This window comes from Camelus bactrianus, chromosome 10 (genome assembly GCF_048773025.1).
Source record: "Camelus bactrianus isolate YW-2024 breed Bactrian camel chromosome 10, ASM4877302v1, whole genome shotgun sequence".
Taxonomy (NCBI): domain Eukaryota; kingdom Metazoa; phylum Chordata; class Mammalia; order Artiodactyla; family Camelidae; genus Camelus; species Camelus bactrianus.
In genome coordinates, this window is record NC_133548.1 from 35,054,393 (window position 1) to 35,257,445 (window position 203,053).

At 37.6% G+C, this 203,053-nt stretch overlaps 6 protein-coding genes, 1 long non-coding RNA gene, 1 other non-coding gene and 2 pseudogenes across 16 annotated transcripts; 4 read left to right on the forward strand and 6 right to left on the reverse strand.

The window, feature by feature from the left end:
* Positions 1–7,001: 7,001 nt before the first annotated feature.
* Positions 7,002–10,173, reverse strand: LOC141578853 (uncharacterized). The gene is made up of 2 exons (XR_012509664.1): positions 10,043–10,173; positions 7,002–7,401 (listed from the first exon to the last, which is right to left on the reverse strand). It is a non-coding gene; the product is annotated as an uncharacterized LOC141578853 (long non-coding RNA).
* A 318-nt stretch (positions 10,174–10,491) lies between these two features.
* SPTY2D1 (SPT2 chromatin protein domain containing 1) lies at positions 10,492–29,926 on the forward strand. 2 transcript variants are annotated; one of them, XM_074372261.1, is made up of 6 exons: positions 10,492–10,622; positions 20,490–20,604; positions 21,368–22,894; positions 24,256–24,427; positions 25,582–25,659; positions 26,608–29,926. In XM_074372261.1, the coding sequence occupies exons 3-6, from the start codon at positions 21,445–21,447 to the stop codon at positions 26,699–26,701; spliced, it is 1,794 nt and encodes a 597-aa protein (XP_074228362.1). In that variant the 5' UTR covers positions 10,492–10,622; positions 20,490–20,604; positions 21,368–21,444; the 3' UTR covers positions 26,702–29,926. The 2 variants fall into 2 exon arrangements, with proteins under 2 accessions (XP_074228362.1, XP_010963076.1); XM_010964774.3 differs by lacking the exon at positions 10,492–10,622 and adding an exon at positions 10,931–11,135.
* A 2,120-nt stretch (positions 29,927–32,046) lies between these two features.
* On the reverse strand, positions 32,047–44,126 carry MISFA (mitochondrial sheath formation associated). The gene is made up of 2 exons (XM_074372263.1): positions 34,601–44,126; positions 32,047–34,167 (listed from the first exon to the last, which is right to left on the reverse strand). The coding sequence occupies exons 1-2, from the start codon at positions 34,667–34,669 to the stop codon at positions 34,075–34,077; spliced, it is 162 nt and encodes a 53-aa protein (XP_074228364.1). The 5' UTR covers positions 34,670–44,126; the 3' UTR covers positions 32,047–34,074.
* A 128-nt stretch (positions 44,127–44,254) lies between these two features.
* UEVLD (UEV and lactate/malate dehyrogenase domains) lies at positions 44,255–88,414 on the forward strand. Of its 5 annotated transcripts, XM_010964775.3 has the most exons (12): positions 44,255–44,412; positions 51,612–51,696; positions 54,971–55,036; positions 60,312–60,475; positions 63,467–63,602; positions 64,341–64,459; positions 69,709–69,811; positions 75,149–75,319; positions 76,332–76,505; positions 82,945–83,008; positions 84,837–84,960; positions 85,736–88,414. In XM_010964775.3, the coding sequence occupies exons 1-12, from the start codon at positions 44,371–44,373 to the stop codon at positions 85,901–85,903; spliced, it is 1,416 nt and encodes a 471-aa protein (XP_010963077.1). In that variant the 5' UTR covers positions 44,255–44,370; the 3' UTR covers positions 85,904–88,414. The 5 variants fall into 5 exon arrangements, 4 of the variants coding, with proteins under 4 accessions (XP_010963077.1, XP_010963078.1, XP_045379721.1 ...); XM_010964776.3 differs by lacking the exon at positions 51,612–51,696 and having other exon boundaries at positions 44,301–44,412; XM_045523765.2 differs by lacking the exon at positions 51,612–51,696 and having other exon boundaries at positions 44,301–44,412; positions 60,389–60,475.
* Positions 66,672–67,622, reverse strand: LOC105076576 (syntenin-1 pseudogene; annotated as a pseudogene).
* Positions 88,415–89,825: 1,411 nt separating the features above from the next.
* On the forward strand, positions 89,826–127,178 carry TSG101 (tumor susceptibility 101). Its single transcript, XM_074372264.1, has 10 exons — positions 89,826–89,986; positions 95,848–95,932; positions 98,099–98,164; positions 101,407–101,570; positions 107,764–107,890; positions 111,270–111,336; positions 114,966–115,057; positions 123,870–124,072; positions 125,307–125,546; positions 126,832–127,178. The coding sequence occupies exons 1-10, from the start codon at positions 89,945–89,947 to the stop codon at positions 126,919–126,921; spliced, it is 1,176 nt and encodes a 391-aa protein (XP_074228365.1). The 5' UTR covers positions 89,826–89,944; the 3' UTR covers positions 126,922–127,178.
* LOC105076579 (L-lactate dehydrogenase C chain) lies at positions 105,524–177,427 on the reverse strand. Of its 4 annotated transcripts, XM_010964780.3 has the most exons (8): positions 176,778–177,427; positions 176,356–176,490; positions 172,874–172,991; positions 167,994–168,167; positions 158,843–159,016; positions 157,449–157,566; positions 148,363–148,486; positions 141,744–142,437 (listed from the first exon to the last, which is right to left on the reverse strand). In XM_010964780.3, the coding sequence occupies exons 2-8, from the start codon at positions 176,479–176,481 to the stop codon at positions 142,273–142,275; spliced, it is 999 nt and encodes a 332-aa protein (XP_010963082.1). In that variant the 5' UTR covers positions 176,482–176,490; positions 176,778–177,427; the 3' UTR covers positions 141,744–142,272. The 4 variants fall into 4 exon arrangements, with proteins under 4 accessions (XP_074228368.1, XP_045379720.1, XP_074228367.1 ...); XM_074372267.1 differs by lacking the exons at positions 141,744–142,437; positions 148,363–148,486 and adding an exon at positions 105,524–105,655; XM_045523764.2 differs by lacking the exons at positions 141,744–142,437; positions 148,363–148,486 and adding an exon at positions 128,337–128,605.
* LOC123619645 (small nucleolar RNA SNORA11) lies at positions 137,624–137,753 on the reverse strand. Its single transcript, XR_006728325.1, has one exon. It is a non-coding gene; the product is annotated as a small nucleolar RNA SNORA11 (small nucleolar RNA).
* LOC141578854 (WW domain-binding protein 2 pseudogene) lies at positions 142,596–144,481 on the forward strand (annotated as a pseudogene).
* Positions 177,428–179,875: 2,448 nt separating the features above from the next.
* On the reverse strand, positions 179,876–189,214 carry LOC105076580 (L-lactate dehydrogenase A chain). The gene is made up of 8 exons (XM_074372268.1): positions 189,057–189,214; positions 186,654–186,803; positions 185,062–185,179; positions 183,899–184,072; positions 183,319–183,492; positions 182,533–182,650; positions 181,181–181,304; positions 179,876–180,616 (listed from the first exon to the last, which is right to left on the reverse strand). Exons 2-8 carry the CDS (start codon positions 186,777–186,779, stop codon positions 180,452–180,454), a joined length of 999 nt encoding a protein of 332 aa, XP_074228369.1. The 5' UTR covers positions 186,780–186,803; positions 189,057–189,214; the 3' UTR covers positions 179,876–180,451.
* Between the last annotated feature and the right edge of the window lie 13,839 nt (positions 189,215–203,053).

Here is a 203,053-nt window from a genome sequence, read left to right on the forward strand (position 1 = left end):
AGATAACTGGGATCTCTTAATAATTCACAAATTTTGGAGTGCATCAAAATCACCTGGGGAGCTTGTTAAACATAACAATATTGTAAACTGACTATACTTTAATTTAAAAAAAAGAATGCATGTCACATTTTCCAGGGGAAAATTTCATTTTCCATTTTGGACTCTCCTATATTGTTTTGAAATTGTGTTACTATGGGCATATGATACTTACACAAAATATTTTTGTATATTGCGCTAAAATATTTATAAACATTGCTATAGAAGATTTTTGTCTTGGGAAAAATATACTATTTTTTAATTAAAAAAACAGTCTATGCATAAAAAACAAGAACACCCATACAGGTGACCAAATTTCTCCCAGATGGTTCTGTCTCAGTAACTTTAGGGTGGGGTCTGGCATCTATTTAACAAGTTCCCCAAGTGATTCATCTGCACATTAAAATTTGAGAACTTCTGTACTAAATAACACTTCATTCAATAAGTATGTGCCAGGCTCTGGGCAGAGGCAAAAAAGAAAACAATGCATTTTTTGCAAGGCCTAGCATAGCACCTGATGTGTATGAGCACTTATTAAATAGTTACCAAATGACAGCCTTCAACGAGGTGCCTGGTGTTGGGGATTCAAGCAAATACATCAGTTAATAACCACAATGACTTTTTTTTGAAGATTTACAATGTTGTATTAGTTTCTGGTGTACAACACAGTGATTCAGCTATACATATATATGTATATATATTCTTTTTCAATTTGTTTTTCATTATAGGTTATTACAAGCTATTGAATACAGGTCCCTGTGCTATATAGTAGGACTTGTTGCTTATCTATTTTGTATATAGTAATGTGTGTCTGCTAATCCCAAACTCATAATTTATCCCTCCCCAGACTTTCTCCTTTGGTAACCATAAGTTTGTTTTCTTTGTCTGTGAATCCGTTTCTGTTTTGTAAATAAATTCATTTCTGCGATTTTTTAGATTCCACGTATAGGTGATATATGGTATTTTTCTTTCTCCATCTGACTTACTTTACTTAGTATGATAATCTCTAGGTCCATGTTGCCACAAATGTTGCCACAAATGGCATTATTTCATTCTTTTTTATGGCTGAGTAATATTCCATTATGTATGTGTGTATACATATATATGTACACACACACACACACCCCACATCTTCTTTTTTTTTTGATTTATAATCATTTTACAATGTTGTGTCAAATTCCAGCATAGAGCACAATTTTTCAGTTTTACATGAACATATATATATTCATTGTCACATTTTTTTCTCTGTGAGCTACCATAAGATCTGGTATATATTTCCCTATGCTATGCAGTATAATCTTGTTTATCTATTCTACAATTTTGAAATCCCAGTCTATCTCTTCCCACCCCCCACACCACATCTTCTTTATCCAGTCATCTGTCGATGGACATTTAGGTTGCTTCCATGTCTTGGCTATTGTAAATAGTGCTGTTATGAATAATGGGGTGCATATATCATTTTGAATTAGAGTTTTCTCTGGATATATGCCCAGGAGTGAGATTGCTGGATCATAGGGTAAGTAAATTTATTTTTAGTTTTTTCAGGAATCCCCATACTGTTTTCCATAGTGGTTGCACCAAATTACATTCCCATCAGCAGTGTAGGAGGGTTCCCTTTTCTCCATACTCTCTTTAGCATTTATTGTTTGCAGACTTTATAATGATAGCCACTCTGATAGGCATAAGGTGATCTCATTGTAGGTTTGATTTGCATTTCTCTCATAATTAGCCATACTGAGCATCTTTTCATGTTCCTATTTAGCCCCAAGACTTGTGATGAAAGTGGGCACCAAAGGATAGCCAAAAAGTAAGTAATGCTGCCTGCAGAGGGAGGCATCTGAAAAGGCTTCCTAGGGGATAGGCATCTGACAGTTTGAAGGATAGGCAGGGTTTAGCAGCCGAATTAGTGGCTGTGTGCAAAGAGCGTGTCTAGGTATGTCTGGATCACAGGTACCAGGGTGAGTGCTGGGAAATGAAGCAGGAAGAGGTGTAAGTCTGGGGACTACATTGCGATAGATCTACCCTACTAAGGTGTTTCAACTTTAGGACAAAGTCCCTGGGAAGCCACGGGGTTGGGGGATGGTGAACAAACAGATTCTCACTGTAGAAAGTTCATCTTAGCAGCCATCAGTATGGAGAACAGAATGGCACAGTCAATACTGGAGGCAAGGAGAACAATTAGAAGCTGTTGCAATAGTCCCTGAGAAAGTTGGAAAAGATTGAAACTGGAAGAGTGGCAGTAGGGTGTGGAGAGAGCATTTTTATGTAGTCTTTTCCCGTATTGTAATTCTGTCATCCCAGTGTGGTCTTTTGCAATGCTTGGGCGGCAGGGTGGGATATTTGTCTATGAGGCCATTAAAAAGAACCTTTTTTAGATTGTGAAAGTAAAACATATTCATTATGAAAAATTTGGATATTATAGAAAAGCATAAATAAATTATAGGAATCACCTATCATGCCACCATCCAGAGGTAATCACAGCTGAATACTTTGGTGCACTTCCTTCCAATTAAGAGGTAATCACAGCTGAATGCTTTGGTGCACTTCCTTCCAATTATTTTCCATTCATATTTCAAGTTTTAAAATATAAATTCACCATAATTTATTTAATTTTCCCATGTTGTTGAATATGTAAATTTTCCCATTATAAATAATGCTGTAATGAACATATGCCACGTAAATCTTTGCCCACATCTTTGGTTATTTTCTTACGAAAAAAATCTTAGAAGTAGGATGATTATACTGAAGATAATTATTGTATTTATGATTCACAAGCATCTCTCCAGATAACTGCCAAATTACTCTCCAAAAAATGTTTTTGCTCTTGTGACAGCTATGAAGAGCATTAGATCATCTGGGAAATAAATATGTAAATTCTTTATTCAAATGTGATGTAAAGATCACATTTCTAATCCAATTAATTTCTTAGAAGCTCAACTTCCTGTATTATTAATAACAAATGTTTTCTAGTGTTTGCTATATGCTGGGCACTGTGCTGGGTACTTTACCTAAAGTTTCTCTTTCAATTCTTGCAATATTTTTATGATATAGGCACTATTACTCTTTCCATTTTACAGATGAGGAACTTGAGGCTCAGAGAGGCTAAGGGACCGGATTTAGGTCACTATGAGGAAAGAGAAAAGTATAAAGTCCCCCAAATTCTTTAATCAGCCTTGGCCAGAAATTATATCTGAAGCCAGAGACTACAAGCCTTAGTTTAGTTCCCCATTAATGAGGAATCTTGAAAAGAATAAGACAACTGTTTGACACAGGTGCTTGAAGACAAAGTTTTCAGCTGAGCTTACATTTTCAATAGATAACGAAGAGAAAATATTTACATATCAGTTATTATAATATATATGTTAAATCTGTATTTGTTTACAGCCTGTCATTATAAAGTTGAGCTTCTTAGTTTGTTTACTAAGAGGCAAAGAACTTCCTTATATGATAGTTTTAATGGTTTCAAGAATTGCTGACTAACAATCTTGTGACCATAAATATTTTTTATAGGAAATTACTTTTGTTAAAAATTTTTTTAGGAAACTGGATTGCTTACTCAAGGTTATATACTATGTTTATCATAAGACATTGAACTCAGCTGTCAACTTGTGGTAATTAATGCCCTATTACATTCTTGACTTAATTAAGTAACATTACTAGTAAAGGTAACCGAACTTGTTCATTGGACAACACCTGAGATTTCCTCTCATGGTGCCTACATCAATTTGTTCTTTTATAGATGTTGTCTCGATTTATAGTTATGAGCACAATTAATTAGATTCTTTGATTATCTTCCCCCCCTACCAGATTAGAAGCTCCATAAGAGATGAGACCGTGCCTCTTTCTGGTTATTATCGTAACACCAGTGTTTAACAGGGAGCCTGGCACATAGTAGGTGCTCAATAAATATTTGGCAAATGAATGAATGAATGTCTGACTACACATGCCATATAGCCTGTAGGGAACCCATTGAGGGAAGAGAGTTAGAAATGACAAAGAGGGAAGCACTGGATATTGTGGCCAGAAGAAAAAAGTTCACAGGTAATGAGGCAGTTGAGGGGTTGACAAGAATGGAAATGATTGTACAGTAAAGCAGTGGTTCTCAAACTATGTTGCTGCAGGACTTCACTGGTTCCTTAAGGTTCTGTGAGCTGGCCTGCACGTGGCTTTGTACCACTTAAATAAAATAACCTGAGACTTGTTCTCAATTATAATTTTCTCAATCAAATTTTTATTTCATGTTTTTTTTTAACTTTTTGATTCCTGCTGTCCAATATCTCCATAAAGACCTAGCATAGTATGGCATGTTATGTAACATATAATCAGCTAAAATGTGATATTTCAATGCTTCATGAAGTCCACAAATAACAACCTGAGAGCCTGTTTGAAAATACCTGGAGAAGAGGGTTGCAGATGGGAGGATTTGTTTTCAGGTGGCAGGGGCTGGAAGACCCCACACTGAAGCTTCCTAAGGTAACTTAGGACTGTGTTGTGGGGCACACCCAGATAAAATGTCCCAAGAATGTCTGCATCTGACTGAAGAAGAGTCCCCTCTTTCAGTGACTATATTGTCCCTCCAGCTTGAGCTAAGCTTCTAGTTAATTAAATCCAAAATATGTGTTTTCCATCCTCTGACTTTGTAATTTTTTGGATCTAAATTCAGAACTTGATATTTCTCCTATTATTTTTAATCTCTGTTGATTCCTGTCCACAGCAGCTTTGTGAATCCAGATTCTGGCAATAAATTCCATAGGTCCTGTCCATTCCTTCTGCTATGGACTGAATTGTGTCCCTCCCCAAATTCATATATTAAAGCCCTAACCCTCAATGTGATGGCATTTGGCAATAGACAGGGCCTTTGGGAGGTAATTAGGGTTAAATGAGGTCATGAGGATGCAGCTCTCATGATGAGATGAGTGTCCTTATAAGAAGAGACTTCTCTCTCTTTCCCTCCCTCCCTCCCTCTCCTTCACCGTCTCTCCTCCCACTAGGTTGAGGACACAGGTAGTCTGCAAGCCAAGAAGGGAGCTCTCACCAGAACCTGGCCATGTTGACACCCTGATGTCAGTCTTCTAGCCTCCAGAACTATGAGAAAATAAGTTCAAGCCACTTACTGTATGGTATTTTGTTAGAGTAGCCTAAGCTGATTAAGACACCCTCTTTATCCCATTATCTCATGACTCCATTGTCTTCAACTCACCCCTTCTTTGTCATCGAGTTGCATCACCAGGTTACTCAACTTCCAGATCCCCTTGCATGTGCTCCACAAGCTACCCTAGGTCCCAGCTGGCCTGGATTCTTGCCACCTCCAACAAAATCAAATATGCCCTCCTCTGGGGTTCTCCCTCCTCCGTAAATCACAATATGGAAGGCAGAGAGAGCCACTAACATTTAGCAAGTCAATTAAAAACACAGGCTCTGAGGCTAGAATATGAGGGATCAAGCCCCAGTTCCACCATCTGTTAGCTCCCAGACCTTAGGCAAGTAAGTCAACCTTCCTGTGCCTCAGTTAGCTCATCTATAAAACAAGGTGATTGCATAACTAATATATATATAGTACTTAGAATTGTATCTAGCACATAACAAGACTCAGTAACTGTTACCATTATTACTACTCTGTCCTAAGCAGTGCTGAGTGTTTCATATGCCTTATGTAATTTTTATATCAATCCTGTGAAGTAGGGCTTACCGTCTCCTTTTACATATAAGCAGCGCCCCATCACTCTATCACTTTACCCTATTTTATTGTCTTTATAGCATCTACTACCATCCCCACAGAACATTATTTAATAGTTTTCCTGTTTATTATTTGTCTCCTCAACACCCCTCCACACCTGCTGGTATGCAAGCTCTTACAAATAAGGGCCTTTATCTTGTTCATTCCAGTGCCTAGTAAGTTCTCAATAAATATTTTTGAATTAATGTACAACTGAATGAATGGATGCAAATAAGCAGCTCAGGTACAGAGAGGCGAAGTTGCTCTGCCAGGGTCACACAGCAAGTAAGTGGCAGAGCCAGGATTTGACATCAGGTCTAAAAATCCATACTTTCTCTGTTGCTGCTTCCCAGAGCAGCAGAGATGAACACAGTTGGAGGAAGAAGGGACCCCTCCCCCTCCACGGCTGCTTCTTGAGTATGGAGGTTACGGGCACTTTTCCAGTTCATACCAAGGGAGGCCAGGCTAGGCATCTTGGGAACCAAAGGTTTTTTCCATGTGTTCTGGACACATCTGCCCTGTTTTCTGCTGCTTCATGATTCACTCCATTGCCCAGGAACCTGATCCATTTCCCTTTCCCCATTTTGTTTTTGGACATATGTCCTTCTACCTCCTTGTCTGACTTTGACATTCATTTTTAAAAAAAAAACTTTAATTTTATTTTAAATTCGAAAGGTAATACCTACATGTGTTTTAAAAAATTAATACGTCAAGCTGATACAGTGCACAGTAAGTTTCCTTCCCATGCTGGACCCCTGTCTCCCTCCTCCAAGGAACCACTGTGGATAGTTTCTCAGATATCCTTTCAGAAGTGTTTTATGAATTTATAAATATGCCTCATTCCCTGTCTCTGTGTCACACACAAATTAAAAAAAAAAGAACTATATATTCTGGTCTGCACATTGCTTTTTTCACTTGGAAAAATATCCTGGAATTCTTTACTTATCAACACATATAGATCTACAGCATTCTTTAAATGGCTGCATAGTATTTCTATTATCTGGTATGCTGTCGTTATTAAACCACTTCCTTTTGCATGGATGTTTTAGGCTGTTTGTTTCATTTTTGACTAGTACAACAATGAACATCTTCACATGTCTCCACATATATGTGAGAGCAAATCTGTTTGATAGCTCCCTAAAAAGTTAAATCACTGGTTAAAGGCTACATGCAATTTTAATTTTTATATTAATCCAAAGATGATATGCCACTCTCCACCCATAAAGTATTTCCTCACACTCTCACAGCATTGAGTATTATCAATCTTTTTAATTTTAATGTTTGCCAATTTGAGAGTAGGAAAATATCTCATTTTATTTCAGGTTTATTCATTTAATTATGAATAGAATTGCGCTTCTTTTCATGTTTATTAGTCAGGGGTAAGCTGTTCTTTTTCTGTGAGCCACCGTTTCCTTCTTTTGTGATTTTATCTGAGACTGTAGTCCTGATGTACAGCAGTCCCAAAGCCCTTTCCCGGGCCTGTTCTCCATCAGCAGTCATCAACCCCTCCCCATGTCCTGCTCAGTCCTCTACTGCCGCCTAGTGACAGGGGGGATTTACCACAGGCCCTCAGGGACGCTCCAGTGGCCTGCTCCTCTAGGGCGCTAAACTTCCGTGCTGGAACGATGATGCTCTTGGTACCTAGATACCTGGTTTAGCAAATAAAAATGCAAGACCGTCAGTTAAATATGAATATCAGATAGAGGACAAATAATTTTTTTAGTTTGTACATACTTGTACTAAAAAATTACTCATGGTTTATCTGAAATCCAAATTTAACTAGGTGTTGTGTAATTTACCCGGCAACCCTATTCCAGGGCTTCCGCTAAATCCGGGTCCCCAGCCTCACCGCGCCTTATCTAATTCATTCGTAGCGAGTTCTATAGTATCGCATTCCACCCCAGCGGTTTTCAAAAAGGTGGTTTCAGGTGGTACATGAATGACTGTGGCTCTGGATTTAGAGTCCTACCTCCAGGCATTGACAGGGTGTAAAATCTCATGAAAGTAAAATCGTCTTTGGTGTCTGTTTCCTCATCAGAAGAATAGGAATAATAAACTATTTTCCTCATTGCGTAATTTTGATGATGTCTGGCATTAAAGCTACCATTTGCTGTGCAGTAAGCATTTCACGTGACTATTCCTGTTATTATTATTACAGTAAATAAGACAGAAATGATAAAAGATATCATTTAGACACAAAAGTTGGATACTGAGGTGGCATCCAGAAGAGTTGGTGGTTGCCATTGGGGTGCCCCCTGGGAAGTACGGTGCCAACTGGTGCCTGCTGAGGTCCTGCGACCTCTTCAAACTTCCAGCCCTTGGGCATCTGCCTGCTTCTCTTAGGAAGATAAAGTCCTGACAGGTGTTTGCCTTAACAAAAACAGCCCTGGGAAATGGCTAACTTCACCATAGCTCAGGCTGACTTGTCTCAGCCCATGTCTCCCCCTTATCGAAATCATAAATTCCACTACTTTGCTCGTGCCAGCTCATGTCTCAATCTTACTGGAGTCGGAAATCTACTATCCTCCCGTATACCAAAGCTCCTTACTTCACTTACAGCCAATCAGAAATCTGTTCCCCCATCCCTTTTGTTCACAGCCCCTCCCCCAATAAAAGAACATGCACCTTCATCCCAGCCCACACACAGGCACCTCTGGTCTGTGTGGTCCACTGTTGCCTGTGGCAGCGCAAATATTAAACTTTTCCTTTGTTCTTAAACTTCTCCTTGCCTTTGGTAAATTTGTTCACAATCCGCAACACCCTCCTTCTGTGTATCCCCAGCAGGGAGGATGGAGAGGAGTGGAATAAAAGACTATTCTCATTAGAAATAATCCTACTGTTTAACTTTTAAAACCAAATGCATGCATGCATGTACTACTTAGTTAAAAGAATTTTTTTTCCTGAAGTTTTTTAAGCCTAGAAGCATGAGGGCTCAGAGCTCTGATTGCATTTTCTGTGGTTTTTATTGTTTTATTTATTTTTTTCTGTTCTCTTTAGCGTGTCAGCTTCCCTTGTAATAGCAAAGGAGCTGCAAGGCCTCGTATTAGCACACCTAACCATCCAGCTGTCTTCCTTCCCTACCATTATTCTAAAGGCCTGCATGAAGAGAATGTCCGTGCCTGACTGCAGGGCCACATTACAACGTTCACGAGCCCTGAACACTGTTGCCTTCATGGGACTTCCCCTGTATAAAAAAACCCTTTTAATTACACTTTATGACTGTACTGGTGGTAAAGATGGATACACCAATATTATGTATTGTATTAGCCTGTTTTTTTCCCCATTTTTCAGTTTTATTAGGTAGAACTGTTACAACTTGACTGCGCATATACAATATATTGCATGTAAATAAATATATACATTAGCCTGTTTTTTTGAAGTTTTTTTCTTTTTTTAATGGAGGTATTGGGGATTGAACCCAGGACGTGTGCATGCTAAGCTCGTGCTCTACCACTGAGCTATACCCTCCCCCAACACATTGGTTCTTGATTGCTTTAGGCCTGGATGCAGGTTTTCAAAAATCGAATCACTTGGAAAACCAAGGTGAGATTATTCTGATTAGGTTACGGCACTCAGTAAAGTGAGAGCAGGGTCACACTCAGATGGAATTTCTGTTATACAGTGGGAGAGGAAGGGGAATGGATGTCAGCAAAATAATCAAAATATCCATTGGAAATGAGAATGATGTACAGAAAAAGAAAAATGAACTATTGATTAGCATACAAAAAGATGCCAGCTAGTAATTGAGGATAGAAAAAATAAGACAACAATGAAATATTTTTCACCCATCAAATTGCCAGAATTTTAAGTTTGATAATATCCAGAGCTGATGTAGAGAGAAAAGGGTGCTTCAATATATTATTGATGGCAATCTAAATTGGTACCTACTTTGGGAAGGTAATTAAATAGTAGCTATCAAAATTTTAATTGTGCATACACTTCATCCCAGAAATCCAGCTTCTAGGTATCTAAACATTTAACATAGGAAAACATGAGGAATATTTGCACATTAAAGTACGTACGAGGATATTCATTGCAGCACTGTTCGTGATAGTAAAAATTTGTAAGAAGCCTTATAGTTCATTAATACCAGTGTGGTTAAATAAACGATGCTAAATACATGCTATGGAATGTGATGTAGCAGGTATAAAAAATAAAGTAGATCAATATGTACTGCTAAGGAGAAAAACCCAAAATGGCATTTCTCGTGTGCATGATACCAAATCTACACTTAATAATCATAATCATTTAACAGCTTTATTTAGATAATTTACATACTGTAACATTCACCTGTTTTAAATGAAGAATAATTTTTAGTAAAACTACAGCACAGCCATCAGCATAATCCAGCTTTGGAGCATTTCCATCACACCAGAAAGATCCATACTGTATGTTTGCAGTCAATTTCAGCCTGTTCTTACCCCTCATTAGTGATGACCTTACAGAACCCAGATAACTCTTAAAAGGAACCCTGGACTGGATCCCCAACGAATATGAATATGAGGCACTTATGTATGTTTTACCGGTACATCCAGGCTGGGTCTGAATTGTATTCTTTCATTCATTCACTGAACAAAACCCAGTTGGCTCCCTTCGTGGGGCTTATTATCTAAATGGGGCAAAAGCACTAAGCGGGCATGGCACGCTTGCATCAGTGTAGGTGAGCACACACCCTGTGCCAGGACGCGATGAGTAATGTGTATCCAAGACAAGAGGACCAGTCGGTATCGTGTGCGCCTGCGCAGCTTCGCGGGCGCCTACAAACGGGTAACTGAAACTCCCTGCTCGAGACCTGTTGGTTCTGGCTGTTGGGGGCGCCGCCGTCTCGAATCTGAGAGTCCACCTGTGACACCCAACGAACCCTGGCCTGGTAGGTAACCTCTCGATCCCTCGCTTACCCTACCCAGAGCTCATAAGGAGAATCAATACTACCTGACCACACACCAGGGCCGCAAGGGAAGAGGCTCTCTCCCTTGGCCACACCCCTCAGTTTACTAGGCCGAGTCTCCTTGGTTGGTGAAGGGCTTAGTCCCGCCCCTTCGAGCCTACGCCAGCAGCCACGTACCACGTTTTTACGTGTCTCCAGGCTAAAAGCGGAAGTTACGCCAAAGACTCGTAAGGGAAGAGGCGGACCTGAAAGGGTATTGGTTGTTGGAGGGAAGGGGGCGGGCAGACGGCATTGGAAGGCGCCGGAAGTGGTCGTCTTGAGCAGGGGTGGGAGAGAGGCTGGCCAAGCAGTTCATTCGGCTGTTGCTGGTCGCCTCGGTAAGGCGTACTTTCACTCCTTTCCGAGAGTCTGGCTCAGTTCTCCGCCTCGGCCAGAATGGACTTCAGGGAAATTCTCCTGATAGCTTCCAAAGCACAAGGTGTCAACAACATACCGGTAAGTACCAGCCGGGGCGCGACTGTAAGAGATCCTGGTCTTCAAGTTCAGAATGTGTGGAGTGGAACTTCCAGGCATCCGCCTATCGGCTCCAGGAGAGGAAAGACCTGGACACTGTATTTTTTCCCCACTTGGGCATGTACTTCTGGGAACTGGGGGTGAAGACGCTTGAGACGCGAGGCGGGAGCCTTCTGACGAGAGGATCTGACTTGTTTAGGCTTAGTTACCTCATCAACATGGACTTTGCGTTTGGGGTATTTTAGAGTTGCGTGAAAGCTGGTGAGTAGAGCCGTGCCTGGCGCACAGTAGTTTCTGGTTTCGGAATAAACTTCAGCCAAATGGTTGGGGAGGAAGCATGTATGTTGGGGAGTTCAGAGATTTTAGGGAGGTGGCCTTTGGGGTGATTTCCCGCTGATCTTTGGGTCAAGCGTTCTGTTATTTCTCAAACGAGTCCTCTGACTTGTGGCCCCACCCACTGAGCTAGCCAGGTGATTAAATTATCACCTCCCAAGCGGGGGGAGTATCACCTTTTGTATTGGGAAGAAAAGTTGAGTGGATTCCACGAAATCCTTGCCCAACAGAATGGGTGAACTAGTTTCACCTTCCACGTACTTGTGATCTTCCAGATTTGTCTTTGTTTGAGATTTAGATCCCATTTACTCAGTAATGTTTGCTAATTCGCTCATTTCCACAGAGCAATGTGAGACTTAAAATCTAAATGCCGAAATAGCGGAGAGTGCCTGGTTTGCGGTGTTGTAGCTGTTTTGCATAGACTAATCATTTCTGGATCCTCAGATGTACCACAGCCAGCTGTAAACCGATAAACTGCATTGTGATACCTGCGGTTTGAGCAGTGAGGTGTAAAGCTCAGACGGCTCTCTATTAAAGTCAATTAAGTTGGAATTTATTGAGTTCTCACTATATGTTCGACATTACTTAGATTTTTGTGTATATGTGTATATATATATATATATATTCCCCCACTCCCCTGTGCTTTTCTTGTCTTCTGAGGCTGGCTCATTCTTTTACACTTTTGAAGATAATGATATAACAATAGTAACATAATTGGTAAATAAAACTGATATCCATCGGTTTATTATATATATTTACCTCCTGTCCCAAATACTCTGAATGATCTTGAAGTTAAACGTTTGAAACCTTCAACAACAGAATTACTTTCTGCATCTCTAAATTTCCTAGACAAGTCTATATTGGACCTAGTAACATTCATCTTTGCATAATTAGGGCCATATTTCATTCTAGATCTTCCTCAATTTCGACAGGGGTCAAAAATAATACTAGCTCTGATGCCCAGGAATATTCTGTGGAAAAATCAGAACCAAGTTAATTTTTTCTTATTCTAAAAACCAATAGCTGATGAGAGAAAAGCACATATTTCTAGAGCAGAGGATTTCAAAATATATCTATATTTCAGAATATGTACATTATCGATCTATGATTGGATTTAGAAAGATTGGAAGCAAAAAGGAAAATGAGTAAATTGGTGAGGTCATTTAAAATTTAACAGATGAATATAGACATATACTTTGTGAAAGCTTGCTTTTCCCTGGTCACCCACCCTGAAAGCTAGTAAGCCTGGAATTCTGATTTAATTATCAGCGTTGGTAATGCTTTTTACACATCTGGTGAAAGTAAGTCACAAAAGAAACTACTGAGGAGTAGATCAAATTATATTAAATTTAATCCATGATCTTGCATTAACTCAATTCATCTAATTGTTCCAAGTTATTTTCTTTATCAACTCCTTTTAGAAGCACACTGTCAGTTGTGAAATCTAACACATGTTGTACAATGTAAGAGTGTTACAAAGCAAGTATCCTTGTAAACCACCATCCAAGTCAATAAACATTTCAAGACACACACACACACACACACACACACACACACACACACATCTTGCTTGACATAAACTTTATTGAGTTATGGTCTGAGAATCACAGAGGCTTTGCAGTAATTGACAGGTATAACTCCATCCTTCTCTAGTGCTTGGTTCATATTTCTCTTTTAGCCATCTCCTCCCTCTCCTTCCATTTGGATCCTATCAGAGCTGACTTTCCGATTTCAGTCATCAGAGTTCCTGTGTCACACCCTTGCTACAGAAAGGAAATAGACTTGCGTTGATTATACAAAATCCAAGGGAGTCTAAAATCTGAAACACCTGTATAGCCACTTTAAACTCTGTAGGGCTTTTATTTTTGAGAGGTGTCTGTTGTATCTGACTTGAAACACAATGAACATTTTCCATTGGAACATCTTTTCTATTGTTTCTTTTTAAGAGAAATAGTTATCTTTATAATGTTTTAGTTAAAACAAGAGAAGGATTGCATCATGCCTAGAAGTATTAGGCATGCTATCATTTCCCAGTGGAAAACTTGAATACAAAAAAACAGCTGATCAAGGTGATGTAACCAGTCATTGACATTAGCTCTGTTTATATTTAAAGGAGGAAAGATATTTTTGGTATCCTTGCCCTTAATATTTTTCTCTCTGGGTTTCTCTAGCAAAAACAAAGTGATTGCCTTGTTTGATACAATGGTAGAACTTAGAATATGGATTCTTACAGGTTTCAAGTAACTGTAATTGATGGCTTGTAATGCATGAGGCAGATTACATGGCCTTTCTCACAGTCAGGCTGAAAATCATCCCAGACAAGATACTATAGCTCTGGTGTGACCTTCAAGTCAAAAAGTAAAGGGGAAGCCTTCATGTGGTATCAGACATATAAGGATTTGCAGGGCTATATACCCTTGAGAATAAGAGTATAGGTGCTGAAAATAGACCCAAGGACTTTGGGACCAGGTAGATCAGGTAAATTCTTAAAGTAGTCTGGATATAAAATAATAGGTGCCAAGCTTCATGTATTCAAAGGAACCTACCATTGTTATAGTAGTTATATTTCCTTTTTTATAAATTGAAATATATTGACTTGCAGTGTTGTATTAGTTTCAGGTGACAATATAGTGATTTGATATTTTTATAGACTATACTCCTTGTAAAATGTTGGTTGTATTTCTTGTGCTGGTCTTATTTCCTTTTAAAGAACAGTATGGGCCAAAAAAGAGTTTCTGCAGGCAGTCACTTTTTAACCCTTGATTGATAGTCCATTACAGCTGAATTACATCCTTCTCATTCTTAGATCTGAAGGTGGCTTTTCCAGTGCCTGGAGCAACTTTAGGTTTCTAGCCTAGAGCAGTACTTCTAAACCAGTGTTTTAGGGAGAGGGTCTTTGGGAAATTACTGCCCCACGGAAATTCTGTTATTTCTCTTTCCTGTCATTACCTGGAGAATCTCTTCCTGAATAATAAGGATAATAACAACAACAACATTTACAGGGCTTACTTTGTGCCAGGCACTGTTCTGAGCACTTTATGTATTTTAATTTAATCAGCACAATAACCACATAAGGGAGGTTGTTTTTACACATGAGGAAACTGATGTCTAGAGAGAAAGAAACTTGCCCAGAGTCACACAGCTAATAAGTGACAGGACTGGTAATTGCAGAGCAGAGAATCTAATCCAGGCAAACTGATTCCAGAGTTCTTGCTCTTAATCACAGCCCTGTGTTGAATGAGGAGAATCTATTGGATATGGGGTGGTGAGGAAGTTCATCATCTGTAAAGCCTGAATGCACCTAGCTCCCTACTCCCAACTCCAGCCTAATATAGCCTTGGGCAGTAACCCTGTTGGTTTTTTGATGATACTTCTCACTGTACAGTGAAGTCTGATGGGAGAGAAATTTAAAGACCAAACTAACAGCATTTGGAAACTGGTGGGTAGAGATTTACAGCCTGTTTGGGAGAGTGCCAGCATGGTTAACAGAAATAGAGTCTGAGGGTGAGGGAAAGTTCAACCGTGGGCCTGTTTGAGGTAATGGCACTGTCCAAGATTTGGGTGGAAATTAGGGAATGGCATTTAAGAATGAGGTTAGAACTAGAGATGAAAGTGTTAGGATTAAGTTAGAAGTGAGGCATGTTGTGGTGGGAAACTTTTGCCTGAGTCAGGAGACCTAGATTGTAATTCAGAATCTGCTATAGTTTGTGTGAGTGACAGCCTGTAAGTACACATTTGTCCTTTTTGGGCCATTTCTATCATGAGGTTGGACTAGAGGCTCTGAGGTATCTACCTGATACTACATTTTATAATCAGGTATACTTTTATAAACACAGTAATAGTAAAATTTATTTGACCCCATAGCATTACCGAATAGCATGCTTTTTGGTTGTTTTATTTTCACGCCCTTAGCCACCCAGTTAAGCAAATCTAATGCAGATCATCCGAGGCCTGCATTCATTCCCTGACTCGATGTTTTGAGAGGATTGTAGAAATTTTGTTAAAGCTAAGGATATATTCTTTGAATATTTTCTAACTCCTATTTCTAATCAATAATCAATCTGTAATTTATGTAAAGCCATTAGGAAATTTTTATTTTCTACAATTACAACCAAATATTATCTCCTGAGTAAAGAACAATTTTCAAGAAGGGATTGACTGTTGATTCCAACATAACATATTTGGTGGACATATATTTCCAGGCTGAAAGCTCCTTGTTTTCTTAATCTGACTGTGACAGTATAGTTTCAGTGCAAGGAACACGTATGTTTAAAGTGACTTAATTTTTCTAGGTCTCTTGGCTTCGGAATTAGAAATCTTGGCAAAATCTCTGATACTGTATTTAAATGGCATAAGCGTCACTGTTGTGGATCATTCATTGGGGCCCAGAAGAATGACTGAGTCGGCTTGCAGTATAATAAAATGGATACACTTAGGATAAAAGAAACTCTTGTCTAGCTTCTTTTCATGAAGCTCAAACAATGAAGCAGCCTGGTGCCTTGAATCAGATTCAGAATTGGTGGGTGCATCTTGATAAGTCACTGCTAGAGTTAAATGTAGCCATCTGATGTGGGAGAAAGTACCAAATAGTTCTGCTTTATTAAATGAAATATATGTAATCCCACCCTAAGGCCTTCTTTTTAAAGCATGGTTCTCTGCTGGGCACCCTTGTTGGGAGTAGGGGACTGTTTAATAACGTATTCTATTACAGCAAATCTTTTGATACCAAAGTCTGACTGCAACCCCTTTTTGAAAGGTCTAGCCAGGTCAGACAGACATTCACAGAAAAACTTGTACACAGATGTTCATAGCAGCATTATTCATAATAGCCAAAAAGTAGAATCCATTACTGATGAATAGATAATGTGGTATATCCATACAATGAAATGAATTATTCATCCATAAGAAGAAATGAAGTACTGACACATGTTACAGCATGAACCTTGGAAACGTTATGCTAATTGAAAGTAGCAAGATATAAAAGACCACTATAGCAGTCACAGTTCTCCAGAAAAACAGAACCAGTAGTATTTGTCTTAGGGATTTGGCTCACATAATTGTGGGGGCTGGCAAATCTGAAATTTGTAGGGCAGAGTGGAAGCTCAGGCTAGAGTTAATGCTGTAGTCTTGAAGTAGAATTCCTTCAAGAAACCTGAATTTGGTCCACTCACCAGATTGAGGTCCACTCACATCAAAGAGGGTAATCTGCTTTACCTAAACTCAGCTGATTGTAGATGTTAACCACATCAGGAAAGTACCTTCACAGCAACACCTAGGTTAGTGTTTGATTGAATAATTGGGTATTATAACATTGCCAGTTTGACACATAAAACTGATCATCACAACCACATATTGTATGGTTTCATTTCTTTCAAAGTTTTTATTTGAGCAAAAAAGTGATATGCTTTATTTGAGTTACTATAAAACTCAACACTGACAACAGAAGGAAATTACATTACCGTGATTTAAATTTACTTACATGATTTTTTTTTGGTGTTCAGTAATTATTTATTGAAAAAAATGAACCACAGACATAATTGTTCTTTTTAAAGTACAATTTTTACATAATTGTAAGGAAATTTACTTATATAATTTATTTACATATTACTTATAATTGTCATTTTTAAAGTTCTAGGTGTATTCTGGTTTTTATTCCAAAAGAATTACGACAATGCGTTTGCTGAAACATTTAATGATCATAGAACCTAATCACTTCTTAATTTTAGTTAAGCCAGAGAAATAATTAGGATTTCTCAGTTCAAGGATGTTAAGAACTAATCTACAGAGCATTCCCCAAAAGATATTCTCTTGGCCTTTGAAGGTGTCTTATTTTCAGACTTAAAAATAGAGTCAAGTAAAAATTACCAATGAGGGTTTTTAAATAGAAAAGTCTTACATATTTTGTATAATCACTTATCCACATATCATTATCTATGGCCTGTAGATTTTTAACTTCTTTTATGATGCATATCGCTATGTATTGGTACACTAGGCACATTTCATTTATATGAAATGTCCAGGAGTGGCAAATCACAGAACAGAAAGTAGATTAGTGGTTGCCAGGGGCAGAGGGGAAAGAGGGAATGGAGAATGACTGCTAAAGGGTAAGGGATTTCTTGTGGGGAAGATGAAAATGTTCTGGAATCAGATAGTGGTGATGGTTGTATAACTCATTGAATATACTAAAAACTGATAAATTGTACAAATTAAATGGGTGGATTTTATGGTATGTGAATTATATCTCAATAAAAATGTTAAAAAAAAAAAAAGCTCATCATCATCCCTGGAGACTGAGCCCCTTCCCCCCCCCCCCAAGTTTCTAGGTTTTAAACTTTGCCTAAGAGAATATTTTAATATTCTCCTGTTTTTTCCTTTAATTGCATCAAGCTACAGAGGATGTAAGAAACTGTTAATTAGGATTCAGCTCATGTCAGTAAATAAGATTAAGCCTCATCATGTAGAACCTTGCCCTACTTAGATTGTTTCCTAGCATGCTCACAAAATAAGACATTTTATAGATTTATTGAATTACTTCTACATCATAGGGACAGGACAAGGACAGCAAAGTTGTTGGGCTAAATGTGAGGCCAGCTTAATAAGTATCTGTAAGATTTAGAGGTGTTAAAAAAAAAGCTGAATTTGAATTTGGCATGTGAATTGATGAAAATAGGTGTATACTTTGAGGAAAAAAATCAAAGTAATCTCTGGGAATCTTTTTATGTTTCTCAGTCAGTGTTTCCCATAATGCAGTACACATAGCTCCGCTCTACCATGATTTTAGGTGATACACAGATACTTTTTATTCTGATATTTACGTATTTTAAAAATATACTTACGTATTTTATAAATGTAGTTACATATTTTGATAGGATTTAGAAGAATATAACTAGCCTTTCAAACCAGTCATTTTATGGATATTATTGCTTGCAGTAAAGCTGTAATAAGAAGTCGTAGTATTTGATCTATGTATTTTCTTCAAATAAGTAAATAATAATACAAGTGGTGTACCAAAGGGGCAAAAATCACAAAGGTGATAACGCAAGTGACTGAAGCTGAGTAAACACGGTGTTAAATTGTGCCCCATTGACACTGTTGTTTTCTCTTTGAGTGCCTATATTCAGTCAAGAGTAGCTTTTCTGCTAGTCTTATTCCATTACCTTCCTCTTAAAGTCTCAGGTAGGGAAGAAAGATGTCTACCCTGGAATCAAATTAGGAAGTGCTCAATTGCTGTAATACTGAGATAATGAACCAATCCTGTTTTAAATAATTAACACTCATGTGTATATTGAAATTTTTTGGCAGGGGGAGCCCTGTATAAGCTTTGAATTGGTAGGTGAATCTATGGGTTATATATAGTTGGCAGGGACAGGAAAATCTTAAGTCTTGGCAACACAAATCCACCCTTCCTCTTACATATCTACCTTATGGGATGGGGTGAAATGAATGTGTGCCTCTGCTTATGAGTCTCTGTGTGTCTTATGCAACTTGAGTCATCTTCCTGGGAGCCCTTCTATTAAGAAAAGATGAGTTTCTTATGGATAAGGCCTATGTTTGAGGTTCTTGTAAACCATGATAATTTCATATATCTAGTTAGGTAAGCAATATTCTCTGTCTCCTGTGTCCCTTTCCCTCTCCTTCTTTAAATATTGGACACCAGTCCACTATGAAAAGGGTCTATACCTAAATTTACAAAGATACGGACTTTTTAAAGGATTTTATTGTGATTCAGCCAAGGGGACTAGGAAAGGAATCTGGATGCTCTCCTTTGGGATTTCTCTCTCTAAGGGACGTGTCAGGTCTCAGTATTGCTATCATGCAGGATTTTCAGGTTGGATTAGGGCCTGCTGTCTTGGCCAGTTTCTTCGTTGGTAGACTAATTGAGCTGGAACTTCCAGCCTGTTTAGAGATGACTTCTGTTTGGTAGCTGTGTAGTAAGCATAGATCCTTTGGCTTTTCTCCAAGAATTTCATACACATTTTGGGAATCACTTTTTTGGTTCCTAAGTAGCTCACTTTGCTCTTGTTAGGTTAGTGTTTCTTTTTCACTAGCACAGCACCAGGTTCAGTGGATAAGAATGTAATCTGCCTAAAATGAAAGAGGGAGGGCATTAAAAAAATCTTATTTCTTAGCCCATAAATTTGATGTGGAATGGTCCTAGAGATGAATCATCCTGATCTGAGTTATTAGCTCTTTTTATCATACTTCTCTAATGATAGTTATAAAATGGAAATATTTTTCTTTTTATACTTTAAATTAACACTATTTAGCTTTAGTCATTTCCCAATGCAGTTACAAAAGAATCAGCCCAGCGGAAAACCATCTGTTCCAAGGTAATGTTAGTACTTTTTGGGTGATATGGAAACCTGTCTAAAAGGGATCCTATGGCAAAGTAATATCTAATGAACATAAGAGCTACAGTTAAAGGTTACAGAGACTTGGGCCCTCCTTGTTGCTCTATTTCTTTGAAATGCTTTTTCTCTACGGTTTGCCACCAACTTTGCCTATGGTCAAAGTAGAATCTCAGTGTTCCATGTTGTAAGCAAAGTCACCTGTGTAGCAACTATGACTCCCTACTAGGAAATCATCTGGAGTAGGTACTCAGGAGGAAACAGTTGTGAGTAGTCGTTTTTTCTGTTTGGGAAGTTGGACTTTGAAATGCTTAGTTCTGAAGAAGGCTGATGTTTTTGATCAGAATTCTAAAACAGTCAGTCTGTTCTAGTGGTGATTTTTTTCAGTCCCCTAATCCAGGTACCTTTTTGGGAAAATAGCCTGAAAATAGTGTTTCTCTGAATTGTTCATTTATGCATTGTTGGGGGTGTTTAAAGAAACTAACTGCATCTAAAAATAGTCATGTATAATCATATTTAGCCTGAAATTTTACAGCTAAGCTTTCATGAGGATTATATGATCTCCTAATTATTCAGAATAGGATTAGTCAACATTTAAATGTATTGCTTTAAAGTTAATCGCATTAAAAGTTAACTTTTTCCTTTTTATTTTTAGAAAAGATATAGTTTGGCAGTGGGCCCTCCCAAAAAAGACCCAAAAGTTAAGGGTGTCCAGTCCGCAGCCGTCCAGGCTTTTCTCAGAAGAAAAGAAGAGGAGCTCAGACAAAAAGGTATGACTCTATAGCCTTATTCTCAATTTTAAAATCTTATATCTTCACAACTAGCTTGTACCTAACCAGTGAATGTTTGTGATATCCTAACAGGCTATGGATTTGTTGCGTATGTGTCTCAGTCAACTGTAATGATAGATTTACATATGTTCTTATGTTGATCATTTGTATGGATGTTATCTTTTATTCCCTCTTAAATTAAAAGCTTTCTGGGGATAGTGACCGTACCCTCTGATTGGCCATATTAGCTCTCCGTAAGAACTCAGTTCTTTGACCTTGGTTCTGAAATGTGCTTCTACCTATCTTGTATTTTAATTTAAAAAAAAATTATTGAGTGCTATTCTAAAAGATTAAAATAGGGACAATTTTTGAAAACCAGTGAACTCAAAGAGTAGTTTTACTTCATGCAAATAAAGAAACTGATTGAATACGTTTCTAAGTATTTATTATTCATAATTAATAGCAACTGAGTGGATACTAATATTCTCTTAACTTGGTATATTTATTTGGTATGAACTATTCTATATTTAAAGCTAAAAGCCAAGTCTCTCCCTTGCTTAGTCATATAGAAAAACCCAGATGTGACCTATTCAGTATGTAAAGATGACTCAATTGATACTTGTTCGAGTAACTTCCTCATTTGATTCCTAGATGTCTTCAAACTGTAACTTGAATGTTGCTTGGTTTTGGCCACCTACAGATTTCAGATAAACACGCTGTTATCAAGACTTGAAATAATATGTTCTCATTTTGTCTCTTTTAGCGTTAGAAGAGAAAAAGAGAAAAGAAGACCTAGTGAAAAAGCGAATTGAGCTAAAACATGACAAGAAAGCAAGAGCTATGGCCAAAAGGACAAAGGATAATTTCCATGGTTATAATGGGATTCCTGTTGAGGAAAAGTCAAGGAAGAGGCAAGCAGTGGAAAGCCACACCAGCCAGGGAACAGAACAAGAGTATGAGATGGAAGAGGATGAATACTTAGAATACAATCAAGCAGAGTCAGAACAGGACTATGAGGAAGAGCAAGAGCCTCCCAAAGTTGAAAGCAAACCAAAGGTCCCCCTTAAAAGTGCCCCACCACCCATGAACTTCACTGATCTACTCAGGCTGGCTGAGAAAAAGCAGTATGAACCGGTGGAGATAAAGGTAGTGAAGAAGACAGAAGAGCGGCCTATGACTGCAGAAGAACTTAGGGAACGAGAATTCCTTGAACAGAAGCGTAAGAAGAAGAAAGCTGAGACAGATGCAAGACAGCCTCCAACCAAAAAAGTACCCTCTCACAAAGAAAGTGTGGGCACAAAACTTAGCAAAGGTTCTGGAGACAAGCATCCTTCTTCTAAGGGTACTCCCCTTCCTCATGCTGAGAAGAAATCCAGACCCAGCACAGCTAATGAGAAATACTCAGGCTTATCTTCATCTAAATCCATGCCAGGAGAGAGGACCAAAGTGGTATCTGGCAATTGCTCCCAACCCTTGCTTCGTGAGGGCCGTGACAGACCTGTTTTCAATGGGGCTGGAAAGCCCCACTCCAGCACCTATTCACCAAGTGTCCCAAAGACTTCTGCTAAAGAGACTCAGAAATCTGCTGCTGAGCACAAAGCCAAAAAGTCTCCTCCTCATCCTAGCCATTCCAGGCCTGGGCCCATGGCCACCCCACACAATAAGGCCAAGAGTCCAGGTGTCCGGCAGCCAGGCAGCAGTTCCAGCTCAGCCCCTGGGCGGCCTAGCACAGGGACTACTCGGCCCACAGTTAATTCTGGCCCTGTGCCCAGGCGCCAGAATGGCAGCTCTAGCTCAGGACCTGAGCGATCAGTCAGTGGGATCAGGAGGCCAGCCGCTGACTTAAATCCCCATGGACGGACAGTCAGTGGTGCAGGTGACCTTGGACGACCTGCAAGTAGCTCAAGTGGGCCTGGGCGACCTGTCAGTGGCTCCAGTGGTTCTGGGAGATCTGTGGGCAGCTCTGGTGGCCCTGGGCGGCCTGTGAGCAGTCCACAAGACCTTCGACGACCAGTGAGTGGCTCAGGACCCCCAGGGCGGTCAGTTGGTGGCCCTGGGCGATCAGTAAGTGGCCCAATTCCAGCTGGACGGACAGTCAGCAGTTCAGGCCCCGGAAGACCAGTGAGCAGCTTGGGACCTGGGCGAACAGTTAGTACCTCAGGTGCCCCTCTGAAGCCCAAATGCACTGTTGTCTCAGAAACAATTTCTTCCAAGAATATAATCAGTCGGCCCAGCAATGGACAGATGAATGGAATGAAGCCTTCCTTATCTGGCTACAGATCTGCCCAAGGTAAAATCTCCCCTCACCCTGAAAGTATTTATCACTAGGAAAATAGAAAGACTACTTTGTTTTATATAACCAAAGACCCTGTGATCTCTTCTATGTGCTTTTTAATGGACTCTTGGGTTGATAGAATCTTGATGTTTTGTCTTTCCTGTGGCAGAGTTCCTTTAGTGATCATGCCTTAGAAAAGTCTTTAAAAGACTTATCTTGGGCCCTCTGTGTTCATCCCTGTATGTCTCCAAGTGCGATAAACTTAGCTATGTGATTTGTAAAACAGGGTGAGTGTATAATGCCTTATGTGGTTCAATGAATGAATTCATCTTTACCTCTTCTTAAAGACTAGAGAGACCTGTCTTCAAAGACTGGAGTCTATTTGTAAGCCTTTTTGTGCATTATTTATCCATCAGTTATTGTTAAGTAGCCACTGTGTGCCAGGAACTATTTTAGACTGCCCTTATGTTTTTGCTCTTTATAGTGGGCAACATCAAGGCCCTAGCTCCTGGTCCTTAGGAATCTACTGTCCCAAGATACAGGATCATTGGTGGCACCTACTAGCTGCTAGGTCATAGTTTCTTGTCTGGAGTCATTTTTGATTGACACAACTGGGGCTGTGATGCTGCTGGCATCTACTAGAGGCAAGGGATGCTATTATCCTATAATGCACAGGATGACTTCCTCACAGCCAAGAAATATCTGGCCCAAAATGTCAGAGTGCTGAAGTTAAATTCTGAGCTAATGAGACAAGCCATGCATATTATAAACAACTGAAGAACGACAAAGGGAGTGTCTATAATCAAGGGCTAGGAAGCAGTTGTTCCCAGATGCTAGTCTCTTGGTCTTTTGCAGATTTTTTAATCAGTCTTCTGGTAAAATAACAAAAATAAGGGTAATGTGGTGAGTCTTTTCCTTAGAGTCAGACTTGTGCAGTTTGAACAAATACCCATAATTCTGAGCATCTTTCATACTTCACTGGACTTTTAAAAACTTTAATGAAATTATGGTGATAATAGATGGTAGATTTACCTTTGGTGTCTTTTCTTGGCAAGATTAAGAATTAGTGATCCTTTAGTTATTTGTAATTTTTTAAAGAAATTTTACCAGTCTTTTAAATACAGAAGAATGGGAACTACTAAACTAGAAAGTGTAAATGACAGTTCTAGTAAGCCCTGAAATAAACAGGAATTCTATCTCTTATGGATACCATGAAGCAGCAAGGATGATGTAGTAATGAGTTCATGCTGTGGGCCAGCTTGCTGGCTCTGGTTTTGAGGCTACCGTCTTAATGAATTCTCAAAATCTCAGTTTACATAGGACTTTGTTGGGACTATTAAGTTTTAATGGTCTTATAATGGCTTTTCTGTTCTTAGGTCCTCAAAGGCTTCCCTTCCCTAGTGGTTACAAAAGGCAGCGAGAGTATGAAGAGGAGGAAGATGATGATGAGTATGACTCTGAAATGGAAGATTTTATCGAAGATGAAGGAGAACCTCAGGAAGAAATATCCAGGCACATTCGAGAAATCTTTGGCTATGACCGAAAAAAGTAAGGCTAAAGAAGATTTAGATATATATACTTTTTATTTTGAATAATCCAAGCTATGGGGAAAAAAATAAACAGTAGTAGAGGTATTGAATACAATTCTTAATTAGGAATCCTTGGATATTGTTTAGATTTACTTTTTTGGCACTTAATATTTAAGAATTAATGCAGAATTATTTGTGTAGTTACTTACATGAGGGCTAAAAAATATCCCCTTTTAACTGTTGTCCTTAAAAGATGTAGATTTAATGAGATTGAAGCAGCTTAGTGTGGTAGAAATGGATTGGCTTGGAAATCAGAAAGCCATCCACAGAGCTATGTTGAAAGCTGGTCTGATCTGACACCTGCTTTTCTTTGGTGTAAAAAGCTGTGCTACTCAAAAGTGTGGTACCAGTCCCTCCCTATGCATGGTTTCACATCCACGGATTCAACCAATCATGGATTGTGTAGTACTGTAGTGTGAGAAAAAATCTTGTACAAGTGGACCCGCGCAGTTCAAACCCATGTTGTTCAAGGGCCAACGATATGTGTAAAACAGATGGGCCTTATCACAGTGCTTATCAGCCAGTGATTGCTTATCAATCAGTGATTGCTATCTCCTTTGAAGTCATGGATATGAGAAATTAGAAGGCAGTAATAAGAAAGGTCTTTTTAAAAAAAGTAGAAGGAAGAACTGGATTAAAAATCAGATCTAAAAATCTAATCCTGGTAGTATCATAAGCTGTCTCTATGTTTTTGGTCAAGCCGTTATCCTATCTGCTTCAGTCTATTCTGTTCTGAAGTCCATGAAGCTCAAGTGAAATTAATATATACCAAATAGTTTTCATATATATTGTGCTTTCACAATTTTAATATAAACAATCATGTAAATAGAAGTGAGTGAGTTGAGCAAACAGTGTTGGATTGGTTTCATCAACATTAGATTCAGGAATAGTTGCTTTCTGGAAGCATTAAGGGTTCATTTAATTTGTCTTTATTTCAGAAATCCCTTTATCCAACCTCTGCCCACTTCATTCCCTGCCAAGCAAGGAGGAATGATCCTAAATGTGTGTTTGATTTAGTTATAAAGATGCTGATTTTAAAAACAGGAGGCTTTAGTTCCATTAGAAAATTGAATTTTTCTTTTTTTTCTAACAATTTTTATTTTCTCTTATCAGATACAAAGATGAAAGCGATTATGCCTTACGTTACATGGAGAGTAGTTGGAAAGAGCAGCAGAAGGAAGAAGCAAAGAGGTAAGCACAAAATGTAATACATTTGTGCAGAAATGTCCTAAAAATTCTTTACTGTTTCCTGTTTCAGTTGCATTGGGAGCAGGGGCTTGGGGCCACTCGGTTTGAATTCCAGTCCTGCTTACTTGCTATGGAGCTTTAGTCAAATTCCTATGAAATGTTTTCTTATTTGTAAAATGAGAATATGCTTTTTACTCATTGAGGTATCATGAGGATTAAGATAGTGTGTACAAGTTGCCTAGTGCAGTGCCTCAGCCATGTAGGCACACAGTAAATGCTAGAGGCCTCCCCTGGTCCCATTGTAGCATGTTTTTCTTTCCTCATCCTTAACTCCCTTTTCACATCCAACATCTCAGTCTTGCTAACCTGTACCTCTGCTGGCCTCAGGGACCTAATGAGGGATATGAAATTCCCTCTGTTTAATTCCTGTTTGGCTTCCTGATATCAAACAAATGATAATTTCTTGGGAGGGGTAACAAGTGATTATTTCATTATAGTGTTACCTTGGTGAAATAATTCACCTCATTCTCAACCCAGAATCCAGAATATTAATTTAAACCTTTCTCCCGCTTGCCCTCCCCATTCTAACTAGATAAAATATCAAACTAAAGTGTTATGAAGGGACAAGAATAGAATGTTACTTATTGAATGTTTCTTGTTCTTTATTTTTAAAAGCTGGTAACTTACATTTTATTACCGTAATGGGAATATTAAGATGTTTTGTCTTGAGGTTGTATATGAGGTCTTTTTTCCACTGTAACTTTAGTCAGTGGCAGTGGCTCCTGGGAAAAAAAATTCATGCTTAGTCCTGTTTTCAATGGTAAAGCCTTGAGGCATTTCGAGTGCATCAGCACATTCCATGTAAGCTCCCAGTTGAATTTTCATTCTTGCTTTTTTAAAGAGAGTGGTAATTTCATGTGTACTGAAAAATACCCCATTTTTTCTCGACAGTTTAAGACTAGGTATGCAAGAGGATTTAGAGGAAATGAGACGTGAGGAAGAAGAAATGAGACGTCGAAAGGCCAAGAAGTTGAAGAAGCGTTAGCTGCTGCTTTTATTTATTTTTGTGAAATTCTGAAGATATTCTGCTGCAAGGAAGTCCTGCCTTCAGACTGAAGAAGCCCCCTTATTGTTTTAGAATTATACTTGGGTACTCAAAGAGAAGGAATGCATACTGTCATCTGTCTGCAGGCTGTCGTTTGAGCATAAAGTATTTTAAAATACTTTCCAGGGTGGAATCTATAATGCAGATGATACAATGCCCAGTGAGTGCTCTTACGAAACTAACTGTTCACAGGTGCCAGCCTTGGTCCTGATGAGCTATGCACTCTGATGTGGGGCCCCTCACAGGTCATCCAATCTTGTATTGTTTCTTTGCTACTCTAAAAAGGAAAAAAAAAGGATTGCCTCTTTACTTCCATAATTCTGCTGATGTGTGAGTACAGCACTGCCTGGCTCCCAATCAAATTTATTTTGTCTTTTTGTGAGGAACCTGGCCCTTCCATGAATGTTGCCAGCAAAAAGTGACCTGTCATAAATGTTTGGTTTGAGAACTTGAAAATCTAGAGTAGGTGTTACAATTATATGGATATCATCTTTGTGACTTTGAAGTTAAAAAGTAGAATAAATTGTATTGTATTCTGCATTATCCACGGATTGGATGCTGAGCATTCTTATTCACTAATTTAGGTGATTAGGCAATTAGCAAAAATTTTTCCAAGTTAAAATACAAGTTATGCCATTTTGTATAAGGATATTCTTTTCCAAGTTTTACTTTCAGGTTTACTGTTATGTTGGCTTTAGTGTAAAATAGACAAGGTCACTGTGCTGATTGATTTTTATCTAAAAAATTCATTTTTATATTGAAGGAAAAAATTCTTATTTTGTTCAAACATTAGATTTGGATGAGTAATAGTTTAAAAAAATAAGGAAGTGACATGTGAGGCTCCCTTCCTCCCCATTTCCCTGCCCCATTATATTTTGGAATCCAAGGTGCCCCATACCTTTTGGTGTTAATGACTGCATTTTTATCTAAAATTCCTTGGTAATTAATGGCAAAAACCAAAAACTAAGTTCATGTATATTAAGATCACCTTCTCTTTTTGCCCATATTGCACTTTTATTTCAAACTATGCACTGTGAAGAGACTTTTTCCCAGGTAGGAAACGATGTTCCCTGTTACTGGTGTTTACTAGGCTGTGGAACTTCTTCGTTCTCACCTTTTTTCAAGTCATATCTATAGACTTGTTATATCTCTTAAGCCTCAAGTCCAAGCAATTCCAATCAAGCTGACCTAAGTTCTGGATAGAGAGAAGCCAAATCTCAAGGAGAGTCAGCAACAGAAAATGAGATAACGGTGATGCTAGAGAGCCTTTGTCCTTGACCCATAAGTGGAGGGTAGGGTACTGTGGGACATAAGCTTATAGAACAGTTCTACAATAAACATTGTGGCTATCTTAAGCCATTGGTCAGTGGGGATTAGGAAGTAGGAGAGGCTGTCCTACAAGAATCCTTACTCTTCAACAGGTCTGAAAGTTGTTTTTGTGTATTCCTTTTTATCCATAAAGCTTTCTGTATTCTCAAGTTTGGGTGTTAAGATTACCACTGTTAGCCTCCCTTAATGGGATGACCAGGTGACTCAGTCCTTTTAAGACTGACTCATTTTGAACTGAGTTTCAGACTTTAAAAATGCAAGGATTTAATTTTGAAGTTGAATCCTATGAAAGGTGTCTTCATCACTAGGAATAACACCCTTCTAATGATCACATAGAACTGTTAAACACTGATGGCAGAAAATCCTCTTGACTGCCTTTCACCTATCTCAGATACCTTCAGTGAAATTGGCTCAAGGGTAGTGTGATATTCCATGTAATAAAACAGGTGTGGAACATTACTTCCTTTACTGTCACTTACGTGCTTTTTTCCCCTTTCAGAAGTTTGCTTGAATATTTTTTTCAATATTCAACACTCTTTGAAATCTGTAATTACAATCAAGTGCTTGTCATAGCTGAAAGATTTCTGGTGGTTTAAAGCTTACTAGCACTTTACTCAATGATGTTGTGCAGTTATTTGTACAGAAAGGCACCATTGTGCTAGTTAAAAGTTCCAGAACTTGGTAGAGTCGGGTTGTGTCCTTAGGAGTCATCACTTCTGGGTGCATTTCTTCTATAATATAGATGTTGATTTCAGTTTTCTTCAGCATCAGCATTATAAAAGGGCACGTCTGTAGCTCATTTAAAAAAAAAAAGTTCTGATCTTTTAATCATGGCCTTGTTTCTAAATCCTGTCTTCCATTTTGTTCTGCAATTCTTGACCACTTACAAAAAGCTCATAAACCTTTGAAAAAAACTGGAATAGGCTGTTATATTATCAAGGTTTACACATTAAGTGCTTGATTTTTAATGTATCCTCTACTGTTTTGATTTTCAGATTTTAGTAATATTTGAAGATGTGCCTTTTATTGGGTAATGTTAAGTCATGAATGTAGTAATGTTATTTCATTATTGTAATAATGTTACATGATCATGGATGCGGCATTCTCTAACACGATGTGAAGGGAAAGCAGTTTTCATAAAACTCATGGCTCTGATTGCACAGTCCCACTTGCTTTAGATATTGCTATGTCAAAGCAGGGGCACTTTCTTTAAAAGCTACTTTCAGAACTTGTCTTTGTATTTTCTCTATACAAACTATAATGCAATTATGTCCACTTTGGAGGCCAGGGTACCACATGTCACAGGCAGCCTTACATGTGTGCCGCAAGCAGGTTGAAAGACTGTTAATGAGAAAGTCTGTGGGAACTCGAAATTTCATTTTTTAAATGTAATCCCCAAGATCTTCTCCAAGAAATAAATTACTGTTTTGTATTTTGTAACTTAAAAGCAGCTATTAGTACATTTCTGAGATACAGCAGGAGACCAAAATATGTTTGGAAAGAGAATAAATATATGAAGAAAGACTGGTGGTTTTATTTTCAATGTGTTGAATATATTAGACTACTATTTATTTTGTGAGTGGATGTGATGAAATAAATATTCAGGTGTTTAGTGTATGATTAAGAATGGGATATAGACTTCTTTGGAGTTACTAAATCCATCATGTCTTTTACATAATGGACAAATCAAGTTTAAAGAAACATTTACATAGCATAGCTTGTTTTCTGGTGCTGTTGACCTGCAAGAGAATCTACTTTTGCATATACAGATAAAAAGTTTTGCAATTTATGTATAAATGAAATTGTAGGCATTAAAATATTTTATTGATATTTTCACTGGTTTGCGTTTATTTACCAAAACTCATACCTTATTTCATCACCCTGAACATTTTTCCAGCTAGAAACACCAATAGACTCATCAAACTTAAGAGATGGGGTTTACCTCCTTATACACACACAGCTGTTCATTCTCCCTTACTCAGTCACATCTGCTCAGCCCCTGCTACTGATACCTCTCCTCTCCCACACCACCAGCTTAGAGAACTATTCTGCTATTGGACACCCAACAGGAGAACTGTTTGGAGGTATAGTCAGAGAACTGGAGGAAAGGAGAACTGGGTATATAGTTGCTCTTTTTAAGAAAATGAGTGCTTCTGATCTCTTAAAATAAAGAGCCTGAGATAGCTGGGAAGATGAGTCCCTAAGAATATACATATGAAGCAAGTGGGCACAGCTATGCAAACAGGATGCAGACACTTAATGGAATGTGGTGAATCTAGGTCATGCAAGTATCATAAAAGGTGCTGGTATCCTAGATTTAGAAATTAAAAATTTTTGCTTATGAATTTTGAATTCACTTTTCCATTAAAAAAAAAAAAAGGGCAATCCAGTCAGTGCATAGAGCCACTTAAAAATACTTAAGTGAACATACACCAAATAGTCGACAAAATGCTGTCTGTATAACCAAAAGATCTACTTCACTAGTAAGGGTGCACTTTTGAACAATGAAGCTGTCAGTCACCCACAAGCAGCCACAGAATGGGAACAGTTCAATGCAACTTAATTGTAAAAGTACTTGCTCCTGTTAGGTTTTCTTTCTTTTACAGTCAGGAAGCTCCAAACCACCTTTAGAGGGCTTATTAGGAATATCCTAGGGCTCAGACACCCAGATTAACTGCATGGGTCTTATACTTAGGTTCCCATTCTTGGTCTCATAAACTCAAACTGCATCAAATTGAGAACTGGGCAGTTAGCTTTTATTTCTATATACGCTGCCCATACTAGCAGCAGTCACTGCTAGAAGAATCGAAAGGCAACTTCTTGGCTACTCAGGTGAGGGAGACATTTGAGCCAAGAGGTGGTCAAGGTGTTGGATAACCCAGTCTCTTGTTTGGCTCTTTTCCTTGGCATATAAAAGCAGGCCAAAGAGAAGGTCTGGATTTTAGTCTTGACTGCTACCCAGGACTTAAGGTACTTAAACCTCTCACTTCATTTTTGCCATTTTGTAAAATGAGGCTAAGAAGGTTACTGTAAGGATTAAAATAATGTATAATTTAGTATCTAGCACCCAATATTAAAACCTCCTCTCCCCACATGGTGTAAGCTTTGAGTTCTTAATGATAGCTGTGAAAAAGACAAAGAAATATCCCCAGAGAATAGGCTTAATGTTGCTGTAATCTCTTAAACTTTCTCTAACATTCCCCCCCCGACCTCCCCGGACCCAGGAGAAAGGCATTATGTGGGAAATAGGTCTAGAGCGCTAGAGAGTTTCTATCCTCCAGGATACACAATAGGGGACAAACTGAACAAGATATTTTAGTCTTAATGCCAGTCTTAGAGACTATGAAACAGAGGGGACCCAATCACTCCCATCTACCCCAACTTCCTCCCCACCCTCCAACTCCCTGTTTTGAGCTAACAGAATACCAGGTCTTCATTCGTCTTTAAAAGTGTGGTAATTTGTTATATAAAATGTGACAAAATAATGTGCAATTACTTTATGTGAAACCAACAACAGGAACTGTATAGCTGGTCAGGAGAGCTTCAGAGCTGCATTACTTCACCAGGATCATCTTTACTCATTTCCACCGGGGTCTAGAGGGGGGAAAAGTATGTCAGATGGGTCTTGCCTAGTGTTTGCCAGGGTGTGGGGCTGAGGGAACTGCACTCCTTCCCAAGGGCACGCAGGGTAGCTGTGTCCAACTCTGTCTCACCTAGTGCCTCCGATCCCAGTTGCCAAAGGGGCTTAGCAGGGTGGGAGCTGACAAGAGGAAGAGAAAATACAAACATCCAAGGTCTAACGGGAGGAGACAGGAAAGAGACATCTGCCACCAGAACCATTTTACAGCCCAGTGTTTATCTGATGAGGGACAATTAAACGTGGGTTGCTGGTGTGGGCTAATTTAAGAAGTGGTATTAAAAGCTGAACATACAAAATGTCCCGTGAGCATGAGGACTTAAAAAGAGTAAAGACTCTTAGGAAAAGATGTATGAAAGATCACATGAAGGGCAGAGGGAACTCTCTCAACTCTAAGTAGATAGTGAATAATAGAAGTAGGTAAGCTACAGAAATTTTTTAACAGAGAAACGAGTATCTGTTTCTAAAGTTACTAGAGTTGGATTTTGATGCTTAGTTCATGTATCCCTGGGAATACATTTCAAAGTAGGAATAGAGAACAAAGCTGAAGGCACACTTACCCCTCCTGGGGGATACTTATATCCCTTCCACATTGTTCCTGCAATGAGAAGCATCCATAAGACAACGATCATTGCGGGGCTTCTTGCTCAGCTGGTGGTGTGTGCCGGGGAAAACAGGTGGTTCTGAAAAGTGTGGTGTTCTATTCCCTGAGTCCTGGAAACTGGGCTATCTTCTTCATTCAAGACCAGATGGTGGATGGTCCAGCGTGATAGCTCCTGGCTGAGGAGTTTTGTGGTCTAGTGTGACCTGAAAGGGCTCACCATGGCTATTTGGGGGGCAGAGCTCAGACACCAATTGTGACATCAACTCCTGTGACCTTGAAGACTAGTTAGAGTGAGTAGCTATGGGACAGTGTGTGTAGGGGCTAAAGAATCCCTATCAGAAGGGCCCTGTTCGCTGGTGATTCAGTGTGGTTAGGATCTAGCTGGCATCCTATCTTTATTAACTCATTATCTACCAAAAATTTGGCTACTTGTTTTATGCAGTCAGATGCACAAAACAAGCAAAAAAAAAAAAAGACAACCCACAAAAAACCTTGTCAAGAACAAAACAAAACATACCCTGGATTAACTGGGAGGATGGTATGCTATGAGCAATTACTTATATACTATTGTTAGGCTATTCAAAGAAGAAAAATCTTACATTTTTAAAAACATCATCATGCAGGGGAAGCCTCCTTACAGCTTCCCTGAGAAGGGAAGAGAAGGGAGATGGACTATTATGCTCATCTCTTAGCTGGAGAAACCAAGGCACAGAATAGTCCCAGTGATTTGGTCAGGATCACAGTGTGGCAGTGGCTCAGCTAAACAAGTGCCCAGTCCCTCCATCCACATCCACGCCACAGAGGTCTGACTGTTGGCTCAGTCCTCTCATAGAAATTCTAGAGCAGATGGAGGGGGAAAAATGTATACTTGTGGCTGGGACTTCATAGATACCTATGCTTTCTGGAGAAGCTTCCCAGAAAAACTTCTTCTGTATCAGCATATTACTAAGGCTTTTAGAGTTAAGTTTAACAATAGGAACATCTTTGAAAAAACAGGCCTGAATGAAATGGGGTGGGATTTGAGAAACCCAAGAGATGGTCTGCTAAAAGGATACTGCTATTTATGTTTCCTATAGGCTGGCTGGTCTAGTTGAACGAGTGTGAGAGGTTATTAAATCCAGAGATCTATGTTTGCATCCCAGCTTCACATCAGGTTGGTTTGTATGACCTTGCAAACAGTCAGAGGTCATTGTCACCAGTCTTTGTTGACTGGTTCATTATTTTGCCTGCTTGTTAAGTAAGCATTTACTAAATGTGAATTGTCAAGCTTTGCATTAAATGCTCTACATGAATTCCCAAATGTAATCCGCATAAAAACAGAAAGATACTAGAATATCTCCATTATACAGATGGAGAAACTGAGAGGTTCACAGAGATTAAACTTCCCCAAGGTCACATGGTTAGTAAATTGCAAAGTTAGGACTTGAATTCAAATTTACATTAACACCAGTTTCAAAACCTGCCAAAAGGGGCATTGAAAGGCTGGTCCAATTTTCATAGAGTTTGCACAGAGAAAATGAGTTAATAGATGAGCATAGTCTTTGAAAAAAATATCTACGAGGCGTGGTTATCAACAAGTATTTGAAACTTGGCCTGTTGTCCTCAGCAATGCTCCCCAAGTTCTTTCCCCTTCCACTGTTTATTTTATTTTCCAGAGGAATGTAAACTTCCCACTGAGATTTCAGGGTGCTACCAAGTTCTCTTGAAAGAGAGGAATCCAGCCCAACAGCCCATCACACGCACTCACGGTTGCAGATCTTCATCTAAAGTCTGGCTTCTTAGGCGTGCCTTGCTCTCCTGAACAGCCCACCTCTCCTTCCACTTCAGAGTTGGAGGCTGAGGCAAAAAGAAACTTAAAGGCAGAGGTGGCCCTACTGGTTGGTCCAGGAGGTAAATGCCTCTATATGTGATGGAAGGGCTGCTGAAAGTTCCCACCAATGCCCACATTCAATGTCCTACCAGCAACCACTGATCCACTTGGCCTGAAATCCAGAAGTCAGGCACTGTCTCCAGCAGACACTTAATAAATTCTGTATTCCATAATGCTTTGAAATAAGTGATGTTATGTTCCCAAATGGGGGGCAGGGAAGGCTTAAAGATGTCCCAATGGGACAAGAAGTAGCCTGGGAAACTGTTTCCATCACATCCTGACCTCTAATTAGTGGTGAGACCTCGACTATCTTTCCCATTTGGTCAGAAACCCCAGTTGGGAGGGTTAGCTAGAGCCAGGACTGACTACCAGGAATTAACAAGCAGGGTCATTACTTACCACAAACTCCGGAAATGTGCCCATGTAACAAGCAAATCCAACAAAAAGCATCCAGCCAAGCACAATCATGATAATAAGTAAAACAATTTCCAAGACACAATTGCACAGTGAAAGACTATTCACCAAGATTGTGGCAAAGGAGTATGCTCATGAAACCCTCAGTTGGTAGAGGTCTCGCATGTCAGTTCCAGTCCTAAGCTCCAAAGGATCCACAAATCCCTAGCAGAGAAGTTGGAGTCTAGTAGGGCATTGTGACATCATTGACCCTATGGCCCAGACCCACAACACATCAGAGAGACTGCCCCCAGGCCAGTAGCTGAGCAGCAAACTAAGCTCTTTGTATGCACTGTCCCACAATAAGGTAGGTACTACTGTCAACCCTATTTTACCAATGAGAAAACTGAGGCAGGGCCTAAGTGACCTGCACTGGGTCACACAGCTGATGCTCCAGATCAGGGCCCAGGTGTCTGTTGGGAAGTTGGGCTCTTTAGACTAGAGACAGGGACTGGGAAGGAAAGGAGTGTTCATAGGTCTATGCCAGCTGTGAACGAAACAAACTGAATTCTAGGGAAATGAGAAGTCTCTTTATTTCTGTCCCTGCAACCCTTCCCCTCCCAACTCAAAGGTGGTCAAACCACCATTTTATACCATTCTTCAACACCTATGGTCAGTGCCTCTCCACTGGTTCTCTTTTTCTGTCCTTCAAGAAGCCACAAGTATCCTTGTCCTCTCCTCACAAAAAACTCCAGCTGATGCTGTGCCTCCATTCCTAACTGTCCCCTCCTCCTTTTTTTTTTTTTTTTCCCAGTTCTGTGCAGTTGTTAGGACTGAGGTCCCATTTTCCTTCCAGCTGTTGGGCAAAGGTGGCTCTCACCTTCAAGGTGTCACTTGAAGCTCAATGCCACTGTCCCATCTCTTAATTTCCTTTTAAGACCAAACTTCCTAAACAAGTGGTCCACACCCAAAGCCTTTCATTCCAGTTCATACCTTGTTCCATACATCACATTATGACATCTGCCCGCACCCCACTGTTTAGACTTTCTCTCAGAGGTTACCAAAGATCTCCTTTTTGTCAAGTTGAACAACCTCATCTCCTTCCCTATGACCTCCCTGCACTGACATGGTTGACCCCTCTCTACCAGAGTTCTTCTTACACACACATCTCCCTATTATTTTCATATCCCCTTTATTTTCGTTATTTTTTAAAATTATTAATACAATGGGTATTCATTGTAAAATACATGACCATCCAAAGATGTATAAAGAAAAAGGTAATACTCTTCCCCTCTTTCTCAACCCCATCATATAATCAATGTTACCTGCCTAGCCTGTATCTTTCTGCCAAAGACTTCTCCCAAGCTTGAAAACATCACTATACATATACAGGGATACAGAAACGGCTTTTCAGTGTTTTTAATCAAAGCTGATCATACTATATATGCTACTATATAACTTGCTCTTCTCTTATAACAATACATCATGGATATCCTCCTGGGCCAATTGATAAAAAAAACTAAACACATTCCTTTTTTGTTCTAATAATAAGTTTTATTGAGGTAGAAATTACATGTGACAAAATACCACCATAGTTAGTGTACAGTTGATGCGTTTTTAAAAATGTGTCAATCTTGTAACTACCACCACAATCACGATGGAATAAATTGTGATAATCTCAAAAGGTTCCACACACTCCTTTATAGTCAGTCCCCTCCCCGTGAATTCACTGGCCCCTGGCAACCACTGATCTGCTTTTGCATTTTTTCAGAACTTCACATAAATGGAATCATAAGTTTCTTTCACTGAGCATTAATGCTTTTGTGATTCATTCATGTTGTACAATAGTTCTGTATTATTGAATATGATTCCACTGTATGGATGTACCATTTTATCAATTTTCCTGTCAAAGAACACTATGGTTGTTTCTAGTTTGAATAGAGATGTTATAAATATGTGTGTATAGCTTTCTGAGTAAACATGTTTTAATTTCTCTAGTGTAAATCATAGGAGGGGGATTGCTGGATCATAGGGAAAGTTAAAAATTTTCCTCTTTGTCACTGATTTTCAGCAATTTTATTTTGAGGTGGCTTTGGTAATTTTCTGCATGTTTCTTCTATGTGGGGTTTGATGAATTTCTTGAATCTGTGGGTTTATGGTTTTCATCAAATTGGAAAGATGTTTGGCTATTGTTTCTTCAAACATTTTTTTCTATCCCCACTTTCCTCTTCTGTGATCTCCATTGCATGTGTATTAAACCATTGTAACCAGTGTGAGATTGTTCCAGTTTGCTGGTACTGCATTCATTTTTTTTCTCTCTTTGTGTTTCATTTTGGATAGTTTCCATTGCTGTCTTTTTCAGGTTTACTCATCTTTCACCCTACTCTTCTAGTCTTCTGTTAATCCCATTCAGTGTATTTTAAATTTGATGCTGTATTTTTCATCTCTAGAAGTCCAATTTCTTTTTTTTAATTCTTTCATTTTTCTGCACATCACATTCATGTTTTCCTTTACATCCTTGAGCTTATTTGTAAGATTGAAAATAAACATTTTAAGGACCCTGTGTCAAATCTACCATCTCTGTCACTTTTGGGGCTATTTCAATGGCTGATTTTTCTCTTTGTTGTAGGCGATATTCTCCTGCTTCTTTGAATGCCTGGTAACTTCTGGTTGGATGTTCAACATGTTGAATATTACAGTGCTGCGTGCTGGATTTCATTCTATTCCTTTCAACAGTATTGGGTTTTCTTCTGGGATGAAGTTAAGTTACCTGGGATCAGTTTGATTCTTCTGAGACTTGTTTTAAACTTTGTTATTGTGGGCCAAGAGCAGGCTCTACTCTAGGGATAATTATTTGAACTACTGAGCTATGAGCCTTCTGAGCAATCTCTCTGATGCCCATTGCATTAGGTATTTCCAATCTAGAATTTTCCACAACTCCCAGCATCTGGGAGTTCCAGGAAGTGTTTGGCCTATTGTTTCTGGGTGGTTCTTTTCCTGGCTTCATGGAGTTTTATCCTTTGCATGCACAGATAGAACTCAGCCAAAGACTCACAAGAGCCCCTGTGGAGATCTCCAGAATTCTTTTCTCTGCGGAATTGCCTCTTTTCAGGACTCCATCCTGCAAATTCCTGGCACTCTGGCCATCTTGGTATGCCACTACTTATTTTTTCAGCTCAGCCTGGTTTGGATAACTCCTCTCTCTGCTGCTGCCTCTGGGCAGTAGGCTGGGGCAATTGTAAGGCTCATCTCTTTTGTTTCCTTTCTTTCAAAGTTCACAGTCTGCAGCTGCCCCTTGTGTAAAATCTGAAAACAATTATTTCATGTATTTTATGCAATTTTCTATTTGTTTATGGAGAGGCGACAATTCCTGTTGCAGTTGATCCTTCATAGACAGAAGCAGAAATCTTTTAAATTTCCTTTCAATTCCTGCAAAATACTCCATGTATATTTCATCTTTCTCCTAATAATGGATATATTGGTCAAGATCTAGCCAGGATTTAGAAACCACAGAGTAATCTGAACAGAGAAAGTTTAATAAAAAGAATTAACTGGGAATAAGAGATTAATCGAAGAGGTAGAAATGCTATATTAGAGGAATAGCATATATAGGGAGAAGCTACCACCTCTAGAGATGAGGCAAAATACCCAAGGAAGGAACAAACTTGGAAAAGTCCTCTCCCCTCCAGGGCTGAGATACAAAACTTGGTGGAGAAGTAGTGGTTATGACCAACTGGATAGTAGGGAAATCCAATGACCTGTTGCAGGCGAGACTTGGTACGTAGGTAACCAGGTGCTGGTGGAATTTGCTGAGAAGTCTCCAGAAGTGGGGAACGTCTGTCAGGTTTACTGCTTATTGCTGAGAATCCACCCTCTGGGGGTATGCCAGCAGAATGTGCTAAGAGGCCACCCTGTAGGGTGCAGGAAGAACTCACTGGCAAACTGTATCACTAGCAGAGGGGCAACTGAAACTCAGCAGAGGTGAGCACCACTGGACATCCCCATACATGCCACTGGCAGCCACACAGTAGGACCAAGAAGAACAAAAGCACACTGGAACTAGGAAGTCTCTCCTTCCTGCAGTATGACCCCAACATTCCATTACAGCACAGCAAGCAATGAATGGTGGATTTGGAACTGAATGGCAATAAATTAGTCACTGGCACAATATGCATTTAGATTTTTTTTCCCAACTTCTTACCACCATAAACAATGCTGGGATTATTAAAGACAAAATTTCTTAGACAAATTTCCCTTAAGCATTGCCACTTTTTTACTAAACCAGAGAAGCAGCAAAATGACAAGAAAAGTATGCCAGTTCAGACAGAGCATGAAAATGGAGGGGCTATAATAAAATCCTTACAAAAGAAAACTAGTTTAAGAAAAGAAAGATTGCAGTTTCATTTTACAAGGGCATGAAAACATGGCCATAAAAACAAAGGACATTTGTGGAAGGACAGCCTGAGATACAGCATAACGCTGACTGTCAGCCAATGAACAACAATACAAGCTCCACACATCTAAGGAGTAAATGATACTGTCTTTTGATGTATAAAATTTCTAAATTTTCAGGAGGTCCAATTCATCTATTTTTTTTTCTTTTGTTGCCTATGTGTTTGATGTCACATCCAAGAAATCACGGCCAATTCCATGTCATGAAGCTTTTGTCCTATGTTATCTTTTAAGATTTTATTGTTTTAGGTCCTAATATTTAGGTCTTCGATCTATTTTGAGTTAATATTTGTATATGATGTTAGATAAGGATCTAACTTAATTTTTGCATAGGGATATCCAGTTTTCTCAACACCATTTGCTGAAAACACTGTCCTTTTCCCATTGAATGGTCTTGGCACTTTTGTCCAAAATAATTGACCACATATGTGAGGGTTTGTTTCTGGACTCTCTATTCCATTGGTGAGGTACTTAGAGTAGTCAAAATCATAGAGACAGAAAGTAGAATGGTGGTGGCCAGGGTCTGGAGGGAAGGGAGAATGGGGAGTTATTGTTTAATGTGTACAGAGTTTCAGTTTTACAAGATGAAAAGAGTTATGGGGACAGATGTGATGGCTGCAAAGCATTATAAATGCGTTTAATACCACTAAGCTGTATACTTAAAAACGGTTAAGATGTTAAATTGTATGTTATGCGTATTTTACAATTTTAAAAAATTTAAGAAGTAAGTGATAAGGATATATCTGTCTGATATTCAGAATACCAAGGTTTCATCCCTAAACAGTGCGTCTGATAGGACCCATAACTGAAAGCAAAGAGTGTAAACAGAGATCGAAGCAGAGCACCAAGAAAAAAATTCTAATTTTAAACAAGCCATTCTTGTGCTTTTTCTCAAGCTGCAAACAAAGATGCAGAATATACACTTCTCCCATTTCTTAGCTTGGGGATTTTCTTTTCCTTTTAATATATTTAACATCTTTGTACATATATCCTGGTACTTTTACAGATTCCCAAAAGTGAGGTTATGGAGGTAAAGGTATGCCAGATTACTCTGTCCAAAGGTTGCAGCAGGTTATGCTCCCACCAACTATATCTGAATTTCTTCAGCTAGGGTTCAGAGATGGGCTTCAGGGGATCCATGAACATTTCTGAACTGGACACAAAATGGACTGTATACATCGCCATGTGTACTTTTCTGGGATAGGTCTATATCTTTCAACAGATCTTTTTTTTAAAGCTTGAAACTCAAATAAGTCTGAGAACTAGTAGACTATACCTATACCATCTTCCCCCTATGGCTTAGGTCCCCTTATACTTTCATTCATTCAGCAAACTTTCTGTTGAAGACCTCTTTGTATCTGGCTTACCAAATATTAGAAGAATGAAGACATGCATAAACTCAAGCACCCCAGGCATCAAGAATATAGAGATAAGTGAGATCTGACAGGGCCTCAGTTTCTTGGGACAGAAAGAGGGGGTGGAGATGGAGGTGGACAGGGACACCAGTACAGTAAAATACCCCAGCCAGGCACTAAGGCAGGGAGGAAGACACAGTGTCTTGCAGAAGATTGAATGTTTCAGCCTGGGTAGATTACAGGATCTAGGAGCGCCAGTTTTAAGAGATAAAGGTGGGTCATACTGGAAGTCAGCTAATGTTTGTACTACACAGTTTTCCTCTTATGGCTAAGTAAATATAGGTACAGAATTCCAGCCTCCTAGAGATTTTCAATGACAAATTTTCATCACAGCTTCCCACATTAAGAGAGGCAGCATAATGCACAGATTAGGAACATGGTGTCTGACATCACCTTCTGCAATAATTTAATCTCCTGAGTCTTTGTTTCCCTATCTGTAAAATGCAGCCAATTATACCATATACCCTCTATTTTAAGGTGTACACTTTTTACATTTAAGCTCTTTTCAGATAGGTATAAATGTTAAAATTGGTATGTACATTTAATTTTGTAATCTTTTCTCCCTCAAAACATCGTCAGTAATACATCTGTTACTCAACAGAATCTCAGAAACAGGGAAATAGGTAATACTTCACTAAACCTCAGTTTGCTCATCAGTAAAACTGAGATAATAAATTGATAGTAATCCCATTTCGGTCATAGGGTTTTATAAAGATTAACTGTAAAAAAGCACATAAAACTTTTAGCAATGTACCTTCCACATAGGAAAGGATAGCTACACACACACACACACACACACACACACACACACACACACACACATACATTCACACAGGCATAAAGTGTTCACAGAGCCTGTAATTCATTCATAGTGATTAAACCAGAAGAGAACTGGTGGTTTGGATGGAAGGCCTCTTCCATAAAAGACTCAAAAGATTGAAGAACCTTGCTCAGGCCTCACATTTAATTTGATAGCTTTTCCTTGATTAATGGATTTCTGACAGGATCTATTAGCTCTTAGACTCCCTGGAAGTTCCACTGTTTCTGAAGACTGTTAGATCTGGCTGAAGTGCTCTTAACAAGCCTCTAACCCTTCAATCTCACCTCCAACCCTGTCTCCAAGTTTCCACTCTCCACCCTCGACTCCCCACCCCTTGCTCCCCTATACAGTCTTGTCGCAACACAGCAGTCAGACTTATTCTTTTATAGCTCAGCCAGGTCACATCACTCCTCTGTTCAAAACCCTGTGGTAGCTTCCTCTGTCTCTCAGAGTAAAAGCCTAAGAAAGAAACAGTCCCTTCATCTGGAAACGGGACTGACACAGCTAGTCTCAGTGTTGTTAGAAGCTGACCTGGCCCTCACAGCCATGCTATGTTAGTCTCCTGTTGGATATAAACAATCTCTCAGAACACCAACATCAGACAGGGTCATTCAGACCACGATAAAGTGAGACAAAACAAGGCCACGTCATAATTTTGTCTAAGAAGAGAGAAAACAAGGTCAGTGTGCAACCCAGGAAATACCAAACATCCTCGTCTCTCTGCTACTGTGAGGGACTACTGCTTCTTTACCAATTGTAGCCATATCTGCGCCTGCACTGGTTTGCTCATCTGAGAGATGACATTTATTGAGATACCCAATCAGGGAATTCTCCCTGCCTCCTGACAGCACCTGATCTAAAGTTTCAATTCCTTAAACCCAAATCACCCAAAGCCTGAATCCTGTAATAGGTTCTTTCTTTACTCTTACTCAACTGTCTCAGTGGTTCTCCACAGGATCTGCTCCCTCACCATAAGGAGTAAGCAACACAACTTGTTTAAATATGGGTGTGTTCCTGATAATCACTGGTGGGAGGGCGCTGACAAGGCAGAGTCACAGTTGTTCACAAAGCTCCCATAGTGGTTCTCAGGCTTTATCATGTATTAGAATCACCTGGGCTTGTTAAGACAGCTTGCTTGACCCACCCCCAGAGTTTGCAATTCTTAAGTCTGGGGTGGGGCCTTAGACTCTGCATTTCTAACAAGTTCCAGGTGACACTGAGGCTGTAAGCCTGGGGACCACACTGGAAGAATCATTGCCCTAAACCATCTGTGGCTCTCCCTTATTTCTGACTTAGCATTTTTGCTGTTTTGAGTCTCCCCAAGAATAGGTGTCTTAGGTCTTTGCTTTGTATGCACTGTAATATGGAATGCTTACTCTCTCACCTCAAGGAAACATACCCTCCTGACCCTGCCTTTTAAAAAATTTAAAAATAAAAATAAAAACTTAATTACCTTCCAACATGCAGTCTAATTAACTTATTTATTGTTTCACTCTCCTACTAATGAAAGAATGGCAGTCTTAGGACAGCTGATAGTTTTGTCTATTTTGTTCACTGCCGTATCCTCAGACCTAGAAAAATATTGTAGGGGAGGAAATTTTGCCAGCCTAAAATGTGTCTCTGGCAGGAGGATTAATTTAGGATGATTATTTTTAAGGCTCAACACACCCAGGAAGAGTTATTGTTTTCACCCTCCTCCTAACTGCCTAAAAGAATTTAGATGGAGGGCCTGTCCCCTTAATTAAGCTATCACCAGAGGTATCTGCAAAGAACATGGGCTAGGTGTTGGGGGAAGGGGGAATCGTCAGAATCTAGAGATCAGAGTCTGGAGGTCTCTGCAAGGCCCACAAACATTTGTTTACCAAACATTTACTTTCTATCTCCATGTGAATTGCTGTTCTCCCCTTTGAAGTCTCAAACCACAACCCCCAATATCCTCTTTTGCCTTTAGCTGAAGATAGTATTTAAGGTGAGGGCTTTAGCCATTTTGGCAAGCCACTCAGTTCTAGGTCTCTTGTAGGTATACATATTACCAACTTTTGTTTGATTTTCTCCTGTTAATTTATCTCATATCAATTTAATTCTTAGACCATCTAGAAGAAGCTAAAAGGGTAAAGGAAAATTTACTCCTTCTTCACAATATCTAGCAAATAGCCAGTCCTCAACAAAAGTTTATTGAATGAATAAACGCTTCTTCCAGCCTTTCACTTTTTTCTCCTAAAAGCATCCCTACCTTTGGCTCTTCCTATAAATACAACCACCCTCTCGTCCACTCAGCCTCTTGACAGTTACAATAGCCAGCTCCTGCTACTTTTTAGGCCCAATGGCTCAAACTAGGGGTGCAAAGCAGGTAAGTAACTCACTCAAGGAGACCAAAGTCAGCAAATTGCATCTCTTGGGCTTCCTTCTCCAGATGACCTTATCCGCCAAGCTACCTCCTTTTGTTTTCAAACTCTTTTTCTCCCCTAGCTTTTTCCTCTCTCTACCACCAACATGGTTATGCTTCCCACCCCGCATCCCTCCAAAAAAGCCAACCCCTCCCCTGCTGCACCACCCTCACTAAGCTGTTTTATCTCCCAGTTCTGACAAGGCTTTTCCTGCCTCCGGTTTCCTTTCTACCCTCCTGAAATTTTGCTTTTGAAGTTCCAGTACCTCTCCGTTCCTAAATCCAACTACAATTTTGGGTCTTGGTCTTTCTCCATACACTGCTGAATTTAACACATCCTTCTCGAAACTCTGTCCCAGAACAGCGCCAATATCTTCTACCTCCTTTACTGCTTCTCCTCGGGTCTTCCTATTCCTCTCCACAGATGTCCCCACGTTTCTTCCCAGCAAGCTGGGTCGTGGTTCCCTTGGCGCTCACGCGTTTCTGACGGCGTTCGTGGTTCGCGGTTCGCGGTGGAGAGGTAGGTGGTCAGACTCCGGGCGGAGCCTGGGGCGTAGGACGTGGGTGGACCTTCGAGTCTGGGAAGGGGCGGGGCCTCGGACCGCTCGGGAAGTGTGGTCCTCGGCGGCCTCCGTCCAGGAACGGTGCGGAAGAAGGGCCAAGGACTAGGCACTGCGAGCCTGACTCGCGGTCCTGGCTGGAGATGGAGTTCGACAGCGAGGGTCTGAGACGACTACTTGGCAAGGTGCGGGCAGCTGGGGGTCTGGGGGGCGTTTATCTCTGGCCGGGCCGTCTCATCGCGGTGTTTCCCTGGCTTTTCCTGGGGCTTGGAGCTGGGTAGGCTGGCCTGAAGTCGGCTGCGGGGAATGGCCCCAGGGAGGCCGCGGGCCTCTCCCTCCCGAGGCCGGGGCTCTGGCTCCGCCCGCTACTCTGAGGTCCCCCCAACCTCCACCCGCTGTGAGACCTCACGCCACTAGCTTCTCTTGGTCTCAAACAGCTTCCAGCGCTCGCCTGCCCCTGTAACCACGCCTCTCTGCTGAAATGGCCTTCCCCCAACCTTTTTTTTTTTTTTTTTTTTTTTACTTGCAGTGCTCATCCTTTGTAAGACACTCATATGTCGCTTCCTGGAAGATAGAATAACTCCTTTGTCTCTACTTGCTTTCAGAAATATCGGTTATCACATTGTGGAGTAATTAGTTATTTAACAAACCTTACTCGGGCGGTGAACTCTGACCACAGAGACAGTGTTGTATTTCCTTCACCCAGCCCTGTGCCTGACAACAGCGGAGGTGCTGAGTAACTGTGCAGTGAATGAAAGGCCTGATAACATACAGGAATGAAGACAAGATTGGAAGTTCCAGAAGAGATTTTCTTAACTTTGAAAGGTTGAGTGGGAGGTCTGACCTGCATTTCTAGGGCATGACTAACGTCCGTTTCCACGTTAGGCCAGGCTCTCTGATTCCCCACCAGTTTACAGTCTTGAGGCAACCACCTTTTTCACCAGTTTCTTGGTTAAGTGATTCATAATGCTTCATAAGACTTCCCCATGTGAAAACCATACATTAAGCCATTTTTGTTGGCTTTGCCTATGTCTTTGTTGGGGCAGTTTGTACACCCCTTTGAGATTTTGAAGCCTTATAACCGAAATTGTTTATATACTTGATTTGAATGATTTTATCTACTGTGACAGGTTTAGAACTTGTAGGAAGAAAAGTATCATCGTGCTTAAGATTATACCCTGTCTCCTCTTTAGAGAACATGAAATTAAAAGAACCACTCTGTCAAGTTTTTCAATGAGGGGAGCATGATGTATTGTCCAGGGAGAAGAATTACTAAAGTGGAGAATAGAAAAAGAACTTTGGTGGAATTGGAATGCAGAAAAAAGACAAAAAAGAGTGATTTTCTCAAGGATGGGAGAATAGTTGAGGAAGGTTTTATTTGTTTTATCAGTGCTCGGCATGGAGTCTGGCACATAGGTGCTTAATGAACATCTGTTGGATGTGTAAATTAAGGAAACAAGTTTGAAATAAGTCCGTCTAGCAGATTTTTGATGTTCCTTAGCGCTCAAACTAAGCAAATAATATAATAATATCTAGAAATAATTTTTGTGCTGAAAAATTTGTGAATGATACATTAAAATAAAGCAACTGTATGGAGAACATGAAAAATCTTATTGAAAAATGATATTCTAACCTAAATAAATATTCTAACTTTATGGATGTGAAGATGTTTGCTCTCTGCAGACTGATCTATAGAATCATTGCAACTCCAGGGAAAATTGTAACAGGGTATTTTCGGAACTTTTCAAACTGATTCTGAAATTCATTTGGAAGGGAAATGCTAAGAATAATCTTGACATTTCTTCCAGAAGAATAGGTGTGGGGACTTGGCTGTACCAGATGTCAAGACTAGTAATTGAGATTTAGTGTGGTATTGGTATAAGATAAACAAATTAATCAGTGGAGCAGACTAGAGGGCTTAGAATTATTTTCACACATTTTGAAAATATGATATAAAGCAGACGAGGCATTGCAGATGACTGCAGAAAGGAGAATGCAAGGACAAATGATTATTTATATAGGAGAAAATGAAATTGGACCCTTACCTCTTACCAAACATAAAAATTCCCCATGGATTAAAGATTTAAATGTAAAAGACAAGCTTTAAGGTGTATAGACATAAAATATAGGGAAGAATCTTTATGGACTCAGAGTATGCAAACATATTTTAAACACGATGTGAAATACTCAAGAGACTGATAAATTTGACTGCATTCAATTAAGAACTTCTGTATATCAAAAAGCTTCATGACAAGAGTGAAGAGGCAAAATACAGACTTGAAGAATTATTTTGTAACACATAATTGACAAAATATTAGTATCCAGAATATATAAATTAGCCAACAAATCAATATTAAAGCCAAGGGAGAATTGGACAAAATACATGAATAATTTTTAAAAAAACAAAAGAAGAAACAGGGAAATGAATATTTGCTCAATCCGTTAGTAACTTACTGGAAAAGCAAATTGAGTTTTCAAATTAGAGTTTTCTCCAGATATATGCCCAGGAGTGGGATTGCTGGATCATATGGTAACTCTTATTTTTAGTTTTTTAAGGAACCTCCACACTGCTAGTTTGAAACTAATTTGAAAAGGTACATGCACTCCAGTATTCATAGCACTATTTATAATAGCCAAAACATGGAAGCAACCTAAGTGGTCATCAACAGATGAATGGATAAAGAATCTGCGGGGAGGGATGTGTGTGTGTGTGTGTGTGTTCCACAAACATATAGTGGAATACTACTCAGCCATAAAAAAACAGTGAAGTAATGCCATCTGCAGCAACATGGATGGACGTGGAGGTTATCATACTAAGTCAAGTCAGACAGAGAAAGACAAATACCATAATACAATACAAATGAACTTATTTGCAAAACAGACTCACACAGATAGAAAACAAACTTGTGCTTACCAGAGGGGAATGTGGTGGCAGGGAGAGGAATAAATTTGGGATTGGCAAATACAAAAAAAAAAAAAGAAAAAAATGAAAATTGAGACCATAGTAAAACACCATTTTCTCTCACTGGATTGGCATAAATTAAGATAACTTCAAATGATTTGGTGAATGTGGATGAATGGGAATTTTGAACACTGCTGGTGGTTAAATGGTTATTTCATTTTTGGGGAAACAACTTGGCCTTATTTTATTAATTTGATTATGTGTGTTTTATGTACCTTCTACATCTAGATAGATACCATAGAGAATTCATAATATATGAAGCAAGAGACATTTGCAGAATTATTCGTAACTAAGAAATTAGAAACAATCCAAATATGCATTGACAGAGGGAAAGATAACTTACTGTATATACATTCACACAATGGAAAACACTACTAAGCCGTAGTGAAAGTGAATGAGCAGCAACATGCAGCAATACAACTGAATATTAGAAACATTTTGTTGAGTAAAAAAAATTGTAGGTTGTATACAAAATTATATTTTGATTAAACCAAGAAACACAGCTAAACAAATAAACAGTATGTTGTTTAGGGATGCACACAAATGTAATCAAAACTATGGAGGGCAAAAGCAAAGGAATATGACTGCTCAATTCAAGGTAGGCAGTTGAGTGGTTGAGAGGAGTTCCCAGACAAATGTAATGATATTGGAAAGGTCTGTGCGGTCCAGTATGGTAGCCATGAGCCATGTGTGGCTATTTAAATTAATCAAATTAGATAAAATTAAAAATTGAGTTTCTCAGTCGCACCAGCTGCATATCAAGTGTCGGTAGCCACGTGTGGTTTGTGGCTACTGTATTGGACAGCACACTTAATGATCTTTCCCATCATGGCAGAAAGTTTTGTTGGATAGCACTGTTCTAGATCAAACATGGGTGGGTTGGTACACAAGTATTTATTCTTCAGAATTTGTATATATCTACATATATGTATACATGTGTATATATCCTTTAGTTTGTATTAAATACTAACTGTGTTAGAAAAACTGTGTTCCCCTAATTCCTATTTCCTACTCCCTTGACTGAGTTACCTTAAACAGGTAACTTATCCTAGATTTGCTAACTCATAAAATGATAGGATTGGACCTGATCCATAAGATTCCTTCCTGTTAAATTAATTTTCTTATGAAATGATGCCACAAAATATCCCTTAGTGTGTCCAACATTTGAATAATGTCATGTAAGAGTACTCTTGATGTTTGTAAATATCAGTCTACTCAATAAACATTGTTGTATAGCAGATAAAGTAAAAATTTTAGTAACTTCTCAATTATTCAGTCTCGCTGATTTTAATGACAGTATTATTGCTTTAGTTTTAGAATCTCATGGGCCAGTTTTCCTCTAGTTTCCTGCCTGCACCCTTTAAGCATGTGGTATTGTCTGAGGCATATTCCTTAGAGAATGTTATGAAGACTTCTCTTAGGTGGTATAGAATAGTAATGGAAAATGACTTAATATTACAGTGAGAGGGTGTTTCACATATAGTGAAAATGACCTGATTTTTTTTTTTTTAGGACAGATAAAATAGGTCTTTTTTTTAAGGCATCAAAAAGACAAGTCACATATTTGACTAATAGTGACATTTGGGTTTTCAAGCCCTAAGAAAGAGTGCTTTTGTCCTCTTTTGACAAACTTTTACAACAGTTTGGCAGTTAGATCAATTCTGGTATATATCCCTATGCAGCCATTAATCATCACTTTCTCATAGATTGTTAAGGATGTAGAAAATAGCTTATAATATCAAGTAGAAAACAACAAAAAATTATTTTGGTTTATAATCTGTATTCTAGGTGACAACAGTGCAGCCTTTTGTACATTTGTGTAGTGTTTGGAGTTGGGATGATTTCATTCACTTTTGTTTTTCCACTGAATCAGGGACACTGAATCTGGGACTCCTTTTACCCTGCTGTAGTTAATACTGACAATTCTTAGTTTTGATGCTCAGTCTTGTGGATCATAATTGCTTTCTATATCCACTGTACTCATATAAATCTGACTCTTTGCTGACTCCCATCCAATTAGCCTACATTTATTGAAGTTATACCGTGTGCTCAGTGCTCTTGGGAGATACAAAGATGAATAAGAGATGATTTCTGTCCTCAAGTTGTTAATAACTATATGTTTTTCCTTCTGCCAAATTTTTTTTTTTTTAAGAAATATTTTTATTGAAATATAGTCAGCTTACAATGTCATGTTAGTTTCATAGTGGTTAAGTTGCACACACATATATATATTCCTTTTCATATTCTTTTTCATTATAGGCTATTACAAGGTATTGAATATAGTTCCCTGTGCTGTACAGTAGAACCTTGTTGTTCATCTATTTTTTTTTACATTTTTTTAATTGAGTAATAGTCATTTTACAATGTTGTGTCAGATTCTAGTGTAGAGCACAATTTTTCAGTTATACATGAACATATATATATTCATTGTCACATTTTTTTCGCTATGAGCTACCACAAGATCTTGTATATATTTCCCTGTGCTATACAGTATAATCTTGTTTATCTATTCTGCATTTTAAAATCCCAGTCTGTCCCTTCCCACCCCCCACCCCTTCTTCTGCCAAATTCTTTTCCGTCTTAAAATGACCTTTCCCCTTCGCTCCAATTTTCTGTACCATTCTAGGCTCTAATGTGAATTGTAGACAGCTCTTCTCAGAGGCCTTTCTGTAACTTAGGTGTACTTTATGTTGATCGATCATTTCCTGTCTGTACTTACTATTGTATACATATTTTGTTTAATATCTCACTTTTACATATGTTAATGGTGAGATCTTCATACATACTTGTTGAAGTTGGCAGGCAGTAGAGCTATATCTCTTTTGCAGATGAAAAACTTAAGTCTCAGAGAGAGGAAACAGGATCAATTATTCTTTATTTTCTCCAGCCCTCGGCACTCACTAATCTAGTTTTTGTTTCTGTGAATTTGCCTATTTGGGGTATTTTACATGCAAAGCGTACAATATGTGGCTTTTTGTGTCTGTCTGCTTTCATTCAGCGTGGTGTTTTCAAGGCTTATCCGTGTTGCAGTATGTATCAGTTCTTTATTTTTATGGCTAAATATTCCATTTTATGGATATATCCCACTTTAGTCATCAGTTGATGGCCATTTAGATTGATTTCACTTTTTGACTATTATGAATAATGCTAATATGAACAGTTGTGCACAAGTTTTTGTGTGGACGTGTTTTCATTTTTCTTGGGTACATATTTCAGAGTGGAATTGCTAGGTCATGTGGTAACTCTGTGTTTAATCTTTTGAAGAATTGCCAGACTTTCTAAAGCAGCTGCACCATTTTACCACAGTTCTGATTTCTCCACTTCCTCTCCCACACTTGTTATTGTCTGTCTTTTTTTATTATAAGCTGTCTTTTTATTACAGTATAAATCCTCTGACTTTGTTCTCTTTTTAAGATTGTTTTGGCTGGGTTCCTTGAATTTCTATGTGAATTTTAAGATCAGTTTGTAAATTTGTGCAAACAAGTGAAAAAAGGTAGCTGGGATTTTGATATGGATTGTTGACTGTTGAATCTGTAGGGGATTATTGCCATCTTAGCGATATTAACTCTTCTGATCTATTGACAAGGGTTGTCTTTCTATTTATTTAGATGTACTTTAATTTACTTCAACAATGTTTTATAGTTTTTAATGTCTAGATTTTGCATCTTGTTAAATGTATTCCTAAATGTTTTTTATTTTATTTTTTTGAAGCTGTTGTGCCACTGTGAACATAATTGTTTTTTTAGTTTCATTTTCAAGATGGTAATAAACTGTTCACATCCTTTTTTTTTTTTTCTTCATTTACTCCTCAGCACAAGTCTAGGAGGTGGGTATAATTTCTCTGCACAAGTGAGATAATAAGTTCAAAGAGGATAAATGATTTTGCCCACAAGGCAACCAAGGTAGTATTTCTGGGACTACATCTGGATAAATGAAGAGGTAGTTCACTCAACCTGACCACAAACCCTTGCATGTTTTCTTTTCTCCCTTTGAAACCCAGTTGCAGTACCAGGAACGGTGTCTCAAGTGGATGAGATATTCAAGAATGACAAGGGGGTCTTAAACAGTGATGACGGCTGCTACAACCTGCCCTATTTCTTAGCCTTCAGAATGTATTTGGAGGCAGTGTGATTTAGTGGTTAAAGGCTAGGCCCTCAGTTTGAGCTCTGGCTTCACTACTTAACTTGCTATCTAACTCAGCAAGTTATTTTGATTCTCTAGCTTTCATTTTCCTCTTCTGTAAAGGAGAGCAGTTATAAGCCTTACCTAAATCATAGGGTCGTTATTAAAAAGGTTAAATCAAATACTTTTCATGTTTGTAAAACTCAGAGCCCAGAGTAAGGGTTCAGTCAAATGTTAATTTGTAATTGTTCTGCTGCTTATACTGTTATTCTTACTGCATGCTCATTTTTCTCTTTTCAGTACAAATTCAGGGATCTAACTATGGAAGAACTAAAGAATGTAAATATGTTTTTCCCACATTTCAGATATTCCATGGATACCTATGGTAAGAATCATATCCTCTAGCTTTTGCTGTATTATTTAAACTATTAATTATTTGTTCCTAGAGAGCTATAAATTTATAATTTGTCATTTTTCTCTTTTATCCCCTGAGTTTGAACTACACTTTATTACCTGTGGCTTTTGAGGAAAGTTAAGTTAATAAAATATATATTGTATTAGTTTTCTATTGTTGCTATAACAAATTAGCACAAATTTAGTGGCTCAAAACAATACAGATTTACTATCTGACAGTTCTGTAGGATAGAATCCCAACACAGGTCTCTGTAGGTTAGAAGTATTGGCAGGTCTTAGTTCCTTTCTGGAGGCTCTGGGACATAATCTGTTCTCTTGCCTTTTTTAGTTTCTAAAGGTCACCCACATTCTTTGGCTTGAGGTCACCTTCCTCCATCTTCAAAGTTAGCAATGTTGTATTTCTCCAATCATCCTTCTGTAGTTAGATCTCCAGAGAAAAGTTTCTCTGCTTTTAAGAACTAGTGTGATTGGATTAGGCCCACTTTAATAATACAGGGTAATTTCCCCATCTTAGAGTCCTTAACTTAATTGCATCTCAAAAGTTTCTTTGCTGAATAAGGTTAACATATTCATGGGTTGCAAGGATTAGGGTGTTGGACATCTTTGGAGGCTGTTATTTTGCCTACCACATCTATGATTGATTCAGGATTAATAACAAAGTTTTAGTTATCTTCTTTACTTTATGTAGAGGGTCTAGTTACCTAAGAAAGATTTTACTATCTTTCAAAATTTCTGACCACAACTTACACTTGGAAATACATTTTATATCATAACTCCATATATAAATAATTAAAATATTATATACACCATGGATTTTCTCTTCTCTTCCATTCCATGAATATATGTATGTTCATGTATAACTGAAACATTGTGCTCCACACTGAAATTTGACACAACATTGTAAAATGACTATTACTCAATAAAAAAATGTTAAAAAAAAAGAGATAGATAATTTCCTCTTCAGATCTCTTCTCTAGCAATAAACCGTCTTTTTATCATTTTGAAAAAAAAAGAAATGCTGATTGAAACTCGCTAAATTGATTTCAGGACCCATGAATTAGTCACAACACATAGTTTTGAAGAAAAAAAAACTTCTTTGTTCTATGGGTATGTTTTATATTTGAATTAGCTTGGGTTAGGAAAATATATCTAATTCAGATTTATGTATTAGAAATTTTGAGGAGTTATTGAAGTATTCCTTAGGAATAGCTAATTTTATTTGTGGAAGAAATGATTAGATTCTGGGCCATCTGTGTCTGGCCTCTCTTAATTAGCACCTAGGTATTTGGTGCTGCATGAATGCCTGAGATGGGGGGATTTAACAGCTACTATTTCTTGAACATCAGATATGCTTCCAAGTGTTTTATCTGCATTATCTTACATACTTTTTTTTAATAATCAAAGCTATGAGGTAAGTATGACTATGTTTTTCAAATAAACTGAGGCTCAGAGAGTTTACATAACTTGCTCAAGATTACACAGCTAGTGGAAGGTTGTACTCATGTCCGTCTTGCCCTCTGCTTGAATACTATTTGTTCTTTTATAGTGTCTTTCTTCAGCATATAGATTTAGAGCTTTGATATACCAGTTAATTTTTATTCTCATTTCCCCTGTCTAGAGAAGGTAAGCTATGGTGCCATTAAACCCTTAAGCTATAGGATTAATATTGTCAATGTACATTTTATTATTGAAGAGAATGTTAGTCAAGTGTCATAATCATTTCTATTTTGACTTTTTGAATAATTTTACTATATGATGAATGTAATATTGTTTCTCTACTACATTTCTAGGTTCTTCTGTGTCCCTGAGAAACAATCCTTGTTCCACTTCTCTTTCCATTTTAGTTTTTGCCATAAAGTAATTCCCTTCACCCTTTGTTACCTTTCCCTCATATAGTTCAAGGTAAATATTTGTACTTATGTACACTCTTAGCCTTGAGTTTTCTGTCAGCCTGGCTTTTCATTTTCTCCCTTTCTGATAGGTCGTCAAATCTATTTAGACTTTTTTTCTTCCATTGCCTAAATAGTATAGTTAGTTACTGAGGTCCTAAAAGGCATTCCAAGGCAGTTTGACAGTTTGAAACTAGATGTAGTGTTTTCTGTATTCAATTCAGAAACTAGAGCATTAACTCTCCATCATTGTGTCCCAGTTAATACAGGTAAGTTGAAATTTCAGGGATGTGAAGATTGAGAAAAGGTTGAGAAAATTGGAGTTAGAGAAATCGAAGAAGATAATTATTAAGTTTCTAAAAGGTTACTTTCAAAATTAAAACTAACTTTTTTCCTGATTATTAAAGTTATAATGTGATATCTGAACATGATTATAACTGGTATTACATGTGACGGTTATTTGATAATGTCCCCACATTTTATAATCCTTTACTTCTATTTAGGATTTTCACATTATCTCATTTGATCCTTATGACAACTTTATAATGCAGTCTTATTATCTATATTTTATAGATGATGACACTGAAAGTCAGAGATTAAAGTAACCAAAATTCACTTGCCTCTGTTGACCAAAATAATCAATAAACAGTCTATAATAGGAATAGAAAAGAATTTTATTCGAGCCAAACTGAGGACTATAGCCCAAGAAACAGCCTTTCAGAAAGCTCTGAAGAACTATTCCAAAGCAGCATGATTTTCAGCAGTTTTGTCTTGCCTGAACAAAGAACATCAAACATAATAGGCCCTATTCCATTCCTTCAGGGTTTCAAAAAAAAGACAGATGAGCATGCACACAGGGAGTCAGCATGGCCTTGCCTGGGCAGGAGGCCTTATCATCAAAGGAGTGATAGCAGTGATGTCCCAGGAAGGGAGGCGTTTATTTCCATCTTCAAAATGGACATTCTTTACTTCTGGACAATGTACCCTTTTCTTTAATGGTTAAAGCAGATGAACAATGTATGTTTAACAGGCCATAAAGCAGGCTGTTCTAGTTAGCATAAAGTTTAAGTTAAATCATGTAAAAGCCAGGATACTTCCCTATACCTCAAAATGTGAAAATTTCTTCCATCACCTATAAGTAGGAAAAGTGGGCCTAGAAGTAGGAATTTCAGTATCAGAGTCGTGTGTTCTTTCAACCGCCTACTCTGCTTTCTAAGAGAACACCACCTAGTAATTTCCTCTTGCCAATGTATTTACTGATTCCCAGAAAATGGTATTTAGAAGTTGTGTGATTTTGTATGTATGCATGCATTTTATTTCTCATTGCACATTTTGGGGCTTTTTTTTTGCTTCCAGTTTTCAAAGATAGTTCCCAAAAAGACCTGCTGAATTTCACTGGCACTATTCCTGTGATGCATCAGGGTAAGTATGGAAGTTGAGAAATGTGGGAATTTTCTAAAAGAGCATTTTTATAAGAACTTACATTTGTTTAGTATCATAACATTGTCAAAATTTTTTCACATATGTATGATCTATACAGAACCTTACTGGATATAACAGAATGCTGTCCCCATCGAGGAAAGCCTAGATTAACACCAACAAATTCAATTCAGTTTAACGGGTATTTATTTATTGAGTGTCAACTGTGTGCCCACTACTCTGCCAGGTTTTGAGGTACAGAGGAGAGTACGACAGACATAGGCCTACTCTTGTGGAGAGTCATCTCTGCTTTCCACAGCAAACTGCAGGGGCCCCACATTTTCCTCCATCACATCAATGTTTTGTTCCCCTCTTTTCCCTCTATATGATGTAGCATTATCCCCATTCTGTAGGTGAAACAGAATCCTGTCATGTGGCTTACCTAAGCCCACACAACTGGTATGAGGCTGGAACTTGAAACTGTTAATAGGAAATTTTAAAAGCAGGTTATTAAAGCTCAAAGAAAGCATCATGTGTTCAGGTGGCCTGAGAGGTTAAAATCGCTGAGTGTTTGCTAAAAAGAAAGAAAAAAATCACTAACTTCCCTATACTTAACTTTTCTTATTTGTCTGAACCCACTTCCCTCAGTGTTCAGCAGCACTGATCTGCCAGGCAGGTGTCACAGGAGGTTGCTTCTATAGCATGATTTGAAGAACACCAGTGAAGCATTGGTTCCAATATATTTCTGTGAAGTAGTGCTTAAAATTCCACCATTAAAAATACATTCCTCTTTTAAAATGCAAATAATCTCAGGAGGAACATCCCAAATCCCTAACATACAGTGCTGTGTTTATGGAAAATGCTGAGTAAATATTTGTTGGATGATTGAGTTAGTTTATTTTATTGCTGATTGATAGGCTTAGGAATAAATGAATTCACTGGGTATTTGCAAGAGGAGGTGCACTGAAAAAGGGCTGAGGAGGATCTGGAAACCAAATGGGGAGAGGACAGTAGAGTTTGCTATCTCTTACAGAGGATTTATCACTGTATGATGGGAGCACGTTGCCCAATAGACACCAAGAAGCTGTATTTTGGGGGAACTTCTTTCAAAATAGTGCTTCATTATGGTATTCCTTGCTGTTACAGACCATCCTTAATTGCTTCCCCCTCATAATGGCTTATTGCCAGAGAAACACTCACGTTTTATTCTGCCCCTGTTTATGTCCGGTCATGATACCTCCTTTGGCACAGAAAATGCTCAGGAATTCAGTTTGGTTTTTACGAATAGGAATGTGGTTGGAGGTGGAAGTAAGTAGCAGTAGGCTCTGAAAAAATTGCAGTGAGGCAGGCAGAACAGGTATAGAGTCGATTTTTATTTCCTTTTCTTGCTTCTCCCCAAGTTCTCACTATTTTCTGAGTGCTTAGAGAACTTAACTCAGACCTATTTCCCATTATTTGTGTTGTATTTTTATGGTTAGATGTTAGAGAAAGAGAGAAAGAATTCATACCACCCCAATGATTGATTGATTAATTGACTGATTTTATAATTCTTACCAACCCCAGTGATTTCAGGGGTAGTTGCATATTAACAAAGGAACTTATGAAATTAAATGAATCATTGCTTAGTAACATTCGGTTTCTAGGACAGTGTCGGGAGGTAACAGGAGGGCATAAAAATGATCTTAAGATGCCTCTCATTGGCACTGTGCATCTTCCCAGAGCCAACGAGTCAGGTCATTGATTCTTATGCTGGTAGTAATTCCAAGGTAGCAGTGGGTCCTGTGATACTTTTTTTTATTTTTTGTTTTTTTAGTACAGTCTTTTTCCCCTTTGCTTTTGACTAGAAGTATATCAACTCATTATGATGCACACTAGTTATTTCCTGCTGGTCAGCAGGTCAGGATGTATCATCTTTCTTGTCTGTAAATGGACCAGTAACAGCCTAACTCTAGAACTGTGAAGATTAAGTGCATTACTGTAAGTAAAGCTTTTGGCATAGTTGCTGGCACATTGTAAGTGCCTTATAAATGTTGGCCATTATTATTTGTCTGCTTATATTACTTCCTTTTAGTTACTAAATTTGTTAGTATAATAATAATACATGCTTATGCTAAAAAAATTTAAACAAGAAGAAATGAGGTTAAGCTTATATCTAACCTTCCACACAGTCCTATTCCCCAGGTGAATCTTCTGTTGATATTTCCTTATGTATACTTGCAGAAACTTTCTGGATCATCTCTTATCCCTCCAAGATTGTGCCAAGGTTGTGATGACACCTTTTCTTCATCCACCCACTCTTTCAAGATGTGTATGATCTTTGTAGGATGGTACTCATCTGAACTTTATTTATAGCTAACTTTAATTATGTTCTTAAATGAAGTAATTACTTTAAATCTGAGGGTTCTAACAGGAGTCCTGACTCTTTGGTAATGAATTACTGAAAGCAATGGGCAGGGTTGGAGGCAGGGCATTTGCTGACAGGAAAAAATGGGAAAGAAAGAAGAAGGGAATCGGACACCAGTAGTGAAATCTTACCAATATAGACATGGGAATCAGACTCACCACGTGTTTTGCCAGGAATGAGCTATTAAAATGCATGAATGGGGGGGAGGTTATAGCTCAGTGGTAGAGCATGTCTTAGCATGCACAAAGTCCTGGGTTCAATCTCCAGTACCTCCATTAAATAAATAAATAAATCTTATGACCTCTGCCCAAAAAAAAGAATTATAAAAATAATTAATTAAAAAAATAATAAAATGCATGAATGCTGCTGGGGAGGAGCACTGATGAATGCAACACATCCTTGATCAATCAGAAAGATACCTTTAATAGAAATTTCTTTCCTTTAATGTGTAATGATCAACATTAGAAAGTGGTGCCTTCAAGATTTGGACTACCACTCCAAAACAAAAAGAATGGCCTAAACAGTGGCTTTTAAATGTTTTGATTGTGACCCATAATAAGAAATACTTTTATATACATAATTATACATGTTTATAACTGAAATACCATACCACCTGTCAGTGTATTTTTCTATTCAATTCCATGTAAAAATATTGTTTACAGCCTGCTGAATTAATTTCATGACCTAATTATTGTGACCAACATTTGAAAAGCACTGTCTAGAGTATATAACATTAGACAGAATACCGTCTGGAGGAATGTGATGGTGTGTCTCATTACCTGCTGCTCACTTGGTAGTGCTGTGATTTCAGGACTTTATAATCATAGAATTAGCTTTGGACCAACGGCTATGCCCATAGCCCATACCCATATTGTAAATACTTAGACACTGTGTGTGGTGATGGATGTTAACTAGATTTATTGTGGTGATTATTTTGCAATATATTCAAAGGTTAGATGATTATGTTATACACATGAAACTAATATACTGTTATATGTCAGTTATACCCAATTAAGAAAAATTGTTAAATACTTAGATAAAATTAGAAGAGGAGTTTGATTCTAAGAACTGCTGATATAGTAGAAATAGTACTAGGATGTTTCTATTATATACTGACTTTCGATCCTAGCTGCACTTTAGAATTATATGGGAAGCTTTTTAAAAATGTTGTCCAGACTCTTCCCATTGAAGCAGAAACTTTGGGGCAGTGGCCTGGATGTTGGTATGTTTCAGAGTTCCTTAAGTGTTTCTGATATGCAGACAGAGCTGAGTATCATTGTGCTTAGGGGAGGAGGGAGCAAGATGAAAAAAGTAGAGGATTTCCTTAGTAAGAAAAAGATTGCAGTGGAAAGGAAAACTATTTTTATTTATACCTTGCTTATTTCCAAAATGGGTTTGAGGTAAGTTGTGAAAGTTGCCACTGTACTGTTAGGTCCTTAAGGGCTCTGGAACCCTCTCTGGGTCCTTGAGACTTGGAAGGGCCACTGCTGGCTTCCTTGTTTTGTGGTTGTCAGTCTTTAGTTATCCTCTTAATCTTCACTGCCGACCAAGTCCTGTCTTCACTGTCTCTCCACTCCCCTGGTGGGGGTACTCTTTCCTTCACTGTACAGAGGAGCCATCACTAGAATGGTGAATAAAGTTGAGAATGCAAAAAAAAAATTGCCAACCTGTCATGGTCTATTTACCATGTCATGTACTGTTCTAAGCATTTTACATACCTTAACTAATTTTATCCTCACAACAACCCTGTGAGTTAGGAGCTTTTATTCTTCCCATTTTATAGAGGAAGGAGTTGAGGCACAGAGAAGTTAAGTAACTTGCCTAAAATCATATAGCTAATAATGTGTGGAACTAGGAATTGAACCTAGGCATTCCACTCTCCTAAGAGGACATGTTCTTAAATACAGTGAAAGATATATGCAATAAAACTATGAAAGCAGGAATAAATATTGGGAGATACAATAGAATGGCTAGGATAATTGGTCAGATTTCTAATTTAAGGTGAATTTTTGCACTTATATTAGGTTTAACTTTGGGCTTTCTGTAGACCAAAGCAGTCAGAGATTTTGGCTCTCAGTTAGCATGCCTTACGTGGTTCCATTGTACATGGTTTGCGGTTATATGGTACATGAACATGGAAGAGCCTTCACTTGGGTTCCTATCTCAGTACTGTAAAATTTAAAAACCACTGGAGAAAGTGACTACTGAGGTCATTTTCAGCTCTAAGCTCTATGTATCTAACCCAGCTTGTATGTTACGTTATAGTATCTGCAATTAATGAGCAACTTGAGGGCCAATATCAAATTCATCTTTGCTCATTCATTCATTTGTTCATTTATTCATTCATTTGTTCTTAGTTATATAAGAAACTTTTATTGAGCAGCCAGTTTGTTAGGCACTATACTTGGTGCAGGGGACATAGAAATGAGCAATACATAATTATCCCCAGAAGTTCACAGTGTAAAAGGAGAAACAGACTTGTAGGCAGATAACTTCAATGCAGAATAAGTATAAAAATAAGAGTGTCCATTACCTTTCAAGAAAGGTGCAATAGCTCTGCTTGGGTGGAGCAAAAAAGGTTATGTAGAGAAGATGTTGTATCCCCAACTCCTAGCACAGTAGGTTCTATAAATATATATTGAATTGAATTGAATGAGCTGGCCATTGTCTTAACTAAGTTTCTGTAAATGTTATGCTGGTGCTTTAATGGGAACATATTTCCAATCTGAATATGGATGAAAATAGAGAAATAGTCCTCAAGTTATCAATAAACTTGACTAGACTACGTGTCTTAAAAGGCCACCTATGCCATAAATACAATGTGTGTGCTTCATTATTATTTGAAGATGTGTTTGTTTATTTTGTCTCAAATAGGTAATACATATAACATACCAATTCGTTTGTGGATTCTGGATTCTCACCCTTTTGCTCCCCCCATTTGCTTCCTAAAGCCAACTGCAAATATGAGAATTTCAGTTGGAAAACATGTGGATGCTCAAGGCAGAATATACTTGCCCTATCTCCAAAGCTGGAGCCATGTAAGATCAATATGTATTTTCTTTTAAAAGTTTCTGTTTTTTTGAATGTTTATCTTTGATCCTAATGGTACAAATAAGTTACTTAATTTTCTTTCAGTGATATTCTTCATATGGTCTTTAGAAGTAATTTGAAATTGAGCTCCCTGGGGTCACCCAAGCCCCAGAACCCTGATGACGGCATGAAGCTGCTCTCTCCAGGTCTGGGAGCCAACCGTTGTTTGCTCCCTGTCTGTTTATAGTCCCTGCTGTTTGATAAGGCAAATAAAAAGCTACTAGCAAAATATTGGGGCATTATTTCCTAGTCCCTCCCTGGTAAAAATACATAATACATGTATTTATTTATACTTTTTCCTCTTTTTTAACCTGTATATAAATTGAATCACTGCATGTAATCTTCTATTACATGCTTTGTTTTAACTGAGCATTAAGTTTTAAGTTTTAAAAATCCCACAATGATACATATAACTGTAGTTTATGTGTTTTACAAGTCCTCATAATTATGCAGTTTTGTATTCTGTAATTTTTCATCTATCATTATGGAGCATTTTCCCACATTAAACAATATTTTTAAAACAGATGGTTTTTATTGGTTGCCTGATGATCCAGTGTAAAATATTACATTATATATTTATAAAATGCCCTGTTAGAAATTTGATAATGAGCATCCTTATATATAAATACATATAAATATAAATGTGTATATCTTATAAATCTTTAATAATTTCCCAATGATAAACCTCTAGGAATGGAATTATTCGATCAAAGTTTAAAAATTCTTATATATTCCCAAGTTGGCCTCCAAGAGGTAGACAAAATGTTGTAATTCTATCATCAATAAAGATTAGTGTAGAGGGTACCGGTTTTAAGTACCCTTGCCCTAACAGAAGACATTGTCATTAAAACAATACAAACTTTTCTTATCTCTATGGTTCATTTACTTAGAAGGATGTAAAGTGTGCTCTCATTTCTGTAAGTAAGTAAAACTTTTGTGAAAGGATATTATAATACATGTGTATGTACCCAGAAATTTGTAAGACAGGAGGACAGGGATATGTCAGAGATGAGTGAGGTTGAAGTAAAGGATGACATTAGGATTATCACTTCTTATTTTATATACATCCTGTAAAAAAGTGTGTAATTGTGAATGCATATCATTTTGTTTTATGGTTTTCTATATTTTTCATACGTATAAAGCTTTTTAAAAGAAGAAGAAAAAGAAATAGAAAAAGAAAGAAAGATATACCAAATTGTCAGTAGAGGAGTTTAGGTGGGGAAACATTGACCTTTTAGTTTATGAACTTGTATATTATTTGCATTACTTAGTGATTTAAATAATAAGATTGCCAGTTAGATGTGATGAATAGGGCATAATAAAAATTTGTCAGCTGGAAGGACAAAAATGATGTCTTAATGTTTAGTTGTTTGGTTATTTGAGAAATTGAAATCTTTTTTCATATATTTGTTTATCACATGTTTCTTCTTTTTTGAATTGTCTGTTTATCTCTTTCATCCATTTTTACTCCCCTTTTTTAAAAAAAAACAAACCTGTCGTTTAACAGCATTTTAACATCTGTGTCCTGTTGGGGGAATTCATCCTTCCTGTTTCCTCTTTCTGGTTTTTTTTGGCATCTCTTTGCATAATTTTGTTTGTTTAGTATATAGTCTTATAATCTAGTTGAGGTTGTGCTTAATTTCGGTTCAGACAGTATTGATTTCGTTTACTATTCTGAACCTCTTTATTATAAGCTAAAACTTGTGTTAAGAAGACATTATATTATTTAAATGACCTTATTTAAAAGTACTACATTAACTTTAAGTTCCACATGCAGTTGGAATTATATAGAGTTTTGGAACTAAAAGGAATCTAGAGGTTGTCTAGGCCAAAGATGCCAGACATTTTCCCCAAGAGATACAGTGTGCTCCATTAGGCCTGTAGAATTTTGTTTGAACAGCACAGTGGTTTTGTTTTGCTTTGTTTTGTTTTATTCTTGATAAGAATTTGAATGACGATATGGTATACTGTTTCCAATTTGCCACAATAACCATCTCCCCAAATTTTCTTATACTTGAGAACTTCACACATTATGTTGTCTGCTTTTGAATTTTTTATTCTAATGGCCTCATCCTCTCAAGTTATAAATAGTAAAACCCAGATTCTGAGAAATTAAGCAATTTTTAAAATGAGCAAGCCACTATTCCTAATAATAATAATAATAAACATATTTATACTCTCAACATATGATTTGCATACATTAGCTCATTTGTTTCTCATATTTATTGGAATTTATTAGTTACATTGTGTTGATGATACTGATGCTCAGAGAGATTAAGTGAATTTCACTAAAATTGCTTAACCAGTTAAATTAAAAGAAACAGTACTGGATTAGATAAATACTTTAATCAGTATTAATTTTCTGATTTGATAATAGTTATATAGGAGAATGTCTGTTTTGTTTTGCTTTTCCTTTTAGGAAATATATGCTGAAGTATTTGGATGTGTAGGGGTATCATATCTTCAGTATACTCTCAATTGGTTCAGAAAATAGAGAAAAAGGGACTAAGAAAGCAAATGTGATAAAATGTTAACATTTGAGTGATCTGGGTGAAGAATATATGGAAATTCTTTGTACTATTTTTTGCAACTTTTCTGTAAGTCTGCAATTATTTCAAAATAAAAAGTTAAAAAAAGACAGACAAGGCCATTCCCAAATGTAGGTGCTCTGCTAGTACGCATATGCATGCTATTTTCTCACTTTTTTGAGATGTGGATTTAGCATTTCTCCCTTTATTTTTCAGTTAAAAGAATTAAGTAATTTTTCAGTTAAAAGTATTAAAACAGTGAAAAGTATCACATAATTTGTATGGTGGTTTTCAAAAAATGAGACCATGAAGCAATACTTTTGGCTAATCCTGTAACAATGTATAGGTTAACAAGGTAGTATTCTTTAGGAAAAATTTTGCGTAACTTTTACCTTTGTGTATGTTCTGCAGCCTAAATCTGTCATTGTTGGATTAATTAAAGAAATGATTGCCAAGTTTCAAGAGGAACTTCCCCTGTATGCTTTATCATCATCTGACGAGGCACGGCAGGTGGACTTGCTAGCCTATATTGCAAAAATCACTGAAGGTTTGTGTTTTTATTAAGCAGAGAGCTATGCGTTTACAATTTCTCACTAATATCTTTTACTTCTACTACTTGATTTCTATAAATAAATACATACTTGTAGTATATGTACATATCTGTGTTGAATCAAAAATTCGTGTAAGTTTATCATGGGGTATTACCATACAGTTCCAATGAATATGGTTTCTTAAAATGTAAAAGATTACTTTTATACTGACAGACAAAATAATTCATGTTTTGTTCAAAACCACTTGATATATATATAATGATTCCAAACCTTTTTCATTATATGTTTTATGTGACTTTTTGCCTCATTCAGTATATTGGACCAAAAAACCTATGATTCTCATTGTTTTTCATTGAGGATAAAGCAGAATACCTATGCTTGCAAAATTTAGTAAGTGTTAAACATTTTTTTGCATTATAGACTAGAGCAGTAAGAATCACAGTGTTTTTCAGAATTATGGAAATCCTATTTTTTTAGAGTCATATAATTTTTGAATGTTTGGAAAGATATTTTCTTTTTTAAATGGTAGCCTCTATTTATTAGAATATTTAATATGAGATTCCTGTCTTTCTTGCATTTCATTTGTCCAGCAGTATTTTTGAGTGCCTATTATGGAGTGCCTCATACCATGCTTTCTGTCCAAGTTATTGAAGTTTGGTGTATTTTTTTTAAGATGCTAAAAAGATTTTTGATATTATTTTTAGATTCTCATGATAATCCATTTTTCTTGCTAGGTGTCTCAGATATAAATTCAAAGAACTGGGCAAATTATGAGAATAAAACAGTCAATAAAATTACTGTGATTGGAGGTGGAGAACTGGGAATTGCCTGCACGTTAGCAACTTCAGCAAAGGTATGTAAGCATAGTGGTTATAATAAATACATCTGTCATATTGCTACACTTAGGCAGTTTCTGTTTAATACACAAGAAATAATGGCTTCCTTTTGTCATGTGGGAAAACCTCATTTTGCCTTAAAATATATTTAGTAAGTTGACAAAAAATAGCTGAAAGCTCTCATCAGTAATGTTGCTTCTTAATTAGTAGTTAGTCATGGAGTAGGCTTTGAAAATGTGTTTTGAACAATGGGCTCATCATCCTAATCCAAGAGAAACCTCAACTTGACATTCATCTGACTTAGTCACAAATTCTTTTTTGTTTTCTGAGTCATGCTGCTTTAATTAAACTCTTTATTTAATATAATACTTAATTTAGCTCTTTCTAAAATTAGCATTTTTTAAAACAGTTGCCTTTTCTTGTGTAATTGCTCCACTTTCTTTTAGGATCATAGTTCCTGATTTGGTATTTTCCACTAGTTTGAGATTTGCTAATTTTTCCATCAGTCCTTTTTACTAGATCTTTTCTGTATAAATTATTTTCAGAAAGGCTTAAATCCCTCTCCAGAGAGGTTCACAAGACCCTCCAGGGCCCAGTATTTTGGTAATAGCATGTCTGTGTCATTTGAGGGATGTAGCCCAGAATAGACGAACTTTCCCTCTATATGTTTATTTGGTAATTGGCGTTTGGCTTTATTTTCTATTCAAATTTGATTGTTTGCCATCTAAATTCTTCCTTTTATATTTAAGATCACATGTGTCTTGGAGGTAGGTTCTACTTCATTAATTGAATAATAAAATTGTATCCAGGGAGCTAGACGATTTTAAAACCTGGCTGTTCAGAACAGTATATGCTAACTTTTGACATACTATAGTTTCATTTCCTCCACCATCTGAATGCACTCTTCTTAATTGGAATTTGAATTGTTTGCAGTTCTTTTGCTACTAAATAGAATGCTTCTATAAACATTGCCTTACAAGTTGCTTATTTTCTTGTCTGAATTTTCTTTTAGGTGTACATAATCTCAGAAATAGTACTAGTGAGTCAGAGGGTTTGGATGGTTTTTACGGTACTTATTACATATTGCTAGATTACTCTTCAGAAAGGCAGAACTAGTTTATGCTGCTAATAACAACGTGCCCATCAGCCTGAGTTTTGACATCCCTGGCAGTATACTGAGTTTTATCCATTTTATTTGTTTTTGGTAAGTATAAGAAGGCCCCTTAAAGTCATATTTCTTTAACTGTTAGAAGTCTATCAGGATTTCTTTTTTTTAAACTTTATTTATACATTTTTAATTAAAACAATAGGCATAAACCAAAAAGAAGGGGAAAAAAATCAGGATAAAGTGTCACTGCCATTTTGTTTGCAGGGAGGTATCAGGAAATGGAACAAATTACCAGGAAAACATTCTAAGATCATCCCAAAGCAGCTAGGTTACATGTTACATGTAAATGCCAAAATTCGATATTAGCCCACTTAATCTACAAATGAAAAAAGGGAGTCAAAGTTTATCCATTTAGTACAAGACTTTTTACATTAAATACACGGTGATTCATTTCTCAGAAAGTGATAGCAGTAACTCTTGGAAGAAAGAAGGCCGCATCGCACGATGACTAGAAAGGCTCCAGCGCAGCCCCGCAGCCGCGCTGCGCTCGTCTGTGCCGTGCGCTGCTTGGGGCGCTGCTCTACTCTGGGCGCTGTGCGTCTCAGCGGAACGCAGGACCGCACGTGGGCTTTAGAGAGGTAGCAATAGTTGTATTTTGGCTTTCATTCTAGATGCATAAGGTAGTTAAGGCGACAGTTCAAGCATGTTAAGTGAAGGTAGTTAAAATTTAATGATAATCAACACGCTTTCTTGCAAGCTACAAACACTGTATAATGCTTACCTGGAATGGAACCAGTGTTTCTTAATTGGTGTTTTACACACAGAACTAAAAAGAAAAGTAATCATTCTAAATGTACTATGGTAACACGATAAAAATGCAGATATACCATAGAACTAAAGTAATGTGAACAGCACTACTTGATTCCTAAGATAAAGGTGATTGATTCTAACAAAAAAACTGAGTCTGTATCAATCATCTTAATCACGGGGCTTGCAAAAGCATCAGGCTTCCAGTAAAGAAACTAGCCTACGACAGTCAGTAAATCTGTAAAACCAGGATGAGGCTACAACTGTCTTGAAGTCTGAACAAGATATCAGATCAAACCGTAAGATTCCCAGCCCTACTGTAAGACAGAAGGTCCTCATGCAGCATGTGCTCTCTGGCTCCTAGAAAGCTTTGTGTGCATAATATGAAGTTAAGTTTCCAAGGAAGTAAACTGGAGAAGTTCAGCGAGCATCGCTGTGCGGTGACTCTTACACCTCAGGAATGGTGTGATCCATCAGGCTCTTCATGATGCTTGGGGCGATCCGTTTAATAATACGTTCAAAGATAAAAGCAGGCATGATTATAGCGGTAACTACACTCCCAGCTGTTGACAGTATGCCTGCGATTTGAGAGTCCTTCAGTCCAATGACTTTCTGCCCGTTGACCTTGCAGATGTTGTGTTCTGTGAGAAGCCCGTTTCTGGCTGCAGAACTGTCTTTCACTATGGATATTATCTTCCCGTTTTTAAAGATAAAGCCGACATGTCTGATATTGTCCTTTTGCATGGTGATTGTTCATTTAAAGGGCCTGTCACAAATGGTCACGGTCACCTTCTCTCCAAAGGCCTGTTGGAGCACTTTGTGTGCCCTGTCGGAGCTCCAGCCCTCACAGTTCTCCCTGTTGATCTGGAGCACCTGGTCCCCGAATCTCAGACCAACCAGTGAGGCTGGGGAATTGTCCTGGACTAGCTGAACAAGTAAACCATTATCTGTTGATTTAAGACTGAGCCCAATTTTTCCATCTTGATCCTTATACAAAATGACTTCACGTATCTCTTGCTTAATTTCTGCTCTGTGGATTCCAACATCATTACCAGTTATAGGAGCCACCATATATTTCATACTGGAAGGTCTTGCTACCATCTGCCCCTGAATTGGTGCTCCAGGGACCATGCCCATATTTGCACATATTTCTTCATTTAAACTCAGGCCCATGTACTGAGAGAGCTCAGGATACAGTTTAAGATAGAGATTTCCATCCTGAGATATGGGAGCCGAAGCCTCAAGACAAAATTGCTGGGTTGGCAGGGTTTGCAGAAAAGGCAATTTGAGCCTGAATCACTTTGTCTACCTTCAGGTCTTCAAGACTTTTTTTTTTTAATTTTTTTTTGGAGGGGGAGGTAATTAGGTCTATTTATTTATTTTTAGAGGAGGTACTGGGGATTGAACCCAGGACCTTGTGCATGCTAAGCATGCGCTCTACCACTTGAGCTACACCCTCCTCCACTTCAGATCTTCAAGAGATGGGTACAGAGACATTTTTGCAGGATTTTGCTAGCCGCAGCCTCCGGTCACTGGCTTGAACTTCCGAGACCCCACTAACAGTATTTCTTTGTCTGTGAACTGTCTAGATAGAAAATTTTTCCCATTTTCCTTTTAAACATAAATATTTTTGTACAAAGTACAATATTCAAGTGGTGCAATAATATTCAAGTAGTGCAGTAGTAGTCATAGTAGCAGTAGTTGTGGTGGTAGCAGCAGTAAGTAACCTTTACTAAATGCTTACTAGGAGGTGGGCACTCGTCTAAATACTTGATTCATTTTTACAACAACCTTATGGCTTAGGTACTATCATTACTGTCATTTTACAGATGAAGAAACCAGGGCATAGGGAGGTTATCCAACTTGCCAAAGTCACACTATTAATAAAAGGAGCCAGGGTTTGAAGCTAGGCAATCTATTTACAGAGCTTGCATTCTAGATCCTTACTATCCAATGTATGGCATTGGCATTATCTGAGATCTTATGAGAAATACATAATATCAGGCCCTACTCCAGATCTAAGGAATTAAATCTATATTTTAACAAAATCCCAGGTGATCCATGTGCATCACTGATCTATTAAATGGTGATCCCTTAAAGCTTGAGAAGCTCTACTCTAAGCAACTATGTTACACGCCTCCTTGTGGTTGTAGTTGTTAGTGATAGACATTTAGGTTGTTTCTAGTCTTCTGAATATCTTTACACGTATTATTTTACATATGTACTAATAAACTTGTAGGATAATTTCTACAAATGACGTTGATGGATTAAAGGATTTATTGTGTTTTTAAATTTGGATAGAAATTGTCACATTACCCCCTGTATCAATTGTACAAGCTTATTCTCATACCCACAGTGTATGAAAATACCTATTTTCCTGTACTGCTGTTATTAAACTTTGGGATCTTTGCATGTCTGATAAATGAAAAATGGTAACTCATAGTTTTCTCTGCATTTCTCTTATGAATGTGGTTAGCATTAATAAAATTAATAGGTGCAATATAGAGAGGACTGCTCTCTGCCAGCACTGCATCTCAGTAAATCCTCATGACTCCATAAATAAGACCGAGTTCAGTGATTTGCCTGGTGTTACAGAGTTAGTAAGTAGTATAGCTGAGTTGTTTTCTTAACTTGTACACTTCCTGCTTCATAGTCTAGTAGATCCCTGGGTGGTCTTGCCCCTGCACCCTAAGATAGGAGAGATGCTTATATCCCTTACTACTTTGGAAAAAGGACTTCCACAAAGGTAAACCGACTCTTAGGAGTTTCCATCCTGTCGTTTATGATCAGCCCACCATGACATCCAGGGAGCCGTCTACAGGCATGTGGAATATTTTCTGTGAGATCTCTGGGGAGAGAGGTGCATGATAATTGGGTTTTATTTTAGCTCTATGACTATTATCTCTTTTTTCAAGGGAAACTTGGCATTAGTGTTGATTTTCATGCTAGAAATGAGGTGCTAAAAGAAACCCAAAAAGTCACTCAATTCTTTCAGAATAGAAATTATGACCTAAAATGGAAATATAAACTCAAGAACAATAGCAAATGTATTGAGTGCACCATATAATCTTTATTACTCATTATCCCCTCAAAACAAACCTGCAGTCTGTGACTTCTGACTTAAGCCCTGTTAGATCCCAGTTTTTAGTTACACCTAAATGATCACATTATTCAAGTGCGTAATATTTTCTTGCTTTCATGTCTCTTTTACTGCTGTTGTGTTACTTTTCCTTTGTAAGACAGCACATGAGGCCTATGCATTCATTCTCGCTTAGCTCTCACTTCTGAATGAATTTAAACTGAGTAACTGGCCATGTCCAGTGTAATGCTGTTCTTTTTCTTATTGTACAGGGCATTGCAGACAAACTGGTCCTTTTAGACCTCTCAGAAGGGACTAAAGAAGGGATGATGGATCTTGACATCTTCAGCCTGCCTAATGTGGAGATCAGCAAAGGTCTGGTTATTCTGCTTTAAAGATTTTTGCCTTGTTTGCTCCTATATTTCAGTCCCAGAATTTTTTTGTAGACTTTATTTTTTAGAGCAGTTTTAGGCTCAGAGTAATATTGAGAAGAAGGTACAGAGATTTCCTGTTATCCCCTGCCCCGACCCATGCATAGCCTCTGCATTGTCCATATTCCCTACCTGAGTGGTACAATTGATGTACCTACCAACATGATTATCATCCATAGTTTAGAGTTCACTCTTGGCTTTGTATATTCTATGGGTGTGACAAATCTATGACATGTATCTACCATTATAGTGTCATACAGAGTAGTTTCTCTGCCCTAAAAATCCTTTTGCTCTGTCTAGAGTCCTAGAATTTTAATGCTGAAAGCACCGTAAAGATCATTTAGTCTACATCCCTCATTTTACATATTGGGAAACTAAGATTCATATAAATTAAAGGATCTACCCAAAGTCATGCAGAGACTGCAACTAATTATGTTAAAAAGAGTCAGATAAACAAATAACATTCAGATTGTTTACAAGGGTTTATTCTTGGTCCCTGGCTTATACCTTAGTATAAATTTGTTTTTTCTGATTGTTTCCTTTTTCATAACATACTGGTTAAGAACACTGATTTTAGAGTTAGATAGATGGAGGTTTGCACACTATCTCTGCTACATAATAGCTCTTACATTTGTCGGATTATATAATTTCTCAAAGTTCAGTTTTATTATCTGTAAGGTGGGAATTAATACCTACCACTTGGTGTATAGCAGAGTGCTAAACCGAGATTTTTTTTAATTCAATTCACATTGCTTTCACTAAAAATATATTGTTAAAATAAGTTTTAATAAGAACAAAAAGGGGTTTTGTACCATTAATAAATACAATTTATAATGTTAAATACAATTTATAATGTTAAAAAAGTAATTTTTATTTGACCTTTTAAATTTAAAAATGTGCATATAGTTAATAATTTACATAATATGTTAGTACAGATATGTATATGTAGGTATAAATACCATATTTTGGGATGTAAGCTTAAAAATATTTTATTACCAGGATGCATGATCAAAAAAAATGCTGGAAGACCACTGAACTAGAGAGTTTAGTCTTCCAAAGCCAGGTTATAGCTAGAGTCAGGTTGTAATATGTATAGTTGCTTAGCTTTTCTTTGCCTTTCCTTACTCAGGTCTCCTGTATCCTTGACCACATTTTCCAAATAAAATGTCAAGACATACGGTTTCACAAACCTGTATATACTAAGAACCACAGTGGGTCAAAAAAGTTGAAATTATACCTATTGGGTTTAAAAATTGGGTGTAATAATTCTGGCAAGCCTCTGGATCTCTGTAGGATACAATGGATTTATTTTCCTTCTCTGGAAAGGGTGCAATAGTTGCTTTAATGATCCTTTTGTAGGCCTCGTATAGAGGATCCCTTGGGGAGCTGGATATTCTCCTGTGCCTGTTATTTCCAGGTCCTGAAGTTCTTAAGGGACCTTTTAATTCTTGCAGATCACTCCAGGAGACTTTAGTACATGGACCCTAGGGGTTGTGAGGCTATTTAGGACCTGAGGAAATTGTTTCTTCCTATGTGTCTCATTAACCATCAATGACTATTGTTTCAGATAATTGCAAGAATAGAATCCTTGGAGTAGGTGTATATGGCATGGTGCTTGCCACCAAGTAAGGTGTTTTGAATGAATGAGCACTATATTGGGGCAGCTTTCACTTTCCCCTTGTTAACTTTGGTTGTACATTCCTGATAACACTTAATTACTATTACATGAAGTAATTTAAAATATAATGTTAACGAACATCTCATAAATATGTTCTCTGATATGAAGAAGTACATGAATAATTTTGGGAAATTAAGCTCATTTGGAAATTTTAGTAATGCCCCGTCATGACAAGCATTGGTGATTGCAACTGACTGATCATCCTAGAGTTGTACTTTGTTCCATTTGGATTTTTAAAAAATAGCTACTCTAATACTTTGGGGAGGGATATACATATGTATATATAAGCCTGTAAATCTACATACTGTACATACATAAACAAACTGTGTGCATAGACTAAATCTGGAGAATACTAAGAAATTGTTAAGAGTAGTTGCCTCAGGAGTCAGATTGGCGAAACTGGTTCTGTACTTGTTTTTTGACTTAACATTTTTATCCCTTTTTTTATTGTGCTAAAATACATATAACATAAATTTACCATTAGTAACGTTTAATACATTCACAGTGTTTTGCAACTGGTACCACTATCTAGTTCCAGAACATTTTCATCACTCCAAAAGGAAGCCCTGTACACATCAAGCAGTCACTCCCCATTTTCCCCCTCCCCGGGCCCTGGCAGTCACTAACCTGCTCTATGGATTTGCCTCTTCATATATTTCATTTCAATGGAATTATACAGTGTGTGGCCGTTTGTGTCTGGCTTCTTGCACTTAGCATGATGTTTTCTAAGTTCATCCATATTGTAGCATGTATCAGTACGTCAGTCCTTTTTATGGCTGAATAACATTCTGAATTATGGATATGCCACATTTTATTTATCCATTTATCTATCAGTTGATGTACATTTGGATTGCATCTTTTTGCTATTGTGAGTAGTGCTGCCGTGAACATTTATGTACAAGTATCTGTTTGGACACCTCTTTTCAGTTCTTTTAAGTATGTGCCCAGAAGTGGAATTGCTAGGTCATATGACAATTCTGTGTTTAAGTTATTGATGAACTTACAGTATCCTTTTGGAGATCTTTATTAACAACACATAGAGATCTGAATAGCTCTGTGTATTTCTTTGAACAGCTTCATAATATTCCATCATATGGATATCTGTCTCCCATTGGTAGACATTTAGGGTTTTTTTTTTTTTTTTTTTATATTTTTGTGATTACAAATAATGCTGCAGAGAACATTGTAATATGAAAATCTTTGTGTACTTCTCTACCTAATAGGAGAAAGTAGAATTACTGGGTCAAAAGGTATGTGTTTTTAAAATATATGTTAAATTATACCAATTTATACTCTCCCAACAGTATATGAGGGTTTTTGTTTTCTTTCTCCTGATTATTTTATTTTACATTAAACATAGCTAATGGAATAATTACCCTATGATATTATTTTGATAATATCATTTCCTGGCTGAAGACACTATTATGTTGATCTCTTATCCCATAATAATAATAATAGATAACAATTTTTTCAGGGAATGAGTAATATATGCTAGATAACTTACATATATTCACACTCCATTACTTCTCTACTTTATTTTATAGATGGCGTAGAGAGATTGTGGCTTTGGTCACACAGTAAGTGGCTGGGCTGGTGTTTCAAACCTGTTTGTAACCAATTTCTAATGATTCACTCCAGAAATAGTCTACGCATATACAAGCATAAATCTTTCTGTATATGGGCATGTGTATGTGTGTACCTGGGGAAAAAAGTGTTCGATAGTTGCAAATTAAAAAATAAGTTGTTGTTGACATATGGAGCAAAGTAAATAGCCACTGGTTCTTAAAACATGGGTTATAGATTGATCACTTGTGTGAGAATCATCAGAGTGCTTTTTAAACTTGCGGAAGCCTGGTGTCCACTCCAGGGCTATGGAGAGATTAAAGGGTTGTGAGTAGGACTCGCACTTTTTTCTTGCACTTTTGAAATCATTTTAGACATCTGCTACTCTGTTTACTTGTGAGTCAGCCTTGAGAGTGAGGGCATTTCAGTCATTCAAAGTTGAGGAAGCTAAAGGGAGAAAAGAAAAGAGAAATGATCCTGGCAGCATAGGTTAGGACCAAATTGTAGAGTCGTAAGTTCAACTGTTCACTGATGTTTAATAATATGGAGAAGCTACCTAATCCAGTTTTCTCAACTTTATGAGGGTGTGAGACTAAGTTTCTAAATATAGCATAGTGTGTAACAACACAGAAGCCAAACTGCCTAGGCTTGAATTCTGGCTCTGCTACTTACTAGCTTTATGACTTTGAGCAAGTTACTTAACTTCTCTGTGCCTCATATTACTCGTCTGTAAAATGGGGATGATATTAACCCCGTAGTGTGTTGTGGATTAGATTAAATGAGTAAATACATGTCAAGCTCTTAGAGCAGTACCTGACACATAGAAGTGGTATGGAAGTGTTTGCTGTTTATCTTTCAGTTCTAAAGTCTTCCAGTTCTTGAGGTTTTAACTCATCACCAGGCATCTACTCTGAACACTAGAACGTAAGAATTATTTAAGAGGACTCACAAAGAGCCATAATTAAAATCTGGGACTTCAGTTTTCGAATCTACCCCTACAATTGTGTTAGATTATGAGCTAGAATTGGATAATACATTTCCCAGGGACACATTGCATAAGTGTTTCCTTCTGAAACTTGTTTAGAAAAATGGCCTTAGAGGCTTAATTAAGAGTATACACCCTGGAATCTACTCAGTCTCCCTGGGATGCTAATAATCATTTATACATGTTGAGTAAACTTAAAACATTCTAGTTACTTTATTATTTTTTTTGTTGTTTCTGATGCTGATACTATCTGGCCACTGTTTTAGCATGTACTTACTGTAAAATACACTGTGTAATAGAAAGTAATGTAGCTGTAAAATAGCACATACGTGCTTGAGAACCAGAGGAGTGAACTCTTGAGAACAGCTTTTTCTAAGTAATAACAGTTGTTTACATTCAAGTCATGTTAGAAGAACCTAAAACCAAGACACTGGGCTTCAGTATAAGAAAAAGTCAGTAAAAAATGAGTCAATACATTTTACCTTGATTTGAAGATTTTCAAATAACTTTTTTCCTCTTTGGAGTAGAATCCTTAGTAAATAGAACAGAAACAAACAGCTCTATGCTGCTTGAAGTGGTCAAAGTAAATAAACAGCCTGAAGCTGTGCCTGCTAGCCTTCTTTCTGTCCACTTACTCCCACTCCTCCCACATAGCCTTGGAGTCACTTTCAAGGAACTCTAGGACTCCTAAACTCACAGTTTAAAAATCAGTGATGTAATTGATTATAGGTGTATTCTGCCTATAGCATATTATTTATTTTCCCTAAGAAAATGGTGAATTACATAAAAACCTAATTCCTTGTTTGTAGACTCTGGATCCTGTAATTTATTTTATTTTGTTTGCTCTCTTTCCTCTCTGGGGATGTGTTCTTGCTTTTAATCTTCCGGAGGCAAACCTCAGGAACTTTGTATATTTCCTATGGAGATAAGATTGATCTGGAGGCAGCTGTGCCTTAAAGCTCTCTAATTGTAGAGATGAAAAACCTGACTATCATGAACAAGAACTTGCTTTAAACATTTATCTTGAGCTCAGACTGTTTCTTTTTATTCATTAGATTTGTCTGCCTCTGCTCATTCCAAGGTGGTGATCTTCACAGTCAACTCCTTGGGTAGTTCTCAGTCCTACCTTGATGTGGTGCAGAGCAATGTGGATATGTTCAGAGCCCTTGTCCCAGCTCTGGGACATTATAGTCAACACAGTGTCCTGCTTGTTGCATCTCAACCAGGTACAAGGTTTTATTTTAAATTAATTTGATGGTCCAGTGCATCATTAGAATTGCTATTTCTTTAAAAGTCATAAAACTAGATTATAAAGGGACAGCTAAAGTATTCAGTTAAATTGCTCTTATAATGAACAATGCAGTATTTTCCATATCCTGTCAACCAGTTACTTCTCCTGACTAGCATTAACTAGAAGGTTACAAGTTACAATTTTTTGTGTAATATTATTATTGCATTCCAGGTTTTTAGTTATGCCTTTCTCAGTGTGAAAATGGTTAAACACCCGAGAGAGATACGATGGCTTATAGGAAAGATCTTTTATTACTCTGAAGTGTCAGAATGTTAGTGAGCATGCCAGAGTGCATTGTTAACATTTTGTATTTTACATTATTTTGAAATTGTTTTACTTAAAAAAGAAATTTTTCCAAAGAGCTAGGTGGTACTAGACTCAAATTGATGAACAGATTTTTTTAATGTTCCCAATATATATATGGAGTATAATACACATTTCACTTGTTTTTCTATAGTAATTAGTTGAAGGTCCCTTTAATTCCTGACAGCCTTTTGGCATTTAAAAAAAATAGTTGTAGTTTTATTGATAATGCTGTACTGCATGGTGGTGGTATATTAATCAGTATTTTAATTTAAAGAGAGAAATTCTTTAAGAATTAAGCATAAGATAAATATAAAAGAGAACTTGATCAATGAAAAAAATTATTTTTTGGTTTTATATACCCAGCTTTCATCCTTCTTGCTTAACTACTCTAGGAAGTTATCTATTTTCCACTCTTAAAAATGTATATTTAACAACAAGGTTATGTAAAATCACATTGAAACCTGGTTAGTGTTCTCAATATACATTAAAAATATGTTATGCTTCATAATGCATTTAGGACCTAAGAAGAGTATATACAAGTTCTAATATACTTGATGAAATAATAAATATTTCATTTAGGAACTAGGCTAGAAGTATATTTCTTTAAATATTTACATTTTTACCTTGTATGCAATATTTAGTGGAAATCATGACCTATGTGACATGGAAACTGAGTGCATTTCCTGCAAATCGTGTGATTGGAATTGGATGCGATCTGGATTCACAGAGGTTACAGTATATCATTACAAATGTTTTGAAGGCACAGACTTCAGGCAAAGAAGTATGGGTTATTGGTGAGCAGGGAGAAGACAGAGGTAAGAAACATATTTTTATTAGTTACACTAGTAACCTGAATCACCAGTGGCCATGATATGCATGATTCTGGGGACTCCAGAATTGTGGAGCGTAGTTGGCTTTTGTTCCACATCTGAGTGCCTTTTGTGGAACAGATCTTGTATTGTGAAGAAATTCTACAGACATGTCATTCTAATTGTACTTACTTTTCTATAAGTGAAAAGCAAGACCCTTTAGTTGGGTTTTATATTTTTATTTGTTTTTTAGCATTTTAAAATTGAATTTCAGCATCCAGGATCAATTTAAAAGTTTAATTTTCTGGAAAGCAACATTAAAAAAACCCTAAAGCATATACAGAATTCTTTCCTTTACCCTCTTCACCCTGCAACCTTGCTTACCTTTCCTAAGTTCAGACTTTCTCCCTAGGTACATCCCTATTTTTTAAACAGAATTTTCACTCTTTTTTCACGCTTATGGCCTTTTTTTCACCAGTTACTTGCTCTATGCTCTGTAACAAAAAGCATTCACAAAATCTAGTTCCCTGAACTGGAAAGCCGCTTTTCCTATCCCAAAAGAATCCTTTCCCTATTTGATTCAAGAATTTCTTTCTTTTCTCCTTTATTGTTTCCCTCATGCTATAGTCAGGTTGGTTGGGTGATAAAAGTGCTGTTTATCCTAAGTTTGTTCATTTTTACTCATTTAAACAAGTATATGAGTGTCTACTCTCTACTCACTACTCTATAAGACGTTAGTGTGATATAAAAGAGACACAGAGCATGGTCTCTTCTTTCATCATACTTAAAAATTACTTTAGAGCAGCAAGAAAAACATTTACAAGATATTCTGGCTAACAGTGAAAGAACAGGACACTATTTTACTAAGTGCTAAAATGAATATATTTTAAGCTTAACTGTTCTTAGACACTTATGAGCGAGCATTTAGCATAGGTTGAAATGACTGGAGAAAATTCTATACAGGCCATCAATGAACTGGACTTTGGAAGAATGAATAGGATTTGAATAGATAGCAAAGAGTGTGAAAGACATTCCCGGAGTGGGAGATGAGGCAAAGACACATGGTTAAGTATGGCATGTTCATCGGATTAAAAATCCAGACTGGTTGTTGCAGAGTTTCAACCAGATAAGCTTGGATAAAATCACATTTTGGAGATCCTTGAATATCTGATTGAAGATTTAGAAAGTGATTCTTAGGCAGAGGAGGGCTATTAAAGGTATTTGAGCAGGTGAATGATATGTTGAAAAGGTAATTTGGGGGAAATTAATCATTGCTTCCTCATTTGAAGTAAATTGAGCCAGTAGGTGCTGTGGGGCAGAGCACAATGTAGAAGAGAACTTCTCTGCCTGTGAGGAACTGGTCATTACCTGGAGAATTGGAGAAACATTATGCACATTAAAAGTTAAAGGAATCCAATCATAGTGCCACAAAGCAAATCACCTTCTCAAAACTATCAGAATTTAAAGCTTCCTATATGCTTTGATGCCATTAAAACAAGCAAAATATTAACAGAGGTCATGTCTGGGTTAGGGGTGACTTTTAAAAATACGTACTTTTCTGTGTTTTCTAATGTCATTATGGATATATAGTATTCATATGATTTTTAGGAAAATTATTTTAATAAAATATAGTGGTATTTTAAATCTGTATAAATCTGCACTGGCTACCTAGAAAGTTCAGAGCTAGCAAGAGTCAGGCTATAGAATAAACCTTTACAAAACCTGACAGTGTGATTCAAGCAGAAATATTTTCAGGCTCAAAATACTCCCTGATACTAAACACTAATCAATAGAACCAGGAAAGGGGAGCAAATAAGAAGTTGGAGCAGATGCGTTACGGTAACAAATGTCTGGGGATTCAAACAACCTCAGGACCCCAAATGTTACTCACTACTACCATTTGAGTTCTGGTCCATGTTGATCTCCTGCTTGTATGATTATTGCAAATCTCCTAGTTAATTTGTTCTTTTCCCTCTAGTCTACCCTGTAAATGGTGCCAAATTAACAATGATAATAGCCAAAACTTAGTGTTTGCTGTATGTTTCACATACTGATTTAGTCTTCCTGAATCACATTCCTGTTTTCAAAACTTTCAGTCTTCCTCTGACCAAAAACTCTCACTGGCTTCCTCTAACCAAACCATTAAATTCCTTTGCTTGTCATTCAAGGAGACTCAAAATACAGTCCTAATCTTCCTCCCCAGTTATAGTGATGGAGGTAGTTATGTTATTAGAGAGCTGGAAGTGACCAAGGGATCATCAATTACATTTTGTTGTGACCTTCCCAAGAGCTTATAGCTTTTCAGGTCCTTTTAGAAGGACCCAGATCTCGTACCTGTTGGCCCTGCCCCCAGGTTTGCTTCAGCCATGAGGACCTTTGTCCATTGTATTTACCTTTCCCATAATCCCTTGTCCCCCTCTCTCAGCAAATTCAAATCTCATCCTTCCAGGTCTAGGTCAAGCCCCTCTTACTTACAGTATGATGCTTTTCCTGACCACATCATTCCACAGTGATTCTTTCATTTCTTTGAGCTAAAAGCTCTTGTTAGCTATATAGTAATTAATCATACATTGTCTCAAGATATTTATTCTTTTGTTATACTGCTGTTTATTCTGATCCAATTTCAATTTTGTGTGTGTGCCTTCTTACTGAAAGTGTAAATTATTAAGCTGTTCTTTTAGTTGAAAAGTCATACATTTACATTGCAAAAGAATTAAATAGTACAAAAAGATATGTAGTGAAAAATGTCTCCCTTCTATGCAAGACGCCCAGTCCCTCTCTCTGGAAGCAATCACAGTTACCAGTTTCCTCTGCAGCCTTTCAGATATGTTTGGTGTATAGACAAGCACATGTATGAAATATAAATCATAATATAATTCTCCACCTTGTCCTTTTACTTATTAATATGACTTGGAAATGACTGCATAATAACATATATATAGATCCCATTCATTCTTTTTAACCACTGAATATACCAATATTTGTTTAATCAGTCCTCCTAATAAGATACAATTTTTGAATAATTAAGAACATTTTGAAATATGGTTGTATTAATATCTCAAATTGTAAAGAGAAAATAAGGGATGATGTGACTTGATAAATAAACTTAAGGCACTGTGCTGACTGCTGTTAGAGCTATGTAGATGAATAAGAACCTGACCCTGTCTTTAGGAAACTTAGAGTCAAAGATAGGAGACAATTATAATAAAAGGCAGTTTTGACTTGCTATGAGAGAGCCAAGAGAAATAGGATAAAAGCACAAGGAATGGAGATCTCAAGTAGGAACTAGAAATAGAGAGATTTAGATGCATGTGAATTGTGTTCACTTGAACATACTATTATGTAATATTTGACATATAAAAGAATACATATAACATATATGTATGTTTTAAAGCATAATAGTGGAACAGACATTCATGAATCCACACTCAATTTAGAACATTACAAATACTATTGAAGCTACTCCCTCACCCAGCTCCCTGTCTCCCTTCTAGATACTGCTGTCATGTCACTTTTTATCCTGTCTTCTGCTTTGTTTCAAAGATTGTTATATCTACGGGATAGGTTTTCTCACCTTGGCCTTGAAGCCAGAGCTGGATTAGAGGCTCCCTCTGCTGGTTTCGTGTGTAGACACCTGCTGGTTATATTTGCTGCATAAGTGACAACACAGTAATAGCAATTAGAATTATTTTTTACTGAGTGCCTAGTTTGTGTATGAAATGCTTTGCATATCCATTTAAACTTTAAAAATGCCTCATGAGGGAGGTGGTGGTTTTCCAAGTCAGTAGATGAGGAAGCTTAAGACTCAATGAGGTTAACTGATTTGTCTAAGTTCACACATCTAGTAAGGGCAGACCTGAAATTTGAACCTTGGTCTGATTCAAACCTGTGCCTTTCCTTGCTGTGACTTAATTAGATAATTTACTTAAGCATTTAGTACTCAGTAAGTGGTAGCTGTTGCTAAAGTGATCAATATGGCAAGATGGTGATGAATAGAAAATTGGCAAAGGGACATGGAAAAGTACACATTGAAATAAAGCAACATTAGGATTTAGAAACCGTTATAAGAATAGCAGATATGTAAGTAAACTTATTCTCTTCAGTTATTTCAGAGGCAAATGACAGTTGCAGCCTAGGGGAGGAATTACATGGCATACAAGACCCTTTAGGATCTGTTTCCTGCTTCCTTCCCCAGCTTTATCTTCTGCCATTCTGCCAAGCATTTTATGCTAGTCAGATGATCAACTTGCAGTTTCTTGAATGGTTCATGCACTCTCATGCCTCCTTGCCTTTGCACCTGATGCTTCCTTTCCCTGAACATTCATTCATTTGGCTAACTCCTGCTTACCCTTCAAGACTGAGCTTGAATGCCACCTCTCCCAGGAAGCCTTCCCTAATTCTCCAGGTTAAGTAAGTTCATGCCTCTGTTATAACCATTATCACACTGTGTTATGATTGGATATTTACTTCTCTCTTCACCTCACCAGACTGTAAACTCCCTGAGCTTGGAAAGGCCTCAGTAAATATGTTTTGAAATGAATGTATGATCCTGATACCATCTTGTGGTAACCAAAGGTCATTCATTTTCTGCCCTACCAAATTACTCAGTAGAACATATGCTTTGCAACTCCTGTTTTTAGCTGTGATACTGAAATTATATGTAAACTGCAAGTAACTCCTTCAAATGGTGTTTTAGAAATCCAGGGGCTGGACCTCAAGACAGAGTGTTATATCATCTGCTTTGGGCATTAATCTTACCTAAGGGGTAGGTGTTATATATAGTGGAAAAGAGGTCATTTTTTTAATTAAAATTTTTGGAGCCAGAGGGTTACTGTTCTTAAGGCGTGGAACCAGAAAGATTAGGATTGATTAGATTAGATGCAATATTTGAAAGGGATCCTTAAGTTAGGATAAATATACATTTAACTTAAAGTTTGAATGGTTGGGCAGTAAGTGAACAAAAAATGAAATAATTAAATTAGTTATTAACTATTAACTAGTAGTTAACTGAAAATTCTAATGACTGTGTCAGAAGCAGATTTGAACATAGTGAAGTTCTCTTTCTCTCTCCAAACATTCTTTTCTCATGGTGCTTAGAAGTCTGAACTCAGAGAGAAAAGATAAAAAAATGTGGTTTTATGTGTAATATATAATGGCAGCAATACTTATAATTAAATTCCAGACTTTTTTGTGTTGTTTATCTTTTCCTATACCTACCTTGCTCTTTTTATTCATCTTTCCAAGATCTATAAATGCTGTATTTCATTTAGCAGACATTTCCCTGTAATTTTCTATTTGTTGTGAATATACTAATAATGTAACAAATTTTTTTAAGAAAACAATTCATGTATAATCCTTCTATTCAAGTGAAACATTTTTTTAAAAAATCCCTTAATTTGTCCACATGTATTTATATATTTATGTAACAATTTTTTGTTTTGCTTTTTTTTTTTTTACTTAACAAAAAAACTTCTTGATGTTTTTCAACTTAACTGTTGCAAGCATGTTTCCTTTTTGGTAAATGTGGTTATGGATTATGTGTGAGGTCAGCTCTGTACTATCTCCTGTGCATTCTTTACCATGGTAAAGAATCTGTTTGAGGACATAAAAGAAAAACATGTGATCCCTACCCCCCAGAAGCTTATAATCAGTTTGAGGAAGGGAAGGTGTCCTTTGTTGCTGACACATCACTAAATGGCCTAGTTTTGAATGCAGTTTGGAAGACTTGTTTCTTAAACATAAAACAGTCTTACATATCTGAATGTATTTTTGTTTTGCCTACTTCAATAAAGATTTGTATCAAAGAATGTCTTCACATGGGTGAGAAACAAATGAATATCAGAAAGGTTTCAAAAATGTTACTTCTAATTTAATATTAAAATGTGGTATAAATATCCAGTTTATGTGTATAGTTTTTGAATTGTTTTTATAAAAGGTGTAGTGAGGAAATGGAAAACCCAAATATGCTCTTAGAACACTGGACTCTGCCTCTCTAACAGCTGTGGAAATCTAGCCCCAAATAAGTGACAAAATTATTCCTCATCTGGTGAAAGAAATTAGTCTGTGTGGTTCCCAATCGAGCAAATGCCAAGTGCTTGCAGCACGTGGGAGCCTATTATACATTGCCTGCTGAGAAAAGGAAACTTTCTACTTGGGCAGTAAAATGGCCCAATGTTGTTGATGAGACAGAACAGGTAAGGAATTGCAAGTAGATTTGGAGGGTCATGTTTTTGGGGAACTGCAGCTCAAAGTCTTTCTCACCCCCAGCAATCAGTACAGCACATTCAGTGCCACCAGTGGACAAATATAACTGAAGCTAGACGCAAGGGAACATGTTTATTTAAAGTTTAATACAGGTACCCTTAAATGCAGATGATCATTTATCACATTTTAATCCCTAGAGAGTTACTGACAAAAATATAATCAATTTTCATTTAATTTTTAGTGCCCACATGGGGTGGCCAAGAAGAAGTAATGAGTCATAACTCTCAGGTACAGCTGTCCAACAGGTAATGCTGAGTGTAGATTTGCATTTATCCAACTAAAAGCCATGTTCTTCAAAGCTAACATAACAGCTCTTTGTACAGCATGTACTTACCAGGCTTCTGCAAACAAAACTAACTAGTATGGACAAATCCAAAGTACAAGGGAGCAATGTTTTCTTTGATTTCATATCCGGAAGTAGATGTAAGAGTGCTTTGCAAACTTAATATTTAGATACCCAGTTGACTCTTAAAGGGTAGAATAGGTTCCTTATTTGTAGGCAGTGATTTACTGCTCCTATATCTAGGAATAGGATCCTATATCTGAGTATATTGGATATTTTCTTAAATATAGAGGAGAATTTGTCCATAACACTTAAAAATTAATATGTGTTTATTAATCACACATAAATACATTTGGAAATTAGTCGAATATGAATTGATAAGCCACATTAAAAGTTCAGGCAAAAACACAGTAGAAGACACAGATCTTTGTATCATTTGTGTTTATTCAGAAGCCTTCCAGGGGTCTGGGCCCCATAGGTCAGACTTCACATACTGTATATTTTCATGCCATTTGTTGTTTTACTGTCACAAAATAACATCCTTCCCTGAATTCTGAGTGGTGATTTTTAGCTTTTTAAACCTTCACTTTATGGTTTTTAGAAAATAACAACTGGAAAGAATATTGTCTTACTGTGAAGAGTAGTATGTTGTATAATCCATTCTAATCTGCTTCTCTACATAATCCTGCATTTATAGCTTTTAAAAGGAAGGAATTCAAACATGTTTGTTTAATTTATATCATTTTTTATTAGTTACAAAAAGAATGTATTTGCTTATAAAACTTTAGATGCTACAGATAACTATAAAGTAGAAAGTGAAAAGCAGGGGTAATTCTATTCTCCAAAAATAACGACAATTAACAGTTTAGGGTCCACATGTCCAAATATTTTTTCCATGCTTCTGCAAACATTATCATCATAATTATTATCTTTTAATAATGAATTTATATTATTTATATTATCTTGCCAATTGCTTTGTTTCCTTAAGAATAAATCTTAGGGGGAGGGTATAGCTCAAGTGGTAGAGAGCATGCTTAGCATGCATGAGGTCCTGGGTTCAATCCCCAGTACCTCCTCTAAAAATAAAGAAAGAAAGAAACCTAATTACCTCCCCCCAAAAAACTCCCCCCCCAAAAATCTTAGACACTTTTCCATATTGTTTGTATAAATCTACTTTATATTCTTCTCAAGAACTATATGGCCCTACATTTGGTAGTGATTTATTTAACAAGTCCTCTTTTGATGAATTGTTTCCAAAATTTTTCCTGTCTCAAACAAGGCAAACACATGTTTATATATATCTTTGCATATTTGAGCATACTGCTGTAGGACAAATTCCTAGAAAAAGGAATTTCTAGATCAGATGTTGCCAAATCCTCCTTTTAAAGAAGATTCAATCATTTTACACTCAACAGCAGTTTTGGGAATGCCTGTTTCTCTGTAGCTTCTTCAAAAGTAATTATCAATCTTTTTAATCTTTGCCAATTTTGATAGGCAAAACCGATGTACTTATTGTTTTAACTCATTTAATTAAATATCAGTGGTGGTGAGCATCTTTTTATATTATTAGGCCATTTGTATTATCTCTCTGTGAACTGCCTGACGTTTTAAGAAGGGTTTAATTACTAGACTATCTGTAAGTTTTCCTAACAATTGCTGTATAACTTTTATTTCTGTATCATAAAAATATCTAATTAATACCTTAAAAAGAAGCTAAAACTAAATGTATATATTTGTGCATTTTCTGAAATCATGTTTTGTGTGGTATTGTTTTTGTTTTTATCACATAGAGCCATGGAACTGTTACGGGTAAAAAGTCAAAGATCCTGGTCTGTCGGACTATCAGTAGCTGACCTGGTTGACAGTATTGTGAACAATAAAAAGAAAGTACATTCTGTATCAATTTTAGCAAAGGTAATTGCTATTCTCATCCTCTCATTGTATTTTTCAACATTTTTATTATTAATATAAAACCAGAAAAAGTGCTGTTCACACTGTAACCCAGGTGTCTTCAGTATCACCAGCTTTTAGAGTAACATGGGAGGAGACTGTTTGGTCTAAGCCTTATCCTGCTTGGCTATGGAAAGTCTGGACTTCTACCAGGTTGCTCTTTACCTCCATGTAAATTTTGGAATCCCCAAGAATCATTTCTATATTCCATAAACTTCTGATTGTCAGTTATCTCCTTAGCCACCCAGATTGACATGCCAACTGGTCTTAGCTCCAGTTCAGTTTGTCCTTTACCACTTTATCCCAAATATTAAGTCCCTAAAGCACAGCTAAGACAAGGCAGAAATGCTTAACCAGATTTTTGTGAAAACTTAGAAGGGAAATAAAACATGGAAGGAAAAACTTAAAACAGTTTACTGAATTCGACTGCACCCAGAGTCCATGCTAAGCCTCTCCCCTGGGAATCCATTCTGACAGTCTTTTTTTTAAACCCCAACCTACTACCCATATTGCAGCTTGCCTCCCTGTAAAGGGAGTGTCTTTAACCCAATTCCTCCCATCTCACAAAAATTTTCTGAAACAATAACTTGAGTTTGGAAAATGAACAAAAAATTATTTTAAAGTTCAACTTGTATCACTTTGTACTACTAAGACCAGAAAAGCAAAAAACTATCCATATTTATCATACTAACTTTTTTGCAGTGATTCAGCTCTATCATTCCAATTTTTTTCATTTCAGGGATATTATGGTATAAATAGTGAAGTGTTTTTAAGTTTGCCTTGTATCCTTGGAGCAAGTGGGGTGTCTGAAGTCATCAAAACCACAGTGAAAGAAGATACAGTGACTGAGAAACTCCAGAGCAGTGCATCATCAATCCATGGTCTACAACAACAGTTAAAACTTTGATTCTAAACTTCAGAGTTACCTTCAAGGAAAGGTTGTTCAATTTTACGTATATATATATGATTGTGAACTCCTATATCTGATTATTAACTGCTTGGTTAAAGTAGGTGGTTTCTTGGTTAGCTTTGTAATTTGAATCCTTAGGTAATTAGATAGTAAGGGGAAAAAATCTGATTTTCTTTGTTGTTTTTGAGATGTCTATACTGTTCTCTAAACCTACACCAGAGATGAACATTGATCTGCAATATGCATCGTTTTAAAATTATGTATCCTCAGCTAGCACATTCAGCACTTTGGGAATATTTTGAAAATAACACATTTTTTAAAGAAAGTTACTCTTTGACTGTTATAATAAATATGATAAAGCTGAAGGCCCAGCACAAATTTACGAAATCTGTAAACATTCAAAGGATCCATAGTTTAAGCTATTAATGTTTCTTCTTTAATAGACAGTTGGTAGTAATGGGACTAGAGCATTTTGTCTTCCCGCTTACAATTAATTAGCTACCAAAAAATGGAAAATAATTTTACATGTACTTTAAAACAGTAGAAGGGAAAAATGAAATTTTTTTAATATATGAGTAAAAAGTGTAGTTTAACTTCCAGTGGGACTGTCCTTTCTGGAATTTTCTATAACCCTTTCCTGGGCTGTATAAGATCTCTGACATCTCAAGAACTCACCATAACATTAGTAGAACCATAGAGAAATATGTATTTTTAGTGGAAATAAGTTATGAATGAAAGCCAAGCAGTTTAATTTAAAGTTAAAATGTGAAGCTTTCATAAAAGCCATTATTCTTAATGGGGAGAGATTGGATGGGCTGAGTGTTCTGAGCAAATCCTTTAACTACTCCTGAAGAAATTATTTAGGGTACGTACACTTTGGTGATGGGTCAATAACAGTATCTTCATATATGAAACATAGCATATTATTATGAATGTGACACACAACTAATAGCAATAACCAACATCAGCTCTTCTAATATTTCAGGCAGTGTGATGAGCACTTTATTATTTTATTCTTCAGGATTATTTTTTAATCCTCCCAGTAACCCATTGAGGTAGGGACTATTATCATCATTTTATAAAGGAGGAAATTGAGGTTTAGTGTCCAAGATCTTATGACTAAGGACAGTTAACCTTATAACCTCTACTTTTTCAAAACACTAGAAGAGGGAAAAGGCCTAACAGCCAAAATAGTTACCACAAGACTCTAAAAGTAGGGTCCCATGCTCTTACATTCTCATGTAGGGGATTTTTTTTTTCAACGTAGTTTTTAGAAAGACTGATTCTCTGATTTCCCGACTTGCCCTCAGCAAATATCGAGGGGGTATGCATGACATAGCTGTTTAGTTATTTAGTCATTCAGGTAGTTTTGACTGGGAGGCTGCTATACACCAGCACTATGTTAGGCACTGCAGATACAGTGGTGAGCAAACCTGGACTAGGTACAAGCCCTCGTGATCCTTATAATCTAGTATGGGAGACATAGTAATCAAATCTCACAAATAAATGTACAGTCGCAGGTGTAATAAGTACTGTGAAGAAGTTCCAGGTGCTTTGAAAGCTTATTATAGATGAACCCAAACCTGGTCAGTGAGGTAGGAGCCAGATGGATTGTAAGGACAGACACATCCCTGAATGTGAGGAAACAGACTAATGCTGATTTAGTATAATACTGGATGCTTACATTGATGAGCTTAAATCATAAAGAAAAGGTGGAATTATATTGTGTTCCACATTTAAGAAAGTAGAAGAGTATTTAATATGTTTGTAAAGAGTTCCACCAGAATGAACTAGCATAAAAATCTTGGACATTTCAAGAGATGAGCATCAGTTCTGTGTAATTTCACTACACAGGTAGATTATTTTGGTGTTACTCTGACAGTATATCCTCACTGTCCTTTGTATGAAATAGGAAAGTAAAACTAAAAGAACCATTTCTTGTGTTTTTAAACTAGTCTTTTCTAATATCAGATACCTAATTATGCTCTTGAACAATAAACTAATTTAATAAATAATAAATAAGATACTGTATAGATGAATCACTAAGAATTCACTACAGTAATTATAAAAGGAACATGTCAATACAATAATACTTATTGCGTATCTACTGTTTTTCCAAGTACTCTGTTAGAATCTGAGTACTCAAAGATGAATAATAGTCCTCGCCCTACAGAAGCCCACAGTATAGAAGTAATTCAGATATTTCCTTAAGTGTTGAGTATTATAAATCATGTTGTAACTTCCATATGTAAGTCAAGAAGCAGTATCACCATCACCTCACTATGATTTGGTGATAATTTGACATTTGTGATCCTTCTGTTAACTTTCACTTTTTCATCTTTCCAAAATCATGCAATGTCTTTTCTTTGTTATGGTTTTTAGTGGGGCTTGGATTAAAATGCTTCTTTGATATTGTAACAGAGATAAATATTTTACTTTCTAATTTATATTGTAGTTATTCTTAAATATCAAGAATAATGAACAAAATAAAGTTTGACTTTAAAATTACCAGGAAATGCCTAATTTACTGAGTGAAAGGAAATGTATTCAGATTGAAGAGAAAGATTCTTTCATATAATTCATACAGTCCTCAGGATAATTAGTTACTTCATTTTAAGTGAATTAAGTGCAAAATGAAAAAAGATTGGATTTTAATTGTTTTAAACCTTAAAAAAATTTTTTTAACAAGAAAACCTTTTAAATATATTACTTGCACTTTCCCAATTGATAAAAGCAGAGTTGCTATCATTGAAGCTGCTTCTATGTAAGCTGTGGCTATAAGAATAGTTTGAAAGTCACATTACTTTTAAGTGTCATGTAAGAGGTGCAAGGAAGGACAGACTGCCCTATAGTTTGATTTGACTGGAGCTGTATGCTTAATGAACATCTGGTGTGTATATTCCAAAAAAATGATACATACTGGAATAGCCTTCATGTGTGTGTCTTGGCTACAGTGTATATGGTGATGCTTACACATCTTCAGTTAGTCCCTCTTTGTGTATGTGACCTTCATTTAGATGCCAATTTAGAGAATACCAGTCTGCTCCTCTGTAGCACTATGCTAAAATCTTTTAAATGATCATACTTTCACACCATCAAACCCAGGCTGTACAGTACCTTGAACAGCACTGTACTCATGTGGTGATTTGCAATAGAAATGACTAACATAAATGACCACGAGGGACTTTTATTAGTAGTAGAAATTCAGTTAAGTTAGAGTACCTACTCTTGTACTGTTCAAGGCAACGAGGATCTGAAGATGAGCCTGCCCTCGAAGACTTGAACTTTGACAGAGGACCAGTTGGACTTTAATAGTGGACACATAAGAGTCCAAGGTAGAAGGTAGCCAGTATTATCATTTATGCCTGGGCACAGAGGAGAGGTTTGATTTAGGGGAATGGTTTCCTGGAGAAAAAATGACTGGCTTCCTGTGAAACGAGGGCTCTGTATTTTGCCCTTATGAATGTAATATGAATAACTTTTAAGCTTAAAAATAAGAAAGAACCTGATAATCGGAGAGACCCTGAGCATCATCTAATGCAATCCTCTCCTTTTAGGGTCGTAAAAAACTGAAGCTTGAGCTAGCAGTGCATTTGCTTGCTGTTGTCACGAGGGCAAGTCAATGGCAGAACAGTTTTCTGACCAGTCCAGTGCCTTCCCACTTGATGAATCAGTCATTAAACCTCACTGCTCATTGGCAAGATCTTTGTATCTCTTTCCCTTCCCTGCACCTGCTCTCTTAGTCTAAGGGCAACTGTGAGAGGCCTGCCTATCTTACCCCAGCTCAGGGTTTCCACCCTAGGAACAGGCTTGCCCTCATCCGAACCTGACCTGGCCTGCGGAGCCCAACCCAAGCTCTGCCTCGGTCGCCGACCTCGGAAGTGACGTAAGGGAAGCGGAAGCGCTGTGGTGGTGGCCGACTTCCTGTTGTTAGAGGCGGGGGGGTGGGGGGCTGGCGCCTCTGTGTGCGATTGTCTGGGGCGGCCCTGGAGCGGCTGACCCTCTGCCAGTGGGGACGCGAGTCGCGAGGCGGCCGCCATGGCGGCGTCGGAGAGCCAGCTCAAGAAAATGGTGTCCAAGGTGAGGCCGCGGCGCGCTCGTCGCTCGGCGCGCGCCCACCGTCCCCTTCCGCGCCGCCCGGGCCTGCCCGACCAGCCCAGCGAGCCCAAGGGCGGGCCCGAAGCTGGGTGCAGCCCTCAGCCGTCCCTGCGGCCCCCAGCCCAGGGATGCCTGTCGCCTGGTGCCCGAATCCCCGGGCCAGGGCCGGCGGGGGCGGCGACAGTCAACAAAGGCGCGGAGCGGAGGCCGCCTGCCGCCTGCCACCTGCCGCCCGCCCTCCGCTCTTCGGGGAGAGTTTGGAGCTGTCTGTGGGGCAGTAGTTTTCGTCTTAGTTTTTATAAACACAAAGAGAGAGTTGTACTTAATTCTCGATCTGGGGCACTCCTCCACTCGTGTCCCAGTGTAGGGATCGTCCGTGTTCGCCCTTCCCTTGCGGCCCCCAGAGATTGTGTCCTTCTCAGTTTGTATTCCTCACGCGGCTCAATAGCCCACCCGCGGGAGGTCAGTAACTATTGGTTGAATTGGCTCAATTATAAGTAAAAATGTCCTGAGAAGCCAAAACACCAGTACCTCACTACCGTGGGGGAAATAAATAGAATTCTGTTACCGTTTCAGGGACTTTTATTTGTTAGGAGTAACTACCTTTAATTGTATGCTTATAACGCGAATTTATTTGTTTTGAAACGTGATCTTAACAGTTCAATACTAGCGTCTTTTTTCACTTTTTAAAAAGCAGATAGGCATTTGGTATTTAAAGCTGTGAATTATTATGACAACTACTTCAGATGTGGTACCTGACACCAACCAGTGTGAACTGAGTGATTGTCTTTGTTTCAGTTTACCAAGCTAATTGGAATAAGATGTGAAGTGGCTGAGAGTTCAATCTTCTCCAATTAGACGGGTTAGCTTTTAGATACTTTTGTCAGAATGGTAGAAAGCAAAGTAGTTTAAGCAACTGTCAGTATTATTAAAACATATTATTATGTATAAACTTACTTCTTTGAAAAATATACCTTTGTCCCCTAGTAGTCATCCCCGAAGTCTTTGGTTGAAGAGTAACCTCTAAAGAGAAAGTAAAGTGATTTTTGAAATAAAGCTTCTCTTGGTTGTCTAATCATATCTTCTAGGCTTCTGGTTTTCTCTAATAGAGTAGTTACCCTTAATTGTAGAGGAGGTTTTGGGGAGCCCTGGAAGATTGTGGCCCAGCTCTGTGTTGTAACATTTATATATCACTTTTTTTTAAGTACTTTGTTTTACGTACTGTGTAACTGAAGAGTATCTGTTCCGTACTATTTTTGATCTTTTAAGTTGATAACATAGTCATTAAGGTTTATTCCTTAACATATTTGTATAAATATTTACATATAAGGACCAGAATATTCAAATACTGGTTTTTAATTTTAAAAACCATAATTAAGTTTCCTAAACTTCCTCTAGAGAAACCTGCCTTCAGAGACAGAGGCAGAACATCTTTAGAAGATACTTTATATCTCCACCTGCATTCCCTTTTCTCCACTCTCTTTATACCCCAAGAACAGAAAAAGGACATAGGGAAGAGGTGGGAGAGGGCATTCTGTCTTTCTTCTGATTCTTGGCCCAATGTCTGAAAAACTGAGTCTCCTACAAGTGGTGCTGTCAGTTCTGAGTATCAGCATCTTTTCTGTCAAGTCTGTGAATAGATAGGTAGGAATAGTAAGGATAATAGGAGCAGTTTGTGGAGTTACTTCCTCCTGGTAGAGGGCTAGCTTCAGGTGTTATCCTTTCAGTTGGGTGTGGTCCAGTGTAGGAACTGGTACCAGGGACCCTGGACACATTGCTAGGGTGATGGGCCTTTAATTTTTATCTGATTGTGGGACCTCCACCACTCATCATGGTACTTTGGGCCATTTCCTTATCTTTTTTTTTAAAGATATAATTGACATACAACATTATATTATCTTTTTATATATTATTACAGATAATTTTTTCCTTTGAGCATTTTATTTTAGCTTCCAACTTAAATATAGCTTTTAGTTTAACACCCTTCTCTGTCATCATTTTTGTAGTTAACAGAGGTAAATTTATACTGTTAGTCCATCTTGCTTTATACAAATAACTTGAATTTTTCACACAGACAACTACCTGTATTCTTACATAATATATCTACAGCTTCCTGGAGGTGGAGTCACTAGTAACTAGGTAGAAAAGAGCTGACACATTTAAGACTGTCATGCACTCCTCACTGTTTTAGGTTCTAGGGATATAACAGTGAACAGCCAGACAGAAGACTCTACACTTGTGGAATTTAAATTCTCATAGGAGGCAATAAACAACTTGATGGGTACATTAAGTAGCTGTTAGAGAGTGATAAGTGCTTTGCAGAAAAGTAAAGTAGGAAGGGATAGTGCTCAAAGGTAAAGATAGGATGGGTTGCAGTTTTACAGAATAGTAAAGGAAGGCCTTCCTGAGGTCTGTTTGATCAGAGACCTGAAAGAGGCGAGGAAGCATACTGGAACAATCTGGAGTAAGAGCATTCCTGGAAGAAGGAAAAACAAGTGCAAAGGCCCTGAGACAGAAGCTTGTCATGCATTAGAGGAACAACAAAGAGAGCTAAGGGGGCTGGACTGCAGTGAGCAAGGGGGAAACAGCAATAAGTAAAGGTATGGTAGATTTTGGAGGGTCTTGCAGGCCACTGTAAGCACTTTGGCATGTATTTGGAGTATGGTGGGAAGCCACTGATCTGTTTAACAATATTGCTCTCTCTAGCTGCTGTGTTGAGACTAGATTGCAGGAGGTTAAGTAGAGTGGAGGCAGACACCTATAAAAAGGCTGTTGCAGTAACCTGAGTGTAGCTATGAAGGTGGTGAGAAGTGATCAGATTCTGGTTATTTTTGAAGGTAGAGCTAACAGGATTTTTCTGACAGACTCACCATGGATGTGTAGGAAAGAGAGGCATCCAGGATAACATCAAGGTTTTTGTCCTGAGCAGTTGGAAGGATATAGATATGGAAGACTGTAAGAGGAGTAGATTGGGTGTGGGACAAGATAAGGAGTTCAGTTTTGATCGTATTAAATTTGACATTCATTAGATACCCAGATTGGCAATTGGATATACGTGTCTAGAGTTCAGGAAAGAGGTTCAAACTGGAATTTTTAAGTTTGGGAGTTATCAGTGTATAAATGGTATTTTAAGCCATGTGTGAAGGAGATCACCAAAGGAGTGAGTTTAGATACAGAAGAGGACCAAGAACTGAGCCTTAGCACTCAGTAATATTAAGATAAGAAGAAAAAGAACCACCGAAGACATTGAGAAGGGGCAGCCACAGAGAAGAGAAAAACAAGCAGTGGTGTCCTGGAATCAAGTGAAGAACATGTTTTAAGACAAAAGAATCGACTTGGTCAAATGCTGCTGATAGGTTAAGTAAGGTAAAGACTGAGAATTGGCTATTGCATATAGCCATGTGTGACCTTAATGAGCAGTTTCAGTGAAAGTGCAAAAGCCTAACTGGAGTGTGTTTGAGGAAAATGGGTCTAGTCTTTGAGCATCAGTGGTTGTTAACATCACAGAGAGCTACCTAGATATCATGTGCTACCTGATAGAAAAACACCATCATCTGTGAAATGATCTTGCCAGAGAGAAGTCGGGGGTGGAGAAACAGTGGGGGTGAGAATGTAAAATTTAGAAAAATAATGAAAAAGATCATAACTTCCAGATCCAACTACTAATTCACAGGAAATACAAAGGGCATAGGAACACGTACATTAAACTATACCAAGGGAATGCAGTTAGCAATATCCAAGCCAGGGGAGCTTCTGTAGGACAAATGGACCGATTTCTTCCACAAATAAATTTCAAAGTATAAATAGAAATAGGCCCACTGATGAGTAGGTAAATAAACTGTCGTATGTCAATATATTGGAATATTATTCAGCAATAAAAAGGAGCAAACTGCTGATACATGCTGTAACATCAACGTACCTTGAAAACATGCTAAGTGAAAGAGGCTGGTCATAAATGACCACATAGTATATGATTCTGTTTATCTGAAATGTCCAGAATAGGCAAATTGATAGAAACGAAGTAGATTAGCAGTTGTCTAGGGTGAAAGGGGGCAGTACTGGTGGAATGAGAGGGTGATTGCTAAAGGGTATGCGTTTCTTTGGGGGATGATGAAAATGTTCTAAAATTGATTGTGGTGGTGGTTGCATAATCCTGAATGTACTAAAAACCACTGAACTTTATGTAATTCACTTCAAATGTGTGAATTATATGGTATGTGAATTATATCTCAATAAAGCTATTATCAAACAAGAGGGTGGGAGAGAATCTATAGATTAAAAGAGACCTAAAGGACATTTTAACAAATTGCAGTATGTGGTCTTTTTTTGGCTTTTCTTTCAAACAAACCAAAAAGTGACATGAAACTGCGTATTTGATGAGGAAAGGATAATAAGGAAATAGTGATTACTTTAGTGGGATACTAGTATCATGGGCTTATTGTTTTACATTCTTTTAATGATATGTACTAAAATATTCATGAGTGATAGGATATGATATTACAATTTGCTTCAGAATAATACAGGAGGAGGGAAAAGTGAATGAGAATGTAGATTAATAAGATTGGCTATGAGCTGATTGTTGTTGAAGCTGGGTATATTGTTGAAGCAGGGGATTTATACTATTCTACTTTTGGATATGCTGGAAGTATTCCATAATAAAAAGTTTTAAGTAGAGAGAACAGGAAGAGGGCAATCACAGACAGCAAAGGTAGGCTGCTCCTTGCAGTTTTTGTTGTAAAGGGGCACTAAGAGAAGTTTGGTTGAAATGGAGGGGGAAGAGTGGTCAGGAATGTGTTTGTGTGAATAACACAGGAGAACGAAGAAAGTGTTTTTGTGCTAATAGTACTGATCCCATCGCATGGAAAAATTGGTGCTTCAGGACAGAAGAGATGCCTTTGAGTAGACCTCCTGGATTTATTGCCTAACTTTTCTTGTATTTTCTCCCTTACTGTCTGTCACTGTCTCTTTGTGCTGGTCTCTGTGAGATTTCTTTGACTTTATATTCTAATCCTTCTATTGAATCTTTTGTTTCTACTCTCCCTTTTTTTTATATCCAAGAGTCTTCTCTGAGTGTTCTTGTTTCATGGATATGGTATCATTTCTTCTTTCTTTGAAGTCATTAATCCTAATTCTTTTTAAATTTTCTTCTGCTCCTTGTATTTTTATTCTTACTTCCTTTCTGTTTGTTTCAGTCAGTGATGTGCTTCTTGCAGCCTTTTTTTTTTTTTTTTTTTTGGAGTAGCTGGATGTTCCTTTTTAAGAAAGAAGCACTAAAAGCTGATTGAAAGCTTTGTATACACGAATGGAGCTTGTCAACTGGTGAGCTTCATTGTGTTGTGACCAGATGGGGATCCCCATCTCCTGATTTCCTAATCTACCAAGAGTGTGTACACCAGATTCCTAGTTTTCCTGGACTGGAGTGGTAGAAGGCAGGAGTATGAGAATAAAATATAACAAATGATAAATTGCAAAATAGTTGGTATTGACAATAAATGCTGGAAAGGAAGAGATCATTATGGGTTAAAGGAAAGTCTGGAGAAGTATTCACTAAGAAGAGGGAAAGAGATGTAAGCTAGGTCTTCAAGAATGACTAAGGTTTGATTTGGCAGAGGGCCTTTTAAGTTGGAAAAAGCTAAAATGGAGGTAAAGGTTTGAATATATGGCAGGAGAGAAAGCTACTGAGGTTCTTTCAGTCTTTATGTAATTAATGTTAATGATTAGTCAGAACCATTATACTTTTAAGAAAAATGCTATTAAGAAAATAAAATTTTAAGAAAACTAACCTAGCAGTAAAATATGTGCATTAGTTTTAAACTAAATTCATTTGTGATTTTCCTTTTCAGTACAAATACAGAGACCTAACTGTACGTGAAACTATCAATGTTATTACTTTATACAAAGATCTCAAACCTGTATTGGATTCATATGGTGAGTTTATATAATAAAAATATCACGTACTGTACGTTGAGTTTACTGTTTTTATTAATGATTATAGGTTTCCCATTTTCCTTTTAAGTTTGTTGGTTTTTTTCATTGTAGGTCTGAACTCTCACCTAAAAAAAGTGTTGGAGGATAGGAAATTACAAAATCTAATTATGGCATCTTATATTTGTTTAGTTATTTTAAGTTTTAAAATACTACTGTAACATAGAACTATGTAAATTTAGACCTAGAGGTGATGTTAATGATAGTTTAGTCCATCATTTCCCAAAATAGTATCCATAGTTGTGAAGAATGTTGCTTGAAGGGGTGGAGGGGAGTCTGTGGTTAAGTTTGAAATACTTATAAATTAAACAAAATTAAATGGATTTCTTTGCAGCAAGATTTCTCAGAGCCTTTAATATGCTAATGTGTTGTGCCTCACCAAGAGGGGAGAGAAGAGAATATGTTGTTCAGTATATTCTGAAGTTAATTAACTAGTGAACCTCTTTTTTCCTCCCCAGAGCATCCCTTTATATTCTTAAGAACACATTTTGCAAAACTATATTCTAAACTATTCTTTTCATTTTATGGATGAAGAAAACACTTAAAAACTAGTGTCCTTAATTCTGTAGAGTAGGTAGGTTACAGTTTGTGTACACTTTCTATTGAGACGAAATAAAGTTGAGATTTAAGTAAGAAATTACAATATTTAGAGTTTTTTTTTTAATAGTCTTTTTGTCCCCATTAATCCTAACATAATCTCTCCAACTCTGTCTCCTTGTAAACACCTAATGTGCCAGGGCCAAGGACAACCCATGCTGCCTCCTGCCCATTATGAGGCCCTTGGTGATGAGGGCAAAGAGCTGAATTTTGTAGCTGAGACTCTCACTCTAAACTCCACTCACCCCTACGGCTTTTTAAACAGCAGCCTGGTGACAGAAGTGGGAGACAGCAGGATGGGAATCAGTCCTGAATTTCTTGAACAACAAAGACATGAACTGGAAGTCCTCTCCCAAATCTAGGGCACAATTCTGCCTCCTGGCCACAGACTGTACTATGGTATTTAGATCTGCAAAAAAACATTTATTACCAAAATTAGAGTTAATTTTAAAATGGCTTCAGTGGGGGAATAAAACTAGGGCTAGAACATTATGGTAAGCAGATAGTTTTTACTGAATACTAAAAGAATAAATATGTTCATAAAAACTGACAAAGACTCCAGCATCATTGAACATAACTTTATATGGCTAGACCAAGTTCTAAATCATTGTTATCAACATTCTTTTAGAGTAAATATAACCCTAAAATTAAATAAGGTGGTCTTTTTAAAAAAGCACAGAATCAGAATAAATTACAGCACAGTTTATAGCTGTCAATATAGGTAAAAGAATTGAGGTGGAGGACAGGGTATAGCTCAGTGGTAGAATGTGTACTTAGCAGCACGAGGTACCAGTACCTCTATTTAAACAAACAAACCTAATCCCCCCCCCAATTTTTAAAAAAAAATTAAAAATTTTTAAAAAGAATTGAGGTCAACAGTATAGTTCTGTGTTCTCGTACTGCACATTACAGCCTTTCCCCTATGTGGTACGGTGTTAATTCCAAATCATTATTACAGATAATAGCAGTCCATGTAATACAAATCATGTGCCCTAGTTAATCAGTCAGTTATAGGTAGGAAAACTTAATGTGATGTGAGAAATACTTGTATTAAAAGAAGATGTCTGATTTGCCTGGAAATTTTTTTCCTTTTTAATACTGTGGTTTAATACTATGTTGGGATTGAGAATGACAGTGAATGGGGATAAATATCTAAGAAATCTAAAATTTAATGCTATTAGGTTAACATTTAATATGGTATCAGTTAAGAGTGATTTCTAAGTAATTTTATAATCATTGGTTGGGGACCCAAAGTGCATACTTATTGGGACTGTAGTATTCACATTTATTTTTCCAAGTAATTCATAGCATCTTTTCTTTACTCATTCAAATGCTGATCCCATGAAGTGAACCAACAAAGGATACTTTATTATTGGATAAAATGTATGAACATTAACAAGTTAGTCCTTTTCAAGGGTAATAATGAGTTTTCACCAGTGTTTCTGAAAGAATAACTTATATGGGAGTATCTGTGGAAATGCTCGTTGATTAAATCATTTTCTTTCCTTTCAGTTTTTAATGATGGCAGTTCCAGGGAACTAATGAACCTCACTGGAACAATTCCTGTGCCTTATAGAGGTAAATGTCTTATATGATTTATGTTCCAGCATAGATGCATTTTAAATCACATTTAGTTGCCAAAGAATTATAAGTAAATTAAGCCTACTTTCTCATGACTTTCATGATGATATAGAGACTTTAACTTCTAATTGAACTTCATTTGGCAACAGCACTTAATATTTTCAGCTTTTTTTCCACTTCTTTAACAAGCTGTGTCAACAAATAAGTGCCTCAGTCACTGGAAGAGTTTAGTTTAGTAAAATCAGAGACTTTTAGAACTAGAAAGGGATCTTAGATGCCTCCTAATTTAGCTTCCCACCATATTCAGACTTATCTCACAGTGGGATGCTGTATAGTATAGTGGCTAAGATAGAAGCTTTACAGTCAGGGCATAGTAGGGTTTTAGTTCTCACTCTGTAATCTGTTAGTTTTGTGGCAATGGTAGTCTGTAACATTTGGATAATAGTACCTGACTCAAAAAGGAATTCATTTGTGATAATGTATGTAATGGACTTAGCACAGAGCCTGGTATATAATAAAGAGATACCAAAAATAACTATTATTTAGGAATGTAATGCTGATAATGGGAAATTATGTCTCTATTAGCCAGTCAGCCACCCTCTGCTGGAATACTTGCCATGATAATGGAGCATTCAGCTTCATGAGCATCTGTTCTGTTTTTGAACAGCTCTGTTTGTTAATTATTCCTGGCAATTAGCTAAGAGCTATGTCTCTGTAACTTACCCATTGATTTTACATAGTACCTGCTATGCATAGGGGTTAGGGGCTCTGGATACAAAGGTAAATGAAGGATGTACTTTCTCTGGAAGAACATACACAAATAGAGGAAACAATAAATAGATAGTTACAGTATTCTATAACTGCTATAGAATAATAAAATATAAAGATGCTATGAGATTATAGAGAACAAGAACACATGGGAAAATCATGGAAGAAATAACATTCAAACTTGGTATTAAAGGATGAGCAACCATTCATAACAGAAGGGACAATCCAGGCAGAGGGGAAAAAACACTAGAGCATCAGTATTTTGTAGAGCATATATGATAAATTTAGAGAGGGTCAAGTAAAATTCATTGTTACTGACTTTGCCTTTGCCCTGAGGAAGTAAGTTCTGGTGAGGGAAATAGATATGTGGGGAAGAGGGAAACAGGAAACTGGTAGACATGATTAAAGAAATACAGCACTATATAAGTTTAAGGTATATAGCATAATGATTTGACTTCCTACCTCTAGAAATGATTTACCACAGTAAGTTTAGTGAATATTCATCATCTCTTATAGATATAAAATTAAAGAAATAGAAAAAGATATTTTTCCCTTGTGATGAAAATTCTTAGGATTTACTCTCTTAACAGCTTTCATATATAACACATACCAGTGTTCATTACACGTATCATGTTGCACCTTACATTCTTAGTAATATTTTATAACTGGAAGTTTGTGCCTTTTGACTACCTTCCTACGATTCCCCTCCCCGCCAGTCCCTGCCTCCGGTAACCACAAATCTGATCTCTTTTTCTATGTTTGTTTGTTTGTTTTTGAAGTATCATTGACCTACAACACTATGTTCCTGTTACACAGCGTGGTGATTTGATTTTTCTATATATTTCAAAATGATAACCATAATAAGTCTAGTTACCACGTGTCACCATACAGAACATTACATAATTTTGATTAAATCCCCCATACCCATAATTCATTTATTTTGCAGCTGGAAGTTTGTAACTCTTAATCTCCCTCACCCATTTCTTTACTCCCACCTTCCTCCCCTCTGGCAACCTACTATTTGTTCTCTGTACCTATGAGTCTATTTCTTTTTAGTTTTGTTTGTTTATTTCTTTTGTTTTTTAGATTCCACATATAAGTGAAATCATACAATATTTGTCTTTCTCTGTCTGGCTTATTTCATTTAATGTAATACACTCTAGGTCCATCCTTGTTGTTACAAATGGCAAGATTTCATTCTTTTTTTTATGGCTGAGGAATTTCCACTTTGCATATATACAACATCATCTTTATCCATCATCTATCAGTGGGTACTTAGGTTGCTTCCATACCTTGGAATATTATTGTAAATAATGCTGCAGTGAACATAGGGTGCATATATCCTTTCAAATTAATGTTTTCATTTTCTTCAGATACCCAGGAGTGTAATTGCTGGATCATATGGTAGTTCTATTTTTAATTTTTTAAGGAGTCTCCATACTGTTTTCCGTAGTGGCTGTACCAGTTTACATTCCCACCAGCAGTGTACAAGGGTTCCCTTTTACACACACACATAAATTTTATCTAAGCTAAACCTGTGTTCCTTCACTATTTTTCTTATGGCATAGTTCCTAAGCCTAAGTAATTCTGGAGAATTCTTCATTTGCACAAAGCAAAGAATTTTGGGTGGTGGAAATAAAACTGTTTTATGTATTAGTATATACTTTTGGATTTTTTTTTTCCATTGTAAAAGTACTTTTGTGTGAAATAAATCCAAAGTCCCATGACTAATTTCTTAAACTGAAATTTATGTGTATATACTTTTATGAAGTAAAACTATTTCTAAGGGAGATAGGAAATGTATCTGAATTATGTTAGGTGATTCAAATGGTTGCTTCAAAGAAAAATCTTTGATTTATGTTTAATATTAACTCTATTGGAGCCTTTGAAATACTGTTCAGTTTGACCATACGTAGTCAGATTCGTCAACTGAGAGAAATTCTACTACATAAAACAAAGAGGAGGAGATGACATCATTGATTCTGAAACTACTACTGAAAATGCCATATTGATTGGTCAAGCTGTGGACACTAATCAGCATCTGCTTGGCAGTTGGATTAGGTCTTACAGTCTGGCTTTTGGCAAGCGAATTTCAAGTCCAGTTTGTATCACTTTCTGATAGGACACCATAATGGTCTTCCTTCTACATGCCTTCCCAGTGAACTTTATTAACTGAAATGGCAAGAGTCAAATAACAGAGAATGGCTTAAACCAAAAGATAATTTGTGAATAAAGTTTTTACAGCAGCAAGCAGTCGCTGGCAGAGTAGTGATCAATTAGCTCCTTAATCCTGCTGACGTATTTTACAAACTGAAAATTGAGAAACTGCACTTAAACAGAACCTTGAAGCATAAAATATTTGTTGTAATTTTTTTTAAAGTGTTGCTTAGTTGTAGCTCTTTCTTGCTTATTTCCTAAGCCATTACTGAAAAATAAAAATAGAGTAACTGAAGTTTCTCTTTCTCTCTCAGGTAATACATATAATATTCCAATATGCCTGTGGCTGCTGGACACATACCCATATAATCCCCCTATCTGTTTTGTTAAGCCTACTAGTTCAATGACTATTAAAACAGGAAAGCATGTGGATGCTAATGGGAAGATATATCTTCCTTATCTACATGAATGGAAACACGTAAGTATCAACAGTATTCTGCGAATTTATTGTATTTTATATATTTTGTTCACTAGCATCTACTTTTTGTTAACACTCAAAGAAGATTCCAAGGAGGATAGATAAATTCATGTAAGATCACTAATCACTGAGCTGGGTAATTAGAAAAGGCTCTCCAAAAGAAATATATTTATGTAGAGCTTCATAGTTTACAAAATATGCATAGTCACTGTTTTCTTTGCTTGAGTTGAACCTTTTAAGACTAGACAGACTTCACATATTGGAAATGCATTTTTAAAGATATGGTGGCATAAATTTGGGAAACTGTTCAAATCTCATTACTCAAAGTGTTCCTATCAAGAAGTAATAGTAATAAGAAACTTCTGTTTCTGCCTCTCATAGTATAGCTCTGGGAGTTCCTATTAAAAAACTGGAAAAGGGAAACAAAGTACACAAAACATCTGTGCAGGGCTTTGGGGCTTTGGAGACCTGTTTTGAGGCAATTAGGACTTGCAGGGCTAAGATCCCATAGAGAAGGGAACTGCAAAGAGATGAGTCAGCGTTCGGCGTGTTTTCCTTAAGAGTATTTATTGATCTTGGTGGTACAGGGTGAGAGGCTGAGAATCTGGGCAGAAGGCCTTACCTAGAGGCAAAGATGTCTGTAGAGTTTCTAACAGTCTCACAAGGCTAAAAAGACAACAGTTGCTGTTCTGTTTGCGAGGCAACCAATACTTTAGGAGCCAGGATTTGGGAGAAAAGGAAGCTACAAAGAAGTGAGCCAGGTAATCTGAGTTTCCCCCTCAGTGGATATGCTGAATTCCTAAACTTCAAAGACAAGATGCTAAAAAGCTAAGGTTTTAAAAAGGCTTTGAAAAACACAGCCAAATTCTCAGCAGTACCAGGTTGAAGAGGTAATAGGAGTTCTGAACCTTATCAAGGAAGAGGGGTTTAAATAAATATCCTAGGCTCTTAGTCAGCACCACTGGAGGAACACACCCCAGGAGTGGGAACTTGGCAGAAAGAGCCTTAGAAAACCTAAGCCTTGAATCAGCTCAGGCCCTGATTATATTAACGTGATTCTCACAATATCTGCTGGCCAGAGGATAGAGTGAACGTCCTTGCTGGAGGAATATAATATATACAGCCTGCATAATTTTTCATGAACAGTGTCCAGCATACAATTTAAAATTACCGGGTACATCATGAGACAGGACAAAGAGGGAAAAAAAGACAATAGAAGCAAGACACAACCATCCCCAGATATCTCAGTTATCAGATACAAACTTAAAAATAATTGTGGTTAGTATGTTCAAGATAGAGAATTATATTAAAAACAAACTAAGTAGAAATCTTAGAACTGAAAAATACAGTAATAGAAATTAAGAACTCAATAGATGGGTTTAGTAGCAGATTGGACTCAGCAGAATAGAGAATTAATGAACTGGTGAATGAATACTTTATATATTTTTAAAGCTGTTGACTTAGGAATAAACCTTACAGAAGATGTACAAGTCCATTTGGAGAAAATTTTAAATTTTATTGAAAGATATTAGAGAAGACTTAAGTCAAAGGAAAGAGGACCTTATTCATGGGTTAGAAGACTCAGTATTATAAAAATGTTGGTTCTCTACAAATTGATCTGTGTCCTAACAGAAATTTTTGTTTCTTTGTGTATTTGTTAATTTTGTGAACTTGATAAGCTAAATCTAAAATTTATATGTAAATACAGATTAAGAATAGCCAAGAAAAATACAGTGAAAGGGACTTGCCCTGCAGATATCAAAATATATTTTTTAAAAACTAGTAATTAAGATAGTATGGAGTTGTCACAGGAATATTAAAATGGATAGATGGAACATAATAAAGAACTCAGAAAAAGACCCACTATACAGGCACGCCTTGGAGGCTCAATTTCAGACCGCCACAATGAAGCAAATACTGCAATAAAGTGATTGATGCAAATTGTACAGTTTCCCAACGCATATAAAAGTTTATGTTTACACTATGCTATGTAGTCTATTAAGTGTGCAATAGCATTATGTCTAAAAAAATGTTCACACCTTAATTAAAAAATACTTTATTGTTAAAAAATGCTAACCATCATCTGACAATGCAGAGTCGCCACAAAATTTCAATTCGTAAAAATCGCAGTATCTGTGAAGCACAGTAAAGTGAGCATGATAAAATGAGGTATGTCTGTATATCGGCACTTGATGTGTAACCGTGGTATCATAGCAGATCATTGCAGATAACGTTAACTTTTCAGTAATGGAATTGGAACAGTTAAATTGCTATTTGTATAGTACACAGAAATCACTTTCAGATAGATTGTGAAAGGCAAAAAGATCAGACTTTGAAAACAATGTAGGCGACCGCCTTCAGGTTCTTGCAGTAGGTGAGGTTTTTTAAAACAAGATGCAAAGCTTTTACTATAAAGGAAAAGACTACTAAATTTTACCTTGAGTTTATGCAAATTAAGAACTGTTCATCAGAGACACATTAAAAAGTGTGAGGAGACTAACCACAAATTGCAAGAATATACTTGTAATACTCATCTCCAACAGTATAATATCCAGAACATAAAAATAACTTCAGGGAATCATTAAAAGAAAGAAACTCAATAGAAAACTAGATGACACTCTTAAACAAGTACTTCACAAAAGAGAAGTCCTAATGGCCAGTAAACATATGGAAAGATGTTTAACCATGCTAGTAATGAGGGCGATGTAAATTAAGACCATAATGAGATACCATTATATATGTATCACATTTGCCATTTGACAACACCAAGGGTTAGAGAGGATGTGAAGCAAGGGAACTCTTAGGCACTGATGATGGGAGTAAAACTAACACAACTACTTTGGAAATTAGTTTGGCATTACCTAGTAAAGTTGTTAAGTGCATTTCCACTCCGTGGTATATACACAACAACAAGGTTTCTCAGCCTCAGTGCTACTGGCATTATGGGCCAGATAATTCTTTATTGTTTATTTAATGGGAGGGCTATCCTGTTCATTATAGGATGTAGGATCCCTAGCCTTTATCCACAAGATGCCAGTAGTGTAACACACACACAGTTGTGACAACCAAAAATGTCTCGACATTTCTACATATTCACTGGGAGGCAAAAATAGCTCCCCTAGTTGAGAACCACCGCACAAGAGTTACCTGTGCATATATATACTAGGAAACATTGCAATAATGTTCATGGCAGCATAAATAATCAAGGACTGGATATAACCCAGATGACTGTTAACAACAGGAGAATGAATAAAGAAGTTGTATATTCTTTCAGTGGAACACCATACAGCAATTAAATATAAAAATTATATTAATATAAATTAAATAAATTATAAATGAATTTATAACTGTCCTCTTTAACAGGAATGTATCTTACAAGCATTGCTGAAACATGTCTCAATAGAATGTACAGTTTAATTCATATGACATTCAGAAACAGGCAAATTTACTTACTGTTTAGAAAATCATTTATAAGGTAATATGTTTAAAGTAAAGAAAAGAATGATTATCCCCTACGTCAGAGAAGTGGTTACCTCAAGAGTAGACAGAGGGGCATGCAGTCAGGGACTTCTAAGATTTCCTGGCAGTCTTGTTTCTTAATCTGGATGATGGCTGCACAAGTATTTTCTATATTGTTATGCTTTAAAGTTAGATATGTTTTATACATTTCTGTATGTATGAAATATTCGACAAATCTAACAAAAAAGACATAATGTCAGCTAAATTTGGTGTTTGAGGCTCTATCATGGAAGATCCTAGTTGTTAGCTAAGGACTTTGTCCCTTAAAGGCAATCAGGAGTCATTTTAGATTTTTGAACAAGAGTGGGTATTAAAGTCAATGATTATTAGGTATAATGTCTGAAGTGTACTAGAGAAATACATCAGTTAGCTCTCTGACTAAAAATCACTAGCTGCCCTAAAACAAACCCCAAAATGCTAGAGACTTAACACTGGAAATTTCTTGCCTTGATAATTGTTCACTGGAGTGTTCCTCGTTGGCAGGCAGCTTTCCTCCACTTGGTGCTTCAGGGACCCAGGCTTTTTCCAATTTATGGTGCCACCATCTCCCAGGACTTCAGAGTCCTCTGCATCAAGGAAGACAAGCAAAGAGAGGCTGGTGAAGGAGTGCTCTCCTCCTTACCTACCTTGGCTTAGAAGTTAAATCTCTGCTGCTTATGGTCCATTGGTTAAAAACTAGTTGCAAGGAGGACTGGAAAATGTCTTTCCATCCTAAGTAACTGATTCTCAGCACCACCTCTGTATTATGAAAGGGGGAGTGTGAACTTTTATAGAAATTCTCGGCCATAATAAGGAAGACTAGAAGCCACACAGGAGGCTACTGCAGTGTCTAGCATGACACAGAACATACGTTAGGGCTGCTGCTGCTTATCCTGTTCTTACACTGATCCTGAACATGTGTCGCATTCTGCTTAGAATGTAAAATCTTACCTTTTCATTGCTTGTGGAAATGTAAACAAAAAGGGATAGAAAAGAAAGCAAGTTTGCAGTTTTCAATAGGAAAGCAATTTTATAAAGATATGGCATTTGAGCTAAAGTAAACTGCAGTATTCTTGCTACTTTTTTCATGTCCTGTATCATTCTGAATTAGTTATTTGTCATTCTGAAATATTCATGACCTATTGCTTTATAATAGGCCTGGAAATAGATGTTAAGATTAGATTAATTTTTCTTCCTTCAAAGACTTTAGTATGAAAGAAGTAGAATGTTAAATTAAATAAAACTTGTCCTGACAAAACTATGGTTCTAAGACTGCATAAATGAAGTACCGATTTATACTACCACATGAATGGACCTTGAAAATATTATGCTAAGTGAAAAAAACCAGACACGTATTATATGATTCCATTTATATGAAATGTCCAGAATAAGCAAATCCATTGATAAAATAGATTAATGGTTACCAGGCCTGGGGGGGAACGGGAAATTGGAAGTGATTACTAATGGGTACAGGTTTCTTTTGGGGATGATAAAAATGTTCTGGAATTAGATAGTGGTAATGGAAAAAAACCCACTGAACTATAATACCTTTAGAAGCTAAATTTTACGATATGTGAATTATATCTCAATTTTTAAAATGCATAAGGTTGTGATTTAGTTGGGAGTTCTGTTGGACTGAACAGTTAACAAGAGATTAAAACGTGGTCTCAATAGTGACCCTCCCCCCCACACCAGCCACAATCTCCAGCCCACACTCCTTGGTGCTACACAGATACTGTACATGCTTACTCCCAGTCCTAGCAAATAAGTTCACAGACAAACATAAGAAGGTATTGGGATAGTGGAAATCAGCAAGCTTTCATAAGAAGCTTTCTGAAATGTTATCTATTATCATTGTTCATGCACTGGGACAGAATTGAACAGAATTGGTGCTTTGGAAAGTTGAAAACTGCTAGTGAATTCTTCTTTTGGGAGAAGGGGAAGTCATGAAGAAGATTAGCTGATCAAGATGACTGAGTAATCCTTCAGAACCTAATGAACTCATGAATGAAGTATATGAGATGAGATATACACAAAATATAGTAAGGTTGAAAATGGAACCATCAGATAAGCCAGCTTGAACAACTTTGCCTAGCATAGTTTGTCTTAAATTAGTGATCAGTAGATACTTGAGAGAAAAGTTTAGCAACCTTTATGGGATACAGGCACTTTATTACTAACTGTGGTATTGAAGGAAGGATCCTTTAACATTTAGTATCGTGAACAACAATCTAGTGATTTCTAAAATGGAATCTATCTGTAATTTCAGAGTTCATAATACTGTCTTTAATAAAAATTAATCTGGGAACATGTGTTTCCAAGGTAGCACTGTTATTTTAAAGGCCTTAAATAATATTTGTGACTACTGCTTACATCCATCCCCGAGTTTGTGCCAGATACTTAATTTATCCATTGGGAATATAACAAGTTTTGGTTAGCTGTATGGTGTCAAATGAACAACAGTAATATCTGAATTTTTCAGCATACTGCTTTGGCTAGTGCTGTTTTTATATGCATGAAGCAAAAACCTTGCTACACATAAAAAGTCAAAATCACCTTTATTAAATTAATTAAACAGAATTTTCATGTTTGAAAATGATCAAGCTGAGTTGAAAACAGGTAGGAAATAGCCAGATTTTTCATTTTTGCCAAAAGGTAAATCTGTAGCTGACTTAAATTTGTTTTCTGTTTTTAGCCACAGTCAGACTTGTTGGGGCTTATTCAGGTCATGATTGTGGTGTTTGGAGATGAACCTCCAGTCTTCTCTCGTCCTACTATTTCAGCATCCTATCCACCATACCAGGCAACAGGGCCACCAAATAGTAAGTAGAATAGAGATTTGATTTTTAAACTCATAGAAATAAAAGAAAACCATGTAAAAATGTTTTTGTTAATAACTCCACTTTGCATTTTAGCTTTTCAAGTTAGTGGATTTGTTGGAGGTATTCTGAGGCCCCACATCTGCATGTACAGATTCCCAACAAAGACTGGCATTTGGGCTTTCGTTTGTGGGTAGAAGTCTAACTATGGGTGTGCTGGATTCCAAAACGGAGAAAGAATGCTGGAAGAGAGCTAGAATTTTTGTTTTTATTATGCATGCCATGGAATAGCTTTATTTGATCAGTTTGGAAGTAGGTATTAACATGAAAGACAATCTGCCCTCTCCTTTTCTTTGCAACTCCAGAATCAGTGTTGTAGATAAGAATCAATTATAAAATCAACTAAATCATTCATGTTCAGCTATTCTGGGTATACACAATGGACATCTATCTAGCTCTCAGTTTTCTTCTCCTTAGTACAGCCAATTCATGATTTTACTTTGAGTAGAGAGGTTGGGCCATGGAGTCAATATCAGTTCTCCCCTGATTGGTATACATTATTTCTGTTATTTCTGGTTTTTTAAAAAATAATTCTTACTGATACTTTAAAATCACCCTAAATAATTGAGAGTTGGTTGTACTTAACTTGTTTTGACTTTACTAAAACCTGTATTGATTTGTGTTTTGAGTTGTGATTTTTAAATAAATTTTAAGATTGTTAATTAACCAAACTTATGTATCTTATAAATTAGATTATGTGAGCTTTCATTTTTCTCCTGATGAAAATTATCCTTTTCCTTTTTAATTTGTTCTGTCTTGAGAAGCATCTTGACTCACAAGTTGAATGGGAATTTAACAGGAAGAATTTTCTGAATCCATTTCCTTTCTTTCCCTCCTTTCCCAGAATAAGCATGATTATAGCATTTAGTAGCTATTTTAATAAAGATTTAGGGATTCTCTTGGACCAGAAATTTGTTGTCATCTTAATAAAATATCTTGGCTTTAATATCCAAGATTAGATAATCTTGCTCATCTAAGTTTGAAATGCCAAATATTTCCTAGTTCATCATTTATTTTTATTTGCTCAAATAACATAGCCAGTTACCACTTAAGATAAAGGTAACCTTTCAGAAATTTAGACAGTCTCCTAAGCAACAATCTTCCTAAGTTTCTTTGAGTTTTATATTGACATTGGAAGTGAAGCATTCTAGAAAGAGACCACACTAAAGAGATCACTATTACAGTTCAGTTTTTCACTCACTCACTATAAATCACATTAAACAATCTAGATCTAATATAAGTAAATTACTAAAAGAGACTAATTTATTATATTCATTACAGTTTTAATACTTTTATGCATTTAAACAGTATTTATTATGATCAGGTATGACTGCAAAGAAATGAAGGTCTGAATTCCATTTTGCACACATACACCAAGGAATAGCCCAGAAATTTGGATCTATACTTAAACAAGTACTATCTCCTAGTTGAGAAATTATATTCCTCTTCCTCTTATTATTATTATAATAAACATTTTTGATCTCCTGGTTTTAGGATGACTTTTGAGCTAGCTATAAGTCATACTAAAAAAATGTTATGGCCAAACCTCATTTTTTGATGACTAACAGTAACAGTCAACATTTATTGAATGGGAACTATGATACAGCTAAACACTTCATATTAGTTCTTATTTAATTCTTATAATAACCCTGTATATTATGCATACCTGTATTCCATTTTATTCTGGCTCTGAAATTACTTTGCCTCATTATCTGCTTCCTTACCAGTCTTGGGTTCAAATAACTTTTGTTTCCCAGAATCAAAATTTGAAGACTTTGGTTGAATTAGTAGCTTTTTGGAACCTTAGAAAAGGAAAATTGCTTATAATTATGAGGAAATTGCTTATAACTATGAATTGGTGGTTTTTATGTGTGTGAGAGTATTATGGGGAAAGAAACTAGTAATTGACTATACATGTTGCTGACACGTAATTAGTGACCTCATCTTTTGATGTTCATAAAGATCAACTTTGTGCTTTGCTCCTGGGGAAGAAAAAATGTTTTATGGAACCTTGCAATCGTGACATTTGGGGAGTTTTTCTCCCTTTCTGAAATAGCATTGAAAATCATCTTAGCTTCATTATACTTAAGAAAAAAATTTACTTATGACATCTATAAATTCATCCTAATAGGAAGACAGAGAACACTGATACTTGGAGATGTAAGCTCAGCAGTTCCGATGAAGACCCTTGGTCAGAGCCCAGCATACTTCTGCCACCCATTTGGATTATGTGCTCTAAAAGTTCATTTCTTGAAGGTTGCACCTCTTTTGCCTTCAAGCCTTTATACCATTCATCTACTAGATCACTTTTGTTTACGCTCCACCTCCTACATTTAAATTAGCTACTTCCTGTATAATCCCATATATAGCACTCTGCTTCCTCTGTCATAGCACTTAACACTCCTTGCTTGTTTATCTCCCCCACTAGACTATAAGCAACTTGAGGCCAGGAATTCTTTCTTTTTAAATCAAATTCCTGGTGCCTGTCACATGAAGGCACTAAAATATTTATTGGATTAAGGGCTATTTCATCATTGTATTCAGTGAGAAAAATTTCACTGAGGATAAATTGATTCTCACACAAGTCATTTCCAGATAAAGCCAAAGTTAACTTCTTCTCTTTTTCTTCCTTGATTTTGGTTAGCCTCTTGGCACCACTGACTAGTTCTATGTCATTAGTGTTCTCTTTAAAATGTATATAAAGCATTCTTTAAGCTTGCTAGATTTGAATCTTTTTCCCCCTAGTATTTCCAAGATTTGTTTGTTTTGTTTTAACCAGTCTAGCTGAATATAAGTTTTGTATTGGACTTATTACAGTAATTTGAAGTCCTTTAAAGTCCTCAATCAAGCCAACAAAACCAGCTGTGCTAATCGGTCAACATAGTCTTAAAAGAAATATCGAAAAATTTCTTAGATATAATAAAGAGGTCACTTTCTAAAAAGCTGACCTTGGACCAGAGGAGGGCAGAATTACCTTCCTCTGAATTCCATATTGAACTGGCTCCTGTCTCAGGTTATAGACTCCTTGAGAGCTTGAAGAGCTGACCAGGTTGACCTGTTTGCCAGTTACTCCTTGTTGGGATTGTCATGTGTGTTGTCATAACTCATGTTTAATGCTTTTAGAGTTATGTGATTTGAAGGTGTTTATTAGTTGCAGTAAAGAACTAATATGGGTGGAGTGTTTGTTTTATTTTTGTACTGAGATTTGGATTCTTCAGCTGTATGAAATTTTGCTGTGGTTTGATGGTGATGTATGTCTTATTGATAACCTCTATATCTGGGACTATGCATATTATTTTTAAATGTTAAAAATTATTTTTAGCTTCCTACATACCAGGCATGCCGAGTGGAATTTCTGCATACCCATCTGGCTACCCTCCCAATCCCAGGTAATGAAAAATTATCTTTTGAATAGTTGTATTTGAAATTCTATTAGATCTAGAATAAAAGTAATGGGTGCTAACTAGGGCATTAAAGTAAATTTAGTTGCAGTTTAATAGAGGGTAAAACTCAATTTATTGGTGAAATTTTATGATATGTACATAGTTCAAAAGGAGTTTTTTCCATTCCAGAGAAATGCAGCTCCATTCTGTTTACAGAGAGGAAAGGGGTAGGGAAATGACAATGATTCTTATTAGTTTTGGAGACCTTGATATTCTTGCTGCTTCCCTTTAAGAACTTTGTGTATCCAGTATAAATAGCTGAAAGGTTAACAGAATACTAATTATGACTTCAGCCACAGAGAAGAATATTTTAATACCATTTAAAAAAACTGATCTTTTCTGTAAATTACAGGGAATGAATTAATGGTTCACATGGGGTCAGTCTTGTCCCTGTGATATTTATTCATTCATAGACTACATGTACTACCAACCTTTATTATCCATAGGATAATAACAGAGGTAAATTAAATTAACAGTGAAATTAGTCTATGAATAACACACACTAGAAAAATCAGTGAGAGATAATTATTCACCTGTGTTTTAAATGTGCACTCTTCCCAGTGATAATCTAGGAGTACTTTCCAAAGGTAGTCTTGGGGCTAACTTAGAATGCAATACTGGCATATACTTGGTACCTAGATGAAATTTTCAGCTATTCAAAATTAACAAGAATTAACAAGTGAATTTTAACCCTGCTAACTCTTGTTAGCTTCATAGAACTCTTGCAGATAAATGCAGCCAGATTTCCCGAACACCTGCTGTAACTAAATATATGTGTACATATGTCATATGCAGGATCTTTTAAGTTAAATTTAGCAAACATTTATTTTGGGGCCTTTTCTTACTTTCAGGGACTAGCTTATAAGGTAGTAAACATTCTGTCACACTTAGATTGGTAAGCAGAGACTAGATAGAACATGTCAGAGACAATAGAGAAAGATCCCTATGGTTGTTATATATCAGCAGGCTATATGTTTTAGGTTTCTGGAGGCCCTCAATTTTCTATTTAAGTTGTAGAAATGGAATCCTGTCTGAAGCCTTGAAATTATAAGCCTTGGAAATTGCTAGTAAGAAGGAACTTTGGGCATATAGGGAATGGTTATTAGAAGCACAGTAAGGAAATGGACTTCTGAACAATAAAGCCACTTAAAAGAAACTTGTAGATAAAAATGAAGGCTTAAAAATATTGATAAAAGTGTAAATCTTACTCATTTATATAGCCTTAAAAGTACCTTTTGTGAGCTTATTTGTAAGAAGTTCCCTTTTGAGGCAGCTGTTTTTCAAAGATTTGATGGGTTTTTTGTGAGTGTGAAATACAACTTTTAATCTCACAATTTGCTGATGAGTTGTTAAAGGTAACTATTCAAAATGCCATCTATATCTTTCTGCATATGAAAGGTCTTGGCAGAAGAGCCTCAGAACCTCTTTCTCTTCTCTTTGTCCTAAAGGAGAATTAATAAATCAGTCACTCCAGGAATCTTTATTTTAAAACAATGAATATGAGAGGATTTATTCTTGCTCTAGGAAGTTGGGCTAGATGATCTGTGAGGTCTTTCAAATCTTAAGATCTTTTGAAAGTTTTATTTAGCACATGCAGCATGTATACAAGGAAACTAAAAAGTATGTCAAGAATGGTTTTTCCAGTTTTGCTATGTGCACTAGCAAGCATGTCCTATTAGGAAACAGTTTCTGATAACCAGCAAAGACAGGAAATGGTAAGTGCTGCAATGAACAGCCTTAAAGGAGAGGTCACATGTGATTTGGAAGTGGGAGCTTGGAGGTAGCTTCATAAATGAAGGAACTGGTTTATGAGGATGACCTGGAGAAGAAAAGTAAGTGTTTGGTGGTGGAGGGAGCAGCAAACAGTAATAACATTTTATAACTGAGAGAAAAACAAGTTTTCTTTTTTACTCAAGAAAAATTATTAACCGTGAACATAGAGAATAACCATAAAGAAGAAATTAAGCACACTAAGTGAAGAGACAGGGAGTTATCTGAAGTTAGTATCTGTAGGCCTAGAAGAGTTTTATACCACCTTACTGAAAAATTCAGCAACATAATCAATGATTGTCTTGGAAAAAGTATGCAAAATGGTAGGAACTCCAGAAGAAAAGCAAATTTATTCCAGTCTTCAGAAAGGTAGATTCAGAAATTTGAATAAGATTGACATTGCTTCCTTGCAGCATTACAGCATGGATCACTAGAGACTAGAATAAAAGTACTGTGCAGTAGCCTTCAGCTCGTGTCCTCTGGGAGCAGAAATGCTTTTTTTTCTTATTTTGCTTTTATACTAATAGGTAAAAGTATCATGATTACATTGAATCTTCAACAAGTTATATATAAAATAGTTCTGTTGGGGACAAATTATGAAGTGTGAACTACTAGTACAAATAGGAGAGAATCTTTGAGGTACCACCCTGAAAAAAGGGTTACTAAGTATAAACTCAGAGCTCTTGCTCTGGGGCTCTGGGCTGGCTCTTTTTAGTCAGTAATGTTAATGGACTCCAGGAGGCATGTTGATCAGAATTATAAATGTCAGAAATCTGACAATTGTAGTTAAAATGTGATTAATCAAAATTTATTGTTTTGAGTAACAGGTAGCTAGTAATAATCCTGTTTTACTTTTCTTCTCCATTAGAAGAGAAACATTGCCCAACTAGAGATCATTCAGAGGAAAGTGATTAGATCTGAAAACCATGGCTTTGAAGAATGTTTGAAGGAATTAAAAGTATTTCACCTGAGAAGGATGATATAGCTCAGTGGTAGGATGCGTACTTAGCATGCATGAGGTTCTGGATTAAATCCCAGTATCGCCATTAAAGAAAAGAAAAAAGAATTCACCTGAAGAAGAGAAGACTGAGGGGAAAGTGTTAGACATCTTCAAATATGCAAGTGACCTTCCAGAATGCAAATTTAGGACCGTTAATTAGACGTTACTATATCAAAATGAAGTTAGTGTTCAGTAGAGAAAGATGACCATTTGTCAGGTATACAGTAAATGATATTTATAAAACAGTGTTCGATAGGAGATTGGAGGAGAATACTTCTAAGTAAAGTTCCTTCTGACTCTGATATGAATACAGGAATGACACAAACTTTCCATAAAGTGAAAGGAAAGTTTTTAAAATTATTTAAAGGAGTATTTTCAGATCAGATATTTGAAAAGGTTATCAATGGTAAATGGTTATCACAGGTAAAAATTAAATAGTATTATTTCCCTATATGCTGTGAAATCAGAATGGAAAAAAGTTCTCAAAATATTCATTGCTTCCAGTTTTGATACTATTGGACTGCCCTGAAAAAGACTCTTAGTGGCTTTGTTCTGCTGTGAAGATGACCCTCAAATAACCAGGGCCAAGCAAAAGTATTTTAATCATTTACTTTAAGAGTAAATCCAGTGTCATTAATGGAATTTCTATAGAACTTTGCTTGAATAGACACCTGTAGCTCAAAAACTGTAAAATCATTAACTAGTAAAACAACAAACTGTCAAGCTTAGCTTCCTGAATGAGGTTCTTAAAGATACTATAGTGTTGGGTCATCTTAACATTTAATGTTTTCTGTTCTTTTCTTAGTGGTTATCCAGGCTGTCCTTACCCACCTGGTGGTCAGTATCCTGTCACAACAAGTTCCCAATACCCTTCCCAGCCTCCTGTGACCACTGTTGGTAAGTACCCTACAAAATTATATTTTTCCACATAAGGAAAGTCAAAAGTCTCCTGTTGTGAGAAGTGCATTTTTGTTTTTTATTGGGTAAGTTTGACATGTAACATGTTTAAGAGAGGGATATGGTGTGTTACTTTGATACATTTATATATTGTAATATGATTGCATTGTAGCAGTATTTATGACATAATTATCATACAGTATTATTGCTATATCCTGTGCATTAGATCTCTATGGCTTATTTATTTACCACTCATTACAAATTTGTACCCTTAAATCCAACAATCTTACTTTTACATATGAAATGTTAGAATACTCTTTCTTTTTGGAGCCAAAATTCTTGATCATCAATGTGCTATAATTTAAAACTTAAAGTGATTTATCATCATATAAATGAGCCTTATACCAGGGCATAAAAATAAATTTGATTGACTCTTACTACTCTTTCTTGTGTGTCACATGTTTTTATTGGTGAACCTTACACGTGTTGAACTGAAAATGATACTTAGGTTTTCCTAGCCTGGTTATGTGTGAAAACAGATGAGCATCTTTAGGAGAAGAAAGCACCGTTGGGAAATAGGAATGGATCAAGTAAGACAAATTATTGAGGACCAGTAGTTCTTGCTTTTTTATGTTGCTTGTTAATAGAGCTACTTGAAATGTCATTTTCTTCAGCTGAGAAAATGAAAGCAATTCAAGAATTCTCCAGACGCCCACCCCTACATGACTGTCTGCCACCACCTGTGCTCCCATATCTGCTTTCTCCCTGTTACCGCAGATCAGTTATAGTTGCTTTTACCCACTAGATCGCTCTCTAGTTTACCCAAGGACATCATTTCAGCAGTTTCCCCCCTCATCAGTTTTTGTTCTCTACTTGGTTTCTCTCATCAGCACACAAAAATATGCCCTAAAATAACCTTTAAAAATCCTCCTGTTAATTTCACTTTCCCTGCCACCATTATTCTGTTTTTCCATTCCCCTTTGCAGCAGAACTCCTTGAAACAATTGTCTGTACTCATTATCTTCAATTCCTCTTCTTCCTTTCACCTTGAACCCCTCCATTTGGGATTTCCCTCATGTCATTCCACTAAAACTGCTTCTCAAGGTCACCATTGACCTTTATGGTGTTAAATTCAATGGCCAGTTAAATATTCTCCACTTACGTGGCCTGTCAGCAGTATCTGACACAGTTGGTTACTCCCTCCTTGAAATACTTTCCTTTGTTGTTTTCCAGGACCCCAGACTCACTTGTTTTCCCTCCTATCTCACTGGTACTTATACTCAGTCTCCTTTATAGGTCCCTCCTTTTCTTAATGTTGGAATGCCCCTGGCTCTGTCCTTCGCATTCTCTATGTTCACTTCCTGGTGATATCTACCAATCTCATAGCTTTAAATACCATTTCTATGTCCATAGTTCCCAAATTTATGTCTCCAGCTTATGCCTCTCTCCAAAATTCCAGATTCTTTTATCTAGCTGCCTTCTCAGTATCTCCACTTGGATATTTAATAGATATTTCAAACTCAATGTGACCAAAATTAAACTTTCAATCTTTCTACCCTGCTTCCCCACCTCCACTGATACTTACTCAATACTCTGACTTTGGCATCATCCTTGATTCTTCATCAGAACCTGTTACCTCGTGGGGGAGGGTATAACTTAAGCGCTAGAGCACATGCTTAGAATGCATGAGGTCCTGGGTTCAGCCCCTAGAACTTCCTCTAAAAACAAACCAACCAACCAACAAACCTAATTACTTCTCCCTCAAAAAGTAAAATAAAATAAGAACCTATTATCTTCAAAATATATCTAGAATCTGAGCATATCCAGTGTTGATCCAATTCACCAATCTCTCTCATCTAATTTACTTCAAAAGTCTCCTAAAAGTTTTCTCTTCTTTCCTTGGACCCCTGCATCAATTTTTAACACAACAGCCAGAATGATACTGTTAAAACATAAATAAATTATATTGCTTCTCTGCATAAAACTTTCTAGTATTTTCCCATTTCACTCAGAGTTCAGTCCAAATTCCTGAGGCTTGGAAGGTTCCATGTGACCCTGCTTTCTTCCCTCTGTTATTTCTCTGACCTCATCTCCTGCTGCTCTTCTGTCTTAGGATTTGTCCACTGCCTGTTTCCTTTGAATGGAGCAGTCAGGCCTACCCTGCTCAGGCTACTCCCACCATCACCAGCCTCCCACACATACACACACATACCCAACATCTAGAACAGTGTTTGATACATAGAAGTTCATCTGAATATTTTGCTGAGTATCTGAATGAATGCAGAATCTTGTGAAGTGTATTCTTCTGTTAACATTTTCTGATAAATTGTAACCATCGTGAGATCTGTCGTAAATACCTCCCCAAAAGAGCATTTTCTTTGGCTGCTTTTGTCTTTGATACATTCTATTTATTGAGATTCTAATGGCAGTGGTTTTGTTTTTTAAAAATATTCTAACCCTTACTGTAATATAGCTCCTTTTCTGCAACGTAATTTGAATGCTTGAGTTAGAAACCTGACGATGGGAGATCTTTAATCCATAAACAAAGCACACTAAATCTTCTTGAGATCTCCATTTTGGCTCAGGCATCAATAAAATGGGAATAGTGCTATTTGTCACTCTGTTTCTCATTCAGATGATAGTATTTGATTTGTAGAGGACCTCAATTTCTGAAGATATTTATATGTTAACTCATTTCAATACAATAGGTATGAAGCATTTTATAGCTTAGAATAGATGATATCCATACATCAAAAAAAATGAATATGGGGAAAATGGTATATTTAAAATCAAATATTTTAGTTTAAGTTTAATCCATTTTGAGTTTATTTTTGTATATTAAGTGTGAGGTGGTAGTCTTAATTCTTTTTCATGCTGTCCAGTTTCCCAGCACCATTTATTGAAGAGGCTGTCTTTTCCTTGTTTTATATTCTTGTCTCCTTTGTCATAGATTAATTGACCATGTAAGTATGGGTCTATTTCTGGGCTCTGAATAGTTCCATTGATCTGTGTGCCTGTTTTTACGCCAGTACCGTACAGTTTGACTACTGAAGCTTTGTAATGTAGTTTGAAATCAGGGAGTATGATACCTCCAGTTTTGTTCTTTAACATTGTAGATTCTTAAATTATTCTTTTCCACAAAATAATTTCAGGGAATGACTTTGATTCTGTCCCATTTTTTAAGGATGGAATTCTACTGTCCTTCATATTAATTGACCTTTGTGCTTACGCTCACCAGTAGCATCTTTCATCTTTTATGGTAGTTACTCCTTTGGTATCCTGTTTAAAAAGGTCTATACTTAACCGCCAGTTTGGAGGACTTAAATTGTTATGTAAATTAATTTAAATCTGTCTTTGTGTTGTGTGTTTTTCTTTCTTTCTTTTATTTTTGGCAAGGGGAAATAATTAAGTTTGTTTATTTATTTTTGGAGGAGGTACTGGGGATTGAACCCAGAACCTCGTGCATTCTAAGCATGCACTCTACTGCTTGAGCTATACCCCTCCCTCCTTCTGTGTTTATTTTTAAGTGTAAACCTGGTGAGGGTTTTTTCTCATTGATTGTGGTTATAGAAACTTTATAGAGTTTAAATAAAGAGTATCGCTCTACTCTGCCATAAAAAAGAATAAAATAATGCCATTTGCAGCAACATGGATGGACCTAGAGATCATCATTCTAAGTGAAGTAAGCCAGAGAGAGAAAGAAAAATACCATATGATATCACTCATATGTGGAATCTTAAAAAAAAAAGACACTATGAACTGATTTACAAAAAAGAACCAGACTCATAGACTTAGTAAACAATCTGATGGTTACCAGGGAAAGGGGATGGAAAGGGATAAATTTGGGAGTTTGAGATTTACAAATGTTAGCCACTATATATAAAAATAGATTTTTTAAAAAGTTTCTTTTTAGCACAGAGAACTATGTTCAATATCTTGTAATGACCTTTTAATGAAAAAAATACGAAAATGAATATATGTACATATATGCATGACTGGGACATTGTGTGGTACACCAGAAATTGACACATTGTAATTGACTGTACTTCAATTAAAAAAAAAGAATATTGCTCTAATAGTGTTTAAAAGATAAATTGAGGTCCCCTGATTTCTTTGGAAGAAAGTTCCATAGCCTGTGCAGGGCCTGGACAGAAGTATTATAAGTTTACATATTCATAGACTACAAATAAAAGCCTTTTGTAAGCGGCTTAATGAATTTACCTGGTTTGTGCTTAATAGCACGCATCAGAATGACTTTGCTCATATAGTTGTTTGAAATGTTTCTACTTCAGAGATTGACCAATTTTTTTTTTTTATTATAAATGCAAGTAACATGGGCTTGATAGTGATCCACATGGGCTTGACCCAGTTTCTCAGCAGATGGTCAGTAAGCTTCCATTTTGGATTGCTTAGGCTCCACAGTTTTCTCTGTAGCACAAATGCCAGGTCAAAGACCATTATGTGAGTCTTGAGCAGGTAACATCAGGAAGTAAAAATGCTGTAGGGGGCAAGTGATTTACTTTTGCTGGTTAGAGGTGAGCTCAGAAAAGTCATTGTTAGTTATTTTGTATTTTTATTTGGGGTTACCATGCATTCTCTAATATAAATGAGCTCCTTTTGAGTCATAGGAAGTAGTGACCATTAGTTAAGTACTGTTAGGAGATAAATATAACTGATTACCTTCAAGTGTTTAAAGATGGTTTTAAACCAGGTAGTATATATATATCAGTGCACTTTGAAGATAACTGGCCTAAATTATTCATTGAATTATCAGATCCACTAGGTAGAGTATTGGTTTCATAATAGTAGAAAAATTGTCTTATTTCCTGAGGATTAAGTTTAGTGATTGGATCCTATCTGACATTTAAATGAAGTTTTGCTTAGGATTGTTTCTCAAAATCTGTGTTACCTTTTCAATTATTGCTAATCTGGAATTGTAGAAGGGCACTTCTGAAATCTGACTCTATCTGGGTAAAGGTCAGTGTGTGAGGGCTTGAGGGATGGCAGTTTGCCACAAACTCTTATTACTCCAAGGCTCATTATAGCAGATATAAAGAATATTAAAATTTCTTAAGACGTTTGAGGAAAAAGATTTTTTGTTTGAAATGTGATCAAGAAGAAGAAAAGAATATTCTACCAAATCTTTTTTCTTATTTGTTATAAACATTCTCTTAAAGTGTCGTGATGCATTCAATTTTGAACTTTAATCTGGGTGTTTCTTTTCTTGGCGTTCATATTTCAGATCTTAATTACAATTTGTCTTTTCTTTTTAGAAAGTAGATGGATTCAAAATGTTCAGATATACTGTATAATAAGGTCTGTGTGTGATCGAGGAGAGGACTAGGTCTAATCTTGGCATTTCTAGCCGCCTCAGGTGAACTGTGACCTTTATAGAAAGCCAGGCGACTGTGCCTCAGCTTGGTTCCCGTTTTGAGTATTAATGGCTTTAGCTGGAGACTTATTTGGAAGGTCTTATTCGATGCTGTATGGTAGCATTTGCCTTAATGTATTTTATAAGCGAAACAGAATGTAAATTCCAGGATTTAAAGGTGTTTTTCAAAATAGGGATTTGAAAATTTAACATCAGTATAACTTGATCCATTTTAATGTAATAATTTCAGCAAAGTTGTTTGATGTGTTTGTGTGTGAAAAATCCAGACTAGTTATAAAAAGACCCTTTAGCTTGTATTAGTTCAGATGACATCTACACAGATAAATGGGACACTTTAAACTGCTGCGTATGATTGACCACGTATTTAAATGTCTAACCATATCATTTGGGTCCTCAATCTCTGGGAGAAGGATTGTCCTATCTTACAGGAACCATGACAAAATTTCATATAAGATGTAATAACACAAATTCTTATTTGAAACAAGTTTTAAAATTCCTATTGTTAATACAAACTTATAAAATGGTTACTTAATGATACACCATCTTCACTACCCATTGTTTTGCAAATCACCCTTTGGGCACAAAATTCTTCTTTTTTTTAATGGGTTTAGTCCATAATTAAATTTAAATTAAGTTTTGATTTTTAATGGCTTTGAGAATTAACAGAGATAGTTATAAAAATTACTTCAGTTGAGTAAGCCTCCAGAACCTAAAAACCCACTTCTATTTCTGTTGATGCAGCAAAATACCACATTTCTGTTGATGTGGCAGAATACATTTCTACACATATACCTGCAACCTGCATACACACGCTCACACATACACTTACACGTTACGCACAAAATTCTAAATTGTTACAGAAGTTAGCCCTTTTTGTTCTCATCTAGGACTTAATAAATTAGTACAATGTAAGAAACTAGAGATTTTGATTTACCCTAAATTTTGTCCAAATAAACAGGTAAGTCTTTAAGTCATACTGAGAGGAAAGCAAGTTGTCTTGCTGAGAAAGGGAGGTGAGTGCTTTTGAATGGTGAGGAGTCAGGCATATAATTAAAGGAGTTAGGATTCTTGTTCCAAAGCAGAATGGGAGAAAAGAGTGGAAGACTCCCATCTGGTGGTTTTAATCTTTAAAGATGTTCTGAAGAGTTTTGCCTTTGTGGGAAGATGGCAAAAGAGGGCTTAGGGCTTTAAGAAATATCAGAAGGATTGAGGATTGGGTTAGGGTGTGGCAGGTGAGGCCTTTAGAATTAGAAGTCCTGGTGATCTGACAGAAAGAGAGGCCACCTCTCAGGCAGGCAGCCTGTATACTGGAATATAAGAGATGGGCAAGGAGTTGGGACTTGAGTGATGTTCACTGGGAGCAGGAGTGGTAGAAAGAGAAGTCAAAGGTACGAAAAGGAATGAGTGGAGATATGAATTGGTGAATTTGGGGAGGTTGCTGGAGTCATCTTCGTGTCTGTACAGGAGGATGTGAATAAAGAGGTTGTCAGAGAGGAAAACGGTAAGAAAATTTGAGGCAAATGAGCCTGGAGGAGATGCAGCAGCTGGTAAATTGATGAGAACACTTTGGAAAAATCCAGTATTAAGAGGCCAGGGATGTGCAAAACAAGACCTCAGTTTTCATAGGAGACAAGTTGTTGCCCTCTTGCTTTACAGCTCTGAATTCCAAAAGGACACACTGTCTGTAAGTTAATAGTTTTGCTTCTTAGAAATATAAAATAAATAGCTGACATATTTCTGTAAGATCAGAAGTGAATCCTGGAAACTATATATTGTATAGATTCGTATGTTCAAAGTCAACCAGAAGTATTAATTGCCTCTGTGTAGATGCTGGAGGATGGCTACTGTTTGGGCTCTCCTCAGCAGGAGGTTTCTAGCATGAAAGCGGGAGACCTTTAGTGGGAGAAGGAGTGAACACTGAGAGTCTGATATTGAGCTCTTCCCTTCAGCACATACAAAGCAGTGCTTAGGGCAGATGGACAAAGGACACTCCTCAGGAATACCTGGCCGTGGGAGATACTGTCTTTACCCATTTTCACTTGCAAGAAGGGCAGAACCCAAGTCAGAAAAAACATAAGTTCTTCTGTGGTGGAAACAAGAAGAAGAGGGGGAAAAAAACCCCAGAACTTTAGACTTTGACTCTTTCGACACCTATGACACCTGAGAATGCCAAGGTCTCCCAGTGTCATTTACAAAACCCCAGAAAAGCATGAAGTGTATCCGGGGTGTGGACCAGCTTCTGAGAGAAAACAACTTTACTAATCAAATACTAAACAGTAGAGTGACCAGACGAGTGTATAGAATAACAAGAATTGTGATCAGATGGGACACTGCAGAGCATGTCTAGTGCTGGTTGTGGTGTAGTTTGGATGGTGCAGTTTTTAGAAAAAGGGTACTTTGCTTGATAGCAGGAAGGCACCTTGCTTGGGACCAGAAAGGGGCCTATATAGTAGACAGGAACATAAGTGGTGAGACTTAGGGTACAGTTTTACAAACTGACTTGAAGGGTTTTTACCCCTGGTAAGTAGAACTCAATGTCAAGGTGATAAAAATTTTCAGCTCAAAGTGGAAGTGATACTTTGTTAGTCTGTAATCATTCTTTATTCATTGTAAGCAATAAAGTTTAAATATCATTCCCCACATGGTATCAAATATCATCAAACATAATTAAAAATCAAAATACCATTTATACTTTTGCTGATTTAGGACCCTAACTGAAGAACACTGATAGTCATAAAGAGTATCCATACTTATGTTAAAGGGAGGGCCTTTCGAAGGAGATATCTGAGGGGTAAGTTTATTTGATCTGAAATGTGCAAGGAAATTAAGTAAGACACTGATTAAGAAGGTACATCTGAGAGAGAATAGTAAAGAATCTGAGAATAAACAGAAGTTTAACAGAAGAGAATTTTGCTTATCTGTTCTTTCCTGTTCTTTTGGTAGAGGATAAAGGAGTAAAAGTCTTACAGAAGGGAAGCCGTGTTAAGCTGTACTTCAGGGAAACTGCCCATTCTCAGTCTTCTTACTGGCCTCTTCTCTAGGTTCCTGTCTCCTTCAGGTTAGCAGTAAAGCCTGAGAATGGACTTGACCTGAATCTTTCCTTGGTATAAACTTGTCTCATTTGTTGGCGATTTAAGAATAATTGTAATCTTTAGGGACATAGCCTCTGCCTTGAGAAAATGTTGTTTTGCACTGTAAACTGAGAAAGTGGTTAAATATGGGTTAATAGTAATCTCTTGCAGGGAAAGTATTTCTGAATCGACTCAGATTAAAGTTATTTTTTATGAAGTTGTGACATGTAACATAAAATTTTTCTTTCCTCCTACTTTGAAAATGTTGGCTTATATTTTGTTCTATTTTGTGATGGTTTCTGTGAAAAGAACAGAAGGAGGAAGTGTTTTTGCCCTTTTTCTCCTGCAGGTCCCAGTAGGGACGGCACAATCAGTGAGGACACCATCCGAGCCTCTCTCATCTCAGCAGTCAGTGACAAACTGAGATGGCGGATGAAGGAGGAAATGGATCGTGCCCAGGCGGAGCTCAATGCCTTGAAACGAACAGAGGAAGACCTGAAAAAAGGTCACCAGAAACTGGAAGAGATGGTTACACGTTTAGATCAAGAAGTAGTAAGTAACTCATTGAATAGTTGCATTATTTAGATTGAATTGTAGCCATGGCAAGTGTCTATATGTACTTTGTTTACCCTGAACATTGTGGGAATAGTTAAAGAATTCAGAAAATTATACATGTCTTTTGGGCATTTGAACATAGCTCCTCTGGAGCTTTGTTTAAAAATGGAGACTGTGTTTACAATGTGGTCTTTGATTGTTAAGTGGATGTATTTAGAGGATTTTTGCTTGCACCTTCACCCTGAGGAATAATGTTTTACCCAAAGGAAGACTGTTTTAAGTGCTTGATGTTACCAGATAGTTACTAGGAAATAAGAATTTTAGAGAACTCTAGCCGTGATAAAAATGTGCAGGCCTTGGGTGCAAGCCTAAGGGTCAGTTCTTTTTTGTCTCCAAACGTTGTTTGAACTATATTTAAAGTATCTTCAGTGAGTCCTTCTAACTTAATAATCCATAGAGTATACAACTTTCAGCTTGTAAGCTTTCTCACATTTTTATCAGTGTAAGTCAGCCCTATGACTTCTTTTGAATGACCAAGTAGAGGCACTAGCACAATCTGAGCACTAGCATCGCTCTTCATTTCCATGAGGAAGAATTTATTCCAGTAAAGGTGCATTTTTGATGAAAGGGTAGAGTTACTGAATGTTTAAGGGCGTTGGGGAAAGTGGTTTGTATGTACACATTAATCTAACAAAATGGTTCTAGTGTGTAAAGTGAGCTCTGCAGTAGCCAGCTATTTTCAAAAGTTCAGGAAAGTGACACCAGTACGGTTCAGAGCCTGCAGCCACCACCTGCTGTATCTTGTGACTAAAGTTCAAGTGTTTGGAGTTCTATGCGTTGAATCCTCTGTATAGGCTGGGGGGAAGTTATTCCTCTGAGGCAGGTGCCCACTTGTTTTGAAAGAAGGATCTCTTTTATGATTTTCATGTTAAGGAACCTCTGGCTGAAAAGTATCTTGTCTCATGGCTTAGTTTGCAATATCATTTGTCACTTATAAGTGACAAGTTTATCACTGCCATCAGAAGTGCTCAGCTGTTTTCACTCAGCATGTTAGAGCACATGTTTTCCTCTAACTTTGAGCAGTGTGTTATATTTGAAACATGAACTCTCATCCATGAATTGTTTAAGCGTTGTTTTATTAGCAAGTCTGTTTCTCTGAACTTGAGTTGTAGATGTCTGACAAGCAGATAACAATGTACAATTCATCATGCTTGGACTGTTCTGTTTTCAGGCTGAGGTTGATAAAAATATAGAACTTTTGAGAAAGAAGGATGAAGAACTCAGTTCTGCTCTGGAGAAAATGGAAAATCAATCTGAAAACAATGATATTGATGAAGTTATCATTCCCACAGCCCCACTTTACAAACAGATCCTAAATCTGTATGCAGAAGAAAATGCTATTGAAGACACTATCTTTTACTTGGGAGAAGCCTTGAGGCGGGGAGTAATAGACCTGGACGTCTTCCTGAAGGTATGTCTTCCTCATTCTGCTTTCTAGGATTTTGGAACTTGTTTTAGAGATGCTGGCCTGTCTGAAAACCATAACTCAAGAGGGTTTCTCTGTAGGAGATAAGTTAAAATTCTGTCTTCCCAAAAGAAAGCAAGTGAGGTAAGTGGCTGTGAGCGGTGTCTTCTCACCTACCAAGAAGGCTGAGGATCATCTGAGTAAGGGAAGAAAAGTGGGACAGTGGCTGCAGTTCCCTACCCTGCAAGGCAGCATCAAGCTAAATGTAATTCTTCCATCTTACTGGGCCTTAGTGGGCCACAAGGCACAATCAGATTTCCATTGATTCTTTCAGGTCACACCATCTAAACTGAAATCACTGACTGCCGCACCCTGTTGGTTCCCCAACTCCCCCCACCCCCCATTACTTTTCTTCGACTTGCATAACTTGAGACCTATTTCCCCAGCTCAAACAGCCCTGCAAAGTATTGGGCTTGCCATGCTGGTACTAGAACCCTTCTGAATGAAGGCTAGTCCAGGCTTAATGTTATTGTACAGACATGAAGAGCTGTAAGCCAGCTTTGGCTACTGCTCTCTGCTGGGTCATGAAGAGCATGGTCTTGGAAATAATAGCAGCCACCCTTTGGATGTTCAGTCCAGCCACTGCTGATGCTTCAGTGTACTTGCGAGGCTGGCTGGTCAGGTTGCTTGCTGATCTTGCCTGACTCTCCGTGAGCGAGTGGCTAAAGCACTTTTGGACCTGGTACAAGCACAGGAATAGCTGGGACTCAAGAGAGTACTCCCTTCGTATACACGGCCCCCTGCTTGGGTGGCACAGCCTAGGGAAGGACACACGTGGAGAGGCAAGAGAGGTGTGCCGTTTGTTAGGCAGCGGACAAAGCTGGCCTTGTGCTATCATCCCTGCCCTTTCCGCTTTTTTAGACAAGTAGGGACAAACAGTCATAGTTATCAGAGTTTTTTGTAACTTTTGTTAGGATCACAGTACAAATTTCCCTGGCATCTTGGTTGTCTCAAGATGTAGCTTGAACTCCTGAGCCAGGTCCTGCAGTGTGGTGCTTTCCCTGGGAAGAAGGCCTTGGTAGGTTCTTAGAAGACTACTTTCCTTAATACAGCCTGCCAGCATCAATCTAGTGAGTTGAAAAAGCCACGTGTAATGAAGTATTGGTTCCAAAAGAAAGTTGATATGATTTAGGGTTCTTAGATGCCATCTAGGTTACAAACTGTCTGATAGTTCATGCCTGGGCCTGGATCAGAGCCGGTCTAAACTGTTGAAAAATTTTCCCCCTCACAGCATGTACGTCTTCTGTCCCGTAAACAGTTCCAGCTGAGGGCACTAATGCAAAAAGCAAGAAAGACTGCCGGTCTCAGTGACCTCTACTGACTTCTCTCACATCAGCTGGAGATTGAGCTCTTCTCAAAACAGTTCTTTTCTTCTTTTCCTTTCTCTTTTATCAGTAGGTGCCCAGAATAAGTTATTGCAGTTTATCATTCAAGTGTAAAATATTTTGAATCAATAATATATTTTCTCTTTTCTTTTGGTAAAGACTGGCTTTTATTAATGCACTTTCTATCCTCTGTAAACTCTTTTTGTGCTGAATGTTGGGACTGACTATGCTAAATAAAATTTGTTGCATAATATTTCTCTTCTTTATTGAACATCTTTAAGAAAATTATATGAAACCTTAATAAGAAGCTCGGCTTCTAATTTAGTAAAGCATAGTAGTATCCACTGTGAGTTGAAATTTAGCATTATTTATCTTATAGCATCTAAAATGAATTTTACTCAATACAGGATATAATACCACATAGAAATCTAAAAATTTTCAAATATTTGAAATTGAGGGATTTGAGTGACTTTTTCTGTGGAAAAAATCTGTCCTGGGTGGTACCCTCCTACGAGTTCCTGCCTGGATTTGTTTCCTTTCTAGGCCTCGCAGAACCATAACTGTTTACGTCAAGAAGAAAGGAACAGAGTGGCAAGTGCCCAGCTACACACCTGAGAATTTGTGTTAACTAGGCAAGATGGTTTGGCCACAATTGAGGAAGGTACAGTGTACACTGCCTTCCTGCATTTATTGTCATTTGAAGTCAGTCTTCCTGATGAATGATTCAATAGCCAAGATTGTGGCCACCCAGTGATCCACATGTCCTGTAGAGCTCATCTAGTAGAACAGAATTTTCTCTGTCAAAATGAGACAGCTAGAAGGTTCACGAGGTATAAAGGAATTAACATTCTAATTTGAGATGTTTTAAGATATTTAGTGGGCCAGGCAGCCTACTCTGTACTTCTTCCAAGAGAAGAAAGACCAATTTGGTCCCACTCATCACTGAAGAGTTCATACAGTTTAGATATTTTCTTAAAAAATTAAAATCTACTTGTAAAAATTATCAGAATAAAAACTAGCAAGGTTTAATGTTTAGTGTTAGGATTAAAGTTAACATTTAAATAAGTTATTTTTGTATATACATACTTTTATTTTTACATGGTAGGGCAAGTTACAGCTTTTTTATAGCATATAAATGAACATAGGTATCAGCCAGCCTGAACGAAACAATTAGCATATGCTTGATGAAAAGAATCAGAATTTCTAAATACAATAAACACACATCATACATCCTTTTTGACTAGATGGCAACTTAACATATATAATATAAAAGGCAAGCACTGGGACATTAGAGGCACCAGAACACCTTCTTTGATCAGTCACTTGGGAACTATAAAAAATAAGTATCATCCAACATTTGGATGCTGAATAAAAGAGCTGAAGAGCTAAATAAAGTAGTCAGTCTCCCCCTTTTTCCAACTTACAGGAATTCAAATTAATTCAGAAGTTTGACGTATGTAATCCTGTAACTACTATCTCTTTTATGGTAATTCAGAATGGTAGTTTTAAGCAACTTTAAAGCTTGAGCTCCTTCTGAACTTTCCAAAGTGTTTCTGCACCCTTTTTCAAACGGGCCTCCTCTTCAGGGGTCAGCTTTACCTTTATGAGTTCAGGTGATTTCATTCTCTCCCAGGATACAAGGAACACAAAGGAATAGTGTTCATTTATTCCACAGAGGCCCTGAAAGTAAAGACTTAAAAATGACTCCTTTTTCTTTCTTCTAACAAAGGCCTGCAATTTGAGAAACAACAGTAGCTGGGTGAATGAGTAAACAAACAGATTTGTAGCATGAACTGTGGCAGAAAAACAGACCACACAAGATAGAACACAACAGTAACACGTTGATTGCCATGTCACCCAAATGTGGGTGACAGCTGTGTTTCCTCAGGGGCACCCAATCCACACTGGGCGAACATTAAAACAGATGATTAGACATATTTACTATTCAAATTCATCAGCCATCTTTCCACATAAGCTCTGACCTCTTGCCATGTTTGCTGGGACCCATGCTCCTTTTCCTATCTCCTTGCCCCCAAACCACTTCAAAATCCCTATTACTTTATTCCTGGTGATTTAATTCCATTTTGCTTTACCTTCTCCCATTCAGACTAGCAGAGGGATCAGGCCCCAGTTTCCCCCTCCCCAGGAGACTAACTGCTCATACTTTTCTGACCAGTGCTGCTTTCTTAGGTTTCTTCATTGGACCTAGTTGGAACTGTTAGAGAACAACTCAAAATGTAGCAAGACCTTCCCACAGTGGTTCCCAGCGTTACTAGACAGATACAGAGCTAGTTCACTCAGTTAAATAATAAAGATGCAATAAGACTTAATTTTATCTAATTGAATGTAATAAGAAATACCATACTAGGCCAGGGCAAAGGTCTATAAAGATAGGTTTCTTCCACCACTACCACCCACTCCTTTCTCTGTCTCTATCAGCAACAAAGAACAGGTGAGAAAGACAGGTGCTTCCACAAGATAAGCTTCAAAAATTATCCCCCATAAATGCTCTTACTCCTGTTTTATGTTGATGTTAATTTTTCAAACATGAACACCCTACCTTAATGGTAGAAACTGGATGCACTCCTAAGATTCTTCAAAATACTTTCCATTAAATCAGCTACAGATAGGGCAACACCCCAAGAAGTATATCCTTTCTTTTAATCATCACATAAACACTGTCCTCAGAAGAAATGAACATAAGTTAAGTATAGAAGAAATACTTGTCACTGAACATCCATTTTGTGGCAGCCTGACAATGCCACAAAAATGAAATGTTTCCATCAATAATTTCTGCCAGAAATTTCTTATAGGAGTTGGTTATTTAAGACAGAAAAACAGAGCCATAAGGGGAAGTACAGAGATCCAGAAATTAATGTGAAATCAATTTTACCACTAACAGTAAAGACTATAGCAACAATTTAAAAGAATATATTATCAGTCAACAAGTGAGTGCCTACTATGTGGTAGATACTGGGTTAGGCTCAGCAATGAGCAAGGCAGACTTAGTCCCTGACTACTTAACAATTTATAATCTGGTGAATATGATCACACAAAAATAAACGTACAAGTGCTAGTCAAAGACAAGTACAGGAGCTATAACAACTTATACTTAAGGGACCTAAATCTCATCCCTTTGGCACAACTCACGCTTATAGCTAATGTCCAAGGTATTGAAAATGTGAAACTAACATGTTACCTGGCAACCACTCCTTTGTGGACATTTTCCTATTGCTCAGGATCTTTATCAGTTCTATATCTTAAGTTCAGATCCCTTAGAGAGACCCCAGCAATGTTCACTCCACTCCACACAGGAATTAAGAAACAAAAAATCCATTTATTACATAGTTTGAACCTTAGCAAAACTGTTATGATTGCCCTGAGTGGTTTTCAACTAGGAATGCTCAACAAAACTAACAACAAATTCAGATGTCTAAGCCTCACCCCGAATCAGCTAAATTAAGATCTCCAGGGATGGGGCCCACAATTCTATCATCTTGGCAGAGATTCTCCAAACAAGAAAGTGACAGTTTTAAACTTTCCACTATAAATTGTTTTAACTTTTATCACTTTAAGTCCCTTTCCATACCCAGGGTTTATATTACATAGATTTCAAGGATTCTTAGCCAGAAGAAACTTAAGAAAAAAAGGACTGCTGTCGCCATAGCACCCTCCTCTTCCCTTTTTCTCCTTTTAATAGGAAGAATTCATGTTACTTGAATTACAGTACCTACCTTTCTGAACTAGAGTGTTCTAAGTTAAATATAAACTACATCTTGTTACTGCTGTATTAAGAAAGCCTTATTAATCTTAATCATTCATGTGTAGGATTAGAGTAACATTCTCATTTTTCTCAAATTTGTATTTGGTAAGTTATAAAAATAATCAATGTGCTAAAAATTAAAACACTACTAAAAGGCCCTACCCAGGAAGTATTTTACTTTATGATTAAATATCTATATGATCAACATAGTCTAAATATATTTCAGAGAAGGTGCACGGCCCAGTGGTGCTTTTAGCCTTACCACTTGAGTATCTGTGCTCTAAAAGGACAAACCATGAAAGCTTTCAGAGCAGACTCCAAGCGTCTCCCTAGTCAAGACACAGAAAGGGGCACTGTCCAGATTACAATCATTCACAATAACACAGTTTTGGGGAAATGCACTTAACTTCCACACTACAAAGTTAAGATACCCACTGAGAAGAAAAAAATCAAGTCAGAAAAAGTTCTCATCTAAAATGATACACTTTTTTAGATTTACCTAAATTAAAACCGATAAATCTGATGTTTTGTTGGGGGGAAAAACACAGTTCCCTGTCCAACTCCAGCTATACCACAGTTTCAACAGTATCTACGCAATAGAAATAAATTATGAAAAACTTTTGTTGCTAATGTGCATAGACTATTGTGCAGAAACACACACATTCATTCATAAAAAATTTAAGAAACACAAATCAACACTCCCTTATCAAGTCTTTTAAAAAATAATTTTTCTCAGAATAATCCATTTAGAGCAAAAATCTTAGTTAAGAGGGGAACAGAGAGAAACGAGTATAAACAGAATATAATTGTCAGGCAAAACAGACCTTAGTGCCACAAGGCATGGTAAAACAAATTTTCGTATAGTCTGATGTTTTGGGTATGAACTATTTAAAACATTATTTTAACAGATCTTTCTTACTGAATTAAAAAAGTGGCAACTATTAGCCAAAAGGCTAGTGTGGCTATAGTAATGGTAAACAAAAGAGAATTTTAAACAATAAAAAAGCATTAATAGGGATAAACAGAGATATTGCATAATAATATAGGAAATAATCCAACAATATACAATAATCATGAACTTAGATACAACTCGTAAAATAGCCTCAATATACACAGGAAGAATTTGGAAAATGCAAGGTGGATTTGACTCATAATTACAGTAGACAATTTAACTACCTTTATCAGTAACTGATAGATCAGTAATAATTAAATAATCAGATATTAGTAATAATTTAAACTAAACAATAATATTAGTAAGTGTAAATGGATAGCTATAGAAAGATCATCATCCCCAAATACATAAGGAACATTTACAAAGACTGTCTACTAATAGGTCACAAAATAAGCCTTAACAGACTTCAAAGAGCTGATGTTAACTCACACTTTTCTGACTTCAATTTCCTAAGTTGTGAAGGATTCGGAATAGCCAAAACAACCTTGAACAAGAACAAAATTGAAGGATTTAACACCTCCCGATTTCAAAACTTACCACAAAGCGACAGTAATCAACATATCTCTAAATACTAATACGGAGTGATCTTCATCACCACGATTTGAAAAAAGTAGGGAAATAGAGAAAAGTGTACATAGAAATACTAAACTATACATGATAAAACAAAAAATGTAAATGGTTATCTAAAAAGAGATGGAGGCTATAGGGAAAAGGACAGGGATGGAAGACAGACTTTGAATAATTCTTGATCTCTGGATTTGATGTTGAAGCCATGTAAATACTTCATAAAATTATAAAACAATATTTAAATAGCAGTTCCTCAATTACAAAATCTAAATGAACAAAATCATGTACTAAGTTTTGTCCTACCTACAGAGAAAAACTATTCCAAATGACTTTAAAATATAGTAATTTGACTGAATATCCCAACTTAGCCTAGATTTCTGAGTTTCAGACTCATAATCAGCTACCAGCTACCTGTTTGATATTTCCTCTTGAATGCCTTTTCAGATATCTCAAATTTAACATGTCCTAATTGGAAATCTTGATTTTTCTCCCCTAAACCCAACACTCCCTCCTACCTCTTCACTGACTCCTACCTCTTTGAAAGCATCCCAACCCAGGTAAATGGAGCCACCATTCCAATCAATTGCTCAAGGTAAAAACCTAGAAGTCATTTTTTACTCTTCCCTGTCCCTCATTATACAAATTCTCTATCAGCAGTCCTGCATATTATCTCCAAAGTATAACTTGAATTTGTCCACTCTGTGCATGTACCTGTGAAGAGTCTAGTACAATTTTGGAAAGTTAATAAATTATAGTGCTTTCACTTCAGCACCCTCAGCAATCTGGAAAACAGCTCAGCTGTGAAAGTCTTTAGAAGGTAAACCTTGAAAGTCCTGTGATTAAGCAAATCATCTTTTCATATACACTAGTATTTAAAGAAATCTTCATTATGGTACACACACTGATTACAACTATGCAAAATATATGTTAAAGTAACAGGAAGAGATTCTGGTTATATTGGTAGTTTAGTGTTTAATACTCATTAAATTATTTTTTCTACCACATTACTAAACCAACTCTCATAAAAAAAAATTTATTCACTGAACAGCCAAAATAAAGGTGACCTAGATTGGAAACAATCAGTTTGCAGTGGGGACTATATTGGATAATACTGGAAATCATAAATTTAAACATGGACTTATTTCACTGAATTAAATCAAGGCATGATTCTCTTTTTATCTGGCCTGCATCTACTGTGATAATCACTATGTTGAGTTTGCAGTGACAAGGTAATCTGGGGAAAGATTCAAACAGAAAACAGATTATGGGAGAAAACATCTGAACATTTAAGTATACATTTCCTGTTTAGCTTAATAACCACACTTTTTACTAAAGAGTAGGCTCTCTTAGATCTTCTACTATGCCCACAGCACTCTTACTTTCAGGAAATTAGTACTAAGTTTTCCTTGTACATTTGTTTTAACAACCTCCTAACACATTTTGCACTTTATAGTCTAGACCTCTTGGTCAACATGTACATTGGTCTGGTAAATGAGAATGTTTACTCAGAGACAGAGTTGGTGTGAAAAGACCCTTGAACAAGAAGATATTGGTTCATTCATTTGTTCACACAATTATCTCCTGGGTGTTAAGTAAATAAAATACAATACTTAAGATCTTAGGCTTTTGAGTCAAAAGAATTGGGTTCCAATCCTTGCTCCATCACTTTTATTTAACGTCAGTTTGCAGGTGCATTATCTGTGAAACATCATAGAATTGTGCTGAGCTTATTAAATAAAATTAAAGTGCTTTAGCTCAGTGGCTGGCACAAAATGGGCAATGATTAATGATACCTGTCGTGATAACTGCTATTACTGCTGCTCACAGGAACTCAACCTGCTGTTGTAAAAAACCCTGTAAACAAATTAAATACAACCTAGTGAAATCTGAACAACAAGTTATGAGAGTACGGAGTAGGGAGCAATCAGCTTTGTAAGACTGGGGAAGTCATCATAAAGTAAAATAAAGATGATTTTATTAGATATTTATTAATGTACTATTAGAATATTATAGTATTTAGCTATGACATTAATCTTTGCTAGAAAAAATATTTGGGATTTTCATGAAAGGACTGCCATGTTGCAGACCCACTGTCTCACCCATCATTTGCCTTCATCAGCATCCACAAAGACAAGTTCATCACTCAAGCACTAAAAAGACATTAGGCAAGCAGGGGTGGGGGTGAGTGGTCTGGATTAACTGGTGAATGAAAGAAAATTCTTATACTGCCAAACTATGTCTACCTTATGAATTATTAGACTCAGATAAGACATAAAAAAAAATCAATTCAACATTTCATCATGATATAAAAGCCCAAACTAGAAGAGATACAAGCTACAAAGAAGGATGCCTCAGCTCATAATTAGGAAAACAAAAACAGAAACTGTTCAATAAATAGAACAGCCTCTGAAGGTAGCGAGCACGTCTTCAGTTTAAGCTGAGGCCGCCCAATGATAAAGAAGGGATTCATGAAAGAAATTTTTCACCAGACTATGAGTTCCTTGAGAAGAGATTCTCCCATAATGTTTCCTGTTCAAATCTTTCCCCAGATTACCTTGTCACTATCATTTCACTCATCTGGTGCTTAGCATTTACCTGGCACATGGAAGCTCAATAAAAGTTTTTTTAATAAATAAATTTAAGGCCCTTTCCAACTCTAAAATTTTATAGTTCTATAATCAGGCAATGTTACCTACAAAGAGGAACAGTACTATCTATTTCTAGCATGTTACTTTATATGCAATACAGAGGGAAAATAATATATTTGTATTTGTAAAAGAAACACTAAAGGATACACAAGAAACTGACTTAAAATGGTTTCCTATAGCAGAGTCTGGGGGAAAGTTTGGATGGAAACAGGGTGAAAGTGTGACTTCTCCATGTATATCTTTTTATATTGCCTTTATTTTTTTAACCTTGTGAATGTATTACCTTTTGAAAAATAATGTTTTAAATAACTACATATTATCTTTATTACATATCATTAAAATTTTCACTGAAAAAAATCCAGCAACTTTGAACTAGTACTTAGAAATAAATGATCAAGTATCCGTAATTTAAGTACATCCAGCTTACATTGTTGGATCTTTTTACTTTATTCTAATTAATGGAAATTAAAAGTCAAGCACTTTAGATTATAACTGATTAGCGTAGAAGTCTAAACTATATCACAAAGAAAAGACAGTTGCTTAATGAGATGCCAATGCTTTCTGGGTACGCTGAATTATTCACAGAGATTGTAGTAGTATGGAGCAGAATTATACAATATTAACAAAATTATCTTCGAAAGACAGTTTTTAAAATGTTCTGTGTAGAAATGAGCACACCTAGCACTCAGATCTTGGGTTATAATACCATTCTCCAATATAAGGAAACAGGGCTCCTTGGAAAAAAAGGGTGATTTAGGATTGGAGCAGAAAATACATGAGACAAAAAAGCTTAAACTTCTTACAAGCCTGAAAGTAAGGAAGTGCTCAAAACAAAACAACCCTGTGTTGATAGGGGTATATCAAAGGGACACAGTAGTCAACTGAATGAGCTCCCAATGGCCAAAGCTGGAACAATTTGAGAAACAAAATAAAGATTTATTGAATTATAACCCAAAATATAAAATAAAATTCATGAGTCCACACTGATATTTGTAAATGATTGAATTAATTAATCGTAAGGGAGAAAGGACAAATCTCCCATGCAGAAGAATCCCAAATAATTTATGAAAATACTCCACCCTCAAGGAGAAGGAACACCACTCCCTACTCCTTAAGTGTGAGCTGCACACAGGGATTTCCTTCCAAAGAGCACAGCATGGAAAGAGGGTGAAAAGAGTAACTTTATACTAGAGAAAGCTAACACTACCTTAGCCAAGCAACTGAGGTCAACATCAACTGCAATAAATCATGTTGATAGTATGTACTCTAGAAGTGATATGATGAAAATAGTACCTGGCTTCCATGTCTTCCTCGTCCAAATCCGTAACTTCAAGTCTCACCATGAGAATAACACCAAATTCCACTAGAGGGGCATTCTACAAGGTATCTGACCAGTACTCCTCAAAACTGCCGAAGTCATCAAAAGTAAGGAAAGCCTAAGACAGAAACTCACAGTATAGAGGGGTCTAAGGAGGCATGAATGCCTGATGCAATGTGGTATCCTATATGGGATCCTAGAACAGAAAAAGGACATTAGATAAAAACCAAGGAAATCTGAGTAACGTATGGACTTCAGTTAATGACAATATATCAATATTGGTTCATTAATTGTGACAAGTGTACCATATGAAGGTATAATGTTAATAACTGGATATGAGGTAAAGAGAACTCTCTATACTACTACCTTTTCAATATTTCTGTAAATCTGAAACTATTCTTTAAAAAATAAAATCTATAAAAAACATATTCTAATTCAATCTCTCTGGACCCTCTTTCCTTATTTATAAAAATGAAGATGGGCAGAATATCTACTCTCTGTATGTGCTATCGAGTGCTCTTTCCCTTTTAACACGCATTTGGCTTTTAGCAAATCTTTCATTTAATTGCTAAGTGTCATTACACTAGGCACTCTTTTAGACTCAGGAAACAACACTAAATGATAAGATTCCTGCCCTCACGGATATCACTTTATGGTAATTAAAGTTTCTGTATTATGGTATAATTCAGTAATTTTCAAAGACATTGCTGTTTCTCTACTAGATTTGTACAATTCTTACTGAGAATTCCTTCTTTATCAGCAAAGAAGTTTTAAGATATCACCATCTTTTTTTTTTGAGGTTAACTTTTGCTTTTATTTGCCAGTGTAACTTAACTACAGTGGCTTGCAAACTTTTTTGACCTAAAAAATACATTTTACATCACAATCCAACAAACACACACATATATATGTATATAACTGAGACCAAAGTTTTGCCGAAAATGTCTACCCTGAGTTTTCTTGTTTTTAAGATTTTTTTTTTGAGTAGTTTTAGTTTTACAACAAAATTGACAGGAAGGCACAGAAACTTCCCATATACCCCCTCTCCACACACTTGCATAGTCGTTATTTTTATTTACTAGAATCGTACTTTTTTTTTTTTAAACTAAGGATGAACATACTTCAACACATCATAATCACCAAAGTCCACAATTCACCTTAGGCTGGACAAAAGTATAATGACATAGATATCCATCATTATGATGTCATACAAAGTATTTTCACTGCTCTAAAAAACTTCTCTACTCCAGAATGGCATATGGAATCTCTTTTTTCCCTTGAAAAGAGGTTCAAAGCCTTCATGTCTACAAGACCACTCATGGCCTAACCATGCATGGGCCAGACAGGCTCTAGGTGGCAAATTCCCCCACTAAATACTGCAGCTTTTCTTCCAATATTGAGCCCTGTCCCGTTGGTCCTGCCTAGCAGCCATTTGGAGGTGCAGGGGGACACGTGTAGGCTATTTGTTCACAGGAGGGCCCCAAGTTTTGCGCCTCTTGTCATAATGAACCCAGGTTCCTGTTGGGTGTGTTATAAACAGAGGAACCACTTCTTCAGGCCCCCTGCTCTGAGAACACCCCAATATCACCATTTCTTGAATGAAAAAAGTTGTAGACTCTAGAGCCAGAAGAGGGAGAGATTAAAGTAAGACTTGACCTAGGGCTTTGTAAAAGGATTGCACACCACATTTTCTAAGCTATACAAATGCTATATAGTCTGCAACATCACAGAATGCAAGCTCTCGGGGCTCTGGCTATTATCTTTTTATAGGGATGGAGCTCAATCCCTCCCAGAAAGACACTTCAAAGCAGAGATAGAAAATAAACCTTTCACTCCAAGGTTTTCTGTATATATTATCTATATATACTTACCTATGCATGCAACTTGAGATAGTCTTGCTGTTTTTCTCCTCTATAAAATAGGTCTAATAATTACTTTTCAGGGTTGTATTAGATTATGTATGCAAAGAAAATTGTTAATATCATTATAATCAATGTTGGTGTTGGTTTTCAGATATGGGTATCCTTCTTAGCAATGAGGACACTGCTGATGAAAGCATTACAGCTGGTAGGACAAAATGTGTCATGAGGAATTCATATGATTGCCAGAAGCAGCAGTTGACAGCAGCTGATGCTCTCAGTGCCTTAAGGATACTTATATCATCTAGACATGAAATCCAGAGCCAATCCTTTAAATCTAATACCATGCCAGGATTAACGGCAATAGAAAGGTAGATTAAAGACATCTTACAGATACTCCATTAATAAAAGCAAATCATAGTTCAAAGAATGTATTATGATTTACTAAAATATTATGGGTTCAGATCAGGGTAACATTCTTAGAAAGGGGTTAGATCTTTTAAATCCTGTGCTTATCCATTAAAAGTGGAACCCAACTTTATTAGCTATATCAATACTAAAAAGAACTAAACACTAAAATTAATCTAACATGAACAAAGAAGGTAGGGAAATAAAGATGGAGCCTAGGAAATGGGAGAGAGATTTTAAAGGAAAAGGACTATTGTATTTGGTACTAGCAGGACACCTACCAAAACTGATAGGCTGCACACTTTTTTTTTCCCCCCAGTTTTTTTAACTTGTGAGCTGAGTTTCCTAGTCAAGCAAAGGGGCATCTCATACTATCAATACATGAGTGAAAGTGAAGTGTCAACATGCTTTCACACAGTGACACTTCTAACACGTAGGATACTATCTTAAGAACTAGAAAAAAAATTGTAGAATAGATAAACCAGATTATGCTGTATAGCATGGGGAATATACACAAGAGCTCACAGAAAAAAATGTGACAATGAATATATATATGTTCATGTATAACTGAAAGATTGTGCTCTACACTGGAATTTGATACATTTTTAAATGATTATAAATCAATAAAAAATGTTTAAAAAAAAAACATAAAAAAAAGAACTAGAAAAAGACCCCCCTCTGGGTAGAACAATTAAGAGGAGTACCTGTTCTTCTGGGATAAGCCAGCAGGGGCTGGATAGGACCCCCCCACCCCCGAACTAGACACAACCTGCACAACCACATGCAGTGGCCTTGCCTCCAACTGAGGAAAACTTGGTTAACTCAATAGCACAGAATACATAACTTACTTTTAGTAAGATGCTGACTGCACAGGCCATAGCAACCGATCCAGTTCCTATAATGAAGATCTTACTGTGATGAATGGCCTCTTCTGAAGTGAATTTTAAGTTCATGCTTGATGGCTGCCATCTTGAGGGAAAACTGTGAAGCCACTTCCAGATTTGGAATTGGCCTTAAGTGAGAGGAGACATATAATAGAGAACTCCTGGGCCCCAGTGGGGAAGAAGGTGCTGCAGACACAACGGGGAGTGACAAACAGGACCAGCAAAGAAGCTGGGTAGTTTCTGGCCAGCAGCCCAGCATCCAAGACGCACACCAAAGGGAGGAGGAGAAAGGTGGGTACAGTAAAGAGGAGTTAAGAGTGAAGGAAGGAAAAAGGGCTGCTCTACCAAAAATGAGACCTACCACCGGGAAGGCTCTTCGGTCCCTCCTCCTTTTTCTCCTCCTCCCCCAGCTCTCAGCTCCAGGACCGAGGCCAGGGTGCGCAAGCCCAGAGTCCACAGGCCCCGGACGCCAGGCGCGCGGGAACTTCCAACCACACTCACACGGGTGAAGGGCCAGCCGCCCCTGAGCGAGAAGCATGCCTCCTGGAGGGGACACTGAGCCACCCCTGAGCAAAAGAAATAAACTCCTGCGGCGTGCCCTCGCCTGCTGGTCATCAGCGCTCCTGCAGCCCAGCTCATGGCCGCCCATTCAACAGGAAGATAATGGAGGAAAGCGGCGGGAAAGCTGGTTGACGTTCAAAGAAGGAAAACCGCTGACTACCGAGGCAGCGTGTAAGGCAGTGTTCCGCTCGTGCAGGCCTTGCAAGGGCCAAGCACCCCTGGCGCAGGCGCGAGGCCAGGGAGTGGACTCTGAGGCACTGCGCTTGCGCCCAGTCTCCTGCGTGCCCACTGCAGGGTGAGGTTTTTGTGGTTGGCCGACTTCAGAGAGGCTTCTTGGGCTCCAAGTGCCCCAAGTGCAGCAGGCACTGTGAACTAGTGGGCCTTGGCTATCAAACGGAGTACTTGCCCAGAATCCATCCACCAGAGAACACAAGTAAATTTATTTCTAACCATTGTCTAGATGTATCCAAGAAGGGCTTTTTGACTTTTGGTTGGGAATTTTTCACCAGGGCTGTAGGAGAAAGGGATATCAGGGCTTTTTACCACCCACAAATATGAGCTGAAGTAGGAAAAAAAAAAAACCCTCGATGCAAAGGGGACTTTTAAGTAATACACAAAAAACCCTAAGAGTTTGATCAGGGCAGTGCTAGTTGATAACCATATATACGATTGGTAACTACGTCTACAGCTCGTTATTTATGAAGTCGTCAAATATAGAATCTAAAATCTCCCTCTCATCCCTTAGTTTGGGATAACCAAGGTTTCTACTTCTCCCACCACATTCTACCTAATTAACTGTTTTCTAACTCATTTGTGAGTCATAAAACGTAATACACATCTGGCAAATTCCTTTACAAAATGTAGAGCAGTATTTCTCATCCTTTTTTTCATTATCTTTCCCTCAAGGGCCTTTTCAGACAGACATTATCCTAATGGTCCAGCTCCCCCACCCACCCCCACGTCATGGAATTAAATATTATGGAATGAGAATTTTGTCTGGTAGGGTTGAGCTTTGGAGAGCCAAACCTTTGAAATATCAAAGATTCTTTTTTACCAACCTCCCACCCAAGAACCAATTTTCACCTCCTTGGGGCAATATTTCCCCTGTTGAGAATACATGATGTAGAGCAGTTTTACTTTCTAGAAATTACATCTTGCAGCCTTCCGATCTCTGCAAGGATTTCCTAAAATGAAGTTTTAATTTTAGGAAAAGAGTTGCTTAAAAAAGGCAAAATCCATATAAGTCTCCCCTTTCCCCCCATCCTAATTAAACTCTCTCTCATGACCATATTTTGTACATTCAAGGGAAGAGTTAAAAAGAAAGGAAAGAAAACAAAATAATGGGAAACTAATCATGTTCAGTAGTAGATGACTAAAATGAAAGCTATCAAATAGCAAGAATAACAGATGGTGAACCTTAACTCTCTGGCCAAATGGGTTTGCATCCATGAGAGCCATATTAAGTCTTCAGGGCCTACATATATGCCTTCTAAGTTTTCGCATTGGTCCTGTCCTAGTCTAATTTGCAAATGGCCTTATTCTTGATTTTTTAGTTTTTGTTTCATTGTATATTTCCTATAGTGGCCTTAAATTCTTTGCGGAATCAAGGAAATAATATATTTTTATATGAAGCACATACACTCCCACCTTGGACACCAAGAGGGAGCTACCAATCGACTGTTATCAAGCATTCATCAATAATCAGTTAGATGAGGTACTCTACTGTGAGATACCTGAGGGAATAAATCATGTCATACTGACCTCATTACCATAACACAGCAAGCATGGTGGCAGTTTGCTGAACAAATAACCTAGAGGATGATCTAAACTCTGTGTGGTATTTCAACAGAGGGACTAAATTAACTATTTGAGTTTACATTAATAGGAATAATACTTGCAGGGTTGAAGACATTTAATTTTTTACACCATAAAATTATATTTCTATTTTCCTTCTGATATACAATCTTAAAAGATAAGTACTTAGTAAAGCTTACATACGGACACAGGGAGTTAATGAAGCAATATAAAGTGAATATGCTGATGCCCTAATGAAAAATGAAGTTTCAATACTAGAAAAAGTGATGTTTTGTGAGAAGAATCATAAGTTCTATATTATAATGGATTATTATACATATTCTACTAAACCTGAAAGCAATGCTTACATATAACTCACATCTGTACAGGTTGGATATCATTAGAATAGAGACATGAGAGATTCATAAAGAGGAGGAATCTCTTTACTATTTCCTTTTTCTAGCCTTGAGAGATTGTAGTTATGTCATAGGTCCAATGTTTTTTATTTTTTACAGATCAGGTGAAAATACTTTCAAAATGTAAAATATACAATCTACTATCTTCTGTTCTATAAAACAGTAGATTAAAAGGTTTTAAAATGTCAGGTCTTTTTGGACATTCCAAAGTGTGCTTGCGCTCTTCTTTAAAAGGGCCTCCTCCTCAGAATTCAAGTTAACTTTCACAACATCTGAGACACCATTTTGCCCCAAGACACAAGGGATACTGAGAAAGATTTCTTCTTTTATTCCATATAAACCCTAAAAGGCAAAATCAGGTTATTATTCAGTAATCTGATATGGAAAAGCAGCTATGCAAGAGAGCTTCCGAATAAGAATATACCAGAGAGACTACGGAGCTCAACAAGAATCACTCAGAGGGCAGCGGTGTGATTCTCAACAATACCAAGAGTATCCTAATGTCCTATGATCACCTAAGAACTTGTGTTTAATGACATGAAGAACATGCCAAAGGCTTCAAAGGGACCAAGAAAGGCACTATCTACTTTACCCCTTACTGGGTCATCTTTCTAAGGAGAAGGATGCCATACAGTCTTACAAAGGACTGCGAGATCAGGCAGCCTATGCTTGGTCAAGAAAACAGTGAAGGCTGAAGCAGGAAGTGACTGGGAAGGCTCTGATTTGTATAAGTTGACCTTTACACTGGGGGATGCCATTGAGTTTGGACAACAGATGCTAACAAGTGGCTTCTCAAGCTTCCAGAGGTGAAGCCTCCAATGGAGCCTAACATTTACAGGTACTCTCACACGCCCAGCAGGGCTTATGTAATTCCTCTGCCAGTCAACAATGGAATGTACCTCTGCCCTCCTGGCTATCACCAGAGATAGAAGACCTCCCGTGTTGGACAGGGCCATGGAATAGGTGAAGTGATGGCCACTGCCCTATCCTGGGGCCATGGATCCTCTAGTCAGAAGCACTGATGTTCCCTCCACTCCTGCAGCTGAAGCCAAGGCTGGAGGCAGCTGCCAGAGTCTATTATAACCTGGGTAACCCCACAGTGGCTACATATCCACAAACCAGCTTCCCCTCCTCCCTAGAAGAGAACACCCAGTAGCTCTCTCACACCCCTCTCTTCCCACCACCCACGGCTTTTTCCTACCCCACCCCTTGGGGTTGAATTAGGGTTGGAGGAGGCAATGGGAAGGTCTTGTTCTTCCTCCAGGTCTGAATGTAAACAGTTACCAGGAACAAGTATTGAGAAAGGGCGAGGCTCCTTAATGCTGGAGTGGTGCCTCCCAGATTCCCACAATAGTTGAGAGAAACCCACAGGCACTACTCAGCCAAGTTTCCCTCTCACCATCTCTGGGGCTCTTCTCAGGAGCTCAGTATCCCTGTTTCACTTTAGTGGCCCACAGAGGACTCCCTAGCCACCTCCTCTATGGCAGTCCAACTCCCTCATTTTGGTAGCCACTTTATACTCAACCTCAGGAACTCCATCAGACTAACCACAGGTCTTCCTTCTGAGGGCCCCCTGCCAAGCTATACTCACATTTACTCCACTCTGGTCTGTGCCGAGCCATGGAAGGCCACTGTCCCACCAGACTGTCAAACCAAATTCCCTTTCCAGCCACATTCCAGCCCCAGTTACACTTGCCTCCCCCTTCCCTTTCCTGTCGTTGGTCATTCTGTTGCTACCTGTGTGTAGCACAATACCTTCTGGAGCTTTAACATGAACTGCCAGGGTGTGGGTGGCCTAGGAAAGTTGCTGGGAAGAAACCCTTCAGCTTCCCTGCTAGTGTTTCAAGAATTTGTTCCCTCTGCTTTCGCTGTCTTTCTTCATACTAGAAGGGCATCTCGGACTAGACCTGGAAATGCATGTCCATCCCATTATGCCATTTGGGGACTGCTGGGTAGACTGGAAACAGGGGTCCTGACCCCCAAGGCCTGGCCTGGCCTCCCCTGTGTGCTGACCATGACCTGCTACCACCCCATCAGCCTACCCTCTTCCCTTTAAGCTCCATGCCTGGCTGGCAGTATGACCCCTGGATGTGCTAAAATTTGCTTCCTTTGCTTCCAGACTAGCCATGAAGTGAGGAAATGGTTATTTAAAGAGAATTCCCTATTTATTTGACAAAAAATCCAGTTAATATTTTAATGCGAAATAAACTGTTGGAAACTTTATTGGCTGAAAATGTGAAGTAATAAAAATGAAGTAACTGGGAAAAATAATAAGAATATACAAATGATTCTGCTCTTAATGTCAAATGTTTAAGTATTTCCTATAAAATATAACTTGTCCATTGACTTGTTCAGTAAAGGCTATGAAATTCCCATATTACTCAATCTCTTTTCGGGAGCATTCATTTGACACCACCCTCACTCTTCTTCAGGAGCCCTCTGCAGGTAACGGCTTTATTCTCCCACAACCTCTGAGGAAGAGCATGTGGTATTCATTGTATACTCTTTATTGTCTCTTTCAAATTATTAATCCCTTGCTCTCTTAAAAATAACCAAAAAAATCCCCCACTTTTTTTGGAGACTCATCTTATTCAGCTCCTCTTCCCTCTCCAATGGCCTTCTGTCTTATTCATAAAAATTGACATCTAGCTCACAATCTCCCCTCTCTATCCCAATTTCTGTCATTATCCTTGGTGTCTTCATTGTCCTTGTGGATAAACCAACCAATTCGTTTTCTTTCCAGTTTCTTAATTTCTTTAGCTCATAGGACCTTCTCTTCTAACCCCAAGTATCCTACTCTGAACCTTGTTATGAGGTTCCTCCATATCCAACTTAATTCCTTTCTTGGGTTCATTCTGTAACCCTTTTGCCACACCCTAAGACCCCTGGCCAATTTTTAGTTTTTATAAATATTTCTTAAATTCTTTATTACTCATTCTCTTTTTGTAATTTATTCATTTGTATGTAGATAACATTTAAGGGCACAGATCTTGAGTTTGTCTGTGACCCTTTAGCAGAAGGTTAAACCCATTTTTTGTGTGTGTGTTTGTTTGTTTGGTAGGGAGAGAAGGTAACTAGGTTTCTTTATTTCTTAGTGGAGGTACTGGAGGTTGAACACAGGACCTCGTGCATGCGAAGCAGACACTACCACTGAGCTATACCCTGCTTCCCTCAAACCCATTTTTAACACGTGTACAAACTAAACCTACCTTCATATCTCCCTCTCTCTCTTTCTCTTCTCTCTCCCACTTTAATACTCTACAAGTAAAACCCAAACCCAGATGAATTCAGCTATCTACTTTCTCTATTCCTGCACTCAGATCCCTAGAGAAAACTACACAACAAAGTTGATCTTTAATTTATGTCAAAATGAATGCTTACCAACCTCAAATAAGCATCCACCTGACAGTAATTCTGCCTTTATTTTTTATCAAATTCTTTTTCTCACTATCTACAATGATGATTTCAAATCTTTTCAAACATCTGACTTTCAGAGGATGATTCTGTTCTTGTTTCATTAAAAAGATAGAAGTAATCAGATGCTTCCAATGCCAAACTGACAAATCTACATGGTTCACTACCTATCTTCTCTCTGTTACCCCTATTAAAACAGATAGCTGTCCCTCCTCCTTTCTACAGCTAATACCTTCACCTGTGCTCTGGATTCCACCCTCTCTGCTTATTACTTCTATTTTCAATATCTTCTCTACCATCAACATCTTTTTAAAGGAAAAAAAAACTTGCCTTGCCCTAATTTTCCTAATTACTGCTCTCTTTCCTTAATTTCATAGCCATTTACCTCAAAAGAGCTTTTTACACTGGTTTAAATTTCCCCAGTCTATTTAAGAGATTCTCAGCTAGAGGTGATTTTGCCTCCCAAGGGACATTCAGTAATGTCTGGAGGCATTTTTGATTGTCGAAACTGGTATGCTACTGGTATCTAATGAGTAGGGGTCAGGGATGCTGCTAACACCCCACAATGCAAAGGAGAGCCCCAATAATGAAAAATTATCTGGCCCAGAAGTCAACAGTACCAAAGTAAAGAAAACCCTGGTGTACTCCAATCAAGCTTTTTCATTCCTATTACTTTATTAAACATCTCCTGCTAAGGTTATCAATGACTTCTGTCACTTTATCCTCCTGGCATTTTTAATCCCTACTTTATATGACTTTATATCAACAAACAACAGAAAACCAATCGTTTCATCTCTAAGGCATCTCCTTTCTCTTGGCTACCATGATTCCATGTTCTCTTAGTTTTTCTTTTAACTCTGGCCACCACTGTCAGTTACCTTTGTGGACTCACACATAAACTCTGTTTTTAATACTAAAATTTCTCAATACTCAATCTGCCTTCTCACTTTATACTCTCTCCTAAGGCAAGCTCATTGAAATTCATGGCTTCGGTTACCATGTGTAAGGGATATCTATTTTCTTTGCATGTCCAATATCTCTTCCTCTTTTTTTTTATGTTTACAGAATCTCTCTTTTCCTTTTGGGAACTGCCTCTCCCTAAACTGACAGGTATCACAGTAATGGACAAGTGATCCCAGAAAGAGCAATTATCAAGAAACTAATACGGATAAAGGGAGAGGCAGGGTCCTGATATTATAGGCTCTAAGCCTGCAGCTGCAGGAAGCCATCTTTGTTGCCCCATGGAAGATGTCCACATGAGACTGAAATCCATTAAAGTAAAAAGATAGGGAGAGGGTATAGCTCAGTGACAGAGTGCATGCCTATCATACACAAGGTCCAGGGTTCAATCCCCAGTACCTCCATTAAATAAATAAACCTAATTACCCACCCCCAAAAGATAACAAATCAAACAGAAAAAAGTAATAAAGTAATAAAATAAAATTGAAAAGAAAAAGAGTGAAGTGGGGAGAGTTTAGCTCAGTAGTAGAGTGCATGCTAGGCATTAAATAACTCCATTAAATAAATAAACCTCCATTAAATAAATAAATAAACCTAATTACCTTCCTCCCAACACACAAATAAATTAAAAGAAAAGGAAAGAAAAGAAAAAGAGTGAAAAGACAAGCCAAGATCATGGAGAGAAAACATAGCTCTTCTAATATAGTTTGAGCACGAAGTTCAAGCCTCCTTGGCATTTCAGTTACATGAGTCAATATATCTTCTTTTTGCTTAAGTTGGCTTCTGTCGCTTTTAACCAAAAGAGCCCTAATACACTGTTTTTACGCTGATGATGCTCACATTTATAACTCCAACCCAAAACTCTTATGAATTCCAGAAGGTTGTACCCAATTGCCTTTTTCTTCTCAGATATTGCAAAGGCACCTCAAATTCAATTTCTCTATAACTGCAAACAGGATCTTCAAACCTGATTCTCTTTGAATATGCCCTTCCTCAGTGGATTATATCACCATCTATCTAACTATGCAAAACAGAAACTGAAGAATGACCTTTATCTCCCTCATTTTCCACTTCATTCCATTATCAAGACCTATGATTTTTACCACCTAAATACAGAGTATCTCAAATTTGGCCCCTTCTCTTCACCTCTATTATTACCATCCTCTCTATTCTGAGCTACTCCATAGCCTCTTCACACGTCTGCCCACATCTACTCTTGTCCTCTTCAAATCTGTTTTGTCCATTCACAGCCCCAGGAATCTTTTTAACAAGAACAACAAAAAAGATTGTAAAACCAGTCCCTTGTTTAAGTTCCTTTAGTGGCTTTCCATAGCTCTTATAGTAAGGACCCAAACTCCTTTATAAAGAAGGCTTTCTGTGGCCTGACCCTGCTTACTTCCTTACTCAAGCCTCACCATGCACTTCCCTTTGCTCCCTTTGCTCTGTGCATTTCAAAAACTGACCTTTTCAGAGCCTCAGGTGCCCTCCACCTATAGCTACCTCAAGTCCCCTGCACTTGTGTTCCCTCTGCTTGGAATATTAGTCCAGCATTCCAAGTCAAGTCCTATACATTATTCAGATTAGGTCACATTTTACTTCCTTAGGAAATCTTACCTATCCACCACCCTTGCCCCCTCCCCAAAGTAGTTAAAGTTTCTTCTATACTCTTAGGACTTTATAGTTTGTCATCATAGCACTTGCCATAATGTGTTGTTATATATTCACTTTTGTAATTGTTTTATTAAGTTCCTTTCTTTCACTAAACTCTATGAGGTCAAGGCCTTTATTTTGTTCACCAGTATATTCTCAACATTTTATATAATGCCTGGCACATAGTAAGGACTTAACAATATTAAAGGAAAGATGATAAGTGAAGATTCTATTTAAGCCTACCTTAACCATAGTAGAAACTGGATGCACTCTCCTAAGATTTTTCAAAATTGATCTTACCAGATCTGTCACAGACAGTCCAATAGCCCAAGAGGTATACCCCTTCAGCTTGATAATCTCATAGGCACTACAGTTGTGGAAAGTAAGAAAGTCAAATTCATGAGAAGATGACACAGAGAGAACATAATATTTTTCAAGCATCCATTACAAAGCAACCTACATGGCAATGCCACTCTTAAAATTTTTCTCAGAAATTTCTTCTTGAAGTTATTTATGAATAGGCAATAAAATTTCTATATTATTCTCATAAACTTCATTATTCATTTTAAATAATAATTTGCCCTTTGTTTATGATAAAGGTAGAATACTAGGTCATTTGTGCAACTCAAAATGAAACGTGTTAATTTTTTTTTATTGTTGTTTAAATACTTAAACAGAGAATCAGATCACCTTGAAAGTTAGCATATATAACCTGCTGACCACTTAAAATTGTTACTAGGGTTCCAATGTAACTTTAAACTTAATATAATTATAGGCTAAGTGTACATATCAACAATATGTGGAAATACGGGGAAATGTTAATGATACATTTTCAAAGGAAAATAGTATAGTTCTAAACATGCAATTTCTTATCTCAGGCTTGAATAAAACATAATATATTTTCCTAGGAACTTTCAAATTATATCAATCCACTAAATTATTAATAGTGATTATTTTTGAGTGATAGGCTTACAGGTCATACTATCTTCTTTATGCTTAGGAATTTTCTTATTTTCTACAATAAATAGGTATTTTATTTTTGCATTGCCACCAATAGCAGTCTCAGGTTTGGACTGACAGTCAAACTCAAAGGACAAAGAGGTTTTAACTTAGCACTAAGTTTATATATTTTTGAGAAAAGGATCCAGGACAAGAGACACAGAATGTACAGCATCATTATTTGTATGAGGCAGTCTTGCAACCACCTAGGCACAGTTTTAAGGCCCCAGGCCTACATACAACACACTCAGTTGCAAAAGATAAGACTGATGTGTAAATGGACCAGCTAGGCACAGGAAAGCTGGGCCTGGACTATACTTATTGTGATGTCCTGTGATTTGACTATCAATCCAAAACCATGGACACTATTAGAGGCACTGAAGAGTGGTATCAAAATTAAGATTAACTTTCAGATTCTTAATTCAATATAACCAAGACTCTGTGGGGTAAGTAAAAGGAAAGGGAGGAAGGTTTTGCCTAGTAATTGATTGATTGGTGATGCATGAATTGAAGAAAGCTCTGCAGTAGGTAACTGGGGACAAATCTTTCCAATGGAATCTGGATGACACGTTTATCCTGTCAGGAGTTAACAAAAATAGCTTGAGAAAGAAAAGAGGGTTGAAAAAAAATGGATAAAAACACAATCCTTTAGTAGTTATTAACCATCCTAATGAAATGAAAACTGCTGGTGTAAAATGAAGATAAAGAACGAAAACCATTTTTATATACAGAAAACCCTCCATACAAAAACTACCAGAGCTGATAGACAAATTCAGCAAGGTAGCCAGTTACAAAATTAATATACAGAAATCCACTGCATTTCTTTACACGAATAATGAAATACCAGAAAGATAAAGTGAAAAAAAGCAACCCCTTTTAAAATTGCATCAAAAAATAAAATACTTAGGAATAAACCTGACCAAGGAGGTAAAAGACTTATACGCTGAAAATTATAAAACACTGATAAAGGAAATTAAAGATGATTTAAAGAAGTGGAAAGATATCCCATGCTCTTGGATTGGAAGAATTAATATTGTTAAAATGGACATACTACCCAAAGCAGTCTACAGATTTAATGGAACCCCTATCAAATTACCCATGACATTTTCCACAGAACTAGAAGGAACAATCCTACAATTTGTATGGAATCACAAAAGACCCAGAATTGCTAAAGCAATACTGAAGAAAAGGAATGAAGCTGCAGGCATAATCCTCCCAGACTTCAGACAATACTACAAGGCTACATAATTAAAACAGCATGGTACTAGCATAAAAACAGACATATGGATCAACGGAACAGAACAGAGTGCCCAGAAATAAACCCATACACCTACGATCAATTAATCTTTAACAAAGGAGGCAGGAATATACAATGGAGAAAAGACAGTTTCTTCAGCAAGTGGTGCTAGGCAAGTTGGACAGCCGTATGTTAATCAATGCAGTTAGAACACTCCTTCCCACCATGCACAAAAACAAACTCAAAATGGCTTAAAGACTTAAATATAAGATAGGACACTGTAAATCTCCTACAAGAAAACAGATAAAACATTCTCTGACATAAATCATAGCAATGTTTTTCTAGGTCAGTCTACCAAGGCAATAGAAATAAAAGCAAAAATAAACAAATGGGATCTAATTAAACTTACAAGCTTCTGCAAAGCAAAGGAAACCATAAACAAAACAAAAAGACAACCTAGATAACCTATGGACTAGAAGAAAATATTTGCAAATGATGCAACTGATAAGGGCTTAACTTCCAGAATATACAAACAGCTTATACAACTCAATAACAAAAACATAAACAACCCAGTCAAAACATGGGCAGAAGACCTAAATAAACATTTCTACAATGAAGACAAACAGACAGCCAATAGGCACATGAAAAGATGTTCAATATCACTAATTACTAGAGAAATGCAAATCAAAACCACAAGAAGGTATCACCTCACATCAGTCAGAATGGCCATCATTAAAAAGTCCACAAACAATAAATAGTGGAAAAGGTGTGGAGAGAAAGAACCCTACTCCACTGTTGGTAGGAATGTAATTTGGTGCAACCACTAAAGAAAACAGTATGGAGATTTCTTAAAAAACTAAAAATAGACTTATCATATGATACAGCAATCCCACTCATGGGCATATATCCAGAGATAACTCCAATTTGAAAAGACACATGGACCCCATTGTTCATAGCAGCACTATTTACAATAGCCAGGGCATGGAAGCAACCTAAATGTCCATCAACAGATGAATGGATAAAGAAGATGTGGTATATATATATATATATACACACACACAGTGGAAAACTACTCAGCCATAAAAAGAATGAAATAAGATGTCATTGGCAGCAACATGGATGGACCTGGAGATTATCATACTAAGTGAAATAAGTCAGACAGAGAAAGACAAATATCATATGATATCACTTACATGTGGAACCAAAATCAAAATGACACAAATGAACATATTTACAAAACAGAAAGAGACTTGTAGATACAGAAAACAAATTTATGGTTACCAAAGTGGAAAGTGGGGGGGAGGGATAAATTGAGTTTGGGATTAATGGATACAAACTATAACAGAACAGATAAACAAGGTCCTACTATATAGCACAGGGACCTGTATTCAATAACTTGTAATAACCTATATTGAAAAAAATATATGTACATATATAACTGAATCACTATGCTGTACACCAGAAACTAACACAACATTGAAAATCAACCATACGTCAATAAAAATAAAAAATTCTTAAAAGAACAAGCAGTTTTAAGGCTGATATTTTAAGATGAAAAATGACAAATATTGTAAACTAAATGCTTTATTCAGAACCTGGAAGCACATCCTATTAAATCATGATATCACTCCCCTGCAATTGCTGGTTAGGCACTGGAAAACTGGAGGCTATAATTTAAAATAATTGAGTCATTTTTAGATAAACATTAGCAGTATCCTGAGGATTCTTTATAATTATAGATCCTCTGCTAAATGACCAAGGGGTAAATGCATTTTGGATACTGCATTATTGAGAGGACTTATTGGAATGAGTACTGATCTGTAATGTGCTACAGTATTTAGTATTCAAATCACAAAGGACTTCAGTGGAAAATGTTATCTTAATCATTACTTCCTTATGGCAATAGTATTTCAAGTTAACAAGAAAATAACCATAGTACAATTACCAGGGCTTGGACAGACAAAAGGCTAACAGCGTGACATCCCTATAAGAAGTTGATGGGCTATTCCATGACATTTGGAAACCAATATTGGCTATAACATGTTCCTCCATAGCTGTGTTATGGTTGTGCCTCCAGATCAGGTAGATTCCTGCATTTACTAGGAGATGGCCTCTAATAGCCCCTATAGCTGGAAATACATGGTATATGGGTAAGGGACATTTTTGTTGAGGAAGATAAAAAATGATACTGTAACATCTTTCATTTGCTAGGCATTAATTTAATCTCCATCCAAAGCTCTGTGGCATAACAAAGGGTGTGTAGGTGCCCTTAAGGAAATTTAAGAAAATGAAATATATCAGTAACAATTATCAACGTGAAAAGACACTTTGGGAAATTGACCTAAAACTTCCAATTGATGTGATCCCTATGGAAACAGTTTGACTAGAAGAGGAAATACATTTGCTTTAGAGATTAAATATTGAACACACAAGTAAATATCAATAACTTGCAATATTTCAAACTATCAATAACTTTTAATAAGGTACAAATGACAGCAAATAAAAGGGCAAAATAAGATAGTACAATTAGTTAAGAACTGCCAAAACATCTAGGAAGGAATTCTGGTTACCTACTGGATCTTATAGATCCTGGTTGTTATAAGTATACTAACTTATCTTTTTTATGTATAAAATATTAGGACATGTTTGTCACAGGAACTATGAGGAAAATATGGTGCATAGATAATCACTCAGGTCATGGTGGAGTATCATGGGTAAAGGGTTAACAGCAGGTATGGACCCTTTCCAAAAAGGCAAGAGTATCTGGGAAGATGACTTCGAGATTGCTTTTTCACAAAACAGTTTTCTAGGTAAAAAAAAAAAAAAAAAAAAAATTAAATACTGATGGATTCTGGGAATATGGAGAAGTAGGAAGCACCATGAATCTCTCTCCCCACCTAGACAGTAATTGTATTGCCAGAATCTGTCTGATATAACTTTGGGGGGAACTCTGGAGTCTTCTGAAAACCTGAAAATTCCAGGGGAAGGCTTGCTGTTAAATTGTGGTTAATTTTAGCCAATATCAGTTCTTAGCACGGTAGCAGCTGTTTATGGTACCCAAAGCAGCTTGTGCACAGCCTGAAAAAAAAACCTTTTCCTCCAAATATCAGTGATCTGTTCTCTAACGGCTGATTACTGCTTCTGATAACAGAGGTGCAGACAAAAGAATTTAAAGGGCAGGCACACTTTCCTTCTTCCCTTATTATTTCTTTTCCCTCTTTTGAGAGACAAACATTAAAGTCTAGAATATACATAAGCAACTGCATATTTGGGGGAAATTAGAAAGTAACTACATATGCCCAAGGAAAAGCACAAGCTCAGACACTTCTTAACTCATTCAATGATGCTAGCATCACCCTGATACCAAGGCCAGACAAAGTCACTATAAGAAAAGAAAACTACAGACCATTATCCCTTATGAATACTGATGCAAAAATCCTCAACAAAATACTAGCAAACCAAATTCAGCAGTATATTTTACAGATTACACACCATGACCAAGTGGGATTTATTCCTGGAAATGCAAGGATGGCTCAACATACCAAAATCCATCAATGTACTACACCACATTAAAAGAATAATGGAGGAAAACCACATTATCATCTCAAATGATGTAGAAAAATCATTTGACAAAATTTAACAGTTTTTCATGATAAAAACATTCAAGAAGCTAGGAATAGAAGAAAACTACCTCAACATAATAATATATCTACTTACAGATAACATGATCTTATGCAGAAAACCATAAAGATTCCACATACACAAAAAAACTGCTTAATTAATAAACGAATTCAGCAAAGTAGGAGGATACAAAGTTAACATTAAAAATTGCATTTCTATATAATAACAATAAACAATCTGAAAATGAAATTAAGAAAACAATCCCCTTTACAGTAACATCAAAAATAAAAACTACTTAGGAAATGACTTAACCAAGGAGGTGAAAGACTTGTACAATGAAAACCACAAAACATTGCTGAAAGAAATTAAAGACATAAACAAAAGGAAATACATCCTATGTTCATGGATTGGAGAGTTAGTATTATTAAGATGTCAATACTACCCAAAATCATCTATAGATTCACTGAAATCCCCATCAAATTCCCAAAGATATTTTTTGCAGAAATAGAAAAACTCACCCTAAAATTCATATGGAATCTCAAGAGACTCTGAAAAGCCAAAACGATCTTGAAAAAGAAGAACAAAGCTGAAGGACTCACACTTCTGATTTCAAAACTTACTACAAAAGCTACAGTAATCAAAACAGTGTAGTACTGGCATCAAGACAAACATATAGACCAGAGGGATAGAATAGAAAGCCCAGAAACAAACCTACATTTCAATGGTCAATTGATTTTCAACAAATGTGCCAAGACCACACTCATTGAAAACGACAGTTTTTTCAACAAATGGTGCTAGGGAAACGATATCCACATGCAAATGATTAAAGTTGTACCCCTACCTAATATTTACAAAAATTAACTCAAAATGAATCAAAGATCTGAATGCAAGACCTATGACTCTCTTACATGAAAACATAAGGCAAAAGCTTCATGACACTGCATTTGGCAATGATTTCTTGGATAGAATACCAATGGCAACAAAAGAAAAAAAAGACAAATGGACTTTAAGAACAACTTTTAATTTTTTGTACGTCAAAAGACACTATGAAAAGAGTAAAAAAAAAGAACCTACAGAATGGAAAATATTTGTAAATTATCTGAAAAAAGACTAATATACAGAATACAGAAAGAACTCTTAAAACTCAACAACAGTAAAACAAACAACCCAATTCAAAAATGTGCAAAATACTTGAATAGACATTTCTCTAAAGAAGATATACAGATGGCCTATAAGCACATAACAAACTGTTCATCACTAATCAAGGAAATGCAAATCAGAGCTACAATGAAACACTACCTCACATCCATTAGGATGGCTACTATCAAACAGAAAATAACAAGTATTGGTGACAATGTGGAGAAACTGGAGTCCCTGTACACTGTTGGTGGGAATGTAAAATGATATAGCCACTGTGGAAAATAGTATGGTGGTTCCTCAAAAAAGTAAAAATAGAATTACCATATGATGCAACAATTCCACTTATGGGTATATACCCAAAAGAACTGAAAGCAGGGTCTTGAAGAGATATTTGTACACCCATGTTCATAGCAGCATTATTCACAATAGCTAAAGCATGAAAGCAAACCAAGTGTCCATTGGCAGATGAATGGATAAGCAATATGTGGGGTGTGTGTGTATATATATTCACACACACACACACAATGGAATATTATTCAGCCTTTAAAAGTAAGGAAACTGACATATGCTATAACATGGATGAACCTTAAGGATATTATGCTAAGTGAAATAAGTCAGTCACAAAAAGACAAATACTGTATGATCCCACTTACATGAGGTAATTGGAGTGGTCAAACCATAGAAGCAGAAAGTAGCATTGTGGTGGCGAGGGCCTCAGGAGAGAAGGTAAAGGGGAGGGATTGTTTCATGGATATAGAATTTCAGTTTTACAATATGAAAGGAGTTAGGAGAGGGATGGTAGTGATGGTTACACAAGATTATTAATGGTTTTAATACCACTGAACTTAAAATCACTTAAAATGATTAAGATCGTATATAATATGTTACGTATATTTTATCATAATAAAAATCAGAAAAAATAAAATAAATACATAAATTATTTAAGATAAATGTGGAATAGTAACCATAACCTTAACAGAACAAGGTTATCAGCATTGTATATTATGTAACACTTGACTTCTGCATTGCACCAGGACTAGAAGACCTGGCACAAGCATGCAGATCCTGAGGGCTATGGGACAAGAATGGTATTAAAACTTGTTGGTAAACAAATGCTGTGGCTTCCTATGCTGAGGTCTGCCCTCATCATTTACAACTAGGTATGCCTCATGTAGTGATAGGGCCTGGAAGCTATACCTGAGCATTTGCAACACCTCCTAAAGAAAATGCAATATTCCATACTGTGTTTTCTATCCAGTATCATTTGACTAAGCTAGATAAACTTAACTCTAGATTAAAGCCTATTATATATACTGTGAATTTGAGTCTGAACTCCAGACCACTATCTGTAGCCATGTACTTATTTTATTTTTTTATAACTGTGGTAAAATTTGCCATTTAAACCATTTTAAGCATACAGTTCAATGACATTAAGTACATAATATACCACTATCACCACCATCCTTTCCAGAACTCTTTCATCTTCCCAAAATGAAACTCTATACCCATTAAAGTGGTCATGTGCTTCAATAATCAGAAAATAATATAATTTATTTTTAAACCAAATGTCATTTATAAAACTAACCCATAATCACCTTTTTGTTATATTGTGTGCCTTTCTAGTCTCTACCCTAACTCTTAAACATTTTTGTAAGGCTGTTATCATAAATATACATTCAGTAGACTTGTGGCTTTTGTAGATTTAATGTTCTAGTTATGAATATCCAAAAGTGATTTCTAAGTTACTAATATGTATCTTGGCTAAAGCATGAAGGAGAATCATGCTGTTAAGGTGATGTATATGAAGTCAGGGTCTTCATTTATAAGTAAACCTAGTTAACTTCTGATCATCTGCATCAGTTTCATGTTTCTTTTCATCAAGTCTTCTGATGAACACTTAATAAGTTCAAGGTACCATTTTACATGTACTAAGTCATTTACCCTTCATAATAGCCCTCAAAGGTAGGCTCTATCACTACCCCATTTTTGAATATGAGAAAACTGACTTTTGATATTTTAAATAAACTCCCAATACCACACCACTAATAAATGGTGAAGTTAGGTTTGAAAAAACCTGGGCAACCTGGTTCCAAGGTCCATGCTCCTAATTACTACCCTATTTTGCCCTCAAACACTTATGAAGTGATAACTACATCTTTTCTATTGACAAATGCCCCCATAAGAAAGCTATGCATTATGTAAGTCTGAATTTGTATACTTACAGAATGTTATTTATCTCACAAAAGCAAAGATAATTTATATACTTTTGTCTGTGAACTTTGTTCTTAAGATTGATTATTAAGGCATTAAGAAAATGAATGAGTACTGTTACCTTCCAACAACTTGTTGATGGATATTTTTCCAGTGGTCCTTGTCAGAATCAGTTCCTAATTTAGGGTCTAGAGTCTTCAGAGCAACACCAGCAACATTTACTCCACTCCATAAGGGCACTAAAAGAACAAAATCTCAGAATAAACTCTCCTTGCCAGTACTGCATCAGTTGTTGAAGTTCAGTGGGTTGTTTTTTTATATAAAATTAGGTTACAATCTTACACCATATATAAAAATAAGTTTCAAATGGACAAAAGAGGGAAATGCATAACATAAAATTATAAAATATTAGAAAATACATAGTAGAATTTATTTGTAATTGTGTGACATTTTAGGAGACATTTTAAAGCAAGATACAAACATGGAATCCATAAAGAAAATAATCTGTAAGAAATGATAAAATATTACAAGCAAAGAGAGAAAAGAATAATAAATTAATACCATATTATTAAATCATACATGGTTTTTCAAAATAAAATCATGGAATATTAAATGGGAGAAATTAAAACATATCTGGGAAAATAATTTTCAGGATGAAGGGCTGAGTAAAGACAATAACACAAGCCAACAAGGTCAAATTAAGGCACTGGTCAAAGAAATATTTGTTTAAGTCAAATCAAATGTATTTATAATACTACAACCCTTGAAACATAAAGAGAAGGGCTCATTAAATATTTTGAATAAACGAATGATTGAATGAATGAACAAATGGAGCCTATTTTCAACAGGTTTATTGGCATTATGGAAAGAAGATTTACACATATATAACATAATTAGAGAACACTGTAAGTATGAAGTTCTAATCATGTAGTACAGATTAAATGTTTCAGTTAAAAGAAAATGGTTGGTGTGATCCAAGTAATAGTTTAAGTCACATATTAAACAATATTATTTCTATGAAAAGTCTGGAATAAACAAATCTACAGAGTGAGAAAGTAGACTAATGGTTGCCTGGAACTAGGGTTGGGGTGAGTGCAGGAGTGAGTTTTTTGGGGTGTTAAAAATTTTCTATAGTTAGATTGCGGTGATGGTTGCACAACTCTATGAATATACTAAAACCCAGTGAATTATACACTTTAAATGGGTAAATTTTATGGGATGTGTATTATATCTTAAAAACTCTGTTTTAAAGATCACAATAAATGAAAGTGCTCCAGAAAAGAGAAACACTCACTGACTTTCAAAATAGCTATACACTTTATGCACTATTTTGTAAGAGGTAGCTAAATCAATGACACAAAAGACCGAAAGTAAAGGAATAGAAAAAGATACACCAGGAAAGTATCAATAAAATGAAAGTGTGCAGCTATATTAATATCAGAAAAAATAGAATTTTAAAGAAAATAAGCATTATTAAAGCTAAGAAGTGTGAATCCATAATGAGCTTATACTTACCACTAGAATCACCATGTTCTCCAATAATCCAACCATGGCAGCTTGTGGGATGTACACCCAACTTCTCTCCAATTAGGTAACGGAAACGCGCAGAGTCTAGATTACAACCACTTCCAATTACACGAGATACAGGTAAGCCACTTATCTTCCAGACAACGTATGTCAAAATATCCACTAGGAAGAAAAAGTTCTTGTTAGAAAAAGATTCATAGTAACTTCCTTTTACAATTTTCTTTTTTGAATATATAGACCAATTGTCTTAGAATCAAAAAAAAAAAGTTCAAAGTGAAGCAAATACAAAGTTAAAAGAGGAGCAAATCAACAAAGAAATATGGATAATCTGTCACATAGGTTTTTAAAAGGTTAAATTATTCACTATCAGAATTTTAAAGCAAAAAATTTTTTGCAATGTTGTATGTGCCTATCTGTATATTTAATAATCAGTGAATTATACCTCCTTAAGAGTACCTGGATTTTTCCTCTCCATCACCACAGCCTTATCTAAGCTATCAGAATCTCCTACTTAGAATAAGGCCTAGAATATAGCAAAATTAGGGCTATATGGAGGTTTGCACATGCTCAGGAAAAGGTCCTAAGCTTTAGCTCTGTCTAACCTTTAGGCTATGTTCAAGCAGGAAGTGAAGGCTAAGGCACAGTTATAAACTGCCTGGCTGAGTGTTGAAGGCATGCCCAAACATGCACCCAGCAAAAGGCAACATGCCTTCCAGCAAATACTGGGAGATATCTTTTGGGTCCAAACATTTAAGGAAAGTTCTCTTCAATCATTAGCTGACCACTAAACAAATGGAACAAAGACTTCTGTGTCTATCCACAAAAAGATTACAGACTTGTAAGTTATGAAACAAACAAACAACAACTACAACAAGCATCAACAAAAACAAACCCTGAGAGGGAAGAATCTGATTTACAGATTTTTCCTATTATACTTTTTTAATGTCCAGGTTTCAATAAAAATTATGAGGCATGAGACAAAATAAGGAAATATGGATCATACAAAGGAAAAAAAGCAATCAACAGAAACTGTCCCTGAGGAAGCCCAGATATTGAACAACTAACCTATCTTCAAGTCCACTGAGTCTTTCTTCTGCCTTCTCAATCTGCTGTTGAGTCCCCATAGTTAACTTTCATTTCAGTTAACTTTTTAACTTCAGAATTTCTATTCAGTTTTTTAAAAATAATTTCTATTTATTAATATTCCCTATTTGGTGAGCCATCAGTTGCATATTTTCTTTAGTTCTTTAGACACAGTTTGCTTTAGCTATTTAAACATAGTTAAAATAGTTGATATAAAGTATTTGCCTGATAAATCTTTATTCAATTACTCTGGCTAGAACTTCCAGCATGATGTTGAATAGAAATGGTGAAACCAAGCATCACTGTCTCATTCTGGTCTTAGGGGAAAAAACTATTCAGTCTTTCACCATTGAAAATGATGCTAGCTGTACATTTTTCATAAATATCTTTTATGAGACTGACGAAATTTCCCCCTATTCACTGTTTACTAAAAGATTCTTTTTTAAAATCATAACTGGGTCAGGAATTTTGTTTAATGACTTTCTGTACCTATTAGCCTTTTTATCATTATATAATATTCTTCTTTGTCTCCAGCAATAATTTTTGTGTTAAATTCTAATGTCTGTGATATTAGTACAGCCACTCCAGCTCTTTTGGTTCCTGTATATGTGGAATACCTTTTCCCATCCTTTTACTTTCACCTTACTGTGTCTTTAAATCTAAAGTGAGTCACTTATAAGTAGGCAAGAAAAAGAAATAAAAGACATCTAAACTGGATATGAAGAAGTAAAACTATCTCTATTTGCAGTTGACATAATCCTATATGTAGAAATCCTAAGCACACACTCACAAAAACCATTAGAGCTAATAAATGAATTCAGTGAAGTTGCAGAATACAAAATCAAGACTCAAAAATCAGTTGTATTTCTTACACTAGCAATAAACAATCAAAAAAGGAAAATAAGAAAACAATTCAGTTTATGGTAGAATCAAAAATAATAAAACACTTAGGAATAAATTTAATGAAGGAAATGTGAGACTTGTACACTGAAAACTATAAAACATTGCTGAAAAAAATAAAGAAGACATAAATAAATGGAAACACATCCCTTGTTCACGGATTGGAAAAATTACTATTGTTAAGGCGGCAATACTCCCCAAAGCAATTTACACTTTCTGCTCAGTCCCTATCAAAATTCCAATGGCCTCTTATGCAGAAATGAAAAAAAAATCCTAAAATACATATGAAATCACAAGAGGCCCCAAAGAGTGAAAACAATCTTGAAAAAGAAGAGCAAAGCTGAAAGACTCATACTTCCTGGCTTCAGAAATGACTACAGAGCTACAATATTCAAAATAGTATGATATTGGCATAAGGATGGACATATTAATAAATAGAATAGAACTGAGATTCCAGAAATAAACACAATTATGGCTAACTGATTTTAGCAAGGATGCTAAGACAATTCATTGGGGTAAAAATAATCCCTTCAACAAATGTTGGGACAACTGGATCCATATGCAAAATAATGAAGCATGATCCTTATGTCACATCATGTACAAAGTTAATTCAAAATGTGTCAAAGACCAAAATAAGAGCTATAAATATTGGGTACATCTTCATGTACCCTTTGATTTGGCAATCATTTATTAGGTATGACACCAAAAGGAAAAATAATTAAATTGCAATTCATCAAAGTTAAACATTTTTGTGCATCAAAGTACATTATAAAGAGAGTGCAAAGACAACCCACAGAATGGGAGAATATATTTGTAAATCATATAGCTGATGATTCTTGTATCCAGAATATATAAAGAATCCTTAATAATAAACAACCAAATGACAACCAAAGCAATTTTAAAATGAGCAAAGAACTCGAACAGATGTTACCCCAAAGAAGATATACAAACAGCCAACAAGCACTGAAAAGATGCTCGATGTCATTAGGCACTAGGGAAATGCAAATCAAAACCACAATGAGATAAATCCACTAGGATAGCTAAAATAAAAAATAGAGAAAAACAAGTGTTGGTGGGGTTATGGAGAACTGGAACATTCATATATTGCTGGTGGGAATGTGAAATAGTACAACCACTATGGAAAACAGTTTGGCTGCTACTCACTAATTAAACATAGAATTATCAAATGACCCAATATTTCCTCTCCTAGGTATGTACCCCAAAGAGTTGAAAACAGGTGTTCAAACAAAAGTTAGTACATGAATAGTAGCACTGTTCACAATAGCTAAAAGGTAGAAACAACTCAAATGTCCATCAACTGATGAATGGATAAATAAAATGATATATCTATACAGTGGAATATTATTCAGTATAAAAAGAAATGAAGTACTGATGTATGCTGAAACACAGATGAACCCTAAAAACATTAATTTGTGAAAAAAGCTAGAGCTGAAAGGACAAATATTGTATGATCCAATTTATATTAAATATCCAGAATAGGCAAATTCATAGACACAGAAAACAAACAGTAGTTTCTAGGGAATGGAAAGGGGAAAATGGGAAGTGACTGTTTAACAGGTGCAGGGTTTCTATTTTAGGTGATGTAAAAGTCTGGGCACTAGACTGTTATAGCAGTTGCACAAAATAAAATGTACTTAATGCCACTGAATAATATACTTTAAAATGGTTTAAATGGTAAACTTATGTAATGTATATTTCACCTTAATTAAAAATAGACTTTAACGCAAAAATTATTACTAGAGACAAAGAAAGATAGCATGATAAGAAGGTCAATAGAGGCGGGGGGGGAAAGCATTTGACAAAATTCAACACCCATTCATAATTAAAAAAAAAAACAACTCTTTGCAACTATGAAGAGAAGGAAATTTCATGAAAAACCCACATTAAATATCATACTCAATGATAAAAGACTGAATGAAGTCCCCATAAGATAAGGAACTAGGTAAGTATATCCACTCTCAACACTTGTTGTGCAACGGTGTCATGGACACATATCACTAATACCAGAGGGTACAGATATAAACAGTATTTTTTGAAGAAATCTTAGAAGCAGAGAAGTAGGGAACCATACTCTGTACATTGAATTCTCATTTTTCCAGAGTATAGGTTAGGCACAGATTTTCTGTACACAAAATGGCCAAGGGAAGAGGACCCTCCCATGGTGGGCAAGCTGGATGTTCTCTTGAAACTATTCTAAGAGCAAGAGTGAGCCCCACCACCACATTATGTTACATATCTATATGTTAGCTTTGGAGGGAGAAGGAAACCCCTAGTTTCCTTAAGTAACAAGAAATTTATCAAGGGGTAGCTGGGTCAAGGAACAATGGTAAGAAGTAAGTATTTCCAGGGCCAAGGGATATAAACCAAAGGCCCTGAAAAGAATCTTGCATGCTAGAAATGCTGACATCAGCTTAAGACCTTGCTGTCTTTCCACAGGCTGGCTCAGTTCAGCTAATCCAGCTCTTTGTAAGTTGTTATCAGCATAAAATAGATGGTTCTATCTATTAGATGATTTATGTATGCCTTTTGGTAACTACAAAGTGAAAACCTACAGTACATACGCAAAAAGATAAAGAGAAGGTAATCAAAGCATATCACTAAAGAAAGTCAATCAATTCACAAAGGAAGGCAGCAAGAGAGGAAGAAAGGAACAAGTGAACTATAAAATGGCCAGAAAACAATTAATAAGATAGCATTAGTAAGTCCTTACCTATAGTAAATAATTATCAATAATTACTCTAAATGTAAATGGATTGAATTCTTCAGTCAAAAGGCAAAGAGTGTCTGGATGGATTAAAGAAACACAATCTAGCAATTCCCGCTTACAAGAGACCCACTTCAGCTTTATGGACACACATAAACTCAAAGTGAAGGGTTAAAAAAAGATATCCCCTGCAAGTGGAAACCAAAAGAGAGCAGGTGTAGCTATACTTATATCAGACAAAATAGACTTTAAGCCAAAAACTGCAAAACACAAAGAAGATCATTATATAATGGTAAAGGATCAATTCATCAAGAAGATAGTTACTGTGAATATATATGCTCCAAACATCAGAGCACCTAAATATACAAATATTAACAGACCTAAAGGAGAACAGACAATACAATAATAGTAAGGGACTTCAATACTGCCACTTTCAACAGCTGATAGATCATCCAACAGAAAATCAGTAAGGAAATGTTGGACTTGAAATATACTTTAGGATAAATGGATCTAACAGATATATAACAGATCATTATATTCAACAGCAGCAGAATATACATTCTTCTCAAGTGTACCCAGAACATTCTGCAGGATAGATAATATGACAGGTCACAAAACAAGTGAGCAAATTTTAAAAGGTTAAAATCATACCAAGTATCTTTTCCAAACACAATGTTATAAAACTAGAAATTAATAGGAGAAAAACTGGAAAATTCACAAATATTAAACAATAAAAAATTAAACAACACACTCCTGAACAAAGAGGCAAAGAAGAAATCAAAAGGAAAATTTAAAAATACCTTGAGACAAATGAAAATGAAAACACACCATACCAAAACTTACACAATGAAGCAAAAGCACTTCTTAGAAGGAAGTTTATATAGCATTAAATGCCTACATTAAGAAAACAGAAAGACCTCAAATAAACAGCCTCAAGGAGCCAGTACCAGAAGAGCAAACTAAGTTCAAAGTTAGTGAAAGGAAGGAAATAACAAAGATCAGAGTGGAAATGAATTAAACAGAGATTAAAAAGACAAAAATAAAAGAACAATGAAACTAAGAGCTGGTTTCCTGAAAAGACAAAATTGATACACTTTTAACTAGACTAAAAAAAAGAAAGAAGACTCAAACAAATGAAATCAGAAATGAAAGAGGAGACCTTACAACTGATACCACACAAATACAAAGGATCTTAAGAGACCACTATGGACAATTATATGCCAACAAATTGGATAACTTAGGGGAAATGAATAAATTCCTAGAAACATAAACCAACACTAAATAATGAAGAAACAGAATAAATAAATGAATAGACTGATAACGAGTAAGGAGATTGAATCAGTAATCAAAAATCTCCCAATAAAGAAAAGTCTAGGACCAGTTGGCTTCCCTGGTGAATTCTACCAAACATTTAAAGAAGAATTAATGCCAATTCTTTTCAAACTCTTCCCAAGAAATTATGAGTAGGAAACACTCCCAAACTCATTTTATGGGGCCAGCATTACTTTAATACCAAAACCAGATAAGATTGCTACAGGAAAACCACAGGCCAACTTCCCTGATGAATACAGATACAGAAATTCTCAACAAAATATTAGCAAGCCAAATTTAACAATATATTAAAAGGATCATAAACCATGATCAAGTGGGATTTATCCCTGGGATTGCAAGGGTGGTTTAACATATGCAAATCAATAAATTAACAGGATAAAAATTAAAACTATTACCATCACAATAGATGCAAAAAAAGCAATCACCAAAATTCAGTATCTTTCCATGTCAATATCATATCAACAAACCAGGTAGAGAAGAAACATAATAAAAGCCATATATAACAAGACCACAATTAACATACTCAAAGGTGAAAACCTGAAAGCTGTTTCTTGAAGATCAGGAACAAGACAAGTGAGCCCACTCTCAACACTCTATTCACCATAGTACTGGAAAGTTCTAGCCAGAGTAGTAAGGCAGGAAAAAGAATTAAAAAGCATCCAAATTAGAATGAAAGAAATAAAACTGTCCTTGTTTACGGATGATATGACTTTATTTATAGAAAATCTTAAAGACCAAACCAAAACCTACTAATCAATGAATTTAGTAAAGTTGCAAGATACAAAATACAGAAATCAGTTGTGTTTCTATACACTAACAACAAAGTACCTGAAAAGCAAAGAAAGCAATCCTATTCACAATAGTATCAAAAAAACAATAAAATACTTAGGAATAAATTTAACCAAACAGATAAAATATCTGCACACTGAAAACTGTAAGACTTTCATGCAAAAAATTGAAGAAAACACAAAAAAATGAAAAAACATTCCATGTTCATGGATTGGAAGAATTAACATTGTCAACATGTTCATATTACCCAAAATCTTCTACAGATTCAATGCAATTTAAAATACCAATGGCATTTTTCACAGGAAAAAAAATAATCCTAAAATTCTTATGGAACCAGAAGACCCCCAAATAGCCAAAGGAATCCTGAGAAAGAAGAAAAAAGGGTGGAGGCATCACGTTTCCTAATTTCAAACTATATTCAAAGCTATGTAATCAAAAAAGTATAGTACTGGCATAAAAACAGACATATAGACCAATGCAACAGAATCAAGACCCCAGAAATAAGCCCTTGCATATATGGTCAACAGGTATTTGACAAGGGAGCCAAAAAATACTCAGCGCGTAAAAGACGGTCTTTTCAATAAATGGTGTTGGGAAACTGGATAATCACATGCAGAGGAATGAAACTGAACCCCTATCTGACACTGCTCACAAAAATTAACTCAAAATGGATTAAAGCCTTAAACAGAAACGTGAAACTGTAAAAACTCCTAGAAGAAAACATAGGGAAAAAGCTCCTTGACATTGGTCTTAGCAACAATTTTTTTTGATATGACATCAAAAGCATAAGCAACAAAAGCAAAATAAGTAAGTGGGACTACATCAAACTAAAACACTTCTCACAGAAAAAGGAAACAGTCAAGAAAATGAAAAGGCAACCTATAGAATGGGAGGAAATATTTGAAAACTATATATCTTATAACGGGTTAATAATATCCAAAACATTAAGGAACTCATATAACTCAACAGCAAAAAAAAAAAAATCAAATTTAAAAATGGGCAGAGGAACCAAATAAACATTTTTCCAAAGAAGACAAACAAATGGTCAACAGGTGCAAGAAAACATGTTCAACATAATTAATCATCTGGGAAATGCAAATGAAAACCACAATGAGATATCACTTGACACCTGTTAGAGTGGCTATCACTAAGAGGACACATTGGTGAGGATGTGTAGAAAAGAGAACTCTTGTGTACTGCTGGTGGGAATGTAAATTGGTACAGCCACTATGGAAAACCGTATGGAGGCTCCTCAAAAAAATTAAAAATAGAACTACCATATAATCCAGCAATTCTACTTCTGGGTATATATCTGAAGGAAATGAAATCAGTATCTCAAAGAGATATTTGCACTCCCATATTCATTTCAGCATTATTCACAACAGCCAAGATACAGAAACAACCCAAATGTCCACCTACAGATGAATGGATAAAGAAGATGTGGTATATACACATACGATGGAATATTCAGCTACAAGAAAGTAGGAAATTCTGCAATTTGTGACATGGACGGAACTTAAAGATATTATGCTAAGTAAAATAAGTCTGACAGAGAAAAACAAATACTGTATGATGTCACTTATATATGGAATCTAAAAAAGCTGAATTCAGAGAGAGAGTACAATGCTGGCTCCCAGGGGCTGGGGGAGGGGAGAAATGGGGAGATATTGGTCAAAGGATACAAATCTCCAGATATAAACTGAGTAAATTCTGAGAATGTAATGTACAGCATGTTGACACAGTTAACAATGCAGTATTATATACTTGAAAGTTGCTAAGAGAGTAAATCTTAAATGTTCTCACCACAAAAAAAGAAGTGGTAGGAGGAGGATATAGCTTTGTGGTAGAGTGCATGCTTAGCATGCATGAGGTCCTGGGTTCAATCCCCAGTACCTCCATTAAAACAAACAAACAAACAAATAAATAAATAAACAAACCTAATTACCCCCCACATTTTTTAATCTAACAAAAAAGGTTAAAAGAAATGGTAATTATGTGACATGATGGATATGTTAACTAACTCTACTGAATTGTAGTTGTATGAGATAACACTACTGTGGTAATCATTTTGTAATATTTATCAAATCACCACATTGTACACCTTAAACTTACATATTATATTGTCAATTAAATCTCAATAAAGCTGGAAAAAAACCCCATAGTATTGTGTACTTTGGATGGGTACAGTTTATTGTACATAAATGTTCCCTCAAGGACACTGTTTTAAAAAGAAAAGAAAAGGGATGGTATGGTATGATATAGTATGGAAAGATCATCCTTATGCAGTTAAAGAGAGTAGAAAAGACTCACCTGGATTTGAAACAACAAGCATCTTACAGTCAGGACTATGTTCGACTATGGTAGGAATGATTGATTTCATGATGTTCACATTACGTTGGACCAGGGCAAGGCGACTTTCTCCCTCCTGCTGCCGTGCACCTGCTGTGACAATAACTAATTTGGAATTTGCAGACACACTGTAATCTAAAGAAGGAAATAAAAGAAAATGTTTGAATCAAGACTGCCATAATCACTGAGCCTCACTTCTTTAAAAGTCTATTGTATGACTGGTATCATCTACTTTCATATCTGGCATTTGCAAATGAACAGATTTTCCCTGCAGTAATGTTATCTTGTTTAACCTGAAGGAAATCTTCTCACTATGACTTAAATCTATTAAACCCAATGACAATGTGTTATAATGCTCACTATTCCATACTGGAGTTTTTAAAAAGTATTATATGACTTAGAAGTTATTTTCTATACTGATGTCAAAAATTAAACTAGCTAAAATCGCCTCTAATCTCTATCTCCATCTTTCAAAAACTTGTATTTTTACTCTTTCAAAAAGGAAATTTGCTTCATTTTAAAGATATTTGTTACATCTCTATTTATGGTTATTCTTATATCTTTCTAATCCAATCTATAAACCATAAATGTTTTAATGTTTTTCCTGCCCCAGTGAAGATTTCAATTAGAAAAACAAACTTAGAAAGATGGCATTTCTTAGGCTGGCAAGTTTCACATTAATCTGAGATTATCTCTCCCTTCTGTCACATGAAAGATCTGTAGGAGGCAGTTCTCTTCTCTCTCTGCATACATAATCGACTCATTCTCACTCAAAGACCTTGCTGGACATTCATCTTCCACAGAATGGTCTTATCTAACCCCAGAAATCCAAAGCAATCTCTCAACCTCTGTGTCTCACTCTTTCTCCAGCTTCTTTTTCTCCCTCCTCTCCACTAGAATTTTAGAAGATAAACTAGCAAAAATACCCTTGCAACTTCTCCAGAGTCATCTCTCCATAGCTCAGATCAATTATTTGAAATATCATGTTCACAAATTCAATTAAAGTATATACCAGAGTAAAATACCAAATATTTTCATCATCTGCCTACAAGTTATCTTACTAGCTTTGTGTCTTATTTTTATTTCAGATTATCCAGGTGTCCTGATTCTGTTAATCCCATCATCTCCTTATCTGTTATTTTCCTTTCTAAATATAACTCAGTCCTCCCAAAGACAGCAAACCATAGTGGTCTGGAACAAAGCCTTCTTCAAATACCAGGTCCTCTGCCAGGCATCCCCTAATTATGTAATTCATAAATAGTACTCTTACTTCACTGAATTTTTATAGTACTTACTGCCTATAATTCTCAAATAGTCCTTACATATAGTGCCTTATGTTATCTTCCCATGGTTATATTGTACTTATACCCCTAACTTGATCATTAGATCCATAATAACAGATTCTGATCTCATATTTCTCCCTTTCTTCCACAAATATCTTAGCACCACCTATGTTCCAGGCATCTGAGCGCTATGTTTTCACATTTCATGTGGGCTCATATGGTACATATGAGTCAAAAACATCTGTGGATAATCAATGACATCCATTGCTCTACCTCATTATAGCTCACTAAATGTATTTTCAAAATGAAATATATTGTGAAATATATTATTAATACAGAAGCATGTATAAGAAATATATGCCCAGTTTTAAAAATATTAAAGTTAACAACTTTGTAAAAATCACACAAATTAATAGAACATCATCAATATCTTGGAAGCCCCTGTGTGCCCCTAATAGGCTGCATCCACATCTTTCATTCTCAGAGGTTACTAACCATTCTTCTCAGTGGTGAAAATTACAATCTTATCTTAAAAGTTTTACTACTTATGCATATTTAAACAACATATTAAGTTTTATCTGTTTTTGAATCATAAGGTATATATTACGTTAGCTAAATAGTATGTATCTGATATTCACCCACGTTTATGTGTGTCCCTGTAGTTCATTCACTGTCATTGTGATTTAATACTACACAGGATAATTTATCAACTCAGTATTGCTATACATTGAATTGTTTCCAAATCATAACACTATACATTTTTGTACATGTATCTTAGTGCACATGTACACAAGTTTCTCTTGGGAATATACCTAGGAGTGCAATTTCTAGGTTTGGGATATGTTCAACTTCATCAGGTAATGACAAACCTAAAAAAAGTAGTAGTTTTACTATAATACACTCCTACATGTCATGTATGAGAAAATCTACTGTTCCACATCCTGGAAAACATTTAGTATGATCACACTTTTGCCAACCTAATGGTGTATAATGGTATATTGATAGGCTTTTTAATTTTCTTTTCCTTGGTTACTAATGAGATTGTCTTTTCATATAGTTATAGGCCATTTGAGTTTCTTCTTTTGTGAAATGTTCAAGTCTTTCCCCATTTTCTACTAGGCTATGTATATTTATCTTATTTATTATACAAGTACTTTTATTCTTAACACTATTCCTTTGTCAGCTGTTTTTGTTGCAAATATTTTCTCTCAGTTTATGACTTGTCTCTTTACTCAATATCTTTTCATGAACACAAACACTAACGTTTATATCCTTTCCTTTTTTGTTCATGTTTTTGCTGTCCTTGTGTTTAATTCTTCCCTATCCTGAGGTCACAAAGATGCTCTATATTATCTTCTAAACAGAAGCGTTGAAGTTTTGCCTTTCACTTTTTGTCTTTAACCAATTCTGAATTAATTTTTGTGTGTGTTATCAGGCACAGGTTCAATTTTATTTCCTTCCATAAAAATAACCATTGCTGTAAGAAAAAAAAATTTAAGTCTGCAAATTTCCCATTGAGCTACAATATTATCAGTGTTACACAACAATTTCTTGTCTCTGCATTTAATCAGCATAGCTTTGTAGTAAGTCTCGATATCTGGTAAAGCAAGTTCTCACCACCTTGTTCTTTCTCAAGAGTATTGTTGACTGCTCAGCCCAGGCTGTTGCCATAGTGAAGCTGAGAAAGAGGTCAAGCAGAGGTTGCAGCAGCTCCTCAAAGGGGGCTTCTCTTCCATCCACTATTCCTCTAAAGATTTACCTGGGATTTAAGAGGAGTGTACATCCTCTTAAATGTAATATGTGAATAAACTGTTTTGAACCTACTTTGTGGACAAAGGACTATTTGCTCATCTAGATTTGAAAGCAATCAATGGACAGGAAGGAAATGGAAGGTGTGCACTCTGGCTGGGATGAGAGATGGACCATCATTCAGACATTCACCAATTGGATGGCTCAGGGTTCTCACTACACAGTTCCATTTGTGGCAGAGTGGAACCCCTACTGACTTATATATGATAGACTGTATCAAAACAAGTGTTTTTAACAATGTTTACAAAAAGCATCTTATCTACTCTCAACCTTTGAACTTCTGAATGAATTTTAGAATTAGTTTAACATGAACAACAATAACAAAACCTGTTGGGTTTTTTACTGTGATTGCATATAATCTATAATCAATATGGGAAGAATGGATGTTTTATGATATTGAGACTTCTATGAATAATGCATATCTCTTCATTTATTTATTTAATGTCTTTCAGTGAGGTTGTATTAATTTCTGTATGAAAGCTTTTATACATGTCTTGTTAGATTTATTCCTAGGTACTTCCCATTTTTTATAACATAAATAATAGCTTTAACATTTTTACCTGTTTTTGCATAATTTTTTATTAATAATTTTGTGTCTGACATCTTTGCTAAACTCTTAGTCCTATACGTTGTCCCTCTTCTTATATTTGTTTTTATCTTCTTTTTGATTCACTGGGTATGTTTTCATAATTTTACTTCTTCCCCTTTACTAATTTAGAGGTTACACACTGTTTTCATTTTTTTAAAGGTTGTCACAGAAGTTGCAACGTGCATATTTAACTCACTAAAGCCCAAAGTTAATCATCACCTTTCCCACTTCCCCAGTGATTGGGGAACTTGGAACACTATTTCATTCACCACTACCACTCCTCACCTCCAGATTTATATGCTATGTTTAAAATTTTTTAACCCCATAAGACATTACGTCTTATACAATTGGTGTTTATTTAGATTTGTCCTTCTTTTCACTATCTCCTGTGCTCTTCATTTTTTTTCCTGCATCTCAGACTTTGTATCTGAGATCCCTTTTCTTTTGCCTTTAAGTATATAGCTTTGCATTTACATGTTTTAGGTCAATATAAAATGTTTATAATGGTGCTAACAGGTATTTTAAAATTAACCACTTTCAGTTCCAATCATGTTAGATAAGAGAGCTTCTAGTAGAAACTACATCTGTTGAATCACATTACCAAAAAGCACACTATATACTTTAGCATATGATAAAACAATTATTTTCCTAATTCTCTAAGGCTTCTGTTGGCCAGCACATGATGCTAATGCTACTGTGGTTAAACTCTCCACTTCCTCTTCCATAGCCTCAAAATATACCCTGAACCTAGTCCTCTATAAACACATATCAAAAAAAAAAGGTTAAGAATATAGATAAATGTATCAATAATATTAGAAAAACTATGCAAGACTGCATATCCTTCAGGAAATATGTAAGAAAGACTGAAAGACAAGTTTAAAAGCATTTATATGTCAGTTACATAAAAAAAAAATAGAAAAAACGAAAGAAATACATAAAATCATTAACAGAAGAGATTTTAAATTTCTTTATACTTTTTTGTATTTATCAAATTTTCTCCAATTAAAATAGAATGTTCTTTTTTTTTAAATTAACCTTCTAAACTGTATGTCCTAATTACAGTGGTGCTATTTTTAATTTTATATTTATTGACATCAGTCTAGTAAAATTCATTACTTTTTCTAAAGTTCTGAAAATAACTTTATAAAACTAAAATTAACCTTTTCCAGAGACAATCTTTGAAGTATGAAAGAAAAGACTGCCATGCTGAAGATCCATCGTTTCTCCCTTCAGTTTGTCCACTGCGATATCAACAAGGGCGAGCTCATCAGCCAAATCCTAAAATACATGAAAGTTCTGAATAAAATGTTCTGGAAAATGTTCCCATTTCAATTTTAGGAGAAAGAGAAAAAAAATTGTGTGGTTATTTTATAATCAAAGGAGTGTTACATTTTTAATAGAAAAATGATATAAAAATAATAGTTTTTTAAATGTGCCTAGAGAGACTAGAAGTTAAACAACAGAATGTAGCAAAAGGTATTGTTTTGCCTTCATGTAATTGTCAAAGTTTTTAGAATTGTGTTTTTTTCCACTTCAGATAACAGTTTAAACTGAATGAAAAGTTATAGAATCCTTTCAAAATATTTTATTTTATTTAACCCTTATGACTAATTTCTGAATTGGTTCAAGTTGTTTTTCTTTTTTTAATTGATGTATAGTTGATTTACAATGCTGTGTTAGTTTCTGGTGTATAGCATAGTGATTCAAGTTATTTTTTGGTATGAATCCTTACGGTCAAAATAGAAAGGCAGCCACCTATGGGAAACCATTCTATGTAGTTCAGTAAATTACAGTTAACCCAGCCCTTCAACCTAAGGTTAGATAAGCATGTAACCAGACCCAATCAATTGTGCCATCCTTCCTTCTGGCCACAGCAATTAGTTCACAAATGAGGATATGGCCCCAGGCATTACAAATGAGCACAATGTCTGTGACGTTAGCAAATGGAAGATGGGAAATTAAGAGAAAAAAAAATCTAAGGCAAACTGTTACGGCCACTTTGCTTGGTACAGGACAACGAAGTAGGCTGTACTGCAACCCACTCCTAAAGACTTTACCACTCCTAAAGACTTTACATGTCCTTATAAAACCTTTAAAGTCCACTTTTCAATGACATATGCAGGTATCATGGTACTCATTACAGCCCATATGCCCCTTCAAGTCAATGGACTATATGATTATGCATATTTTAATATCCTTCATCACTTCCCATTTATCCCATAATTTATATCACTGTGATTTGAAGACAACGTCCTGAACTAGTCTGCCTGCTTCACTTGGGCACTTAACAGAGTACAAATGATTCTAGTAGAAAATAACTGGGTTCTAACAATTGACCTTCTCTTACAATTCAAGTTCTGAAATTTCATGATATTTTTTGGAGTAGGCTTTTTTTGATTCATTGTGCTGAGCACTCAGTGAATTCTTTATGTCTGCAAACTCATGTCATTTTATCTCCTGAATAATTTTCTTCCCCCTCTTATTTCTTACTGAAATGTCAATCAGCTACTGGACATTCTGATTAATCCTCTAATTTCACCTCTTTTCTATACTCCATCTTTGTCCAACAGTTGGCTACACAGCAGCCCAAAAGGAGTAAAAGGGCTCTCGCCTCTGTTGAACATGTAGACTTTCAATGAATCCTACTGCTTTCAATAAGATGTTTGTCCTCTATTGTCCTTGATTATCTTGAGTGCAGAGCCTGTCTAATTTAAACTCCCTTTGCCTGCTGGGATGTGAGAGGTGGTTGCCTGGTTGATGAAGGTAAAGAAAGAAGGTGCAGAAGAAAATCTGGTGGGTTTCCTTCTCATCATATAAACTTTCAACCAATCCTGTTTTTAGTCCTATCCCTTACCTCCATCTTGTGAGGTGACTGATACTTTCAATTCCTGAACCTTTCTGGGGTTCTGGAACTTAACTGGCTTTGTTTCATCCTGTCATCTCCCTCTGCAGGTTTCCAAAAACTTTCTAAATAATGAAGAAAAGCTTTTAAGAGTACAGGTTCTGTGTCCAGACTGCCAAGTTTTGAATTCTGGCCCTTTCACCTACTAGGCATGTGACCATGAGCAAGTTATGTAACATCTGTGCTTCAGTATTTTCATATATAAATGGAGACGGTAACAATACTTTACTCCTAAGGTTGTAACAGAGATTAAATAATATCTTTAAAACATTAGAGAAGTAAAAAACTTATACATTAAAAATTATAAAACATTGCTGAAACAAATTAAAGGAGACACAAATAAATAGAAAGACATCCCATGTTCATGAATTGGAAAATTTAATATTGTTAAAATGTCAATACTACTCAAAGAGATCTACAGATTTAATGCAACCCCTACCAAAATCCCAATGGCTATTTTTTTAAGACATAGAGTAGTCCATTCTAAAATTCATATGGAATCTTAAGAGACTCTGAATAGTCAAAACAATTTTGAAAAAGAACAAAGTTGGAGGTCTCAAACATCCCAATTTCAACACATATTACAAAGCTAGTAATCAAAACAGTGTGGTACTGACATAAAGAGACATACAGACCAATGGAATAGAATAGATAGCCCAGGGGAAAAAAACTCTCACATATATGGTCAATTATTTTTCGACAAGAGTTCCAAGACCACTCAAAAGGGAAAGGACAGTATTTTCAAAAAATAGTATTGGGAAAACTGGATATTTACACGCAAAAGAATGTGGTTAGACTGTTTACCTTATACCACAGACAAAATTAACTCCAAATTGATCAAAGGCCTAAAGGTATGACCTAAAACTATGAAACTTTTAGAAGAAAAAATAGAGGAGAAGCTTCATGACATTGGATTTGGCAATGATTTTTGGCTAAGACATCAAAAGCAACAAAAGTAAAAATAAAGTGGTAGAGTGCATGCTTAGCATGCACAAGGTCCTGGGTTCCATCCCCAGTACCTCCATTAAATAAATAAACCTAATTACCTCCCACACACAAAAAAACTTAAAATTGGTAAACTGAACAACATTAAAAATTTAAACTTCTGTGCATCAAAGTTCACTATCAACAGAGTGAAAAGAAAACCCATGGAATGGGTGAAAATATCAGGAAATAGTTTATCTGATAAGCAGTTATATTTAGAATATAAAAAGAACTCCTACATCTCAACCACAACAAATAACCCAATTTGAAAATTGGCAAAAGATATGAACAGACATTTCTCCAGAGAAGATAAACAAATGGCTAACAAGCACACAAAAGATGTTCTGGAAACACAAAGGAAGATTAAAGAACTTCTATTGTTATTTTATCAAATGCGGTATTTTTTTTGCTTTATAATTAACATGTAATACTTATGTAACAAAAATTTTTAAGGTATAAGCCATAGGGAAATACGATGTTCACCTATTACTGTTCAAGGAGGGCAAAGTGCTGGATCATTTCAACAGGAAATGTTATAATATTAACCAAATAATACAATCAATGTGTCTCCTATAAACAAATTTAAATAGTCTGGCAATGCCTGACACATGGTAAACTCCAAATAAATGTTTCTTAAATTGAGTAAAATCAGATGATACTTATTTGCTACTAAGGGATTAACCCTGCACTCATCAACATCCACAAGACTTAGAAGTCCTTACTCATTTTCAGCCACAGTATAGGCTTATTACTTACCTTCAATAAGATACAAATAGCACAAGCCATGCCTACAGCACCTGTTCCAACAATGGTGATCTTACTCTGGGAAACTTCACCTTCCTCAATTAGATTCTCAATAAGCTGCTCCTTGACAGTTGACATTTTGAGAACCTGATAAGGATAATGCAATTTCAGTGGAATCGAACTTCCTGAATGAATCACTCTTATACTCAGGGATGTACATTTGATGTACACACTGAACATCTAAGGAACTACCTCCAGTTTGCAGAATGTTGGGGCCAGGGGTAGAGGGAAGCCAAAGGAAAAAATGCCTGGTCCAGGGGCGTGGAGAGGTAGCGCACGGAACATCCTGTCAGTATTAGGGATTGGGGCACCAAGTTTTTTTTCACTTCTCCCAGCCCCCAACCACCGTTTATACTCCAGTCCCAGTCACTCACAAATGCTCGGCGTGGCGCAGCTCAGTACAGACGGCCTGAAAGCGCAACGCACTGCCTTTCAGTTGCTCTTTGAAGTTACACCAGAGAAAAAAACACCAACGTCAGTTAAAATGCGAAGCCAGGAGACCGTTACTCTCCGAACCGTTGAGCAAGCACGCTCCCACGCTTCGCTCTCGTTCGTCAGCACGCAAACCCCGCCCCACGGCCGGCCTAGGCGCAGGTGCAGGCGCAGGCGCATTGGAGGGTTCTTGATGTCCTCTGGCCTGAGTGCGTTCTGTGGATTCTCTGGGTTCCTGTGGTTTCCTTCTCGTGATGTCCGTATGAGAAGTTCTCAACGGTCTTGAAGAGTGTGCAAGAGAGGGCTACTGGGGTGTTTCATTTCCTTCAGCCGGCCTAGGCCTCTGATTTTAGGGCCGAGGCTTTTTGGAGACCAGACTACTGCACAGTGGCCAGCAAGGGGTCAGGCTCTAATTCCTCGCGGGAAAGAATTCTCCTGGGAGCACTTCCTATCCTCCAGTGGGCCAGCCTAAACCAGCATCCTGAGGACCTTGCTTCCACATCCTGAATTGACGGTATCTGGTTGAGGCGAGATTGGAAATGGGCAGCTAGCTTGGGACACGTGGGGGAGCTCAAGGCCTGAGCGGACCTAATGTGCCTCTTCCTGAGCGGGCTTTGCTGAAGGGATCTGAGCCACAAGAATGAAAAGGAATTTAAGGAAAGGATGGGCTTGAGAACTGCCAACCTAAGTTTGAGAAACAAACTTTCGATGCACTTACCACACCCTTGTCCAAGCATTTATTTGCAGGAATTTAAAAAATTATTAAGCTCTGTAACTTCAGGACCAAGTGTTTAAATAGTTTGAATTTCTCCTGAGAGAACAGAGGGTAGTAATGAAAAGGAAAGGCCATGTCTAGTTTTCTAAGAATAATTTTAATTTACAAGAATTTATAATTCACAGAAGGGAGCATAACCTCCTCTGTCAACGTGTCAATTTCTGGTGTACAGCACAATGTCCCACCCAGGTATATATACATAACATTCATTGTCATCTTTTGTCATCACTTGCATTTGAATCCCTTTCAAAATCTGAAGGATAGTCCATATTCTGTATCAAAGCCTATAATTTGTTTTTAATGTGGTTCAGATCATGCAATAACCCTGCTTAAAACCCTTCAGTTGCTTTCCATTACACTTAAAATAACCAATTTTTACCACAACCTAAGAGACATTCTAGACTTGGCCTCCTTCTATCCCTCCAACTTCATCTCAAGACACACACCACACTTCCCTCCAGCTTATAGACAGCAGTTTCCTAATTTCCTAAGGCTTTTAGCTGTTCCGTATATCTGAAAATTCTTCCCTAACCCTTCTCAAAATTGATTCTTGGGGTGAGGATGGGGGTAGAGCTCAGTGGTAGAGCCCATGCTTAGCATGCATGAGGTCCTGGGTTCAACCTCCACTTAAAAAAAAAATCCTTATTTTCAGTGTTGAACATAAATGGCATTTCCTTTAGGTTTCCTTGGCTAATGTGTCAACTACCATCACCTCCCTACATCTCTTCTGTTTCTCTTATGGCATTTTTCACAACCTACTACCAGTCCCAAGCAAAGGTTCCCAGGAGCGGCAGCAGCTCCTACCACTTGCTTGTTGCTTCTTTCCATAGAAACTCCTAGTCCTTGTACCTCATTTACCACAGGACTCAGAGGGAGACACTTTTGACCTGGATTACCTCCAAATTCAAGCTCTATACTCGCCCCTGGTGGCCAAAGGAGGTATCATCTTGGCGGTGACCAAATGCCTGCACCAAGTTAAGAGGCTGTTCATTCATACCTGCCCAAGGCACATGTTCTGAACATCCCATTTGCTTCCCCACTAACTGGCAACTTGTATGACATGGGGCTCAGGCCTGCTTAATCCACTTCCCAAGGTTATTGAGACTAAAATGAGATCATATTCCATTAAAGAGAATCAAGTCTTCTTGCAGTTGGCCTATCCCTTGCCTGGGGCAGGAAGGTACAAGGTGAACGTGGAATACATGATATGCCAGAAAGTAAGGAAGCTTTACAAGATTAAATCTGAAAATTCATGAAAGATTAGTTTAATAAATCTCTACAAAGCATTATTTTTGTCTGTTGATAGACTAAAAGTAATATGAAATTAATAAAAGTACATTTTAAAAAAAGTCTAAAGGTGCCTCAAAGTCTACAGAAGGCTATAGGAATAAGTGCACATTTCTTTTGGGGGCAATTAAGGGTTCTAAGATTAGATAGTGGTGATAGTTGTACAACAATGTGACTTCATAGAATTGTACATTTTAAAAGGGTGAACTTTATGGTATGCAAATTATATCCTAAGGCTGTTATTTTTTTTAAAGCCTATTGAAAAGCAAATGCTATTATAATAGCTAATCATCAAGACTATGTAGATCAGTCTTGTCCTACATTTGAGACATATTTTTTAAAAAGCATAATTCTCTTAACTATCTCTCAGGAAGGAAAACTTTGGGAAAAGATCCTGGAGGAGTGTTGACAATAAAGTTGTTCTAGTTAACCTCTAGATGTATGTTTTTTAGGCCTGGAGAGGATCATAGTTATAGAAATATTTTGAGGGAAATCTAAAGAAAATGTGAGTAGACAACCATCAGGGCTGTTTGGTTTAAAACTGTTCAGTACCATTTTGTTACTGGCCTCCAGAGAGCAAAGTTTCTAAAAAAATCTGTCCTTCTGTTGTGGCAAAGTATCACTGCTTATGTTCAGTTAGCAAATGATGTTTTTTACATTCATATATAGAATGTTACCTATGTGAATTATAGGCTACCAATTATGATTAACACTATTAAGTTATCTCATAATACTTTGGGGCTTAATATATTAAGACAATTGATTGCAATGAAAATGGTAAGAAAACAACCTAGTCAATCTACACCCTTAGTCACACCCTTAATATATTAATTATTAAAGTCTGATCATTAGTAAACAGTACCCCTTAAAAAAATCATTGCAGAGTTGCCCAAGAATAACCGAATGGTTCCCAATAATGTAATGAGCAAACAGCAGCTTTATGACTTTGTATCTTAAAGTAATAAATTAACACAATAGTCACTGTTCAAGGTTTATTTGGTTTTAGTTGGTATGACACTTGGATAGTTGGCTGTGTTATTTATGTAGATTTTTCTTTTTACATTATATGGCAGTGTACACTATTTTGATACATACAGTACATAAAATAAGATTCTTTAGAACAGTTATGCACAAGAGTTGCAATACTGGATTTATACATTGGATCCCAGGATGTGATTAATTGGAGAACAAAAAAATTGGACTAGGCATCTTGGCTGAAGGAACCAGAAGAGAGATAACACACAGTAAACACACATCTGATTTGAAGGGAAACTGCAGCATCTGCAACATTGGCAGTGGTGCCTCTTGAGAAAATGGAACTATTTTGCACTAACCAGTTCAGGCTCACACAAGGTAAGTACCACCCAGCATCAGGATATAACTGCAGGGTTTTATGAACCATTCCTATTTCTAACTTTAGGAAATTGATGTTTTTCCTAGGCTGTCTTGACATTACTTCTTTAGTCACAGATCAGATAATAAGGACAATATGCACAACCTCCAACTATATCCTGTTGTAGCCTAGACAGTGAAGTGGTATGATATTAGAAGACTTTAAAACTGCAGCTCTTTCTGGATCCCCCACAGTGTATCTGCACTCTTCTTCAAATGAGCCTCTTCCTCAGGAGTCAGGGTCACTTTCACAACATCTGAGATTCCATTCTGTCCCAAGATGCAAGGAACACTAAGGAAGACGTCTTCTTTTATTCCATAGAGACCCTGAAGACGAGATGAAAAATATTTAATGTTTTTTCTAAGCATTCTGGGGTCTCCCAAGACTTTCATTCTCTATAATTATGAGGCTTTATTTAATATGACTTGCTAAGTAGAAATTCCTTTCTAGATTTTCAGTTAGGATATAAAGGAAAGTCATTAAAATAGCAGCAAGATATCCATTCTAAAAGAAAATCTAAATTATTGCCATTATCCATTGTACTTCCCAATTTTTATTGTATAATGCTTTGGTAACTCTAACTTGAGTGTGATTTTTGTTTTTCCCAAAGGAAAAACAAATTGTTTCTTTTATATTCCTCTACCCATCTCAACAAAATTGACTAGTTTTTTAGTCACCAAGTTATTAAGTATCAATGTGCTGAACACAATGCTAATGGACATTAAGCCTAAAGCTCAACCATGTCTTTTCAAAAAAGAAAGTTGCAGGTCATTAACTTATTTCCCTTAAATCAATGATTGAGGACTTACATTAATCTAATTGCTCAGTAGAATGTTTAAAAAAAACAAAATAATGGCATTCACACACAACCTATTACTACATAGACCTACCTTAATCATGGTGGAAATTGGATGTACCCGCCTAAGATTTTTCATTATACTTTCTGCCAAATCTGCCACAGACAGTCCAATGGCCCAGGATGTGTAGCCTTTCAGTTTGATTACCTCATAAGCACTGTAGGGTAGGGAAGGGTAGGTAGGGAAGGACAAGGAAGGGTAGGAAAAAGTAGGGCGGAGTAACAAAGAAAAACAGCTTTCACTGAACACATACTTTATAGTAAATAATTTATATAGTAAATAATAATATATAAGTAATACAGTAAAGTGCATTATATACTTAAGAGTAACCTTTGCACATGTATACTAGGATATTATGTATAGGGATGTTCACAACAGTACTGTTGGTAATAGAAAAATTTGGCAACAAGCCCAATGCTCTCCAAAACAGGAGAATGGAGAAACTGTGGTATAACCATATGGTGGAATATTACTTAGCTGTCAAAACAAGTAACTACAGCCATATGCAACAAAACGGCTGATTCTTATAAATGTAATACTGAATTTAAGAAAGTAAATCCAAGATTACATATAGCATGCTTGATTTGGGATTATCTCAGGTGTGTGTATGTGTAGCAGGTAGTGGGGTTGAGTACAGAGGGATGAGTGGGAGAAGGAGCACAGAATTCACTCATTTCCAAGGACCAGCAGACTAACAATTCTAACCCAACAAACACTACAGTTAGTTGACAGGAACTATCAATGTTTCTTTGGTTCGATGGTGGGTTCACAGGATTTAATTAAACAAATACAAATAAGAGGGCTCTGCCTAGACAAATCATGATTCATTCTTCAATTCCATAGACCTGAGATCTGCACATGACCACCTGATTTATAATAAATAAATAAGGCCACCAAGTTGAAAGCTTTCCTATTTCAACAATTTCTAACCATTAATAATTACATTTTTAGTACTATTATGAAACTATACATTGCTTGAAACTTTATAATCATCTGAATAAATAAGAAGCTAGCTGTATTTCTATTTACAGACTATAATAGGAACTTGGATTTAAAAATTCTTATTCCTAACTAAATGAATCATACATGTTGTTGAAGTAAAGACCAAATCTCAAATAGGGTAGACAATCTAACTTGTTTTATCTTAATAGTTTACATTGCAAACAGAAAGATTTATCATACTATAAACTGAGAATTATGGCAAATAGACTGTAGCATTAATAAATGTCTAGTTTTTAATCCTTTTATCTATTATACAGTATGATCTTTAACAAAGCTTTAGAAAACAAGTTTTCTGATAGAGTAATCAAATGCAAATGCTAGTAAACTTTTGTTTAAATAATAATACATTTTCATGTTCTGTGTTAAAAATTGAGATCTATTACCTGTCAACCACCTGTTTGTGAACTGCTTTCCACTGTTCCTTATCTGCATCAGTGCCTAATTCAGGGTGCAGATTCTTCAGGGAGACACCAGCAACATTTATTCCACTCCATACAGGAACTAAAAGAAATAGTACAGAATATATTTATTTATTCCCATGCATCAGCCAGCAGACTAGTAATTCCGACTCATTCTTCTAAAGCTCTCTTTTCTTATCTGAGGAGAATTACCCACCCCCTTTTGGCAGATGGTAAAGCTACAATTACCCTAACTTTTAGACTTTCATTGATTAGATTATATAAAGCTAAGAATTGTCACTATATTCTAATCTGTTTTCCTAACCTACTGAGACGAGATAGTATGAGATCATAAGAAGTTTTTTGACATAAGGAACTGAGAACCCTGCAGAAATTATAACAGCTTTCAACTGTGATAATAGATTTTTTTTTTTATACACTACATTTGGATTGGCTGACCTTTTCAGGGCCAAGAAGTTTAAGTCAACAGCTGCGACAGTAAATGAACTACCCTAAAAACTATCATCTTATTTAATATGTCCATGGTAAGGAATTAAAGAAATTTCATATCCCCAACCAAAATAATGTCATACAGAATGGCTAAAATCTTAACAGTCCTAGCATATAATTATACCCAAAGATAGATTTCTAGAAACGATTCTACCCTAATGAATGGATATCTGATTTAGGCTCTGATTTAGTAATGAAACTCCTGTTAATTTTTCATATGATCTTTTTGAAAACACAAAGAGAAAAAAAAGTCATACTTACCACTAGAGTCTCCATGCTCCCCCAGGATCCATCCATGACAGCTTAACGGGTGGACTCCCAGCCTTTCCCCCATCAGGTAACGGAACCGGGCTGAATCCAGATTGCAACCACTTCCAATAACACGGTTTTTGGGAAAGCCACTTATCTTCCAGGCCACATAGGTCAAGATATCCACTATGAAGAAGACATTTCAGCAGAGATACTAGGTGAGTCATTACATAATGATTTACAAGTCAAGATATATGGCTTTATATTGGATCTTGATATTGATCATGACCAGTCAATATTTTTGTTAATAGTTTTAAACCTCTATACTACATACAATATAGCACATACATCAAGTATTCAAGAAGTGTAGTTTAATGAAAATAAACTGTGCATCAGTAACACATTATTCATAAACTTACCTCTTATCCAAGATCTTCTTAGGCAAGTAACAAATTTTAAAGTGCCAACTATATCTAAGGCATTGTATCTCCTTTAATGTTTTAACTATTTTACAAAAACACAAATATGCTCTCAGGAGGAAACTATCAGTTTTACTCTAGCCCATCTATTTTTATGCAGTTAATAGCCTCACCTGGATTGGAAACCACAAGCAGCTTGCAGTTTGGGCTGTACTTTACAACATTAGGAATGATGAATTTAAAGATGTTCACGTTACGCTGGACCAAATTAAGACGGCTTTCTCCCTCTTGCTGACGTGCCCCAGCTGTGATAATTACCAGCCTGGAGTTTGCAGTCACATTATAGTCTAGCCCAAAGAGAAACAATAAGCAGATTAAGGACTTTTAAGAGAATTCCAGCAAAAATTTGTTCCAGTAACTTTTTTTATGGACAGTTTTATCAGTGTTTTATGTACGTGGCACATAAATGCCTCTAATGCCCGTCAGTCACCTTCTTTAAGTTTTTGGAATTTTATCACTGTGGCCACTTACATGGAGGAAGACTACATCAACACCTTCTTTGTATTCTGGTTTTAGTTATGTTGTGACTTTATATAACTAAAACTGGAGGGAGCTGAAAGGAATCACATTTATTTGACTTTTGACTCTCACTATCAAATGAGATACATTCCCCAATTTTTGCCACTGGAGCTCAAGGCTCACTCTTCCATACTCCTATTTCTACTTAACTGTGGTCCTATCAGCTCAGGGATGGGCTTTAAAAAAAAAAAAAAGAAGAAGAAGGCAGAGGCAACTTTACACTTATCAAGCATTGTCTTGCTTCTAGATACCGTATGGCACACAGGATAGTCAACCCCAGGTTGAAGATAATGAAAGGAGTCACCTATCAGACAAGGAGTCAGTGATTTTCAAGTGTCAAACTACACTATTTGGGCCCATGTCTGTTTCCTGGCTGGCACTTGTAAAGTGTGAGAGGGTCAAGCCATGAATATACACTGAACAGGCTCGTTTACCCCGTTCTCAACCTTGTGTTAGTGTGCAAAAGGGAATAGAAGTATATTTCATTTAAATATCTGAAGCAATGTGGTAAAATATGGACCTAAGAGGCTATGCTAATTACATTCTAATTCAGATGCTTTCCACATCATGGACAAATTGGATTTCCATTTAAAACCATTTGCTACAAATACAAACACTGATATCCATAGTTATCAAAGCAAAATTGTTTGAAGGCTCTCTTATCTAGTATAAAAAAAGGAATCCTTGATGAACTAGATTTCAAGCCTGATAAAGAATTAAGTCTAGCATGGACTACAACTTAAACTTGTTGAAGTACCTTTGCCAGAGACAATTTTTGGTGTTCTAAGGAAAAGGCTGCCATGTTGGAGATCCATCATCTCTCCCTTCAGTTTGTCTTCCATGACATCAACGAGAGCAAGTTCATCTGCCAAGTCCTAAAAGACATAAAATTTTTAGTTAAATGGAAAATTGCTATTTCCAAATTTCAAGAAGGACATGCAAAATTTCTTTACTTTTCGCATAGGAGAATTCAGCTACTTTATTAGTATCAGGACACACCTCAAAGTAGAGGCAGGGCCCCATTCAAAAGCTGACTCATAGATGATCTATACACAGGAAGGATCACTGACCCTCTCTCCAACCCCCTCTTCACCAGGAGCTAACTGCTGTACAGAAGCAGAACACTATGTTGGCAGTAACATCCAATTATGTAAAACCGCTCCATTTACTCTCTCAAATTCAGTTTTACACGTTGATTTTAAGGTTGTTAGTCATTAAATAGATGATACTGACAAGTATTATGACTTAAAAAGTGATATTCTGGACCAGTCCCTGGTTACATGTCTTCCATATATTAGCCAACAGTAACAGTTTTACATAAAGACAGACATGTACATTACAAAACATTGGTGAAAAATATCCTTTTTTCAGATGAACCTATAAAAGTTCACAGCTACCTCTCAGATAAAGAATACCAACAATCGCTTTACTACAAATGGGATGTGGACTATTACAACCAAAGAGGTTATACTAGCTGAGCTGCAGAACTATCCCTAATCATCTACAGTATAATGAGTGGTCTGGCTTACTCTTAACCACACCTGAGTTAGGGAGCTTGACAGAAAAAGACCATAGGTGGTTCACAGGTTTGGGAAAAACAAATGACATCAATTTCTGATCCAATGGGGAAGGAGTAAGAGTTGGTATACTATGCGGTCTCTTCTAAAAACACATATGAAGCAACCTGTGTTGTTCCAAGACACTGCTTAGCTAATTTCTGCCTTCAGTTCTTTTCTGTCCCAAACTCAGAATTCATCATTTCACTCTCTTATTAGGAACTCCAAATCCAAACTTAAAATATCTTAATATTGTAAGCTGCCTCAATTTCTTTTTTATATAAACCAGGCTTGAGTACAGTAAAAAGTACTCTTTATTCACTCACAAGTTTTCTTTTTATAATTAAAGTTTAGCTCCATAATTGGTACCAAAACTGCTATCCAGGGAGGGAGGCAATGGGGATTTGCATGGATGGAAGACTTTACACATTCAGTTTGATTTTAATTTTACCACATATACATACCAATTTCAATTCAAAAATTACCTTAAAATAGCTTTAGCTTGTTTAAAGGCATGGGCTCCACTTTTCCATTTGTAGGCAATTAATGCAGGTTAATAAAGCACAGTGAATTTAAGAAACTGTGTCTTCAGCCTAAAAACCTTTGATTTTTGTAGTTTAGATATTCTTTTGGCATACCATCATGTTTTAAAAGTTTGTTTCATGTGAAGTTCTTTGAATGAGTTCATGAACATAAATATTTGCATAAACAATGTGATAATACAATTGGAGACGGAGTGGGATGGATGGAGTCAAGGAATCCCTGACTTCCAGAGTGATGGGCTCTCACTTACCTTCATTAAGATACTGATGGCACAGGCCATGCCAACAGCACCAACCCCAACAACTGTAATCTTATTCTGGGGGACATGTTCTTCCTTAAGAAGATTCTGAATCAGCTGATCCTTGAGAGTTGCCATTTTGGACTTAGAACGAAAAGGAATCTATAGGGGAAAAACATGCATTGTCACTGTGTCCTTTTAAAATTAACGCTTATTAACCAAAAGCTGTTCTGAAAAAGTTTATTTTGCTTCTTTTTGGGGTACTTGCCACTAAAAATTACAAGGGAAGACTAAAAGGAGGGTGGGAAGAAACCTAAAGATAGCGAAAGGAGAGGTGAAAGGCCTAATGCCAGGATCTGGTCTGGCTAGGATCTTTGGTGTAAAGGTCCTCACCTTGGCGTGGAAAAATAATACCGACGTTTGGGTGTAAGTATAGCCTCCTGAGGGCTCACCCATCTTCACTTAAATTAACTCCAAGTGGAGCTGGCCTTTCCTCAAACAAGATCCTGTGAGCCACCGGCCCAGCTCTACTCCAATCACTAGGACTCCTGCCAAGCCCTTTAAGAACCGCAGGTAGTTGCGTAATGTGCCTTTAACCGCCTCAGCGAACTGCCGGGAGGCAGGGGGGGCGTACTGTGAGCTCTGCTCCTGCGCAATCACTCGTTTTCCGCTCCCTCTCCCCAACCCCCGCCCTCGGAGAAGGGGCGGAGATCAACTGCCCAGTCTGCAGGAGCCCGCGGGGGTTTTACGCCCCGCCCAGACCCGGAAGATTATCAGATGCCCCTCCCCCACTCACCTATCTAGCCACTAATCTTGCTCGCAAGCGTATTTCAGGAGCACTGGACGGAGACCAAAGTAGTAGCCGCTGGCTACCGAGAGGTGGGCCCTAACCTCTATAGCAAGGCAGATGCTTGAGAAGCCCCGCCTGTGAGCGGACTTGAATAGGAACTATCCTGCTCCCTGGGTCAGGGGCAGTGAGCTCAGCATCAGACTTTAGACTAAACTAGTGTTACGAAGCACACGAGAACAACGTGAAGTCTGGCTGGCAGGGGCCTCCTCGGCCTGGCGCACGGCCAGAGCCAGATTTTAAATCGCCATACCAGGAACCAGGGACTGTTAACCAACGCGCAGGGAGGTGCCTTGTGTGGCTTCTGCCATGGTCCTTGTTGCAAAGGCGTGAGGCCAAGTATGAGGAAATTTTGTTAGTACAGGAAGGGAAGCAATAGCTCAAGAGGCCTGCAGCCTGCAGCCCTAAAGTTAATAGATACATGGTGAGACCCTCGATTTCCAGAATCGGGGAGGGGGTCTTTGACTTTCCTAATCCAACCCTGCTCTACATTCACTGGAGAGATTATTATAGATTGCATCCTGAAAGCACCACGTTTAATCCTGACACCGCCCCCAAAGAGCAAAAATATCCGAGAGGACTTCCAGGCAGGCAGCCCAGAGTCACCAAGCTGGAATCGAGTCTCTCTTTACAAATCACTGCTATTTCTAGACAGCCTTGCAAGGTTTCTGCATCCTGGCGGGGGAAGGGAGGAGTTCTTTCTGCAGACAGCTCCTGGCTTCGACAAAACCTAAGCCCTGGGCTCCAGAGCTCCCTTCAGTGTGGGGATATTGGGGTGGGGGAGCCCTGCATTTAAAGGGTCTACTCCCCCAACTCTGCTACCTACTCACTGTGACCTTAGAGATACCCTAACCCTCTCCCAGCCTTAGGTTCCATTTGTCGAAAGGAAGGGAATTAAACATCAAAAGGAGGGGGAGGTACCGGATGAGCCTATTCTCAAAATACTGAGAGGCGGAAAGAGCTGGTGATACCCTTTCTGCTTCATCTTTGCATGCATCATGCCTAACATAGCGCCGGATGCTTAATAAATGTAATTTACTCCAAGAACGTCCTATAATCTGCAGGCAGCCGCTGCCTCCAAGGAGCCCACCTCTTGAGAGTCTCAGGGTTAAAAGGCGACCCTAGCTGCACCCAGTGGCTTTCTGGCTTCCAGGAACCCGCCCCAGGTTACTGAGGCTTTCCCGGCTCCCTGGGCTCCAAGAACCGGACTTCGAGTTCGGTGAGGTTTGCCTGTTTCCATCCCGGAGATATGCCCTACCCTTCAGACCCGTAGTCTCCTAATACTTCTGTATTCAGCCGAGCCTTCGAACCCATATTGGGTGCGGCCAGTCCTTGGTTCCCCAGCCAGGCCAGAGGCCACCCTGCCCACTTAGAGCAAAAGCAGGGTGCGGCGGGCCCCGTACCCGCGTGTGGCGTGGGCCACCGCCCAGGTCTCAAGACTATGCCTCTGGGAAGCAGCGCCTACACCTCCCGGGAGCAGGGACCCCAGCGCGGGCAGCGCCGGGCCAGCGAAGCCCTGAGCAGTCGCTCTCCCCCTCCCGCGCAGTGCGCGCCGGGCCCGACCGTACCGGGAGTGCACGTCGGGCGGGCGGGCGTCGGGGCGCGTGGCGTTGGATCCGGACTTGGCGGCAGCTGCTCCGGTACTCGGAGCTGGGAGCGGGAGGGGCCTTAAATGGACCCGCGAGGCTGACGTCAGGGGGGAGCCGGGCGGACGTGCTAGAACCCACGTGTGGGTTGGGCTGGGGGCGGGCTCCGAGCCGGGCGGAGCACTGTAGAGGCTCCGGCGGCTTGCGCAGCCGGAGGACCCGCAGGCCGCCCGACCCACGTGCGCCGAGCCATCTACAGGGCTGCCCAGAGCCACGCTGCCTCCGGCTACAAAAGTCCAGGTCAGAGCCATCAGCTGGAGTCAGGAGGACCTTCAACTTCCTCTTCCGTAAAATGTGGAAGTTACTCTCAAAGAAGGCTCCATCTGAACTTTTGCTCCTGCTGACCAGTGCCCAGAACCACTTCTAGCACGTAATAGGCACTCGTCACATATTTGCTGAAGGAAAGAAAATGCCTAGCAGAGCGACAGTCTATTCTTACCTAAGTCGAGTGATCTCCAAAACTTAACCCTGCTTGTCCGCCTACTACTAAAACTTCCAAGTCCCACAACACAAAATAAAGCCTTAGCCTCTGGTCTGCACTCCCTACTGTCCCACGGGCCCAGCACCTCGTGTCCCAGCCACACCCGAGAACTGTCTGTCTGTTTTTAGCATATCATACTATTTTTACCTCCGGGCCTTTGCTCATGCTGGTTCCTGGCTGGCCTTCCTCCTCCATCTCTTTAAACTGTACCCCTCTTCTGGTACTGTCCCCACTCCCCCACCGCATACAGCCACAGAGTTGGTATGTCCCTCTTCTCTGCTTCCACCACACTAGTCTGTACATTCTTCAAACGGGTTTGCATTAGAGGTGTGTGTGGTTCTGCTCTTCTACCTTTTAAGGGCATCTACTTCCTCCCTGCACCTGGGGCACCAATTTAGCGCCCAGCCCTAAGAAAGATCCCTAATCGTGGATTCCTTGCTTTTGAAGGGAAAACTCTAACCTCAGTTCGGGAAAAGCCAGCATCTCTCTAGCACATCCTAACAATTTTCCCATCACTCTAGGAGGGAAACCTAGGCTCTCTTCCCAAACACAGAGCTGCAGCCCCTGAAGGCCAGCCACAGGTTCTCCGGTGTTCCTCAGAGCAGGGCAGATTGCAACAGTGTCTGTGGTTCCTCAGTCTTTGTGACAATGTCCTCATTCAATCAGGGCTGGGCCCCTGTCTGCCTATCAAATGCAACCCTAGCTGCTGGGAGGACAGAGCATGGAGAACAGAAGTTAGTCTGGGGAGACAGGTAAGAACTCTCACCAGGAGGGCTCTAGGACTATCTTTGAAGATAGTCTAGGCAGAGACTTTGCTGTTTGCTAAATTAAGACACCTGACAACAGGTCACTCCAAGCATAGTTTCCCTCTTTTTTTGCAGAACAGGGGTCTCAGTTTAACTGCACAATGTATGAATAAAACGAGTACCATTTACTCAGCACCTCCTGTGTGTCAGGCAGCAAGCTAGGCAATCCTCATACTCATCTTCACTCTAATTCTTTGGAGTAGGCATCATTAGCCCCATTTTTTAGGTAAGAAGACTGAGGCTCAAACTTTTGCCAAGGTCATACAGCTAATAAGTGATTTCAGCTGGTACTTTAACCCAGGCTGATGGCTCCATAGCCTGTGATTTTTTCCTCTATAGGATGTTGTCCCTCCCCCACTCCTTACTCCCCAACTCCACAAAACTCAAGAAATGAGATAGGGGGCCCAAGCCAGTCCCAGGCTCAGAAAGTTCAGTTTTCAGTGAGAGGCAATGGGTATCAGTGGGTGTCTGCCTGTCTGATGGGCTGAGACATCAGTCTCCGCATCCTCAGACTGGGACCTACACCACTGGCACTCCTGCTTCTCAGGCCTTTGGCTTGGACTGGAATTTATACTACCTGCTTTCCTGGGTCTCCAGCTTGCAGACAGCAGATCGTGGGACTTCTCAGCTTCTGGAATCTCATGAGCCAATTCTTTATAATAAATCTCATTTTATATATATATATACTGTGTGTGTGTGTGTGTGTGTGTGTGTGTGTGTGTGTGTGTGTGTGTGTGTGTGTGTGTATATATATATATATATATACACACGTGTATATAACGTGTATATATATATATATACACACACACACACACACACAGTGTGTATATATATATATATTCTGTTTCTCTGAAGAACCCTCACTAACACAAAATCCTGACTAATACAGTCCAAAAGGAAGAATTTCTTTAGTAAAGTCAAAGCAGAGGGTGGGGCAGGAAACTGTTTCAGAAGGCAGAACAGACTTCTCAACCTGACTAAGTGGGGGTTTTTTGTGGGGGGAAGGGAGAGGGGATGGCCTCTTTAAGAGGGAAAATCTCACAAAGATGTAGCTTGACCAGGGGATAGGCTGGCCTCAGGGAATGGGTGCTACTCAGCATCCAACATAAGATTTTCCCAAAGTGAACCTGGCCAAAGAGTGATGTCTACCCAAAAACACAGGGTCACCCCTCATTCAGTATTTATTACATTCTTCCTTAAAAACATGGTGGCTCTTCAGTCAATGGCCTTCAGAATAAAATTCTAATTCCTGGGAAAGGCACACTAGGCTTCACTATGATCCAGTGCCCACATCCTCTCTCTGGTCTTATCTCCTATTTTCCTTCATGCTTCCTATATTCCAGTCCCCAGGGTACTTACCACGTTCCCCAAATATGCCACGTACTTCCTGCTAGGCAATGCCTTCAATTGAATGATCCCTCCTGCCACCATCCTTGTCCACCCAAACCCTACACCTTCACAGATCAAGTGTACTTCTTGGGCTTTATATTATTTCTTATTGCTGCACCTCTTTCCCTCACTAGCCTGTAAGCTCCTACTGGACAGAAATGTTCTCATTCCTCTTCATATCACCAGCACATACATTTATTTGTTTAATAAATGTATTTCGAATTACATGCCTGCTCTGTAAAAGGCAGCATTCTAGGTGATGGGGATACAAAAATGAATAAGACGAATTTATAACCCTTCAAAACTTAACCATTTACTGGGGGAAACCAACAGCAGCATCCCCCACTAGAGTTAAAATGCAAAATAGAATGTAACATTGCTACAAAAGAGAGAGAAAAAATTGCTCTAGCATTCAGAGGAGAGAGAAGTCCTTTGACCAGGGATACCAGTGAAGGCTTCCTGGAAGAGGTAACATCTGAGCTCAGCCTCAAATTGAAGGGACTTCAATTGGTGAAAATCAGGTGTTGTGAAAGCAGAGAACAAGTGCATGAAGGCAGGAAGTTCAAGGTGTCTGGTGAATCTTTAGCTTTAAATGCCGGGCTAAGAAATTTAGGGTGTTTGGTCTTTTGGTTTTTGGTGGTCAGTGGAAGTCCCTGAAGTTTTGGGGAAATGGGAGAGATAGGGTGAAAGCAAGGTGGTTGAGAGCTGATGATCGAGGGTCCTGAATAAGGACATTGTTGCAAATACACAATGGGAAGTTCAGAACATACGCAGCTCCAACCACATGCACAGAACACAGACTTCTCTGACACAACTTCCATGACCCCAGGGCCCCTCGGAACACTCACTGGCAGCCTGAGTCTATTTCAGCTTTTCCATGGTTACAAAGCTGATGACTTTCCTGAGTTGCAGGGCCCAAGATGCAGATGACCTCATCCGTCTCTGTCCCTGACAGGCCAGGGCCTGCTGTGTACATGCCAAAGCAGAGGCTCCTCTCTCTGGCCTGACAACAGGTGCCTGTCCCTGGGAAACTGCTTCATGTCATCCCCCAACCCCATCCATCTCTTGAATGATGGGAGTGGGAGTTGAAGACTCCACCTCGGCTCCTCAACTTCTCCTGTGTGCCGTCTCTTCTGCTACCCTGATGCCTTCCCCCACTCATTATTTTCTCCTCCAACCTCCTCATCCTCAGACACTAGATGTTGCTTCTGTCTCCCTTTTTGGCTTGGACTGCCATTCTGTCCATAGTTCTTTCCTCACATGAGCCCCTAATAGAACCCCCCTCTGAAACTCTAGATTCCCTTTGTTATATACTGAATGTTTGTGTCCTCCCCAAATTCATATATTGAAACCTAATTCCTGATATAATAGTATTTAGAGGTGGAGCTCTTAGGAGGTGATTAGGTCATGAAAGTGGAGACTTCATGAAGAGGGTTAGTGCCCTTATAAAAGAGACCCAAGAGAGATCGTTTGTCCCTTGTGCCATGTGAAGACACAGCAAAAAAGATTGTCTTTCATGAATTTGGAAGTGGACCCTCACTAGACACCTGCCAGCACCTTACTCTTGGACTTCCCAGCCTCCAGAATTGTGAGAAATAAATTTCTAATGTTTATAAGTGGCCAGGTCTATGGTATTTTGTTGTAACAGACAGAAAGGACTAAGGCACTGTTCTAGCCGCTTTCTACCCCAGGAAGGAGATAAGACCTGTGCCCTTTTCTCTCCATGCTCCCCTGGCAGGGAATTAAGCCTGAAGCTTCCCATCACATGATGAGTTCCAAGGCAAAGACTGTCACATTCAAGGGCCTGCATCCACCTGTGGCAACAGAAAATCCATGTTTGGCATTCTCTTGTCCCCATATTAGTTCCAAACTGGGTCCAAAATTCCCCAGGCACTGGTGGATATTGGATTTGTTAATAAAAACAGTCTCACAGGGCTTTGAAAGTGAATCACTGATAACAGGAACCCACCTCTCTTTGATTCCTCTGTAGATGTTTTCAACCTTTAAACCTTACCAAATGGGGAATTACATTCCAAACCCTAGCTCGAAAAAGAAGAGTAATTTCCTCTAAAATTCCAAGAGGATCAAAGCAATTGAAAGTCTAAATATGGCCAGGGAAATTTCTTAGGAATTACCTGGGCTGGGTGTGGGAAAGGAGTGGAAGTCTTCTTAGCGGTACAGCTGCTGACTACAGGGCACCTCACTGAAATCCAGGCCCCGGGTTTTTGTTTTAACTGAGGGACACAGGCATCCATCTAGCTACACTTCACAAAGCAGGTTCTACTGGAGAAGGAAGTCTTCCACTCTGTTATTTGAGCGTGCTCAGAGGACCCTGACCTTAAAAGGTAGTCCCATCTCATTTTTCTATGTTACCAGAAGGGATCTGGTTTCACTGGGGAGACTGGGATTCTGTTAAGAGGAGCAAAAGAGAGCTCTTTTGAACCCAGGAGGGACCACAGGCTGCGGTGGGTGCAGACATGGAGAAGGCTTCCCTGCAGCTAGATAAAACTCATTGGGTTCTTCATCTGTGAGTAGCTCAGGGCAGCTTTCATGTCCTTTTCTCCTGGCATTTTCATCTCAACCAGGAGAGGAAAGCAGAACAGGAATTTTTATCTCTGTTTTGCTAGTGAGACTATCCAACCTCAAAAAATATAATTGATTCAAGCCTCATAGCCGGAAAGTAGCCAGGTGGATTTCAAACTCCTGGTCTAGGTTTCCTTCCCCTGCACCACTCTGCCCCTCTGCCTTTCCTGGGGTGCCTCACAGCCTGGAAAGTGGTTAGCCCTTTGCGCCCTGGATATTAAAGGGCAAATGTGATCCGTACTCCCCGAGGTCCCTCACCCAGGGCTGCAGGAATGTTCAGACAGCTCACTTGCCCACAGGGCTGCTTCTGGGCCTTATCTAATCAGCCTCCCCAACCCTGCTGCCCCGTTAGACTTGGATAGCCCACGTGTGTGCAGGGCCAAGTTCTGCCCTTTGTACAAACACACTTGCAGTGTCAGGCCCTCTCAAAGGGCGTTTTGACTTAGTTCATCCTCCAGTTTTAGCCACAGAACGGATGAACACCGAGGAGAGGCCCTCACAGCCTTGGCCCTCCTTTACCCACTGAATCAGAGGGAGACCAGCCCCTCACACCTTCCCCCCACCCGCACCCCTCCTTGCTCACACTGTAGGGCCTCCCAGCAGCCTGGCTGGCCTGCAGGGCAGACAACATTGCACAGTGGGGAAGGAGAGCCTGGAGAAGGAAAGGGAAGTGCCCTTGACTGCCGTAGTGTGGTGGTGACTAAGGGACAGGAAGCTCCAGCTAGTCCAGCGCTTTCTCCTCTGCCCCAGACACCACAGCCTTCTCCACTAGCCTGGGCTCTTTCCTGGCACTGTGGGTGTGGCTCCACTTCTGGGGTTTTTCCACTGTACCAGAGCCTCTTCTGACAACCCTTTCTTGGGAATGGCAGCTTGGCAGAGAGCCCTGGCTCTGCAGGAGGCCACACCCCAGCCATTAAAGCTACAGGACTGGCAGGAGGCCACTACAGCAGAGCACTGTTCTCACACAGCTCCCAGCCTCAGCCTCCTCTGCAGCCCCCTCGGCTGCAGGCTTGTGATGTCACAGGTTCTCCCCACAAGCTGAGCTAGTTCTCCAGCAACCAAATGTCTCCTCCTCATTTCCTAAGGAAGGCTGCCTGTCAACCACAGATGGGCACAGGCTGTGCCAACATCTCCATGGTAACCAGGGGGCACAGCTTCCTGCCTTGGATGTCGATTCAGGACCAGCACCTTTGGGGGGCTCCCTGGCAGACCCCATTGGCTCTGACTCTCACTCCAAACCCATCATACCCGACTGTCATTCCCAGAACTTGGGAACAGCCTAGGGAGAAGCCCAGCTGGCTTGCCCCAGAAGACTTCAGACCCAGCTGGAGTTCTCTGAGAAGAGTCTTAAAATGGGGCAGGCTGGGAAGGCTCTCTTTTGGAATCCACCTTCTCCCTCCCACATGGAATTAATTTCTCAGGGCAGACTGTGGAGCTCTGGTGATAAACCTTCTTCAGGATAATGGGTGAAAGTTGAAAATTTCACAGTATGTTAGTTGGCTTTAGACTTTGATCTCTCTGGCGGGGGGGGGGGGTGGTGGTGCAGGAGATAGTCTGCAATGGGTTAGGCAATAATCCCAGTTCCTTGCCACCCCCCACCCCACCAAATGGCCCCTGGGAGCTTGCAGGCTCTTAACCAGGGGGGATCATTTATCAGTGTGGGGTCAAAGACTCCAGAGCAAGAGGTGGGGTAGGGTGGATACCCCAGGAGCAGAGATGGAGCTAACCTCACTGCCACAATGTCAGGAACTAGGGAGGTCTCTTCAGAGAGATTCTGTTTCCAGGAGAAAACCAAATCAGGATGCAAAGTGGAACTGCTCCTGGTCTGACCTGCTCCTTTTCTCAGCTCTCTGTACACATCTCCAGGAGAGAGCTTGAAATTCAACTGTGTGAATACTGTACCAGGCGAGAGTTCACTGCCTAGTCCCTGCTCCCCTGAGTATTCCCTCTCCTGTTTGACTTTCCCCAATCTCTGAGGGGAGTTCGGTTTTTGCTCAACTTGTTCCTTGGGCTTTTGTGATATAATATCTGGTTGGGGAAGACTTCATGTATATAGACCAGCAGTGGGGAGAAGGATTTGGGTCTATAGGACGTTAATCGATATAATAAAGAGCAAGAGAAAATGTCTCAAGAAAATTTTGGAGGCATTGGAGGTGGGAGATTGGAAGAGAGATACCCTAACTTCTGTGGACTGATGAAAGGAGATTTGAGAGGAAAGGGAATTCTTGCTAAATGCTGCTGCGGACATCACGTAATGTCCCTGCTTACTTTGCCGAAGGGCGAGCCTGAGGTTTGAGCTATTTTGAAATTACTTGTGATGGCTGAAGTGTGCTTCTTAGTCAGCGCTGGGAGACCAAACCTCATGGGTCCAGCCTTTGTGAGAATTGCAATAATAATCATCCCCACGTTTATTTAACATTTAATATGTAAGTACCCCCAGCACTCCTACTAAACCACTTAAATGCATCATCTAATTTAATCTTCACAACTATCCTGTGGAGTAGGGAACATCATTACTCCTGTTTTTCAGAAACAGGAACTGAGTCTTAAGGAGGTGAAATCACTTGCCCCAAGTCACATGGCCAGACGTGCTGTAGCCAGGCTTCAAAGACGTGAACTCCAGGTGGCATCTGGGCATGCTCCTTGTGTGGAGACCAGGCAGCTACTGCCCCTGATAGCAGGGACAATGGGGAATTTCTCTCAGGAAATTGCCAGGCCATGCTGAAGAGGGCTCTCTGTGGAAGCTGCAGCCTCTCATGGGTGTAACGAAGCAGAAAATCACCCAGGATGATGTGAGGAGTCCCTGCATACTGCTCCCTCACTGCTCTGAGCAGCAGGAATGCACCAGGGGCTGACGTGATCATCTGGGGGCAGCTCCTGTAAGCCTGTTTCTGTGCCGTTTTGTTAAGTCCTGAGGTGGAGGGGGATGGGAAAAAAAAAGCCCAGATTGACCCCATCTGCGGAGGGCCCTGTCCTTTTAGCTTTCTGTCCAGGCCTTTCAGAATACAGGACAGATGCTCTTCACATCCCCTAAGGGAAGAGGCGGGGCAGATGGCAGAGCCTCCATCGGCGCTGCTTCATCTACTGGGCACCAGACTCATGGTCCTTCAGGAAGAGGGTCTCAGTGGGAAGGTCAGGATTGGGAGCCAGTCAGGTTCAAACCCTGACTTGGCTCCTTCTGCAAGTTCCTGGGCAAGTCGCTTTCTAAACCTTATGCAACTGTGATATAGGACAAATAGTAGTACCCGCCTAATAGATCTACTGCAAACAAAATGACTTGGCACAGGGAAATGGCTCAATAAACCGTGTTCCTGTCTCAGGAAATGAGCTGAGATGAGCTGAGAGGAGAGGTGAGTTTGTGGTCACTGGTCTGACTGTTTGTTTCATAACGAGTTCAGGGCATTCTTCTTGGCCCTGCATCTGGGCCTAGCCTGACCCTTTTTTCAGGTGAGGCTGTTCTAGAACCTGTGCATAATGCATGCCTTATACAACTTTTTTTTTTTTCTTAATAAGAATGCCTTCTTACTTAGTACTACAATTGGTTGTATATACAAGTCTCGGCTGGTCAGGGAAGGACTACAAGTTTCCTAGTTTTTATGGCATCTCCAACTTATAATGTCAAGCACATGGTTGTTTCTGGCCACCCTAAGCTGGCCACAATACTTGGCTGTTGCTACACACTGGCTTGTCTCTGCCTTTTGTATGGATTCAGAAAGGCAGCCCCTGCCCACGAAGCCCTGGTTCCCTCAGTTTTGTTTTTCTCATAGTCTGGAAAGAGAGGCAGCCATGCAATGTCCAGACAGCAGCAGAGTGCGGCCCGTGTCTTCAGGGGACAGGCCTGCTGGTGTCTTTCCCTCGGTATGGCTCTTACCTTTGGCCTCACACTGCCCTGGGTTGACTCCTGGCTGTACCATTCACTATGAGAACTTGAGCAAGTTAGTTCACCTCGTGAAGCCTCTGTAGAATGGAGATAATACCGTTTTCATAGATTGTTGTGAGCTTTAAACATAAGGCTCCCAGCACCCAGTAGGTGCCCTAAATGTTAGCTCCTTTTCTGTCCCTGCGGGGCAATCTGGAATGTTGAACTGAAGATACTCCCTGGGAAGCTCTCAAGAGCCCCAATCTAAGATGAGGGACGGCCCCCAGGAGCTGGGAGAGACATTTGATACCACCTGCTTCCCCACCTGCATTGCCTCCTCTGAGCTGGGGCTATGTCAGGGGCAATTCTGAGACAGGTGAGCAGCCTCCCTGAACACTCCAGCTAACCGTCAATTACCCTCCTCTCCCATGCGCTTAGCCTGCCTCTCAGAGGAGCAAAGGTGCAAAGGAAGAGAGATCTCTGGGAGCAGGAATGCAGCTCTAGGAGGGAGGAGGTTTCCACAAGGTCTGCTTTGTTCTTCTAGTTCCCACATGCTGCAGACAGCCTCTTGCTACTCAGAACGGCTAACTCCAACCAGGCCGGAAGCATTTCTACATTCATTCCACAAAAACAAACAATAAGAGGGCCGCACTGGGCAATCCTTAGTTTTTCCATTCCAGCTGGGGGACCAGCAGGCAGGAGCAGAGCATGGGCCCCAGGGCTATTTTGGAAAGAATCGTGCTTCTTGAGCCTCCTTTCTGGATCATGCAGCGCTAGCTAGCTGCAACCCAGCAGGATGGGTGTTTTCCAAATTTCAGTCATTGTCACGATGTTTGCCATTCAACTGTAGACCGGGAAAAACTGCACAACCTAAAAGTTGAGAATTATGTTTTATTTGGCAGACTTTCTGAGGACTTAAGCCCGGAAGACAATCTCTCAGATAGCTCTGAGGGACTGCTCTGAAGAGGTAAGGGAAGAGTCAGGATACACAGGAGTTTTTGCAACAAAACCCAGATGGTTGGAACATCAAAAGATTACTGTTAATTAAAGAATAACAGACATCTCAAATTAATGAATTTAGTGCTTTTCTATGTATGGGAAGATGCAAGAGTCTGGGCTCATTGAAATCACTCCTTAGATGTGCACCTTGACTGTCTGGGGCCAGTATCCTGTTTTCTCCGTCATGAGTCCTCTCAGGGCGCATCGTGGTGGGGGGTTGCAGTGGCTGATGGCTTGATGGCCTCAACATCCTCTGTTTACTGACACAGCAGGCGACATTCTTCATCCACACACCTATACTACTCTTTATTCAACATATTTCTTTAAACTGACTCCCTATTTTGCTTAGATTCATCCTTAGCCAATATGGGCCTCATATGCCACTTACATTTTTTAAAAATATATGCATTAAAATACATAACTATTACAATTAGAATTTTGAAATGCTCAGTCACCTGATACCAATCCCTGGAAGTGTGCTAACCCCATTTTAGAAAACACTGGGCTAGTGTTAGTGTTTAGCAGTGGGATCATGTGACACTCACATACACCAGGGGAAAAAGCAGGAGCTCAGTGACTTTGACTTGTATCACAAGGAACTGAGGATAGCTACTAGGGGTTTGGGTTGTGGACAAAGAATGCCACCTGCCATATCAGTAAACAAAGGATGTTGTGCCTTCAAGCCCTCAGCCACTGTAGCTGCCCCCAACAATGGCGCAGCCTGAGGGAACTCAGGATAGAGAGAAACAGGCTGCCCACCATCAAGCCATCAGCCACTGTAGCCACCCCTCAACGGTGCACACTGAGGGGATTCAGGAGGGGAGAGAACAGGACACTGGCCCTAGATAGTTGAGGTGCACATCAAAGGAATAAGTTCCTTAAGCCCAGACTCTTGTATCTTCTCATACATAGAAAAGTGCTAAATTCATTACCTTGAGATGTCTGGTTTTTCTTTAATTAACAGTAATCTTTTGATGTTCATCTACCTGTTTTGCAAAACTCCTATATATCCTGGCTGCTCCCTTACCTCTTTAGAACAGTCCCTCAGAGCTATCTGAGAGGATGTCTCCCAGGCTTAAATCCTCTGAAAGTCCACTGAATAAAATACAATTCTCAACTTTTAGGTTGTGCAGTTTTGTTTTTGTTTTTGTTTTTGTTTTTGTTTTTGTTTCAGTTGACAGGGTAATAACTGTTTAGAGCAATTATCTTATGGGGCCTCTAGTCATGAAATGGTGAGCATTCATGTAGACACTAAAATAAAACATCACCAAAATTCAATCCTAGTAGATCTGGTTAAACATGGTGGATTGAACTCATATGCTTATCTTAGCTCCTTCCAAAATCCCACTTAAGTAATGGGAAAAGATCATACGAAAGTGTAATCCCATAAAAACCAAGAGACTGGAAGAGGAGACAGTAGCAGATGAGGTTGGCCAACAACATTCTAGCAAGTTGAAATCAGTGTGACTAACACCAGAGAGAAATCCATGGGCCCACAGAGGTAGGTAGTGAAGAGATGAAAGCTGATTGATTTGCCCACAAAACACTGGATGGGCTCAGGAATTGGAGGGAGCAGATTCTACGGAAGGTAGGAGTAGAGTGTGGGGCTGAAACGAGGGATGGAAGGGACTGTTAGATGACCAGACTGCTATCCCCAGCATTGCAACAAAATAATTGCCTCCTGTCTACCCCTCTGAAAATAGGGGGTTTATTCTTTGGGGAAATGTAACCAGGATGCAACTGCAGTGGTGAGAGGTCTTGGCTAAAGACAGGGGCATAAGAAAATATCTGCATATAAACAGAGAACCCCCTTCCTGAGGCAATTCCCAGAAAGCCAGCATCCAGGTTTACACTGCCAAGTAGAAACACAGAGGTTCCTTCTCCGGAGAGACTAAATGGCCTCAGAGAAAAGTTCCCCAAGTACAGACATTTGAGAATCCTGAGTAGCAAACCGGCTTCCCCTCAGTTACCACCATGGAAGGGCCCTCCTTAACTGACCTGCTCAGTGACAGACATTGAGCTTCTAACCCACTTTGAAGCACCTCGCTCAAATATAAGGGCCAGCAGAAGGGTTTTATAGCACTTTCAGATTTTGGAGTAGCCACAGCCACAGCCACAGCCACAGCCACAGCCACAGGAGTGTTAGAAAATCCAGCAAATTGAAATCTGAGGTGAAAGACAAACAATTTGGTCAAGAAACTTAAGAAGCAGGGAGGGTATAGCTCAGTGGTAGAGTGTGTACTTAGTATACACAAGGTCCTGGGTTCAATCCCCAATGCCTCATTAAAGTAAATAAATGAACAAACAAACAAATAAATAAATAACCTAATTATCCCCACTCCCCTTTAAAAAAATAATTTAAAAATCTTGGGGGAAAAAAAGAAAGTTAGAGGACCTTAGTACCCTGCTTGACTGGAAATTAATTTTTAATTTTTTTTGGTGGGGGGGTGGTAATCAGGTCTATTTGTTTATTTATTTTTAGAGGAGGTACTAGGAATTGAACCCAGGACGTCACGCATGCTAAGCGTGCACTCTACTACTTGAGCTATACCCTCCCCTCTACTGGATATCTTTTATTTGTCCTGAGGTCCATTCTCCCCTTCTCCACCCTGCTCTGGGCTCTGAGGGGCTGATCTGAAACAGCAACACAGTAACAGAGCCCCATGCCCTCTGCCTTCCTGGCGGAGACGGGGAAAGAGGGAAAGCGAGATGGAGCCCTCCCTGTGGAACCACGGATGGGCTATGTCCCTTAACTCTTCTCAGGGTCTCTTCTCTCCCAAAAAACACTCCTTTCCATCAGGCCTAGGCCTGATAACTAGGGGAACTGCACTATTCCTTATGGTTTCTCTATACTCTTCCACACTCTTGCAATCCATCCCATTATTAATCTCCTCAAATTATCCAGTTTGACGGTGCCATTTACTTCCTGCCAGGATCCTGACTGAAGCACTAAACAATATTTACATTATCAAAATGTCAACACTGACTGTTGATCATCAAAAAAGTTGTGAAATATCCATACTGAGAGACTGGAGAGAGAGAGAAATGGGAAAAATGACATAAAAACACTAAATTCTTAACAACCGTAAGTCAGTAGAGAAAAAAAAATTGATAAATTAAGACAGAATGGTGTCATATCAGCTAAAAGAGTTGAAAGTGATTAATCCTGTGCAGAGGGAAGGAGTAGGGAGCAGTGGGTTGGTGGACATGATGTTTTGGTATGTGTCTGTTAGTGCTTTGGACTTTTAAAATTATCAACATGTATAGCTTTGCTAAAAAACCTAACCTTTAAAAAGTCAAATGCCAGGAGAAAACAGGACGGCAAAGGCCCTTTGAGTTCTTCTGAGGACCTAGCACATCATGGTGCTTAGGTACCGACAGTGGAGTTGGAGCCTGGGTGGCCCTCCCTCGTGGCTTCAGATCCAAGAATCCCTCTCCGACACCACTGCATTTCAGGAGAATAAGGCCAAGTCTCTCAACCTCAGAGCCATCTGTGCTTCTCTGTGTGTGGCCTGGTAGCATAGCTCTTCTTCTCTCTACTTTTTTTTATAGCACCTAGAAGAGAAGGTTCCAGCCTGAGCAGGGTGGGGAGACAGTAAGATGATTAGGGACAGAGAGGTCAATAGTTCACAGCTGCATGGATTTGCTTTGAAGAGCTGAGTCTGAATCTTAGTTTTCCACTCCCAAGTTGGGAGTCAGGGGCATTAGGAAAGTTATTTCACCTCTCCGAACCTCAGTTTACTAAGTTCCAGGAGGGCGGAGTCTTCTTTACCCATCTTCTAGGACGGTGCCTTTTCCTGAC

Coding starts and splice junctions, on each gene's coding strand:
- MISFA (XM_074372263.1), bottom strand. CDS start 34,669: ATGATTGTGCTTGGCTGGATGCTTTTTGTTGGATTTGCTTGTTACATG. Junction 34,168..34,600: donor GCACATTTCCGGAGTTTGTG/GTAAGTAATGAC, acceptor TTTTTGCCTCAG/CCTCCAACTCTGAAGTGGAA.
- LOC105076579 (XM_010964780.3), bottom strand. CDS start 176,481: ATGTCAACTGTCAAGGAGCAGCTTATTGAGAATCTAATTGAGGAAGGT. Junction 168,168..172,873: donor AAAGATTGTCTCTGGAAAAG/GTTAATTTTAGT, acceptor TTCCTTCTTTAG/ATTACAGTGTGTCTGCAAAT. Junction 148,487..157,448: donor CATCAACAAGTTGTTGGAAG/GTAACAGTACTC, acceptor CCACAACTGTAG/TGCCTATGAGATTATCAAGC.
- UEVLD (XM_010964775.3), top strand. CDS start 44,371: ATGGAGTTCGACAGCGAGGGTCTGAGACGACTACTTGGCAAG. Junction 60,476..63,466: donor ATCTCCAAAGCTGGAGCCAT/GTAAGATCAATA, acceptor TATGTTCTGCAG/CCTAAATCTGTCATTGTTGG. Junction 84,961..85,735: donor CTGTATCAATTTTAGCAAAG/GTAATTGCTATT, acceptor TTTTCATTTCAG/GGATATTATGGTATAAATAG.
- LOC105076580 (XM_074372268.1), bottom strand. CDS start 186,779: ATGGCAACTCTCAAGGATCAGCTGATTCAGAATCTTCTTAAGGAAGAA. Junction 184,073..185,061: donor AAAAATTGTCTCTGGCAAAG/GTACTTCAACAA, acceptor TCTTTGGGCTAG/ACTATAATGTGACTGCAAAC. Junction 181,305..182,532: donor CACAAACAGGTGGTTGACAG/GTAATAGATCTC, acceptor CCTACCCTACAG/TGCTTATGAGGTAATCAAAC.
- TSG101 (XM_074372264.1), top strand. CDS start 89,945: ATGGCGGCGTCGGAGAGCCAGCTCAAGAAAATGGTGTCCAAG. Junction 107,891..111,269: donor GGCAACAGGGCCACCAAATA/GTAAGTAGAATA, acceptor AATTATTTTTAG/CTTCCTACATACCAGGCATG. Junction 111,337..114,965: donor GGCTACCCTCCCAATCCCAG/GTAATGAAAAAT, acceptor TTCTTTTCTTAG/TGGTTATCCAGGCTGTCCTT.
- SPTY2D1 (XM_010964774.3), top strand. CDS start 11,076: ATGGACTTCAGGGAAATTCTCCTGATAGCTTCCAAAGCACAAGGTGTC. Junction 20,605..21,367: donor AGAGGAGCTCAGACAAAAAG/GTATGACTCTAT, acceptor TGTCTCTTTTAG/CGTTAGAAGAGAAAAAGAGA. Junction 25,660..26,607: donor CAGAAGGAAGAAGCAAAGAG/GTAAGCACAAAA, acceptor TTTTCTCGACAG/TTTAAGACTAGGTATGCAAG.